Source organism: Trichomycterus rosablanca, chromosome 8, assembly GCF_030014385.1.
Source record: "Trichomycterus rosablanca isolate fTriRos1 chromosome 8, fTriRos1.hap1, whole genome shotgun sequence".
Classification (NCBI taxonomy): Eukaryota; Metazoa; Chordata; class Actinopteri; order Siluriformes; family Trichomycteridae; genus Trichomycterus; species Trichomycterus rosablanca.
In genome coordinates, this window is record NC_085995.1 from 20,828,116 (window position 1) to 21,059,245 (window position 231,130).

Here is a 231,130-nt window from a genome sequence, read left to right on the forward strand (position 1 = left end):
TGGTGTGTGAAATGGAATCCATAATCATACAGATGTAAAAATAATGTAGTAATTTAGATTAAACTAAAACTTGGAGCCACTAAGATTATATTATTTTCACTCTTCTTTAGAAGTACATGGGTAGTCATAAAATAGAGGACAGTGCTAGCCTGGAGGGTAGAGCTTTGGGCTATCAACTGAAAGGTTGAGAGTTCAAATCCCAGCTCTGCTATTCAGCCACTGTTGGGCCTTTGAGCAAAGCCCTTAGCCCTCTCTGCTCCATGGGTGCTTTACAATGGCTGACCATGCGCTCTGACTCCAGCTTCCAAACCTGTATACACTGACTAGGCATAACATTATGACTACTGACAGGTGAAGTGAATAACACTGAATATCTCTTCATAACGGCACCTGTAAGTGAGTGGGATATATTAGGCATATTTGAGCGAGTTTGACAAGGGCCAAATTGTGATGGCTACTGGGGCAGCAAAAAGAGGACCAACACAATATAAGGAAGGTGGTCATAATGTTATGCCTGATCAGTGTATGTATATACAGTGTATCACAAAAGTGAGCACACTCCTCACATTTCTGCAGATATTTAAGTATATCTTTTCATGGGACAACACTGACAAAATGACACTTTGACACAATGAAAAGTAGTCTGTGTGCAGCTTATATAACAGTGTAAATTTATTCTTCCCTCAAAATAACTCAAAATACAGCCATTAATGTCTAAACCACCGGCAACAAAAGTGAGTACACCCCTAAGAGACTACACCCCTAAATGTCCAAATTGAGCACTGCTTGTCATTTTCCCTCCAAAATGTCATGTGATTTGTTAGTGTTACTAGGTCTCAGGTGTGCATAGGTAGCAGGTGTGTTCAATTTAGTAGTACAGCTCTCACACTCTCTCATACTGGTCACTGAAAGTTCCAACATGGCACCTCATGGCAAAGAACTCTCTGAGGATCTTAAAAGACGAATTGTTGCACTACATGAAGATGGCCAAGGCTACAAGAAGATTGCCAACACCCTGAAACTGAGCTGCAGCACAGTGGCCAAGATCATCCAGCGTTTTAAAAGAGCAGGGTCCACTCAGAACAGACCTCGCGTTGGTCGTCCAAAGAAGCTGAGTGCACGTGCTCAGCGTCACATCCAACTGCTGTCTTTGAAAGATAGGCGCAGGAGTGCTGTCAGCATTGCTGCAGAGATTGAAAAGGTGGGGGGTCAGCCTGTCAGTGCTCAGACCATACGCCGCACACTACATCAAATTGGTCTGCATGGCTGTCACCCCAGAAGGAAGCCTCTTCTGAAGTCTACACAAGAAAGCCCGCAAACAGTTTGCTGAAGACATGTCAACAAAGGACATGGATTACTGGAACCATGTCCTATGGTCTGATGAGACCAAGATTAATTTGTTTTGTTCAGATGGTCTCAAGCATGTGTGGCGGCAATCAGGTGAGGAGTACAAAGATAAGTGTGTCATGCCTACAGTCAAGCATGGTGGTGGGAATGCCATGGTCTGGGGCTGCATGAGTGCAGCAGGTGTTGGGGAGTTACATTTCATTGAGGGACACATGAACTCCAATATGCACTGTGAAATACTGAAGCAGAGCATGATCCCCTCCCTCCGGAAACTGGGTCGCAGGGCAGTGTTCCAGCATGATAATGACCCCAAACACACCTCTAAGACGACCACTGCTTTATTGAAGAGGCTGAGGGTAAAGGTGATGGACTGGCCAAGCATGTCTCCAGACCTAAACCCAATAGAACATCTTTGGGGCATCCTCAAGCGGAAGGTGGAGGAGCGCAAAGTCTCGAATATCCGCCAGCTCCGTGATGTCGTCATGGAGGAGTGGAAAAGCATTCCAGTGGCAACCTGTGAAGCTCTGGTAAACTCCATGCCCAGGAGAGTTAAGGCAGTTCTGGGAAATAATGGTGGCCACACAAAATATTGACACTTCAGGAACTTTCACTAAGGGGTGTACTCACTTTTGTTGCTGGTGGTTTAGACATTAATGGCTGTATATTGAGTTATTTTGAGGGAAGAATAAATTTACACTGTTATATAAGCTGCACACAGACTACTTTTCATTGTGTCAAAGTGTCATTTTGTCAGGGTTGTCCCATGAAAAGATATACTTAAATATCTGCAGAAATGTGAGGGGTGTACTCACTTTTGTGATACACTGTATGACAAATAAAGGCATTCTATATAAAGTATATTCTAAACTGATGTTTTTCACTGATGGAAAAGAGACATAAGCAGTCCTACCTTTCCAGTATAGTTTGTTTGTTTATTAGGATTTTAACGTCATGTCTTACACCTTGGTCACATGCATGACAGGACAGGCAGCTACTCATTACACAAGACTCATCAGTTCGCAAGGTTATATCAAACACAGTCATGGACAATTTTGAATCTCCAGTTCACCTCACTTCATGTCTTTGGACTGTGGGAGGAAACCGGAGCACTCGGAGGAAACCCACGCGGACACTGGGAGAACATGCAAACTCCACACAGAAGGGACCCGGACCGCCCCACCTGGGGATCGAACCCAGGACCTTCTTGCTGTGAGGTGACAGTGCTACCCTCCTTTCCAGTATAGCATTCCAAACTGTAACAAATAACACTTGAAGTAACATCACTCATTTCCCTGTTAATACAAATGACATTAGTGGACTTTAACAGGAAAGAGCCTTAGCAAATACTTTAAAATCCCTGTCAGCACAAATTGTTCAATAATCAGCTCAAGGAGGTTAAAAAAAAACCCAGACAGATAAGCTAAACATTATTTCAAAATGTGATCCTAAACTTATGATAATGGAGGGCAAAATGGAAACCAGCAGTCATTCTAAAAAGTTTCAACTGAAATCACAACAGAAATGCATTAAGAACATTTACTCAGAAAACCATAAGCAATAAACTGCGTGGAAATCATCATCGTTTCTACAACCCATTTAAAAAAAAAAACTGAAGTGACTAAATTTTGCACAGGAGAATTTAGACAAATCAAAACAATGTAATATTATAATCAAATCTAAAGTAGAACTATTTTGCAGCAATTTAATTTAAGTTTTGAGAAAGAAGGTTTTGATGCTGCTGGTAGATTACATCTCATCAAAGGAAGCATAGATGGAGTGATATCCCGGGATAATTTAGAAATAAATTTACTCTTATTAGCCAAAAAAATAATTCTGAAATTAGTTAAATGATCTTGCATGGCTTGGCCAATCCCCTGATATGAATCCCATTTAAAATTTATACAGGATTTAAAATTGAGTTCACCATCAGTCCCTCAGAGGGATCCTTGTCACCTTGGGAAATTAGGGATGATTTGAGAAAAACCAGCTCAGCTCTACTTACCATATAGGAGCACTTTATAGTTCTACATTTACTGACTGTAGTCCATCTGTTTCTCTGCATGCTTTGTTAACCCCCTTTATGCTGTTCTTTAATGGTCAGGACCCTCCCGGGACCACCACAGAGCAGGTATTATTTAGGTGGTGGATCATTCTCAGCACTGCAGTGACACTGACATGGTGGTGGTGTGTTAGGGTGTGTTGTGCTGGTATGAGTGGATCAGACACAGCAGCGCTCCTGGAGTTTTTAAATACCGTTTCCACTCACTGTCCACTCTATTAGACACTCCTACCTAGTTGGTCCACCTTGTAGATGTAAAGTCAGAGACGATCGCTCATCTATTGCTGCTGTTTGAGTTGGTCATCTTCTAGACCTTCATCAGTGGTCACAGGACGCTGCCCAGAGGGCGCTGTTGGCTGGATATTTTTGGTTGGTGGACTATTCTCAGTCCAGCAGTGACAGTGAGGTGTTTAAAAACTCCATCAACATTGCTGTGTCTGTTTCACTCATACCAGCACAACACACACTAACATACCACCACCATGTCAGTGTCACTGCAGTGCTGAGAATGATCCACCACCCAAATAATACCTGCTCTGTGGTGGCCCTGTGGTGGTCCAGACCATTGAAGAACAGCATGAAAGGGGGCTAACAAAGCATGCAGAGAAACCGATTCCCAGGTGGGGCGGTCCGGGTCCTTTCTGTGTGGAGTCTGCATGTTCTCCCTGTGTCCGCGTGGGTTTCCTCCAGGTGCTCCGGTTTCCTCCCACAGTCCAAAGACATGCAAGTGAGGTGAATTGAAGACACAAAATTGTCCAAGACTGTGTTTGATATAACCTTGTGAAATGATGAACCTTGTGTAATGAGTAACTACCGTTCCTGTCATAATTGTAACCAAAGTGTGTAAAACATTATCTTAAAATCCTAATAAACAAACAAACAATTTGGATATAGTATTGTATTCTCTTTTCTTTTTCTTTTTTGAGGGGTGCAATCAATTATTCCCAGCGTTTACCACAAAACTACCTCCATCACACCATGTGACAGCCTTGTAGAGTACAGCATCCAAAGTACATAGTCCAAAGAGAGTTTATATCCAGATTTCACCACTAGATGTCACTATTTCCTGAATACTGAGCTACTACATAATAATTTTCACCTGTTTTCAATCAGTTCTCATTAACCACTTGTAAGGTTGAGTAGATTGTGAAATGAGTGTCCAACAGCAATTATACCATAGTTTTAATGACTTGGATTCAATCCTAACTTCTGGTCCTTGTCTGTGAGTTGTTTTGCATGTGTATGTGTGGATTTTGATTCTATGTCTACCTTTTACCTCCTCAAAACATGCCAGACAGGGTTGCCAGATTGCAACAGTGGTTTCCAGCCAAAAACCTTTTCAAAATCTGCCAAAATGCATGAAAAACCGCCCAGAACAACACAGGATAAGCAGATGATGTTTAGCATTTCAAAAATAATAAACCAGTTAAAGCACCATGACCTACAAATTAATATCTTAAAATGTACAGATCAGTAATTATAAATTATGAAGGACAAATTATTTTTGCTTGCATGTCTTTGAAGTAGCAAGTAGCAACAGTGTCTTTTGGACTGTAAATAATAACCTGTCAATCAAACTTTTGACAGCAGGTTGGTTGTGGTGGGAGAAGGTAGTCCTATTTATATTCCAGCTGCTTTAGAAAGCAATAGTTTTTTGTTTTTGTTTTTTTCTAAGCCGCCAAAATGATTACAAACCAGCCCAAATTTTGTCCACCCGCCAAAGCCTGTTTCCCCCTGCTTATTTCCAACAAAATCCGCCCAATCTGGCAACACCGCCCGCAAAAAGTTCAAATACTACTTTACATTTTTTGTATATTGGCCTGGAAAAAGTGAATGGCTGTGAGCCACATTAACAACCTTAATAATATCTAGTGCAAATTTGTTTCATTTTATTGTAGCAATTTGTATATGCACATCTAATCCTTTGGGTTTAAGACTGTACTAACCAAGACATAGACTCCACAAGACAATTGAAGGAGTCCTGTGATATGTAGTACCAGGAGGTCTTTTATTATTACCAGCAGGTCTTTTAACTAATGTAACTAATGTACCAATGTGCTGGATCGAATCTCTCATAATGCATCCTGGTGCCATCTCTTCTATGGGTAAATGATGCACATGTGACTGACCGTCCACATGATCTAGGACGAAAAAGTGTTAATCAGACCAGCTGACCTTCTTCCATTGCTCCATTGTCTGGTGCTTTCAGCAGTGGACAGGAGTAAGCATGTGCATTTTGACTGACCTGCAACTATGCAGCCCTATACTTAAAGGGGTTTCCTGCACTATGTGTTCACACTTCATCAACAATATTAAAACATTTAGCATTTTGAACCACAGTAACCCCTTTTGTTGGTCTGTACCACACAACATTGCTTTATGTCCTCTGGCATTAAAGAGTCTTGGCCATCCAGCAACCTGTCAGCAGTTCATGGTTATTCCTTGCTTTTGTTCACTCAAAATGTGCTTTTTATGTCTTACTATCTTACTAAGAGCAAATGTAACCACATAGTTGATAGCATATCATTTACCTTTTATTTATTTCGTGCACCTGTTAGCATTGGCCATCACATTGCATTTTTAGATGAATTTAATTCTTATCAGTGATATTTGCATAATTTTATTAAAATATAAGATATATAAGAATATAAGAGTAGGAATTGTTTTGGTGGTTCTTTCAATGGTGACTTTATTAAATTTGGTTTGTTCATAAAAGGTAGAAAAAAGAAAACATTAAGAAATGAGTGTCAAAATTATAATACACATACAATTTAGCATATTTACATAAAATATATTACAAATGTCATTGCTCTGAAAAATCAGAGAAGTAAAATAATACACATTTCCTCTGTAATTGGAGGAAAAAAACAAAATGCACTGATTAAACAATACTTATTAAACTTAAATACTTATTTTTTTATAATTAAGTGCTTTAGGGGAGTAGAAATAAACAATAGTTCATATATTACACCGCATTACAGCAGTTAAAACTCTGTACATAGAAAACTAGTATTTGTAAGGCTTGTCTGGATTCTTTGATTAATTTGTTCTATTACTGCAGGGTCTCCAGACTCATGATTATTGTCCTCTGGGTTCCAAGTGTCTGTACCCTCTTTGTGGTTGTAGTCAGCAGGAACAGGCTCTGTCTCGGCCTCTTTCTCAGCAGTTGCTGTTTGAATAATGTCCATGCTGGAGCTTTGAGGTTTACTGCTTTCCTTGCTGAGGTTAGGGTTCTCTGTTTCAGCATTGAAGTGACTAATATACTTAACATCAGGATGTTCAGTATTGGTGTAGTCCTTACATCTGGGATTTATGTCACTGGAGTCTATATGTCCTGCCAGTTTCCTCTTTAGGTTTTGTGCACTGTCCATGTACCTTTGGCTCAGCTTTGCATCGGGTATGTGGTTGGCGTGGATCTCCGCCAGCTTCATGTAAATTATATACTGGTCTTGAAGGCTTTCTTCATCCTCTAGGGCTGCTGCTAGGGCCAAGTGGAAGTAGCCCATTGCATCAAAACCATCCTGTAAAGCAATCGCAGTAAGTGATACATGAATGTCTTGACAAACTGCAGCTACACATAGTCACACCAATGAGCCAAAATATTAGAATCGTTTGAATCTGAAGGTTTCGAGATTCTTTATTTGCGCCAATGTCCAGTTCCAATGCATTAATGCTCATTGTAGGTGGTTTTGACAGTGGACTGGAGGTAGCATGGGCACATATACTGTATATATATATATATACACACTTTTGCACACACACACATACACCGACTAGGCATAACATTATGACCATCTTCCTAATATTGCATTGCACCCCCTTTTGCCTGACACCTTTCTATCAGAACCAGCATTAACTTCTTCAGCAATTTGAGCTACAGTAGCTCGTCTGTTGTATCGGACCACACGGGCCAGCCTTCGCTCCCCACATGCATCAATGAGCCTTGGCCGCCCATCACCCTGTCGCCGGTTTACCACTGTTCCTTCCTTGGACCACTTTTGATAGATACTGACCACTGCAGACCTGGAACACCCCACAAGAGCTGCAGTTTTGGAGATGCTCTGACCCAGTCGATTAGCCATCACAATTTGGCCCTTGTCAGACTCGCTCAAATCCTTACACTTGCCCATTTTCCTGCTTCTGACACATCAACTTTGAGGATAAAATGTTCACTTGCTGCCTAATATATCCCACCTACTAACAGGTGCCGTGATGAAGAGATAATCAGTGTTATTCACTTCACCTGTCAGTGGTCATAATGTTATGCCTAGTCGGTGTATATATAAGGGTCTTGCCTTACATTTTTAATAACAGCACAGTAATATAACAAGATATAATTAGCTGAGTAGCTGAGTCCTGACCTTTAGCTTGTGCAGTGTTAGATCTCCTAGTCTGCGATAAACTTTAACATAGTAGCGAGCCTCAGCTGAATGTTCCAGCGCAACAGGACAGAGAGAGAGAGTCTTCAAGTAGTAGTTCTCAGCCAACTCGTGCTGTTCCAGAGTGAAATGGATCGAGGCCTGACGATGATAGGCTACCCTTTCATTTAGACCTACACCTAGGACACAAAGTACTCTGGTAGTTATTAGATATCAGATAAACATTGTTACATTGTGAACTCTGTGTCTGCTTTTTTTAATGTGGTTTTATGTTAATTGACTTTGTGTCTTGTTTAATTTGTGTTAGGGTAGTGTTCAGTTTTCTTACCAGTCAAGGCGCTGACCTCTACTGCAAGCGTAGCGTACTGCAGAGCCTCGTTGTGCTTACCCTCGTCTGACAGCAATTCAGCAATTTTACTCAGCAGCCTGAACTCTGAATGTACATCCTTAATGTATCTTGAAAATGGCAGACTTCCATCCTGCGAACAAAGCAGATTTACATGTTGCTACACAATTAGGGTCCAAAAGTCTGCATATTACAGATGCTTTTTACAAAGATTTTAGTGGTGCATACTCTCAAAAATGGCAGGGCAGCCAGTCGGTTTCTGTGTCCTTTAAAGAAGACGTCTCCAGCCTCTTCATAAATGCTCAAAGCAAAGCATGGATCATTTATCCTCAATGCAGTCTTCACAGCAGCCTGCAACAGATTGTAGACAAAGCTTGTGATTATGTAATGATCTATTATACTATTATATATAAATTGCAAGGAATATTATTACTGAAATAGGCTTATTTACATACACCTGTCTCACCTGGAGATACATGTCAGCCAACTCATCTTCATGAATCAAGTAGTAGATGCGTCCCACCTGTAGCCATGTCTCTGACTCTTCCTGTCGTTTTCCCAAGTCTATGGAGATCCTCAGGCTTTGTTTGGTGTAGTCCAGTGACATCCGTGAAGATCTAAGATTATTTACAAAGTTATTTACAGTTAATGGTGGATGTTAAAGGGATTAAAAATACTAAAAACACAGTGTGGAAGGTTTAGTAAAATGTGGAAGATTATTATTAGTATTATTATTAGTATTATTAGTGAAATATTAGTAGTAGTAGTAGTAGTAGTCAGTTCTCAAAATGTTTTTTTCTAGGTCCAGGTTATTTATTTATTTATGTATTTATTTTTATTGTTTTTTTTATTGTATATATATACAGTATATATATACTGATCAGCCATAACATTAAAACCACCTTCTTGTTTCAACACTCACTGTGCATTTTATTAGCTCCACTTACCATATAGAAGCACTCTGTAGTTCTACAATTATCTATTTCTCTACATACCTTTTTGGCCTGCTTTCACCCTGTTTTTCAATGGTCAAGATCCCCATAGGACCATCACAGAGTAGGTATTATTTAGGTGGTGGATGATTCTCAGCACTGCAGTGGCACTGACATGGTGGTGTGTGTTGTGCTGGTATGAGTGGATCAGACGCAGCAGCACTGCTGGAGTTTTTAAATACCATGTCCACTCACTGTCCACTCTATTAGACACTCCTACCCAGTTGGTTCACCTTGTAGATGTAAAATCAGAGATGATGGCTCATCTATTGCTGCTGTTTGAGTTGGTCATCTTCTAGACCTTCATCAGTGGTCACAGGACGCTGCCTACGGGGCGCTGTTGGCTGGATATATTTTTGGTTGGTGGACTATTCTCAGTCCAGCAGGGACAGTGAGGTGTTTAAAAACTCCATCAGCCCTGCTGTGTCTGATCCACTCATACCAGCACAACACACACTAACACACCACCATGTCAAAAATAAAAAAAATCCAATAGCAAAATATTAATCCAAGCTATATTGTGCCTTACTTCTCAGTATTGAGTGACAAGTAGAGATTGCTAAGAATCTCCAGGTATTCTCCTTCTAGATGTTTATCTTTCAGCTCTCTGGATAGCCCCACACAGTGCTCGTAGTAGATGATGCATTGCCCATACAGCAACAAATCAGCATAGAGACGACTGAGCACCTTTGCGACAACCATCTGACCTGTAATAAAAAAAAATATAAACCTTTCATGTGAAATCTGTTCTAATCTGGAGTAACATATGAACCGATGTTGAAATGCTTAAAATTAAAGCATGTGCTTCACTTACTGCGCAGATTTTTGGCGTTGATGGCAATCAGAAGACCCATCTCATAGCACAGCCTGACCTCTTGACTTTCTCCTCTATCTTTGTAACTTCTGCCCAACCAGAGCAGAGTCTGAACATGCTCTTCATCTGAGGGGGTCTCAGAAAGAAACTGGAAGAGATGCAGAGATCTGACCAGGAAACACTCTGCCAGGGCTGGTGCCCCTATCGATAAGGCAAGGCAGCCCAAATTAGCTAAAGCAATAGCTTCGTTGTGCCTGTTTCCATCGTCTTCTGAGATCTTCAGAGCATAATAAAAGTTGGTTGCTGCTTCTTTAACCATTCCTTGTTTGTGCAGACAAAGAGCAAGCAGGTTATGGATGACACCACATTGAGTTGGACTGTCTGTTTTATTCAGAGAGTTAAGCAGAAGTTGCAGAGTAGACTGAGCTTTCTCTAGAGACCCTGTGAGCACTAGAAGCCAGGCCAAGAGTACTGATGCCTTAAAGCCTTCCTCTTGGTTGATGCTATTCCCTATTTGAACAGCCTGTTCAGCATAAGGTACGGCCCTATTTAAGGCACCGTATTGCTGATACACACTGGCCAGACACAGGGACAGGTCTCTCTGGGTCCTTAGGTTTTCTCTGCAGCTGGCAACAGACAAGGCCTGCTGCAAGTAAACCACCACCTGAACTGGAAGCAGAGTAGTGCCATCCTTCCACCGTGGATTCAGCCTGACTGAGTTATTAAGGAATAGTTCGATCTTTTGGAAAGCGTCATCCAAAGAATGTTCCCGGTCTGAATCTAGACTTAGAGAGGCTAGTGAAAGGTAGGGAAGGTATTTTCTGTGGTAGAGTCTGCATAGCATCCAATTAAGGTCAACTGGACCTAAAGGCCTTGCTTCCTCGGCTGAAAGAGTTATTGTGAGGAACTGGAGTCTTTCTACAAAATGTAGGGCTTCCTCAGTCTTTCTGTGCTGCAGGAATACATTCACGATCAGATAGCAAGTCCGTGCCTCAAGGTGCTTGTCATTATCGACCACGGCTTTGCGGAGCAAGGGCTTCAGCAGTTCCACCTCATCCAAAGAGCAGAAGTTATGTAAGGGTAGGCACAATATGAGAGAACTTGCCTTGTCCAAGGTAAAGGGAAGCTTGTCTGTCATCTTTTGTTTCAGGTACACGGCTGTCAGATTGGTGTACAAGGCGATGAGCAAAGGTCTGTCATCAAAGCCTTTCACGGGGACCTTCATGGCCTCCTCAAAGTAAACTCTGGCTTGTGAGTACTTCAGCTTCTTGGCACTTAACCTACCCAAAAGAAAGCAGGTTCGGCGATAGGCCCACAACATCCCTCCCTTCTTTGCTCCCTCTCGCAAGTTCTCCAGATTCGAGAGCACCTCATTATCAGAAAGGCCACCAAACACTGTGTCCAGGAAGGAGTAGGAGATGTCATAAAGCGGTTGATAAGAGTCTTGGAAGTGGTCCAGATTAAGAAAGGTCAGAGTGGAATCCACTAACCCGGGCTCTTCAGATTCCCAGATGTCTTCGTCCATGTAAGGCGGATCTTCCTCATACTCGTCCAGCTCGCGAAAAGTGTCCTCCAGGCTAAAGGAGAGACCCTCCTGGTCCCTGTCGAGGTAAGTCTGAGAGGCATAAAATGAAGGTTGTGGGGAGGAGTGATAGGGTGGGGTTTCACTTTTTTCCAATGCAGTGCTCTTCCTGACGTCCACTGAAGGTTTCTGCTCTGAAGGATTATGCAAAGTTTAGTAAACCATATCAGACAGTAAAATAAAGTAAGTGCAATCCCAAATCCAAAAAAGTTGGGGCATTAAGATAAGATTAAGAGACTGTCACACACCCCCTCCGACACGTGTGCAGTAGCCGAGTGCATTTTTTTATCTGCACAAAGTGAGTTCATATGCGGATCAGCTTTGTGTACAGAGAGCCACACCCTGATCAATGCAATATTCCTCGACTCTGTACAGATGCCATCAACCAGTCAGCAGAGGTCGTAATTCACTCAGTTATGAGGAGTCCATATCCGGCTAATCCTACCCTATGAACAAAAAGCCAATCGTCGTTCATGTAGCCACCCAGCCCAGCAGGATGGCAGACCTAATTTACTAGTTTCAGCTCTGGTGTACTAGCATGTTTTACAGCTGTGCCACCTGAGCAGCGTCTTAACATTTTTACAATGTGCTACACCTATAAAATTTTAAATAAACATAAATAAGACGCTTATTTGCCACCCCAATTCTTTTGGATTTGCGTTTATATAAAAGTCTTATGTTGTTTTTTACTAATCAGGAAACAAAAGTTTACCTTGTTTGGGCTGGTTTCTGATGTAGGTGAAATCTGAGTCGTCAAGTTTGTCTGTAAAGAAATCAAATCATTTAAACTACATGCCAGTTAAAACTGTCTTTACATAAACATTGTAGGGGACTTCCCAGACAGACGAGATCTGTGTTTCCTACCTAATCTGTATAGAGTGCTGATGTCATCGGACAATAGTTTGTCCAATAGGCCAGTGTGGCACTGTTCATGACACGGGTTAAACTGTGAGAGAGCCACTTTCTCCTCCTCGCTCAGAAAGACCAATTGTCCATTGCTGTGAGGATGAAACAAAGGCAGCATTATCGACCACATGACATTCATTCTAACTGCTTTATCACATAACTGCATCTCCCCCCACCAGCGATCAGTGACACACAGATAGATTCAGTTAAGTGGACTGAAAAACATATTTACAATTGAGGTTTATATAGCAATTGAGGTTTAAGTGCCTTGCTCAGGGGCCCAACAATGGCAACTTGGCAGTGGTGGGGTTTGAACTGGCAACCTTCTGATTGCTAGTCCAGTACTCTAACCACTGAGCTATCACTGCCCTATAAAAGCAACTTACAGTACTGTGACAGTATACAATTTAAGCAATTGAGGTTTAAGGGCCTTGCTCAGGGGGCCAACAGTGACAACTTGGTGGTGGTGGGGCTTGAACCTGACAACCTTCTGATTGTTAATCCAGTACCTTAACCACTGAGCTATTACTGCCCTATAAAAGCAACTTATAGTACTGTGACAGTACAGCAACTTACAGTACTGTGACAGTGGCAACTTGGCGGTGGTGGGGTTTGAACCAACAACCTTCTGATTGCTAGTCCAGTACCTTAACAACTGAGCTATCACTGCCCTATAAAAGCAACATACAGTACTGTGACAGTATACAATCTAATCAATTGAGGTTTAAGGGCCTTGCTCAGGGGCTCAACAGTGGCAACCTGGCAGTGGTGGGGCTTGAACCTGGCAACTTTCTGATTGCTAGTCCAGGACCTTAAACCTTAATTGCTTAGATTGTATACTGTCACAGTACAGTAAGTTGCTTTTATAGGGCAGTGATAGCTCAGTGGTTAAGGTACTGGACTAGCAATCAGAAGGTTGGTGGTTCAAGCCCCACCGCCGCCAAGTTGACACTGAACAAGGCACTTAACCCTCAATTGCTTGGATTGTATACTGTCACAGTACTGTATGTTGTTTTTATAGGGCAGTGATAGCTCAGTGGTTAAGTGCCTTGCTCAGGGGCTCAACAGTGGCAACTTGGCGGTGGTGGGGCTTGAACCAGCAACCTTCTGATTGCTAGTCCAGTACCTTAACCACTGAGCTATCACTGCCCTATAAAAGCAACATACAGTACTGTGACAGTATACAACCTAATCAATTTAGGTTTAAGGGCCTTGCTCAGGGGCTCAACAGTGGCAACTTGGCGGTGGGGCTTGAACGGACAACCTTCTGATTACCGAACCAGTACCTTAACCTCAAAGCTACAACAATATTTAAAGGTATATATTAGTACTTTTGACTTACAGTGGTTTGAAATCCTCAGGTTTCACGTGGCCTGTGTGTACAAATCCTATTTGTCCACTCTTCAGATGTCTTCCAATGAAAACGTTGAGCGAGCTGATGAGTAATCCTTCTACCTCTATCAAATCCCCCTGACTGAACTGCAGTTCATCTCTGTCCTCAGGAAAATGATCCACCACTGCTATACACGTACCTGTTCCTGTTCAGAACAATCAAAACAGACTTTAAAGCTTTCACAGGACACAGATATATTGTCAAATGCCAAAAGTATGTGGACACTTCTTTTAATTATTGAATGTAAGTGTTTTGGCCTAACCTATTGCTCATTGGTGGAAAAAAAGATCAATGATAAATGATGCTGTAAGTGTTCAACTTTGAGTCAGCAGTTTGGGCAGGATGCTTTCCTGATCCAGTATAAGTGAGCTTGTGTAAAGACGTGGTTTGATGAGTTTGATGAGCTGGTTTCAACCCCATTAAACACTTATGGGAATAAATGAAACAGCAACAATGCAAGGGTGTCCACACTTTTCTTGCTGGCTTCAGATTGAGTAAAAAAATATGCAAACACAGGCCACAGACTCTTGTAATAAAACAAATACAGTGGTACCTTGTAACTCAACGTCCCCTAAACTCAAAATTTGTACCCTTAAACTTTACATTTCCCTTAAACTCAACGTGTTCAGTTTGTTTTTTAAAAGTATTTATTTAATTTCAAATTAACAATGAACAGTCGCCTTGTTCAGCGCTTGGCTCGAGAGGTGCGTCATCAAAGTGCGAATATGAAACGAATCTGCATTTGTGTAGAATAACAGTCAGATTCACTCTGAAAGCGTTCACGTGTATCTGTGTTTAGCTGGATTTTCCTCACTGTTTCACTTTTAAACTTCTGTTACAGCTTGGGGTTCTGAGAAATTGTAAGAATCAGCTTTTTATTTCAGTGTTTTTTTATTATATTTGTGTTATTTTCAGTATATAAGTGTCAAAAACCACCTCATTATTTTACATATGCCTAAAATATATGCAGTTCCACAGGACCATGGAACGCATTAACAAGTTTCCCATACATCCTTATGGGAAAAAAATACCTTTAAACTCAACACCTTTTAAACTCAATGCCAGTCCCAGAACCAACTGACATTGAGTTTCAAGGTACCACTGTAATATATAATAGACCTACTTGATTAATAACAATTACACTTCCTTTTATTTGAGTGACTATCTTTTAATTATTGTTGACAGTGTTGTGTAAACCAAGATTTTGCCAATTTCACTCACCAGTTTATAATCCTAATAAAAAGATATTATTAAACGTACCCACTTCCCTCTGAACTCAGTTAAAAAATATATAAATTTTCCCAGCACACCTGAAATCTTCTGGATTCACTGTCTAGATACTTTCTGTGATGAGTTTGCATGTTCTTCCTGTGTCGGTGTGGGTTACCTCCGGGTGCTCCGGATTCCTCTCACAAGTCCAAAGACATGCAGTCTGACCAACTGGAGCTACTAAAAGTGTGTGTAACTGCCCTGTAATGGACTGGCAACCTATTTGGTGAAGTTCAAGTAAAAGTTAAAGGTGCTTGCATGGTCTCTTGATATTCTAAACAATATGAGGTATTTCAAAATTTTAAGGCTCTCAGGTGACACAGTGGTAAAACACGCTAGCACACCAGAGCTGACATCTCAGCTCGAATTCAGTTCGAATCTCAGCTCTGCTACCGGCAGGCTGGGTGCCTACACAAACAATGATTGGCTCAATTGTAGGAAGGTGCTGAATGGGGATTCTTTATAACTAATGCAGTTAGGACCTCTGCTGGCTGATTGATGCCGCCTGCACAGAGACGAGGGATAATGGAGATCAGTGCGTGACTCTCCGTGCGTGAGACTGAGCCCCAAGCATCTTAAATTGTGAGAATTGAAAGTGAATATATGCACTGAAAATGGATGAATACCTCTTCCTCCCACTGTGTATTCAGTGTCCCACATATGCCCCACATATATAATCGTTGAAATGCCTCACCTACAGGGTGCTCGATAAGTCTTTTTGAGGATGAAAATCCTTCTGCATTGCCAGGATACTTTCGAAGAAACCACCTTTTAAAACACTCCAGATTAATATCACATATAGTAAAATAACATATACACTGATATACACCGATCAGCCATAACATTAAAACCACCTCCTTGTTTCTACACTCACTGTCCATTTTATCAGCTCCACTGACCATATAGGAGCACTTTGTAGTTCCACAATTACTGACTGTAGTCCATTTGTTTTTCTGCATGCTTTGTTAACCCCCTTTCATGTTGTTCTTCAATTGTCAAGACTCTCCCAAGACCACTACAGAGTAGGTATTATTTGGGTGGTGGATCATTCTCAGCACTGCAGTGACACTGACATGGTGGTGGTGTGTTAGTGTGTGTTGTGCTTGTATGAGTGGATCAGACACAGCAGCGCTGATGGGGTTTTTAATTACCTCACTGTCACTGCTGAACTGAGAATAGTCCACCAACCAAAAGTATCCAACCAACAGCGCCATGTGGGGAGCATCCTGTTACCACTGATGAAGGTCTAGAAGATGACCAACTCAAACAGCAGCAATAGATGAGCGATCATCTCTGACTTTACATCTACAAAGTGGACCAACTAGGTAGGAATGTGTAATAGCAGTGAGTGGACACGGTATTTAAAAACTCCAGCTGTGTCTGCTGTGTCTGATCCACTCATCCCAGCACAACACACACTAACACACCACCACCATGTCATTGTCACTGCAGTGCTGAGAATGATCCACCACCTAAATAATACCTGCTCTGTGGTGGTCCTGTGGGGGTCCTGACCATTGAAGAACGGTGAAAGTAGGCTAAAAAAGTATGTAGAGAAACAGATGGACTACAGTCAGTAATTGTAGAACTTTAAAGTGCTTCTATATGGTCAGTGGAGCTAATAAAATGGACAGTGTGTAAAAACAAGGAGGTGGTTTTAATGTTATGGCTGATCAGTGTATTTAGTATTTAAACTGCAATAGTAAGAAAATAACATCTCGATTTAATTCCATATTAATTTAATAATACAATATGTTTAAGGAAGAAGCACTTACTGGTAGAAAGGGTATGGCAGAGGCTGCATGTTATGAACAGGCACCAGGCCATGCTGACCAGTAGACAGCAGGGTTCCCTCCCACATGGACTCCTGCCCAATATCCTTCACCATAACAAGGTCACCCTTTCTGTAAGCCAGTTGGTCTTCCTCTTCTGTACATAGCTCACTGTTAAGCAGAGCCTTGGAAAAGAATGTACCTGCACGCAAGTACACGACAATAATTTACCCATAACATTCATTCATTATTTAAAAAATAGTTTACAGAGGAGTGGAATAAAATAATAAATGTTTTTTACAGAGCTACACACCATGTTTTAGCTATTAATAGGACAATATAGGTAGGGCAACTGGCACTGTATTATGTGTGATTTTTAAGCAGTATAATCCAACTAAGAGCTTTGAAAAGACCAAATAGGGAGTTCCTGAATTGCTGATACATAAAAAAGAATGATTTGAAGGTTATAAAAGAACATCGAACAAAATCAAGGGCACTTGAGTAGCACAGAGGTCTAATGTGATAAACAAATGGGCATGTCCGGCACAATGTTTAAAAGACCATATATGGATTCATGTTCTAGCAGCTGCAACAACAGTGCCTATCGGTGAAAGCACGCTAGCTCAAACGTCAAAAGGAATGCTGGGATAATATGTTTCTCTGCATTAGTAAGTGCAGTCCTTCCACTGTCATCAACTTACATACACAGGCAAAATCTGTTATGTCAAATTAAGTAAAAAGCTTAATGACGTTGTGTAATGCAACGGTGTACGTATTAAGCTAGCCCACTACCACTGAGACCTGGGTTAGAATCTCAGCAGTGCATTGTAGCAGCCAGCATATACATAGACAACATCTGCAATGACTGCAGTATAACAAGCAATAAACCAAGACACAATAAATGAAATTTCATCTTAACAGTATTATAGAGCCTTAGCGATGGCTTTGGAAGCCTTTCCAGATTTCAATAACCTAAAGCCAACTGAATTTGGTTAACTGGTTGATTTAGTAGCTAAAGGAGGCATTTACATCTTTACATAGAGCCAGGTAAGGCTGATAAGCATTTGTACTTCAATAAATGAAATGATTTAAAAGAGAAAATTGTGTTTGCTTGGGATATCTTTGTCTAATATTAAAAAGTAGATTGATGGCGCCCAGGTGACACAGTGGGATGTTCAGCTAGCGTACCAGACCTGGGATTCTGAACTCCACGAGTGTAAATCTCAGCTCTGCTAGGGGGAGGACCATTGGCGGTGCCTGCAGCAGACAAAAGTGGCCACTAAATTCTGCTGGGTGAAAAAAGACCGGACCTAAAGGACCTAAAGCCTGTACAGAAGTGGAGGAATACAGAGATCAGTGCGTGACCAAAACCTTTGTAGTATTAAACTGGTATACCGATGTGTCCATTTTGTTGCTGATGCTGTTAACAAATTGACCACAATGTTTGCAGAACTTCAAATTAATTAATAATAATGATTCAAAATATTTTAGATTCTGAATTGCGATAAGCTTCTTACCCTCCTGAAGCAGCAGCCCTAGATAAAGCGTGGCCAGATGTTCCTCATCCACTGTCACACAAATTTCCACATCACTGAGCTTCACAGGGTCCAGCCAGAACGAATGGTCACACAGAAAGTTTTCCAAGCACCTTGCTACATATCCTGAGACACACAACCAATATTATACAGGTCCTTCTCAAAAAATTAGCATATTGTGATAAAGTTCATTATTTTCCATAATGTAATGATAAAAATTAAACTTTCATATATTTTAGATTCATTGCACACCAACTGAAATATTTCAGGTCTTTTATTGTTTTAATACTGATGATTTTGGCATACAGCTCATGAAAACCCAAAATTCCTATCTCAAAAAATTAGCATATCATGAAAAGGTTCTCTAAACGAGCTATTAACCTAATCATCTGAATCAACGAATTAACTCTAAACACCTGCAAAAGATTCCTGAGGCTTTTAAAAACTCCCAGCCTGGTTCATTACTCAAAACTGCAATCATGGGTAAGACTGCCGACCTGACTGCTGTCCAGAAGGCCATCATTGACACCCTCAAGCAAGAGGGTAAGACACAGAAAGAAATTTCTGAACGAATAGGCTGTTCCCAAAGTGCTGTATCAAGGCACCTCAGTGGGAAGTCTGTGGGAAGGAAAAAGTGTGGCAGACAACGAGAAGAGGTGACCGGACCCTGAGGAAGATTGTGGAGAAGGGCCGATTCCAGACCTTGGGGGACCTGCGGAAGCAGTGGACTGAGTCTGGAGTAGAAACATCCAGAGCCACCGTGCACAGGCGTGTGCAGGAAATGGGCTACAGGTGCCGCATTCCCCAGGTCAAGCCACTTTTGAACCAGAAACAGCGGCAGAAGCGCCTGACCTGGGCTACAGAGAAGCAGCACTGGACTGTTGCTCAGTGGTCCAAAGTACTGTTTTCGGATGAAAGCAAATTTTGCATGTCATTCGGAAATCAAGGTGCCAGAGTCTGGAGGAAGACTGGGGAGAAGGAAATACCAAAATGCCTGAAGTCCAGTGTCAAGTACCCACAGTCAGTGATGGTCTGGGGTGCCATGTCAGCTGCTGGTGTTGGTCCACTGTGTTTTATCAAGGGCAGGGTCAATGCAGCTAGCTATCAGGAGATTTTGGAGCACTTCATGCTTCCATCTGCTGAAAAGCTTTATGGAGATGAAGATTTCATTTTTCAGCACGACCTGGCACCTGCTCACAGTGCCAAAACCACTGGTGAATGGTTTACTGACCATGGTATTACTGTGCTCAATTGGCCTGCCAACTCTCCTGACCTGAACCCCATAGAGAATCTGTGGGATATTGTGAAGAGAAAGTTGAGAGACACAAGACCCAACACTCTGGATGAGCTTAAGGCCGCTATCGAAGCATCCTGGGCCTCCATAACACCTCAGCAGTGCCACAGGCTGATTGCCTCCATGCCACGCCGCATTGAAGCAGTCATTTCTGCAAAAGGATTCCCGACCAAGTATTGAGTGCATAACGGAACATAATTATTTGAAGGTTGACTTTTTTTGTATTAAAAACACTTTTCTTTTATTGGTCGGATGAAATATGCTAATTTTTTGAGAATTTTGGGTTTTCATGAGCTGTATGCCAAAATCATCAGTATTAAAACAATAAAAGACCTGAAATATTTCAGTTGGTGAGCAATGAATCTAAAATATATGAAAGTTTAATTTTTATCATTACATTATGGAAAATAATGAACTTTATCACAATATGCTAATTTTTTTAGAAGAACCTGTATATTACAGTGGTACCTTGGAACTCAACATGAATTGGTTCTGAGAGTGACGTTGAGTTTAAAAGGTGTTGAGTTTAAAGGTATTTTTTCCCATAAGGATGTATGGAAAACCTGTTAATGTGTTCAGTTGTATCGTGGAACTGCATATATTTTAGGCTAATGTAAAATAATGGGGTTGTTTTTGACAATTAAACACTGAAAATAACACAAATATATATAAAAAAACACATCAATTAAATCAATAAAGTCTGTTAAAATTACTTCTTTACTGTTTCCTTATGTTTCTTATTTGTGGAGATGCTTGATCTTAATGTAAAGGCGCATTCACATAAGAAGTGGCACATTAGCTTTTGCTCTACTTTTTAACGATAAGCGTTTTAGACTCTCTCTCAAAAAAAAGCTGATTCTTACAATTTTTCAAAACCCGAGCTATAACACAAGTTTAAAAGTGAAACAGGATAAAAATCCAGCTAGACACAGATACATGTGGAGCTTTCAGAGTGGATTTGACTGTTATTCCACACAAATGCAGATTCGTCTCATATGCACACTTTGATGACGTTTTACTGCACCTCTTAAGCCGAGCGCTGAACCTTTAAAGCGGCTGTTCATTGTTAATTTGAAATTAAATAATTTTTTTTTCTTTTAAACTGAACACATTGAGTTTAAGGGAAACGTCGAGTTTAAGGGTACAAATTTCTCGACAAAGGGTGTTAAATTTCAAAGATTTTGAGTTACAAGGTACCACTGTACTATTAATAAATCTTGCAGCATTCAAGATGGGTTAATGACTTACTGTAGTGCTATTTTTAGTATAGAATTATGTATCACAGTGCACTGAAATGGGCCGTGTGCTAAGCTCAGTGGTTAAGCTACTGGACTAGTAATCATAAGGTTGCCAGTTCAATCCTCACTACCATGGTTGGGCCCCTGAGCAAGGTCCTTAATCCTCATTTGTTTAAAATGTATTCAGTCATGATTGTAAGTCTTAAAAGCTTTAAATCATTACTTACAATTATGACATGATGAAAATTGACATGACATGTCAACGTTATTTTTTAAAGCAGTGTATACAAACTGCATTTCCAAAGAGTCTGTAATTATCATTCATTCATTCAATCATTGTATGTTTTACCACCACTTTGTCCTATTCAGGGTCATGGTGGGTACAATTCACTAGGCAGAATTTGGAAACACCCTGGACAGGTCACCAGTCTATCACAGGGCAAACACACTCACACACACATTCACATCTAGGGCAATTTTGTAATGATAACGTTATAGACTCTCTCGTTATAGCCAAGCGCTGAACAAAGCGGGTAGTCATTGTTGATTTCAAATTAAATAAATATACATTTTTTAAATAAAACTGAACACATTGAGTTTAAGGGAAACGTTGAGTTTAAGGGTACAAATTTCTCGACAAAGGGTGTTCAGTTACAAGGTACCACTGTACTAATAATAAATCTTGCAGCATTCAGTGGTATATGGGTTAATTACATACTGTAGTGCTATTTTTAGTATAGAATTATGTATTACAGTGCACTGAAATGGGCAGTGGTAGCTCAGTGGTTAAGCTACTGGACTAGTAATCATAAGGCTGCCGTTTTAAGCCTCACGGTTGGGCCCCTGAGCAAGGTCCTTAATCCTCAATTGCTTAAAATGTGTTCAGTCATGATTGACATGACGTCAAGGTTTTTTTTTTAAACAGTGTATACAAACTGCATTTCCAAAGAGTCTGTAATTTCTCATTCATTCATTGTCTGTTTTGCCACCCTATTTAGGGTCATGGTGGGTCCAATTCACTAGGCAGAATTTGGAAACACCCTGGACAGGTCACCAGTCCATCACAGGGCAAACACACTCACACACACAATCACATCTAGGGCAATTTTGTAGCTCCAGTTAACCTGACTGTGGCAAAGCCTTAATTCAATTATATGCAGAAACACAAGTTCTCTGGGCTCTAGCTCATTTTTGATGGACCAAAAGATGTAAAAATGTGTTTACAAGAAAAGTAGATATTGAGTTTTCTATGCTGAAGTAAAAAAGCCAAAGGTGTAAAAGGCAACATCTTTCATGGTATAGGGATGCATCATAAATGCATATGGGTGACGGTACCATTTACACAGAGGCTAACAAAATAATGTCATTCACTTCACCTGTCAGTGTTTTATCGTTGTCGCTGATTGGTCTAGTTTACTCACCTAAAGCAAGGTACGTGGAAAATTTCCAGATTTCCTCCACAGTCTTAAATGTAATAACAAAGCTGTCTTTTTCAGCATGAACAGAAACCAAGCGTGCAGACAGATCCTTTAAAGACAAAAGGCGATGGATCAGTACGTGATCGACTGTAAACAAGCTCTAATTGATTTTAGCATTTAGCACAGGCACTTAAAAATAGCTTACCTTAAAAAGCTGAATAACATCTTGGCTGTTGCTCTCGACAACCCGGAGTCTGGTGCGCAGAGCTTCCTGCAGCACGCTGTCTGGCTCCAAAGTGGACCGCCTTCGGCCACTAAACCGCAGTATCACATCTGGAACCCACCAAAAAGAAATAAATAAAATAAATATAGAAGACTGTTTAAAGTCCATGAAAGGCACATTTCTAATGATCAGTAATAACATTAAAACCACCTACTTGTTTCTACACTCACTGTCCATTTTATCAGCTCCACTTACCATATAGAAGCACTTTGTAGTTCTACAATTACTGACTGTAGTCCATCTGTTTCTCTGCATGCTTTGTTAGCTTCCTTTCATGCTGTTCTTCAATGGTCAGGACTCTCCCAGGACCACTACAAAGTAGGTATTATTTGGGTGGTGGATCATTCTCAGCACTGCAGTGACACTGACATGGTGGTGGTGTCTAGTGTGTTAGACAGTAACACCTCACTGTCACTGCTGGACTGAGAATAGTCCACCAACCAAAAGTATCCAGCCAACAGCGCCCCATGGGCAGCGTCTTGTGACCACTGATGAAGGTCTAAAAGATGACCAACTCAAACAGCAGCAATAGATGAGCGATCATCTCTGACTTTACATCTACAAGGTGGACCAACTAGGTAGGAGTGTCTAATAGAGTGGACAGTGAGTGGACACGGTATTTAAAAACTCCAGCTGCGCTGCTGTGTCTGATCTACTCATACCAGCACAACACACACTATCACACCACCACCATGTCAGTGTCACTGCAGTGCTGAAAATGATCCACCAACTCTGTAGTGGTCTTGGGAGAGTCCTGACCAATGAAGAACAGCATGAAAGGGGGCTAACAAAGCATGCAGAGAAACAGATGGACTACAAGGTACTTCTATATGGTAAGTGGAGTTGATAAAATGGACAGTGTAGAAAAAAGGAGGTGGTTTTAATGGTATGGCTGCAGGGCCGGCGCTAGGGGGGGGCTGAGGGGGGCATTGCCCCCCCAAATTGTGTCTTTGCCCCCCCAAGCACAATGCAAGCAACGGCTATTTTTAAAATTATCTCTGAACCAATCACAAAAATGCATTTTGTTTTACAGTGTGAAGATATTTCCTTGCTTATTCCTGATTGGCTCTTTGAGTCATATAAAAATCGGCAGACTGCCCCAAACAGTTCAGTTCGGCAGTATATGTTCTGTTAGTGTGAGCGAGAGGCAGGTATACTGGTAAACACTTTTTTTTAACAGAATTAGTATTCTTTTGTTTTCTTTATATTTTAATTTCCCAATAATATAAATATTCTCACTCATTCCTATTTCCACGTTTGAATATTCTCAGTCTGTGTGTAGGTACATTTGTCAGCTTTGACTTAAATTTGTATTAAAGCCTTTCAAGAAATAGAGTTGTTCTATTAGTAATGGCAATTTAATTAAGGGGGCGTATTAAAATGAAATACAATTAGATAATCTTTTTTCTCCATTTACATAATCAACATGTATTTTTTAATCATTGGGTTTTAAGTTTAAGTTCGAAAACATGCATTTTTATTTCTTTACCTCATACATCACTTTAAGCCAGTATCAATAGCTTGGCTGTCATCATTCATGCACAAATCAAGCCTTGAATATATTTCTGGCTTCAAAAACATGACTATCAACATGCCCCCTCATTAGGTTTTACTGCCCCCCCAAGCAAAGCAGTCCAGAACCGGGGCTGTATGGCTGATCAGTGTATGTCTTATATGGGTTCTGCATTCTACACACACCAAAGACAGAAAAGTAAGACCTTTTTTGGGGTGTGCACATGGCTTACAACCTAGCCATAATGTGTCTTTCGCAGGCACAAACTCAGCTACAATGGGTACATCTGATAGCTTGTGATTAAGCTGAGTGCAGATATTAGAGTTGTCAGAAAGGGCATTAGCTTTAAGAGTTTGCTGAATCAGACCTGCCATTACGGTCCATTATGATGACCGTTCCCACTCTAATCTATATATCGTGGAAGGTCTTGATTTAAATACCTGTAGAGAAATGATCTCCCACGGCTAAAGAGATGGTGCTGTTCCTCAAAGCTTCCTTCCTTTTCCAGTAACTTTTACCAGAGACCACCTCATCCTCCACCTCAGCCTCCGTGTCCACGTCTTTCTCTCCTGTACCAAACAGAGATACCTCAGTACATGTATTGATCATCAGCATACATAGCTGAAATGTAGCAAATAATAATTAAATGCTATCATTTATGAGTGGTCATGACAGTTGTTGTAACCTATACCAGCATTGTCATGGCAGTTGTCATAATATGTGATGAAATGACAGCTTAGATCACATGCTAATAACTTACATCACAAAATATTATGAAAACTGTCAATACAAATAGAGATACACTGCCAAGGCATAACATTATGACCACTGACAGGTGAAGTGAATAACACTGATTATCTCTTCATCATGGCACCTGTTAGTGGGTGGGATATATTAGGCACCAAGTGAACATTTTATCCTCAAAGTTGATGGGTGAAGTGTAACTTTACCTATTAAAAATGGTCCAAGGAAGGAACAGTGGAAAACCAGCGACAGGGTCATGGGGGGCGAAGGCTGGCCTGTGTGGTCCGATCCAACAGATGAGCTACTGTAGCTCAAATTGCTGAGGAAGTTAATGCTGGTTCTGATAGAAAGGTGTCAGAATACTCAGTGCATCGCAGTTTGTTGCGTATGAGGCAGCAAAAGGGGGACCAATATTAGGAGGATGGTCATAATGTTATGCCTAGTCAGTGTATGTGTACCTTAACACCTGACATTATAAGATATGACCAGTGTTGTCATGGACGGTTCAAATGAACCTATTTACATAAGTAGAATTTTAACAAGTACGTTTTTTAGGGTAAGGGTGTCTCATTCACATGAGAACAGTTTGCTGCTGACCTTTTCAAAGCGCCTCCAATGAGACAAACTGTTTGATATGGCGTAGTAAAAGCGACTCAGGCAGTACAAACAACGCTTAACATAAACAACGCTTAACATAAACAAAGCTTAACGTGACTTATTGTATTAAAACAACAACCGTCTAATAGAGTTGACAGTGATTGGACACGGTATTTATAAACTCCAGTATTGCTGCTGTGTCTGATCCACTCATACCAGCACAACACACACTAACACACCACCATCACTGTCAGTGTCACTGCAGTGCTGAGATCATCCACCACGTAAATAATACCTACTCTGTGGTGGTCCTGACCATTGAAGAACAGGGTGAAAGCAGGCTTAAAAAGTATGTAGAGTAATTGTAGAACTTTAAAGTGCTTCTATATGGTAAGTGGAGCTGATAAAATGGACAGTGAGTGTAGAAACAAGGAGGTGGTTTTAATAGTATGGCTGCTCAGTGTATGTACACATGACAAATGAAATTCTATTCTATTCTATTAATAATAGTAACTTTTTTAATCAGGATGTGTTGGACCTTCCCAGTTTTGTGCATTGTATAAAACGGATGTTGGAACACTTCCACAGCACATAACAAAGTTCAGACTGTAAACTCACTCACAGTGTTATGTTAGATTGTGTAGTCTATTAGTTAGTTTAAACCAGTGGTTTCAGTCAAGTTCGCCTTTAATCGAAGGAAAATATTCTTACCAGGGGACATGGCATAATTCCTTGGGAAGAGATCATTGGTTCCTGTCAATGTATATGCATGCTCTTCCCATAAGCCATTGAGCTCGGCAGTTGATAAATCTATAAAAAGGGGAAGGTTGGAGGGTTAGTCAATAGTTAAAGCAGGTTAAGCTTCGTGAAAATTGACCAAGCTTTGCAGGACAGGGGATTTTTAACAAACCTGGACAGACAAAAGGTATCTTATCATGTAGAAACAAATCACAGACAGTAGTTGGATGCACCCTGCGCTCAGTGGTAAACCAATTTAGACACCATTAGCTTCCATCATATCAGTGCAATCTGAAGCTGCACTGCAAATCAGTGCCATTCTGGGTTTTCCAATCACTCAGTTTAGGAATAAAGGCTCTTCTGAGAGCTTTGCCGATGTGATCACTTCAAGTATCCAAGGTTTTAGTCTGGCAGTGCATAATGCATAAGTTAAAAGCATAACAAAACAAGGATCAACAAAGTTCCATTAATCAAGCAAAACATAACGCTACATAATGTCACAATACAATATTATGGGGTACATTACAAAGGGATGGTAAGACAAAAGGGAAAACATACACAACAGCCACAGCAAACATCACAAAGTGCATTACCTTCATAACTAGGTCTATTACCCATGTTTCATGGAAATACACTGACGTCTGCCTGTGTAATTTCCATTTCTTTGAGGGAATTTATATGAACCAGGACCAACCTGAAATCAAGAAGCACTTTCTCAGACACAGAGCCGGACAGCAGCAGCAGCAGCACCATGCCATGATGTGAACTTGCTTACGACACTGAATCAATAACCCCCGGTTGGAAGAGAGATCCACTTAAACAGTGCTGGATAAGAGCTAATGGAATAACTAATCAGGAGGAGGACTCCTGTTTCCCTCGCACACATCCTTCCTCTCTTTTCTTATGTATCTGCAGCTTCAGCGTATAGCTTACTCCCAGACTTGTTGTTCACAACAGTCCTTTTTGCCCCCACACACTCACTGGCTGAACTGTAGTTCTAACACAATAAGTATTTTGCTGCTGGCATGCTGGTGTGGGTTGGTCAATGGCTTTCTGTGCCAGAGAGGGTGGGGAGGGGGGAAGATTCAGGCCTTGGCTGACATTCACATAAAGTATGTGACAAAAGAATAATATTAACATAATATTTAGACTAAAATAGATAAGTGTAGCTCTGTATGGTTGATGGATTTACCATAGTCTAACATCTACCACAGAACATCTAATGCATCTATTATATTCTCAATATTTTTAATCAATTTCCTTTGTAAATGTCCAGCAGAGAACATACCCTGACCTCTAGCATCATCTAGTGGCTTTACAGAAAAGATAAAAAAATTTTACAGTGTCTTTTTCGTTGCCTTTTGTGACCCCAGTACTGATCATTGTATTTATTAAGTACATTTTAAACAATACAATTTCTAAACATCTTACTAAAATAATTAACACTTTCAAATATTAAACACAATGTTTTCACTGTTTTTATCTCTTAGATACCAGATATTTTCCCATGTCCCCAGTGCTGTACATTCTAATTTAGTGATGGATATATGAGATTTAATCATGAAAATATCTCAGTCTTTCAATACTGTTTAAAAGGTTTGCTTAAGTCCCTTTTTTCTTTATGAGTTTCATTTTATAGCTGATTATTATTATTATTTTTCACACGTCCCTCAAATTGCTGTCCACCCTGTTATTTCTTACTACTGTCTCTTAAAATGAAGAGCTGTTTTGCATACTGATAATTCATTTCCTGGAGCTTACATGATATATTTGGATGGAAAACAACTGTGGAAGATGAGTGGCTAATTCCTCATTTTTCCACATTTTTTCCTAAAAGTCTTATATGGTCAACCATAACATGTCCACCCTGTTATGAGATATATGAGAAAAAGCAATATGATTTGATCATTTTAAAAATAATCATACTAAAAAGCAGAGAATTCTTTGTCTGATTTCACTTTTATGCTAGCATGGTTTTGCTCACTCGCTAGCTAATGGCTAATTTTATGTCAGAATGTCCACCCTGTTATGGTCCACCCTGTTACGCCCTAATACGTAACAGGGTGGACGTCACAGTGCATATGAGGTGCATGTGTAATTTATATAGCTTTAGGGCCGCTCAGGTGGCGCAGCAGTAAAAACACACGCTGGAACCAGAGCTGGATCTCGAATACATCGGATCAAATCTCAGCTCTGCCTGCTGACTAAGGCTGACCGGCCACATGAACAACGATTGGCCTGTTGTTCAGATGGGCGGGTCTAAGCCGGATGGGGTCTCTCTCTCATGACTGGTGCAATTACGACCTCTGATTGATGGCGCCTGCACAGAGATGTGAAAAGAGTGCTCTCAGGGTGTGTCTCTTTGTACACAACACTGAGCTGCACTGCACTCGTCAAGGTGTAGGTGATAAGATGCATACGGCATGCTGCCCACGTGTCGGAGGGGGCGTGAGTTAGCTTCGTTCTCCTCAATCAGAGCAGGAATCGGCATTGGTGCATAAAGAAAAAAATTATATAGCTTTATTCTTTAGTTTGGTTACAATAATAACAGAAATGTTGATATTATTTGTGCATTCCTTAAAGAATGGCCTTAAGTACAGCTGGAAAACAGAAACACAACAGCTATGCATTTGTCCGTAACAGGGTGGACATCCTGTCTCAGAGACTGCATAAAAATGTTTTAATAAAACCTACGGTTTGTGTGCCTGAGCTTGACCAATATTAGTTTGGAAAAGTATAACATGTGCTTTTTATAATAAAACATGAATAACAAATAAAAACAGTGTTTCATTTTCAAAATGTTTTAACGTCCAAAAGGCACCCAATCTCAGGAATGACCCGAATAGGAATTAATGTAAATTAAATTAATCCGTTCCATAATTATGCATTATAAAGCAATAATACAATAAAACAGTAAATTAATAAAATAAATAAAAATGTAACCCTAACCCTACACTTTACTAAAGAGAGTTGATGGCATAATTGGTGAAAAGGTGGTCAAAAGCATTTGCACAAATAATGGCCTAAGAAATGCTATCAGCAGCTTAATGCCTGTTATCTTTGCTTCATAAGCACTTTCACATATTTCACCACATCAGCTCCTGTGACGGCTTCTTTATTTATTATGTTTTTAGTATGGTGCTGATCGTACATTTCGCCATTCTGAACTGAGTATTAAAATTAGTATCAAGACACACGGATGCTACTTTGTATTATTCACCTTCATCATGGTTCTTAAAATTTTTCATTTTGTTTCGTTGATATTGCTACCTTTCTTTGGTCACATTGTGGCTCATTAAATAAGGATATTAAAATTGTAAAATTGTACACTGATCAGCAGACGCAGGCAAACTGCCCACTGTACTGTGTGAGTAATGAAAGATGGTTAAATAGTTTGGTTTATTATGCTAATTTGGCCCCTTTTCACTTTTTTGACTGACACAGGGCAAAAAAGAACACTGGTTAACAACCCTGAAAGCTGCAATGCCACCTATGGGAATACTGAAGGATGCACCGGAAAGTTACTGTACCTGTTCACTAACTGAGTTTTCAGAAACAAGAGGAACTGAGGAACTAGCAAGGACATATGGAGTCCAAGGCAAGCTAGGTAGTCAGAGGACTCTGAGCACTAAGTCCCAGGTACCCGGTGGGTTCTGGAAAAGTGGAATGCCCCAGCAGCAATGCAACATCCCAGTTTCCAGAGGTAAGACACAAAAATAAATCCAGAGTAGAAAGTTTCTTAATTGTCCTCCTTTCCAGGAGCTTGGTTTGTCACGGACGGCTGGAATAGAGCCGATTATATCGCCAACATTAATTTCTCATTTCTGCACTATGCCTTTACAATCCACTGTCTCTGTAGTGGGTTGCAGATATTGTATTTTGGTGTCATTTTTTCTTGTTACTTTGTGTTTATTAATTGACTGCTGTCTTATTTGCAAACCTCCATATTTATTTCATCACTGTTTAGTCACATTATTGTATTTTGCACAGGGGTTCTATTTTTTTTCTTCAGGTGTGTGCCGAAGGATGCCCCAGATGCTCTTGTGCTAAGGCATGTCTGTCCGGTCCTTCTTACAACTTGGGTGGTACTTTTGATTAAAATCATCATGTGACTTAGGGATAGTATTAAAAAGTAAATAAACCAAACCATTTAATTTTATTATTATTATTATTATTATTATTATTGTATTATTGTTGCTTCTCCAACTTTATTTAGGAAGTCTTTATGTAAACATGTTCTGATAATGCATTTTTTATTACACATTAAAACTATACTTCAGTTAAGCATTTACTATTAAAGGACATGTATTTTTTTTTTTTTTTTTTTTTGTATTCAAAATATGTATTTAAATTAAGGATATGATCCTTAGGTCCAAAAACATTTATACAAATTGTCACAGTTTTTAAAAAGCCTTTATATAATTTTCCATTATTTTATTAATTATTTGTCTTAGCATTTAAGGAAATGCACCAAATATATGCAGCTAAATTTATTCACGTTTGACTTTTAAATGATTATGCTGACTTGTGAATACAGTTCAATTAGTTAAGCCGACTGAACTGAACATCCAAGTAACTTTACTTGTCTTATCTTTTTATTCTTTTTTAAATTCCTAGTCACCCTTGATTGGCCTGGGTATTTCAGTAATCATCATTAAAATTGAAATTGAAAGTGAAAAACTAAATGCAAGTGGTATTATGTCACATTACTACAAAAAAGTTTTATTATTCATACACTATTACATACTGTGGTCAGACTAGTCAAATAGTTTGTCTAAGCGTGTTTAAGAAGCTTGGAAACCCTTGTTTTAACCAAACAGAGAGGACATGTGTGTCTGTTAAGGGCTGCACTGAATGCTAGTAGTAGTACTTATTTGTGATTCTTCAGGAATTTGGTCACATTTACTTCTACAAGCTATTGATTAGATTGGCATGAATTGACTGTCAAAATCCGACAATAATATTCTGAAAAACAAGGGCTTATGGGACCCTGACATGGCATAGCATGGATATTCCAGAGTCTTGTGGACCTGCATTTGAACCTTGTCTTCCATTAAGTTGATATTTTTTTCTTTATGCATTTTCTCCCCGTTTTCCCACTTTTTTTTTAGCGCGTCCAATTGTACGATTGCATCATGCTTCCTCTCCACCAATGCCGATCCCTGCTCTGATTGAGGAGAACGAAGCTAACCCACGCAGTGCAGCTCAGCGTTGTGTACGGAGAGACATCTCTGTGCAGGCGGCATTAATCAGCCAGCAGAGGTCGTAATGAGAGAGAGAGAGAACAACAGGCCAATCGTTGTTCATGTGGCCGCTCAACCTTAGCCGGCAGGCAGAGCTGAGATTCAATACGATGTATTCGAGATCCCAGCTCTGGTTCCAGTGTGTGTTTTACCTGAGCGGCCGTTCTTCCATTAAGTTGACTGGTTTGTCTTAATTGTCACTTGGTGGAAGTGAGTAAATAAATGATCAGGGCAGTTGTAGCCTAGTGGTTAAGGTCACTGGTTTAAGCCTCACCACTGCCAGGTTGCCACTGTTGGGCCCTTGAGCAAGGCCCTTAACCCTTAATTGCTTAGACAATATACTGTCACAGTACTGTAAGTCGCTTTGGATAAAAGCGTGTGCTAAATGCCAAAAATGTAAATGTAAATCTTTACTAGGGTGTATATCTGCATTGCACTGATTTGAAGTGTAGAGTGGACATATGTTTTAATGTCCATGAATAGAGAGGGGAAGCCTGTAACCTGAGGAAGAGGCACTGACACTAAGTTTAGAATATCCACACAGGCCAAGCAGACCAGCCGACAGTCAAGCACTAAAAGAAATTAAGCTGGTCAAAATAAATCATGTCAGCTTTAAGAGGTAATCTGAAACTAAAAGTATGATAGAGCAGCCAAACAGAAAACAGTGCACTTTGGACTCAGGACAAAAGTTAACAAACACAAGTTTAGCACTGCTGCCGACCTAAAAGTGTAATAGGAATAAGAGACTCCTACAGACCCTAGGCTCATCCTGTCATTCCATAATCTCACAGTTGTTTCACTGTACCTCTGTCCTGCTGGCTTCCACGAGAGTATTTGTCCTTCATGAAATTCCCAGTAAGTTTTTCAGTACAGCCAGCAACCGCTCTCTACACGTACCTCTAACTCCAGAGGTAATGGTAAAAACATCCTAATCCTATGAGATTCCTCTGTCGGATAGTCTGTGTGTGTCCTTGTTGCATACATTCTGAGGACGGCAGACACTACACAGAGGAAGTATTTCAAACTCCACCTCCTGTCTCTCTATTTCTTTCTCTCTCTCTCTTTCACGTGGCTACTGTGAGCGTGATGTGTCCTTTATAAATCTTATCAGCTCACTTTTGCTATCTAGGCGGTGAAAAACATTATAGACTGTATGTGTCAGTAGGAGATTGTCTAAACTGTTATGAAGGTCTTTTTCTTCTGTAAAGTAAGAGACGTGTTTATTATATGTTTAAACTACATACTTCTTGAAGTGTCTTCATACTTAGAATTTCCTTTATTCTTAACTAATTATTGACTACAGTATGATGGACAAACTGGCGACCTTTCTTTGCCCATACAAATAGGACTAGTTTGCAGGGTCAAAGCTCATGGTGGCTTAAAGCTGGCTCAACTGTGGACTGTGCCACCTTTTTCTTGGGTTACATCTGAGAAACAAGACAAATGGTTTTTAACATATCTGGTTTTCAGCTCCACTTAACATATAGAAGCACTACAGTTCTACAATTACTGACTGTAGTCTGTCTGTTTCTCTACGTACTTTTTAAACCATCTTTTACTGTGTTCTTTAATAGTCAGGACTCTCCCAGGACCACTACAGAGTAGGCGGTGAATCATTCTCAGCACTGCAGTGACACACATGGTGGTGGTGTGTTAGTGTGTGTTTTGCTGGTATGAATGGGTAAGACACAGCAATGCTCTGTCACTGCTGGACTGAGAATAGTCCACCAACCAAAAATATCCAGCCAACCGTGACCTGTGGGCAGCGTCCTGTGACCACTGATCTGATAAAGGTCTAGAAGATGACCAACTCAAACAGCAGAAATAGATGAGCGATCGTCTCTGACTTTACATCTACAAGGTGGACCAACTAGGTCGATGTGTCTAATAGAGTATACAGTGAGTGGACACGGTATTTAAAAAGTCCAGCAGCACTGCTATGTCTGATCCACTCATACCAGCACAACACACACTAACACACCACCACCATGTCATTGTAATTGCAGGGCTGAGAGTGATCCACCACCTGCTCTGTCATGGTCCTGTGGGGGTCCTGACCATTGAAGAAGAGAGTAAAAGGAGGTTAAAAAAAGTATGTAGAGAAACTATGTAGAACTACAAAGTGCTTCTATATGGTAAGCGGCTGATAAAATGGACAGTGAGTGTAGAAACAAGGAGGTGGTTTTAATGTTATGGTTGTTCGGTGTATATGTGCACACAGAAATCACCAGCTGTATTCTTAACCACTATTAAAAAAACACATTCCCTTCTTTGCGTAACAGCCCAATGCCTGTAAATAGAGCACGGGGAAGCGTTACAGGTTTTCCACAGCTACTTATAAAGCAATCCATCTGGTTTTACTTGTTTTCTGTGCATAACAAGAGAAGTGTCGGCATTACAGACATTCTGTGCCTTCTTACTTACATTCTGAAGGTGAATTCTGTCCAGCTCCACACCTTTTTTATAACAGCATTCCAGTCTTTTTATTGGTCTTTTGGTGTTCCTTAACCTTCAAAATCACTCTGCTTTATGGCTCTATCGCTCGCTACATGGTAGATAATGTTTATAAGTATTCTTGCAATTCCTTGCTAGTTAAAAATAAACCCTGGAGCAAGTTATGTATTCTAAGGTTTTTTTTCTGACTTTAGATAGGGCGAAGGCATGTGACTAGCCAATTGGCACGACAGAGCATGCAGTCTCTGACCCTGTCGTGGATTAGATATCACACATGTGAGGCAAATTACACACAAGGGAGTCTTAGATAGGCTGAGAAACGGATTATACAACTTACTTGTCATAGAAAAGTGTACATACCAGGGCTGTCAGCAAAAATGGGCTAAAATATACACATATGTATTCAGTCATTGTCTGTTTTACCACTGCTTTATTCTATATAGGGCAAGGTGGGTCCAACCCATGAGACTAAAGGAAGGAAACAGGTATTCTGACAAAATAAAGAATGCCATGTCATTAATTATTAAAATCAGTTTCATCCACTAGGGGCAAAATATACAAAATAGGCTAGTTTATAAGTTACACACTGACACGCTACTAACACACACTGACACACCACTAACACACACTGACACCCCACCTATACACACCGACACACCACTAACACACACTTGCACACTAATAACACACACTGACACAACAAAGACTCAGGAACAGGAGAAATCTGCAAACACGATTAGAATGAACCAAATTACACAAAGACTCAGAATGAAATATCTGAATTATTGGGAAACTGAAACTAAAGTCCAGAGTAAAATGCAGTGTTATTAGGCCCTAAACAGACACTACAGTGCAGCAGATTATCTGAGCACGGTGTCTGATCCTAAATTAGGAAACAACTTGATGAGGTACAATCTGAGCGCACACAACCTGGCCGTGGAGAGGGGGCGACACACCCGGTCTTGGCTGCCCTGAGAGGAGAGGCACTCTCAGTACAGTAGAGACAGATACCACCAAATTCGCTCCCAATTCTTTCCCAAATTTAATAACATTATCCCCAACTTCAACTCCCTCCCAGACCCCGACGAACTGCCCCACCTACTGGGGGAGCACAGAGAGAGTTGCACACTGGCAGCACTCTACACACACACCTGCTACCAGGTGAGGGACAGTGGGTGACCATGTCTCACACACACACACGTATGCACGCACGCACACAACTAATTTTTATTTTTATTACTACCTCATTACCTTTAATGTTACCATTTTTATTGTTACTATTTGCACTGTTTTTATTATTACTTTATTATATTTTATTTTTTGCATCTGTAACTGTTTTGTATATATTTGTTCTTTCTTATTGTTATTTTTCTTTTCTCTGTAACTGAGCTTTGGCAATACGAATGTCCTTATTCGTCATACCAATAAAGCTTCTTTTGAGTTTGAGTTGAGTTACATCTACTATGTAGATGCATTTAATGGATTTTTTAAGAATTAATTGACATTTAAAAACTTTATTAACCATTTAATTGTGGACTTAATCTTTGGATTGTTGTCTTGTTGCATAGTCCAACTGGGTTTGAGCTCCAGACCAAACATTATTCATGACCAGAAACTTATATATACTGTATTTTCCCTTTTTATGTCTGAAAGAGAGCAGAATTATTGGTTTAGTCCAAGCCCGGAGTGGCTAATCGGGAGATTCGGGAGGATTCCCGATGGGCCGGCTCATGTCAGTCTCGAGTTTGGGCCGGTTGGGAAAAATAATTTTGACACATCTGTCACTTTTCTATTTTTCTTCTTGCATTCATTCATCTGACAGCGCAGCCCCTACATCACAGTAGATCAGATGGGTTCTACCATCTGAGGGAATCCCCCCTCCCAAAGTTTAAGTTGGTTTGGCCCATGAGGCGTCTTTTCTGGAGCGCCGGTAAAAGTAAATAGCGCAAACCATCAGTCGGACTCGGTGGTGATGGAGGGCAGGAAGAGGCCAGGTGAAGCCGAAAAAGAAAAGGGGGGTTGGAAGAACATGCTGCCAAATGTGCCAAATTAACAGACTTGTTTTTCAGAGGACAGACCCCATGCAGCCGGTAAAGAGAGAGATGGACATTTGCAATGTCAACTTAGCGTAGTTTATTTTGTAGAACCCAATACACACCATTAATCACAAATATCCAGTTTCAAGCTGAAAATAATAAACATAATTTGAAGTGTAATATATTAAATAGCCTAACTCATTAATGGAATGTTTTTGTTCCGACGCTACTGTACTGATGATCCATGACTACTGAAGGGACAGGTAGAGGATAGTCTCACAGAGTTATTTAAACTAAGATAGTTATTTGTAATGTAAAATATAATGTGGAGAATATACAGTGTATCACAAAAGTGAGTACACCCCTCACATTTCTGCAGATATTTAAGTATATCTTTTCATGGGACAACACTGACAAAATGACACTTTGACACAATGAAAAGTAGTCTGTGTGCAGCTTATATAACAGTGTAAATTTATTCTTCCCTCAAAATAACTCAATTTACAGCCATTAATGTCTAAACCACCGGCAACAAAAGTGAGTACACCCCTTAGTGAAAGTTCCTGAAGTGTCAATATTTTGTGTGGCCACCATTATTTCCCAGAACTGCCTTAACTCTCCTGGGCATGGAGTTTACCAGAGCTTCACAGGTTGCCACTGGAATGCTTTTCCACTCCTCCATGATGACATCACGGAGCTGGCGGATATTCTAGACTTTGCGCTCCTCCACCTTCCGCTTGAGGATGCCCCAAAGATGTTCTATTGGGTTTAGGTCTGGAGACATGCTTGGCCAGTCCATCACCTTTACCCTCAGCCTCTTCAATAAAGCAGTGGTCGTCTTAGAGGTGTGTTTGGGGTCATTATCATGCTGGAACACTGCCCTGCGACCCAGTTTCCGGAGGGAGGGGATCATGCTCTGCTTCAGTATTTCACAGTACATATTGGAGTTCATGTGTCCCTCAATGAAATGTAACTCCCCAACACCTGCTGCACTCATGCAGCCCCAGACCATGGCATTCCCACCACCATGCTTGACTGTAGGCATGACACACTTATCTTTGTACTCCTCACCTGATTGCCGCCTCACATGCTTGAGACCATCTGAACCAAACAAATTAATCTTGGTCTCATCAGACCATAGGACATGGTTCCAGTAATCCATGTCCTTTGTTGACATGTCTTCAGCAAACTGTTTGCGGGCTTTCTTGTGTAGAGACTTCAGAAGAGGCTTCCTTCTGGGGTGACAGCCATGCAGACCAATTTGATGTAGTGTGCGGCGTATGGTCTGAGCACTGACAGGCTGACCCCCCACCTTTTCAATTTCTGCAGCAATGCTTACAGCACTCCTGCGCCTATCTTTCAAAGACAGCAGTTGGATGTGACGCTGAGCACGTGCACTCAGCTTCTTTGGACGACCAACACGAGGTCTGTTCTGAGTGGACCCTGCTCTTTTAAAACGCTGGATGATCTTGGCCACTGTGCTGCAGCTCAGTTTCAGGGTGTTGGCAATCTTCTTGTAGCCTTGGCCATCTTCATGTAGTGCAACAATTTGTCTTTTAAGATCCTCAGAGAGTTCTTTGCCATGACGTGCCATGTTGGAACTTTCAGTGACCAGTATGAGAGAGTGTGAGAGCTGTACTACTAAATTGAACACACCTGCTCCCTATGCACACCTGAGACCTAGTAACACTAACGAGTCACATGACATTTTGGAGGGAAAATGACAAGCAGTGCTCAATTTGGACATTTAGGGGTGTAGTCTCTTAGGGGTGTACTCACTTTTGTTGCCGGTGGTTTAGACATTAATGGGTGTATATTGAGTTATTTTGAGGGAAGAATAAATTTACACTGTTATATAAGCTGCACACAGACTACTTTTCATTGTGTCAAAGTGTCATTTTGTCAGTGTTGTCCCATGAAAAGATATACTTAAATATCTGCAGAAATGTGAGGGGTGTACTCACTTTTGTGATACACTGTACATGATATATGTTAAATTGTTCAGACAGATGTCAGCACGATAGCCTAATTTATTTTAACAAATGGAGACAATTAGCCTAAATCACTATAAATTTTACACCATGTTATGTTATGTTCATGTTATGTTATTCAGCAAAAGAGGCTAACCTATAATGGAATGGGTTTTTTTTTAGCCTCAAAACAGCAGATAAGCCATGTCTCATGTCTATAGACAATGACACCGTTATTAATAAAGTTACAGAAACCAGTGCACTGCTTAGGAGGCTATTGATGCTGTAGGTAGCCACTAAACATGCGTGTAGTGAAGCTACTTAAGAGTTTAGTGTAAACCTAACAATAGAGCACCTCTCTGCTGGGAAGACATGCAATATTAATTTCAAATTATTTTTATTTCAAATTTTGCTCCGGTACAAATGTAAATACGTTTTCATCTTTATCACATTTTTTTTTACCTTTTAAATCTTTATTTGATTTAAATTTGAATTGAACATGTTTAAGTGAAGTGTTTTCTGTTATATACCCAATAAAAAGGCATTGTAAGAGCTAGCTGCTGTTTCATTTATTCAAATTTCTCCTCCATGGAAAAAGTGGGCCGGGTTTAGGCATAAAACTCCCTGGCTGAAAAAGTGGCCCACTCCGGCCCTGGTTTAGTCAATATAGCAAATTGTCTAGATCCTGAAACCAAAAGGCTAACCCAATGCATCATACCATCAGCATCACGTTTGACTGGTCTGATGTTCATACTGTGAAATATTATGTTAGCTTTAAGCCACATCTATCATGACCAATGTCTTCAAAAATTATTTACTGTTGATTCATCAGTCCTCAGAACATTGTATCAAAAGATTTGGGAGGTGTCAGGTGTACCATATTTACACCTGATCAGACTTGTTGGGCATCCCATTCCAAAACAATAGGCATGACTAAGAAGTTCCTCACCTTTTGGATACTATAGCTACTAATTTCTGAGAAGGTATCTACAAAGTTTAATTGTGTGTCTTTGGTCATTTTACTAGCAATTATAAGGTCAGGCACTGGTTTTGTACAATGCATGGTTTGCAATCAGCATTTCAGTTTATCCTTAGGTGTTTATTGAGGTTGAGGACTGTGCTCTGTGGAGGTAATTAAAGCTCCTCAGCATCAGATTTTTTTCCCCTTAAGTTTGCCTAATTAAAACTGATTGAACCCAAGGCTTGTGATGTTCATATTTGGATGAGATGTTGCAGAGCTCCCAACTGTTACAGTCTGATATAACTACATAAGCCGTTAACATACCAGCTGAGTAGTATACCTCAGAGCTAGGAATCAGAGGGAAGTCCAGGGAAGTAAGGAAATAATTATTTGCACTGGCACTCTAATTTCTGTTCAACTAGCTTCCTGTTGTTCATGCTTTTGTCAGATTTCAGCACATTCACATACCTATGGAAGGTTCAACTGCAGTGCTACTGAAAATATATAGAAATAATTGAAAAGAAGTGTACAATTACATTTACATAAAAAGCAGGTAATACTGCTAATCACCTTATTGTTATCAAATAATAAAACAAGTATATTTACAGGTCTTTGATATTATATTGAAAATTTTTATTTCCATTTATCATATAAAAATATAATAATAATAGATAGAACAAATCTTGTGTGGAAATGTATTGGTAGGAAAACTATTTGCTGCAAATTAGAAAAAAATTGAAATGAGAGCTAACAAATAAAAATAAAACAAGTTGCAAAAGCTTAAAAATGGTTTTCTTTTTAGAGAATGTGTATTGATATTTTTATACCTATTACAATACATTGTTGAAATACAATAGTACAACACACGAACAGAGAAAAAATATCAGAAACATTTAAAATCCTAAATAAACTGTTATGTTTAATCCAACCCTATTTCTGCAGTAATATTCTTTAATAAATTCTATTCGACGTTGCTCAGGTGACGCAGCGATAAAACACTCAGCTCTGCCATCTGCCAGGGTAGGATAAGCCGGATCGGGACTCCACATAACTGAGCGAATTACGACCTCTGCTGGCTGGTTGATGGCGTCTGTACAGAGTCGAGCAATAATGCTAGTCAGGGTGTGGCTCTCCGTGCACAAGAAAATCGGGATCGGGATCGGAGAAAAAGAGGGGGAAATAAAACTTCAAATTCTAAAATCAGAAGACTAGTGAAAACACAAACTGACGTGTTCATTAGATAAAATTGAAGCATTATGAGCCCAGACTATGATGAAGATAATTATAATAGTTTATAAACAATTAGTTAACCACCTGTTTAATCCCAAATATGTTTGCTGCAAACCTAACAGAAGTTCAATTCCTAGTCCCTGACAGAGTGTGAGGGCAACTGAGAAAAAACAACAATGTAAGGGATGCACCTAAGGTTAGACCATCACTGATCTTTGTTTCATTTGTCACATACTAGCCTCTTGACCCTGTGAGAATATCAGCCTGTAGATGGAAAATGCATGGTCAGGCAGAGAACTGAAGGGTCCGTTGAGGGCGAGAGGCAGTAACTCTCATATCCCCCCATTGTCCTGTTTCCTCTCTTCCTGAGGGCCTTTGTTTTTCTCTGGATTCTGGACACATTGCAAAGCAGAAGAGTAACTGAGACTTTGTTTAATATAAAAAAGAAAGACAAAAAGCAGCTGAATAAAGTCTTCCTGTTTAAAGCAGTCATGGCAGTCTGACTGTCTCCACAGAAGGAGACAAGTGGCACTAATAACACCACTGGTGTTCAATAGAATCGTATCATCTGTACATCTTCAATAAACAAAACCATTAAATATGGTCATTTAAATAATATACATACATACACCGATCAGCCGAAACATTAAAACAACCTCCTTGTTTCTACACACATTGTTCATTTTATCAGCTCCACTTACCATTAAGAAGCACTTTGTAGTTCTACAATTACTGACTGAGAATAGTCCACCAACCAAAAATACATCCAGCCAACAGCGCCCCGTGGGCAGCGTCCTGTGACCACTGATGAAGGTCTAAAAGATGACCAACTTAAACAGCAGCAATAGATGAGCGATCGTCTCTGACTTTACATCTACAAGGTGGACCAACTAGGTAGGAGTGTCTAATTAGAGTGGACACAGTATTTAAAAACTCCAACAGCACTGCTGTGTCTGATCCACTCATACCAGCACAACACACACTAACACACCACCGCCATGTCATTGTCACTGCAGTGCTGAGAATGATCCACAACCTAAATAATACCTGCTCTGTAGTGGTCCTGTAGCAGGTATGTAGAGAAACAGATGGACTACAGTCAGTAATTGTAGAACTACAAAGTGCTTTTATATGGTAAGCGGAGCTGATAAAATGGACAGTGAGTACGGTGGTTTTAATGTTATGGCTGATTAGTGTGTACTACCTTCTATGCCTGTATGCAGTATTTAGTGAGGCATTATGTGGAATTTACAGGGACGCCGTGCACTAATGCAGTATTTTAAAGGACAGTATGTAGTATTTAATGGGAGGAAGCAGTAATGTAGTACTGTAGTATATTTTATGATGAAACACCATCCTCTAGTGTCAGAAGTTATTGTTCACAGTATGTCTACTGTTATTTTCTGTGAAGAATGAACTGTAAGGCTGAAATGTAATATATAATGTTTGTTTATTAGGATTTTAACGTCATGTTTTTACACTTTGGTTACATTCATGACAGAAACAGTAGTTACTCGTTACACATCCATCAGTTCACAAGTTTAATGTGAAACACAGTCATGGACAATTTAGTGTCTCCAAATCACCTTACTTGCATGTCTTTGGACTGTGTGAGGAAACCGGAGCTCCCGGAGGAAACCCACGCAGACACGGGGAGAACATGCAAACTCCACACAAAAAGGACCCGGACCACCCCACCTGGGGATCGAACCCAGGACCTTCTTGCTGTGAGGCGACAGTGCTACCCACTGAGCCACCGTGCTGCCCAATATATAATGTAAATGTTTATGCTAATGAATGGTTGGAGGTGTCAGTTGTTATAAAAAAGAAAAACAAAACATAAGAAACAAGTATGTTTCAGACTTCTCAAGGTAAGTTATAAGCAATGGCAGACATTTCTGCAGATATGTTTCAAATATGTCCAAGGTGTTCTACTGTAAACAAGTGAAGAAAATTCATCACGGTGGCTTAGTGGGTAGCACTGTCGCCTCACAGCAAGAAGGTCCTGGGTTTGAACCCCAGGTGGGGCCGTCTGGGTCCTTTCTGTGCTGAGTTTGCATGTTCTCCCTGTGTCTGCGTGGGTTTCCTCCAGGCGCTCCGGTTTCCTCCCACAGTCCAAAAACATGCAGTAAGGTTAATTGGAGACACTGAATTGCCCTATAATTGAATGAGTGTATATGTGTGTGTGTACGTGTGTCTGCCCTGCAATGGATTGGCATCCCACCCAGGGTGTTACTGTGTGCGTGCCTTGCGCCCATTAAAGAGCTGGGATAGGCTCCGGCACCCCCCATGACCCTAATTGGATAAGCGGATAAGAAAATGAATGAATGTTTAAAAATGAGATAAATTTGATAAGATGATTGTTTCATTTCTTTAAAGTATTTACTAAGTGTTCATTTACTAGGCGTTTTCATTTTCAAATCCTAATTTTAGATAGAGTGGCCTACATTATCCACAAAAATGTTAACTATGTACATGTGAGTGACACTACAATTATGTCATTAAATGCAATTAGAAGCATAGATTATGCACATTATGTTTAACTGCTCTTATTATTTAAGTAGTAGAATGAGAAATGAGTTGTGGTGATAATTTGCTTTATCCAGGTCAGACAAAAATAGTCAATAAATAAACAAAGAAATAATAAGTTAATATTATGGAAGATAAACAACTTTATATATATTTATTTGAGGGGCTCAGGTAGTTCAGCAGTTTATTACGTGAGCCTTTGAGATTCAAACCCTATTGACCAGCCGGGTGTTTACCACGTCGTGTCCTGCTTTAGCCTTTTCTGTGCCCAAGTAAGATATCTAAAAAAACATATTTGCAAAGTTTGCTGTTAAAAAAACTTGACCTTCAAAGAGCGCTGACCTCAACCCTAATTAACAACTTAATTTAACAAATTAGCACTAAAATGTGCTAGCTAGGACTTTGATCTAACAACAGTGCCTGACTTGATGTGGCTAAAAAGAAGGTAATCAACGCAGTCATGTTTCAAAATCTAGTGGAACGTCTTCCTAAACTGTTGTATTTTATTGTTCAAGGGTGTAACATTCTTTCATTCCTTTATCTTTATTAACAGCTTTATACTTTTCATGGGTGTATTGAACCCGGTGCCACCCAAAAAAACATAAGGTTCATTGCAATATACAGAAATATACAGTTTAAACAGACATAATCTGTGAACATTTTTTTATGACATGCTCTGCCAGTGAAGGTGAAAAATAAGCATTAGGATCACAGTGAATCTAGTGCCTATCAGAAACACTTGGCATGCTTATTTCACAACCTACATCCAATGACAGAGGAATACAGAGGAATACCAGCAGCTCTACAGTTCTGCTTCTATACTGGAGTTGAATGACCCAGGGGATGACCCAGGTCTTAAGGGTCAATGTATTGGTCCAGCTCTCCTGGACTAGGGTTGTCCACCCCAGCCTTAGATAAAAGTCTCAGAGCTTGAGTTTCATGCCCACCTAGATTTGCAGTGATTAGGGATGTTGGGTTGCTATTGTTCTGCCTTTCACATACGATCACACAGGTTTGTTGTCATTAGGAGAGATGAGCTCTAACATCCTGAAAGAGCCCTCATGGCTGTGGTACCTTTTGGTTCTCTCTTTGTTTGTTTATTAGGATTTTAACATCATGTTTTACACACTTTGGTTACATTCATGACAAACGTTAGTTACTTGTTACACAAGATTTATCACTTCACAAGGTTATATCAAACACAGTCATGGACAATTTAGTATCTCCAATTCACCTCACTTGCATGTCTTTGGACTGTGGGAGGAAACCGGAGCACCAGGAGTAAACCCACGCAGACATGGGGAGAACATGCAAACTCCACACAGAAAGGACCCGGACCGCACCACCTGGGGATCGAACCCAGGTGCTTCTTGCTGTGAGGCGACAGTGCTACCCACTGAGCCACCGTGCAGGGTACCAGAGTCTCATGCTATACGCTACACAATTGATTCATATTTGTTCATATCATAATTAAACAGCTGTTTTAACTGCATCTTCTGTTTATCTGACATGTAAATTTTTACCCATTTCACCTAAATAAATAAATTCTGTAGGTTTGGGGCTGTTATGCCACCAATGCCGTTTCTGCTAGACTGCTAAAATCATGGAGATCTGTAGTGACTGCATTCACAATGTCCAGAAACTTACCATTAGACATTAACATTTACATTTTCTGCATTTAGCAGACGCTCTTATCCAGAGCAACTTACAGAAGTGCTTCCACAGTAAACATGTCCAAGTATAAGTAGACATTGTTGTAAGTTTTAAACTGAAGTATGATAACATTTAACATTGATTACTTTCACTGTGCTTTTTTTATTATTGAACATTTCTTATAGTTTTATTTGGCCTATTTTTCCACCTGGGTACCTGAGTTCTCTTCTAACTGTCAAAAATGTACAAAAGTTGGCTGTTTTAAATATCTAATACTTCAAATTATTGAGTGAGAGTAAATTGGTGGGTGTGTAGGTGTTTTTCTGCAATAGACTATTTAAAAACAGCATCAGTTGTTGGTGTAAGCTGCTTGGGAGTGGGGAGGGAGATGAGGACTAACTACATTCAATGACAATACTTGGGCATATTTAAGAGAAGTGCGAGAAGGCGGGACTTTAATAGAAAGGTTAAATCAATAATAATACATTTTATTTATATAGCGCTTTTCAAGATACTCAAAGACGCTTAATGCAAAAACACACAAAGAATAGCGCACACAGACTACAATTTATTAATTATGACATTTAACGTCAAGTTTTACACACTTTGGTCACCTTCATGACAGGACAGGTAGTTACTGATTACACAAGATTCATCAGTTCACAAGTTCAAGGCAACACAGTAGGGATGTAACGATGCACCACAAGGTAGATAAAAATCGGTGCACATGTGCCACGATTCGAACCGATATTTCATATAAAATGAATCGATATTCACTTTAAACCGAACAGGGCACTGGCGCTATTCACCTCACCTGCTTGACATCACTACACAGAGCTGTACGGGATTTTCCAGCCAAATGTATTTATGTAAGGATACTTTTTTTATTTGTATTATTCATTTATTTATATAATGTGGGATTTGTTTTCAAATTTAATTTTAGGTTTTTTTTACACAAAAAGGGAAATGTGCAGCATTGTTTTGCATAGTTTATACCTACCTCAGAAAAAGGGCATTCATTATTAGATAAATAAAAGATTTTATTTTATTTTTTTAAGAGAAATAATAAAAGGAAACTTTGTCATAATTTGTCTTCAATTTCATTTTGTTTAAAAAAAATCGGGGAAAAATCGTATCGTGAACCCAGTATCGTGAATCGTATCGCATCGTGGGTAGAATGTATCTTTACATCCCTACAACACAGTCATGGCATCACCAGTTAACCTGACTGCGTGTCTTTGGACTGTGTGAGGAAACCGGAGCTCCTGGAGGAAACCCACGCAGACACGAGTAGAACGTGCAAACTCCACACAGAAAGGACCCAGACCTTCCCACCTGGGGATCGAACCCAGGACCTTCTTGGTATGAGGCGACAGTGCTTCCCTTCGCAGACTACAAAAGCCAGATCCTGGACATTTTTGGTGAGGTGGGGCACATGGTCACAGAACGGGGTGCTGTTGGCTGGATGTTTTTGGTTGGTGGACTATTCTCAATCCAGCAGTGACAGTGAGGTGTTTAAAAACTCCATCAGCGCTGCTGTGTCTCATGCCAGCACAACACACACTAACACACCACCACCATGTCAGTGTCACTGCAGTGCTGAGAATGATCCACCACCTAAATAATACCTGCTCTGTGGTGGCATATCTTGTGTGGCAAATCTTTGGACTGCGAGGAAACCGGAGCTCCTGGAGGAAACCCACGCAGACACGAGGAGAACGTGCAAACTCCACACAGAAAGGACCCGGACCGCCCCACCTGGGGATAGAACCCAGGACCTTCTTGCTGCGAGGCGACAGTGCTTCCCTTCGCAGACTACAAAAGCCGGATCCTGGACATTTTTTCTGGTGAGGACATGTACAGGACAAAGAGGACGCATGGTCACCCCTTGACCAAAGCGAATGGTGAAATTAAACAAACGAATGCATGCCCGGGTGGAGCAGTCTGGGTCCTTTCTGTGTGGAGTTTGCATGTTCTCCCCGTGTCTGCGTGGGTTTACTCTGGGTGCTCCGGTTTCCTCCCACAGTCCAAAGACATGCAAGTGAGGTGAATTGGAGACACTAAATTGTCCAGGACTATGTTCGATATGAAACGAGCACGAGCGGGCAGTGCACGAGAGGGCGCTATAGGCGCGCTTTACACGTGAACGCCAACCCTGTGTCGCGCGGACCTGCTCAGTTTGTGCACGCGCTCCAAAGGAAACACGCTCGCTCTCACTCCAGCGCCCGTGCTCTCACTATGACGTCATTCTGATGAAGATGGGGGCGATGAAGGCTGGAGAGAGTAACAGTGACACTGAGCCCAACCCGCCGCTACACCCACCACGTGAGCTCTACACAATAACATGTGTCCTGTCGGAATAGCAAACATGGAATAACGTGGAATGCGACCGGGCGACATTGCGCTTTAATCGCGGTGCTTTTGTTACCTGCGGCTGAAAGTAAACGCAGTGACAGGAGGAGGAAGAGGAGGAGGAGGAGGAGTGGCGCTGGATCAGCTCGATCAGCACATCTCAGCTCACCAACTGCCTGATGTTTCCAGCTCTCAGACCAACATGATGTCAGCTTTTGGATACAATGCCAAAGGGATGTATCTGTTTTAACCTTTAATTGTGGTAAACCTCACTTCAGGTGCTTTTTTTTGTCCTGCTACAATTAGTGGATCAAATTTGCCCAAACACTGCCTCGGATATTCTAGGGTTATATCATCAGCATAATGAGCGCAAACGGTAAGTCAATTTCTGACTGTTCTGACTTGTGTAATTAACTTATATAAATAAAACATTGAAAAGTGCTCATTTAAACCCAGTGGCATTTAAAAGACACAGCACATGTCATTGGTCACCTATCAGTACTTGACCTTCCTATTCGGTTTCGCACACTCAGCTCCACTTACCATATAGAAACACTTCTACTTCTACAGTTCTACAATTACTGACTGTAGTCCATCTGTTTCTCTACATACTTTTTTAGCCTGCTTTTACCCTGTTCTTCAATGGTATTATTTAGGTGGTGGATCATTCTCAGCACTGCAGTGACAATGACATGGTGGTGGTGTGTTAGTGTGTGTTGTGCTGGTACGAGTGGATCAGACACATCAGCGCTGCTGGTGTTTTTAAATACCGTGTCCACTCACCTTGTAGATGTAAAGTCAGAGACGATGGCTCATCTATTGCTGCTGTTTCAGTTGGTCGTCTTCTAGACCTTCATCAGTGGTCACAGGCGATGCCCACGGGGTGCTGTTGGCTGGATGTTTTTGGTTGGTGGACTATTCTCAGTCCAGCAGTGACAGTGAGCATTGCTGATCCACTCATACCAGCACAACACACACTAACACACCACCACCATCAGTGTCACTGCAGTGCTGAGAATGATCCACCACCCAAATAATACCTACTCTGTGGTGGTCCTGGGAGAGTCCTGACCATTGAAGAACAGTATGAAAGAGGGCTAACAAAGCATGCATGGTAAATGGAGCTGATAAAATGGACAGTAAGTATAGAAACAAGGAGGTGGTTTTAATGTTATGGCTGATCGGTGTAGATGCAACTTAATTAATGAAAATTGCACCTACAGCTGAATGCTGACAGTTGCATATCATATAAATTTAATAATAAAGCATTTAATTTATGAAATCAATGCATCTCCCTTGAGGTCAGATTCAAGCATATCTTTATGTTACCAAAAATATTCATTTAAATTGGGAGTGGTTAAATCATCACCAAAGTTGACAATGTGAGTGTGTTGTTAAAAGCCATATGACAACTGAATGCCAACAAAAATCATAACTTGACTCAGATGTAAAATAATAATAAAACATATTTTAATGGAAGCATATTCAAATAAAGGTGCAAGTTTATCAAAACACAAAACTGCAGCTGAAGGAAAGAGTTTATCAGGTAAAGAGCGGGTAACATAGAAGATGTCGTTGCTGCTGCAGAGGGAGTTTTTGCATTTCACAGATAGATGGACTGCACATCTGCTTTCCCTGATTCTGAAACGGCGTAAACCTTTCCAGATGTGCTTTATTGTCAACGCCGTGATAGCGCCACATTCTGTCGAAATAGCTCAACTGATGAACTATTTTATTTGTTGTTATTATTGTTTAGGGCTAAAGCTTGTTGAAAGCCACATGACAACTGAATGTCAACAAAAACCAGTAACTTGACTCAGAAATATTATAATAATAAAGCATATTTTAATGAAACCTGATGCCATATAGGGAAGCCTTTACCTTTACACACCTTGTCAGTTATCATTAGGGATGATTAGACACTCTACCCACCATGCGATACGATTCACGATACTGGGTTCACGATACGATTTTTTTCCTTATTTTTTTTTAAACAAAATGAAATTGAAAACAAATTATGACAGTTTCCTTTTATTATTTCTCTTAAAAAATAAACAAAATAGGGCCGCTCAGGTGGTGCAGCGGTAAAAACACACGCCTGAACCAGAGCTGGGATCTCGAATACATCGTATCGAATCTCAGCTCTGCCAACCGGCTAATGCTGAGCGGCCACATGAACAACGATTGGCCTGTTGTTCAGATATGGGACTAAGCCGGATGGGGTCTCTCTCCCATGACTGGTGCAATTACGACCTCTGCTGGCTGATTGATGGCGCCTGCACGGAGATGCTTTCAGGGTGTGTCTCTCCGTACACAATGCTGAGCTGCACTGCACTCGTCAAAGTGCAGGTGATAAAATGCATACGGCATGCTGCCCATAAATAAACGAAGCGGATTCTATTCTTTAGCTAACCATCAAGCAGTCTTGATGGTTAGCTAAACAGTGTTTTATTTATTTTTTTGAATATATTTTTTTGTTATTTTGGTCACTGTGTGTTAAAACAACATGGTAAATGAAATGAGGTAAATGTAAGAAACACTGTTTTTACATTTGTGTTTTCCATACCATCCCAAACTCTACTAATTTTCATTGTGGATAATGCGTTGATCAGGGTGTGGCTCTCCGTACACAAAGCTGATCCGCATATGAACTCGCTTCATGCAGGTGAAAAGATGCAGTCGGCTACTGCACACGTGTCGGCGAGGGGGCGTGTGTTAGTCACGGCTCTCCTCAATCGGGGTGGAGATCAACATCATCAGTAGAGAGGAAGCAGATACATACGACTAGATGGGAGGAAAATTGGGCAAAAATGCACCCCGAGCTATAACACAAGTTTAAAAGTGAAACAGTGAGGAAAATCCAGCTAAACACAGACGTATGTGGACACTTTCAAAGTGGATTTGATGGTTTTTCCACACAAATGCAGATTCGTCTCATATTCACACTTTGATGACGTTCTACCGCACCGCTCAAGCCGAGCGCTGAACGAAAGGCTCAAGGTGGACGCGCCCTAAGAGTAATTTCAGTGTAAGGCCTGAGACGACATCAAAAAGTAACAGGAGATAGCATTGAACCCTGAAAATCTCAGAACATATACTTTCTAGCTCCAACGGTTAGAACAAGTATTGAATAGGGAGATGATGCTATTCATTCTATTGTTTATTTATTGCTCTTTGCCACCTTGACTAAAAGGATTGGTTCACATTGACATCACATGTCTGGCATTTCCGTGGTAAGATGCTAAATTCCATTCTCAGCTGAATAGGGCAGGTCCTGAATATCACACTCACATAAACACTCACTCACTGATTAAACAGCAGCAGATCTGTGTGAGCCCTGCCATATTTGCTCTGTCAAAGGCATTTTCCCTCTCGACTGGAGTTTAGGCTGTCACCAGCCTGCAGCCGTATGGAAAGCCAAGGTTCTCAGATTTGAACAGATGGCAGTTGGGTCACAAGCTGGCATTTTGTTTTACAGGTGGAAAGAAAGACTACAAGTCTAATAAATAAACAGCTCTGCTTGGTCCATTAGACGAGTGGATTTATATTTCCATTATTTCGTAGAATGTACACACAGTACGTAGAACCAAGGGCACTGACACAGCCCCATACCATGACAGACTCAGACTTTTGGACTTTTCAGACTTTTGTTGTTAAAAGTCTGGATGGTCCACTTGTTCTAAAAAAGATCTAGACTGATTCGACCGAACACAGCATGTTTTCATTGTGTAATGGTCTATCCCAGATGCTTTCAAGCCCAGAGAACTAGACGCCACTTCTGGACATGGTTAACATAAGGCTTCTTTTTGCACAGTAACGTTTTAAGTGGCATTTGTGAATGTAACTCTGTGAGTAATCTTTTGCCCACGTGGTTATATCAGCTATTGATGAATGACCGAGATCACAGGTCATTTAAGTCTAAGGATTTGAGCGAGGGCCAAATTGTGATGGCTAGACAACTAGGTCAGAGCATTCCCAAAACTGCAGCTCTTGTGGGGTGTTCCCGGTCTGCAGTGGTCAGTATCTATCAAAAGTGGTCCAATGAAGAAACAGTGATAAACCGGCGACAGGGTCATGGGCGGCCAAGGGGAGCGAAGGCTGGCCCGCGTGGTCCCATCCAACAGACGGGCTACTGTAGCTCAGATTGCTGAAGAAGTTAATGCTGGTTCTGATAGAAAGGTGTCAGAATACACAGTGCATCTCAGTTTGTTGCGTATGGGACAGCAAAAGGGGGACCAACACAATATTAGGAAGGTGGTCATAATGTTATGCCTATATTTCAGTTATATATAACGCATTTCTCCAAAATTCTAAAATAAGAAAATAAAAAACACTCTATGATCTTCTTCCATAGGAAACTAGTACACCTAAATCACACTAATTTAAGCACCTTTAGCATTGCAGCCCAGTAGTACCCAATAATTTGAATGACATTAACTCAGGCGTGCACACATACAGTGTATCACAAAAGTGAGTACACCCCTCACATTTCTGCAAATATTTCATTATATCTTTTCATGGGACAACACTATAGACATGAAACTTGGATATAACTTAGAGTAGTCAGTGTACAGCTTGTATAGCAGTGTAGATTTACCGTCTTCTGAAAATAACTCAACACACAGCCATTAATGTCTAAATAGCTGGCAACATAAGTGAGTACACCCCACAGTGAACATGTCCAAATTGTGCCCAAATGTGTCGTTGTCCCTCCCTGGTGTCATGTGTCAAGGTCCCAGGTGTAAATGGGGAGCAGGGCTGTTAAATTTGGTGTTTTGGGTACAATTCTCTCATACTGGCCACTGGATATTCAACATGGCACCTCATGGCAAAGAACTCTCTGAGGATGTGAGAAATAGAATTGTTGCTCTCCACAAAGATGGCCTGGGCTATAAGAAGATTGCTAACACCCTGAAACTGAGCTACAGCATGGTGGCCAAGGTCATACAGCGGTTTTCCAGGACAGGTTCCACTCGGAACAGGCTTCGCCAGGGTCGACCAAAGAAGTTGAGTCCACGTGTTCGGCGTCATATCCAGAGGTTGGCTTTAAAAAATAGACACATGAGTGCTACCAGCATTGCTGCAGAGGTTGAAGACGTGGGAGGTCAGCCTGTCAGTGCTCAGACCATACACCGCACACTGCATCAACTCGGTCTGCATGGTCGTCATCCCAGAAGGAAGCTGACGCACAAGAAAGCCCGCAAACAGTTTGCTGAAGACAAGCAGTCCAAGAACATGGATTACTGGAATGCCCTGTGGTCTGACGAGACCAAAATAAACTTGTTTGGCTCAGATGGTGTCCAGCATGTGTGGCGGCGCCCTGGTGAGAAGTACCAAGACAACTGTATCTTGCCTACAGTCAAGCATGGTGGTGGTAGCATCATGGTCTTGGGCTGCATGAGTGTTGCTGGCACTGGGGAGCTGCAGTTCATTGAGGGAAACATGAATTCCAACATGTACTGTGACATTCTGAAACAGAGCATGATCCCCTCCCTTCGAAAACTGGGCCTCACGGCAGTTTTCCAACAGGATAACGACCCCAAACACACCTCCAAGATGACAACTGCCTTGCTGAGGAAGCTGAAGGTAAAGGTGATGGACTAAACCCAATTGAGCACCTGTGGCGCATCCTCAAGTGGAAGGTGGAGGAGTTCAAGGTGTCTAACATCCACCAGCTCCGTGATGTCATCATGGAGGAGTGGAAGAGGATTCCAGTAGCAACCTGTGCAGCTCTGGTGAATTCCATGCCCAGGAGGGTTAAGGCAGTGCTGGATAATAATGGTGGTCACACAAAATATTGACACTTTGGGCACAATTTGGACATGTTCACTGTGGGGTGTACTCACTTATGTTGCCAGCCATTTAGACATTAATGGCTGTGTGTTGAGTTATTTTTAGAAGACAGTAAATCTACACTGCTATACAAGTTGTACACTGACTACTCTAAGTTATATCCAAGTTTCATGTCTATAGTGTTGTCCCATGAAAAGATATAATGAAATATTTGCAGAAATGTGAGGGGTGTACTCACTTTTGTGATACACTGTACATCGACTAGGCTGAGACGCTGTCTGCACTGCTATGCTTCCACTACATTGGGCATTACAGCCTGAAAGAAAAAAAGAAGAGTGCAATTACTTTTGCTACATTTCTTACGGTCACTGCCAAATCAATCGCTTTCCATTTTCCGCATCAGCGCAATTCCAGCTGTGCAGAACAATTTTTTTCTCTTTTTTTCTAGCCACCACCTCTTTTTAACTGATTCTCATGCAGTGCCATAGGGCAGCTGGATATACCTCAATGGGGATGCCTACAGTTCCATTTTGAGGACCAAAACTCTGAGACACAAAAACACACTAGATCCCTGAAGGTGTGCTGTGGTATCTGGCACCAAGACATCAGCAGCAGATCCTTTAACTCCTGTAAGTTGTGAGGTGGGGCCTTCATGGATCGGACTTGTTTGTCCAGCACATCCCACAGATGCTCGAGTGGATTGAGATCTGGGGAATTTGGAGGCCAAGTCAACACCTCAAACTCGTTGTTGTGCTCCTCAAACCATTCCTGAACCATTTGTGCTTTGTGGCAGGGTGCATTATCCTGCTGAAAGAGGCCACAGCCATCAGGGAATACCGTTTCCATGAAAGGGTGTACATGGGCTGCAACAATGCTTACATTGATGGTTTGTGTCAAAGTAACATCTACATGGATGGCAGGACCAGGCCACCTTTTTCCATTGCTCTGTGGTCCAGTTCCGATGCTCACGTGCCCATTGTTTGCGCTTTCGGCAGTGGACAGGGGTCAGCATGGGCACCCTGACTGGTCTGCAGCTATGCAGCCCCATACACAACAAACTATGATGCACTGTGTATTCTGACACCTTTCTATCAGAACCAGCATTAACTTCTTCAGCAATTTGAGCTACAGTAGCTCGTCTGTTGGATCGGACCACATGGGCCAGCCTTCACTCCCCATGTGCATCAATGAGCCTTTGCCGCCCATGACCCTGTCACCGGTTTACCACTGTTCCTTTCTTGGACCACTTTTGATAGATACTGACCACTGCAGACTAGGAACACCCCACAAGAGCTGCAGTTTTGGAGATGCTCTGACCCAGTCGTCTAGCAATTACAACTTGGCCCTTGTCAAACTCGCTCAAATCCTTACGCTTGCCCATTTTTCTTGCTTCTAACACATCGACTTTGAGGATAAAATGTTCACCAGCTGCCTAATATATCCCACCCAGTAACAGGTGCCGTGATGAAGAGATAATCAGTGTTATTCACTTCACCTGTCAGTGGTTATAATGTTATGCCTGGTCGGTGTATGTGGACACCGTTTCTAATTATAAAGTTCTGGTGTTTTAGTCACACCCATGATACACCCAAGAGGTGTATCAAATCAGTTAATATGAACTAAATGAGAGGCTTCTAGTTGTGAATGTTAATGGACATAACTTCCATTTTAACCAATCAGTTTACACTTCACCAGGCTAATAGCATCCCTATGGTAAAACATAGTGGCAGCATCATATCATGGGGTGCCTCTCACTAGCAGAGACTTTGGATTTGAGCAACAAATGAATGCAGCCAAATACAGGAACATCCTTAAAGAACACATCACTCACTCACTCACTAACTTTCTTAATCGCTTATCCAGTCAGGGTCGCGGGGGAGGGGGTGCTGGAGCCTATTCCAGCTTTTTAATGGGAGCAAGGCAGACAGTAACACCCTGGACGGGGCGCCAGTCCATCGCAGGCCAGACACACATACATTTGTATTTGAACCAAACTGATAACCCAAAGCTCTACCCACTAGGCTACCACTGTCCTGTCCTATTTAGTCTGGGTCCTTTCTGTGTGGAGTTTGCATGTTCTCCCCGTGTCTGCGTGGGTTTCCTCCGGGAGCTCCGGTTTCCTCCCACAATCCAAAGACATGCAGTCAGGTTAACTGGAGACACTAAATTGCCCTAGGTGAATAGGTATGTGTGTGTGTGTGTGCCCTGCGATGGACTAGCGCCCTGTCCATTGTGTTACTGTGTGTCTTGCGCCCATTGAAAAAAAGATGGGATAGGCTCCAGCACCCTCCTGCGACCCTGATTGGATAAGCGGTTAAGAAAGTGAGTGAGTGAGTGAGTGAGTTATTAAGTGTAGATTGGTGGATAAAATGGCAATTTTATCCTTTTAACTTGAAATTCACTCTTGACTATATTAAGGCGCACGTGTGTAAGATGCTTGTACTGTTAAGCTTCTATGATAAACCTCGCATGGTTAATTGATGTACAGTGTATCACAAAAGTGAGTACACCCCTCACATTTCTGCAGATATTTAAGTATATCTTTTCATGGGACAACACTGACAAAATGACACTTTGACACAATGAAAAGTAGTCTGTGTGCAGCTTATATAACAGTGTAAATTTATTCTTCCCTCAAAATAACTCAATATACAGCCATTAATGTCTAAACCACCAGCAACAAAAGTGAGTACACCCCTAAGAGACTACACCCCTAAATGTCCAAATTGAGCACTGCTTGTCATTTTCCCTCCAAAATGTCATGTGATTTGTTAGTGTTACTAGGTCTCAGGTGTGCATAGGGAGCAGGTGTGTAGTACAGCTCTCACACTCTCTCATACTGGTCACTGAAAGTTCCAACATGGCACCTCATGGCAAAGAACTCTCTGAGGATCTTAAAAGACGAATTGTTGCGCTACATGAAGATGGCCAAGGCTACAAGAAGATTGCCAACACCCTGAAACTGAGCTGCAGCACAGTGGCCAAGATCATCCAGCGTTTTAAAAGAGCAGGGTCCACTCAGAACAGACCTCGCGTTGGTCGTCCAAAGAAGCTGAGTGCACGTGCTCAGCGTCACATCCAACTGCTGTCTTTGAAAGATAGGCGCAGGAGTGCTGTCAGCATTGCTGCAGAGATTGAAAAGGTGGGGGGTCAGCCTGTCAGTGCTCAGACCATACGCCGCACACTACATCAAATTGGTCTGCATGGCTGTCACCCCAGAAGGAAGCCTCTTCTGAAGTCTCTACACAAGAAAGCCCGCAAACAGTTTGCTGAAGACAAGTCAACAAAGGACATGGATTACTGGAACCATGTCCTATGGTCTGATGAGACCAAGATTAATTTGTTTGGTTCAGATGGTCTCAAGCATGTGTGGCGGCAATCAGGTGAGGAGTACAAAGATAAGTGTGTCATGCCTACAGTCAAGCATGGTGGTGGGAATGCCATGGTCTGGGGCTGCATGAGTGCAGCAGGTGTTGGGGAGTTACATTTCATTGAGGGACACATGAACTCCAATATGTACTGTGAAATACTGAAGCAGAGCATGATCCCCTCTCTCCGGAAACTGGGTCGCAGGGCAGTGTTCCTGCATGATAATGACCCCAAACACACCTCTAAGACGACCACTGCTTTATTGAAGAGGCTGAGGGTAAAGGTGATGGACTGGCCAAGCATGTCTCCAGACCTAAACCCAATAGAACATCTTTGGGGCATCCTCAAGCGGAAGGTGGAGGAGCGCAAAGTCTCGAATATCCGCCAGCTCCGTGATGTCGTCATGGAGGAGTGGAAAAGCATTCCAGTGGCAACCTGTGAAGCTATGGTAAACTCCATGCCCAGGAGAGTTAAGGCAGTTCTGGGAAATAATGGTGGCCACACAAAATATTGACACTTTAGGAACTTTCACTAAGGGGTGTACTCACTTTTGTTGCCGGTGGTTTAGACATTAATGGCTGTATATTGAGTTATTTTGAGGGAAGAATAAATTTACACTGTTATATAAGCTGCACACAGACTACTTTTCATTGTGTCAAAGTGTCATTTTGTCAGTGTTGTCCCATGAAAAGATATACTTAAATATCTGCAGAAATGTGAGGGGTGTACTCACTTTTGTGATACACTGTATGCTTTTAATTTAGTAGTATACCCATATGTAATATTTTGCAGTTGTTTAGTGTGTGTTGTAAATCTGCACACATGGAAACACTTGGAGTTGTTCTGCTTCACCCTGGTGTTGTAGTGTACTGTAGACAGATTGTGAGCAGACGCAGCCTCGGTATGGCACTGTAACCACACTAGGATTCAGATAGCAGGCCAAGCGCCCATTTATCTTCAGAGGCGCTGTGAATTACCGGGACTATAAACATAAGAGAGGAAACAAAAAGGGAGTGGGAGAAATACACTGGCACGCTAATACCTGTCCCCATCCTGCTTTCTGAAAATCAATTCTTAAGATGTATTGCCCCTTCTAGAGAAGAACTGCTCCAGGGCACACATTATGAAATAACTTCTATTTCCACCTCAAATCCCATACTGTTTGGCAGAATTCACTCGTGACTTAGGAAGGAAAGAACTCTGCTTTTCAGCCAGACAGCTACTGAATTAACAGCCAGCTTGGGAGTGAAGTTGTTATAGATGGGTTAGTTTAAAGTAATGGCTTGTGTTTGGTGTAGTTATGTTTCCGTCCTTCAAGCTTGTCGCTACACCGATGTAAACCGCACGCCACTCAGGTGGGGGGTGCAACCACTTGTAAACTGAGTCAGCGAAAACTTAAATAACTTATCACAATAAATCTCTCATATGCCCACAGCCTGTTGATTTTCCCACCCCATTACATGTGATTCTTTTTTACTCTTCTCAATTAAATGCAATACGACCCCCTCTTTGCTCACTGTTCTTGCTTCCCTGGTTGAGAACCACTGATACAAGCAACACATTTGCATAGTATCTAGGGCTGGCTCGATACTGCAAATTGAGTATCTGCCGATACCGATACCAATCCGATACGTCATTTCTCCTCTCAAACAACTAAGCAGTAATAATACATGTCTCAATGCAACATGGTTAAACTAGCTATCTAAATAACAATGCTCAGACTGTGAAACAAATATTCTACAGGAATACATACAGAACCCACAACATCACACTTGTGCAAAACTGCTGTTTTTATTTTAACTTTTACACACAGAACATTTAGCAGCATTTTTGGTTTCACTTACGTTCGAGCTGTCGTTCACGTGACACATCTCACTTTATGGCGTGTCGTAGATGTGGATGTCGATCAAACGCGATGGAAAAATTACAATTGAGTTTGGTTGAGATTTTCCATCCAGTTCTGTCACGTTCGTAGATTATTAAACCCCGCTGGATTTTGAAGAGGACGTCTGTGGCTGAACGGGAAACGGTGTAGTTTGTTTGATTTCATAACACTAATGGATTAATTGTTGAGGATGTGAGAGATCTCCAAGCCGGGACAAGATTTATCATTTCTAAAGCATTTTTTATTGTGTTTAAATAGTGTTTTTAGATGTGGCAGTAGTAGATGATTTTTTTTAAATGCTAAAAGTTTAAGTAGATCAGTGGGTTTTCATTTCTGAATGGCTGTTGTGGATGAGTTGTAGATCAGTGGCACATGTTAATGATGTTATCAAGATGCACCTTGTTACGGCAGTTGCCGAGTGAGCTGGCAATAAACGGCGCTCTGTTGGAACGTATCTTTGTGTGTTATTTGCTTTACACACAAACAATGACCTTATTTACATTATGTTCGTTACATTAAGTGTTATTTACATTAAGTGTTATTTACATTAAGCAACAGTATCGGATCAGATTAACCGTTTTTTTCCTTACGATATCCGATCCAGTGATTTGGGCCAATATCAGACCGATACCGATACAGAGTATCTGGTCGGTGCCAAGCCTAATAGTATACTTGTTGTATAATGTTGTACACTTTATGTAGGTATTCGAACACTCCTGCAATTTATTAAGCGTGTATGTTTCAGCCACACCCATTGCTAGCAGTGTACAAAACCAGTTATTAATTTGGATGAATTTGTTTGTTAATTGTGAACCAGGCTATCCGGTCCAGTATCACTGCCCTACGTCACAAATGCTTCTTTGACAGAATGGACACAAAATCCCAAAGACACACTTTAAATTCAGCATACAGAAAGTTGGAATGTTTGATTTAATGGATTTCTGTAGAGACCGTGCAGTAATTGTCTATAAAATTTGGAATAAATTAAAAAATTGAGTGTTAATATAGTGTGTGAGTGTCTGGTGTGGTGTGGATTAATGATTAAAATAGACATGACTAAAATGCATTTTTAAAGTACTTTCGTTGTAAGAGGGATTAATGTACACAATGGCACTCGAAGTGAAAAGGGTGGGGCAAGATCTTGACAAGCAGAAATAACTAGCTGGCTGACATAATTTATGACAATGAATTGGGAGAGTACGGCATTAAATGGTTTTGGTAAAATCTATTTATAGTTATTTTGTAAGCTGCTATCTGCTCTATTATTCTTTCCTTGAGTGTATTTTAATCCTTTATATGAAAAAAAAAATTTATTGTATCATTGTGTTTGTATTACAACCACATATCAGAAAAAAATGGGACAGTATGTAGTATTTCTTACATTTACTTGCAGACAGTATGAACCTAAGATATTTCATGTGTTGTCTGGTCAGCTTGATTTCATTTGTTAATATACCTCCATTCCTGCATATCTGTTCTAGACCTGCAATACATTCCAAAAAAAGTTGGAACGATAAAGCATGTACCACTTTGTAATGTTGTCAATGTGTCTCAGCTTTTATAAGGTGTTCAACAGTTTGGGGTCGTCATTGTCGCATTTTGTATTTCAAAATTCTCCACACATTCTCTATTGGGGACAGGTCAGGGCTGCAGGCAGGTCAGTCCAGTACCCGTACCCTCTTCTTCCACAGCCATGTCTTTGTATTGTGTGCAGCATGTGGTTTTGCATTGTCTTGTTAAAAAATGCATGGACGTCCCTGGAAAAGACGACGTCTTGAAGGCAGCATATGTTGCTCTAAGATCTCAATGTACTTTTCTGCCGTCACAGAAGTGGAAATTAGCTTTGTTGCTAAATTAGCTTTAGAGTTGTTGCTGATAACAGTCTGTATGGTCCTTTTCGTCTTGATCCAGCGTCTTGGTCTTGGTTCAGTGTCCTTTATTTCCAAAAAAGACCTGGAATGCTGATTCATCTGACCACAATACACGTTTCCACTGTGTGATGGTCCATCCTAGATGCTTCCGAGCCCAGAGAAGTCGACGCCACTTCTGGACATGGTTAACATAAGGCTTCTTTTTTGCACAGTAAAGTTTTAAGTGACATTTGTGCATGTAACTGTATTGTAGTTCTTGACAAAGGTTTGCCAAAGTAATCCCTCACCCATGTGGTTATATCAGCTATTGTTGAGTGGTGGTTCTTGATGCAGTGCTGTTTGAGGGATCGAAGATCACGGGCATTCAGCTGAAGCCTGCGCCTTGAAATTCCTCCAGATTCCTTGAATTGTTTAATGATATTAACAATCTGCACTGTAGAGGGAGAAATATGCAAATCCCTTCCAATATTTTTTGAGGTACATTGTTTTTAAACATTTTCTCATGCATTTGTTGACAAACTGGAAATCATCTGATCATCTGTGCTCATCAAAGACTCAGCCTTTCATGGATGCTGCTTTTGTTCCAAATGATGATTATAATCACCTGTTGACATCACATCATTATTTTACCTCATTACTATCCCTAAATTGCCCCAGTCCCACTTTTTTTGAAATGTGTTGCAGGCCTATTATATTAACAAATGAAATGAAGTTGAGCAGACAAAACATGAAATATATTGGGTTTAAACAGTCAAATAAAAGTCAGACTAAATGTAAGGAACACTGCATTTTTATTCCATAATGTCCCAACTTTTTCTGATTTGGGGTTGTAATTACTCATTTAGTTATGAGGTCAGTAAAGCAATTTATAATGAGTCTGAGAAGGAACAACTAATATAAAGACTTTAATATATACAGTTTTTTTTAGTTTTATTTATTCTGTCATGTGTACCTTTCTTGAGAAACTGTTTGAAATAAATGACCTTAGAGGCGTGCTAATTAAAGTACAAGCAATTAGGTTTGCGTTGCCTGCTTTTGTTTACATGACATTTTCTCCTCCAGCTTTGGAGCCCCCATGTCACCTCCGTTCTGTACAATCCTCTGTAAACGTAATCCACTTGAAGGCTTCTCGGCTTAGGTCAGGAATAGCAACAGTGCTTTAAGCACCGAGGTTGTCACCTTACACCTTGCTATGGATGGCAGTGGTCTCGTGCTAAATATTGCTTAAAATAGATTATAGCTAATAGAGCTGGGTGGTATGACCAAAAATTTGTATCAAAACCACCTCCTTGTTTCTACACTCACTGTCCAATTGTAGTTCTACAATTACTGTCTGTAGTCCATCTGTTTTTTTCTACATGCTTTTTTAACCTGCTTTAACCCTGTTCTTTAATGGTCAGGACCCCCAAAATACCACTACAGAGCAGATATTATTTAGGTGGTGGATCATTCTCAGCACTGCAGTGACACTGACATGGTGGTGGTGTGTTAGTGTGTGTTGTGCTGGTAGGAGTGGATCAGATTAAATACCGTGTCCACTCACTGTCCACTCTACTAGACACTCCTACTATTTTTTATTGAATTTTTAAGTATAGTACAATTTCCCAGTGTTAATAATAGAGTGTTTTAATTATTGCTCTGAAAGCTTCTCAACTGTTACTGCATTGTTTGCAACAGTCGTGGCTCAACAAACCTCCCAGTATATAGTGTTTTAGTCTGTCCTAAACTGCAGACACGCCTCATTTCTTTGGCAGATTCTTCCGGTGCATATTTGGTCTTCCTCTATTCATCCTCCATCTGTTTTTTGTTTTTTTTTCCACCATATTGAAGAAACCTCTCTCATCTGGTAACACTGTCATGCTAACGCTAACTGGCTAACTACTTAATTGGCACAGCGCTTACAATATTATACAATCTGCTACCTTTTGAAGCCTAGAACTGTTAAAATTAACTGTGTTACAGTATGGTGGTCTATAAAAAATCCATACTGTATAAGGAATCAAAGACGGTGTACCGAATGTACCGTCATATCTCCCAGTTCTATAAGCTAATAATCTGATTTACATTTCATGCATAAATCTTTTATCATCGTGCGTCCAGATAACGTTTGATAGATACCTAATTTATGTAATCTTAGAATAAACAAGATTTTTCTGCCTGCTTAGGAGGCTCAACTCTGTGTTTATCTTTATGTTCTGCACATAGTCTGACTGGGACATTTTCCTATTCAAATCATATGCAAAATCAGGCCTCCTATTGAGGATCTTTTGCCTTGTATGGTGCAGTAGCTTTCTTCAGCTTGTAGATTTGTACCAATTGATAGTTTTTCTATTTGTGCCTAACTGCTTAATCACTGTATTATTTTATTAATACACTATTATACTGACGCACATGTTGGAAAGGGCTGTAAAATATAGATGATAGGTAGGTAGGTAGTAGGTGGGTAGATAGATAGAACTTTGTCATTGCTCAGTACAGGTACAAGGCAACGAAGTGCAGTTAGCATCTACCAGAAGTTTAAATAGTAGCGTTGTGCAAGAAAACAGAGAATATCAGTTGTAAAGTTACATATCTATGAGTAATATTAATATATAATCATAGCTATAGCTATTTACATGCAATGCCTGGTCACACACTCTAATATTTCGTTGAACCGCCTTTAGCTTTGATTACGGCACGCATTCGCTGTGGCATCGTTTCCACAAGCTTCTGCAATGTCACAACATTTATTTCTGTCCAGAGTTGCATTAATTTTTCCCCAAGATCTTGTATTGATGATGGGAGATTTGGACCACTGCGCAAATTCTTCTCCAGCACATCCCAAAGATTCTCAATGGGGTTCAGGTCTGGACTCTGTGGTGGCCAATCCATGTGTGAAAATGATGTCTCATTCTCCCTGAACCACTCTTTCACAATTTGAGCCCGATGAATCCTGGCATTGTCATCTTGGAATATGCCCGTGCCATCAGGGAAGAAAAAATCCATTGATGGAATAACCTGGTCATTCAGTATATTCAGGTAGTCAGCTGACCTCATTCTTTGGGCACATAACGTTGCTTAACCTAGACCTGACCCACTGCAGCAACCCCAGATCATAGCACTGCCCCCACAGGCTTGTACGGTAGGCACTAGGCATGATGGGTGCATCACTTCAGCCGCCTCTCTTCTTACCCTGATGCACCCATCACTCTGGAACAGGGTAAATCTGGACCACATGACCTTCTTCCATTGCTCCAAAGTTCAATCTTTATGCTCCCTAGCAAATTGAAGCCATTTTTGCCGGTTAGCCTCACTGACAAGTGGTTTTCTTAAGGCTACACAGCTGTTTAGTCCCAATCCCTTGAGTTCCCTTCGCATTGTGTGTGTGGAGATGCTCTTACTTTCACTATTAAACATATCCCTGAGTTCTACTGTAGTTTTTCTACCATTTGATTTCACCAAACGTTTAAGTGATCGCCGATCACGATCATTCAAGATTTTTTTTCGACCACATTCCTTCCTCAAAGTTGATGTTTCCCCACTGACCTTTCACTTATTAATAATGCGTTGGACAGTTCTTAAGTCGCTGACATAGCTTTGACATGTTGCATAACTTGTGGGCAATGACTTAAGTATTGGGTATCAGTCAATATTTAGTGTTGATATCAAACATATACTATGAAAATGAACACATTACTATATTTTTTACCAACTTATATTTATTTACTAATGTGTGGATGGCTTACAGAACTGCTGACAGCAAATAAGTCAAAGAAAATGTAAGTTCATAGTTTTTAATATAATTTTCAGCTTTTTTCTTTAAAAAAAATAAACCATACAATAAAATTTTAACATTTTTTACCAAAAGAAATGCATTTAACATATCGTTTGGGGTGTCACACTTGATTTCTGGTGAAACCTGTAAGGGGTTTTGGCTTAAAAGTCAGTATTCAAGTTTTAAAAGTGATTTTTCCTAGGGTACTGTAAATTAATAATTGTTAATATTTGGACTGTTATATTATAATATAATATCTGTGCTAATCTGTGTTTTGAATTATAAATACTCTTAATGGATAAAAAACTCTCAGAAACACTGGCACATTGTCACATTTTAAGTCTGCTTTATTTCTAAGTTATTTGTGTGAAACCCAGACCCATGGTCACACATGGGCGAGGGTCACGCACAGAATGTAGAAAACAATGTTGGCAAGGGTTCAGTTATAGAGTCTGCCAGTGAAACACTATTGTCAGTGTAGGCACGGGTTTCTGTGGGACTATAACTCTGTTATTGGATCATTGTTTCATGGCTTTTATGGGGAAGTCAATGGACGGCAGTGTTTTGTAGTCTGTTAATTTGTCAGACCTGCTTTGTTCCAGTAATGGCTCTAAAATGTTCTTGTGAAGTGAGTTGTAATTTATTTTACCACTATGTAGAAAGTCAATGTTTTGTTACAAGCTGCGACCCTTCAGCATGTATGTTACAGCTCACCACAGCATGGATTACCCACAACACATGTGTTGTGCTGAATTGGGCATCCCTGCTTTAGATGTGTGTCCTCCCAGTATAGCACACTTTAATATTATGCGATCTACAGTGGGGGAAATAAGTATTTGATCCCTTGCTGATTTTGTAAGTTTACCCCCTTACAAAGACTTGAACAGTCTATAATTTTTATGGAAGGTTTATTTTAACAGAGAGAGACAGAATATCAACAAAAAAATCCAGAAAAAAAACATTAAATAAAAGTTATAAATTAATTTGTATTTAATTAAGGGAAATAAGTATTTGATCCCCTACCAACCAGCAAGAATTCTGACCCCCACAGACCGGTTATGTGCACAAAAAGCACACAAATTAGTCCTGTCCCTGTATAAAAGACACCTGTAACAGAATCAGTTTCTTTCGTTCAAATCTCTCGACCACCATGGGCAAGACCAAAGAGCTATCAAAGGACATCAGGGACAAGATTGTAGACCTGCACAAGGCTGGAATGGGCTACAAGACCATCAGCAAGAAGCTTGGTGAGAAAGAGACCACTGTTGGTGCGATAATTCGAAAATGGAAGAAATACAAGATCACAGTCAATCACCCTCACTCTGGAGCTCCATGCAAGATCTCACCTGGTGGGGTAAGAATGATTCTGAGAAAGGTGAGGTCAGTCCAGAATTACACGGGAGGAGCTTGTCAATGATCTCAAGGGAGCTGGGAGCAGAGAAATGCTGGATATGACCCCAAGAACACCATCCCCACCGGGCATTTCTTTGCCTCCAAACACGGCGAGTGGAGTTGATGCCAAAGAGCTCAATTTTGGTCTCATCTGACCATATCACATTCTCCCAAGCTTTCTCTGAATCATTCAGGTGTTCATTGGCAAACTTCAGACGGGCCTGTACATGAGCCTTCTTGAGCAAAGGGACTTTGCTGGCACTGCAGGATCTCAATCCATTACGGCGAAGTGTGTTACCAATGGTTTTCTTGGTGACTGTGCTCCCAGCTCCCTTGAGATCATTGACAAGCTCCTCCCGTGTAATTCTGGACTGACCTCACCTTTCTCAGAATCATTCTTACCCCACCAGGTGAGATCTTGCATGGAGCTCCAGAGTGAGGGTGATTGACTGTGATCTTGTGTTTCTTCCATTTTCGAATTATCGCACCAACAGTGGTCTCTTTCTCACCAAGCTTCTTGCTGATGGTCTTGTAGCCCATTCCAGCCTTGTGCAGGTCTACAATCTTGTCCCTGACGTCCTTTGATAGCTCTTTGGTCTTGCCCATGGTGGTCGAGAGATTTGAACGGAAGAAACTTATTCTGTGACAGGAGTCTTTTATACAGGGACAGGACAAATTTGTGTGCCTCATGGGTACATAACCGGTCTGTGGGGGTCAGAATTCTTGCTGGTTGGTAGGGGATCAAATACTTATTTCCCTTAATTAAATACAAATTAATTTATAACTTTTATTTAATGTTTTTTTTTCTGGATTTTTTGTTGATATTCTGTCTCTCTCTGTTAAAATAAACCTTCCATAAAAATTATAGACTGTTCAAGTCTTTGTAAGGGGGTAAACTTACAAAATCAGCAGGGGATCAAATACTTATTTCCCCCACTGTAGGTATACTTATCTATTTTAATTATTTAAATAATTGTATTATTATGTGTTTTTGTATAGTGTTAAAGGGTTTTTATCAACAATAATGACAAGGAATTTTGCAGTGATGAAGCACAAGGAGTTTCTATTTATATTATTTTAAGAAATTGCTATCAGCACCAGAGTTGGGCTTTCAAATACATCGTATCGAATCTCAGCTCTGCCTTTCTGACTGGGCTGGGCGGCTGCATGATCAACTGCGGCCCCTGCTGGCTGACTGACAGTGCCCGTCAGTGTATGAACTCGACTCGTGCAGGTGAAAAATGCAGTCAGTTGAGAGGCGTCCTCAGTCAGCGGTGAAGGGTCGAATCAGTATAGAGGACATAATCAGGATAATTGGACACGACTAGGTTGGGGGAGAAAAATGAGGGAAAAAGAAAAAAAAGAAAAAAAGAAATTTAAAAAAAGAAAAAAAGAAATTGCTATCAGCTCATTGGTTAATGTTTAATTGTCCAGTAATGATGGTCTGTCATTGGTTAAAATATAGTACCCCTGTAATAAAATGTAAATAATATAATATAATGAGGGCCGTACCTAATTCACGGCCATGAAAATCGCGCCAAGAACCGTGTAATAAAAAATTTTTTTGTAGCGTTTAAGTGCCTCAGGTTTACTGGTTAATTTGCACTATGAGGCCGTCCTAGCAATCCTACAGCAATTCAGTCAGCAATTGCTTAGTCAAAATGTCAAAGATGTCGAAGTCGAATAGGTAAAAACACTAGCCAACAGGGATTGTCAAACGCAGCCAACAGGGATTGTCTGTTCTGCAGAAAGAGTTGGAGGTAAATAAATATTTTTGCAATGAAACGTTTACAGCTCCTCCCCCAGGTTTCCCCTCACTCTGTATCTTGTGTTCTCAGTGGCTGTAGTTCCGCACTGCACTCACTGTCAGTCATAACCTGATTGCAACAATTTTCACACTACATGATTTTGAGTACGTAGCCATTAAGATCCAATTTTCTAGCCCAGAGCAATGGCGATTGGCCTCCGAGCTGGCACATCTGGCGGTGACCTGTTGGCGAGCGAAAATCATGGCAAAAACCATGTAGTGTGAACTAGCCATTACTTAAACAATCACCATACTGCTGCATGAGAGAGAAAAATTTATTTCCACTTTACCCATCTCTGTCTTTCCAGACAAGCGGATTTGGTTGTTGATTACCTATCATTTGACATGTTTCTAACAACACCTATTAAAAAATAAAGAGGGGGAAAAAACCATTGCCACAGGGGGTTGACAGTAATTGATTCACTTGCTGACGGAATGTCTTGAGTACATCTAATAAATCTTTAATAGGACAAAAATCAGACCAGACCTATCTGCCATATACACTCAAGAGTGGGGGTAGGGGATAGACTCTTGCATCAGATTCCATGTGCTGTACACCTTAAATCCAATAAGGTCTGATAAGAAAACAAGTTTTTTGATCCACTAAACATGCTTCTGTTGGATGGTTCTAATTGTTACATCTCTGTTGTTCTCAGCAGTACCTCATCAGCAGAGCTTTTGTGGAAGTGAGCGCAGTTCGGGACCAATCCGCTGTTTTCGCTGCAGAGAGATTTGTAAAGGAGAGGTTGTGCGAGTGCAGAACAGCCACTTCCATGTCAAATGCTTCACCTGTCAAGGTAAGACATTCCTGTGCATGTAATTACCTGCTTTCTTAACCCTAACATCACATGATTATAAAATTAATTTTACCATACACCTTGATGCAGCTGCTCGGCCATGGAAAACCATCCCATGAAGCTCTCTACGCACTGTTCTTGAGCTAATTTGAAGGCCACATGAAGTTTGGAGGTCTGTAGCGATTCTGCAGAAAGCTGGCGACCTCTTTGATCCACTAAACTTGAACCAATCAGAAGGTCTGATTGGTTCAGTCACTATGTGCCTCAGCGTCTGCTGACCCCACTGTGTCATTTTACGTGGCCGACAATTAGAGTCAGAGTCAAGTCAGGAGTCAATATAATATACACAAAACATATATTGGAAATGTAGCGTAGAAATAAACAAATAATATGTAAATCAGATAAAAAACAACAACAGATTAGTAACTGTATTTTGCTGTTTTACTTGGTGCCTTTACCTTCCTAGTCATTGTGCAAATTAATGTAATTTCCGTAAAAGTAAGGTGCCAGTTAAAAGCTTAAACTGATACATTTTGTTTTCATTGCAAAACAAAAGCACGGCAAAAAAATCATAACCACTGCTTACCTTAGCTTATGTTCTTCCTGATGCTATTAAATTTATAACCGTCTGTTGTCCCATTAGGAATATAATTTGTTATTTTGTAAATGTGCTTATAATTAAAAACCTCCAAACTTTTCGCGGTGGTGAAGTAAAACACTAACTAGTTAGAAAGCCCATCAAGCGTTTCATTGACACATCATCTGTGTGACGCAAACTGAATAAATGCAAATAACAGCATTTCTTACTAAAAATTACAATCAGAAGGTCTGATTGGTTCAGTGGTCTTACAACCACTAGCGCCAGCCAATTCTGTCGGGGAGCGTTCCATTCACCCCAGTTGTTCCTGTGAAGTGCACTATGTAGGGTATTCCACCATTTTAAGTGAGATTCCATTCCAAAGGTAACAAAAAAAAAAAAAAAAAAAAAAAAAAAAAAATATATATATATATATATACTGTATATATACTGTATATATATATGTATACAGTGGAGTCAAAAAGTATTTAGTCAGCCATTGATTGTGCAAGTTCTCCTACTTAGAAAGATGAGAGAGGTCTGTAATTTTCATCATAGGTACACTTCAACTATGAGAGACAAAATGAGAAAAAAAAATCCAGGAAATCACATTGTAGGATTTTTAAAGAATTTATTTGTAAATTATGGTGGAAAATAAGTATTTGGTCAATAACAAAAGTTCAACTCAATACGTTGTAACATAACCTTTGTTGGCAATGACAGAGGTCAAACGTTTCCTGTAAGTCTTCACCAGGTTTGCACACACTGTAGCTGGTATTTTGGCCCATTCCTCCATGCAGATCTCCTCTAGAGCAGTGATGTTTTGGGGCTGTTGCTGGGCAACACGGACTCCACAAATTTTCTATGGGGTTGAGGTCTGGAGACTGGCTAGGCCACTCCAGGACCTTGAAATGCTTTTTATGGAGCCACTCCTTCGTTGCCCGAGCGGTGTGTTTAGGATCATTGTCATGCTGGAAGACCCAGCCACGTTCCATCTTCAATGCTCTCACTGATGGAAGGAGGTTTTGGCTTAAAATCTCACGATACATGGCCCCGTTCATTCTTCCCTTAACACGGATCAGTCGTCCTGTCCCCTTTGCAGAAAAACAGCCCCAAAGCATGATGTTTCCACCCCCATGCTTCACAGTAGGTATGGTGTTCTTGGGTTTTTCTTCTTCCTCCAAACAAGACGAGTTGAGTTTTTACCAAAATGTTCCATTTTGGTTTCATCTGACCACATGATATTCTCCCAATCCTCTTCTTGATCATCCATATGCTCTCTGGCAAACTTCAGACATGTACTTCAACATGTACTGGCTTAAGCAGGGGGACACGCCTGGCACTGCAGGATTTGAGTCCCTCTCGGCGTAGTGTGTTACTGATGGTAGCCTTTGTACTTTGGTCCCAGCTCTCTGCAGGTCATTCATCAGGTCCCTCCCGAGTAGTTCTGGGATTTTTGCTCACCGTTCTCATGATCATTTTGACCCCACGGGATGAGATCTTCACCCCAAGGGAGATTATCAATGGTCTTGTATGTCTTCCATTTTCTTACAATTGCTCCCACAGTTGATTTATTCACACCAACCTGCTTGCCTATTGTAGATTCACTCTTCCCAGCCTGGTGCAGGTCTACAGTTTTCTTCCTGGTGTCCTTCGACAGCTCTTTGGTCTTGGCCATGGTTGAGTTTGGAGTCTGACTGTTTGAGGCTGTGGACAGGTGTCTTTTATACAGATAACGATGTCCAACAAGTGCCATTAATACAGGTAACGAGTGGAGGACAGAAGAGCTTCTTAAAGAAGAAGTTACAGGTCTGTGAGAGCCAGAAATCTTGCTTGTTTGTGGGTGACCAAATACTTATTTTCCACCATAACTTACAAATAAATTCTTTAAAAATCCTACAATGTGATTTCCTGGATTTTTTTTTCTCATTTTGTCTCTCATAGTTGAAGTGTACCTATGATGAAAATTACAGACCTCTCTCATCTGTCTAAGTAGGAGAACTTGCACAATCAGTGGCTGACTAAATACTTTTTGGCCCCACTGTATATATATATATACATATACATATATATACATATATATATATATAATTGTCACACGTAACTAATGTTAACACATGCTGACGCTAGGGACTCTTGTTGTTTATGAGTCGTTTCCGAGTCATTTGAAACAAGTCTGAGTCGAGTCTGAAGTCGCTGTGGACTCGAGTCCTCAACCATCCCTGTCCTCAACCCCCCAAAACAATGCCATTGGGTGAATTTGGCTGCTCTCATTTGCCTCTAGGTATGAGTGAGATGATGTTTGAGTGATCTGTGCAACGCTCCAAGATGTATTTACACCCCTGCTCTAGGTGTTTTTCTAGAACATACTCTGGACCCACTATGTAAAATAAAGCATTTCACAAAACTGAGTGAATAAAAATGTTAATAATTAATGTTATTTTTGATATTTGCTCATTAGCTGTTTTATCATAGTTATAGGTTTGAGCACTGCTGGTTGGGCTCTTGGGATTGTGCCTGTGTTTATTTGTGTCTGTCTCCCTGGGCGTCTGGAGCACAGACCTGCTGAATAATGAGAGCGTCTGTCTTGCATCATTCACACATCATCTTCATGATTCTTCATGGTCTGAGTCATGAGTTGTGTGTTACGTGTTGTCCAAGAATAAATCTTGCATTATGAACATGTTAAAGCTACAGGTACAATGGGGCAAGCTTAGTGGTAGCTCAGTGGTTAAGGTACTGGATTAGTGATCACAAGGTTGCAGGTTCAAGCCCCACATCTGCCAGATCTAAGCAAAGCTCTTAACCCTGTACTCCTTAGATTGTGTACTGCTAAAGTGTCTGCTAAATGACGCAAATGTAAATGAAATAGCTGATTGTTGGATGCCTTTTCACATGCCATTTTATACCTTTCTGTAACTCTCACCATGCTGTTTACACATGGCGCTTGTGTTTCATTCGAGGGGTGGCTGTGGTTGCTGTGGTAACTGTGTGAAGGGGCGACCTGGTTGGTGGGTATTCTCAGCAACACTAGGAAATGAATAGAGGGCAACAACTAATAAAAGGTTCTATTTAAAAATTGTAGGTATGGACTTTTTAAAGCATTGCAATAATCAGTCTACAGTCAGATGTTATAAAAATATAGAACAATTTGCTCGGACTGCATGTTGGCATAACAAGTGGTATGATTGTGGCAATGCTTCAGAGTATGGAACTTCTATGGAGTTTCTGTCTGTGTGGAGTTTATTATGTTCTTCTTTTCTGGGTTTCCTCAAGTCCCCCTCCCACCCCAATGTCCCTATTTGGAGGAAATTAACTAATGCAATTGCGACCTCTGCTGGCTGATTGATTGAGTGCTGTCAGGGTGTGTCTCTCCACAGTGCTGATCCACATTGCACTCGACAAAGAGTAGGTGACAAAATGCATACGGCTACTGCCCACTTGTCGGAGGGGGCGTGGGTTAGCCTCAATCAGAGCAGGGATCGGCATTGAAGAGGAAGCATGACGCAATCGGGCAATTGGACACACTAAAAGGTAGAAAAAGGGGAGAAAAAAAAATATAAAATAAATATATATATATATATATATATATATATATATAGTATATAAGAACTTCGTTCATTGCTTCGCATTCGTCCGCCACATTTGCAAAAAGGTATGCTGCACTGAATGCTGGGATTGCCTTCACTGCTAAGGAAGCATCGGATGCATTATTCAGGCAGTTGACAGCTTCGAAATAAGGCACCTCATAAGGCAGCATTTAAGTGTATCTAAGAATTCGAACAGGCTTCTTCTCGGGAGTGCGCAAAGCATGCCGTAAAATGCTGTCTATGTTGAGAGTTCACTAGGTTTTCAGACAAACCCAAAGAGTGGGCCAGAATATCTCTACATAGATGCGGTACAACCATTCATTAGTTTGTAGGGGGCACTTACTTTTTCACATGAGTGACACAGATTTCAAAGAAATGTGCAATGCATGGAATGATTAATTTAAAGCTGCATATTGTGTTTACTTGTGTTGCCTTTTATATTAAAATCAGCTGAAATACATGTAATAAAACAGATATAAAGCCGCTCAGGTGGTGCAGCGGTAAATGGCGCTAGCTCACCAGAGTTGGGGTTTCCAGATACATCGTATCGAAACTCAGCTCTACCTTTCCGACTGGGTTGGGCGGCAGCATGAACAACGTTTGGCTGTTGTTCAGGGTTAGGGGTAGAAGTCGGAGCATAGGTCCTCATGACTGGTACAACTGCGGCCCCTGCTGGTTGACTGACAGCGCCTGCACAGGGCTGAGGAATAACACTAAGGGGGGTGTGACCCTCCGTGCACAGTGTCTCTCGGTGTATGAACTTGGCTCGTTCAGGTGAAAAATGCAGGCTGTACTGATTGCATACCGGCAAGTCAGTTGAGTGGCGTCCTCAATCAGCGGTGAGGGGTAATTGGACACAACTAGATTGGGGGATACAAATTGGGGGGAAAAAGTGGGAAAAAAAAAAAATAAAAAAATAAAAAAAACAGATATAGCAAAATAGAAGAAATACTGTTCACAGCACTGTACTAGTGCTGATATTAGAACTTACTACTAGCCTGTATGGCCAAAATATGGGTTACAACATGATGAAATCATTTAGAACTCAATAACAACACCTAATTTGCTTCAGCTGTGATGTGTTAAATAACACCACCCAGAAATGTGTTCAAGGTGTCTTGCAACCATGGTGAAAACTAGGGAGCTGTTACAAAAGCTGAGAAAAGAGAATTTCGATGCACCAAAAGAGTAATGGGTATAGATTAAACATTCCTAGAGACACTATTGGGAGTATTGTTTCGAAGTTCTGTGGTGCAGCATTTGTACTATCATAACTAGGCCCTACTAAATTCACGGGAAAATGTGCTTAATAAATTGCCACATTTCACGTCAGTCATTAAATGACACTCATAAATTGAATGATGGAATAAATGGAAGCTACAGTACACAGCACAGCTACCTCAATGTTGAATGTAAACCTAGAACATAGTGACTGTCTCAAAAACGAAAATACTCATCCGTGTTTGTCACCCTTCCCGTGTCCACAGAATTGGTTGGGAGTCGTGTTTTTAGCTGCTTTACACTTTGATATCTTTAACATTTTGACCCATTGCTAACTAAATTGCTGTAGGATTGCTAGGACCACCTCAAATTAACCAGTTAACATTAGGTACTTAAATGCTACACGAATGAAAAATGTTAAATGTTAAAACTCCTCACAGTGACTCAAGTTAAAATTCTTAGTAAGGTAGGCGCCCAGGTGGCACAGTGGGATATTCCGCTAGCACACCAGTGCCGAGATTCTGAACTCCTCGGTTCGAAACTCGGCATTGCCACTGGTCGGCTGGGCGTCATCTGGTGGGCATAATTGGCCATCGTATCTGCAGGGTACTGATCTGATTGTGTACAGACCCCATTTCTAGAAAAGTTAGGACATTTAGTACAGTGCTGTGATCAATTTAGCTACATAGGCTTCTCCTTGTTTCTACACACATTGTCCATTTTATCAGCTTCACTTACCATATAGAAGCACTTTGTAGTTCTACAATTACTGACTGTAGTCCATCTGTTTCTCTGCATGCTTTGTCAGGACTCTCCCACTGTATTTGGGTGGTGGATCATTCTCAGCACTGCAGTGACACTGACATGGTGGTGGTGTGTTAGTGTGTGTTGTGCTGGTATGAGTGGATAAGACACAAAAGAGCTGATGGAGTTGGGCGCCACCTGGTGGGCATAATTGGCCATCGTATCTGCAGGGTGGGGGCCGGACTACGTGTGGGTGGGATCTTCATAAGCTGTGTAAGGACCCTGATTGGTGGAAGAGACACCTGTGCAGAATGCAGGGACGAGAAGAGGAGGGCTGTACACGTGTCTGAAGAGGCGTGTACAGCGCTGTGCTCTCCTCGGATGTGATCGGGTATCCCTGAGCAGCGGAAGACAAATTGAGTGCACTAAATCAGGAGGAAAATGGAGAGAAAATGCATGCCCCTAGGACTCAAGAGCAGTGAGACACCCATACTACATGTGCCACTGTGCAACCCATACTATTAAACTATTATACATATATTTTATTTTAATTTAATCAGTAACGTTTATACCTAATGTTTAAATTAAAAATTGTGTTTATTTACAAAATCTCATGCACTATTCCTCAGCTGATAAATACCTGAGGTCCATGTGGCTCTAAGCTTTTAAGATCAGGATTTTCAAGTTCTCTTGGTCTTTTGTTTCTGAATTGTGACAATATGTTGAAATAGAAGAAAGAAAAACAGTGCCTTGTAACCATAAGGGAGTGTAACCACGGATGGATGCCTTTGCTCCTACACTCTGCACTCTCAACAATCAGAGCTCTATAGGCCGACTGTTCCCACCCACATGTTTGATCTTTCACCCGTTTACTTGATGTTCATTCTGCTGTGATTGGTCTGTTTGTGTGTTGTTTTGTTGCATATAGACTGAGCTGTACTGATCTGATTGTGTACAGCCCCCATTTATAGAAAAGTTAGGAGATTTAGTAAAGTGCTGTGATAAATATAGCTACATAGGCTTGGGAGTACTTTAGAAAACTGTAACGCAGTCCACAGCTGCATCAAGAAATGCAACCTTAAACTATACACCAATCAGCCATAACATTAAAACCGCCTGCTTTTTTCTAAACACATTGTCCATTTTATCAGCTTCACTTACCATATAGAAGCACTTTGTAGTTCTACAATTACTGACTGTAGTCCATCTGTTTCTCTGCATGCTTTGTCAGGACTCTCACAGGACCACTACAGAGTAGTTATTATTGGGTGGTGGATGGTTCTCAGCACTGCAGTGACACTGACATGGGGGTGGTGTGTTAGTGTGTGTTGTGCTGGTATGAGTGGATCAGACACAGCAGCGCTGCTGGAGTTTTTAAACACCTCACTGTCACTGCAGGACTGAGAATTGTCCACCAACCAGAAATGTATACAGCCAACAGTGCCCCGTGGGCAGCGTCCTGTGATCACTGATGAAGCTCTAGCTCTTTACATCTACAAGGTGGACCAACTACGTAGGAGTGTCTAATAGAGTGGACAGTGAGTGGACACAGTATTTAAAAACTCCAGCAGCACTGCTGTGTCTGATCCACTCATGTCAGCACAACACACACTAACACACCGTCAGTGTCACTGCAGTGCTGAGAATGATCCACCCAAATAATACCTGCTCTGTGGTGGTCCTGTGGGGGTCCTGACCATTGAAGAACAGGGTGAAAGCAGGCTACAAGGTATGTACAGAAACAGATGGACTACAGTCTGTAATTGTAGAACTTCAAAGTGCTTCTATATGGTAAGTGGAGCTAATAAAATGGACATTGAGTGTAGAAACAAGGAGGTGGTTTTAATTACATAAATAGAAAGCCAAACATATATTCTATACAGAGACACCACCAAGGTCTCTGGGCCTGAGCTCATCTCAGATGGACCAAAAGACATCGATGCTGTGGTCAAATGAGTCCACAATTTAGTTTGCTTTCAGAAACAATATACGTAGAGCTTCTCAGGCCAAAGACAAAAAGGACCATTCAGACTATCAGATCTGTCATGGGGGTGTCATGGGGGTGGATCAGTGACCACCTACTTAAAACACAATATAGAAGCATAAAGTACATACAAATTCTAGATAACCAGTAATAAAATCTCCTCAGATAACCTTTACTGAGGATATATGTTAAATAAATAATGGACATTTTGGCACTATTAGTCCAAACCAACCTGACGAAGTCAAACCACTAAGCTTAATATTAATAGTTCTTTTTAAATAGCCAGTGCTGTAACAAGCTTAGTGCTGATGAAGGTGTTACACATGGATTTGAGGCGAGCTTTTTCCAAGGACAAGCTGACGGCTTATATGTATAGAGAAGGTTGCCAGGCAATTTTTATCTATTATCACCTTGTGAAGACACACACACATCAATCCATACACACAAAGACAGCCACATTGTTACTGACCACAAAAGAAAGTGTACATTTAACACCAGCACTTTTTATTTTACTACTTTTTCAGCTTTCCAGAAATATATTTAGTGAGAAATGTCAAAAATGACATATTTTTTCATAGTTTCTTCCAATCGTAGATGTTGCCAAGTTTCCACCTACTAGCTGAGTTTCCCCTCTTACATGTGAATCTAGGGGAGTAAGGGCTAGTTAATGCCTCCTAGAAAACAAGCTACATCCTCTTCATGTGACATGGAGACCGTGTTAGCCTAGTGGGTAAGGCTTTGGGCTATCAATTGAAAGGTTGAGAGTTTGAATCCCAGCTCTGCCATGCAACCACTGTTGGGCCCCTTGAGCAAGGCCCTTAACCCTGTCTGCTCCAGGCAATGGCTGACCCTGAGCTCTGACCACCAGCTTCCAAACAAGTTGGGATATGCGAAGAAAGAATTTTGTACTGCAGACGTGTATATGTATATATGTACACCGGCTAGGCATAACATTATGACCACTGACAAGTGAAGTGAATAACATTGATTATCTCTTCATCACGGCACCTGTTATTAGGTGGGATATATTAGGCATCCAATGAACATTTTACCCTCAAAGTTGATGTGTTAGAAGCAGAATGGGCAAGCGTAAGGATATGAGTTTGACAAGGGCCAAATTGTGATGGCTATATGGAGTTTTTAAACACCTCACTGTCACTGCTGGACTGAGAATAGTCCACCCACCAAATATATTCAGCCAACAGCACCCCGTGGGCAACGTCCTGTGACCACTGATGAAGGTCTAGAAGATGACCAACTCAAACAGCAGAAATAGATGAGCGATCGTCTCAGACTTTACATCTACAAGGTGGACCAACTAGGTAGGAGTGTCTAATAGAGTGGACAGTGAGTGGACACGGTATTTAAAAACTGTGTGTGATCCACTCATACCAGCACAACACACACTAACACACCACCATGTCAGTGTCACTGCAGTGCTGAGAATGATCCACCACCTAAATAATACCTGCTCTGTAGTGGTCCTGGGAGAGTCCTGCAGCAATGTTGTTGGGATTTTAAACACCTCTTTGTCAGAGCTTAAAATATCAAGCCAGCAGCATCTTGTGATCAGAAAGTGTCCAATGATAAAATACTTGTGCATGAAAAATCGCTCTAGTCTCTAATTGTGCACCTACAAGGAGCACTAACAAATAAGGAGGCTAGTAAGTTTTTATTATTATGCTAGTTTCATTGCAGTTCTGATTACGAACTGCAAGCCAAACAACAATTGGTCAGTGGGATGGTTTGGTACCTATGTGGGTTTCTTTTAATTGATAAATGGGGTACGGCTGAGGGCAGTAGTTGTGCTATATTCATTAATTGTATACCCAAAACATTCATCTGTATGGTAGGAGTACATTATAAAAAATATACGAAACCATTTTTTGCTGATGGCATTAAAAAGTTGGTACGACGCTGGGAAAAATGCATCGGAAGGTGACTGTAGAAAAGTGATGCAATTTGTTTTTAAATTCTTAAAAAATAGAGTTAAAAAAGTGAGGAAACTTAATGAAGAACCTTTGTATCTGAATGCATGTACCAGATGGTATAAAATGACTGTATGTGGCATGATGCAGATTGCTTCTTGTTTTGTGTACAGTTAGAATTGTAGTTTAATGGTATTTGACAATTTTGTTTGTATTTATCAAGCTAACATAGATATATTTTCAAGCATTTGATTCATCTGGCTGTCTCATTGAGTCTCATATGAGTAGGCATTGGCTTCAGGGCAGACAGTATGAATATACTGTATTAGGAAAACAAGGACAAGGATTTAGGAAAGCCCACACATGCTGTGTTTCCCTGTTTTCCTTTTTTTACTGCTCTTTTATCCTTTCCCCCTTTCTCTTATCCTCCGATTATCCCTCCATTACTCTCTATGTCTAATTGTATGTAGACTAAAGCCCTGAATTTAAATGAAATGAATATTTCATGCATTAGGGTTTGAAAGAGTTGGGAATTAATCGCTGTGGTTGGCTTCCTATTTAAAGGCAATTAAAAATAGCTAATTACAGTGCATTAAGTCAGCATTGTAATTGGAATCTAGAACGATAGGAAAATTGAGATGTGAAAGTGTACCGTAATAGGATGGACAAATTTACATTACATACATTTTTTAAAGTATATTTATTAATTTTCACATTGTAAAACTTGAACATATACACAAACAGTGACCATTACAGATTATTCATTATTATTCACTCTGTAGCCAATTGTTTATACAGCCATAAATGAGGAGAAAATTTAATAAATAAGTATATAAAATAAAGCAAATACATACACCAATTAGGCATAACATTATGACCATCTTCCTAATATTGTGTTGGTCCCCCTTTTGCTGCCAAAACAGCCCTGACCTGTTGAGGCATGGACTCCACTAGACCCCTGAAGATGTGCTGTGGTATCTGGCACCAAGATGTTAGCAGCAGATCCTTTAACTTCTGTAAGTTGTGAGGTGGGGCTTCCATGGATCGGACTTGTCTGTCCAGCACATCCCACAGATGCTCGATTGGATTGAGATCTGGGGAATTTGGAGGCCAAGTCAACTGGTTGTTGTGCTCCTCAAACAATTGTGGCAGGGCGCATTATCCTGCTGAAAGAGGCCACAGCCATCAGGGAATACCGTGTACATGGTCTGCAACAATGCTTAGGTAGGTGGTATGTGTAGTAAAATCACACATGGATGGCAGGACCCAAGGTTTCCCAGCGGAACATTGCCCAAATGTTTGTGTTTGCTTGCCTTCTTCCCATAGTACATCCTGGTGCCATGTGTTCCCCAGGTAAGCGACGCACCCGGCCATCCACGTGATGTAAAAGAAAACGTGATTCATCAGACCAGGTCACCTTCTTCCATTGCTCCGTGGTCCAGTTCCGATGCTCACGTGGCCATTGTTGGTGCTTTCGGCAGTGGACAGGGGTCAGCATGGGCACCCCGACTGGTCTTCGGCTATGCAGCCCCATACGCAACAAACTGTGATGCACTGTGTATTCTGACACCTTTCTATCAGAACCAGCATTAACTTCTTTAGCAATTTGAGCTAAAGTAGCTCGTCTGTTGGATCGGACCACACAGGCCAGCCTTCACTCCCCACGTGCATCAGTAAGTCTTGGCCGCCCATGACCCTGTTGCCGGTTTACCACTGTTCCCTTCTTGGACCACCAAGACCATTTTTCCTGCTTCTAACACATCAACTTTGAGGATAAAATGTTCACTGCCTAATATATCCCACCCACTAACAGGTGCCGTGATGAAGAGATAATCAGTGTTATTCACTTCATGCCTGGTCGTTGTATGTAAATGCCAAAAAAGAAATGAATGAGGTTAGTGCTTGTGGGATACAGGTACAAAGCAGGGTTGCACGGTGTAAGTGTTTAGGATACAAAAACCTAAAACTAAAAGTAGAAGGACCAATTTGCAGACCATTCATTAGACTGCACAGGGAACAGATGTCAGATGCTACCTTGGTCTGGAAAGCTGTATGTCAAATCACACTCATTACAAGCATTATTTAAAATATTGTGTGGTATTTGAGACACAGCCGATCATTTTGAACATGCTGGAAAATACTGAAGACTCAGCGACTGATGGGCGAGTGGGAAATCAGACCACCAGACAATTTTCACTACATGAGCGCTCGTCATGACCACACATAAGTCTGATCAAGATGATATTCATGCAGATCCTTAAAATGTGCTAGTGCCTGGAAAATCAGGCTTAGAAACCCACAATTTGCAGTAAACTTGTAACCCTAGACGTTAGACATCTGTTTGATAGCAAAGACTGGCAGCTGGAGTTTCTTAATTTGCTTTTTTCCTGTTATTAAAGATGCTTTTCCGCCACAATTCTTCGTATTGTGCAAACTGTTGGCTCTGTTTTTAGTAATTAACAGCTTTCAATCCAATTATAAACTATAAAATCTGTTTATATGTTCTTCTGGCTTTATAGGTTTGGTCATTTATTCTCAACATGTGCATACTTTTTATTCTACGCTATAAATAACAGCCTGCAGTTTGAATCTGGTCAGACTGAAGTCTGAAATGGATTTAAACGCGGCCATAATGGTAGAGGCGTTGGGTTTCTGTGGGTGGAAATGTTCTGACATCCTGTCTTGAAGACATAATAATTGCATATTTCCCTTCATACCAAGGGTTTATCCTCAGTTTTACCCAGATATTTTAGCAGCTTAATTATTCATCCAGGTCACATCCACGCACTGATAAAACCTCGGAAAATGTCAAGAAAAGCAGTATTTCCCCGGTTATCATGATAGTTGTTCTTACCAGTTGTGAAAGATCTATACAGTGGTGGTGTGATGCCCCTTGTTTGGAGCGGATCCCACCTGTTAATCCTTATTATCCACAGGGTGCGCCAGTTGGTGGCAATCGTACATGGTTGAACCTGCAGGCTCCAAAAGTTTCCGTTCCTGTTTAGCCTATCATATTGTGAAATCTAGTTCTCACTTCTGCGCTATCCCTGTTCTATCCACTTTCTCCATTGCTGGCTGCGGTTGGATTCTATTATTTTGGCCACCTTGTTTATTTGCTATTTTCTTCTTTTCCAATTTTTCCAATTCTGGTTACCGGGCAATTGATCAGTGAATCTCGATCACTAAACAAAAAGGACAGAATAGCAAATAAATAAGGTGGCCAAAATAATACAAACCAATCGCAGCCCGCAATAGAGAAAGTGGATAGAACAGGGATAGCACAGAACTGAGAATTGGATTTCACGACATGACAGGCTGCTCCGATCGTCTGTGACAAGAAAGAACGGGAACTTTCAGAACCTGCAAGTTCAACCATGTACGATTGCCACCAAGGTGGCCAAAATAATAACAGCCCACAACTGAGATCAGTCTCATATAATCGGTTATGGCTGATCACGCTGAAAACCAGCCAACCGGCCAACCGACTGGTGCATCTCGATCACTAAACAAAAAGGACAGCATAGCAAATAAATAAGGTGGCCAAAATAATAGAAACCAACCTCAGCCCGCAATAGAGAAAGTGGATAGAACAGGGATAGCACCAGTGGCGGCTGCTGGTCTTTCAAAGAGGGGAAGCTCATTGTCGGCTTACATGATAAAATTTGTCAATTTATTTATACATAAATTCTGCCCTCCATTCCTTTTCAAGAAAATGGCCTGAAATGGGTTGCAGTTTGTCTTTCGACTATACTCGCAAAATCCGCGATGGAAATAGACGCTCAGCTGAAGTGAATAGACGCTCAGCTTCTGCGGCGAAATGCATTGACGCGACGGGATTGTATGAGAAGTTCGAGTCAGTCGATTTGTGATAAGTAGCTGATTCTGAACGAACTCGTCTTCGAGATGAACGTGTTCTAACGCATTTGTAGTCAATGAAATGTTAACACAACTGTACATATTTGACTATTTAATTTTTGACATTTTAGGGGAAGCTGAGCTTCCCTTGCAGTCTTAGAGAAATCGCCAGTGGATAGCACAGAAATGAGAATTGGATTTCACAACATGACAGGCTGCTCTGATCGTCTGTGACAAGAAAGAACGGGAACTTTCAGAATCTGCAGGTTCAACCATGTACGATTGCCACCAAGGTGGCCAAAATAATAGAAACCAACCACAGCCCACAACTTAGATCAGTCTTATATAACCGATTCTGTGCCCGTCACATTTACACATGCACACACACACAGCGAAAGTAAGCAGTAAGGGAACAACTCTGATTTTTTTTCAACATTTGAAATGACAAATGTAATAAGACATTTATAACAGCATCACATGGGCGCTCAGGTGGCGCAGCGGTAAAACACACTAGAACACCAGAGCTGACATCTCGAACTCGTCTTTTTGAATCTCAGCTCTGCTATCCAGCAGGCTTGTTGTTCATTCAGGGTGGGTGCTGGAAAAGGATTCCTTATAGCTGATGCAAATACAACCTCTGTTGGCTGATTGATGGCGCCTGCACAGAGAGGGATAATGCATTAATCAGGGTGTGACTCTCCATACACAATGCTGATCCGCATATGAACTCGCCTCATGCAGGTGAAAAGATGCGGTCGGCTACTGCGCACTTGTCGGTGGGGGCGTGTGTTAGTCACGGCTCTCCTCAGTCAGGGTGGGGGTCAGCTCCAGTAGAGAGGAAGCATAACACAATTGGGTAAAAAAAAATTGGACTCACTAAAATTGAGAGAAAGGGGGACAAAATGCATAAAAAAAAAATAATAAAAAAATAAAACATTGGCACTCAGAATTGCAATTGGTGCATAGTTAGTGACTTTTTAGCAACAGTATTGTTCTATCTTGGTTGAGACATCTTGCATCTGGGATCTATTTCCATTATTGCAAGTGTGTGGATTCACCTCTCGTTTTCAGTAGCAAGGCACGTCTAGCCCAGCACTCTTTCAAATTGGTAGTAGGCTACTGTTTCTACTTTGGTGCCGACTGAGAGCTTGAAGGTTTGGATTCCAAAACCAATCCACAAGGGTTTGGAACTGCTTACATGCCACATTTAAAGAATTTCAGCTTCAATACTCTGCTCATTGATGTACAGATATATAATTAGTGGCTAAAACAACATGAACACATGGTGAAAACATTAAGCATCAAGCATCAAGTCCATTCTGATGTAAGTGATAATCAGACAGACAGCAATCTTGCTCATGCAAACGAAGTACAATGTCTGGCACAATGGTTCAAGGGAAAAGGGAGCAGGATGGGAGCTTCCAGTAGCTATGGCAACGTGTGCTTGTCCAATCATTAAGCTCATGCAGTGGTTGCTGGGGAGAAATTCTCCCATAGCTAAAGGACTTGGCAGCGAGGTAGCATCAGTGTGGTAGACACCCAATTCCCTCTGTGTGAGCTAAGTTGTTTGTCAGAGGTGTCGGGCTTCATCAGTCTTAAGGGACCTTACTCTAGTGTGTTCATTAAAATTAAAATTGAAAACATTTTAGCATTTTCTCCTTAAATTTCACTTAATGTTAGTAAAATAAAATGAAACAAATTAAAACTAAATTCATAACATAAGTAAGTCTGTAGTAGAATGGTCTAATAGTAAGTTTCTGGATATTTATTGTGAGTCAATGCAGATTTCCATCACATCCAGCAGTCCAGCAGGACAACAATGTTGGCATGGCAGCCACAAACCTTTTTGGCTGCTAACAATGTGCACGTGAGCATCGGAACTGGACCACCGAGCAATAGAAGAAGGTGGCCTGGTCTGACTACGTTTTCTTTTACATCACGTGGATGGCCAGGTGCGTGTGCGTTGCTTACCTGGGAAACACATGGCACCATGTTACACTATGGGAAGAAGGCAAGCCGGTGGAGGCAGTGTGATCCTTTGGGAAATGTTCTGCTGGGAAACCTTGGGTCCTGCCATCCATGTGGATGTTACTCTGACACGTACCACCTACCTAAGCATTGTTGCAGACCATGTACACCCTTTCATGGAAACGTCTATTTCAGCTATTCCCTGATAGCTGTGACCTTTTTCAGCAGGGTAATGCGCCCTGCCACAAAGCAAAAATGGTTCAGGAACGGTTTGAGGAGCACAACAACAAGTTTGAGGTGTTGACTTGGCCTCAAGATTCCTCAGATCTCAATCCAGTCGAGCATCTGTGGGATGTGTTGGACAAACAAGTCCGATCCATGGAGGCCCCACCTCACAACTTACAGGAGTTAAAGGATCTGCTGCTGACATCTTATATATACATTGTATATACACAAACATTTGTGTGTCTATTTGCAATGATTCGTGCTGATAAAGAATACCCAGTTCAACAAACTGACAGCTGTTAGCAATAGTATTTAAGAGCCAAACCCACTTATTCTTGTATGTTGTGCTTTAACAGGACGGTATAGACAGAACCACAGACAAAAGTTTCATTAAATATTTATTTATCATAATTTAACAAATATATAAAAAACAAACTATAGAAAAAGCCATTGCAACAAAATGTTGAATCCTGAAGCATGTTAGTATTAAAATCAAATGGACTCCACTGGTGTTAATTAGAAACAGCAAAGCAGGGGTTCTGTGCCCATGAGAAGCTGTTTAACCAACTCTTTTGAACTCTCTAATAAGCCCTTGACCACCTATTTATTGGTTTGACTGCATTTAAAAAAATAATTGCCATGTTTTTGAAGTTCCTGTAGTTTTGGAAGGCGTTTAAGAAGCTGGAGAGATTACGTATTGGTCCAGAATTTTTGTCCTTTTCTCTTATTTTTTAGGCTAAACAGGACATTAAATACAGATGACTAGTTGCTCATTAGCATCAGTCGACTGGGTGGGTGGTGCTGACAGATCTGGCCTCAGGAAACACCCCACAGACAGGTTGCCAGTCCACACACACACTGGCCAGACTGCACTTGTGGGGGAAACCTGAGCACTCAGATGAAACCCACATGCAAACTCCACACTGGCCAGGGAATCTGACCCAGGACCTTCTTGCTGTGAGGCGACAGCACTTCCTAGTGGCTGGATGGTTCTAAAAATAGCTATTTATGCATCCCAAACAAACATACAGTATAAAAAGAAGGGCTGGCACCGATCCGATACTCTGTATCTGTATCGGTCCGATATTGGCCCAAATCACTGGATCAGATATCGGAAGGACTAGAACGTGTAATCTGATCCGGTACTGTTGCTTAATGTAAATAACACTTAATGTAAATAACACTTAATGTAAATAAAGCCATTGTTTGTGTGTAAAGCAAATAACACACAAATATACGTTCCAGCAGAGCGCCTTTTATTGCCAGCTCACTCGGCAACTGCCGTAACAAGGTGCATCTTAATGACAACATTAACATGTGCCACTGATCTACAACTCATCCGCAACAGCCATTCAGAAATGAAAACACACAGATCTACTTGAACATTTAGCATTTTAAAAAATCATCTACTACTGCCACATCTAAAAACACTATTTAAACACAATAAAAATCACTTTATAAATAATAAATCTTGTCCCGGCTTGGAGATCTCTCACATCCTCAACGATTAATCCATTAGTGTTATGAAATAAAACAAACTACACATTTTTTTGTTTAGCCACAGACGTCCTCTTTAAATCCAGCAGGGTTTAATCATCTAAAAATGTGACAGAACTGTAACGGAAAATCTCAACCAAACTCTGCGTCAATTCTAATTGGTCCATCACGTTTGATTGACATCCACATCTTCCAATTGTAAACACTTTGGACTACACAGCGTAAAATGAGATGTGTCATGTGAACGACAGCTCGAACGTAAGTGAAACCAAAAATGCTGCTAAATGTTCTGTGTGTAAAAGTTAAAATAAGTGTGATGTTGTAGGTTCTGTATTTATTTATTTAGGATATTAGTTTCACAGTCTGAGCATTGTTATTTAGATAGTTTAACCATGGTACATTGAGACATGTATTATTACTGCTTAGAAGTTTGAGAGGAGAAATGACTATCGAATTGGTATCGGTATCGGCAGATACTCAATTTGCGGTATAGGTATCGGACATGAAAAAGTATTTAGCCAGCTCTAGTAAAGAATTAATATTTCTTATATCTGCCTGGCTGTCAGTGGAAAAAGCAACAAAGAACATATTGGAACAAGTGTAGATGTCTTTTATGGTGAAATATTTAACACCAGCTGTGGCCGTTCAGTGGCATTAAAGGGAAAAGTTGAAATTTGGATCAGAGGTCCTACAGCTTTATAGCGTCTTAATTAAGGCACAGAAAAAGAAGTAAGAAAAAAATGATAGCGATCCCTGTATATCTTGGTTAGCCAAGATATCAAGAGTTCCACAGATAAAAGGTAATTGTGACACTTGCCACAAGAACAGTGAAATCGTAATAAAAGATGGACATATAAAGAGACATATAGCAGAGGACATATAAAGAGACATAAAAGGATAAACGGAATCAGGAGGAGGGTTAGTCAAGGAACCAGAAAATCCAACGGAAGGAAAATTTTAATTGCGCCTGTTTTCTGCTGATAAATACGTATTAAGCCATACCCACTTAGATCCCTAATCACTTATATTTTAATGATCCCAGTGCTGAGCTCTAGATAACATCACAGAGAGAGAGAAAATAAGAGACAAGAGATCATTATTACTATGTTCAGACAGACAGCTCAAATTGGATTTGATTTTTTCTTTTCAATATGAAGCTGTAAACCATCGACGTTTTTGATTATTATTGCCGAGCAGCAAGAGGTACAGGAGTCATGCCCAGAACCAGCCGGTTTCGTCCTTTGTCCTTTTGGGGATTACATTACATTAATAAAATCAATGGAAAAGTGTGCTTCTCTACACACATGATCATCTCTCTGTAGTCTTTGTTGCGCCTCAGAAGAACAAGCCAGTAAAGTACAAGTATTATGCTCTCTATAGTTTGTCTAAGTACAGTTTATTTCTTTCTTTATAAACTCGTCCATGTTTTGACCCCCCCCCCCCAACCCCCCCCATCTACAGAATTGGTTACCTGAGTCATGTTTTTAGCTGCTTTTACCTACTTTGACATATTGGACATTTTGACTTACCAATTGCTAACTGAATTGCCGTAGGATTGCTAGGACCGCTGCATAGTGCAAATTAACTAGTAGGCTGTGCGAATGACAAACACCAATGTTAAACCCGCTATACCATTCACATTTCTAGGGGCTGACAGTAAGGGTTTGACGCATTGGTGTAGTCTTTATGTAGTCTTTGTCTGGCTTAGATTACTTTAAATTACACATTAACACCTTTCAAATCTTGGTTCTAGCGCTCTATGAGAATGATGAGCGGTGTGTTTACTTGTCTGGATTCTACAGATGTTGGTGGTAACTGCATTCTTTTTTTTATTCCCAATCAAATACAAATATTTATCTCCACATGGTGTTCACTGACTTTAATAAGCCAAGCACAAATGACCAATCGGGTACCTCAGGCTTTTGTACGGGACCCTGCTGTCTCCAGGGAAACTGTGAAAGGTTCAGGTTTCCTATGGCAACTGGGAACGAGGTCCTCCTTCCTTGCAGAACTTCACAAGTGTTGTTTCAGATACATGTATGTAAAGTTGGGACGTCATGAAAATGCAGTAAAACTAGAAGCTGTGGTTTATTTCTCTTGAAGTTTTATTTAAAACGCACAAACTAATCTAAACTGACTTACTAACTTGTAAACTAGCATGCTTACCACATTATTATATCACCTTATTATATCACCACTGTATGATTCTCCTGTTCAAGATGCACAATACAAGTTTTTTAATGTATTTCGTTTCTCTATCTACACCCACTCTCTGGGTAAGGTCATAGCCTCCCATGGCTTCTCTTACCACTCCTATGCAGATGATACTCAGCTCATTCTGTCATTTCTCACAATGGATGTCATCATCTAAAACTCAATCCCAGCAAGACAGAGCTGTTACTTATTCCTGGAGATCAATCTCCAACCCAGGACCTAGTCATCTCTATTGATGACTCCCAGATCAGACCATCTGATAATGTAAGAAGCCTTGGTATTGTCCTGGATAGCCAGCTGACCTTCTCTTCTCATGTAGCCAACATGACAAGATCGTGCTGGTTCCTCCTCTACAATGTCAGGAAGATTCGACCATTTCTCTCCATGGAAGCTACTTAGATTCTTGTGCAGTCACTTGTAATCTTACGGTTGGACTACTGCAACTCCCTCCTGGCAGGTGCTCCCATGTCCACTATTAAACCCCTGCAACTCATCCAAAATGCAGCTGCTCGTCTGGTTTTTAACCAACCTAAACACTGCCACATCACCCCACTGCTGCTATCTCTTCACTGGCTTCCTGTAGCTGCCCACATTCAGTTTAAAACACTTATGCTCGACTACAAAGCCAAAAATTGACCAGCCCCAAGTTACCTTCGTGGTCTAATCAAACCCCGCTCTGTACCGCGCAACCTCAGAGCTACGAGTCTCGCTCGACTTGATCCTCCATCCAGGACTCGAGGAAGACAAGCATCAAGGCTCTTCTCTGTACTGGCACCCAAGTGGTGGAACGAACTTCCTCTGTCTGTCTAAACATCTGAGTCTCTTGCTGTCTTTAAAAAACGATTAAAAATCTACCTCTTTACTAAGCACTTAAGCTGACTTGTACTTACTTACTAACACTCACTAATACTAATTCATTTCTTGCAAAAAAAATAATAAATTTGGTTCTAACAGGTTTTAGCAGATTTGTGTTCTTGGACTGTTGTTAACTTAAACTAGAGTAAGGTAATGTTCACTATGGAAGCACTTCTGTACGTCGCTCTGGATAAGAGCGTCTGCTAAATGCCGAAAATGTAAATGTAAATGTTCCCAATTTTCCTCCCAATCTAGTCAATTGCATTTTGCTACTGACCTCCACTTCTGTCCAACAAGGGCCATGACTATCACATGGTATACAAACGCGTGACTGTGACACTCGTGTAGTAGCCACCAGCACAAGGAGGGTTTGTTTGGAGATCTGTATCACACTGATAGTCACACACTGATATCCATTATCCTCCGTCTCTGTCTAGACACCATTGATCAGCCAGCAGAGGTCATAATTACAGCAGTAATGGGGAAACCCCTTTGGCAGTCCCACTCTTGAATGAGCCAATCCTTGTTTGTATAGGTGCCCAGCAGAGGTTTTTCTCCCCTAATCTAGTCGTGTCCAATTACCCTGATTGCATCCTACACTGATTCAACCCCCCACCGCTGACTGAGGATGCTTCTCAACTGACACACGCCCCTTCTGACACATGCTCAGTACAGACTGCATTTTTCATATACACGAGTCGAGTTCATATATACCGATCAGCACTGTGCACGGAGAGCCACACCCTGATCAGCATTATTTCTCAGCCCTATGCAGGCGCCATCAATCAGCCAGCAGGGGTTGTAATTGCAAAACTTATGAGGACCCATGATCCGGCTTGCCCCTAACCCTATGAACAACAGCCAATCATTGTTCATTCAGCCGCCCAGCCCAGCTGGGTATTCGAAAACCCAGCTCTGGTGTGCTAGTGTATTTTACCACTGCACCACCTGAGCGGCCTAACACAATGTTACTTGACAGTGTGCACAATACATTTTAAAAGAAGACACATCTGGAATGCAGGCAGGCTAGACCAGCACAGTCGCTCTGTGTCTATGAAGCCACACTAAAATCACCATGGACTTTCAGGGATAAGATGTAGCCTTGATGGCAGCATGTTTCTCGCTTCTGTGCCAATGATTCTTTCATACATATGCAAGTCACCCATGACATGGGCACTGGTGCACCCCCATACCATCACAGATGTAGGTTTTGCCGAGTTTAAATGGTCATTTTCGTCTTTGATATGACCTTTTTCTCCTAAAAGATTATTAAAATATGGACTCATCTGACCACACCATCCATCTTTACTTTTTTTTTGGTCCATCTGAGATCAGCTCGGGCCCAGAGTTGATGTTTGGCTTTCTCTTTTAATACAAGAGTTTCAGGTTGCATTTTTTGATGCAGCTGTGGACTGTGTTAAGTGACAATTTACTCTTGGACCCATGGGGCTATATTTATCACAGTGGAATGACTGTCTTAAAGGTCACGCACATTGAACAGTGGTTTTTGTCCCCAGGTTCCCTGACTCTTTATACAACCCCAAATCAGAAAAAGTTGGTACATCATAAAAAATTAAAACACATTTTCCTACATTTACCTGAGATGAACCTGAGATATTTTATGTTTTATCTGCTCAACTTAATTTCATTTATTGATAAACATCCATTCCTGCATTTCAGGCCTGCAATACATTCCAAAAAAAAGTTGGGACAGTAAAGCATTTACCACTTTGTAATGCTGCCATTCCTTTTCACCACACTTAAAAGATGTTTTGGCACAGAGGAGACCAAGTGATTTAGTGTTTCAGCTTTTATTTTGTCCCATTCTTCCTGCAAACACGTCTTTAGGTGTTCAACAGTACGGGGTCGTCGTTGTATCATTTTTAGTTACAACATTCTCCACACATTCTCTATTGGGGACAGGTCAGGTCTGGGGGCAGGCCAGTCCAGTACCCTCGTCTTCCGCAGCCATGCCTTTGTAATGTGTGCAGCATGTGGTTTTGCATTGTCTTGTTGAAAAATGCATGGACGTCCCTGGAAAAGATGACGTCTTGAAGGCAGCATATGTTGCTCTTAGATCTCAATGTACTTTTCTGCATTAATGCTGCCATTACAGAAGTGTAAATGACATTTGCCATACCATGACGGACCCTGGCTTTTGGACTTGTTGCTGATAACAGTCTGGATGGAATGCTGATTCATCTGACCACAATGCACAATTCCACTGTGTAATGGTCCATCCTGGACATGGTTAACATGAGGCTTCTTTTTTTGCACAGTAAAGTTTTAAGTGGCATTTGTGCATGTAACTCTTAGTTCTTGTAGTTGTAGTTCTTGACAAAGGTTTGCCAAAGTAATCCCTCACCCATGTGGTTATATCAGCTATTGTTGAGTGGTGGTTCTTGATGCAGTTCCATCTGAGGGATCAAAGATCATGGGCATTCAGCTGAAGTTTGTGTTCTTGAGTTAGGTTGTCAGCAGAGGAAGCAGAAAATGGCAAAGATGAAGTAGAGCCTTAAAGCTCAGCAGGCTAGATATACAAAGGCAAAAATCAAGAAGTGATAATGCAGCAATCGCCAGTTTCATCATTCATCAAGCAATAGCTAAGTCAGGCTGACCTTTTACCAAGGGTACTGTGCCCAAAAATGCAAGCGTTTTAAAATGTCAGCCTAAGCAGAAATGTAGTGACTGATGGGGTAGATCACTAAAAAAGGAATTGACTTTTTAGCTTATTCACTCACTTAGATGAGAACAGTGACACTACTGACACAGCTTAGTTATCAAGAAGTGGAGAATGTGTAAATGACAAGTTGCTGTAGAGCAAACTCACAGGACTGATGACAGATGGAGTATCAGCAATGTGCAGTGATAGTAGCGGACTGGTGGTGAGAGTGCAAGAAAAAATGCGAGAGAATTGCACATCTGTGCTGACAGCCTACCACTGTATTGTACACCAAGAGGCTCGTTGTAGTGAAGCTGAGAATGGATCGTGTTATGCAGGCTGTATTGGAAGCTACTAATTTGATCAGAGCCGGAGGTTTACATCACTGTCTTGTTCACCAATTAATGAGAGGAATTGTTAATATGCTGATGGGATGAAGTCAAGAAAAAGGAGTTCCAAAAGGAAATCTGTAATTTGATGGAAAAACAAGGGTAAAATCACAGATCCAGGGGATAAAACATAGCTTTTTGTGTGACATAATAGACCAGCTAAACACCCAGAACCTAGTGATCATCTGATCACTCCATGCATGACCATATAAAGCCTTTTAAACCAAGTTGCCCTTATAAAACATTTAAATGCATCAACACAACCTGGATCACTTCCCATCCTGCCAAGCTATCACAAGTGAACTCACTACCACAGCTTTACCATAAAGATTTAAAAACCCATAATCTGTTTTGCAGCTGATGTGGGCCAATAAACAAATGAAGCTGGAACAGCTACAGTACAATAGCGCACTTAATGCCAAATACGATTTGGTTGTAGCAGACCAGTTCTCTTCTTTTATCTCAGTAACGATGCCAGAGTTTGCTTTGTCTAGCTCAGAAATTTAATCCAAGTATTAATTAACTAGCAGTGAAGTATAGATGCCAGATCTCTAGTTCAAGCAAATAAGTAGATTGAAGATCTACCTCCTGGTGACATTTAAAATAGGGTAAAAGATTATCTGTAGCTAATGTAGTCTCTTGTAATATAAATAATAATGTTTTAAGAATTAATGTCTACTTCGTGTCTACATATTTACATGCATATATGTATTGTCAATAATACTGTTGCTGCTATTTTATATATATATATATATATATATATATACTGTATATATATACAGTATGTGTGTGTGTATGTGTGTGTGTGTGTGTGTGTGTGTGATTTTCTATTTTATATAACAATAATAATATATTATCTTTAATATAGAAACAATAGAAACAGTAATTAAAGATAATAAAGTCTAATACTCATACCTGTATCTGATTGTATATAAAATCAGATATGGGTATAAACAATCTATATTACTGTTTCTATTATATATATACTTATTATATACTTATCCATACTTAACTCGTCTGTAATTATACTGTTGTTGCTATATACGAACACTGATCAGCCATAACATTAAAACCACCTCCTTGTTTCTACACTCACTGTCCATTTTATCACCTCCACTTACCATATAGAAGCACTTTGTAGTTCTACAATTACTGACTGTAGTCCATCTGTTTCTCTACATACTTTGTTAGCCCCCTTTCACCCTGTTCTTCAATGGTCAGGACTCTCAAAGGAGCTACAGAGTAGGTGTTATTTGAGTGGTGGATCATTCTCAGCACTGCAGTGACACTGACATGGTGGTGGTGTGTTAGTGTGTGTTGTGCTGGTATGAGTGGATCAGACACAGCAGCGCTGCTGGAGTTTTTAAACACCTCACTGTCACTGCTGGATTGAGAATAGTCCACCAACCAAAAATATCCAGCCAACAGCACCCTGTGGGCAGCGTCCTGTGACCACTGATGAAGGTCTAGAAGATGACCAACTCAAACAGCAGCAATAGATGAGCGATCGTCTCTGACTTTACATCTACAAGGAGGACCAACTAGGTAGGAGTGTCTAATAGAGTGGACAGTGAGTGGACTAATTCACTATCTAGTGCACTATGTAGGGAACATATATCCATGATCTGATACACAATCTAGTGCACTATTTAGGGAACATTAATGTGTTTGTAACGCGAACAGTTAGTTAAGCCAGTTAGCAGCTCCTAGTAGTTCTGTTATCACCCATAGCCTTTGGTGTGTGCGAGAGGTTTTTTTATTTCTTTTTTTCCCTTCAGAGGTTCTTGCTTTCTTCTTCTTCTTGTTCTTACCTCCCTGAAATGAGTTTTTGCAACTTGGGATGTCTGCTTTGTACTGTTAAACTTTATATTCGTTGTGGAACTACTTTTTGGCGGAAGGTATTGTCAATATTAAAGCATATTTATTATGAAATTCAGGACTTCTTTGATTTATTTTCTTTCTTTATTTTGTAAAAATTGTTGTATAAAAGCAATAGAACACTCGAGGTCGTGTGTTATCGTGAATAACATCGCGATGATCTACGGCGTCCACAGCCGTGATGTTATTCACGATAACACACTCCCTCTCGTGTTCTATTGCTTATTTGTGCCCACTGTATATTGTATATATAAATGTACATTTTTGCTACTCCTTACTTACATATTGTGTATTTGTATTAGTTTTTATGTCTGTCTGTCTGTCTATCTATCTCTATTTATTTTGAATAAACAATTTCTATCTGTCAGGATGACCCTCTCTCAAGAGAGAAAAAGCTAAAATTTTTTGCAGCAAAAATTATTTGTTTATTTGGTTAATTTTGCATATTTGATTTACATATATATTGAACTTTTTAGACCTCTATTAACTAACTCTAACTTTTATACCTCTGTATTAACCAAGATAGAAAGGAAATGCATTAAATATGAAGGCACTGAGAATATTAGAATGAAACAAAGTGTTAATGCAAGACTGATTTTGCCAGATATTGATGTCCAGATACAGACAGGATGGTAATTGAATGTGTAAATAGGCCACATTGATTGGTCCCTTGACAATCACAGCACTTTCTGTCTCACACACCTCAGCACTGTGCTGAGTCACAAAGTGCTGACACTGTGACAGGACCCTGAGGATCTGATTCAGTGCAGACTAAGGCTGCATTCACAAGGACATGTCAGCATCTGTCCAAACCAGACTGATGCCATTAATGTCTATCAAATGATGCCCTGACGTATTATGCACACATAAAAGATGAGCAGAGATAAAATTGCACTTTTATAGTTTGGCTGTCCATTTACAATGCCTAATCTAGCACTAAACACTCATTATTCCCTCTCTACAACCTCAACCTGGGATTACCACAATTTCAGAGTATAAATTGGTATTTGTAGATTATTTATGCATGCTGTATGCAGATACTTAGTTATTTAATTAAACATGAAAGCAAAAGGGGTGTTCCCCTTAAATTTCCAGTATGCTGAGACAATTTAAATTGTTATATTCCCTCTGCATACTGGAGACCTCTGCCTTGCACACATTGCCCTTTCAGGCATAGGAGCTTCTGCTGGTTGCGTATTTACACAGACTCATTCAGTAATATTTAGCAGGCTCTAGAGTCGAGCCCCAGTGGTGATGGGCTAGAGTACGTCCCATTTCTGGTTCAAATATAATTATGTTTGTTATGTGGTTTGAAACACCAGTTTACCAGTGACTAAAATACACTTGGCTCACAGGAATGCACAGCAGTGCATTTTTGACAGGTTTAAAATTACCTAAAACGTATTTTTGACAGGCTAATAAACCTAATATTTGTCCTCCTGCTATAGTTGGATGTTTCATTTTACCGTAAATCCACTGCAATATCCTGTCAGGAAGCAGAACACAGCTCTAATAAATATTTATTCTAATAAAAAAAAACTGATTGAGTAAGCTGTATATTATTACATTTATTAGATCATTATTTTTGGTGTATACTTGCACTTGGGTGGCCCAGTGGTAATTTATGCTAGCCCACTACTGCTGGGATCAAGAGGTCAATTCAAACTGGGGCTACTGGCTGAACAGGTCTACATATAGACACTACATATATGGGCCCACGATGGATCGGCGTTTCGTGTGTGTGTGTGTGTGTGTGTGTTGTCTTTTAGATCCAACTGCATCTGTGGTTATAGGTGCTGTCAATAAAAAGGTTGCAGTACAATTACACATCATAGATACATAGTGTAGCTACAATTCCCTCCTATTGTGTCTTATAGATGTGTTTTGAACGCAACTATAAACACAAACACTTCTAATACAACTCAATCATTAATCCCGGTTTAACCCTTATTAAAGTATCGGCAGTGGGCGCACTGTAAAATGGGATACCACGCTCTTACAGCTGATGATGTAAGCAGGGGAAACACCCCTTGCCTTTCTATGGTGATCGCCGCTCGCCACAGTATTATTAAATCAACATAGCTTGTATATGAATGTGTTTTTTATTTTTTTTATGCATTTTCTCCCCTTTTTCTCCCTTTTTAGCACGTCAAATTGCCCGATTGCGTCATGCTTCCTCTCCACCAATGCTGATCCCTGCTCTGATTGAGGAGAACAAAGCTAACCCACGTCCCCTCCGACATGTGGGCAGCATGCCGTATGCATCTTATCACCTGCACTTTGACGAGTGCAGTGCAGCTCAGCATTGTGTACGGAGAGACATACCCTGAGAGCACTCTTTTCTCAGCCAGCAGAGGTCATAATTGGACCAGTCATGGGAGAGAGACCCCATCCGGCTTAGTCCCGCCCATATCTGAACAACAGGCCAATCGTTGTTCATGTGGCCGCTCAGCCTTAGCCGGCAGGCAGAGCTTAGATTCGATACAATGTATTCGAGATCCAAGCTCTGGTTCCAGCGTGTGTTTTTACCGCTGCGCCACCTGGGCGGCCCATATATGAATGTGTTTATAAGCTATTTGCTATATAATATTCGAACTTTAAACCATAGTATGTCTGGATCATACCCCATAATCTTTTCCTGGGTAGTAGGTCACTAGTACAGTTAAATGCTAATATGAAATTAAGCAACCTGTTATCCTGTATTGTTGTATTATATCACATAAATCACTGGAATTTTAATTGACACTAAACTACTATGGTATTTTGGTTATGTTTTATTTATAATTCAAATGTGATGATCTGTCCGTCACTACCGAATATCCAATCATCTTTGTTGGACAAAGTGTCATTGTTTTAGCAGTTGGTTACCATTTGTGAGCATGTGCAAACTCTCCATCAGGCAAGAAGTGCGATTATGTACACACTAATAATCAAACCATGTTTTTACAGTTACAGTGGTACCTAAAAACTCAACATTTTAAGGTATTTTTTTCCCATTAGGATGTATGGGAAACCTGTTAATGCGTTCCATGGTCCCGTGGAACTGAATATATTTTAGGCTTATGTAAAATAATGGGGTTGTGTTTGACACTTATACACTGAAAATAACACAAGTATATTAAAAACACAATACAATTAAAACAGTTAAAAATAAATAAACCTGCACTTTACCTTTACTTCTTTGTTGTTTTCTTACACTTCTTAATTAATGGAGAGAATTTATGAGCAGTAAAAATTAAGAGAAGTTTAGTGTTTCTATGTCATTCTTTTAATACAAGTCACATTAAGCATTTTTAACGATAAGTGTTTTACACTCTCGGAAAAGCTGATTTTACAATTTCTCAGAACCTCAAGCTATAACACAAGTTTAAAAGTGAAACAGGAGGAAAATCCAGCTAAACACAGATACATGTGGAGCTTTCAGAGTGAATTTGATGGTTATTCCACACAAATGCAGATTCGTCTCATATTCACACTTTGATGTTGTTTTACAGTACAGCGGCAGTCGCACACACGTCGAGTTTAAGGAAAACGTTGAGTTAAAGGGTACACATTTCTCTATGTAGGGCGTTGAGTTTTAAAGATTTTGAGTTTAGGGGATGTTGAGTTACAAGGTACCACTGTATTGTTGTTATTATTATTATTTTAGTAGGACTGTCATCTTCCAGCACCTATGTTTGAATGCTAGATAGAGCTGTCTGGGCCCTTTCTGTGTGGAGTTAGCATGTTCTCCCCATGTCTGCATGGAGACCAGAGCACCCAGAGGAAACCCACACAGACACATGGAGAAATTGCTCCACCTAGGAATCGAACCCAGGACCTTCTTGCTGTGAGGTGACAGTGCTACTCACAGAGCCGCCCTTCTTATTTATATATTGATAAATTATGTATTTTATTGATTACTACAAATAAAATATATCTAAAATTAAAATATAAATATCCTGCCCTATAAATTGATTAATACCCAAACCTATATATCCAACAGTGAATGTCTTACTCATACTGTCTTTCTCCCCGGCAGTGTGTGGCTGTGACTTGGCCCGTTCTGGATTCTTTCAAAAGAACGGTGAATACATCTGTACAGCAGACTACCAGAGTCTGTATGGCACCAAGTGTGACAGCTGTGGAGATTTCATCACGGGGGAGGTTGTGTCAGCGCTGGGATGCACATATCACCCAAAGTGCTTCATCTGCAGTGTATGCAGGTAAGGATCACAAAAGGGAAATCTCTCTGATGAAATATATGTATATATTTACATTTTACATTTTCGGCATTTAGCAGACGCTTTTATCCAAAGCGACTTACAGTTGTGACAGTATACAGTCTAAGCAATTGCTCAAGGGCCCAACAGTGGCAACCTGGTAGTGGTGAGGCTTGAACCGGCAACCTTCTGAATACTGGACCAGTACCTTAACCACTAGGCTACACTGCCGACGTATATAATGTATATACCGATCAGCGATAACATTAAAACCACCTCCTTGTTTCTACACTCAGTTCCACTTACCATATAGAAGCACTGTGTAGTTCTACAATTACTGACTGTAGTCCATCTGTTTCTCTAAATGCTTTGTTAGCCCCCTTTCATGCTGTTCTTCAATAGTCAGGACCACTACAGAGCAGGTATTATTTGGGTGGTGGATCATTCCCAGCACTGCAGTGACACTGACATGGTGGTGGTGTGTTAGTGTGTGTTACCATCTCACTGTCACTGCTGGACTAAGAAGAGTCCACCAACCAAAAACATCCAGCCAACAGCGCCCCGTGGGCAGCGTCCTGTGACCACTGATGAAGGTCTAGAAGATGACCAACTCAAACAGCAGCAATAGATGAGTGATCGTCTCTGACTTTACATCTACAAGGTGGACCAACTAGGTAGGAGTGTCTAATAGACTGGACAGTGAGTTTACACGGTATTTAAAAACTCCAGCAGCGCTTCTGTGTCTGATCCACTCATACCAGCACAACACACACTAACACACCACCACCATGTCATTGTCACTGCAGTGCTGAGAATGATCCACCACCTAAATAATACCTGCTCTGTAGTGGTCCTGGGAGAGTCCTGACCATTGACGAACAGCATGAAAGGGGGCTAACAAAGCATGCAGAGGAACAGATGGACTACAGTCAGTAATTGTAGAACTACAAAGTGCTTCTATATGGTAGATGGAGCTGATAAAATGGACAGTGAGTGTAGAAACAAGGTGGTTTTAATTTTATGGTTAATCGGTGTGTGCATATTTTTAATTTGGGCTGAATCATGGTTAAAACTGCATTTAATGGTTTGCTTAGAGGTAGACAAATATTGTATCACTCACTAAAAACTTAGCTTAAATGCAATTGATGTGATGCCACCTACTAACTGGTGACTGTACCAGGAATAAATAAGACGCAATTCAAATAACGACATTCTGTACATGGTTAAGATTTCTGTATATACAGTTTTCATAAATGCTGACAGGGCAGCACAATGGTTTGGAGGGTAGCATTGTCTCCTCACAGCAAGAAGGTCCTGGGTTTGATTCCCAGGTGGCGCAGTCTGGATTCTTTCTGTGTGAAGTTTGTATGTTCTCCCTGGTCTGTGTGGTTTTTCTTCAAGAGCTCCGGGTTCCTACCACAGTCCAAAGACATGCAGTCAGGTTAATTGGAGATACTGAAAATTCCCCTTAGGTAGGAGTGTCTGTGTGAGTGTGTGTATGTGTGTTGCCCTGTGATGGATTGGCAATCTGTCCAAGGTGTTTCCTGCCGTTTACCCAGTAAATCATACCAACCAAGAGTCAAGAGTCAAGAGAGGCTTTATTGTAATTTCAGCTATATACGAGTACATATTGAAACGAAAGAACGTTCCTCCAGGACCAAGGTGCAACATAGAACAAATGTGCAAGACAGTACAGTACACAGTGCAGATAGACAACAGTACAATAAATACAAAAAAAGGCCTAAAACAAATACAAAAAGACGTTCATAATCTAAAGAGTAATTAAAGAAGACAAGACTAGAGACAAGTGTTGGTCAGTACATGATACTGAGTAAATGATGTACATATTCTGATGTGCAAATGTGATGTTTCGAGTATTGTTCCGGCATATAATGTTTCAGTTTAGAATTAGAATAATTTTATAATGTTTTTTATAAAATTTTATAATAACCAGATGTGCAGGTATTGTACAGAATAAGTTACAGTGGGGCCAAAAAGTATTTAGTCAGCCACTGATTGTGCAGGTTCTCCTACTTAGAAAGATGAGAGAGGTCTGTAATTTTCATCATAGGTACACTTCAACTATGAGAGACAAAATGAGAAGAAAAAAAATCCAGGAAATCACATTGTAGGATTTTTAAAGAATTTATTTGTAAATTATGGTAGAAAATAAGTATTTGGTCACCCACAAACAAGCAAGATTTCTGGCTCTCACAGACCTGTAACTTCTTCTTTAAGAAGCTCTTCTGTCCTCCACTCGTTACCTGTATTAATGGCACCTGTTTGACTTCGTTATCTGTATAAAAGACACCTGTCCACAGCCTCAAACAGTCAGACTCCAAACTCAACCATGGCCAAGACCAAAGAGCTGTCGAAGGACACCAGGAAGAAAATTGTAGACCTGCACCAGGCTGGGAAGAGTGAATCTACAATAGGCAAGCAGGTTAGTGTGAATAAATCAACTGTGGGAGCAATTGTAAGAAAATGGAAGACATACAAGACCATTGATAATCTCCCTCGATCTGGGGCAAGATCTCATCCCGTGGGGTCAAAATGATCATGAGAACGGTGAGCAAAAATCCCAGAACTACACGGAGAGACCTGATGAATGACCTGCAGAGAGCTGGGACCAAAGTAACAAAGGCTACCATCAGTATACACACTACGCCGAGAGGGACTCAAATCCTGCAGTGCCAGGCGTGTCCCCCTGCTTAAGCCAATACATGTCCAGGCCCGTCTGAAGTTTGCCAGAGAGCATATGGATGATCCAGAAGAGGATTGGGAGAATATCATGTGGTCAGGTGAAACCAAAATGGAACTTTTTGGTAAAAACTCAACTCGTCGTGTTTGGAGGAAGAAGAATGCTGAGTTGAACACCATACCTACTGTGAAGCATGGGGGTGGAAACATCATGCTTTGGGGCTGTTTTTCTGCAAAGGGGACAGGACGACTGATCCGTGTTAAGGGAAGAATGAACGGGGCCATGTATCGTGAGATTTTAAGCCAAAACCTCCTTCCATCAGTGAGAGCATTGAAGATGGAACGTGGCTGGGTCTTCCAGCATGACAATGATCCCAAACACACCGCTGGGGCAACGAAGGAGTGGCTCCGTAAAAAGCATTTCAAGGTCCTAGAGTGGCCTAGCCAGTCTCCAGAACTCAACCCCATAGAACATTTGTGGAGGGAGTTGAAAGTCCATAATGCCCAGCGACAGCCCCAAAACATCACTGCTCTAGAGGAGATCTGCATGGAGGAATGGGCCAAAATACCAGCTACAATGTGTGCAAACCTGGTGAAGACTTACAGGAAACGTTTGACCTCTGTCATTGCCAACAAAGGTTATGTTACAAAGTATTGAGTTGAACTTTTGTTATTAACCAAATACTTATTTTCCACCATAATTTACAAATAAATTCTTTAAAAATCCTACAATGTGATTTCCTGGATTTTTTTTCTCATTTTGTCTCTCATAGTTGAAGTGTACCTATGATGAAAATTACAGACCTCTCTCATCTTTCTAAGTAGGAGAACTTGCACAATCAGTGGCTGACTAAATACTTTTTGGCCCCACTGTATGTGTATCGAGTCAATTCAAGTCAGGTCAGACTCACTTATATAGCGCTTTTTCAATGAACATTGTCTCAAATCAACTGTACGGAATCCAGGACCAACCCTGATCAGGATGATGCAGTGGTAAACCAGGCAATAGATGAATGAATGAATAAATGCTGACAAAGGAACCCAAATGTGTCGCCTGTTTCAGGCTGTTAATGCAGTGCTGTCAATCTGCTGAAAATTAGTTCCACAAAATCATTCCTTGTCTCCGTTTTCTCTTTAGTAACAAGACAGAAATTAGCATTTGATGAATATGACCAAGAAAAGGTTGGGATTGCTTTACAAACCCATGTTTTCACTGGGTTGGACACTAAATAGCTCAGTGGGGTGTTTCTTGTAGGAGTAGATTTAATCAACCAGACCATGTTGTTATAGAAAGAACCCAGATAGAGATGTAGTTTAACCATGCTGTGTGTGCTGTCTGTTGTTTGGGTTGCACCAGTCGTTAAATGTTCTATTTATCAAAGTTTTATTTGTCCTTTAGGTTTAATAAAACCACCCATGATTGTACACGCTGTAGTATGTGGCTGTAGGAAACTGAAAATAGCTCAGCATTTGTGGACAGAAAGTGGCACTTTGATTAAATATTTAAACAGACGGAATTAAGTGAATAAACAGAGAGAAGATCAACTAACAGGTAAAGAGAAGGTCTTGCATAGAGCCCATGAATTCTTGTGTATAATTAGCTTATAGTAAAATCAGACACCTTGCATGAGTGACCATTAAAGAAATGTTTCCAGGTTTCACAACCAGTTTCTTGCAAATTTACAGTATGTTATTATTCAGTCCCCAGGCAAGTATGCATGCAAAACACACAAATGAGGAAGCAGAACTACCTTATACTAGGAATACAAAGAATCTATGAATAGACGTGGCATATTTACTCTAAAACAATGAACCATCAAAATAGAAGTCAGGTGGTTATGTGGTGCTGAAAGCACATGGAAAAACTGAATTGTTTAGCATGGGTGCCAATGAAACACTAGATCAAAAAGCAGAGCAGCTAATTGGATTATTCCACATGTCTTTTAACATACAAGTCCATTAGCTTTCCATTCAATTTCCTGGTGAGCTCTTTTCCTGCTTAAATTAAATTAGCATCCTTAAGCAAGAGAACGCTGCTCTCTATAGAGTTGGTAGATCATGAGTAAGCTGTGTGCTTTTAAGCATGTGTTCAGCAGCAAAGTTTCTTGTAATATATCCACTTGAACTACAGAGCTTAAAATCTGTGCTGAACTGGCGGCTTCTTTTATTTCTGCTTCCCAAATGTGATCTTTTTTTGTTTTGTTTCTGAACCAAAAACTTATTGGTGACATACAGAGCATTACAAGGTTTATCTCTGTTAACCAGGATTTATAAATGAATGAATAATAAAAACTAGAAACTAGGGGGGTGCGTATCCAAAAAACGTATCCATATCGCGGTGTCAGCAACGGGCCGGGTGATTTAGAATTGGAATGGCATTGATATCTCGAAATTTCTAAAAATGAATGGAAGTGAATGGGGCAAAAAAACAACCATGACAGGTGTTTTTTCGGTGTTTTCTTTATATTTTGTAAAATTCTACATATTAAAATGGCTCCAAATAAGGTGCAGAGAAAGCGTAGTGGCGAGAGTGGTTGTTGTATAATTACTCCTGCCAGTAGCTGTCACTGTGTATCAGGCAGAGGGGACAGTGAGTGAGAGAGAAGGAAATCGGTAAAGTATTCTTTCTTTCGTGCAGTTACACCTACAAAATACAACACTATTGAAATAAAGAAGGAAATAATAGAGAAATATGAGAGTTATTGTTGTTTCTGGTAGATACATTTTATAAAAAAAAAAAAGAAAGACATTTATTATGGTGTATGGTACAGCACACGTACAGTACTGAAATGTGATGTGTGGTTTTTATATACATTACTACTGTGTATTGTTGTTTATTATTGTTTGTTACAGTAATGTCTATTCTGTAATTTAAGATTTAAGGGAAAATATACTTGTATTTATTTATAACAAAAAAGACCATTTAAGACATTAGAAAAGTTAGGTAAGGGGGTGGTTTGGGAGGTTTGGAACGGATTAATTCTATTTACATTATTTCTTATGTGAAAAATAGGTTTAACTAACGAACATTTTGACTTAAGAACAGCCCTTCGGAACCAATTAAATTCGTAAGTCAACGGTCTACTGTATTTTAATTCTGTGATGTTTGACATTTTGAATATAAGTCTAGGATTGATATCAGCAAGCTTCCAAAGAATTAAACTCATACAATATGTGTATGTAATACTAATAATAATACAAGGTCACTCTAAATACTAGACACTTCAGCCTATGGAAGCTTTTTTTGTTTCTGTTTTTGATATATAAACACAAGTAAAGAAAAGTACTATGATGTGTAATGATGCTTTAATAACATTTGCAAAAAAAATCAGCCTTATATTATATGCTCTCCTGTATATTTAATTTGGCAATGATTATACATGCGACCCTTTTTTCTTTGACTTAACGGAATACATTCTTTTAAAGGTTTTTCGCTATTATAGTTTTGTAAGACCAAGTTTTTGTAAACTAAAAACCCAATTTTTGGACAAAGAGTAATACATAGAGCATTGTTGCTGTATATAAGTAGATTTAATGGTTCGGGTCATGACTAGGTCATGAATTTGATTGAAATGTCACAGCAGGAGTGCAGTTTTCTAATAGGATTTGTCCCCAGTAAAGAAGCTTGCAGTCAGCCTGATTACGGTGTAGCTAGAAGTGATGGGGCTGGATTATTAAAGATTTATTAAACAAACAGATATACATGCACTGCACCGAGAGAGTACATCTAAGGTCACAAATATGTGTGACATATTTTGCTGCTAGTTAATTTAAACAGATTGAGTTTGATCTTCTTGCACTGTTGCTGCCACACATTCCCCTCTCGTAGTGTTCTTATGTGTAAGTGTAGAAGCCACCGGGCTTCAGTGTGCACGACTATATTTAGTCCCAGTTTACTCTATGTTCTTTAAATGGAACCAGTGAAGTGTTCAGGCAGAGCTGGTGACAGTTCGAGACAGATAAGGTTGTTTGTGTAGCTCTAGATGAGCAATGAATTATCTATTTGTAGTGAAACATCACCTGACCCCTTACACCTCTTTTAAAGAGGCGTCTTATGACATCCAAGAAGCTAATGAACTGCAGCACGTTACTAATGACCTACACACTGCTATGTGCCAGTGCTACTTTATTTAACTCAGGCTTTCTATAAACATTCTCTCTATTCACTTTACAGCATATGGATTTTAAGTAGTTTCAAGTTTCCTAGTAACTTATTAACTGCTAGTGGTATTAATTCTTACTATTGCATATGCTATTTCTAATAATATATATTTAACATTAAAACCACCTCCTTGCTTGAACACTTTGTAGTTCCATAATTACTGACTGTAGTCCAGCTGCTGTTCTTCAATGGTCAGGACCCCCACAGGACCACTACAGAGCAGGTATTATTTGGGTGGTGGATCATTCTCATATCCAGCCAACAGCGCCCCATGGGCAGCGTCCTGTGACCAATGATGAAGGTCTAGAAGATGACCAACTCAAACAGCAGCAATAGATGAGCGATCGTCTCTGACTTTACATCTACAAGGTGAACCAACTAGGTAGGAGTGTGTAATAGAGTGGACAGTGAGTGGACACAGTATTTAAAAACTCCAGCAGCGCTGCTGTGTCTGATCCACTTATACCAGCACAACACACACTAACACACCACCACCATGTCAGTGTCACTGCAGTGTTGAGAATGATCCACCACCCAAATAATACCTACTCTGTGGTGGTCCTGACCATTGAAGAACAGGGTAAAAGAAGGCTAAAAAGTATTTAGAGAAACAGATGGACTACAGTCAGTAATTGTAGAACTACAAAGTGCTTCTATATGATAAGTGGAGCTGATAAAATGGACAGTGTGTGTGAGGAGGTGGTTTTAATGTCATGGCTGATCAGTGTATATGTTTTTTTTATTCTGTCAGTTGTCAGTTATACAATAGAATAATTTTTTCTGCTTTTAAACATCCATTTGTAATAAACATATACACTCCTTCTTTCTGTTTTAGAAAACCTTTTCCTATTGGAGACCAAGTGACGTTCAGTGGGAAGGAGTGTGTGTGTCAGCATTGCTCCTGCAAGCTCGCCGCTTCAAATGAACCTATCAAGATTCATGGGCCAAGTCGTAAGTCCCTCTATAAACAATATACTCATGAATGAAATGTTCACCCTAGAGTGCAAGTGCTGTGTATGAATTATTTACTGTGGTTTACACACACACACTGCTGTAGTTAAATGCTGCAATCTGTCAGGCATTTCTAAAGCCAGCTCATTTTGTTTAATGGGTTCAGCATCTGGTGATGTTATTATTATTAATTATACTTAGTTTGCAAAAGCACACACCTGGCTCTAAAAGAACCCACAATCTATTATCCATTGTTGGGACAAAACAACAAGTAATGAACTTCAGGGAGCTTTCTGTGGATCTCCTTGATCCAGTTGTGGCAAGGCATTGACCAGAGCAAGGATACCTAGCAATACATTAGGCTTTGATTGTTCCCAAGACCAAAGTGATGCTGCCATCACAGAAGTGTAAATGACCTTTGCCAAAGTCACTGACACATCCCCATACCATGACAGACCCTGGCTTTTGGACTTGTTGCTGATTCATCTGATCACAATACACATTTCCACTGTAAGATGGTCCATCTTAGATGCCTCCGAGCCCAGAGAAGTCAACGCTGCTTCTGGACATGGTTAACATGAGGCTTCTTTTTTGCACAGTAAAGTAAAGTAAAGTGGCATTTGTGCATGTAACTCTGTATTGTAGAGCTTGACAAAGGTTTGCCAAAGTAATCCCTCACCCATGTTGTTATATCAGCTATTGTTGAGTGGTGGTTCTTGATGCAGTGCCGTCTGTTGGATCGAAGATCACGGGTGTTCAGCTTAAGCTTGCGCCTTTGGCCTTTATGCACTGAAATTCCTTGAATGGTTTAATGATATTATGCACTGTAGAGGGAGAAATATGCAAATCCCTTCCAATCTTTCTTTGTGGTACATTGCTTGTAAACATTTCATTAATGTTCTCACACATTTGTTGACAAACTGGAGATCCTCTGATCATCTTTGCTCATCAAAGACTTGCTCATTAAAATCGCATCATAATTTAGTTTTTTCACCTCATTACTAGCTCTAAATCGCCCCGTTCCAACTTTTTTTGGAATGTGTCGCAGGCCTGAAATGCAGGAATGAAGGTTTATTAATAAATTAAATGAAGTTGAGCAGATAAAACATGAAACATCTCAGGTTCAAACTGTCTGTAATCAAATAAAAGTCAAAGTAAATGTAAGGAACCCTGCAATTTTATTTTATTTGCATTTTCCATACTGTCCCAACTTTTTCTGATTTGGGGTTGTATTTTTATTTATTTATTTATTTGTTATTTTATTTTTTTGCAAATGGTTTAATAGAGCTTAATTAGAATAGATAGAACTCTAATGGGCACTTTTTTGGGAATGTGCTGCTGTTTTTCTTTTACACTTAATTAATTACTTAATTCTTTGTCTTTTTCTTCCTGTCTCTGTAGACTGTGCCGGCTGTAAGGAGGAGATCAAGCAAGGGCAGTCTCTCCTGGCATTGGAAAAACAGTGGCACGTCAGCTGCTTTAGGTGCCAGACTTGCGGAATGGTGCTTACTGGAGAGTACATCAGCAAGTAAGCATGCACCATTTCCTCTTAATTCAGTTTTACTTTAAACACCCCTGTTAACCCAACTCCAACATTTCCAGCTTTATATATTTGGGTTTGGATTTAATTGTGAGACCAGACTTGTTTTGGCCTTGTTGTAACCAAGTTATTGGGAGCTTAGAACTAGAGCCAAGGGTTTGATCAAAACAAGCTGTGTGGTTTTGGTTTTGTCTGTAAATGCCTTGGTCATTGGTGTAATATGTCTAGACAGACTTGCATGAGAGTTTATTGTTTATTGAATGGTTGTTTTAGTGCTGATTTACATGTAGCATTTGTTTAATGTATAAATGTTTCTTTCTTTCATTCAGAGATGGTATCCCATACTGTGAATCAGATTACCACGCCCAGTTTGGTATAAAGTGCGAGACCTGCTTCAGATACATCAGTGGACGAGTGTTAGAGGTGAGTTTGATGGTCATGTGATGATTTCTGTGTGCTAGGTCCGTATAATAGTCTCAGACTGTACGCTGTCTATTGTATACTTAACGACAGCTCTCATTGGATATGCAAACATAACTAACCTCTAAACACTAGCCATAAATGTTAAGTCCCCCCAATGCTTTCTACTGTATTGTGGAGTGTTACTGACCCATTAAAGCAAGGTCAGTTGTTTGGGCAGTGATGTTGAACCAGATGTCTTGGTTTGCAATCAACATTCCAGATGTGTTAGGGTTGTCACTAAAGTCCTCCACAACTTGCTCAGTCATGTGGTCAGAAGTAACCAAACGCTTTGTGCTAAACTGTTGTTAAATAAATGGACGCATATAATTTCTTTGTTGTGACTGAACACTTGATTCAGTGATTAGAAGGGTGTCACAATGCTTTTGTCCATATAGTGTATTTACCCCCCCCACACACACACACACACACACACAAAATAAAATAAAATAAATTAATTTTAATTTTACAACTCACAGTAAAAAAGGCCTAGGTTCAATTCCTTTCTGTGTGGAGTTTGCATGTTCTCCTTGTGTCCATGTGGGTTTCCTCCGGGTGTTCCAGTTTCCTGCCACAAATCAAAAGACATGCAGTCAGGTTAACAAGAACTACTGAAAAATTGCCGACCTGTCTGAGGTGTTTCCTACCTGTTACCCAATGAATCAAACCCTATATAATACTGCTGATCTTGCGCCCAGGTGGTGCAGCGGGCTATTCCGCTAGCACACCAGCCACCGGTCGGCTGGGTGCCATCGAGCGGGCATAATTGGCAGTGCCTGCAGCAGACAATAATTGGCCACTGTGTCTGCTAGGGGGCGGGACGACCGGACTATGTGGGTGGGGTCTTCAAATGCTGTACAAGGACCCTGACGACATGGGCGAAAAGAAGGGGTCCGCTAGGACTGCACACGTGTCGGAGGAGACGTGAGCAGCAACATACCCTCCTTGAATGCAATCGGGGATCCCCTAGCAGCGGAAGACAAATTGACTACGCTAAATCGGAGAAAATGCATAAATAAATAGAAAATAAAAAATAAAAATAATACTGCTGATTCAATACAACCTAAAGCATTATGAACTCAATAACAAGCTTATAGAAACACCACACACAGATATGTTCAAGATATGTTGCAACCCTGCTAGCAAATCTTGCCAGGGGCCAATTTTGTCCAGGGGCCTGAGCAATCTCATCAGGACAACAATTAAAAACCAAGTGTTACCGCAAATGACTTACATGACGACCTGGTGACGGCTGGGAAAAAGTGTCAGTGTCAACAGTAAGATCACTAAACAACAAAGGACTTCATGGCTAGACTCCATGAAGCACAGGGGGTCGACTGGAACACTCCAGATGGAATTTGGATAGGCCTATAGAGATCTGGGACAGCATTGTTTATGGTGCAAAAAAGACAAAGCTTATGACTAGAAGAATACCCTCTTCTGGTCAGACATGAAGGTGGGCCAGTAACTTGCAATCTTGACCAGGTGACTGGCATCATTCCCAGAAATTCCCAGGCATTTTAAGGAGGAATGTTTTGCCTTATGTGGTGAACCTTGGTGATGATTAGACGTTCCTGCAAGACAGTGATCACAATTACACTTTGAAGTCAACTAAAGCTTGGTTAAAAAATCAGTCCAGCTTTGGTGGGATTTAAAGAAAGCATTTACAGCACGGAATTGATCAAACCTCAAGAGAGGAGTCAGAAGCTTGTTAGCACAACTGAATTGGTGTCTAGTGGGGGCCGTTAGGGGCCGCCGGCGGATCGTGATCCGCATTATTGATTCAGCAAAATTTTTACCCCGGATGCCCTTCCTGATACAACCCTCCCTATTTATCCGGGCTTGGATATGGATATGGATATAATGGATATTTGGCAAGAGAACTAGATACAGTGGGGCCAAAAAGTATTTAGTCAGCCACTGATTGTGCAAGTTCTCCTACTTAGAAAGATGAGAGAGGTCTGTAATTTTCATCATAGGTACACTTCAACTATGAGAGACAAAATGAGAAAAAAAATCCAGGAAATCACATTGTAGGATTTTTAAAGAATTTATTTAAATTATATTTAAATTTATGTAAATTATGGTGTAAAATAAGTATTTGGTCAATAACAAAAGTTCAACTCAATACTTTGTAACATAACCTTTGTTGGCAATGACAGAGGTCAAACGTTTCCTGTAAGTCTTCACCAGGTTTGCACACACTGTAGCTGGTATTTTGGCCCATTCCTCCATGCAGATCTCCTCTAGAGCAGTGATGTTTTGGGGCTGTCGCTGGGCAACACGGACTTTCAACTCCCTCCACAAATTTTCTATAGGGTTGAGGTCTGGAGACTTGTTACTTTGGTCCCAGCTCTCTGCAGGTCATTCATCAGGTCCCTCCGTGTAGTTCTGGGATTTTTGCTCACCGTTCTCATGATCATTTTGACCCCACGGGATGAGATCTTGCGTGGGGCCCCAGATCGAGGGAGATCATCAATGGTCTTGTATGTCTTCCATTTTCTTACAATTGCTCCCACAGTTGATTTATTCACACCAACCTGCTTACCTATTGTAGATTCACTCTTCCCAGCCTGGTGCAGGTCTACAATTTTCTTCCTGGTGTCCTTCGACAGCTCTTTGGTCTTGGCCATGGTTGAGTTTGGAGTCTGACTGTTTGAGGCTGTGGACAGGTGTCTTTTATACAGATAACGAGGTCAAACAGGTGCCATTAATACAGGTAACGAGTGGAGGACAGAAGAGCTTCTTAAAGAAGAAGTTACAGGTCTGTGAGAGCCAGAAATCTTGCTTGTTTGTGGGTGACCAAATACTTATTTTCCACCATAATTTACAAATAAATTCTTCAAAAATCCTACAATGTGATTTCCTGGATTTTTTTTCTCATTTTGTCTCTCATAGTTGAAGTGTATCTATGATGAAAATTACAGACCTCTCTCATCTGTCTAAGTAGGAGAACTTGCACAATCAGTGGCTGACTAAATACTTTTTGGCCCCACTGTATATTATTTTATTATCTGTTAATTGTCTTAAATGTATTTATATTCAACCCGACAATGGTGGTCTTAAGTATCTATTGTAAAACACAGTGTTATTATTCACACAGGGATAGTTGAAACTAGCCTGGATTGATACCTAAGTAGCATGAGGCCAGATGTTTTGGCTATAAAAGGATAAAGTGATAAAAGAAATACATTATGGATGGTAGATCCCGGGGAGACCGTGAATAAAAACTTTATGATGTTCCTTTAAGACACAGCTATCAACCACACTCATATTCATTCAACCTGCATTAACATAAACAGAGAACATAAAAGATGGCTCAGGGGAGCTGACATGAGCTATGGAGGTGAAGAACGAGGAATGTCCATGTCGGTTTCCTTTTGAGTACAAGTCCAAAGACATGCAGGCAAGTTGAAGCCAGCTGATTTTTTTAGATTTTTATTTTAGATTTTTTATACTTTTATTTTAGTTTTTTAATTTTTTTTTTTTCAGATTTTTTATATATTTTTTTAAATATTTTTTTATACTTTTATTTCAGATTTTTTATATTTTTATTTCAGATTTTTGTATATTTTTATTTTAGATTTTTTTATACTTTTATTTCAGTTTTTTAATGTTTTTATTTCAGATTTTTTTTAATTTTTATTTTAGATTTTTTATTCTTTTATTTTAGATTTTTTTATTTTTTTATTTTAGACTTCATATTTTTTATTTTAGATTTTTTATATTTTTATTTTATATATTTTTTTATTTTAATTTCAGGTTTTTTTATATATTTATTTTAGATTTTTTTTTATTTTTTCAGATTTTTTATATTTTTATTTTAGATTTTTTAGATTTTATTTAAGATTTTTTTATATTTTTATTTTAAATTTTTTATGCTTTCATTTTAGATTTTTTATGCTTTTATTTTAGATTTTTTAGATTTTTATTTCACATTTTTTAGATTTTTATTTTAGATTTTTTAGATTTTTATTTCAGACTTTTAATATTTTTATTTTAGATTTTTTAGATATTTTATTCTGTGCTTTAGTGCGTGAATATAGAATCATGTACCATGTAACCCCAGACTGTTTCAGGTCCTCTGGAATTAGATGTCAGTGAACTGTCAATGTAACAACATGATATTGGTGGTTAAGTTTGAAATAAATTTTAGATTTAAATTTTATAGGGCTGGCTGAGATCATGTTTGGCAGTTTTCAAACTTGCTTCCTTCACACTGCTTCATTTGTAGATCGTGAATCCAATGGTGCAACACAACTGTCACCTACCCCAGTAATGTGTGCAATACCAACCACATCTTTTCACTTGCTCGAGGCAGGTTCATATGATGATCTGTTTCAGGAACGTAGAGTCTCACACTGATCTCAGTTTTCTCCCGTCTCATTGTACAGGCACCATAGATCAGCCAGCAGAGACCTTAGTTGCAGCAGTTATGAGGAAACCCTTTCAGCCATTGTCCCGCCCTCACAGACACACAGCCAATTGCATCCGGCAGATCTGAGATTCGAACTCTAGAGCTTGAGATCTTAGCACTGGTGGCATAACTTACTTTACTGCTGCTTATGAAACATGCAACAGGACTTACTGTTATTCAGACAACTGTTAAAAATCAGTCAAAGCTTAAAGAAACCTATTCTAAATCTGGATTAGCATTAGATTAGCCAGACACACAAGTTCAATAAACACATTTTCTTTTAGTTGGTGAAAGTCCATGATCACTAGTAGGTACATTTCCAAAATTGCAAATACTTGGCTTTAATTTTAAGCCAAGTCATGTGTTCTGATTACAAGGTCACATTTGGAAACATGCGATTAGATAAGAGCTGTTATGGAAGGATTGAGACAACGCTATTAAGCATATAAATGTATCGGCTTAAAGGTGGCTTAGCTTGTTCTTGCTATGTGGCCAGAATTCGAGATTAGTTGTGCATTTGGAGTTCATTGCCCATCAGCTTGGACTTGAGGAACCTCAAACTCATTTAGATCAGATGCCAATCTTAAAGCTATTTGCAGCTAATTCTTAAGTAGCTTGTGGAAGCATTTATGGCTAAGTTTAGATTCACTGGAGGACAAAGAGGGATTTCCATAGCTGTGGCTTAGTTTGAAAACTCTGCCTACCTGAAAGTACTATTATTATTGTTGTTACTACTACTACTACTACTAATAATAATAATAATAATAATAATAATAACTTTGGTCAGGGTTGTGGAGGGTCTGGCCTTTCAAAAATACTGGACAAAAAGCAAATACACTCTGAAAGGCATGACAATCCATCCTAGGACAACATGAAATGAAGATTATTGAAGCGAAATGAATTAACCAAGATGTAGTTAATGCTAATAAAGTTACACTTTTTTGAGTTCTTACAAATGCTGCCCTGTTTAGCTCAGATTTGCTGAAACCTGATTGATTGTAATCTTTTTTCTCACTATACAGGCTGGAGGGAAGCACTATCACCCCACATGTGCCCGCTGTGCCCGCTGTCAGATGATGTTTACAGAGGGAGAGGAGATGTACCTAACAGGTAAGGAAATGGTAAAGCTTGCTAAGTGCCGGCCGAATCAGTTTTGTGTACAGCAGAGGTTCTCTAAGTGGGGATCAGGTAACCCCTGGGGTCAGTGGTCATGTGGTGGTATGGAGTCCAAACCAGAATGAATGTTGAAATTAGCAAATAGCCATGGAGGTTAGTGGCCTATCATGTCCTTTTCACTTCCCAAATATGGCCAGCAGATGGGGCAGACGATTGACGTGTCAATTCCACTTAATTAACACCTGCACCTCATTGGCTGTTATTAATTTGCTCCAGGTGGAAGTGTTTTTAATTATCACAGTTTCCTTCTTCTATATTTGCCAGCTCCAGCTGTTGGCAACCTGCTTTCTTGAAGCCATGAGGCCGGACTCGGTCCAGTCCGGTTTTTGCTGGTATATGAAGCCAGCACAGTCTTTCTGGCAGTTTTTCAAGGAGTGAGTTGCTGGAAATACAGCATGATGGACCTACTCTGGGCAGCTGTAGATCCTTCAATCTGTGAGAAACATAACCACTTACAGTTAGAAGCCTTTACATTAAAATTAACGGCTCTTGAGCATCCTGTGCCTATGTGGTTATAAAATCACATCAGAATGCCATTAACACAGCTAATAAATATGTAAATAATGTAGCTAATGCTTGACCTCTCACACTTACACTCAGAGACCCTCGTTTGTCTGAAACTCAATGATCTGTTTAGTATTTTTTTTTTATAACCACTCATATGATCCCTCATATGATATTTTTGCTAGCAGCTGCTGGTCATTAGTATTCTTACCAGCGCATGTGTGTGCTGTCCTGAGATAATGAGACAACAGCGGTAGTCTGTTACACCCTAGTAAACATGCCCCAAGGTTAAAGAATCAACTTGGCCAATTGCTTTTAGCTTTATTGATTTGCAGATAGAGATTAGAGAGAGAATAACCTGTATTCAGAGCAAAATATGCACGAGGTGATTTTAATTCATATTAAATATTATTTATATTGATTCTACAGGCATTTGAGTGTGTCTTAATTGTTTGAAATGCTAGCTAAGGAGCTGTTTTAAATCCAGTGTCCTGGGACAGTAAAACATTTACCACTTTGTAATGTTGCCCTTCCTTCTCACCACACATAAATGACGTTTTGGCACCGAGGAGACCAAGTGATTTAGTGTTTCAGCTTTTATTTTGTCCCATTCCTCCTGCAAACACGTCTTAAGATGTGCAACAGTACGGGGTCGTCATTGTCTCATTTTGGTTTCAAAATTCTCCACACATTCTCTATTGGGGACAGGTCAGGGCTACAGACAGGCCAGTCCAGTACCCGTACCCTCTTCTTCCACAGCCATGCCTTTGTAATGTGTGCAGCATGTGGTTTTGCATTGTCTTGTTGAAAAATGCATGGACGTCCCTGGAAAAGATGACGTCTTGAAGGCAGCATATGTTGCTCTAAGATCTCATTGTGCTTTTCTGCATTAATGCTGCCATCACAGAAGTGTAAATGACCTTTGCCAAGGGCACTGATGCAGCCCCATACCAGATAGAGATACAGTATAAGATATAGATATACTTTATTTGTCATACAGTGTATCACAAAAGTCAGTACACCCCTCACATTTCTGCAGATATTTAAGTATATCTTTTCATGGGACAACACTGACAAAATGACACTTTGACACAATGAAAAGTAGTCTGTGTGCAGCTTATATAACAGTGTAAATTTATTCTTCCCTCAAAATAACTCAATATACAGCCATTAATGTCTAAACCACCGGCAACAAAAGTGAGTACACCCCTTAGTGAAAGTTCCTGAAGTGTCAATATTTTGTGTGGCCACCATTATTTCCCAGAACTGCCTTAACTCTCCTGGGCATGGAGTTTACCAGAGCTTCACAGGTTGCCACTGGAATGCTTTTCCACTATTCCATGACGACATCACGGAGCTGGCGGATATTCAAGACTTTGCGCTCCTCCACCTTCCGCTTGAGGATGCCCCAAAGATCTTCTATTGGGTTTAGGTCTGGAGACATGCTTGGCCAGTCCATCACCTTTACCCTCAGCCTCTTCAATAAAGCAGTGGTCATCTTAGAGGTGTGTTTGGGGTCATTATCATGCTGGAACACTGCCCTGCAACCCAGTTTCCGGAGGGAGGGGATCATGCTCTGCTTCAGTATTTCACAGTACATATTGGAGTTCATGTGTCCCTCAATGAAATGTAACTCCCCAACACCTGCTGCACTCATGCAGCCCCAGACCATGGCATTCCCACCACCATGCTTGACTGTAGGCATGACACACTTATCTTTGTACTCCTTACCTGATTGCCGCCTCACATGCTTGAGACCATCTGAACCAAACAAATTAATCTTGGTCTCATCAGACCATAGGACATGGTTCCAGTAATCCATGTCCTTTGTTGACATGTCTTCAGCAAACTGTTTGCGGGCTTTCTTGTGTAGAGACTTCAGAAGAGGCTTCCTTCTGGGGTGACAGCCATGCAGACCAATTTGATGTAGTGTGCGGCGTATGGTCTGAGCACTGACAGGCTGACCCCCCACCTTTTCAATCTCTGCAGCAATGCTGACAGCACTCCTGTGCCTATCTTTCAAAGACAGCAGTTGGATGTGACGCTGAGCACGTGCACTCAGCTTCTTTGGACGACCAACGCAAGGTCTGTTCTGAGTGGACCCTGCTCTTTTAAAACGCTGGATGATCTTGGCCACTGTGCTGCAGCTCAGTTTCAGGGTGTTGGCAATCTTCTTGTAGCCTTGGCTATCTTCATGTAGCGCAACAATTCGTCTTTTAAGATCCTCAGAGAGTTCTTTGCCATGAGGTGCCATGTTGGAACTTTCAGTGACCAGTATGAGAGAGTGTGAGAGCTGTACTACTAAATTGAACACACCTGCTCCCTATGCACACCTGAGACCTAGTAACACTAACAAATCACATGACATTTTGGAGGGAAAATGACAAGCAGTGCTCAATTTGGACATTTAGGGGTGTAGTCTCTTAGGGGTGTACTCACTTTTGTTGCCGGTGGTTTAGACATTAATGGCTGTATATTGAGTTATTTTGAGGGAAGAATAAATTTACACTGTTATATAAGCTGCACACAGACTACTTTTCATTGTGTCAAAGTGTCATTTTGTCAGTGTTGTCCCATGAAAAGATATACTTAAATATCTGCAGAAATGTGAGGGGTGTACTCACTTTTGTGATACACTGTATATACATATACAGATGAACAGTACAATGAAATTCTTTCTTCGCATATCCCAGCTTGTTTGGAAGCTAGGGTCAGAGCACAGGGTCAGCCATCATACGGGCGACCCTGGAGCAGACAGGGTTAAGGGCCTTGCTTAAGGATCCAACAGTGGCTGCATAGCAGAGCCTGGATTTGAACAGCCAATCTTCCGGTTGATAGTCCAAAGCTCTACCCACTACGCTACCACTGTCCCATGATAGACCCTGGCTTTTGGACTTGTTGCTGATAGCAGTCTGGATGGTCCTTTTTGTCATTTGTGCATGTAACTCTGTATTGTAGTTCCTGACAAAGGTTTGCCAAAGTAATCCCTCACCTCATGTGGTTGTATCAGCTATTGTTGAGTGGCGGTTCTTGATGCAGTGCCGTCTGAGGGATCGAAGGGCCTGTATTGTCATCTGAATAAAATGAGACACTATGGTAGGAGACCCAGGAGGACCCCAGCCAGACTGGAGTTTGTCAGAACTTACTTGAGGAAGCCACAATACTTCAGAGACAGCAATGTCCTGTGGGCAGATGAGCCCAAAAGACACTATACGGCCAAAGGTATCCAAAGTCTTGTAAGAATCCCCCTCAGAACACATAGAGGTCACTCTATTTAATACCATTTATTTTTGAACTGGGATGTCTGGTAAACTTAAGATCAGGTGTCAACATAGTTTCGTCCATGTAGACTCATCACTCATCAGTAGATTAACCCCATTACGATGAGTGCTGTCAAGTTTACAACAAATGCCCGGTCACCTTGAGCTGCTACTATTATACATCAATGAAACAGAAATGTGTAAGTCAGGACGTTGTCTGTGATCTCAGGTTCGGAGGTTTGGCATCCAGCGTGTAAGCATGCGGCCCGGGCAGAGAGGAAGCTCAGAGTACGTCATACCTCAGAGACGTCTATCTCTCCACCAGGCTCCAGCATCAGCTCACCCAGCCGAGTCATCTCGGTAAGTGACCGATCACAGTGAGAGAATTCGTTTACATTTTGTTGTTGACAGTTTGCACATTACTATCGTTAACGGCATTGTGTAAATTGTGCATCAGATTAATACGTGCCTGCAATTGACATGCAACCAGCACTATTGAAGCGAATTCTATGCTTAAATAATCATGCTGCATGTGAAAAAACACGGGCAAACAGGCAAAATCGAAATGTTAATTTGCTCATTTACTAGATACAGTTTTTTATAGAGCCTGTTGGTAAAATAGCTTGCATATTTGAGGCACTTTTTTGTATAATAAGGATAATATGTCTTGGATTATTAGAAGAATTTTTAATTAGATCTAAATTCAAATACATATTTTTAGATACTAAACAAAACAGGAGGGTTAAGGTGCCTCGGTGGTACAATGGTCTAAGACGTTAGCCCCCACCATTGATAGCTTGAGCTTGAATTTTATTGGTGCTACCAGCCTGGCCGGGTGCTCAACTTAGACAGTTGGTTAAATGGGGTTTCCCCTAATCGTCTTTCATTTTACATTTTACATTTTCTGCATTTAGCAGACGCTCTTATCCAGAGCGACTTACAGAAGTGCTTCCATAGTAAACATTTCATTTCTCAAGTTTTAGTAAACAACAGTCAAAGAACACGAATCTGCTGAAACCTGTTAGAACCAAAGTGGTTTTTTGTTTTTTTTCTTCAATAATGAAATGAAAAAAAAAATAATAATTTTGTAAATAGGTATAGGTCAGCTTAAGTGTTTAGTAAAAAGGTTGGTTTTTAATCGTTTTTTAAAGACAGCAAGAGACTCAGATGTTCGGACAGACAGAGGATGCATCTTTCTTGATGCATGTTCAACAATCCAGGTACACAAATCCACAAAGTTCCTACGGACCACTTCCACTGCCTCAGCAACCAGAACGCACGTGAAGAGGGATGTAACATCATACGAGACCATTGTTTCCTCCGTCTCCATGATGACGCCCTTCACCTTGTCCACAAAATCCTTTCAAACCCCAAAACACGCTACGGCAGAAATGAGTTCACCCTAAGGACCAGGTCCCTCGACACAAACAGAGTAACTTAGTGTATGCTGTTAGGTGCCGGGAGGATTGCCGGGAACTGTAAATCGTGGAAACTAAACAGCCACTGGCGAAACGGATGGCCCAACCTAGAAGATCGACCTCTTCTGGCCAGGACTCCGCGGTTTACATTCACCTGCAAGCCAGCGGCCACTCTTTTAATGATGAAGATGTGCAGATCCTTGACAAGCAGGAATACTGGTTTGAACGGGGAGTCAAAGTGGCCATCTGCGTGAAGAGGGAACACCATCTCTTAACAATCATCTTACAATGCCATGATAGGAGCTATACCCCAATCATATGTGAAAGGCACATATCTATCATTTGTGATTTACATATATGGGCACATATATGGTCATTTGTGATTTACATATGGACCTGATCACCGGTTTCATTGTTATGCTATGGGCGGTGATCGGTCGTTATGCAAATCGTCTGCATATAAGGTTGGCATATTCACCACCTGCTCAGACTGAAGAAGTCACTTGGATGAGTGATGAAACGTATCTCTACAACAAACTTGTGTCCAGATGAACTGATTCAACTTTGTGGATCCCTTAATCATCGTTTCAACAGTGTAGCAATTACTGTTGCCTGGTTGAGATACTGATACAGGTAGTGAAAGTACACATAGGGTGTAGCCTTACTCTCTCAATATGGTACAGATCTTTCTGAGAATTCACCACTAGCTGGGTTAAAAAGCGGCCAGAATATGCACAAGTGGCAGGTGCTAGCCTGCAGGTCTTCTTGGTTAGCATAGGGGTGGTAAAGCAATCACAGAGGGGAGTTGGAAATGATTAAATTTGGAGAAAATCTGTTGGCAAATGATTCTAAATTATCGAAGGTGGGCTCATCTTGTTAATACAAGTACGACAGCTATCTGGAATTCTGAACTCGAGTTTGAATCTCAGCACTGCTGACTGGGCGCCTTCGGCAGTGCCTGCAGTAGACAAAATTGGCCACTAGCCTGCTGTGTGGGAAAAGACTGTGCAGTCTTTGACACCTTCTAAGGACCGTGGTTAATAGCCTGAAGCACCTGTACAGAAGTGGAGGATCAGTGCGTGACTCTCCATGTGCAGGACTGGTGTCACGTGTGGATTCACAGAAGTTTAGGAAAATAAGAAAAGGTCGGTGGACTGCACATGCATCTGGGGGAGCGTGTGTCTGGCAAATATACCCTCCTCAGACGAGATTAGGGTCTCCAGCAGCGGAATACAAATTGGCTAGGCTGAATTGGGTAAAAAAAAAAAGAAAATGCATAAATAATATAGAAAAAAAACAGCTAGTAATAGCTATATTAACACAAGGAATTAATTTATGTTGTGTTTTTAATTCTAGTTTATTCCAGTTGTATTTATGGCACATTTTAACTTTCATGATGTCTGTAAATTTAATGTTTCGTTCTCACTGTGTGATGGAAAAAAACATTGGCTTCCTCAGAAGAAGTGAGAACTGGTGTAAATCGCTTCCACCCTGAAGGACAATGTTGTTTTTTTTAAGTCGGTGTGTGTTTGCACGTCTTGTTCTCATTGCATTTTGACATGTGTGTGAGTGTATGTGTGTGTGTGTTTGTCCTGTGTCCCTTTCTTCAGGCCAGACTGGAGAATGAAATCCTAGCATACAAAGATCTGGCCGCGCTGCCTAAAGTTAAGGCCATTTATGAACTGCAGAGGCCTGATTTCTTTTCCTATGAGGCCTGTCAAAGGTTCTACTCGGACGACGGGCTAGAACGCCTCAGCTATGGCGAGGTACTGCCTCAGTGGCGCTTTAGATCTGTGCTGCGTCGTTTCCCAGCATGCCGCTCGTAGCTTTAGAGCAGCTGACTCGGCTAGTGTAGCTTAGTGAAGCCTGGCCTTGTGTTCCTCACATGTGTTCTGTGTCTCGTCCATGTGTTTGTGTGATGCATGCTGAATAGTAAATAGACACAGTGGGTCAATGCTATTGTTCTTTCACACATCTGTCTGTTGAAATTGATCCCACACATCTGTCTATAGAAGATGAACCCACACACCTGTCTGTAGAAGTAGATCTCATACATCTGTCTGTAGAAGCTGATCTAACACATTTATTTCTATAAGCACTTTACACACATCTGTCTGTAGAAGCTGATCATACACACGTCTTTAAAAGTGAATCTTAAACATCTGTTTGTAGGTGCTGATAATGCACATCTGTCTGTAGAAGCTGATCATACACATCTATCTGTAGAAGCTGATTCTAAACATCTATCTGTATAAGCACATTATGCATCTGTCTGTAGAAGCAGATCCCACATATCCGTCTGTAGAAGCAGATCCCACATATCTGTCTGTAGAAGCAGATCCCACACATCTGTCTGTAGAAGCAGATGCCACGCATTTGTTTATAGAAGCTGATTTTACACATCTGCCATAAATGCAGATAACATACATTTGTATTCCTACACATCTGTCTATAGAAGCAATTCCCACATATCAGTCTGTAGATGCAGATCCCACACGTCTGTCTGTGGAAGCAGATCACACACATCTGTCTATAGAAGCTTATCCTACACATCTGTCTGTAGAAGTAATTCCCAATATCAGTCTGTAGAAGCAGATCCCACACATCTGTCTGTAGAAGCAGATTCCACACATCTGTCTGTAGAAGCAGATTCCACACATCTGTCTGTAAAAGCAGATCCCACACATCTGTCTATAGAAGCAGATCCCACACATCTGTCTGTAGAAGCTGGTTCCACACATCTGTCTGTAAAAGCAGGCTGATTCCACACAACTGTCTGTAGAAGCAGATCACATACATCTGTCTGTAGAAGCAGATCCCACACACCTGTCTGTAGAAGCTGATCTCACTCATCTGTCTGTAGAAGCTGGTTCCACACATCTGTCTGTAGAAGCTGATTCCACACATCTGTCTGTAGAAGCACATTACACACATCTGTCTGTAGAAGCATGTTCAGCAATTAGCAGCATTTAGCACAAGCAGATCCCACACATCTGTCTGTAAAAGCAGATCCCACACAACTGTCTGTAGAAGCAGATCACATACATCTGTCTGTAGAAGCAGATCCCACATATCTGTCTGTAGAAGCTGATCTCACTCATCTGTCTGTAGAAGCTGATTCCACACCTCTATCTGTAGAAGTAGATCACATACATCTGTCTGTAGAAGCACATTACACACATCTGTCTGTAGAAGTAGATCCCACACATCTGTCTGTAGAAGCTGATTCCACACATTTGTCTATAGAAGCACATTACACACATCTGTCTGTAGAAGCAGATCACATACATCTGTCTGTAGAAGCAGATCCCACACACCTGTCTGTAGAAGTAGATCTCATACATCTGTCTGTAGAAGGTAAACCCACACACCTGTCTGTAGAAGTAGATCTCATACATCTGTCTGTAGAAGGTAAACCCACACACCTGTCTGTAGAAGTAGATCTCATACATCTGTCTGTAGAAGCAGATCACATACATCTGTCTGTAGAAGCCAATCCCACACATCTGTTTGTAGAAGCAGATCTCACACATCTGTCTGTAGAAGCTGATCTCACACATCTGTCTGTTAAAGCGGATCTCACACATCTGTCTAAAGAAGCTGATCTCACAAATCTATCTATAAAAGCTGATCTCACACATCTGTCTCTAGAAGTAGATCCTACACCTCTGTCTATAAAAACGGATCCCACACATTTGTTTACAGAAGCTAATTCCATCTGTTTGTAGAAGCAGATCACATACATCTGTCTGTAGAAGCAGATCCCACACATCTGTCTGTAGAAGCAATTTCCACATATCTGTCTGTAGAAGCAGATCCTACACATCTGTCTGTAGAAGCACATTACACACATTTGTCTGTATAAGCAGACCCCACACATCTGTATGTAGTAGCTGATCCCACACATCTGTCTGTAGAAGCAGATAGGAGAGAAAAAGTTATATGCTTCAGACTTTGCAGCAACAGTTTAGGGAAGGCCCTTTCTTGTTACATCATTACTGTGCTCCTTTGCATATGAAGAACAGCTTGGTCTAAAAGACTGACCTGACATGAACTCAGCTCCACTGAACAGCTTTGGAATAAACTGGAACAGCAATTGAGGCTTTCTTGACCAACATAAGTGCCCTTCCATACAAATGCTTGTACAAGTGGGATGTCCAACAAGCTCATGGTCAGGTGTCCAAATACTTTTGGCCAGAAATATAAAAGGTCTAAAGAAAGGAATTAAATTGAGTACTACCTATGAAGTATATAAAGTATACTCGTTATACAAGGTTTCCAAAAAAAAGAAGACAAAACAGTCAGAAAACAAGCAAGACAACTACAGATAAGACTTGGCAGTCAGCCCCACTGTAGCATCTGTCAGCAGTAGCATTTTATGCCTTCCATTAGTATTAGTTCATCATTGGTCCACCAATCAGGATCTGACACATGACATCCAGAGCATTACCTAACTAGTAGACAGGTAGGAGGAAAAAAATGACAAACATAGCAAACACCATGTGCTGAAATAGATGTGTATCATAACGTATCTTCAGTCTATTATTATTCATCCAATCCTTGTCTGTTTTACCACTGCTTTATCCGATTCTTCACTGGGAGACAGGCAAGAAACACCCTGGGCAGGTTGCCAGTAAATCACAGCGCAAGCACACACATATTCATACCTAGGGGTAACTTAAGTATTTCTAATTAACCTCACTTGCAAGTCTTTGGACTGTTGGAGGAAGCCTAAGCACCTGGAGGAATCCCATGCAGACATGGGGAGAACATGCAAACTACACAGAAAGGACCCGGATCGCTCTACCTAGGAATCAAACCCAGGACCTTCTTGTTGTGAGGCGACAGTGCTACCCACCGAGCCACTGTGTTGCCCAATTATTATTATTATTATTATTGATAGTATTGTTATTATTATTATTAATTATCACTGATAGTATTGTTATTATTATTATTGATAGTATTATTATTATTAATAATAGTATTGTTATTATTTTTATTATTATTGATAGTATTATTATTATTAATAATATTATTGATAATTTTATTAATATTATTATTGATGGTGTTATTATTAATATTAATATTATTGATAATTTTATTATTAATTATTATTATTATTGATAGTATTGTTATTATTATTATTATTATTAATATTATTGATAATTTTATTATTATTATTGATAGTATAGTATTATTATTATTAATATTATTGATAATTGTATTATTATTATTAATATTATCTTTTGTTATTTATATTATTATTATTAATAATAATAATAATAATAATGTTATTATTATTGATCATATTATTATTAATATTAATATTATTATTACTGTTAATATTAATATTAGTATTAATATTAATATTATACAGTATAATTAAAGGCTAATGCTGCGCCAGTGTTTTGTTTTAACATGAGGGTCAGTGGTAAACTGTGGTAAAGTATTCTTGGCATGGCACTGACTTTAAACTCAAGCTTTAAATAGTTTCTCTTGAGGGTCCAGCCTTGATTGCTCTGGAATTTTCTTATTTATTTATTTATTTACTTATTTATTCATTTATTTGTTACAGTCTTGCAGGAATTAGCCTTAGCATACACTGCAATGCCATGTTAGGTATTTAGTAAAGTGTAGAAAGGCATGTTGGCACAGGAAAAAATAGCTGTAGCTGCCAAATCATGTCTTGCCATCACCAAAGACTGGGCCTTTAGGATAAACAATGACTAATGCATGTCTCTGAAATCTGACAAACTACAACTAAACAGCTCTGAGATGTAATGTACTGATCACTATTTAGAAACAAATATGTCTCAATATGATTGTTTTATTCTAGTAACCAAATAAGGTTATTAGCAGGCAGCCATTAATTTATTTAATGCCAATGGGATAAGCATACATTTTAGCATTTCAGTGTGTCCTAAACTTACTCTTTTTTTGCCCCCTTCCTGTTGTTCTCTACAGTCTCTGGGTACACTCTCTCCTTATTCACAGGTAATTACTCCTGCCTAATGATCTTCTGTTTCACCACTGTAGTAATATAATGTAGTAGTAATATAATACAAGATGGTGCTATAGCCATAACTTAACTCTTTGTGAACATTTGTTTGGGAAGGAAATGTATGACAGTGTTGATCTGAGGCAGCGGAGGTCCTCCAGTCCTGGCTACATCGACTCCCCCAGCTACAGCAGACAGGGCATGTCCCCTGTACTACCCCGCTCTCCACAGCACTACTACAGATACGGTGAGTGATCGCACAGTGCTTGGAAGATGCATGTGTGTATGAAAACCTTGTGTCTAAACTCACTGTCCATTTTATCAGCTCCACTTACCGTATAGTAGCACTTTGTAGTTCTACAATTACTGACTGTAGTCCATCTGTTTCACCCTTTTCTTCAATGGTCAGGACCACCACAGTGTAGGTATTATTTAGGTGGTGGATCATTCTCAGCACTGCAGTGACACTGACATGGTGGTGGTGTGTTAGTGTGTGTTGTGCTGGTATGACTGGATCAGACACAGCAGCGCTGCTGGAGTTTTTAAATACTGTGTCCACTCACTGTTCACTCTATTAGACACTCCTACCTAGTTGGTCCACCTTGTAGATGTAAAGTCAGAGACGATTGCTCATCTATTGCTGCTGTTTGAGTTGGTCACCTTCTAGACCTTCATCAGTGGTCACATGAGGATGCCCACGGGGAGCTGTTGGCTGGATGTTTTTGGTTGGTGGACTATTCTCAGTCCAGCAGTGACAGTGAGGTGATTAAAAACTCCATCAGCACTGCTGTGTCTGATCCACTCCTACCAGCACAACACACACTAACACACCACCACCATGTCAGTGTCACTGCAGTGCTGAGAATGATCCACCACCTAAACAATACCTGCTCTGTAGTGGTCCTGGGAGAGTCCTGACCATTGAAGAACAGCATGAAAGGGGGCTAACAAAGTATGTAGAGAAACAGATGGACTACAGTCAGTAATTGTAGAACTACAAAGTGCTTCTATATGGCAAGTGAGTGTAGAAACAAGGAGGTGGTTTTAATGTTATGGCTGATCAGTGTATATCTTTGGCATTAAACACAACAAGCATGTCCATGTTCAACAAGCACCCTGTCCATGGTGTTCCTGCCTGGCAGGCAGATTATCCACGATCTTAATGAATAAAAAATTGAATATATTTGGCACTGTATGGTTTCCAAATCTGAAATACACACTGTCTCTGGTTGCTTTTGTATGTGGGTAGGGAAATGTGTGATCTGACTAACTGAAGGAAACATCTTCTTTCATTCATGCTGTGCTTCCTTCACTCTCGTTGGCTGTTGGCTTGGCACAGGCACGGAAAGTGGCAGGAGCTCGCCCTATTACCCACAGCTGGAGGCCAGGTGTAGCACGCCCACCACCTATCAAGCGCCGAAGCATTTCCATGTGCCAGGTATGCCACAAGGCCACAGCTTTGCATCATTTACCGCTCTCTATTTTTTGATCCATCATGCTCAGCCAGAATTCTATTTACATACACTGTTTAGTGTCGTTATGGCTTTTTTTTTAGCTGTGTTTGCTTCTGTCTTTTTCTTTCCTTATGTTCTGCTTACACCACTTTGTTTCTGTAAACACATGGCACTGGGTTTAATGGTTTGGCATGTGGTCGTCTGGGTACTTTGGTTTTCTTCCACCTTAAAACATGTCAGTAGGTGGATTGGCTATTTTAATTAGCCCTATGTGTGAAAATTAAAAATCTGTGCGTTTCAACTGAAATGAATTGGCACAATGTCCCTAAGTGTATTCCGACCCAAAGTAACTCCAATCGGGGGAAAACAAATTTCATGAACAAATAAATGGCACACTCTATGGTCAAAAGTATGTAGACACCCATTCTAAATGTTAAGTTCAGGTGTTTTAGCCACACCTATTGCTAACAGGTGTATAAAATCAACTGTATTAATTATTTGTTACCAACTTTGTGGCAGTAGCTTGGCAAAGGCATGACTGCGCCCTTGCGCTCAAAGCTAGCTCCATAAAAATATTCACTCCAGTGACCTGACTTCAACCCCAATGAGCACCTTTGGAATGAATTGGAATGTCACTTGTGAGCCAGGACTAAATGATACAGACCTTCTCCAATATTTGAAGCTTTTCTAAAAGAGTTGAGGCTTATTCCATATAAATCCCTGTAAATTTGGAATGGGGAATCCAAAAAGCTCATGGTCAGGTTTTCACTTATTTCTGGCCATATTGTGTATGTATTACTATACAGAGACAGCTGTAGCACAGCTGGCAGAGTGCATGGTTACCACACAGCAATAGTGTTCTTGGAACCTGAATTCAAACTTATACTTACAAGGCAGTTACTACTACTACTATACTTACTACTGCCACAAAGTTGGTAACAAATAATTAATACAGTTGATTTATACACCTGTTAGCAATAGGTGTGGCTAAAACACCTGAACTTAACATTTAGAATGAGTGTCCACTAGGGATATAACGATACACTCTACCCACGATGCGATGTGATTCACGATACTGGGTTCACAATACGATTTTTTTCCTGATTTTCTGAACTGAAATTGAAGACAAATTATGATAAAATTTTCTTTTATTATTTCTCTTTTAAAAAATAAAGTAAAATACTGTATTTGTGATTATTTTTTATTTATCTAAATCAGGGGTTTTCAACCCTTTTAGGCATGCGCCCCCCTTCGTGTGCCAAGCGCGGCTAGCGCCCCCCTCGCACCACGACCCCCTCCCCTTGGTGAGTCAGCGTTCAATCGCGTACACCAAGCGCGGCTTCCGTCACGCCCCCCTCCCCTTCATGAAGCACGGCTCAATTGCGGATGCCAGGCTCGGCTCCTAACGCACCCCCCTGCCCTTGGTGACACACAGCTCACACCCCCCTCCCCTTCTTGCGGCGCAGCTCAATCTCGTGTGGTTATTAACTGTCATGTGGTGCATCGTTACATCACTAGTGTCCACATACTTTTGAATCCACCACAACCCTGATCAGGATGTAGCAGTTAATGATAGGAAATTTACAAAATATAATTAGGATTGGCAATAAAAACACTGAAAATGGTTTTTTTTCATACTATCAGTTAAAATTAAAGCTTGATCAGCTTTGATTGGATTTTTTAGAAAGTGTTCTTGTCCACATAATTCCTCTTTAACCTCTCCTTTTCACCTGTCAACTCTTACTCTTCTTTTTTCTCAGCGACAGGAGAGCCTAACATCTACCGGAAGCCTCCCATCTATAGGAGACATGGTAGAGTGTGCTTGGTCGCCCCAGTTGTCTCTGTTGTGGTCTTGAAGCTAATGGGAAATGTGTCACACTAACAGTTTAAGATTTAGCATCTTTTACTTTTAGAGGTATAGTTGTGAAGAAGAGTTGTAGTTGTTGTTTAGATATACACTGATCAGCCATAACATTAAAACCATCTCCTTGTTTCTTCACTCACTGTCCATTTTATCAGCTCCACTTACCATTAAAAAGCACTTTGTAATTCTACAATTACTGACTGTAGTCCATTTGATTCTCATAATATCTTTTTAGCCTGCTTTCACCCTGTTCTTCAGTGGTCAGGACCCCCATAGGACCACCACAGAGCAGGTATTATTTAAGTGGTGGATCATTCTCAGCACTGCAGTGACACTGACATGTTGGTGGTGTGTTAGTGTGTGTTGTGCTGGTATGAGTGGATCAGATTAAATACCGTGTCCACTCACTGTCCACTCTATTAGACTCTCCTACCTAGTTGGTCCACCTTGTAGACGTAAAGTCGGAGACGATCGCTCATCTATTGCTGCGGTTTGAGTTGGTCACCTTCTAGACCTTCTTCAGTGGTCACAGGACGCTGCCCATGAGGCGCTGTTGGCTGGATGTTTTTGGTTGGTGGACTATTCTCAGTCCAGCAGTGACAGTGACATGTTTGAAAACTCCATCAGCGCTGCTGTGTCTGATCCACTCATATCAGCACAACACACACTAACACACCACCACCATGTCAGTGTTACTGCAGTGCTGAGAATGATCCACCACCCAAATAATACCTACTCTGTCGTGGTCCTAAAAGAGTCCTGACCATTGAAGAACAGCATGAAAGGGGGCTAACAAAGCATGCACGGACTACAGTCAGTAATTGTAGAACTACAAAGTGCTTCTATATGATAAGTGGAGCTGATAAAATGGACAGTGAGTGTAGAAACATGAAGGTGGTTTTAATGTTAGATATTAGATATTGTTTTTGACAGCTGAGAAGAATCCTTTTCCACCAACTTGGTGCAAGTGCTGGTTCTGATGCTAGTACCCTATTTACAACTGTGTAGTACTTTCTATTGCTAAGAAACTGATTATTAATGGTCAGAATTTGTTCAGTAAGAGAACTAAAATGCTTCATATTGAGAACCATTCATGTCAAAGGCTTAAATTATCTATAAGTTCATGAGAGGATTTGTCATTACATTAATTTATTGACTATTATAATTAACTAAATGGAAGCTGTCATATTGTCAGTCATTTAGTTTATGTTTGTGCTCCTAAAATAAAAAAATGGTGGTGCATAAAAACACCATGGTTTTGTGGACAAGTTAGATTTTCAGTGTGGTGTCTATGTGTCTACAAATAATTAAGGACAAATGAGCTATGTGGAGATTTTATGTGGAAATGTTTAAGCCTTATTCAAGGTGCATAAATGTGAGCTCGTATTTTGAACAGCATTAAGAGATAAATGCATGACAGTATTGTAGACTGCGTGTGTGTGTGTGTGTGTGTGTGTTTCTTGTGTACAGGAAATTTAGTGCATGTGACCAGTTTGTGCATTACAGGCTTGTGACATTTTATTTATATTGGCTAGCCATTTTTAAGCTAAAATACAGTATATTTCCTCACAAATATTTGTACACAGTGATATGAAAGCAAAAAGATTTTGAATTTCAGAGCTAAACTGCAAAAGTCTGAAGGTCTTTAAGGGCATGAAGAATATGGCATCTGATACAGACATTTGAATTTCACATCATTTCAATACTAGTGATGAGTTGAATGTGTTGCAGCACACAGTTCATAGAACCCCAATTAATATGCCTATGCTAGGCCGCTCAGGTGGCGCAGCGGTAAAACACACTAGAGCTGGCATTTTAAACTCGTTGGCTGGGCTGGGCAGCTACATGAACAACGATTGGCTTGCTGTTTATACAGGGTGGGAAGCCAGATAGGAACCTCATAACAAATGCAGTTGCGACCTCTGCTGGCTAATTGATGGATCAATGCATTGATCAGGGCGTGGCTCTCCGTACACAAAAGCTGATCCGCATATGAACTCGCCTTGTGTGGGTGAAAAGGCTAGTGCACACGTGTCGATGGGGGCGTGTGACAGTCTCACTCTTCTCAATCAGCAGTGAAGATCAGCATCAGTAGAGAATGCAATAGGGTAATTGGATACGACTAGATTGGGAGGAAAATAAAAATAAAAAAATTAAATGCCCATGCTAACTGGATGCTTAAGGCACCTGCAGTTGGCACATATAAATCAACACTAGACATCCAAGCAATGGATGGTGAATCCTGTTTTCTTCAAGGCCCTGTAAAGTTCAAGACCCTTTGGAAGTTACGTCTTCAAGTCTTCTTGAAAACTTAAAGAACATCCTTAAAGAAACCTCCAAAATTTTGTAAAGTGACCTGAATATGGCAGCTCAGAAATGCTCATCATCCAGGCTTCCTAATGTATAGCTATATATAGCTGCGTTCCTCCATTCCTCATTTCTTTGCTTGTTTCTGCTACCAAGAACATCCGCATAGCATGATGCGCCCACCACCGTGTTTCACTATAGGGCTTTTCAACAGAAATAGTGCCTGCTGTTCTGCCCACAGAGATCAATGCTGATCTTATTTTGCCAGATTTTAACTAATCAGACTATCAGACAATATTTTTCTTTATGTTCTGTAAGTATCCTGCAAGTAAATTGGTTAGTTTTATTTACTCAACAGTGGTTTCCATCGTACTACTTGGCTCTAAAGGCCTGATTGATGAAGTGCTGCAGACATAATTGGTCTTCCAACAGGTTCTCTGCTCTCTGCATGGGTCTTTTGGAATGACTTGATAGTGGTAGCCTAGTGGGTAGAACTTTGGGCTATCAACTGAGAGGTTGAGAGTTGGAATCCCAGCTCTGCTTTGTCTCAAATGTGTTACACAGACTACTGGAGTTGCTCCACACCAAACTTGTCAAACCATGTAATGCAGCCACTGTTGGGTCCTTGCGCAAGGCCCTTAATGCTTTGACCCCAGCTTTCAAACAATCTGACATATGCAAAGAAAAGATTTCCTTGAACTGTACATCTGTATGTGTATATATGACAAATAAAGGCATTCATTCTACTATTATATTCTGATAATGGACCTTCTTGCCCAGATGTTGAATTTGGCTGAATGCTAACGAGGGAACATAACATAGACAAGGGTGAATTAACATATCACAAGCCTGTAATGAATTCTTCACGTAGAAGTTTTGTTACCCATATGGAGGGCAGAAAAGGGAACAGATGCTTAGTAAAATAATTGAGTGTTCGCTTTTAGAATTTAGCAAACCTTGCTAATCTGAGCCACCAGAGCTCATACAGTTTACAGCTTGTGTAATTTAATTTAATGTGGGTAACAAAATACTGTATAATCTTACAAACCTTTCCTCATAGGATACAAATAACCCTCCATGTTTCTTTTCTCCCTTTTTATTTCTTATTCCATTCATTAAATTCCTTTTGCACTTCTGCTGTACCTTCCCTGATCAACCATTTACTCTGTAAGTATTATTTCTCCCTCTACCACCATACATATTATACAGTATACTAGTATACTCCTAGCTGATCATGGAATACACATAGGGATACACATCTGGACAAAGTCTTTGCTTAAAGCTGCTTATGAAGCCTGTATTAATTTTAATTAATTAGATACTTACCTGACAGGGGCGAGACCATGATCAAGAAGGTGGTGCACTCCAGTTGTGTTGACCACTGCAAATTCTCCAAATGTGGGAATCTCAACTGCATAATTTCTGATAGTGGGGGACTGCTTTTACTTTTTTTTTGTTTTTAGGGACAATGGTAGCCTAGTGGGCTATCGATTGGAAGATTGTTGGTTCGAATCCAGGCTCTGCTATGCAGCCCTGCACTCTGACCCCAGCTTCCAAACAAGCTGGGATATACAGAAAAATATATATATATACACCGATCAGCTATAACATTAAAACCACCTCCTTGTTTCTACACTCACTGTTCATTTTATCAGCTCCACTTACCATAGAGAAGCACTTTGTAGTTCTACAATTACTGACTGTAGTCCATCTGTTTCTCTACATACTTTTTTAACCTGCTTTTACCCTGTTCTTTAATGGTCAGGAGCCCCACAGGACCACCACAGAGCAGGTATTATTTAGGTGGTGGATCATTCTCAGCACTGCAGTGACACTGACATGGTGGTGGTGTGTTAGTGTGTGTTGTGCTGGTATGAGTGGATCAGACCCAGCAATGCTGGAGTTTTTAAATGCCGTGTCCACTCACTGTCCACTCTATTAGACACTCCTACAATGTAAAGTCAGAGATGATCGCTCATCTATTGCTGCTGTTTGAGTTGGTCATCTTCTAGACCAGGGGTCAGCAACCTATGGCACGCGTGCCAAAGCTGGCACTTGAAGCATGTTTGCCCGACACGCTGATTGGTAATGGTAAAAAATTTTTTTATTTCATGCTCAGGGCTGCGCCTTATTAGTTGGATCCGTCCTTACACCCTATGCCATATGCTCACTCCCTTGATTAACCTTAACAACAATAAATTACTCCACCTTAACCGCCTCCACCTATGGCCAGTTAAGGTTGAGCAATTTATGCCAGTTAAGGTTAATCAAGGTGTCAGGAGTGAGTCAGCTTTCAGTTTCGTGCAAAACGTGGTATAGCATGGCTGCTAATCGCGCAAAAGTGGATGTTCGTTCAATTCAACAAGACTGGACAGATTTGTATGTATTTATTCAACAAAAAGACCGGCCTGTGTGTGCTATGTGCTGTGAAAGCATCGTTTGTCGCACCTCAAGTGTGCGCTGCCATTTTGAGACAAAGCACCAGAGCTGATGATGCTGATGATGCTGACAAAATGGAATCAATCAAACGAGCAATTTCAAGGTACAAGAAACAGACGAGTGTTCTTTAGAAATGTAAGCCATGGTAAAAGTTCACCTCATGTACACCACAGATGGATCATCTTTGCAGAGAGTCAGTGACAAGGATCACACTGACATGTAAGTTTAATTAACTAAATAGTTGGTTTATGTGACATACATAGAAACAGTTTGTGTTATATGATGTATTCCATGGCACACTTGGTACTTCATCTTCAGTTAATTTTTTTTAATCGGCACAGAGTACAAAAAAGGTTGCCGACCCCTGTTCTAGACCTTCATCAGTGGTCACAGGACGCTGCCCACAGGGTACTGTTGGCTGGATGTTTTTGGTTGGTGGACTATTCTCAGTCCAGCAGTGACAGTGAGGTATTTAAAAACTCCATCAGCGCTGCTGTGTCTTATTTACTCATACCAGCACAACACACACTAACACACCAATACCATGTCAGTGTCACTGCAGTGCTAAGAATTATCCACCACCTATATAATACCTGCTCTGTAGTGGTCCTGTGGGGGTCCTGATCATTATAGAACAGGGTGAAAGCAGGCTAAAACAGTATGTAGAAAATCAGATGGACTGCAGTCAGTAATTGTAGAACTACAAAGTGCTTCTATATGGTCAGTGGAGCTGATATAATGGACAGTGAGTGTAGAAACAAGGAGGTGGTTTTAATGTTATGGCTGATCAGTGTATAATGAGGTGTTGGGAGAGAATGTTTCTTTCCAATAAAGACTCACTAGTTCCAGATGTGTATTCTTGTTATTAGATCACACATGCCTCTCTGCAAGATTAGTCTGCCCAAGTCTGTGTCTACACAAACTGTATCTCAGTCTGTACATACTCCCTGTCTCTGTCTTGACATACTGTATGGCAAGATGTCCATGTCCATGTCTCTGTCTGTTGATCATACTGTATGTCTCTGAGTACAATTTCCTACACCATCAAAAGCAACTTGAAAACACACTGACAGAAAGAGGTCTGACAGACCCAAAGCTACAACAGCATCAAAAGAAAAGTGGAATCCAGTAGCACACCAGCGCAGAGATTCTGAGCTCCCGGGTTCGAATCTCGGCTCTGCTACCCTATAGCAGGCACAGTTGGCTAATGCATGCAGCAGACAAATTGGCTTCCAGTCTGCTGGGTGGGAAAGACGGACTATAAGCTCTCTCTATAAAGTCTCTCAGACTGGACCAATTACTTTTCCTCCCGCCCTCATTTCCATATTCATATTCATATTTACATTTATTTTTTTACATGGGGTGTCCCACAACTCTTGGTCAGGTGTTCAGTACTTTTACCCATATAGTGCAGTGCAGTGGTTCTCAAACTTTTTAGACCAAGTACCACCCATTATCAAACCAAAACTTCCAAGTACCACCTATGTTTCTCATCACAGAACCACATATGGCACACATTAATTAGGGGTGTGTGTGTGTGTATATATGCAGTTACCACTTACCATGTCAGTGAGAGGGGTGCGCCTGTTTAGTCTTATTGGAAGCACTCATTTTTAACCATCGATTCTGAAAAGCGAGAGACCTACTGATAACGTTTCGGAAATTTCGAGATGGAAACCGCGAACGTGAAGTATAGACATAATAAAGTACGGTGTCTGCGTAGCCCCGAATATTTTTAAAAACACATTAGTTTTAATACAATTTGTTTTAATTAAACTGATTTTATTAAAACAGAATTATAAGAACTTTGAAACAGATTTTATTAGTAATTTACACATTTAGTTTAATATTATTTTTTTTATTTATAATTATTAAATTATTTATTTTTTTCGGTGCATGTAATTACTTTTCCCAGATTACCTGGCGTACCACCTCGTGCTGCTTCAGTTTGAGAACCACTGGTGTAGTGTATGCCAGTCTATGATTCTTCATCTACATACTACTGTTCCTTTCTGTCTGTCCTACTTTTCACTCCTTCACTCGTTCATTCCTGTATTGTCTGTGAGTGTGAGTAATTTGATGCTTACAGTCTAATTATACTGTAGTATTTGGCTGTCATACTAAAATGAATACAATTAGTCCTGGCGTAATGTTTTAACAGCAATTTATTGTGTTTATGTACACGGACTGACCAATACTGGGATGTTTTGCTGCATACTGTGTGAATAGCTTAGCATGAACAGCAGTCAAAAGTGTGCTACTGTGCTTTTCATTTCAAGACTGCTGATTCATTTGGAGCCTTTTTAGCAGAAGTCAATAAAAATATCTTCAGTAGTGACCGTGGTTAGCCTCCGCTTCGTGTCCATGTGTGTGTGTGTGTGTGTGTGTGTGTGTACTTTAATCTATAAGAATGGAGGGACACATTTAAGGTCATTTGCTATGTTTTTCAATCTGTAATGAGTTCTTCTGTCCTCTTTGTGCAGATAATAATAACGAAGCCACGAAGAGCAGAACCAGCGAAGATATTCTTCAGTCATCCAAGTTCTCGGCCTATTCACCGGAGCACTACCAGCATTCCCCGACTGATTATTACCAAAATATCGGCTCTCCTAAATGTAGGTAACAGTTACGTGCTTATGTAGCAAAGTAAAAGAAAATCTGACCTCTGTATGTGCTTGTTATTCCAAAACAATTAGCATTAATTAGCATTAATATACACCGATCAGGCATAACATTATGACAACCTTCCTAATCCTGTGTTGGTCCCCCTTTTGCTGCCAAAACAGCCATGCAACTGTGATGCTCTGTGTATTCTGACACCTTTATATCGGAACCAGCATTAACCTCTACAGCAATTTGAGCTACAGTAGCTCATCTGTTGGATCAGACCGCCGGCCAGCCCACACTCCCCACGTGCATCAATGAGCCTTGGCCGCCCATGACCCTGTCGCCAGTTTACCACTGTTTTTTCTTTGGATCACTTCTGATAGATACTGACCACTGCAGACTGGGAACATCCCACAAGAGCTGCAGTTTTGGAGATGCTCTGACCCAGTCGTCTAGCCATCACAAATTGGCCCTTGTCAAACTCGCTCAAATCCTTATGCTTGCTCATTTTTCCTGCTTCTAACACATCAACTTTAAGGATAAAATGTTCACTTGCTGCTCAATATATCCCACCTAATAACAGGTGCCGTGATGAAGAGATAATCAGTGTTATTCACTTCATTTGTCAGTGGTCATTATGTTATGCCTAGTCAGTGTACATTTATGAGTTGAGGCCATGTCTTGAACTATAGTGGATGAGAAGTGATTATGAGACAGTATGGCAGGGCCAATGAGGGTCAACATTTATTAAACAGGAAATTAGATAACGTGCAAAAAGAAAATACATTCAACTACAAATATAAGGCAAACTGGTTTACTGGTTTTAATGCATGCAGGCGTCTCCCACCTTGAAAGCCCCTGTTTACATAGTCTACTTTTCATTGTGTTATCTATTTTGGAAGGCTTGGTTCCATCTAATTAAAAGCGATTGCGTAATTGACATCTGAGCTCGAATTATAGTTCAATAGAGTGGGTTAAAGGTGCATCTGGACTTGCAGGTCTTGGCATGCTCGTTGTCGCAGTGCATTCTGTGACTTGTTGTATCAACAGAGTTTGTTTTACATACTGGCAGGCCGGATGTAATTGTACCTCGGTCCGGATGTGGCCCGCGGGCCTTGAGGTTGACATGTCTGTAGTGTGGAAAACATGGTCGGGACTCTGAGAATGACATCTCATGATGGTACCATGTAACTGAACTTCTCAGGACACCCCATTCTACTGCCAGTGTTTATCTAGTCAGTGTTGTCTAAATTACTAAACTGAGTATTTCGAAGGCTTTAATTCTATTTCATTATGTTCATCAGTTCAGTATGCTTATTTAAGGGAAATCTGCACAGATATGAAGGAGTAAACATTCACTTTAATGTACTGCTAAGCTTTATGTCCTCTGATCTTCACCATCTTCTTACTCATTTTCTTTCTTCTTGTACAGCTTTACGTGTTCCTCGGAGAAGATTCTCATCCGGAGGAGAGGAAGATGGTTGGAATCATGGCCTTCAAAGAGTATGCCATTTATCTGTCTCGCTTTGTCTTTATGTAGACCAGTAGCAAACCCATAAACCTAGTCTTCTCTATCCCTTACAATTACTGACTGTAGTCCATCTGTTTCTCTGCATGCTTTGTTAGCCTGCTTTCATGCTGTTCTTCAATCGTCAGGACTCTCCCAGGACCACTACAGAGTAGGTATTATTCAGGTGGTGGATCATTCTCAGCACTGCAGTGACACTGACATGGTGGTGGTGTGTTAGTGTGTGTTGTGCTTGTATGATAAACACATCACTGTCACTGCTGGACTGAGAATAGTCCACCAACCAAAAACATCCAGCCAACAGCGCCCCGTGCGCAGCATCCTCTGACCACTGATGAAGGTCTAGAAGATGACCAACTCAAACAGCAGCAATAGATGAGCGATCGTCTCTGACTTTACATCTACTAGGTGGACCGACTAGGTAGGAGTGTCTAAAAGAGTGGACAGTGAGTGGACACGGTATTTAAAAACTCCAGCAGCGCTGCTGTGTCTGATCCACTCATACCAGCACAACACACACTAACACACCACCATCATGTCAGTGTTACTGCAGTGCTGAGAATGATCTACCATCTAAATAATACCTGACCATTGAAGAACATGGTGAAAGGGGGTTAACAAAGTATGCAGAGAAACAGATGGACTATAGTCAGTAATTGCAGAACTACAAAGTGCTTCTATATGGTAAGTGGAGCTGATAAAATGGACAATGAGTTGGTGGTCGGTGTACAGAGATGTTATACCTAAGAAACATCCGGTGTGAATTGGTCCTCAGATCCAGCAAAGCAGCAGCCAGTTTGTGATCACTGCTATCCGCCCTACTTTCTTAATGTTATTCCTTAAACCCCTTTTGTTTTCCGTTTTGTTCTCTTTTAGATCCAAGGTGGGATTGGCAGGATGATCCTGAAGGAGGAGATGAAAGCACGCTCCGGTTCTTATGACAATGACCCTTGGGGAAGCTCCCGAAACTCCCGCACAGGGAGCAAAGAGACGCTGCACAACACCAGCTACAACAACACCATTAATGGTTGTAAGTGCATCAGCTGCTAGTGATCAGTAGTAGTCAAGGTGGATATTTTCAAAAGGGCTAATTATGTCAGTCTAAAAGTACTGAAAAATATGATGAAGCTTTTTTGTTTATTGTGTAAATTCTTTAATTTTGTTTTTTAAATACAGTGGTACCTTGTAACTCAACGTCCACTAAACTTTGTCGAGAAATTTGTACCTTTAAACTCAACGTGTTCAATTTCTTTTAAAAAAAATATATTTATTTAATTTAAAATAAACAATAAACAGCTACTTTGTTCAGCGCTCGGCTTGAGCGGTGCAGTAAAACATCATTAGGTAACGCAGCGGTAAAAATACACGCTGCAACCAGAGCTGGGATCTTGAATACATCGTATCGAATCTCAGCTCTGCCTTGCCGGCTGAGGCTGAGCGGTCACATGAACAACGATTGGCCGGTTGTTCAGGTGGGCGAGACTAAGCCGGATATGGGTCTCTCTCTGTCAGACTGGTGCAATTGTGACCTTTGCTGGCTTATTAGAGGCACCCACACAGAGATGAGGAAAGAGTGCTCTTAGGGTGTGTCTCTCCGTACACAACGCTAGGTGGCACAACATTTGTCAATGTGTGGGTGATAAGATGCATACGGCACGCTGCCCACGTGTCGGAGGGGGCGTGGGTTAGCTTCGATCTCCTAGGTCAGAGCAGGGATCGGCATAGGTGGAGAGGAAGCATGACGCAATTGGACGCGCTAAAGGGGGAGAAAAAGGGGAGAAATTGCATTAAAAAAAAAAAAAAAAAAAAAAAAACCTGATCAAAGTGTGAATATGAGACGAATCTGCATTTGTGTGAAATAACTGTCAGCTTCACTCTAAAAGCATTCACACGTATCTGTGTTTAGCTGGATTTTCCTCACTGTTTCACTTTTAAACCTGTGTTATAGCTCGGGGTTCTGATAAATTGTAAGAATCAGCTTTTTTTCGAGAGTCTAAAACGCTCAGCGTTAAAATGCAGTGCAAAAGATAATGTGCCGTTTCTCATGTTAATGCGCCTTTACTGAATGGAATACGATCATGGAATTCCAAGATCAAGCATCTCCTCGATTAGAAAGGAAACAATTAAGAAATAAAGGTACATTGCAGGTTTTATTGTATTTTTAACTCTTTTCAATTGTATTTAAGTGTTTTTATGTTATATTTGTGTTATTTTAAGTGTATAAGTGTCAAAAACACTTATACACTTTATACAAATATTTGTCTGCTATGGTAATACAACAGTTATTACTGATATTTAATCAGCTGGGTAGGGTTGGCTGAATTCCACATAACAAAATAAAAGACATACAGTAGTACCTTGAAACTTTACGTCAATTGGTTCTGGGAGTGGTGTTGAGTTTAAAAGGCATTGGGTTTTAAGGTATTTGTTCCCATAATGATGTATGGGAAACCTGTTAATGCGCTCCATGTTCCCGTGGAGCTGCATATATTTTAGGCTAATATCAAATAATGGGGTTGTTTTTGACACATACACTGAAAATAACACAAATAAAATATAAAAACACTGAAGTACAATTGGAAACAGATAAAATCAATAAAAAATACAATAAAAGCTGCACTTCACCTTTATTTATTAATTGTTTCCTTATGCTTTTTAATCATGGAGATGCTTGATCTTGGAATACCGTATTCCATTCAGTAAAGGCGCGTTCACATGAGAAACGGCACATTAGCTTTTGCACTGCTTTTTATTGATAAGCGTTTTAGACTTGAGCTGTAACACAAGTTTAAAAGTGAAACAGGAGGAAAATCCAGCTAAACACAGATACATGTGGAGCTTTCAGAGTGAATTTGATGGTTATTCCACACAAATGCAGATTCGCACTTTGATGACGTTTTACTGAACAAAGCGGCTGTTCATTGTAATTTTGAAATTAAATAAATATTCAACTGAACATGTTGCTTTTAAAGGAAATGTTGAGTCTAAGTGTTCAAATTTCTCGACGAAGGGCGTTGAGTTTCAAAGATTTTGAGTTTAGGGGACATTGAGTTACAAGGTACCACTGTATTTAAACGTAAATGTATCAAATCTGTCTTCAATAAATGTACAGAGAGTAAAAGTAACTTCTGATTGCTTTTAAAAAAACAAATCTGAATATGGATGGCATGCTAGCACAGCAGATAGTGTTGGCGACACACAACTCTAGGGTACAGGGTTTGAACTCCAATTCCAGTTACTTTGCCCCAATTTTGGAACTCATTTTGCTGATATTTATTACAACTGAACAGAAAGCATTGTGTCTAATACTAGTACTCTAGCACCATCTAGAGATATCGCAGTTAAAAAATAAAATGCTGTCCAGAACAGTACTCCTAAATTGGACTAATCCAAAGGTTGCTGGTTCAAGCCTCACTACTGCCAGGTTGCCAATGTTGAGCCCTTAAGCAAGGCCCTTAACCCTTAATTGCTTAGACAGTATACTGTCACAGTACTTTGGATAAAAGCGTCTGTTAAATTCCGTAAATGTAAATGCTTCGTTGTTATTTAGGGGTCTCTACAGCAGTTCTACTCCGATCAGAGAGATAACAAAGAATATGTAAGTTCAGATCAAAAACAACAACAGATTAGCGACTGTATTTTGCCGTTTTACTTAGTGCCTTTACTTTCCTAGTCATTGTACACATGAATGTAATTTCTGTAACAAGAAGGTACCAGTTAAAAGCTTAAACTGATATGTTTACAAAGGCGCGCAATAAATCACGGCACAGCAGCCAAAATCCAAAACACAGCAAAAAAATCATAACCACTGCTTACCTTAGTTTATGTTCTTCCAGATGCTATTAAATTTATAACCGTGTGTTGTATCATTAGGAATATAATCCGTATTTTGTAAATGTGCTTATAATTAAAAACCTCCAAACTTTTCCCGGTTGTGAAGTAAAACACGAACTCGTTAGAAAGCCAATCAAGCGTTTCATTGACACATCATCTGTGTGACGAAGCTGAATAAATGCAAATAACAGCATTTCTTACTAATGATTGGTCTCTCAACCATTAGTGCCAATTCTGTAGGAGCGTTCCATTCACCACAGTTGTTCCACAATTTTAAGTGAGATTCCAATCCAAAGGTAACGAAAAAGTTCAAATGAAGTGAACTTCAAACTGTGTAGGGAGTAGGGAGCAACGCTTCATCACTACGCCGGAAGCTGGCTGTAACATTTACCCACTGCGTGCGTTGCAAGTTAAGACGGCTGGAGCATCATAGAGAGCAGAATATTTATAATAATAATAATTAGATATATATATAATTGTCACACATAACTAATGTTAACACATGCTGATGCTAGGTACTCGTTTGTGAGTCATGAGTCGAGTCCGAGTCATTTAAAACAAGTCTGAAGTCGCTGTGTGTGCGACTTACTTGCAACTCTGACTCGAGTCACAGACTTAAGTCCCCATCTCTGACTCCGATTACCAGACTTGCCCTTCCTGAAGCAACTCTCCTATTTTTAAAACAGTCAAACAGCCAGTGGGTCCAAATACTTTCTGAATCCAATGTAAAACTATATGTCTATTTCAATTGTAGTGTGGTTTGAGCAATAAAACAGATTTAAAAAAGATCTTTTCTATCTTCCCAGTGTTAGGATGGATTAGGCCTTAGTCTTTTCCTTTCCACACTTTCTGTCTTTCATCTCTTGCTTTGTATCTTCATCACTTTCCCTTGATATGCATGCGACCTGCTCGCCTCATTTCTATTTTGGTGTCTCTCATGGGAAAGTGCACAAAGCAGCTGGAATTCTGCCCCACACCCAATACCATTCTCTCTCTACCTCTCTGTCTACTTCTCTTTTCCTGTCTATTTCATACTTTTTGCTCTCCACTTAGCCCAACTACTGGCTCCTGGTTTTTTCCTTTTTTAAGTCAGCAGGCTTGTTGTTTTACTTGAGAATTATAATGTCATACAAGGAAAATGGCAATTTAGTCAATTAAGCTTAGTATTTAATCTGTCGCGATGCTTCGAAGATCCATTTAAAGCATTGCACATCCATGGTTATTAGAACAGTAAGAAGGTTTTTGTCATCTGTTTATTTACAGTTGTGGTATTTAGCAAACGCTTGAAAACAATTAGAGCAACTGAAGGTTAAGCGCCTTGCTCAGGGGCCCAACTTTTCAAAATCGAACCAGCAACCTTCTGATTACTAGACCAGTACCTTAACCACTGAACTACCACTGTCTATGAAACAATATTAATTGCTTGCTTATGACAGTATGATTCAACAGAATCAAGAACGTTATGGCATTAAATTGATCAGGCATAACAATATGACCACCTTCCTAATATTGTGTTGGTCCCCCTTTTGCTGCCCCATACGCAACCATCTGTGTAATGGTAATATGTTAATTTCTGTTAATTAATATAAGTAATAAATATCATATTTCTCTTTTTCAGCTCCTCAGGTGCTCTATCCAGCTGAAAATGGTGAGTAAATCCTTATACCTCACTTCCATGTCTTTTTAATTAGGAAGGCCTAAAGTAAAGTTGGGCAGCATGGCTGCTCAGTGGGGGGTCGCCTCACAGCAAGAAGGTTCTGGGTTGGAATCCCAGATGGAGCAGTCCAGGTATGTATGGAGTTTGCATGTTCTTCCAGAGTCTGTGTGGGTTTCCTCCGGAAGCTCCAGTTTCCTCCCACAGTCCAAAGACATGTAGTCAGGTGAACTGAAGATACTACATTGCAGTAGGTATGAGTGTGTGTGTGTGTGTGTGTGTGTGTGTGTGTGTGTGTATGTGTATGTGTTTGCCCTGTGATGAACTGGCAACCTCAATGGCTAGGCTTTTCAGCCATCCCCCTTTTAGACGTAGCCAATTATGTCTGTGTAGACACATGACCGGCCAATAGCACTGTTAAGATTCAAACCCCCCAAGTGCTTAGTGTTAAAGTGAAATACTTGTATAAATTTTTTAATTGGATTTAGGCAAATTTTACACTATATGACCAAAAGTATGTGGACACTCTCTTTATTATTGAGTACAGACACAGCTGTTTAAAACAGTGATGTAAAATAATATATCAAATAAAAAAATTAAATATTAAAAAAATGAATAACAGTTTGGGGAAGGCCCATTTCTGTTCCAGTATGTCTCCAGTGCAGGAAGACATCTGCACAGATGTAGTTTAGCTAATTTGGTGTGGGAAAAACTCCAACGGGCGGCACGGTGGCTTAGTGGGTAGCACTTTCGCCTCACAGCAAGAAGGTCCTGGGTTTGATCCCCAGGTGGGGCGGTATGGGTCCTTTCTGTGCGGAGTTTGCATGTTCTCCCCGTGTCCGAGTGGGTTTCCTCCCACAGTCCAAAAACATGCCACCGGGCTAATTGAAAACACTGAATTGTCCTATAGATACCTAGCCGCTAGATGCACAAACCGGTGCGTTGTAGCCCGGATAAAATAGGGAGGATTGTGTCAGGAAGGGCATCCGGCGTAAAAATTGTGCCAAATCAGTGCGGACCATGATCCGCAGAGAGCCGACCCCGCAACCGAACGGGACGAAAGGCCAAGGAAAAGAAAAAGAAGGTGTGGGAAAAACTCCAATACAGTTATCAAACCCATTGAGCATATTTTGGGATAAATCATAACATGATTCTTAACAGATTTCCAAAGAAACGCTACAAAATCTTGTAAAGTGTCTTCCTAGTACAGTAAAGGCACTTATGACTGCAAACGTGGGGCAACTTCATGTTAATGCCCATAATTTGAAATGAATGATCAGGTGTCCACATACTTTTAGTCATATAGTCTCCTAATGGAATTCATAGGGCTTATAAGGCTTCTGGCACTTTTTGAAGCGATCGTAGTTGTTAGGGGTGCTTGGTGGAGAAACCTGGAGGAATTTGATGTGTTAAACAGCACCCTCTACTGTCCAGTACTACAACTGCAGGGAAATGTGTGCTTTACCACCGCTTTATCCTATTTAGGGTCGCGGTGGATACAATTCAGGTCGCCAGTCCATCACAGGGCAAACACACACACTTATACCTAGGGTATACTTATACCTATCTCCAATTAACCTGACTGCATGTCTTTGGACTGTGGGAGGAAACCAGAGCTCCCGCAGGAAACCCACGCAGACCGCTCCACCTGAGAATCGAACCCAGGACCTTCTTGCTGTGAGACGACAGTGCTACCCACCGTGCCGCCCTGCAGGGAAATGTACAGAATAAATATGTAATATAATTTAATGTTTTGATTCAATGCTGTTTGTGTTGTTCTTTCCTAGAGTATATATCCAAATCATCGTCTTTACCAGGGTATGGCAGGAATGGACTTCACAGGGTAGTTACAAGCTATCAATACATCTGCCAATAAGCATGTATGATATTTAAAGCTGTATTAAGTCAACTTGATTTGATTTTCTTAAATAATGTTTGTTTTCCAGCAACAAAATACAGACTACTTTCAGTATGACAGTGGCAACGCAGTCAACTGGGGAATCCGAGGTAAACTATACCAGTTTTGCTGTTGCTTTAGTAATGATGCTACATTATACATCGATTAGGCATAACATTATGACCACTGACAGGTGAAGTGAATAACACTGATTATCTCTTCATCACAGCACCTGGTAGTGGGTGGGATATATTACACTTCAAGTGAACAGTTTATCCTCAAAGTTGATGTGTTAGAAGCAGGAAAAATGGAATTTGCCAAGGGCCAAATTGTGATGGCTAGACGACTGGGTCAGAGTATCTCCAAAACTGCAGCTCTTGTGGGGTGTTCCCAGTCTGCAGTGGTCAGTATCTATCAAAAGTGGTCCAAGAACCGGCGACAGGGTCATGGGCGGCCGAGGATCATTGATGCATGTGGGGAGCGAAGGCTGGCCCGAGTGGTCCGATCCAACACACAAGCTACTGAAGCTCAAATTGCTGAAGAAGTTAATGCTGGTTGTGATGGAAAGGTGTCAGAATACACAGTGCATCACAGTTTGTTGCGTATGGGGCTGCATAGACGCAGACCAGTCAGGGTGCCAATGCTGACCCCTGTCCACTGCCGAAAGCGCCAACAATGGGCACGTGAGCATCGGAACTGTACCATGTGTGCGTCGCATTACCTGGGGAATGCACTATGGGAAGAAGGCAAGCTGGCAGAGGCAGTGTGATGCTTTGGGCAATGTTCTCCTTGGGTCCTGCCATCCATGTGGATGTTACTTTGACATGTACCACCTGCCTAAGCATTGTTGCAGACCATGTACACCCTGTCATTAAAACGTTATTCCCTGATGGCTGTGCAGCAGGATAATGCTCCCTGCCACAAAGCAAAAAATGGTTCAGGAATGGTTTGAGGAGCACAACAACGATGTGCTGGACAAACAAGTCTGATCCATGGAGGCCCCACCTCGCATCTTACAGGAGTTAAAGGATCTGCTGCTGACATCTTGGTGCCAGATACCACAGCACACCTTCAGGGCTGTTTTTGCAGCAAAAGGGGGACCAATACAATATTTATGTTATGCCTGATCGGTGTATATTAATTTGTGTGTAATTTCTTGGTACAAAATAATCGTAAATGTCAACTTACACCATGTCTATGTCTTTTTCTTTCCTACAGAATACAAGGTGAGTTCTGAAACCATACTAAACCACACACTTTCTCTCAACACTAGGAAGCTGATTTACACAACACCAGCTCAATAAACTCTCCGGGGTTAACACGTCAAAACAGCAACGTCCTGCTGGTCAGAAAAAGAGGAAACCGGAGAGTAAAGAAATTAGTGCTTCCAGGTCTTAAGGTCCTGGGAGGTTTGGCTGGACAGCCGCCTGGGGCCAGACAGCGGTCAGGAAGGGGTAGAGGAATGACCTCTTGTCTAGAAGGTTGCAGTGTTGCCAGAACTGGTTTCCTGCCTTTGTCTTTGTAGCTACCGTGTTGCTGGGTCTAATTGAAACTTCAGGCACAAATGATGATTTTTGATGGTTGGTTCACTCTTAGGAAAGGATGAAGTTTCAGCTAGGGTTGCGACTTCCTGAGAACCATACCAAACTTTCCACAGTGCAACACAATACATTCCTTATAGATGCAGTAAAATCTCAGCATCAGTGTTCAATCCAGCTGATACACACTCATCAGCCATAACATTAAAACCACCTCCTGTCCATTTTATCAGCTCCACTTACCATATAGAAGCACTTTGTAGTTCTACAATTACTGACTGTAGTCCATTTGTTTCTCTGCATGCTTTGTTAACCCCCTTTCATGCTGTTCTTCAATGGTCAGGACTCTCCCAGGACCACCACAGAGCAGGTATTATTTAGGTGGTGGATCATTATCAGCACTGCAGTGACACTGACATGGTGGTGGTGTGTTAGTGTGTGTTGTGCTGGTATGAGTGGATCAGACACAGCAGCGCTGATGGAGTTTTTAACTACTGTGTCCACTCACTGTCCACTCTATTACACACTCCTACCTAGTTGGTGCACCTTGTAGATGTAAAGTCAGAGATGATCACTCATCTATTGCTGCTGTTTGAGTTGGTCATCTTCTAGACCTTCATCAGTGGTCACAGGACACTGCCCACGGGGTGCTGTTGGCTGGATATTTTTGGTTGGTGGACAGTAAGGTGTTTAAAAACTCCAGCAGCACTGCAGTGTCTGATCCACTCATACCAGCACAACACACACTAACATACCACCACCATGTCAGAACAGCTTTAAAGGGGGTTAACAAAGCATGCACATAAACAAATGGACTACAGTCAGTAATTGTAGAACTACAAAGTGCTTCTATATGGTAAGTGGAGCTGATAAAATGGACAGGAGGTGGTTTTAATGTTATGGCTGATGAGTGTGTATCAGCTGGATTGAACACTGATGCTGAGATTTTACTGCATCTATAAGGAACGTATTGTGTTGCACTGTGGAAAGTTTGGTATGGTTCTCAGGAAGTCGCAACCCTAGCTGAAACTTCATCCTTTCCTAAGAGTGAACCAACCATCAAAAATCATCATTTGTGCCTGAAGTTTCAATTAGACCCAGCAACACGGTAGCTACAAAGACAAAGGCAGGAGGTGTAGGAGGTGGTTTTAATGTTATGGCTGATCGGTGTATAAAGTATGAGGGTTCTTCAAAAAGTGTCCGCACTTTTAAAACTCCATTTATTAGGAATTTCTAAAACAAATGACATCCCTTTTCTACACAGTCACCTTCCGATGCATTTTTCCCAGCGTCGTACCAACTTTTTAATGGCATCTGCAAATAATCTTTTTGGTTGAGCATGTAGACACTCTATTTAAGAAAGAAGCTTTCTATTTTTCCTTTGCCTCTTATTATTATTATTATTATTATTATTATTATTACCATAAATACTATAGCAAGCCATACTTTTATTTTCTTGTAGTTCTAAAAAAAACTTCATAGTGCACTGGCATAGATGTGTGTGTGTTTGCTGTACTGTACCAGCGTCCTGAGGATCTGCGTTTGACCCTCTTTCTAGCCCAAGTGAGTTTTTTAGGTATTTCGAGGTATTTGTTTTAGGGTTTTTTTTAGGTATTTTATGGTATTTTCTTCTTTGCCAAATGTGTAATGGCTATATCTGATTTACACTAGGTTAAAACAAGGTGTGAATGGGTTAACAGGTTGGGTTAGTGTGCTTGTCTGCTTTGCGCCTAGTGTTTCTCTTGGTACTAAATAGGATGAAGTGCTAAGTGAAAAGAAATGGTTAAATAAAAAATGGCAAAACGTGTCCCAGTTTGCCTAAATTTACCATGTATGTTATGTGTATGGGCAGTTGTAGCCTAGTGGTTAAGGTGGACTGGTAATCAAAAGGTGGCTGGTTCAAGCCCCACCTCTGCCAGGTTGTCACTGTTGGTCCCTTGAGCAAGGTCCTTAATCCTTAATTGCTTAGACAGTATGCTGTCACAGCCATGGGTGGTTCGTTCCTTAGGGCGATCAGGCGACGCACCACGAAAGGGCGAAAGGGAAGAAATTGTTCTATCACGTTCAACCAGTGTTAAACTATCTGTGTCTGTTCTGAACAGTCTGTCTTGCCTCTGAATATCGTAGTCCAATCAGCGTCGAGTTGTGTTCCGTACAGTACCGCCCCTTTTGGGCGATTTCAGTCTGATTGAAAATCGCCCGGATTGCTCTGATAGACTCTCATATTAAGGCACTTTTTTTCGAACTGTAGGCACTGCAATTCCGTGAGGTTCCTGGAGGGCTAGCACTTACGTGCTTGCGTCACACGTAACCTGGTGTAGCGATAATTGGGGCAGCTAGCGATCTCGTCAACATGACTACCATTACCTCAGTTCGAAGCAACTCCATCGTGTCATTAAGGGAAATGCCATTCAGTCTTAGTAGTAATCAGGATAAATTAACAACTAAAGAATTAGGGCCACCCAAACCAAATTTAATCATCAAGCAAGTATCTACAAAGGAGGGGAAATCATATCAGTTACAAGTAAATTACAAGTAAGTAATGTCATTTTTAAATTGTGAATTGTGATTGCACTTATTGTATCTCCTCAATTGTTTAATTGTACTTCTTCATTCATTGCACATCAGCCCCGATACCAATCTTTATTCTGGATCTGCTGCACCTAAAATAAAATGCTGTCTGATGAAGACTGAATTAAATTGTTAGTGTGAAGGCTTTACTTAATTTTATGATTAATGGTAAAGCTGGTCTCTCTCCATGTTCAACGTTATTTGTGAGGGCAAACTGACAGATGACTTCAGATGTTAATTATTGAAGCTTTAATTTACCTATTGAATGGGTCACCTTGGCCATCATTGCAACAATTGCCCCCCCCTGAGAGATTTGGCAGGAGCCGCCACTGGTCACAGCACTGTAAGTGTCTGCTAAATGCTGAAAATGTACAGTATGTGACAGTGGAGTCCAATATATGTCTTTCAACAGGTTTATCCATATGAGAATCTAATTGTGACCACGAGGGGGCGAAACAGGTTACCGAAGGACGTTGACAGAGCCAGGCTGGAGGTCAGTCAAACCTTAGAAAAATAAATATGAAACTGCATTTACTGCAAATACTGCATTTAATACCCACACGTCTGATCCCTTGACTTTCCCAGAGGCATCTTTCTCCTGAGGAGTTCTACCAGGTGTTTGGCATGACCATGGCAGAGTTCGACCGACTGGCATTGTGGAAGAGGAATGAGATGAAGAAGCAGGCCAGGCTGTTCTAAGTTTTTCAAAACTGTCTTCACACAAAATAGAGACCTGCTTGCCAGTCTTGTTCCACCTGGCAGCCAAATGAACAGCAGTAGCACCACGTTGCTGAGTATGTGCCAGGCACATAACGAAGTATTAACTGTACCAAGAGCTGTGAGCGTAGGAACAAAAACGAAAAGAGAGAAAGCAAAGGTCTAGAAGAACGAGGAATCTGAGGGTCACTTTTGATTATTGTAGTTTAATATGAAGACTTAGGATTTTTTGCCTTAAAGTTTTGTTAACTTATGCACCAGCAAAGTGACTAGAATGTAGACACTACATTATTTACACTATGGAATATTTTTTGTTTTTTTCTTGTATATTACACTTCTATTCTAATATCTTCTTAGCTTTTATTTGATTTAAAAGGACCATTTTAAGCTTTGAATGGAAATTTACACTGATCAGCCATACCATTAAAACCACCTCCTTGTTTCTACACTCACTGTCCATTTTATCAGCGCCACTTACCATATAGAAGCACTTTGTAGTCCATGCTGTTCTTTAATGGTCAGGACTCTCCCAGGACCACCACAGAGCAGGTATCATTTGGGTGATGGGTCATTCTCAGCACTGCAGTGACACTGACATGGTGGTGGTGTGTTAGTGTGTGTTGTGCTGGTATGAGTGGATCAGACACAGCAGCTCTGCTGGAGTTTTTAAATACCGTGTCCACTCGCTGTCCACTCTATTAGACACTCCTACCTAGTTGGTCCACCTTGTAGATGTAAAGTCAGAGACAATCGCTCATCTATTGCTGCTGTTTGAGTTGGTCATCTTTTACACCTTCATCAGTGGTCACAGGACGCTGCCCACAGGCTGGATATTTTTGGTAGGTGGACTATTCTCAGTCCAGCAGTGACAGTGAGGTGTTTAAAAACTCCAGCAGTGCTGCTGTGTCTTATCCACTCATACCAGCACAACACACACTAACACACCACCACCATGTCAGTGTCACTGCAGTGCTGAGAATGACCCTCCACCTAAATAATACCTGCTCTGTAGTGGTCCTGGGAGAGTCCTGATTATTGAAGAACGAACAGCATGAAATTTGGCTAACAAATCATGCAGAGAAACAGATGGACTACAGTCAGTAATTGTAGAACTACGAAGTGCTTCTATATGGTAAGTGGAGCTGATTAAATGGACAGTGAGTGTAGAAACAAGGAGGTGGTTTTAATGTTATGGCTGATCAGTGTACAAGCTTTTGCATGGGAGTGGAAGCCAAAGTCTCATTCTACATAATGTAAACAAAAGCAGAAAGTCTTGGACTTGAATGGTAAATGTAATTTAAAAAATTTAAAGTAATTAGACACAGTCTTAGGAATGTGGTGAACCATCATTAGCAAGTTGTGATGGTAGGTATAGTTAAAAAATGGGTAGTTTATCGTTCAAATAAGTTTTCACATGCACTTATTTATCCAAAACTAAAACACATAAGTAAAAAAGAGGGTTGTGAAGCAATGTGATATATATATTATTTTTTCTTTTAGACATTGCTTTGTTGTATGTATTTACTGTATGTTTGTAAAGATGGGAGATAAAATTTGATTTTAAGCAGCAACATTTACGTTATTTAATAGTATTTCGGAGATTTTGGGCTGTCATGATAACAATTTTTGAGTTAAGAACATAACATCATATAGGTAATATTTGCATTATGCTTGTTTTACTCATTTTGAATGTTTGGGTTGTACAATTGAGTAAAAGATTAATTAAATTAATTAAATGATACTTAAAATATGACGACAGAATTAAAAAAATATATTAATACTGACTTAAAACTCAGAGCTGTTTAGACATAACATGAAGAGCACCACTTTTATAAGTAAAAGCTTATTCATTAATAGGAAGTACATTTGTAAAGTAGTAAAAGTTAATAAATACATATATTACTACTCTGTAGTTTTTATTATTACTATTATATTATAAAGGTATGTGAAGCACTTTTCCACACTTGTACATGCAGATTACTTGCTCTCATACATAAATAGAAACAATCACGGTACTTATTTTTACCCACACAAATACAAGGTGTGTTGTAAAGTAATATTTTTTAAAGGCTGCTCAAGTGGCGCTGCGGTAAAAACACACACTGGAACCAGAGCTGGGATCTTGAATACATCGTATTGAATCTCAGCTCTGCCTGCCAGCTAAGGCTGATTGGCCACGTGAACAACGATTGGCCTGTTGTTCAGATATAGGCAGGAATAAGCCGGATATGGTCTCTCTCTCGTGACTGGTGCAATTACGACCTCTGCTGGCTGATTGATGGCGCCTGCACAGAGATGAGAAAAGAGTGCTCTCAGGGTGTGTCTCTCCGTACACAACGCTGAGCTGCACTGCACTCGTCAAAGTGTAGGTGATAAGATGCATACGGCATGCTGCCCACGTGTCGGAGGGGGCATGGGTTAGCTTCGTTCTCCTCAATCAGAGCAGGGATCGGCATTGGTGGAGAGGAAGCATGACGCAATCAGGCAATTGGACGCGCTAAAAAGGGAGAAAATGCATAAAAGAAAATATATATTTAAAAAATTTAAAAAAATAATGATGTGATTTCAAACAGGTGATGTCAACAGGTGATTGTAATCATGATTTGGTACAAAAGCGGTATCCACAAAAGGATAAGTGGAGCAAAGATACATTTAGAAATGTTCCTAGATTGGAAGGGATTTGCATATTTCTTCCTCGACTGTGCATAAAATTATTAAACGATTCAAGAAATTTGGAGAAATTTCAATCCATTTTTGCATTTCATGCCTGCAACACATTCCAAAAAAAAGTTGGGACAGTAAAGCATTTACCACTTTGTAATGTTGCCATTCCATTTCACCACACTTAAAAGACGTTTTGGCATCGAGGAGACCAAGTGATTTAGTGTTTCAACTTTTATTTCGTCCCATTCTTCCTGCAAACACGTCTTAAGATGTGCAACAGTACGGGGTTGTCGTTGTCGCATTTTTTGTTTCAAAATTCTCCACACATTCTCTATTAGGGACAGGTCAAGACTGCAGGCAGGTCAGTCCAGTACCCGTACCCTCTTCTTCCACAGCCATGCCTTTGTAATGTGTGCAGCATGTGGTTTTACATTGTCTAAAAAATGCATGGACGTCCCTGGAAAAGATGACGTCTTGAAGGCAGCATATGCTGCTCTAAGATCTCAATGTACTTTTCTGCATTAATGCTGCCATCACAGAAGTGTACATGACCTTTGCCAAGGGCACTGACACAGCCCCATACCATGACAGACCCTGGCTTTTGGACTTGTTGCTGATAACAGTCCGGATGGTCCTTTTCGTCTTTGGTTCATGTCTATAGACCAAAATCTATGCAGAAGAATACATTTATTTTCGCTCACAATGGGCCCTTGGCTTTAGATAATGGTGCCACTGAAATGTGTTTTAAGCCAGATTTTACAATAACAAATAAGGACAGCCACAATTGAAATAAAGGCAAGTATAAATGACACTGAATTTAAGCAAATTTCCTTTTCCCTGTGCTGCAGTCATACTTTTTATATATACTATATATATATATATATATATACATATATATATATATATATATATACAGTATATATATATATATATATATATTTTTTTTTTTTTTTTTCTTTATGCATTTTCTCTCTTTTTAGCGCGTCCAATTGCCAGATTGCATCATGCTTCCTCTCCACCAATGCCAATCCCTGCTCTGATTGAGGAGAACGAAGCTAACCCACGCCCCCTCCGACACGTGGGCAGCAGCCGTATGCATCTTGTCACCTACACTTTGACGAATGCAATGCAGCTCAGCGTTGTGTACGGAGAGACACACCCTGAGAGCACTCTTTTCTCATCTCTGTGCAGGTGCCATCAATCAGCCAGCAGAGGTCGTAATTGCACCAGTCATAAGAGAGAGAGACCCCATCTGGCTTATTCCCGCCCATATCTGAACAACAGGCCAATCGATGTGGCCGCTCAGCCTTAGGCAGGCAGAGCTGAGATTCGATATTCAATAAGTATTCAAGATCCCAGATCTGGTTCCAGCGTGTGTTTTTACCTCTGCATTCATACTTGATAATAAAATAAAAAATTACTGTGATTTCAAAAACTCAAAACTGTGACAGCTCATCTTATTATTTGCTTTTCTGCACATCTGACCCTTGTTTTAAAGAACAACACTGAGCACTACTGCGCTAACTCGGACCTCAAAAGTCCAGACCTCAAAAACAGCCAGGTAAAAATGTCTCTTTATTTTACACCTCTGTGTGTAGTGTTTTCTACCTGTTTGTCATTAGAATGTGAAGTATTGTACCAGCTTCAGACTAGTCAGGTTGAACGGTGAATATAAAACATATTTTATTTATTTATTTATTTTTTTATTAAACAAACCATCTGCAATTGCAATCAAAATTCTTCAACCACCATTGCAAATTAGGTTTATTGGCAAAATTTACAGACTTCCAGCTGTTTGCAATAAACCAATCAAACAAGAACACTTTAAATAGCTCAACTCGACTAATATAACAAGCTAAAATACCACTTTTAATGATTACTTAGCAGAGCACTTTGGTGTTATGACTGTAAACGTGATGCATAGCCAGACACCAGCTATTGGCAGCATTCCTGAGATATCTTTAGCCTTTCCTCATGGTCAATGGCCTCCAGTTCACATGTTACAACTGCCTTCTTTAAATCCAACTAAAGATTTTCTATGGGGTTTAAATTATGCGAATTTGATGTTCAATAGGATCTTCCAGGACTTCTTCTGAAACTAAGCTTTGATTGACTTTAGGGTATGCTTAGGTTCATTGTTCTGTTAGAAGCTTCAGCTTCCTCACAAGGCATGGCCTCTTCTCCTAGGATTTCTTGATACTTAATTGAATCCAGCTTGCGCTTTACATGCTGAAGGATTCCAGTGCCAGAGAAAGCCCAGCAGCCCCAAAGCATCACCAAGCCATCAGTGTTCTAATCAGCGTATGTTTTATTCTTTCTCCTCCAGACATACTGCTGATCCATTGGACCAAAAGGTTCCAGTTTTGTTTCATCACTCCACAGAAATACATACAAAATATAGCTTTAAGCGTATAATGGAGCTGACTTTACTTGTGCTTTTTGGGTCAGTAGAGGTACACCGATCAGCCATAACATTAAAACCACCTCCTTGTTTCTACACTCACTGTCCATTTGATCAGCTCCACTTACCATATAGGAGCACTTTGTAGTTCTACAATTACTGACTGTAGTCCATCTGTTTCTCTGCATGCTTTGTTAGCTCCCTTTCATGCTGTTCTTCAATGGTCAGGACCCCTACTGGACCACCACAGAGTAGGTATTATTTGGGTTGTGGATCATTCTCAGCACTGCAGTGACACTGACATGGTGGTGGTGTGTTAGTGTGTGTTGTGCTGGTATAAGTGGATCAAACACAGCAGCGCTGCTGGAGTTTTTAAATACCGTGTCCACTCACTGTCCACTCTATTAGACACTCCTACCTAGTTGGTCCTCCTTGTAAATGTAAAGTCAGAGACGATCGCTCATTGCTGCTGTTTGAGTTGGTCATCTTCTAGACCTTCATCAGTGGTCACAGGATGCTGCCCATGAGGCGCTGTTGGCTGGATATTTTTGGTTGGTGGACTATTCTCAGTCCAGCAGTGACAGTGAGGTGTTTAAAAACTCCAGCAGCATTGCTGTGTCTTATCCACTCATACCAGCACAACACACACTAACACCACCACCACCATGTCAGTGTCACTGCAGTGCTGAGATTGATCCACCACCCAAATAATACCTGCTCTGTAGTGATCCTGTGGGGGTCCTGACCATTAAAGAACATCATGGAAGGGGTTATCAAAGCATGCAGAGACACAGATGGATTACAGTCAGTAAAAGTGGAGCTGATAAAATGGACAGTGAGTGTAGAAACAAATAGGTGGTTTTAATGTTATGGCTGATCGGTGTATATGATGTATTTGGTTGATACAACACCTGATTTGCACATTTGTTTTCCTATGACAGATTCTATTCTTGGACTTGAATAATTCTGAGACTGCAGTAGTCATTAAAAGTAATATTTTGTGTTACATTTGGAGAAACCACTTGTTATGTTAGTTGTGTTGAGCTATTTAATTTGTTCTTGTTTGTTTAGTTTACTGCAAGCAATTCAACATTTGTACTATACTGTCTCGCTAAAACATTTTTAACAAGCAATGTACTGTATATCTTCTATTTGAATAAAAGTTGGTTTCTTGTGTATTCTGTGTTTGTGTATTGGCTCCCCAATAGGGAAGATTTTCCTCAGACCTGGAACTATGCTGCCGGGCGCGTTTTTCGCCTTTCTTACCAGCAGAACTTGAATGACAATTACAATGCAGTGGAGAAACAGATACGTATATGCCTTTTCACTAAGCAGAAGATTAGCTGCACTGTTTCACAAACAAGACATGAAAAAGGCATCGGTTACTTAGTACAGAATGTCTTTATTTGTCATATTTACATATACGGACGTACAGTACTACCAGTAGGTACCTGTAAGCTGGGGTCAGAGGTCGTACAGCACCCCTGGAGCATAGAGGGTTAAGGGCCTTGCTCAAGGGCTCAACAGTGGCTGCATGGCAGAGCTGGGATTCAAACTCTCAGCCTTTCAGTTGATAGCCCAATGCTCTACTCACTAGGCTACGACTGTCACAATGGTTAATGGTCAGTGATTCTTCAAGTTCATTTTGGTATGCTGTTTAATAAATTACATAAATGATACCCCAGATTTAACTACAACTAAACATCACAAGTCACATAGAAACATTGCACAGCACTCAGGTGGCGCAGCACGATAAGTCTCTAGCACATCAGCGCCGAGATTCTGAACTCCCAGATTAGAGTTTCGGCTCTCGGTATACGTCGGTAGGGTGCTCTCTAGCGGGCATAATTGGCTAATGCCTTCGGCAGACAAATTGGCCTCCGGTCTGCTAGTGTGGGAAATGACCGGATTTAACAGAGGGGTGTGGCTGTGAAAGGAAGCCTGGTCCCAGGGTGCTTGCACAGCAGTGGAGTCAAGTCACCCCCTCCTTGGGCACCACTAGGGGGCACCAGCTGCAGATTGACTATGCTAAAGTGGGAGAAAAATGGGGTAAAATGCAAAATAGAAAGAAAATGCAGCTCCAAAAACAGGACAGACCCTTCATCATGTTTCACTGAGGGCAGCAAGCACTCATGCATTTTCAACAATTGGACCCAAATACTTTAAACATAGATTTGTTACTTTTATAATAATTTTTCACTGATCTTTATTCCAATCTTTGTAAGCTTTAGCATGTTTTAGCCTTTTCACCCTGTTCCTCTTCTGTAAAGTGGTTTCTTGGCTGCTACCCTGGACCTCTCCTGATTCTTTAAATTTCTTGACCTCTCGTGAGCTGAGTACCACATCTTGAGTATCCAGTTTGTTTGCTGATTTCCCTTTGAGAGTGGCCTTGCTGATGCAAACGTATCATTTATGTCTGTCAACATTCGCATGTATTGCACAAACCTGATGTAATAGACATTTGAGAGCCAGTGTCATGCTATTGCTCAAGTGTAAGGGTAGGTCACAATAAATACCTGCCACTTTAGCCTATAGAAGCTGTTTTTAATACTGTTACATGTAGTATTTCCTAATAAAGCAGACAGATAAGACGTCCCTAGCTGCAAAATATTTACTATATAGTGTGTGTATTGATACTGTAGTTATGTGAAATACTATTTGTATGTTGAAATATGCTTTGGAACATAGCCAAGTATATTGTGTTCCAACATAATCCTAGTTGCTGTTATATTTCTTTCTGCAACCTGTCCTGAAAGACTGATCTCATGCTTTTATTGGCTGTATTTCATCATTGTTCATCAATGTTCATTTTTTTAACAATCTTTGAAAATATAGGAGGTCCTGAAACTGAACTGCTGAACTGATGCTGAACTGCTTGCATTAGCCAATCTTTGTGCAGGAGGGGGTCTGTGCATTTTTTTTTTTTTAGAATTTGTTGGCTGTTTCAGTGCTGTAAGACAATCTGCACTGTGTATTAAACAGTTTTCTTTGATTTCTCTGTGCCACCGCCCAAACCCAACTACAGTAATTATGCTCTCAGATTTAAATAGTACACTGATCAGCCATAACATTAAAACCACCTCCTTGTTTCTACACTCACTGTCCATTTTACCATATAGAAGCACTTTGTAGTTCTACAATTACTGACTAGTCCCTCTGTTTCTCTGCATGCTTTGTTAGCCCCCTTTTATGCTGTTCTTCAATTGTCAGGACTCTCCCAGGACCACTACAGAGCAGGTATTATTTGGGTGTTGGATCATTCTCAGCACTGCAGTGACACTGACATGGTGGTGGTGTGTTAGTGTGTGTTGTGCTGGTATGAGTGGATCAGACACCTCACTGTCACTGCTGGACTGAGAATAGTCCACCAACCAAAAATATATCCAGCCAACAGCCCCTCGTGTGCAGCATCCTGTGACCACTGATGAAGGTCTAGAAGATGACCAACTCAAACTGCAGCAATAGACGAGCGATCGTCGCTGACTTTACAGTGGGGTCAAAAAGTATTTAGTCAGCCACTGATTGTGCAAGTTCTCCTACTTAGAAAGATGAGAGAGGTCTGTAATTTTCATCATAGGTACACTTCAACTATGAGAGACAAAATGAGAAAAAAAAATCCAGGAAATCACATTGTAGGATTTTTAAATAATTTATTTGTAAATTATGGTGGAAAATAAGTATTTGGTCACCCACAAACAAGCAAGATTTCTGGCTCTCACAGACCTGTAACTTCTTCTTTAAGAAGCTCTTCTGTCCTCCACTCGTTACCTGTATTAATGGCACCTGTTTGATCTCGTTATCTGTATAAAAGACACCTGTCCACAGCCTCAAACAGTCAGACTCCAAACTCAACCATGGCCAAGACCAAAGAGCTGTCGAAGGACACCAGGAAGAAAATTGTAGACCTGCACCAGGCTGGGAAGAGTGAATCTACAATAGGCAAGCAGGTTGGTGTGAATAAATCAACTGTGGGAACAATTGTAAGAAAATGGAAGACATACAAGACCATTGATAATCTCCCTTGGGGTCAAGATCTCATCCCGTGGGGTCAAAATGATCATGAGAACGGTGAGCAAAAATCCCAGAACTACACGGAGGGACCTGATGAATGACCTGCAGAGAGCTGGGACCAAAGTAACAAAGGCTACCATCAGTAACACACTACGCCAAGAGGGACTCAAATCCTGCAGTGCCAGGTGTGTCCCCCTGCTTAAGCCAGTACATGTCCAGGCCCGTCTGAAGTTTGCCAGAGAGCATATGGATGATCCAGAAGAGGATTGGGAGAATATCATGTGGTCAGATGAAACCAAAATGGAACTTTTTGGTAAAAACTCAACTCGTCGTGTTTGGAGGAAGAAGAAAAACCCAAGAACACCATACCTACTGTGAAGCATGGGGGTGGAAACATCATGCTTTGGGGCTGTTTTTCTGCAAAGGGGACAGGACGACTGATCCGTGTTAAGGGAAGAATGAATGAGGCCATGTATTGTGAGATTTTAAGCCAAAACCTCCTTCCATCAGTGAGAGCATTGAAGATGAAACGTGGCTGGGTCTTCCAGCATGACAATGATCCCAAACACACCGCTCGGGCAACGAAGGAGTGGCTCCGTAAAAAGCATTTCAAGGTCCTGGAGTGGCCTAGCCAGTCTCCAGATCTCAACCCCATAGAAAATTTGTGGAGTCCGTGTTGCCCAGCGACAGCCATATGTGACCATATGTCCTCTTTGGACCTGGTCAGGATTTCTAAACCACAAACAATGTCCAGCTTTTGTAGTCTGTGCGCGCTATTCTAAGTTTTTGCACTGATTTCACCTTTCTCTTTAGGTCCGACTTTCTCACACTTCTCTCAAAAATGCCCAAGTGCAAATGAACATTCACAGATGAATCACAGAAAAAAATCTGTGTTTTGTATCAGTCAAGATCCTTGGGAAACAGAATGTATGAACTGTAAAGAGTCAAAATAAAGGTGCCAGTTCACCAAAACACAAAACTGCAGCTAAAGGAGAGAGAGTTTGTCAGGTAAATGAACTATTTTGTGAGTTCTGGTAAAACAGAAGATGCTGTTACTGCTGCAGAGGGAGTTTTTGCATTTCACACCACAAAGCATCACAACAGCTACAGATAGACTGCACGTCTTTCTTGTTCAAAGGTTTTTCCCCGATTCTAAAAGTGTAAATATTTTCAAGTATGTATTAAGATAGTGGTTATTTTCAATGCCGTGATAATGACACATTCTGTCGAAATAGCTCTACTGATGAACTATTTTGTTTGTTGTTATTATTGTTTAGGGCTAAACACTGAACTGAAAGTTTGTTTGTTTTATTTGTTTTATTAGGATTTTAACATCATGTTTTACAGCCTTTGGTTACATCCACGACATCAGTTCACAGGGTTATATCAAACACAGTCATGGACAAGTTTGTATCTTCAATTCACTTCACTTGCATGTCTTTGGACTGTGTGAGGAAACCAGAGCACCCGGAGTAAACCCACACAGATACAGGGAGAACATGCAAACTGCACAGAAAGGACCCAGACCGCCCCACTGAGGGATCAAACCCAGAATCTTCTTGCTGTGAGGCGACAGTGCTACCCACTTAGCGACTGTGTAATAAGAAAATCTGGGACAGTTGTGGCCTAGCGGTTAAGGTACTGGACTAGTAATCCAAAGGTTGCTGGTTCAAGCCCCAACACTGCCAGGTTGCCACTGTTGGGCCCTTGAGCAAGGCCCTTAACTTTCAATTGCTTAGACAGTATACTGTCACTGTACTGTAAGTCGCTTTGGATTAAAGCGTCTGCTAATGCTGAAAATGTAAATGTAATGTAAATGTAAAATCTGACCATTAATGCATTGGTTAGTTGTCTAATATTTAACCCCCCTACTTTTTACACATTGTCAATGTGCCACCAATTACATTAAATTACTTTGCCAATGCAACCTTCCACCCAGTGCAGGTGTCTGTCATCCTGACAAGTGTCCTCTTTTTTGAAAAGCAAAATATGGTCATCGTATAACTGGGTGGCTCCGGGCTCACCATGACCATGAACATAATGACGCCGTTTGTGAAAGCGAGAAAACGACAGGTGAATAGAAACCGGTTGAGTTGCTGCATTAGGACCCAGCGGCTTCTTTAGAGCATCCGTTGGAAATGAACGTGTGAGCTTTGTGCGAGCGAGCGTGCGTGTGTGCTGAGTGAGAGCAATGCTCACGCAGAGTTTTACTTGACGCTGCAAACATGGAGGAAAACAACAGTAAATGTAAGTAGCTTGTATTCTTTTTGATGTAGTTGTTTGTAAACACTTTTTGGATAACGCTGAGGAGCTCATATATGCAGGTGAAATGAGTTTTTAAAACATTAAAGCAGTAAGACTGACGACCAGTGTTTTATTTTTTTATTTCAATATTGTATTGTTATTGTGTTGGACATTAAAATGTGTTTTAGTTTAAGATGAGAAATTTGTTAATATTTAAAACCAGATACACTATGTATGTTTAGTTTGTGTGGTCAGCTCTTCTGTCATCCATTTGTATAGTTTGTTTTATATATATATATATACAGTATATATATATATATATATATATATATATATATATATATATATATATATATATATATGTGTGTGTGTTTCACATATATATATATATGTATATATATGTGTGTGTATATATATATATATATATATATATATATATGTACATACACACATATATACAGTGGGGTCAAAAAGTATTTAGTCACCCACTGATTGTGCAGGTTCTCCTACTTAGAAAGATGAGAGAGGTCTGTAATTTTCATCATAGATACACTTCAACTATGAGAGACAAAATGAGAAAAAAAAATCCAGGAAATCACATTGTAGGATTTTTAAAGAATTTATTCGTAAATTATGGTGGAAAATAAGTATTTGGTCAATAACAAACAAGCAAGATTTCTGGCTCTCACAGACCGGTAACTTATTCTTTAAGAAGCTCTTCTGTCCTCCACTCGTTACCTGTATTAATGGCACCTGTTTGACCTCGTTATCTGTATAAAAGACACCTGTCCACAGCCTCAAACAGTCAGACTCCAAACTCAACCATGGCCAAGACCAAAGAGCTGTCGAAGGACACCAGGAAGAAAATTGTAGACCTGCACCAGGCTGGGAAGAGTGAATCTACAATAGGCAAGCAGGTTGGTGTGAATAAATCAACTGTGGGAACAATTGTAAGAAAATGGAAGACATACAAGACCATTGATAATCTCCCTTGGGGTCAAGATCTCATCCCGTGGGGTCAAAATGATCATGAGAACGGTGAGCAAAAATCCCAGAACTACACGGAGGGACCTGATGAATGACCTGCAGAGAGCTGGGACCAAAGTAACAAAGGCTACCATCAGTATACACACTACGCCGAGAGGGACTCAAATCCTGCAGTGCCAGGTGTGTCCCCCTGCTTAAGCCAGTACATGTCCAGGCCCGTCTGAAGTTTGCCAGAGAGCATATGGATGATCCAGAAGAGGATTGGGAGAATATCATGTGGTCAGATGAAACCAAAATGGAACTTTTTGGTAAAAACTCAACTCGTCGTGTTTGGAGGAAGAAGAAAAACCCAAGAACACCATACCTACTGTGAAGCATGGGGGTGGAAACATCATGCTTTGGGGCTGTTTTTCTGCAAAGGGGACAGGGCAACTGATCCGTGTTAAGGGAAGAATGAATGAGGCCATGTATCGTGAGAATTTAAGCCAAAACCTCCTTCCATCAGTGAGAGCATTGAAGATGGAACGTGGCTGGGTCTTCCAGCTTGACAATGATCCCAAACACACCGCTCGGGCAACGAAGGAGTGGCTCCGTAAAAAGCATTTCAAGGTCCTGGAGTGGCCTAGCCAGTCTCCAGACCTCAACCCCATAGAAAATTTGTGGAGTCTGTGTTGCCCAGCGACAGCCCCAAAACATCACTGCTCTAGAGGAGATCTGCATGGAGGAATGGGCCAAAATACCAGCTACAATGTGTGCAAACCTGGTGAAGACTTACAGGAAACATTTGACCTCTGTCATTGCCAACAAAGGTTATGTTACAAAGTATTGAGTTGAACTTTTGTTATTGACCAAATACTTATTTTCCACCATAATTTACAAATAAATTCTTTAAAAATCCTACAATGTGATTTCCTGGATCTTATTTTTTCATTTTGTCTCTCATAGTTGAAGTGTACCTATGATGAAAATTACAGACCTCTCTCATCTTTCTAAGTAGGAGAACCTGCACAATCAGTGGCTGACCAAATACTTTTTGGCCCCACTGTATATACTGTATATATATATACACACACACACATATATGTGTATATATACGTATACACACACACACACATATATCATATATATATATATTAGAGATGGGACGATCGATCGGCTATGAATCGGTATCGGCCGATTTTTAATCAAAATATGCTATCGGCGATCGGCCGATATTTCCTAAATGTAGCCGATCCGATCGTGTGATATATAAAGATCACGTTAAGTTAACAGCTCAGTGGATTGATCCAGACTTTGAGCTACGAAGCGCCAACCATCACATCACCATTCATCAACCATCGCACAGAAACTATCGTGAAAGCTCTTCATGACCTAAAATAACATCATTAACGTTGTGCATCATACATACGATGTAATTTTGCTGATTGTAATATTTACTTTAAAAAGATAATTCAACCCGGTCACATCTGAGTCGATTCTATCAGCACGTTATATAAACTCCTGGTTCACTTTGGTAAATCGTAAGCGGTTCTTACTTGTGATGTAGATGAGAACAGAAGACGTTACAGAGCCAATCAGAGGCAAAAGTTTATTCATTACCAAATTCGTTAGTTCAGGATCATCTGCTGAACTTTTAGAAAACTTTTAGCTCCTTAGACGGAACGAGTTTGACTCGGTTACAGATCTGTGGTAATAGCAGTTTAATTAAGCTTTTTAATGAAGCTTTTTAATGTAAGAGAGTCACACAGAATGTTCTGTAGTAGCTGGTGTTTATTTAAAACCACGACATTCAATTAATAACAGTAAACACGGAGAGATAACTGAGAAGAGAATCTTACGCTTCGCGAAAAATGAATCGACTCGTGAATCAATGAATCACTTATAGCGATACTGTGAACAAAGCGTCTCTTCTAAAGGCACACACACACACGCGCGCGCGCTGCTCCGGTTTATCTTCACTGTGAGGCTCTTTTTAAGTTTATTTATTTTATTTACTGCTACATGGACAATTTAGTATCTCCAATTCACCTCACTTGCATGTTTTTGGACATGGGGAGAACATGGCTACTTACAATTTCTCAGCACCCCGAGCTGTAACATAAGTTTGAAATTGAAACAGTGAGGAAAATCCAGCTAAACACAGATACATGTGGATGCTTTCAGACCGTTAAAACACGCAAATGCAGTTTCGTCTCATATTCGCACTTTGATGACATATTACCGCACCGCTCAAGCCAAGCGCTGAACAAAGAGACTCTTCATTGTTAATTTTTTTTTTTTATTTAAAAACATTTTTTCACAATTTAGTGTAGTCAATTTGTCTTCCACTGCTGTCCTGTTTTTTGCAGTTGAGGAGGGTATGTTGCTGCTTAACTGAACCCTTTTCAATATTTAAAATATTAGTATAGTATCATTAGGTGAGTGTAAAAGAGTGATTTAGAGAGAAAGTGTTACACTATTTTAGAGCTACCACACTAAAAACCCTATCCCCTATAGTGCATAGCCTAAAAGAAGGAACAGGCAGCAGATGATCGTCTGGTGATAGTTGTATAGTGCACACAAGTGAGTATGGATGGAGCAGACTGAGTAGATAGGAGGGGTTCAGATCATCAGACCATATAGACGAGAAGAACAGTGTAATTTTGTTTATAGAAACTAACAGGGAGCCAATGTACTGTAGATGTTTGTGGGTGGGAGTCATGATGAACACTGGTAACTGTGTCAACCTGTTCAGACTCTGATCCCAGAGTATGTAGAGAACAGTATTGCAATAGTCTAGAAGTGACAGACGTGTGGACAAGCATCTCCACTGCAGAGTTGGAAAGGTCCAAGCTATTTAGAAGACCAGCCTGTATGGTTGGCTGATTGATTCAGACCAATCAACTAGTCAGCTGGGCTTAGTATTCAATTTCCCCAGAGCTCTAATTTCAGGTTGAAGTCATCCTCATTCCTTCATTGTTTATAATAACTTACCCTGTTTTCATACGGAGCTGAGTTCTAAGCAGACCTCCCATGGTGAACAGTTTGTAGGTTTAAAATCCCCCACAATTTCTTCTGTTTCTTTTGTTTTAGTAGCTGATGTTGAGCCTGTAAGTATAAATAATGGATTGCTGGTTTGTTTGTGCATTTATAGAAACAGATTTTATAGTTTTATAGTTTCCAGTCATAATACATTTAAAAAATAGCATACAGAGGTTTTTGTGGTCTAAATGAAGTTAATCTGATTGATTATCCAATAAGCTTGATATTGCTATGGACTTTGAGGCTGTAAATATGATTATCAAAATCAGATTGATGTCGCTCAGGTGACGCAACGGCCTATTGCGCTGACCCACTTCTGAGATCCAGGTTCGAATCTTAGTGGTGCTTTTAGTCAGCTGCAGATCTACACAGACATGACTGGCTGTGTCTGAAGCATTGTGATGGATTGGCACCCTACACTCACTGTCCATTTTATCAAGTCCAGTTACCATATAGAAGGACTTTGTAGTTCTACAATTACTGACTGTAGTCCATCTGTTTCTCTACATATCTTTTTAGTCTGCTTTCACCCTGTTCTTCAATGGTCAGGACCCCCACAGGAGACCAGAGCAGGCATTATTTAGGTGGTGTATCATTCTCAGCACTGCAGTGACACTGAAATGGTGGTGGTATGTTAGTGTGTGTTGGGCTGGTGTGAGTGGATCAGACACAGCAGTGCTGCTGGAGTTTTTAAATACCGTGTCCACTCACTGTCCACTCTATTAGACACTCCTACCTAGTTGGTCCACCTTGTAGATGTAAAGTCAGAGACGATCGCTCATCTAATGCTGCTGTTTGAGTTGGTCATCTTCTAGACCTTCATCAGGGGTCACAGGATGCTGCCCATGGGGCGCTGTTGGCTGGATGTTTTTGGTTGGTGGACTATTCTAACACACCACCACCATGTCAGTGTCACTGCAGTGCTAAGAATGATTCACCACCCAAATAATACCTGCTCTGTAGTGGTCTTGTGGGGGTCCTGACCATTGAAGAACAGCATGAAAGGAGCTAACAAAGCATGCAGAGAAACAGATGGACTACAGTCAGTAATTGTAGAACTACAAAGTGCTGATAAAATGGACAATGTGTGTTGAAACAAGGTGGTTTTAATGTGTAAATTGTATGCAGTTTAGAACAAGGCTGGGAGTCGTGTGTCCTACATTGACTTGACTATTTTTACATGTCCATTCCTCAGGTGCACCCTGCATCCTCTCTTGGTTCTTGAAAATAACTCCAAGCCACTTAGTTACTATTTGGTAATACAATGAAAACATCCGGCTCTTTTCTTCTCAAGAATATCTGGAATGGAATTGGGTGGATTTTTTGTCTCTATTTTGGTACAAGTCTGATTACATGAATCCTAAAGAGAGAAAAAGTCAATCCCATGGGGAGCATGCATATTGTTCCTGTCTCTATTTTTAAACAATGCTGCTACCAAATTGTTGCAATAGAAATGACCTGTTTCCTCTAAGCCTTGTCTTATTGTCTTAAAGTGACTGTTGGATTCAGTTATTTTAGTTGCTTTGAGTAAATTTCAGGTGTTAAAAAAAGAATTATTATTTATATAATTACTATTATTTATGGCATTTGGCTTGTTTAAATTGAACATGTAAATGCTTCTATGGTTGAGTAACTAGACTTACTATGAAACACTGGACAGTATAGTTAGGGTGTCTAGAGATGCAAATTTGAACTTATGACCATTAGTTAGTCAGTGATTAACCATCAACCGAAAAGCTATCCCATGACTGCTAAATCTGGGTTTGAATCTTAATGGGGATATTGGCCAGTCAGGCGTCTACACAGACATAATTGGGTTTGTCTGAGAAAAAGGAATGGCCAAAGTCCTGCAAAGGATTGGCACCTTTTGTAATCCTGGTTTGCATCCAGTGTTTCCGGTAAAACCAGATCTGCCACAACACTGACCCTGAAATTAAATAAAACAAAAGTCTTTATTAAAAGAACACTGTTTAAAGCAGAGAACATGGCTGTGATGTAGAACAGTAAGACAAATAAATACATCTTGGCAGGTCATAACAAGGGCTAACTACATTTGGTAATTAAATAAAAAGGAAGAGCTTGGAAAGTTGAAGCTCTTGAATATTACAGCATTAGTGTAGTTATCTACCTTTCAATTGGGACATGATATACACCGACCAGCCATAACATTATGACCACCTCCTTGTTTCTGCACTCACTGTCCATTTTATCAGCTCCATTTACCATATAGAAGCACTTTGTAGGTAGGAGTAGGTATTATTTGGGTGGTGGATCATTCTCAGCACTGCAGTGACACTGACATGGTGGTGTGTTGTGCTGGTATGAGTTGATCAGACACAGCAGTGCTGATGGAGTTTTTAAACACCTCACTCTCACTGCTGGACTGAGAATAGTCCACCAACCAAAAATATCCAGCCAACAGCGCCTCATGGGCAGCGTCCTGTGACCACTGATGAAGGTCTAGAAGTTGACCAACTCAAACAGCAGCAATAGATGAGTGATCATCTCTGACTTTACATCTACAAGGTGGACCAACTAGGTAGGAGTGTCTAATAGAGTGGACGGAGTGGACACGGTATTTAAAATCTCCAGCAGCGCTGCTGTGTCTGATCCACTCATACCAGCACAACACACACTAACACACCACCACCATGTCAGTGTCACTGCAATGCTGAGAATTATCCACCACTTAAATAATACCTGCTCTGTGGTGGTCCTGTGGGACTCCTGACCATTGAAGAACAGGGTGAAATCAGGTTTTAAAGTATGTAGAGAAACAGATCGACTACAAACAGTAATTGTAGAACTACAAAGTGTTTCTATATTGTAAGTGGAGCTGATAAAATGGACAGTGAGTGTAGAAACAAGGAGGTGGTTTTAATATTATGGCTGATCAGTAAGTTTCCTGTTTAATGACTTTACAGTTTAAATGATCCAAACGTTAAAAGTTTCCATGTTTAAGTCAGTACATTAGCACAACTGCTGTACAGTGAAGGTACATTTCACATTTTCAGCACCACTTACTCTACAGTTGTAAAAAAGATCACACCATCTGTTGTAAATAAGTCTAAATGCCAATTTTTTCGCCAACATTATTCTTATAACATTGATTGATTTCTTTGTCGGTCAAACAGTTAATCATTCCCAGCCCTGGTTATCTCAGTAAGTGAGATCAGGTAGGCGTACAGGAGAAAATCACTCTCCCTATGAAGCTATTTTATGTGTGGGATTGTTGTTTCATTCGAGAAGCTCTACTGAATCATTTTTATTGTTTCCTATTCAAACTGTGAGCATATGGAAGAGCTTATGAATGCTCATAGAACAAAGATGTCCTGTCTTTAAAATCTCATAACAACACGTATCTAACATGCATATAGACTGCTACTCTCTCTCTAGTCTAGCACCTTAACTCGGGGAGTCCTTAAATCAGCAGCATCTTACAGACACGAGCGCTGAACAGATTGTTTTTGTTTAAGTTTTTGCATGTCCGAACCAGTTGGGATTGTGATTGTAAGCGCATCAAGGCTGCAAGTCAGCACAAAGCAGTTCATTCCCTGCGGCTATGGGGAATGCAACACTAGTAATACACAGATGAAGACTAATCAGCTGAAACCTGACAATACTGAAGTTGATCAAGCATCTGTTGGAATTTCATCACTGATAGGAAGTGATAGATTTAACAAGTGCACACATTTGCAACACATGAAACACTGCATTTAATCACCATGAGATTTTGTTACTTGTTAGGTACAAGATATGGTCTCTCTTATGTAGCACTTCATGATGGTCCATTGGTGCAAATACATATTAGGGATGTAAAGGTAATTGTCATCAGTGATTAGTAATACCAATACCAATACTACCCTTTACTGCTGACTGAGAAGTGCCACAACTGACACACACCCCCTTCGACACGTGTGCAGTACCGACTGCATCTTTTCACCTGCACGAGGCGAGCTCATCTGCGGATCAGCTTTGTGTACGGAGAGCCACCCCCTGGTCAACACATTATTCCTTGACTTTGAACATGCGCCATCAATCAGCCAGCAGAGGTTGTAGCTGCATCAGTTATGAGGAGCCCTGGTCTGGCTTTCCCACTCTGTGTGAACAACAGCCAATCATTGTCCATGTAGCCATGTACATGTAGCCAATCATGTAGATTGTGGATCAAGTGATAAAGTATAATATATTCCAAAAGATTCTAGTTTTCTTTAAAAAATGAAATAAAATTCTGTATTTGTGCTTATCTTTTATTTATCAAAATAATGAATGTCCTTTTATTTCTGAGGTAGGTACAAACTATGCAAAACAATGCTGCACATTTCCCTTTTTGTGTAAAAGAACTGAAATTAAACTTAAAAACTAATCCAACATTAAATAAATAAATGAATAATACAAAAGAAAGAAAATATCCTTGCATAAATAAATTTGGCTGGAAAATTCCAAACCTGGCAACCCTGTAGTGACGTCAGCCAGGCGAGGTGAATAGCGCCTCTGCTGTTTAAAGTGAATATCGATTCATTATACATGTAAACCTATTTGAATCATTACACATGTGAATCGATTCCTAACTGTCTTGTGGTGCATCGTTACATCCCTAGTCGCTGGTTCAAGCCCCACCATGTCAGGTCGCCACTGTTGGGCCCTTGAGCAAGGCCCTTAACCTTTATTTGCTTAGACTGTATACTGTCACAGTACTGTAAGTAGCTTTGGATTAAAGCATCTGCTCAATGCCAAAAGTGTAAATGTAAACTGGCTTGTAAAGGCTTGCTTCTAGTGGCTCTAAAAGACTAATGTTAGGGATTTGGCATTGACTTAAAGAAAATGTGGGCGAGTCTTTTTAAATTCAAGCCACATATTGCTTACCAAACTCTGATGTGGTGTTAGTCCTTTAGTCCTTTAGTGGACAAGTTCTTGACTAAATAACTGCCTTATATCAGTGTATAAATAATGAATTAACTCATCTTGCATTGGTGAAGAGCTGTCAACAGAGAGCTATTAATATATAGCAGAGCAGGCCCTGACCTATGTGGTGCCTTAGGCCAGAGTTTGGCTGGTGCGTCTTACATCATTTATTCATCAAGCATCGTGCTTATACTCTCACACAGACTTGATGCCCTCGAGATTTTCTTTATTTCAAAAACAAAAAGGTATTAAATAGTAAAAACAGTATAACAGAAACATGACTTTAAAACAGAATATAAATATAGCATTTATATTTATATTAAATATAGCATAAATAATGGGCAGATGTAGCTCAGCAGGTAAGGTACTGTACATGAATAGTAATTGGAAGGTAACTGGTTGAAGCCCCACATCTGCCAGGTTGCCACTGTTAGGCCCTTGAGCAAGGCCCTTAACCCACAATTGCTTGCAATGTATACAGTTTCAATTGTAAGTCACTTTGGATAACAGTGTCTGCTAAATGCCTTAAATGTAAAATGTAATATATAAATATAAATAATGCATTACACAAAATACTATATTAATACTCTTTCCTTTACCCTGCCTTTGTTTCTGTGTTAAAGTCATGGCCACTTAAATATCTCAGAAACTCGTTCGCACTTGCTTTGGGCTTCGGCCGTTGTTGACAAATTGATTAACGGCTGCTGTGTTGTTAGCTAATCACATAGTCACTCACTACAGGCAGGTAAGTCTAACTAGAGCATAAGGATGGGTGTTTGGTGTGCCAGGGGGATGTCAGATGGGCGGTGCACACTTTTGGGCTAGATTAGATTATACACTCATCAGCCATAACATTAAAACCACCTCCTTGTCTTTACACTCACTGTCCATTTTATCAGCTCCACTTACCATATAGGAGCACTTTGTAGTTCTACAATTACTGACTGTAGTCCATCTGCCATCACCCTGTTCTTCAATGGTCAGGACCCCCACATAGCAGGTATTATTTAGGTGGTGGATCATTCTCAGCACTGCAGTGCCCTTGACATGGTGGTGGTGTGTTAGTGTGTGTTGTGCTGGTATGAGTGGATCAGACACAGCAGCGCTCCTGGAGTTTTTAACTACTGTGTCCACACACTGTCCACTCTATTAGACACTCCTACCTAGTTGGTCCACCTTGTAGATGTAAAGTCAGAGACGATTGCTGCGATTGAGTTGGTCATCTTCTAGACCTTCATCAGTGGTCACTGGACGCTGCCCACCGGGTGCTGTTGGCTGGATATATTTTTGGTTGGTGGACTATTCTCAGTCCAGCAGTGACAGTGAGGTGTTTAAAAACTCTTAGCAGTGCTGCTGTGTCTAATCCACTCATACCAGCACAACACACACTAACACACCACCACCATGTCAGTGTCACTGCAGTGCTGAGAATGACCCACCACCTAAATAATACCTACCCTGTAGTGGTCCTGGGAGAGTCCTGACCATTGACAAACAGCATGACAGGGGGCTAACAAAGCATGCAGAGAAACAGATGGACTACAGTCAGTAATTGTAGAACTACAAAGTGCTTCTATATGGTAAGTGGAGCTGATAAAATTGACAGTGAGTGTATTCATTATAAAGTTATGATGATGTGGCTTTTCTCTGGTTTTATGAGCAAATGTTACTGCCCTCACCTTAGGCTGCGTTCACCAGGACACCGGGTCAAAAGCATGTGTTAAAAATACACAGCTTAGTTACCACCCAACACCCACATAAACACATGGTGTTGCATCCAAAATGCACTGTCACCCACTGAAATTATGGACCAGAGTTGAACTTTTGACATAAGTCATGGCATACAGTCGATATAAAATAACTTATAATGTGTATAATTCAGCTGAAAAACAAACTGATTTTGATTGGGGGGTGTTAAAAATACTTTGTTGAAGCGTTTTTTTAATTATATGATTTTCAATTGGATTCAGGTCTGGGCTCTGGCTGGGCCATTCCAAAAGTTTTGATGAATCCATTGTTTTGTTGATATGGAGATTGACTGATATTGGGAATTGTTCGTAATTCCCCCCACTTTGAATAAAACCACAGTTTCATATGAAGAAAAACAGACCCAAAGCATAATGCTGCCACCACCATGCTTCACTGTGGTTATGGTGTTCTTTCGGTGATGAGCAGTATAGTTCTTGCACCAAACTTACCTTTTGGAAGTTTAACCTTGTACTCATAAGACCATAAAGAGCTTTCCATCAGGCTTTTGACAGACTTGATGCAGGTTTTTGCAAAATGTAACCGGCTTGGATGGTTTTCTTGCCACCTACCCAACAACCCAAACATATGAAGAATATTGGAGCTTTTTGTCAAATGTAGTACACAACCAGTACATGGGGGGAATTCCTGCAACTCCATTAATGTTGCTGTAGACCTCTTGGCAGCCTCGTGGACCAGTTTTGTTCTTGTGTTTTGATCAATTTTTGATTGAAGTCCAGTGCTTGGTAATGTTCATGTTGTTTCCATATTTTATCCACTTATTGATAACTGTCTTTACTGTGTTCCATGGTATATGTAATACCTTGGAAAAAACTTTGTACCCTTTTCCTGACTAATACATTGTAAGAATGAGATCCCTTTGATGCTTTGTAAACTCTTTTTGGATCATGGCTTTTGCTATAAGATGTAAGTAAATGCCAGGAAAATCCTACTAGAGCAGCTAAACTTTTTATGAGGTGCATTTGTGAGAGTCACTTTAATTGTTGGCAGGTGCCACTGACTACTATTTAACATAAATTTGTATGTGATTGGTTTATTCTGAACAACCACACCTCCAATTATAACAAGTTGTACATACTTACCCAACCACATTATTTTATTATTTTATTATTATTATAAGTGTACACATTATAGGTCACATTAAAGATGGAAAATAATCTGAAATTGTGGTCAGAAAAAGTGGTGACAGGACGCTGCCCACGGGGTGCTGTTGGCTGGATATTTTTGGTTGGTGGACTATTCTCAGTCCAGCAGTGACAGTGAAGTGTTTAAAAACTCCATCAGCACTGCTGTGTCTGATCCACTCATACCAGCACAACACACACTAACACACCACCACCATGTCAGTGTCACTGCAGTGCTGAGAATGATCCACCACCCAAATAATACCTACTCTGTAGTGGTCTTGGGAGAGTCCTGACCATTGAAGAACAGCATTAAAGGGGGCTAACAAAGTATGCAGAGAAACAGATGGACTACAGTCAGTAATTGTAGAACTACAAAGTGCTTCTATATGGTAAGTGGAGCTGATAAAATGGACAGTGAGTGTAGAAACAAGGTGGTTTTAATGTTATGGCTGATCAGTGTATATTGAAAAAGGAACCAACTTTTGCAACAGCGTGTGCATATAAAGCATTCTTATATCAGGTACACCTCAAAGCAATTTGCTTATTATATTAAATATATGCAACAAAATAATAGACCAACAAAGATGTAATTAGCATTTAATATATCATTAAGTACATAGATTGAGTAAGCAGTTTGGGATGTGTTTGTTCTCATTGATGGAAAAGGAAGGCTATAGGGGTTTAAACATACCTACAACAATCAGCACTGTACCCCAATTTGTTACTTGACTCTTTCCTGGCAGAGCTTTGGGCTATCAATTGAAAGATTGATGGTTCAAATCCAGGCTCTGCTATGCAGCCACTGTTGGGCCCTTGAGTAAGTCCCTTAACCCTGTCTGCTCCAGGAGCGCTGTACAGTGGCTGACCCTGCATTCTAACCTTGGCTTACAAACAAGCTGGGATATTTGGAAAGGCATTCTTCTCTTTTTCTAAAACATCCTTGTTGTTTACAGTCCATGCATTACTTTCTATTCTATTTTATCACCTCAGTGTGCATTAAATTATCGGTGATGTTCACACACTTTGTGTTTCATGTCTAATAATGAAACTTGTTTAAGACCCAAACCCTAAATACTGTCAGTGTTTTATTGCTTGTGGCACACATTCTGTTTTGTTTGGTCTGGGGTTGCCACAGTGATGCCCAAGACCTGCAGTGAGCAGGAAAGATCTCAGCTATAAACCTCAGTGCTTTGTCGACATACAGCGATTGTAGGTTATCCCGAGTCTCTGAGTCTTCCCCACCCTAGCTGGATAATGTAAATGCTCCACATGTGCATGCAGCTGCAGGGAGGGTCAGCATGACAAATCTGATTTATCATCTCTGCTCTGGATAGACTGCGTATAAAATCCGCAATGATGACCCACTTAAACCTGATTCGAGGGTGTATCTGAAGGTGAGGCTAGGGGAAACTTGCTGACTGCGGGCTTTTCACTGCAGACGTAATTTATGAAACTTCCCATGCAGCGTTTGGCCTCGTGGATAGCTACTATGTTGTTAAAACATGATGTCTGTATATTTCCTAGACATCGCTTCTGAGCGCAAGTTTCCGCTCTACGCTGATGAGAGGGCAGGGGTCAGGACTGCACCCTAGCGAGGGGAATTCTGCTTTCTTCAACGCTGCAGCACACAAACTCCCATTGACATTCTCTCCATTAATATCCCCCAGACAAAACCTCTAGTCTTTGTACAGCCACAATGTCTTCTAACACTGAAGTTCTTCACAGCAGAAGTAGTAATGACAAATAGAAGGCATAGTTGCAGAATGAAATCATGGAGCTTTGGGTGATAAGAAATATGAATTAGGCTGGCAGACCTGAAGGCCCTCTTTGTCTATGGGCAGCTGACTCACCCTCTTTATTTATTAGGGAAGGCATTAAAACAGTGCTGAAGGGTACTGGTTGGGTTAGACGTAGTTCACTGAACCCTTTGGCTTATGCCTTGTTCACACTACACGATTTTTGCCCGGATTGTTGCTCTGCAACTCAGCGTTTGCTCGGGGCTTGGAAATCGGCTCTCGATTGCTACGTGTGAACTGTTCGCAGATCGCTTGCAGACTCGAAAAATACACCGATCATCCATAACAATAAAACCACCTCCTTGTTTCTACACTTACTGTCCATTTTATCAGCTCCACTTACCATATAGGAGCACTTACTGACTGTAGTCCATCTGTTTCTCTACATACCTTTTCAACCACCTTTTACTCTGTTCTTCAATGGTTAGGACCCCCACAGGACCACCACAGAGTAGGTATTATTTAGGTGGTGGATCATTCTCAGCACTGCAGTGACACACTGACATGGTGGTGATGTATTAGTGTGTGTTGTGCTGGTATGAGTGTAGCAGACACAGCAGCGCTGCTGGAGTTTTTAAACACCTCACTGTCACTGCTGGACTGAGAATAGTCCACCAACCAAAAATATTTCCAGTCAACAGCGCCCCATGGGCAGCGTCCTGTGACCACTGATGAAGGTCTAGAAGATGACCAACTCAAACAGCAGCAACAGATGAGCCATCATCTCTGACTTTACATCTACAAGATGGACCAACTAGGTAGGAGTGTGTAATAGAGTGGACACGGTATTTAAAAACTCCAGCAGCGCTGCTGTGTCTGATCCACTCATACCAGCACAACACACACTAACACACCACCACCAAGTCATTGTCACTGCAATGCTGAGAATGATCCACCACCTATATAATACCTGCCCTGTAGGGGTCCTGACCATTAAAGAACAGGGTGAAAGCAGGCTAAAAAAGTATGTAGTGAAACAGATGGACTACAGTCAGTTATTGTAAAACTACAAAGTGCTTCTGTATGGTAAGTGGAGCTGATTAAATGGACAGTGAGTGTAGAAACAAGGAGGTGGTTTTAATGTTATGGCTGATCGGTGTATATAGCATGTTAAATATCTGGACCTGTCAGCAACTCAAAATCATGTAGTGTGAAAGGTGTTGCGATCAGGTTGTAGTTACTGGCAACAATGCTAGAATCCCTCATTTTCATATTGATTTATCCTGTGCCGATAATTTATCCAACCAATAGCTACACACCTACATGCGAAAAGTAGAATATGGGTGTGTCAAGCTCTGTCAATTAATGAAGCAATAAATTATGCATTCTCCTCGTAATTGTAAAAGATTTTTTTCATTATCAGTCATCAAGCGCAGTTTGTTCAGCAAGAAGAACCTGGGTTCGATTCCCTGCTCCTGTTTTCTCCCACAAGTCCAAAGATATGCAGTCAGGCCAGTTGAATCTACTCAAAATTGCCCTAACATGTCTGCCCTGTGATGGACATGCAATGTGTCTGGACTGTTTCCTGCTTTTCGCCCAATGAATCAGACCCACCGTGACCCCAACCAGGACAAAGCAGTGGTAAAACAGTGAATGAATTTATTCAGAGAAAGAAATTATTATTACCCAAGTACATAAGTACATGTTCCACAATTATTGCAATTAGTGCTGAATTAAATACTTTGTAAATCCTCCCATTGCCAGTAGATCAGCACTTAAGTGAAGCATTTTGTATTGTATTCATTGTGAAGCTGGATACATACTGACACCTACTGCAGCGTCAAAGTCTTTCTTACACAAGCCGCTCAGGTGGCGCAACGGTAAACGCTAGCTCACCAAGTTGGGGTTTCGAATACATCGTATCGAATCTCAGCTCTGCCTTTCCGACTAGGCTGGGTGGCTGCATGAACAACGATTGGCTGTTGTTCAGGGTTAGAGGGTAGAAAAGTCGGATCATGGGTCCTCATAACTGGTGGCCCCTGCTGGCTGACTGATGGCGCCTGCACAGGGCTGAGGAATAATGCTGATGGGGGTGTGGCCCTTCGTACACAGTGCCCGTCAAGTGTATGAACTCGACTCGTGCAGGTGAAAAATGCACTATCTGTACTGACTGTGCGTACCGGAGGGGGCGCATGTCAGTTGAGAGGCGTCCACAGTCAGCGGTGAAGGGTCGAATCAGTATAGAGGACGCTCAGGGTAATTGGACACGACTAGACTGGGGGATAAAAATTGGGGGAAAAAAGAGGGGAAAAAAATAAACCTGTGTAAAAAAAACAAAAAAAAAAAAAACGCTTTCTTATACTATAAATAAGGCCCTATCTAATTCACGGTATAATATGCAATTTGCTGTGAAATTCAAAATGTAATGTTTGTGTTTAGCAATTTAAATTTTTTTAGTTGTGTAGCGTTCAAGTGCCTCATATTTACTACTTAATTTGCACTATGAGGCGTTCCTAGCAATCCTACGGCAATTCAGTTAGGTGAATCGGTTAGCCAAAATGTTCAAGATGTCGAAGTCTAGAGCAGCTAAAAATACTACTCAGGTAACTGAGTTTGGAAAACTCCCAACCAATTCTGTGGACGCAGAGGGGGGTTGTCAAAACATAGATGAGTATTTTTGTATTTGAATGTTCTAGGTTTACATTCAACCGTTAAGGTAGGCTGTGTTGTGTATTGTATGACAATGAAATGTGGCACTTCTCTTTAAAAATCTGTGAAATTAAGCACATTCTTACATGAATTACCATGAAGTAGGGCCCTAACTATAAACTATAACACTACTGACAATATTGACAGTTAATTCAGATGCAGTTTTGTTCGAAAACTGGTAATGGTTGTCATTTGGAGACAGGAGGAGATCTAAGGGTGAAGTAAATTATACTGAAGAGCTACATAGTCACGACAAACGATTCCCGGATGCAAACCCAGTCTTCACAGTGCACTGGTCGCCATAGGTTATTGTTTTTTCACTATGGGTGTGTTTGAAAACCTAGTGAGCTGCCTTGCTGTCTTACTGCCTACATAAGAAGCTGCCTAAGTAGAGAGGATTCTAATAAGTCACTGACTTATAAGGCAGATTATTCAAACGCGCTACTTAGAGAGCGATTCTAACAGTTTTTGCTAACTAAGCTAACACAGTTAGCCTCATGCCATTTAAATCAACGGGATGGGGTGGCACAATGCGCTAGCATGTCAACTAACATCACTCTCCGTGTACCGAAAATAGTTAAATTTGCTGACAAGCCCGAATTTGCAAATAAATGACACCTGTGCAAGTTCATACACATTTATTTACATTTGAAAAATTAGTTTCTCCATCCGCCATATTTTTTTATTTTTCTGTGAGAAAAGTTGTGCCACACTGAATGCTGGGATTGCCTTCACCGCTAAGGCGGCATCAGATGCGCACTCGTTCTTGAGTCAAAATAGCGTTCAATTTTTAAGATACTTTACTAGTGATACCAAGAAAAGAAACCATATTACACCAGTCCTTGCCTCACTACATTGGCTGCCTGTTCAGCACAGGATTCATTTTAAAGTGCTTTTATTTGTTTTTAAAGCGCTTAATGGTCAAGCCCCGGCTTATCTCAGTGGTATGCTTTCTCCCGCAACCGCACAGCGATCTTTAAGATCAGCCACTCAGAACTTGTTGACTGTTCCTAGGGCTCGTTTGAAGCTAAAAGGTGATCGTGCATTTGCAGTTTATGCTCCGAGGCTATGGAACACTCTACCTCCTAATATTCGACAAGCACCTTCGGCCGCTGTTTTTAAATCACTCCTAAAAACATACCTTTATAAGCTGGCATTTGAACAGTGAGGAGCTGTGTTAATTTTAATTGTTTAGTCTATTTGTATTTGTTTTATTTTGTCTCTTACTCTGTATTTTTATTTGGTTCTTACTTTTTTAATATATTGTTGTGTTATGTATGCTTATTCGATGTACAGCACTTTGGTCAACGTAAGTTGTTTTAAGAGTGCTTTATAAATAAAATTTACTTACTTACTTACTTACTAGTGAGCATATTAAGGCATCTAGGATTTCAAACAGCCTTCTTCTCGGGAGTGCGCACAGGATGACGTAAAATGTTGTTTATGTAGAGAGCTCACTAGGTTTTCGAACACACCCAATGTCATGCTAGATTTAAGATTGCATTAAACAATTCAGGTTTTCTCTCTACCATGTCTGCGTCATATACTGGATCTGTCTCATTGGTGGTGCTTTGAAAAGGTCAGTGGCTGGCAAACTGGGTCATAGTTCAATTAGCAAAAAAAATCTGAGCGGTGCATGATGTTCAAGGTAGTGCAGCGGCGACTGGTCGGTGCTAGATTTGCCGGCTCGGGAGCAACTCGGTGTTCGCTCGGCTCTCAATCGCTATGTGTGAACTGCTCAGCAACTCGATCCGACTGAACATAAATATCTAGCATGCTAGATATCTGGATATGAGTTGGCCGACTGGCAATGACAATGCAAGATACAGGGTGAGGGGAAACGCAGGGGAGAAGTTGTAAAAAGGTGAGACAGGGACACACTCAAGTTTTACAGTATTTCTGATCTTATCGTTCTCTACAAAACATAACACCAACGTTTCATTGCAAAAAATATTTATTAATCTCCAACTCACTATAGAACAAACAATCCCTGCTGGTCACGTTGCCAAATCCACCCAGATTAATACATTTTCTTCTCCTTGATTTTACGCTGCACATCAGCGCACAAACTTTGATCGCTCGCTACTTGTTGACAGGCATTTTTGGACACGGTATCATTAAACCGTTTGTTTTTGTGACAAAACGTAGTGCCAAACCGATTTGAAAGACTCCCGATTACAAGAGATCCAGTTGTGTAGTGTGAACTGTACAGTGACCTGACAACTTGGAAAGTCGTGTACTGTGAACTTGGCATTACCTGCATTGCCTCACTCCATAGGAAACAATGTAATAGCCAGTGCAAAAATGGTTTTGCAGCATATCGTGTGAATGCAGCCTTAGTCTTGTCCTAAAACATCTTATAAGATTGTAAAATACACAACAATGAATTTGAGACCAATCATCTCTACATAGCCTATTCAGATTTAGGGTCCAATATCTTTTCTTTTCTTTTGCTCTTTGGCTCACCCCACAGCTTTTCTATGGGGTTTAAATCAGGGGACTGAGAAGACAGAACCTTGCAGAACCTTGATTTTGTGTTCAGTAATCTGGACATATGTTTTGGATCACTTTCCTGCTGTATGATCCAGCAATTAACCATTTATGTGTTCTTTGCAGAAGCAGGCAGGTTTTGATTTTAAAATGTCTAGGTATCTAAGTGAGAACATGATGCCATGTCAGATAACGAGGGCACTTGTAGGTAAAATATCCCCACTTTACAGACCCTCCACCATACTTAATAGTGGTCACCAGGTTCCTTCTTTTTATATCAAACTTGCCTTGAGTGTTTGTTGCCAAACACTCAATTTTGTTTTTTTTAAGCCCTGTGTACTCATTTTTAAGAGGGTGCTGATAATTGTGGTGGGGACAGTAAGTTCAACTCTAAGCCTCCTGATTAATATTCTCTCCTGTAGTATTGAGATGTCTCATATAGCCCTTTTATGTAGACCGACATGGAACGGGGCTCTGTTCCGCTTCGTGAACTTGATTTTGAACCGGTTCAGCACTTTTTCCCAAAAGAAAAGCTTCTAAACTGTGAACGTTCGTACACAGCTGGAACCAAAGAATGCTAGGTTTTTTAGCTCGAACTGTGGTGTCATCCATGGGCGTGTCAAGTTGTAGAGGATAGTGAAAGCAACAATTGCTGTTTACAATAAAGTTCAATATAAACACATAAATAAAATATAAATATAAAATATGTAAATAAAGTTAAAAGATATGTCTTTTGTGTGCATATATAAATACAGTAGACCCTTGAGTTACGAACGGTTTACAATATGAACATTTCGGGTTACGAACGATCTTTTTCAACTTAACGTACGAACAAATTTCAGATTACGAACTGAAATTTGCGAAACACATGACGTCACGAACAAGTTGACTCCGAGTGTCTCTCTCTCTCTATACAGTAAGCGAACTATCGGACAGCGGACGGTGTTTTTTCGGTGTTTTCTTTATATTTTGTAAAATTCAATATTAAAATGTCCCCAAAGAATGTGCAGAGGAAGTGCAGTGGTGAGAAAATGAAAAAATCTATTACATTTGTTGTTGTACTGTATAATTACTCCTGCCAGGAGCTGTCACTGTATCAGACAGCGGGGGCAGTGAGTGAGAGAGAAGAAGGAATTCGGCTCAGTAAAGTATTCTTTCTTTCGTGCAATTACACCTACAATATACAACACTATTAAAATAAAGAAGGAAATAATAGAGAAATATGAGAGTTATTGTTTCTGGTAGATACATTTTATTAAAAAAAGAAGGAAATTTATTATGGTGTATGGTACAGCACACGTACTGTACTGAATGTGTGTTTTATGTACAGTACTACTGTGTATTATTGTTTATTACAGTAATGTCTATTCTATAATTTAAGATTTAAGGGAAAATATATGTTTATTTATAACAAGAAAGACCATTTAAGACATTAGAAAGGTTAGGTAAGGGGGGGTTTGGGGAGTCTGACACGGATTAATTCTATTTACATTATTTCTTTTGGGAAAAATAGGTTTAACTAACGAACATTTTGACTTAAGAACAGCCCTTCGGAACCAATTAATTTCGTAAGTCAAGTGTCGACTGTACTGACAAACTATACATTAATTTTATGTCTGCTAGTTTTTTTTCACTGGTGTATACTATACATCTGCAAATAATAACGTTGATGCTTTTTGTACAATAGTAAAAGTAAAATAGTTTGTGGTTGGGGTTGCTGATCAATAGTGCAGCAGCGGGATATTCCGCTAGCACACCAGCGCAGAGATTCTGAACTCCTCGGTTCGAAACTCGGCATTTCACCAGTCGGCTGGGCGCCATCTAGCGGGCGTAATTGGCAGTGCCTGCAGCAGGCACGTTTCTGCTAGGGCGGGATGACCGGACTATGCGGGTGGGGTCTTCAAACACTGTGTAAGGACCCTGATTAGCAGATAGAGAGGAGCCTGGGCAGAGTGCATGGGTGAAAAGGGTTCCGCTAAGGGCTGCGCGTGGGTCGGAGGAGGCGTGAGCAGCAATATACCCTCCTCGACTGCAATCAGGGATCCCCCAGCAGCGGAACACAAATTGACTACGCTAAATTGGGAGAACATGGGAGAAAATGCAAAAATAAACTAGAAAAAAACAATAATACAGTAGCTGCCTTATGTACTGCCTATCACATTTGAGTGGAAGTGGAAGTCATTGTCAAAAGTTAACATACCATTAGTTATTTTACTGGTATCCTGCAATTTACTGTATATGATCTAGTACACAACAAGAAATGAGTGGAAATTAGCTGTTAGGTTAGAGTTAGAGACTCGTCATAGTGTTAGAAGCCTGCCGTTTAATGATGAATAACATAATATGCCAGGCATTACACATGAAGAAAAAAAAAAATGCGTTTCTTTGTTTTCTATGTGACTGGGACCATTCTCCAGTTGCCACAGATTTTGTGTGTTAAAAATGAGCAAAATGGACTTTCTTGTAAAACCTTCTCTGCTGTTTTAAGTGTGCTTGTACTGCCCAGAGTAGAGATCCCTAGAGAAGGGTACTGTACAGTATTTACTGTACTGCATAGTTTTATAGTCTCTGTAGTAGAGGAGCCTGGGGTTACAAGGGGAAACAGACGAGAGATCAAAGCTTTCTGGACCCTGCTGAGCAGAGTTTTCAAAGCTGGGTAATGCTTAAACAGGTGAGTGGGAGAATCAGCTACTGTTTATTTGTAGAGAGGGGGAACATGACGACCCTGAGGAGGCCTCCCGCTGTGGCTAGATCCTCATACTCAAATCCGACGCCATGGGCGGCATGTGTCGAGGAATTTGGTCAATATGGATTATGACAAAAATGTTCAGTAAAGAGGTGCAGGCCTGTCAGGTTTATCCACTCCAAAATCAATATCTATTAAAATACTTAAAATTATTAGAAATCTTAGGGGAATTAATAAACCTGTGGGGAATTCAAAAACAAACCAGCAATACTAAGTTTAATTATTGTTTAAATCATTTTAATTTTGTGTCCAAGATTGTGACTTTGATGGAGAAATATGGTCCTTAAAGAGGAGCTTTATATTTGCAGAATATATAGATACATTTACATATAAATATTATTATTTTGGCAACTCATTACCATTCTTTACAAAATCCCCCATCCAACATATAGAAGCACTTTGTAGTTCTACAATTACTGACTGTAGTCCATCTGTTTCTCTGCATACTTTTTAGCCTGCTTTCACCCTATTCTTCAATGGTCAGGACCCCCACAGGACCACTACAGAGAGTAGGTATTATTTAGGTGGTGGATCATTCTCAGCACTGCAGTGACAATGCCATGGTGGTAATGTGTTAGTGTGTGTTGTGCTGGTATGAGTGGATCAGACACAGCAGCGCTGCTGGAGTTTTAAAATGGCGTGTCTACTCACTGTCCACTCTATTAGACACTCCTACCTAGTTGGTCCACCTTGTAGATGATCGCTCATCTATTGCTGCTGTTTAAGTTGGTCATCTTCTAGACCTTCATCAGTTGTCACAGGACGCTGCCCACGGGGCGCTGTTGTCTGGATAGTTTTGATTGGTGGACTATTCTCAGTCCAGCAGTGACAGTGAGGTGTTTAAAAACTCCATCACCACTGCTGTGTCTGATCCACTCATACCACCACAACACACACTAACACACCACCACCACGTCAGTGTCACTGCAGTGCTGAGAATGATCCACCACCCAAATAATACCTGCTCTGTGGTGGTCCTGTGGGGGTCCTGACCATTGAAGAACAGGGTGAAAGCAGGCTAAAAAATCATGCAGAGAAACAGATGGACTACAGTCGGTAATTGTAGAACTACAAAGTACAACAGGTGTGTGGTGTTGTCCATTATATTGGGCAGCTTGTGCAAGATTCTCTGCTCAACAACTAGCTCTAGGGGCTCCAGAGCAAATCCCAGCACAGATGTTTGATTGATATGGTTTAGGTATGGGCGTTGGCTGGTCACTTAAGGACATTCATTCATTTTGATGGACTGTTTAGCTGATGTGAGGTTCTGGATGAAAGAAAACTTCTAATAGAGTCTAAATAGTGACAAGTCAGAGGCCATATTGATTGCCTCTCCAGCTACTTTTAAGAAGCTTAATACTATCACTGTTTCTATTCCGGATTTCACAGTTTCATCATCTAGCCAGATTAGAAATCTGGGAGTGATCTTTGATTCCACTCTGTCTTTTGAGCCCCATATCAAAAATCCTTGTAAGGTAGCCTTTTTCCATCTTAAGAACATTGCCAGGATCCGTCCCTTTCTTTCCTATGCTGCTGCGGAGACTATTATCCATGCATTTGTAACTTCTAGAATTGACTACTGCAATGCTGTACTTCATGTACTCCCTGCTAGGGTTTTGAACAGGCTGCAGTATGTACAAAATTCAGCTGCAAGGATGTTAATCCATACTAGATCTTGGGAGCACATCACTCCAACTTTAAAACACCTACATTGGCTTCCAGTACAATACAGAATACAATATAAACTGTCGGTGCTGGTTTTTAGATCTCTACACGGCTTCACACCTTCATATCTTGGAAGTCTGCTAACATCATATTCTCCAGCTCGGTCTCTTCGCTCTTCCACCCTGCATCTGTTAAAAGTTCCCCCTCTAAATTACGTACATTTGGTGATAGGGCATTCAGTGTCGCTGGCCTCAAGTTGTGGAATAGTCTCCCTCTTGAGCTACGTGCCTGCTCATCTGCAGCTGTGTTCAAAACCTGTCTCAAAACTCATCTTTTCCAGCTGGCTTTTGGGTGACTCAGAACTGTACCACATGTTTGGTGTTTTCCATGTTTGTAAATGTGTATTTTATTTATAATTTTGCTTAGATGTTTTTCATTTTTATTGTACAGTGTCCTTGGGTGTCATGAAATGCGCTTTTCAAATAAAATCTTATTATTATTATTATTATTATTCAGGACAGTGGTAGCCTAGTGGGTAGAGCTTTGGGCTATCAATCGGAAGATATGCAGCCACTGTTGGGCCCTTGAGCTAGGCCCTTAACCCTGTCTGCTCCAGGGGCGTCGTACAGTTTTTTTGCCGCCATTATTTATCCATTCACCCCTCTGAGAAGCACCCTATTACATAATACTGCCACCGCCATGCTTCACTGGAAGAATGGCATCAGACAGTTCATGTGCAGTGTCTTTGTTGTTGCAAACAATAGTGCTTTACACTCAACAGTGGCTTCCATCTTGCTTTTTTGCCCTAAATTCCTAATGTATGGAGTCCTACTGGTATGTTTGTCTGCCCAACTGGTTCTCTTTTCTCTGCACAAGACTTTAAAGCTGTTATAAAGTGAGCATTGGGTTCTTACTTTCCTCCCTGACCAAGGCTCTTCTTGCTTGAATGCCTAATTCGGCTGGACGGCCAACTCTATGAAGGTTTAAGGTTATGTTGGGCATTTTGTTTAATTTCAGAATTAATAATAATAATAAGAAGAATGCCTTTATTTGCATTATATACATGTACACGTGTTCAGTACAATGAAATTCTTTGTCCTAATATCCCAGCTTGTTTGGAAGCTGGGGTCAAGAGCGCAGGGTCAGCCATTGTACGGCGCCCCTGGAGCAGACAGGGTTAAGGACCTTGCTCAAGGGACCAACAGTGGCTTCATAGCAAAGCCTGGATTTAAAACTGACAATCTTCCTACTGATAGCCCAAAGCTCTACCCACTAGGCTACCATTAATGATTAATATTTATGTAATCATTAATGGGGCCACCGTGGACCTTAAAACACTCAAACCTTGGATATTGGTTTGTATCCCTGCCTGATCTGTCTTCCCATAGGACAGTATCATGTACTTCATGGATTGGTTCATGTCCTGACAATGCAGTGTAGAGAAAAGTGTGTAAACCATGTACAATCAATGCATATTGCACATCAAGGATAATTGAAGCCAACAGGATGTACCTGAGTACAGTTTGGAGTTCTAGAGCAAAGATCTGAATACTTTGTGAATTAGAAAGTTCAGACTCTAGAAACATGTCTTTATTATGAGTGATTTAGTGTTAGATGGCAATTCTTTTCATTCATATCAGGTGATCTTCACCAGATGCCACACTGGACACACATTTAACATACACTGATCAGCCATAACATTAAAACCACCCCTTGTTTCTACACTCACTGTCTATTTTATCAGCTCCACTTACCATATAGAAGCACTTTGTAGTTCTACAATTACTGACTGTTGTCCATCTGTTTCTCTGCATGCTTTGTTACCCCCCTTTCATGCTGTTCTTCAATGGTCAGGACTCTTCCACGACCTCTCTCCCACAGAGTAGGTATTATTCGGGTGGTGGATCATTCTCATGTTAGTGTGTGTTGTGCTGGTATGAGTTGATAAGACACAGCAATGCTGATGAAGTTTTTAAACACCTCACTGTCACTGCTGGACTGAGAATAGTCCACCAACCAAAAACATCCAGCCAACAGCGCCCCGTGGGCAGCGTCCTGTGATGAGCGATCATCTCTGACTTTACATCTACAAGGTGGACCAACTAGGTAGGAGTGTCTAATAGAGTGGACAGTGAGTGGACATGGTATTTAAAAACTCCAGCAGCGCTGCTGTGTGTGATCCACTCATACCAGCACAACACACACTAACACACCACCACTATGTCAGTGTCACTGCAGTGCTGAGAATGATCCACCACCTAAATAATACCTGCTCTGTGGTGGTCCTGGGGGGGTCCTGACCATTGAAGAACAGGGTGAAAGCAGGCTACATTACCCCCACTATAAAGTATGTTGAGAGACAGATGGACTACAGACAGTAATTGTAGAACTACAATTACATAACATACTAAAACAACATTTGATTAGGGCTATAGACTGATAAAAAGACTGCAGTAAATATAACCATTGTGTAAACATCTAAGTAAATAAATAAATAACTATCCATTATAATTAAGTCCACAACACAATAAAGTGCACATAATATCAAGGGGTCTATATACTTTCCGAATCCACTGAATGTAAGACTTGTTCTAATTTGTGTAAGGGTAGAACCAACATTACAAGTTATGTATATGTTATGCAGTCATGACCTGATAACCTACTCATACATTGACTGATCATCTTGCATGTAATCAGTGACTAAGCATCCTGTGTGACATCACACTGCATACTGACCGATACCAACCGTGGATAGCTTTGTTATTTTTACGATAAAAGCGTGCATCGGGGGGCAAAGCAAACATCCCAGAACAGCCCAAACATCTGCCTCTTCACAGGATATCCATATCTGATGAGATTTAGGGTTTATGTTGGAGGGGTTTCCCTCGCTATTGACTTTCGGAACACTCGTGTCATTTTGCAAATGTGATGCACTGTGAAGGAAATCTGTGGGGGATCGTGTGGAGAAATCCGAAACTTTGTGGAAGTCATGGAAACCTCCTCCACTTCGATCTGTGCCATTTCACACGGACGGATCGCAGCTGTTGGTCCTTATTTTGAGACAAATTGTATGTGTGGCTGTGTTATTATGTGTGTTGTGCGCTGTGTGTGTCCTTGCAGACACATCTGATAAGGTCATGGGGTAAAATGCTTCATCAGTGTAATGTCCACTGCATGACAAGCAGTGTGTATTGTTCAGTCTCCAGACTCTTGACAAAAATGCATGACCTGTCGTTGAGTCACATTGTTGGTCAACATTTAGAGGAGGTGTGAGTTACATAATGGACTCACGTATGAATCACCAGAAGGCTTCACGTCCTGTTTGAGTTTGAAACACAGTGGTGCTACCTAGAGCTGGGCGATATGGCCAAAGAAGTTATCACGATAATTTTGTCTATATTGATCAATCTGGATAATTTTAATGATAAAAAATTGGTAACACCGTCAGTATTAAATAAAGTTAAAATAATAATATTTATCACAAGAACATAATAAACTGATCAGCCATAACATTAAAACCACCTCTTTGTTTCTACACTCACTGTCCACTAACCCTAACCCTGTTCTTCAATGGTCAGGACCCCCACAGGACCACAGAGCAGGTATTATTTAGGTGGTGGATCATTCTCAGCACTCCAGTGACACTGACATGGTGGTGGTGTGTTAGTGTGTGTTGTTCTGGTATAAGTGGATCATACACAGCAGCGCTGCTGGAGTTTTTAAATACCGTGTCCACTCACTGTCCACTCTATTAGACACTCCTACCTAGTTGGTCCAACTTATAGATGTAAAGTCAGAGACGATCGCTCATCTATTGCTGCTGTTCGAGTTGGTCATCTTCTAGACCTTCATCAATGGTCACAGGATGCTGCCCACAGGGCACTGTTGGCTGTTTTTTTTTTATTTTATTTTTTTTTATTGGTGGACTATTCTCAGTCAAGTGTAAAGTTTGGTGGAGGGGGGATTATGGTGTGGGGTTGTTTTTCAGGAGTTGGGCTCTGCCCCTTAGTTCCAGTGAAAGGAACTCTTAATGCTTCAGCATACCAAGAGATGGACAAATTGGACAATTTCCCAACTTTGTGGGAACAGTTTGGGGATGGCCCCTTTCTGTTCCAACATGACTGCGCACCGGTGCACAAAACAAGGTCTATAAAGACATGGATGAGCGAGTTTGGTGTGGAAGAACTTCACTGGCCGGCACAGAGTCCTGACCTCAACCCGATAGAACACCTTTGGGATGAATTAGAGCGGAGACTGCGAGCCAGGCATTAGTGTCTGACCTCACAAATGTGATTCTGGACAAATGGTCAAAAATTACCATAAACACACTCCTAAACCTTGTGGAAAGCCTTCCCAGAAGAGTTGAAGCTGTTATAGCTGCAAAGGGTGGGCCGACATCATAATAAACCCTATGAATAAAAAATGGGACGTCACTCAAGTTCATATGCTTGTGAAGGCAGACGAGTGAATACTTTTGGCAATATAGTGTATGTCAAGGACAAATGGCAAACTAAATAGAACCCACACCAGAATAATAAACTATATGGACTTGTTCTAGCTTGTGTAAGGGTAGAACCAACATTACATGTTATGTAAATGTTATGCAGTCATGACCTGATAACCTACTCATACATTCACTGATCATCTTGCAGGTAATCAGTGACTAAGCATCCTGTGTGACATCACACTGCATACCAGAATAATAAACTATATGGTGAAACAATGCCTCAGAAATGGTGTATAAAAGATGCCATATTGAACACACCAGTATATAACACACAATTGGATTAAAGGTGAAGCTGTCTCATATTGTGCAGCATGCCAAACACAGATTACAATCAAACACTTAATGCTAGAATGTGCCATTTATGACAGCAAGAGATGACAGAGCTTAACAGCGAAGGCCATTAGGGAGCTGTTCAACAACACAAAAGCAGAGACATTCCTAAAGTTCTTGTCATTAACAGAACTAAAGCAACACATATCCTAGACAAACACAGACAACAGACATGACTTCACTAAATACAACACAATAGTGACTCCCCTCCCTTTGTTGACCTGTTGACCTTTCTTGACATGGAGTTAAAAACTAAACTAAACTGCATGCATTACAGCAAGAAATTAGAAATTACAGCAGGGAATTGGTTATGACTAAATTTGGAGTAAGAGGGAAAACTGCCCCTTTTTTTAAACAATAAATAAAATTTAAATGGCATCCATAATGCCATTTAATGCATTTTCTCCCCTTTTTCTCCCCCTTTAGCTCGTCCAATTGCCCAATTTGCATCCTCTCTGCCTCTGCCGATCCTTGCCCTGACCGAGGAGATCGAAGCTAACCCACATCCCCTCCGACACATTGACGAGTGTTGCGCCACCTAGCGTTGCATACGGAGAGACACACCCTAAGAGCACTCCTTTCCCATCTCCGTGTAGGCGCTTCTAATCAGCCAGCAGAGGTCGTAACTGCACCGTTCTGACAGAGAGAGACCCACTTCCAACCTTAGTCCCGCTCATCTGAACAACAGGCCAATCGTTGTTCATATAGCCGCTCAGCCTCGGCCGGTAAGGCAGAGCTGGATTCGATACGACGTACTCGAGATCCAGCTCCGGTTGCAGCGTGTGTTTTTATCGCTGCGCCACCTGAACGGCACAATTAAAGATTTTTTACACATTTTTCAACAAATTATTATTATTATTATGGGGGATTTAGTAAGTAGGTTGATTTGTAAAAATTTAAATTCTATAAATTCATAGTTAAATCCACAACACAATAAAGTCAGGGTGTCTGAATACTTTCTGAATCCTCTGAATGTATCTTTTTAACCTAAACTTTTTCTTTTATTGCTGTTGTGATGTCAATTACTTGGTTTGTTGGTTATTTAGTAGGGATGTCCCGATCTGATCTCAAAGATCGGAATCGGGGCCGATCAAGGCATTTTTTAACTGATCGGTAAAGGCTTGTTTTACGGTAGTAGCAGAGCTGCGTTCATTACTGTAGAATTTTACTATTTATATGGTGTGTGAGTCAAGGATCACTCCGGTTTACAAAACAATAACTTTTAATCCGAGTATGAAAACTTCAGGACCATAACATACAGCTTTTACGAGTTTACGTGTTACAAGACTGAACGACATCTCAGTATCAAGCTCTCTGATTGGCTTAGTTATGTAACCCAGCATCATAGTGATGCAGAAATAAATACAAGGTATATTCACAAATTGTCGGGAGCATAACACTTTATTAACTTCTTCTGTTACGGTACCGAATAGCGGACAGCTAGAGTCATCGCGTTAGCCAAGCACGCTATTCCATGCACTATGGAAGCCCCAAAGGGTCAAAACACACTCACTTTGCGTAGAAATGTCCATCAAACCATTGTCACAATACAACCACAGAAAGGTTTGTTACAGTTACAACACGCATACAAGTACGGTGGCTCATAAGAAACAAACCAGATATAATTTAACCAAACGATCTACAATTACTACCAATTTGATACGGCAGCTAAAAAATAAACACTCAGTCGAATACAGTGAGTTTATTATTATATGATGAGAAGAGGAACCGGCTGTCTGCTGACACGGCAGAGATGCTGATTTTCCTCAGAAAGAACCTTCACTTCATTTTGAGTGTTCTAGTGCACTAAGTTTGTTTACTTTTATTTTGTAAAAATAAAAGAACATTAAGCAATAGCTTGGATGCAGGCAATTTTTTTCCTACAGCACTGCAGAGCTATTCAGTTTTTAAACATATACATTGGATTAATTTGAATAACTGTAATGTACTTGAAGTGTGCACTGTGTGAACAGTATTATCTAGTTCTTATCTAGACAATATCTAGAAAATACAAGTATCGGTTTGAGACTCTATCGGATCGGGATCATAATTAATGATTGGGATCGGGAACAAAAAACGTGATCGGGACATCCCTATTATTTAGTAAAAACTATCAGGCAGTTAGGCCACAGATGATGGGATTGATTTAAAACATTTTGAAGAATGACATCACATCTTGGCTCCTATTTAAGTCTTTAATAGTGCAGTATTTTTTTCTGTAATGACTTTATGACAGCCATTTATTCACCAGTAGAGTTTTCATACAAAGTACAATTCGATTACTCCTCTGGAGTGGTACAATCTTATCCACTTGGCTTGAATAACAGTTGTATTATTTTATGGTGTCTTAAAATTTAACAAGACAGATCTTAACACGACCTGAAGAACATAAAACTTAACTAAAGACAGAAAGTGTGTCTCCTTTCATACATTCCGGCTCAAACAGATGGAGACTCTGATATGAAGAGCTTATCTGATTGTAGGCACGACGATGTGTACCTGTGGTGTGCTCTGAGTATGCCCTAAAATATTCAGCATGTCCGTTCCTGCACAGTTTTGTCTGACACATGCCAGCAGACGGGTACTTTCTGCAGGACAAAGCATTGTGAGAGGATTTCGGAATGCCACCACGGCTTACTTAACCTGCTGAGAGAATTGCTTCTTTGTGCGTTAGCTTACAGTCTGTTGATGCATGGAGTGAGCCGCGTCTCAGAGACGTGCAGTCGAATTATAAAAGGAAACCTTATATTGTTGGCATTTTAAAGTGCAGAGCGGCAGGTTCACGTCAGTCCATGTAACTTTTCTCAATTCTTAAAGTGTGTTGGTAGGCACACTGGCAGTATTTAGAGTCCTTTAGGGATCTCCTTTATTATTGAACCTCCTTACATAACATTTATTTATTATTTCTGCATTTTATTAAGTTTTTCTTCCAAATATTGTGTAGCCAATTAGTCTTCCACTGCTGGAGACCCCGATTGTGTCCGAGGAGGGTATATTCGCCTGACACATGCTCCCGCCCATACTTTGGTGGATTCGCACATGAGGCCAGTGTCTTGCATGGAGAGTCACTCACCGACCCCCGCATTCCTCCACCTGCACTGTACAAGCGCCTCGGGATACTAACCAGGGTCCTTACACGGCTTCAAAGACTCCACCCCCTTTTGTAGTTCAGTCTTTTCCCACCCTGCAGGCTTTAGTGGCCAATTTTGTCCACGAAAGCCACATAAATTGTGCCTGTTAGGGGGCGCCCAGTTGACCGGTAGCAGAGCTGAGATTTGAAATGAGTTCTGAGTCCTAGCGCTGGTGTGCTAACGGAATATCACGCTGCACCACCTGTAGGATTCTGAATAAAACAACAATTGTGAGTGAATTATACACCGATCAGCCATAACATTAAACACCTCACTGTCACTGCTGGACTGAGAATAGTCCACCAACCAAAAACATCCAGCCAACAGCGCCCTGTGGGCAGCGTCCTGTGACCACTGATGAAGGTCTTGAACAGTGTTTCTCAACCTTTTTTCAGTCACGGCACCACATTAAAAGTATTCAAAATCTCGAGTCACCCCAGTCTAAAATGTATTAAAAAACTTACACTCTGCATCCCTCGGACTGCTAACACACAAAAACACTACAGGGAAGAGACGTACTGTGGTTGTTTTACAAAATCCTCTCTTGTGCAGAGATGTGCCTGTGTTTGTTTCTGCTTTAAAACATACGCATCATGAACCAATCAGATTTAACATCATTAAAGAAGTTTATAGTTTATTTCTCAATTATTTGTCATTTTACCACTAGCACTGCTCATTGTCTGCATGGTTTCTCTGTAGCTCGGTTATGGCTCTCAAACTTAAACTCAAAAGAAGCTTTACTGGCATGACAAATAAGGACATTCGTATTGCCAAAGCAAGTTACAGAGAAATAATAAAAATAACAATAAAAAAGAACAAATATATACAAAACAGTTACATGTGCAAAAAAATATAAAATATTAATAAAAACAGTGCAATATAATAACAATAAAAATTATAATATTTACGTTAATGAGGTAATTAGCTCTCTCTCTCTGTCTTATTTATTATGACTGATTAATTCCCTCTACTGATGGAAGCGGAATGGTTGAATTACAGCCAATAAGAACAGCACAGAAATATATATTTCTGTGCTGTTCTTATTGGCTGTAATTCAACCATTCCGCTTCCATCAGTAGAGGGAATTAATATATATAGATTAATTCCCTCTACAGAGGGCGCGACTCGGTTCCTTTTGTTCATTTTAAAGAGCCGTTCAATAGAATCGGATCATGCGCGAATGACCCATCACTATAGGCAACGCACGCAACCCGCGTTGACGTTGTAGCATGGGGAAAGGGGCGTGTGAGACCAATTTTGATGTTTGAGGCGGCTAATGGAATACATTTTCATGATAAGTTGACTTTTTTGAATTTTATTATTTTATTTTTAGTTTATTTCATAATATCAGTAACGTGAGAATATTTTTGACGGCTGCGGCACCCCGGTTGAGAAAGGCTGGTCTAGAAGATGACCAACTCAAACAGCAGCAATAGATGAGCGATCGTCTCTGACTTTACATCTAAGAGGTGGACCAACTAGGTAGGAGTGTCTAATAGAGTGGACAGTGAGTGGACACGGTATTTAAAAACCCCAGCAGCACTGCTGTGTCTGATCCACTCATACCAGCACAATTGTACAGCTGTATGATACAATAGCTCACTGCAAGGACAGAACCTTGGATACCGGGACACAGCGGGATAGCTGGGAACGAAAAAGGGGATCAGCTAGCTAGAATACAACAAACATAGAAATCCCTTTAACAGATATAAAGTCACTAATAAAAAAATGGCCAACTTAATGCAACACTCAGATCACCAACAGACAGAAGTACACCCAAACATCAACGATAAACCCAGAACACACCAAGGACGACGCATAGACCAAATCATACAGACAAGGTGCAGAATCGGCCAAACCAGAAAACCCCGAAAATCCATGAAAATCTTCTTCCCCATAAAGCTTCTTTGAGTGGTCCAAAAAGGTGGAAATCAGATGGTGCTAAATCCGGACTATAAGCTCTCTCTGACTCTCAGACATGGCCGATTACTACTCCTCCCACCCTCATTTCCAAACTTTTTGAAAATCCCTCATATATATTATATGCCTTTATTTGTACATATACAAATGTACAGTACAAAAAAAAATTCTGCATATATTTGAAGGCTGGGGTCAGAGCGCAGGGTCAGCAATTGTACGGCGCCCCTGGAGCAAACAGGGTTAGAGGCCTTGCTCAGGGGCTTAACAGTGGCTGCATAGCAGAGCCTGGATTTGAACCGTCAATGTTAATTAACAGTCAAAAGCTCTACCTACTAGGCTACCACTGTCCCTGTTGGGGGCCAATATAAAATGGCCCCAAAATATAAAGACAAGCTAAAATAAGCAGACAGAAATGTAATATGCTTTGCTATTAAATAACACACATGTATTAAATATGGCATTAAAGCCCAAATAAATAAATAATTTAAATTGCACACATATTAAGTGTTCTTATTCTTGGTTAAAATAAATTTTTTATATTTTAAATTCACGTGTCTAAAAACGTCTGGCCTCCTTCCCAGATTATTTGTAGATATTTCTCAACTCCACTTGTTGGAAAACCTCTTTAGTTAAACACTATCTATAGTGCAATCTAGTGTCATGATGCAGGATGCAGTCACTTCGCGGGTCATAAAACATGTATTGTGGGAGATGTAGTTCATGTACGATTTGACAGTGTACACTTTAAAGCAGCATAGACTTTTTGGCCCATGGACCTTGAGTTTGACATGTGGGTTAATAGTTAACCATCGACTAATGAAGGTCAGTTATCAATTAAAAGCATTGCATTCCCAGTTTAAAGTAAATATCCCGTGTAGATGCAAACCTCATGTTAAGATTCAATGGTAGAACTAAAAATTGGATCTATTTTAGATGGCAGTGTTCGTCACGCAGAATGACTCAAATGACTGACTCAAATTAATCAAACATTATTACTAATAGTTCCTTTTTTTTTTTTTTTTTTTTTTTTTTTTTTAATAATTTTTACCCCTTTTTCTCCCCTTTTTAGCGCATCCAATTGTTCAATTAGCATCGTGCTTCCTCTCTGTCTATGCCGAACCCTGCCCTGACGGAGGTGATTGAAGCTAACCCGTATCCCCTCCGAAACACGAGCAGCAGCCAGATGCATCTTTGCCACCCACACATTGACGAGTTTGGCGCCACCTAGCGTTGCATGCGGAGAGACACACCCTAAGTGCACCCCCTCCCATCTCTGTGTAAGCGCCTCCAATCAGCCGGCAGAGAACGCAACCGCATTCTGACAGAGAGAGACCCACATCCGGTTCTTTGTCCCACCCCCCACATGAGCAACCGGCCAATCGTTGCTCATATAGCCACTCAGCTTCGAACCGGTAAAGCAAGGCTGGATTCGATACGACGCTTCTCAGAATCCAGCCCTGGTTGCAGCGCGTTTCTTTTTACCGCTGCGCCACCTGAGCGGCTTCTAATAGTTACTTTAATAGTGCCCTAGTTTCAAACAAGACCCAGTTCTAATTAGACCCTCTAACTAACCAGAATGGGCATAGGAGTATGTAACATCCTAGTGTGCTGCCATATGTCCTAGATAAATGTCCCCATAAGCTAAGTTAAGATTGTTCAGTTTTTCATTGCTATATTTACTATCGGAAATAACTGTAGTTAGGGCGGCATGGTGGCTCAGTGGGTAGCACTGTCGCCTCACAGCAAGAAGGTCCCGAGTTGTGTGAAGTTTGCATGTTTTCCCCTTGTCTGAGTGGGTTTCCCCCGGGAGCTCCGGTTTCCGCCTACAGTCCAAAGACATGCAAGTGAGGTGAATTGGAGATACAAAATTGTCCATGACTGTGTTTGACATTAAAACTTGAACTGATAAATCTTGTGTAACTAGTAAGTACCTGTCCTGTCATGAATGTAGCCAAAGTGTAAAACATGACGTTAAAATCCTAATAAATAACTGTGGTTTGCTCTAATACCACAGTTAGGTATACAGTGAATTCAAAACGCTTGGGAGAAAAAACCTTTTATTTGTATCACTGTTGTATTACATCTGATTGTCTAGTGAATCTGTGCACCTGTGATTGATTGTTAACTAATACACTGATCAGCCATAACATTAAAACCACCTCCTTGTTTCTACATACACTCACTGTCCATTTTATCAGCTCCACTTACAATATAGAAGCATTTTGTATATCTACAATTATTGACTGTAGCCCATCTATTTCTGTACATACTCTTTAAACCTGTTTTCACCCTGTTCTCCAATGGTCAGGACCCCCACAGGGCCATCACAGAGCAGGTATTATTTAGGTGGTGGATCATTCTCAGCACTGCAGTGACACTGACATGGTGGTGTGTTAGTGTGTGTTGTGCTGGTATTTAAATACCGAGTCCACTCACTGTCCACTCTATTAGACACCTAGTTGGTGCACCTTGTAGATGTAAAGTCAGAGACGATCGCTCATCTACTGCTGCTGTTTGAGTTGGTCATCTTCTAGACCTTCAGTGGTCATAGGATGCTGTTGGCTGGATGTTTTTGGTTGGTGGACTATTCTCACTCCAGCAGTGACAGTGAGGTGTTTAAAAACTCCATCAGCGCTGCTGTGTCTTATTCACTCATACCAGCACAACACACACTAACACACCACCACCATGTAGTAATTGTAGAACTACAAAGTGCTTCTATATGGTAAGTGGAGCTGATAAAATGGACAGTGTGTGTAGAAACAAGGCCACCTGTACACGTATTTTAAAAGGCTGTTGTATTTGGTCCATGGACTGGAATTTGGAAATGACTGATGCTAATGTTGCGAAATAAAGAGGTGTTAATGAAAACCAATTCAAAGCTGGTCAAGCTGGTAACGCTGCAGACTCTGAGCTGAAGGGGGAGGTGTGTTTGTTTACACAGGACCTGGCAATACCTTAGGATTGCAGACGGGGATTGGGTGCCTCTACTGAATACACACACACACATACTTGTTATTCCGCCCTTCCCCGATGGTACATCAGAGCAAAAAAAAAGGGGAGGGTAAATTCCCCTGTTGCAGACTGATCCTCAGTCATCTTTAGATCAGAAAGAAGGAGGGAGTGGGAGAGACTGGAAGAAAGAAAGGTGATGGCAACACACCTACAATGAGTCATTTTCTATCCGACCCAACTGCAGTCCAGAGCTTCGGCTAGTAGTTACACATTTACTGTACCTGTGGGTGATTGTATGAATTACTTTGGATGGGTAGAACAGCTTATAATGGTAAGTGATGTATTTTTTGTCACTGTATTACTGGAAATCTAAATTAATACACTATACAATACAATATACACGTATTGATCTTTTAAAATGTGTTCTAAGCAAGCAGAAATGTCTGGTGACCTGACCACACATTATGATAAAGTTATTTACAGTGACTGAAAACATGTTCCAACTATTTATATAATGATGTCGTATTGCATCAAAAAATTACACATATTTTATGCACTTTTTTAAACTTTTGAAAGTCTCTGAGTCAGACATAATCAGACAGGATCAACTAAAACAACACAACAAAAGCAATACATCAACTAAAGCAGTAATTTATTTTTGTGTAAAGGCATACTTAATTAGCACTGCATCACTACGGTCACTTTAGTGTCTTCTTAATGATAAGAGTATGGGTTTGTAAATAGATGTCATTTCTGCAGTGCATTTATTGACAAAGTAGTTCTTTTGACATTAGGATTTGCATTCTAAGAGAATCAATGTTGTTGTTTTTTTTGTTGTTTTTTTTTTAAAGCGCTGGACGAATCTTAAATAGGGCTGGCTAATTTTATAGTATGTGCTCCTTTCTCAGAATCAGAATCTTTATTATTCGCCAAGTACCAGATGTACAAGGAATATCTTTTGGTGCGGCTGACAACATACATACACTATAGGAACACTATATATAAACGTAGAGTGGACGCTTGGGTTACGAACGGTTTACCATACGAACATTTTGGGTTAAGAACGATCTATTTCAACTTAACGTACAAAGAAATTTCAGATTACGAACCAAAATTTGCGAAACATGTGACATCATGAACAAGTTGACACCAACCATCTCTCTCTCTCTCTCTCTCTCTATATATATATATATATATATATATATATATATACAGTGAGTGGACAGTGGACTGTGTTTTTTTTTCTGTGTTTTCTTTATAGTTTGTAAAATTAAATATTAAAATGGCCTCAAAGAAGGTGCAAAGGAAGTGTAGTGGTGAGAAAAAAAAAAAATCACTATTTGTTGTTGTATAATTACTCCTGCCAGTAGCTGTCACTGTGTATCAGACGGAGGGGACAGTGAGTGAGAGAGAAGAAGGAATTCGGCACAGTAAAGGTGCAATTACACCTACACAATACAACACTATTAAAATAAAGAAGGAAATAATAGAGAAATATGAGAGTTATTGTTTCTGGTAGTACATTTTATAAAAAAAAGAAATTTATTATGATGTATAGTAAAGCACACGTATAGTACTAAAATGTGGTGTGTGTTTTATGTACAGTACTACTGTGTTGTTGTTTATTATTATTTATTACAGTATTATCTATTATATAATTTAAGATTTAAGGAAAAATATACTTGTATTTATAACAAAAACATTTATTTAAGACATTAGAAAGGTTAGGTAAGGGGGTGGTTTGGGAGGTCTGGCACAGATTAATTTTATTTACATTACTTCTTATGGGAAAAATAGGTTTAACTAACAAACATTTTGACTTAAGAACAGCCCTTCGGAACCAATTAAATTCATAAGTCAAGGGTCTACTGTATAATAAACAATATAGCAGCAGCATAAACAGTGACAATGTCCATTGTAAAAAGTGCTATACAAATAAATTTGACTTGACTAAAGCAATCAAGTCAGTGCCAGACAGATTTTCACTGAAAATCACTTGGTACTTTATGGAGTCTATTGTCTTTGAAGAATTAACAAGCTGGTTGGCAAATTTGGTTAACTTAGTGTCCTAAAAATGCAACCATCGTCTGAAAGTCTTTAACAGGATCTTCTGAGGAATGTTCTCTTCCTAAATGTCCTTCTCTCTGGCACAAAATACACTTGTACAATGCATCTTCTTTTAGGCAGGTTCATTACAGCTCCAGTTGTTTTGGAATTCCTAATTATTGCTCGAACAATGGCTTATTAACTGACAAAAAAGTCATTGTTATGTTGTTATTAATGCTGTCAGTTAAAATGTTAATTCTAATTTCTGACAGAGATACAAGCACAGAGATACAGATCTGTACACACACTAGAGCTCAGACCGCCAATTTGACATTAACACCGTCATTCTAATCGGTGCACTGTTGTTCTAATCTGAAGCTGTTTTGCATCAGTATGGAGTCTGACTGCATGTAACGCTCCGACACGTGTGCAGTAGCCGACTGCATCTTTTCACCTGCACAAGGCAGGTTAATATGCGGATCAGCTTTGTGTACGGAGAGCCACACCCTGATTGCTCGACTCTGCCAGCAGAGATCGTAGTTGCATCAGTGATGAAGTCCCGGCTCCGGCTTCCTCCCTGAATGAACAACAGCCACTCGTTGTTTGTTTAGCCCAGAGTCTGCAGGGCAGAACTGAGTTTTGAACCGAGGAAGAACTTTAAAATTGACATTAGATCCATAGACAGATCGACAGATATACAGATATACAGATAGATAGATTGATAGATAGATAGACAGACAGACAGACAGACAGACAGACTTAATTGGTCCCAAAGGAAATTAAAGATCAAACCCAAACTCAAAGATCATTAGAAACATGCTGGTTAGATTTTGGTTTGTAAGAATTTGAATGGGTACCAGTATTTACTGTCAATATTCTTTCATGACCTTTTTTTTTTTTTTTACCAATCTTTAAATGGTTAGTTTTAGGATTCTTTGTACCATTGCCCCAAGTCAGACACTATTACCTTTTAAAATGCCACGCCTATAGAAAATGCACGTCTAAGGACAATAAAAATGTTTCACCTAGGTGTTTACTGCATTCTTGGGTTGTACTACGGTTCTCCCCTGCTAAGTAAACTGCTGTCCCAGTTTTGCTGCCTTTGCTTTTGTCAGCTGGAAGGTGTTTGACAAGGCTTTCAGTCTTGTAAGGAATGCGCCCAGGCCTTTCAGCTATTGTGTGAAGAAATGAACGCTAAAGGATTAGCTCAGCTGTGAGGAAACCACCTCTTTCTCCTCCCAAAACACCTCTTCCAACCGTAATGTCAGATTTCTCCGTGCAGCTTGAGCATTTTTGCAGAGCAAACAAAGTTTCGTTTAATTCAAAAAGAGAATAATTGGCTGAGGTGTGCCGCTCAGATCTCGCTGACAGACGGAGAGCGTTCTTGGTCCAAAGAAAAACAACAAACACTCTTAACCATCAGCAAAACCCGCAGGTAGGCTGGATTCACCGGTTTGAAGCAGCGGTATCGAGTTCTGTGTTCGTGCTACAGTGTTTTGATGTGGTGTATTATCAGAGAGGACCACATGTGCAGCATTTAGGCGGGGACTGGGTATTTAGGCCCGTGTTGTGCTTGGCTCTGGATGTGACCCCTCACAGGTGCAGCTGAAGATAAAGAGGAGCACGGTGTGTTTGATCTCATTTTTGGAGAGTGTAGAGCTGTGGGAATCATATAAGCGCTGTGGCTTTGCTGTTGCTTTAATCTGCTTCTAAGTGGCCCCAGAGGAGTCTGTGCTGTGGAACCTGGCTGATGTGGTATCAGGCCTTCCATAGAAATTACTCTTTGGTTCAGCGTTCGGCTTGAGCGGTGCGGTAAAACGTCATCAAAGTGCGAATATGAGACGAATCTGCATTTGTGTGGAATAACCATGAAATCCACTTTGAAAGCATCCACATACATCCATGTTTAGCTGTATTGTCCTCACTGTTTCACTTTTAAACTTGTGTTATGGCTCGGGGTGCTGAGAAATTGTAAGAATCAGCTTTTCCGAGAGTCTTAAGACGTTTATTGCCCAATTTTCGTCCCCATCTAGTCGTATCCAATTACCTGACTGCATTATGCTTCCTCTCTACTGATGATGTTGATCTCCACCTTGATTAAGAAGAGCCGAGACACCCCCTCCGACACGAGTGCAGTACCCGACTGCATCTTTTCACTTGCACGAGGCGAGTTCATATGCGCATCAGCTTTGTGTACGAAGAGCCACACCCTGATCAACGCATTATCCCTTGTCACTGTGCAGGCGCCAGCAATCATCCAGCAGAGGTCATAATTGCATCAGTTATGAGGTCTCGGCTCCGGCTCACACCCTGTATGAACAACAGCCAATCGTTGTTCATGTAGGCGTCCAGCCTGCCGGATGAGAGCTTTGGGCTATCAATAGGAAGATTGTCATTTCAAATTTAGTCTCTGCTATGCAGCCATTGTTGGGCCCTTGAGCAGGGCCCTTAACCCTGTTTGCTCCAGGCACCAAACAAGCTGGGATGTGCAGAAAGAATTTCATTCTACTATACATGTGTATATGTATATACGACAAATAAAGGTATCGGTTATGAGGTCACCCCCCTTAAACAACAGCCAATCATTGTTCATGTTTGTTGTTTTAGTACAATACACCGACCAGCCATAACATTAAACATCCTTGTTTCTACACTCACTGTCCATTATATCAGCTCCACTTACCATGTAGGAGCACTTTGTAGTTCTACAATTACTGACTGTAGTCCATCTGTTTCTCTGCATGCTTTTTAGCCTGCTTTTACCCTGTTCTTTAATGGTCAGGACCTCCACAGGACCACTACAGAGTAGGTATTATTTAGGTGGTGGATCATTCTCAGCACTGCAGTGACACTGACATGGTGGTGGTGTGTTAGTGTGTGTTGTGCTGGTATGAGTGGATCAGACAGTGTCCACTCACTGTCCACTCTATTAGACACTCCTATCTACTTGGTCCACCTTGTAGATGTAATGTCAGAGACGATCGCTCATCTATTGCTGCTGTTTGAGTTGGTCATCTTCTAGACCTTCATCAGTGGTCACAGGACGCTGCCCATGGGGCACTGTTGGCTAAATATTTTTGGTTGGTGGACTATTCTCAGTCCAGCAGTGACAGTGAGGTGTTTCAGCACTCCATCAGCATTGCTGTGTCTGATCCACTCATACCAGCACAACACACTCTAACACACCACCATGTCAGTGTCACTGCAGTGCTGAGAATGACCCACCACCCAAATAATACCTACTCTATTGTGGTCCTGGGAGAGTCCTGACCATTAAAGAACAGCATGAAAGGGGGCTAACAAAGCATGCAGGGAAATCAGTGTATTTGCTAGTTACATACCTGATGTAACGATGTTATTTTTTCTAAAAATTTTGGTACCAAACACACAGTATTGTAGGAATGACCCAGCCTTTGACTTTAATACGTTAGGATAATTGTGGGGGATTCCCAATAAATCTGCCAACATTTTTTTACTCCCAATTGTTGTGGCACATTAAGTTGCCACTCAGCCATGTCTCCTGGAAGGGGTCGTCATAGGGGCATAGGTAAGCTGTTTTGCGATCCTCGGGCCTCGTGTTGACAGATCTGAATGGGAAGGTTTAAACATTCAAAAGTCCTCATTTACACAACATATACACACCAGTGGGAGTCTGCCCTAAAGGCAGCTTTTGCCGATGATGGGAGGAAGTGAGGTGTTTTTGCAATAGGTGAGTCAATAACAAAGGATTCTAGCAGCTTTTGTGCTCTCTGGACTGAGATGTTGAGTGTGTGTGTGTGTCTTTTGGCTGCAGCTCAGGTGATGTAATTTCAGATTAATATGTTTAGAGTATGTGGGTGTATGCATGCAACTGTGCTTGTGTGTGTGTGTGTGTGTGTGTGTGTGTGTGTGTGTGTGTGTGTGTGTGTGTGTGTGTGTTTCTGTGGTTTGTAAGCTTCTTCCTCTTGGTGAAATCTGATGACTTGTTTTCTGGACTTCTTTATAATCTCATTAGAGCAACCGCTCAGCACTAATATTCTTTAGGGAGTGTTGTAAATGAAGGGTGGTGGCTCCAGTGTCAGAAACAGAGCAACGCTAGTATAGACTGGGATTAACCAGTAATAACTGTAGTATTACCTTCTTGTCTGCATGTATGACCTTTATTTTTAATTAAAGAGACTGCTGGCATTGTCCTTATTGTACACTCACAACTACTTATTTATAATTAGATGGGAAACGGCTCATTTCACGGTCTGTGACGTGATTGTCAGGTATGGCCTTACTTATAATTAATGTAGCAAAAATATTAGGCCCCCCCTCCAAAAGAAAATACAGATCAGCCACAATTTATCAGCTCCACTTACCATAAAGAAGCACTTCGTAGTTCTACAATTACTGACTGTAGTCCATCTATTTCTCTGCATGCTTTGTTAGCTTCCTTTCATGCTGTTCTTCAATGGTCAGGACCCCCACAGGACCACCACATCATTCTCAGCACTGCAGTGACACTGACATGGTGGTGGTGTGTTAGTGTGTGTTGTGCTGGTATGAGTAGATCAGACACAGCACCTCACTGTCACTGCCAGACTGAGAACTGTCCACCAACCAAAAATATCCAGCCAAAAGCACCCTGTGGACAGCGTCCTGTGACCACTGATGAAGGTCTAGAAGATGACAAACTCAAACAGCAGCAATAGATGAGCGATCGCTTCTGACTTTACATCTACAAGGTGGACCAAGTAGGTAGGAGTGTCTAATAGGGTGGACAGTGAGTGGATACAGTATTTAAAAACTCCAGCAGCGCTGCTGTGTCTGATCCACTCATACCAGCACAACACACACTAACACACCACCATGTCAGTGTCACTGGAGTGCTGAGAATGATCCACCACCCAGATAATACCTACTCAGTAGTGGTCCTGGGAGAGTCCTGATCATTGAAGAACAGCATGAAATGGGGCTAACAAAGCATGCAGAGAAACAGATGGACTCCAGTCAGTAATTGTAGAACTACAAAGTGCTTAAATGGACAATTTGTGTAGAAACAAGGAGGTGGTTTTAATGTTATGGCTGATCAGTGTATAATCAGCAGTATGTGCTGTGCAGTGTTGTGGCCATTCTTTTGATAATTACCTCATATGCATCAAGTCCAGAGGTGTTCACAAAGTGCGTTTCATTTTCTCAAACAAAGCTCAGAGGATCCACCCATACTGATAAGCTTCTTGATGGAATGTTTGTACTTTTAGGGATTTGGGACTGAAACTGATTAACTAAGGACTGGGAGTGTAAAGGTTACACTGTTACCTCAATACAGATTTTGCAGTTTGCAGTCGTAAGCATCTGTTTTTTCATCTTGAAGGTTTCAAAATGTGCATGTCGCACTGAGAAACTAAGAATATAAAACAGTGAGGTATTTCTCAAACATGAAATTGCTGTATTTGTAAGTTATGTGGTGAAAACGATAAAAAAACAACTAAAGTTCAGTGAAAAGCTCCCCGATGCAGTCTAGGTGCGGCTTTGAAAGCACTGGCAGATTGCCACTGGTTTGAGGGCATGTCTTTTTCTCCATTTGTAGGGTTTCAGTTACTCGCTGGACGACTAGAGATCCTGCGGAGAGCTTGAAGAGAACTGATGAGCCCTAGCGGGGGGTTCCGAAGTCCAAACCTGTTACAAGTTATAAGCTCACTAATATGTCATCATTTTCCGCTCCTATAACTCGTATTCTCCACTAACGGAACAAAACCACTTGGTGGAATAGTGTTACAGTGAACGGTGCATCCTGAAGCACTTTGTAGTTCTACAATTACTGACTGTAGTCCATATGTTTCTCTGCATGCTTTGTTAGCCCCGTTTTATTCTGTTCTTCAATGGTCAGGACCCCCACAGGACCACTACAGAGCAGGTATTATTTGGGTGGTGGATCATTCTCAGCACTGCAGTAACACTGACATGGTGGTGGTGTGTTAGTGTGTGTTGTGCTGGTATGAGCGGATAAGACACAGCAGCGCTGCTGGAGTTTTAAAACACCTCACTGTCACTGCTGGACTGAACAGTTCATCAACCAAAAATATTCAGCCAACAGTGCCCCGTGGGCAGCGTCCTGTGACCACTGATGACTGTCTAGAAGATGACCAACTCAAACAGCAGCAATAGATGAGCGATCGTCTCTGACTTTACATCTACAAGTTGGACCAATTAGGTAGGAGTGTCTAATAGAGTGGACAGTGAGTGGACACGGTATTAAAAGAACCCCAGCAGCGCTGCTGTGTCTGATCCACTCATACCAGCACAACACACACTAACACACACTTAGTACATACATGCAGTGCTGAGAATGATCCACCACCTAAATAATACCTGCTTTGTGGTGGTCCTGTGGGGGTCCTGACCATTGACGAACAGCATAAAAGGGGGCTAACAAAGCATGCAGAGAAACAGATAGATTACAGTCAGTAATTGTAGAACTACAAAGTGCTTCTATATGATCAGTGGAGCTGATAAAATGGAGAGTGAGTGTAGAAACAAGGAGGTGGTTTTAATGTTATGGCTGATCGGTATATAGATAGATAGATAGATAGATAGATAGATAGATAGATAGATAGATAGATAGATAGATAGATAGATAGATAGATAGATAGATAGATAGATAGATAGATAGATAGATGACACTGTGACACTTACAAACAGCTTTTTCTCAGATGACCTCTAACCTTAACCTTTTTCTCTCTAGCGATGGAGCTTTTGGTAACTGAACTGAACCTGCTTCTCAAACTGCTAGACCACGAGACCTTGAGCTCAGCTACTGATGAGAAGAAGTGTGCTGTGAGGAACCTGCTCAAACAGCTGCAGCCTTCCAGTGGGTTCCAGTATTTTTCTTTATTTTATAATAAAAATGCTACTAAAATGCATGTAGTAGATGTGGATTCAGAGAGTATTTAGACTGTTTCACATTTTGCCATCAATCTACACCTAATCGCCCATTATAAAAGTGGTTTTAAAGCTTTGTCAGATGGCGAACATCTGGGAACTGACATCTTCAGGTCTCCCCTCAGATGTTCAATAAGGTTTAAGCCTGCGCTTTGGCTGGGCCGCTCAAATACTTTTGGAGATTTGCCTTAAATCAACTCCAGAGTTGTTTTGGCTTTTAAAAGGTAACCTGTCACCCCAAACTGATTTTGTATGCACTCTGGAGCCAAACGTTCCTGTATTTGCCTGCATTCACCAGACCTTTAGTTCTTATTAGTCTCCTTTTCTGTGAGAAGTACCCCTAGAGCATGATGCTTCCAGGTTCTCCCATCTCTGCACAGATCATTTGGGTTCTTTCTCACCTTTCTGACCAAATACCTTTTTGCCCAGATGCCCATTTGTCTAGTCTGCCAACTGAAGGAAGGTCCTACGTTCTCCTGGCATCGCTTAAAGACTTTGAATTTGTTTTGTATTCTTGCCCTCCATCTATATTTTGCCACAATATGATTGCCAATATCCACCATAGACCGTTCCTTGGACTTCATGGATTATTTTTTGAAGGCCCTTACAGACCCAGATAAGTCCAGTCAATTTAAATTGCAATAGGTCATCTTCAATTGAGCCACAACTGTTGGATAATTAAAATAAACAGGATGCACCTGATAATTCGGTCAGAATACTAAATACAAAGGATATAAATACTTTTGTAAAATAAAAATACAGTTTAAATTTTTCCCCTTTTTCTCCCCCTTTAGCGCATCCAATTGTTCAATTTGCATCGTGCTTCCTCTCTGTCTATGCCGAACCCTGCCCTGACCGAGGAGATCGAAGCTAACCCATATCCCCTCCAAAACATGGGCAGCAGCCGGATGCATTTCTGCCACCCACACATTGATGAGTGTGGCGCCACCTAGCGTTGCATGCGGAGAGACACATCCTAAGGGCACTCTTACTCATCTCTGTGCAGGCGCCTCTAATCAGCCGGCAGAGGTCGTAATCGCATTCTGACAGAGAGAGACCCACATCCGGTTCTTTGTCCCACCCCCCAACTGAGCAACCCGCCAATCGTTGCTCATACAGCCACTCGGCCTCGAACCGGTAAGGCAGAGCTGGATTCAATACGACGTACTCAGAATCCAGCTCTGGTTGCAGCATGTCTTTTTACCGCTGCGCCACCTGAGCGGCCAGTTTTTATTTTTAAATAAAAAATAAAAAAACTCAAGCCATTAAGTGAAGAATGATGCATAAAAACAGTAATGACATCCATTCAGAATCAAATCTTCAGCATAATAAAGTGTGCAAAAAGTCAAGGGGTCTGAATACTTTCTGAATCCACGGTATGATGTACACCGATAACATTATGACCACCTTCCTGATAATGTGTTGGTCCCCCTTTTGCTGACCCGTGGAGGCATGGACTCCACTAGACCCCTGAAGGTGTGCTGTGGTATCAGGCACCAAGATGTTAGCAGCAGATTCTTTAACTCCTAAAGTTTGCTCCCCACATGCATCAATGAGCCTTGGCCGCCCATGACCCTGTCGCCGGTTTACTACTGTTCCTTCCTTGGACCACTTTTGATAGATACTGACCACTGCAGCCCGGGAACACCCTACAAGAGCTGCAGTCTTGGAGATGCTCTGACCCAGTCATCTAGCCATCACAATTTGGCCCTTGTGAAACATTTCTGTGATCATCTCAACTGTTTGGTAGAGGCTGTTTGCACTAGGAAAAAAGTCCCAAGAAATCCTAAGAAATTAAGAAATGCAAAGAAATCATTTTTAAACATTATTTTCTTAGTGAGATCATTAGATGGTTAAGCAGTAAATTGATACACATGACGACACCAAACAAGCTGAATTTCAGGACCTCTTTGTATTTCCTCTCAGCATTTCTTCTTTCTGTTCATTTGTAGTTAGCAGAACAGAATACATGTACATGAACACCTCCGTCTGCAGAAACGGCACAAGCTTTGTGGAATCCCTCTTCGAAAAGTTTGGTAAGTACATGGTTGACTGTATTTATTTTTCAACCCTTACACCCTTATTAAACAAGCGTGTTCATATTTCTCCTCTACAGATTGTAATCTCAGTGACTTGAAAGATGAAGTAGAAGATCAGAAGAAGGAGCCAATCCAAACAAACCAAAACTCTCCATCTAAGCATGTAAGGAGCCACCTTCTCATACAGATCCCATTTCTTTATTATAAGCACTTACTTTGAGGCTGGGCTATGGAGTTCTTCTCAAAGCCTTATTATTAGGAATGGTGCTTCATCAGGGTGGGGCAGGATGTGTGAAATACATTCTCTGGAGTCAGGGTCAGCTAGCTTATTTTAGTAAGTCAGTGTTTATGTTTTTGTCCAATCAGTATTAGGGATAAACACATAAGGTCATATTCAGGTTAGAGTTAATTGCACACCTCAGTATTAAGAGTGAAGATTATCACTTCTTTTTTGGAAAACAGCTGATGGTGAATCAAAAAAACATTGCAGGAATTACTAAAATATTTCTTATATTTATGATTAATGCCCTATGTAATTGATGGCTGTGAACATTGCGTCAGGGACCGTGAAATTGGCCTTTTCCTGTGTAATACGCACATTGCTGTGAAATTCAAAATTTAATGTTTGTGATTAGTGATTTAAAGTTTTTCATTCACATGGCATTCAGGTGCCTCACGTTTACTGGTTAATTTGCTCTATGAGGCATTCCTAGTGTAACCAAGCAAGTTTGCTGAGTTTATAAAGAAAGAAATACACCGATCAGCCATAACATTCTACATGCAGAGAAACAGATGGACTACAGTCAGTGATTGTAGAACTACAAAGTAGACAGTGAGTGTAGAAACAAGGAGGTGGTTTTAATGTTATGGCTGATCGGTGTGTGAATGGCTGCAGACCAGTGTGCTTTTGTTTTATTTGCAGTAATGGTCAGTCATCATTGCAGTATGGCCAAATCACATAGTAATTAAGTTGTATGGGCTCAGTGGGTAGCACTGTCACCTCACAGCAAGAAGGTCCTGGGTTCGATCCCCAGATGGGGCGGTCCAGGTTCTTCCTGTGCAGAGTTTGCATGTTCTCCCCGTGTCTGAGTGAGTTGTATGGAGCTGTTGTTATTTGTGTAATACATTGCTTTTTTTATTGCTTTTTAACAAGGTAACTCCAGATTTACCACCTCCGCTGCCCACCACGCCTCCTCCAGAGGATTACTATGAGGAGGCTGTGCCACTTAGCCCTGGTACTGTGACAGAGTACATCACTAGTCGCAGTAAGTTCTTCCTCAGCTGAAGTATTGTTTTTAAGGAATAGTCCACTGGCTTTCTCTTTATACCACATCTTTAGCAAATAAGTGATTACAGCTGCTAACAATTGTAACACGTTTTTCCCCAAAAAGCATAGAAAGCCTGTTGATGTAAAACTTATGATGTAATAGTGGAACCATGTCAATAGATTTAATATGTGGGATTTTATTGCACACAATTAAAATTCTAACCATTATACTACATTGTCTTACAACATGAACGATTTTATGTATGTTTATGTCATTTTCATTATATTGCATTTTCCACAATAACTCTTCAGTCATAATTTAGTTTGAAGTTGCAAGGGGGGTTGTTATCCCCATTTATCCCCCATTAATCCCCCATTCTAGTCATTTCCGATTTCCTTTCGTGATCCCTATGCCGCTTGCGCAATCCTTGATCTGATCAAGGTGAGTCGGATTACCACATCCCCCCTCTGACACCAGTCTGCATCTGCCATAACCTTCTTATAACCTTCCAGTGTTGGGTTCCCACAGAGAGCCGTATGATGTACTAGTCTCTCTGTGATTTAGTTAAACTAACATATACTGCCCGACCCATCTGACACCCATCTGCTCTCCAGGTAGCTCCAGTCCTCCCAATTCTATTGAAGATGGGTACTATGAAGACACAGACAACTACTCCAGTAACTCTGTGAACCGCCGGCGCAAAAACTCTTGTAAGTGTGGTTCACCTTTAAACCTTAATATTGTACAAACCTCTACCTCTTAGAGGTAAAAAATTAAGTAGAAAATGAATGTGGTTGCATACACCGATCAGCCATAACATTAAAACCACCTCCTTGTTTCTACACTCACTCTCCATTTTATCAGCTCCACTTACCATATAGAAGCACTTTGTAGTGCTACAATTACTAACTGTAGTCCATCTGTTTCTTTGCATGCTTTGTTAGCCCCCTTTCATGCTGTTCTTCAATGGTCAGGACTCTCCCAGGACCACTACAGACCAGGTATTATTTAGGTGGTGGATCATTCTCAGCATTGTAGTGACACTGACATAGTGGTGGTGTGTTAGTGTGTGTTGTGCTGGTATGAGTGGATCAGACACAGCAGTGCTGCTGGAGTTTTTAAATACTGTGTCCACTCACTGTCCACTCTATTAGACACTCCTACCTAGTTGGTGCACCTTGTAGATGTTAAGTCAGAGACGATCTCTCATCTATTGCTGCTGTTTGAGTTGGTCATCTTGTAGACCTTCATCAGTGGTCACAGGACGCTGCCCATGGGGTGCTGTTGGCTGGTTATTTTTGGTTGGTGGACTGTTCTCAGTCCAGCAGTGACAGTGAGGTGTTTAAAAACTCCATCAGCGCTGCTGTGTCTGATACACTCATACCAGCACAACACACACTAACACACCACCAATATGTCAGTGTTACTGCAGTGCTGAGAATGATCCACCACCTGAATAATACCTGCTCTGTAGTGGTCCTGACCATTGAAGATTAGGGTGAAAGCAGGCTAAAAAAGCATTCAGAGAAACATATGGACTACAGTCAGTAATTGTAGAACTACAAAGTGCTTCTATATGGTAAGTGGAGCTGATAAAATGAACAGTTAGTGTAGAAACACTTAAGTAGCTAGAATACTGGTCTTATGACTGGAAACAACTGACCTGTTCATATCACAACTGACAGCCTTGTGAACAGATATACTGTAGTTCATAAGCTCTAGACTTCAGTGCTACTTCTCTTTCTGCGTCACAGATAATGATTCAGATGCTCAGAGCAGCTCATATGAGTCGTATGATGAGGAAGAGGAAGATAAGGGTCAGCGTTTAACCCACCATTGGCCCTCAGAGGAGAACTCCATGGCTCCAGTGAGGGACTGTCGCATCTGTGCCTTCCTGTTAAAAAAAAAGCGCTTCGGTCAGTGGGCCAAACAGCTCACGGTCATCCGTGAGAACAGACTGCAGGTGGGTCATGTTTAGCTTTATGTCATTTAATCAAAATAGAGCAAGTTATACAGGCTTGTATTTTTTTTAGAATTGTTTATAGACAATTATTTACTAACCCAGTTTTCAAAAAAAGTTGGGACATTTTCTAAAAATGCAATAAAACCTGAAATCTGTAATTTGTTAATTCACCTGAATTTTTATTTACCAGACAAAAAGAAAACAAAAACTTTGTAGTGTTTTTAATGATGATGAAATTGATGCTACACATTCAAAAAAATGTCGGACAGAGGCATGTTTACATTACACTGGGTCACATCACAATTTATTTTAATTAAACTCAACAGTCCATGGTCACTGTTGTGCTCTCCCACACTGATGTAACTAATGCAAAAGGAGGCCTGGCATTGTCTTTCTTAAACCATAGACCCACCCACCCATCTATCTATCTGAGGTCTTGATGGTCATACACATTCAGCAGCGGTTTCCGACCTTTTGAACTGACAGACTATTCTTTCATGATTTTTGGCACAAAATGGTGAACCATGACCCATCCTTGCTTGCGAAGACTAAGGCTGCATCCGAAATCGCATACTTAAACAGTCTGTACTAAATTTGAGGTAGTGCTCACTGCTCGGCCGGTAAAGCAGTACGCTTTCACTACTCAAGTGTGCAGTATGCATGCAACCTCGTATGTACTACATCTGCCGTCTTACCAACGTCACGTGATGCATGGCATCACATCACCACAGTTAATTATTAATTCTGTCGCGCTCCACAAAGCTACTAGTAATGTTTGTCAGGGTTATACTTAATCATAACATTTTGTCTTACTCTGCCCTCCGTCATCTTTCTTCTTTGCTACGAACGGCTTTGCAACTTAATAGTTGAATTATGGGTTAGATAAGTGTGCATTGTTTGCATACTCAAAAATAGCTGCCCAGGCAGTAGGTCATCCCGGGACTTTTCACGTACTGTTTAATGAATACTAGATATTCAGACAGACTACCCGCTCTCAGGTACTGCTTTTGCGTACTGTTCACTATGGAAGTATGCGATTTTGCAATTTTGGACGCAGCCTTAGACTTATTTTGCCTCTGTCCCAACTTATTGAGTTGTCACATTCAAATTTTATATATATATATATACAGTGGGGGAAATAAGTATTTGATCCCCTGCTGATTTTGTAAGTTTACCCCCTTACAAAGACTTGAACAGTCTATATTTTTATGGAAGGTTTATTTTAACAGAGAGAGACAGAATATCAACAAAAAATCCAGAAAAAAAACATTAAATAAAAGTTATAAATTAATTTAATTAAGGGAAATAAGTATTTGATCCCCTACCAACCAGCAAGAATTCTGACCCCCACAAACCGGTTATGTTTGTGGTCGAAAGATTTGAACGGAAGAAACTGATTCTGTGACGGGAGTCTTTTATACAGGGACAGGACTAATTTGTGTGCATTTTGTGCACATAATCGGTCTGTGGGGGTCAGAATTCTTGCTGGTTGGTAGGGGATCAAATACTTATTTCCCTTAATTAAATACAAATTAATTTATAACTTTTATTTAATGTTTTTTTTCTGGATTTTTTGTTGATATTCTGTCTCTCTCTGTTAAAATGAACCTTCCATAAAAATTATACTGTTCAAGTCACAATCAGACTGTTCAAGTCTTTGTAAGGGGGTAAACCTACAAAATCAGTTCCCCCACTGTATATATATATATATTTACAAAATACAATTAGATTTGTTAGTGAAAATACTAATAGTGTGTAAAATAATAATGTGTACTTTTATCAGTTTAAAAATTCAAGCAGTTTAACAAATTACAATTTTAGAAAGTGTCCCAGCTTTTCTGAAAATTGGGTTTGTACTTACTAACCTTTCTTACTGTTTTCCATTTTAGTGTTACAAAAGCTCCAAAGACCAGTCTCCTTACATGGATCTACCACTCAACCTGTGTAACGTCATCTATGTGCCGAAGGATGGACGCAAGAAGAAGCATGAGCTTCGCTTCTCATTGCCCGGTGGTGAAGCCCTGGTGTTAGCGGTACAAAGCAAAGAACAGGCTGAGAAATGGCTTCGGGTAAACACCTTCTCCTCTGTGTTATTATTTAGAACGTTCCATGTCATGCTTGAGTATTTGGGAAGAATTACATATACAGTTGAATAGATGTGTGCTGAGTGCAGGCCAGGGATAATATTGTACGAGAGGACAATTCCTTTGGTGGAGGCGCCTCCTACGTGGCTGAAAATTTACAGTTTCTCTGTGTGTGGTTGTAGGTGGTCCGTGAAGTAAACAGTTCAGGGAATGGTTTGGACATAGCATCTTCTGTAATCTCCAGTAAAAAAGAGAAAGATCCAGAAAAGGAGTGTTATAAGGTAAGAGGCCAAGGGCATTTCTTGAAACATTTTAATGCTAATAATATGGTGAAAATACTACTAGTAACCGATGAACTGCTTATTTTTAACTATTACAATATATTTCTTTGGAAGAAAACACTTACTAACTAAATCTGCTATAAACGTGGCTTGTTGCCGTCAAAAACTCAAGTTCTTTCACATCCCATTCACATTTAGAAGGTTGACCAGAAGCTGTAAATTGTCCTTAGGTATGCTAATGCTGCAACAAAGGTGTGAATGCTTATCCAGTTCCCGGTCTGCAGTGGTCAGTATCTATGAAAAGTTGTCCAAGGAAGGAACAGTGGTAAACTGGCGACAGGGTCATGGGCGGCCAAGACTCATTGATGCACGTAGGGAGCGAAGGCTGGCCCGTGTGTTCCGATCCAACAGTCGAGCTACTGTAGCGTTGAGTAATTAAGTTAATGCTGGTTCTGATAGAAAGATGTCATAATACACAGTGCATCACAGTTGCAGGGCTGTTTTCACAGCAAAAGGGGGACCAACACAATATTAGGAATGTGGTCATAATGTTATGCCTGATCGGTGTATATGGGTTTTGTTGTTGTTTGCACTAGGCAGCATTTTCTAACCTGTGGTCTAAAATTGGTAGCTCAGTGGTTGAAGTACTGGACTAGTAATTGGAAGGTCACTGGTTCAAGCACCACATTAGCCAAGGTGCCACTGTAGGACTTTTGAGCAAGGCCCTTAATCCTCAAATGCTTGGATTGTATATGATCACAATTGTAAGTTGTCTTTGATAAAAGTGTTAAATTCTCTTTTTTACCATGTGACAGAAGCACCACACACATGCTTGTAATGTATAGGTGTAGTCACTAATGCCCTCATAAATACACTTTTTATTTGCTTTTTGGTTGTATAGAGATTATCTCTTGAGAAACACACCTCAGATTCAGACAGCATGCCCAGTGCAGAGAGTTGCAGAGACATCCGGGAAATCAGTGAGTACTTTTGCTATTTTTAATTATTGTATACTCAATACTACACTATACTACAAGTAACACCAGAAGATCTCAGCATCGATATGGAGATACAACACTTTGCCTTAAAAACAGCTTCTACTATACTTATTAATTATTGTACCATTGCAAGAGTGTTGGGTGGGGTTGGGGTCAGGTCTCAACTATGCATAAAGCATTATCATCGTCATACAACAATGAATCAAAAACAACTCCAGACTGTTATTCATAAAGCTCAACAATAATCTGTTCTGCCACCAATGCTGGTCCAGAATTTTTACAGGCCAGCATGCTTTACTTTATGCACCAGCTTCTATGGAATGAAGCCAAAATAGTTGTATCTCCTAATTAAGTACACTACAAAATGTTGCCTGTTTTGTGTATCCTTTTTTTCTGCATCCATAATTTGATTAGAATTTGATTAGGAAGTAAACAGATTTAGGTAGGAAGTAAACACTAGTAAACAGATTTTTTTACTACAGTGCATTTGTGTATTTAGGTAAGCCCAAGCGAGGTGCTTTATCCGAACTGACAGGCTCTGTAAGCCGAGCAGCAGGACGCAAGATTACCAGCATTATTAGCTTTTCTAAAAAGAAGCCTCCGCTACCAGGAGATGGTCGAAGACCCTCACTTGATGACGACCCTCGTTGTGGTAAGATGTGTTTTTTTTATGCTGTACTGTAATGGTAACTGGGCCAAATGCAGTGGAGATTAGCAGGGGGTTTGGATCGCAGAATCATGTTAATCTGCCCTGCCAGTAATAGTAACTCGGGAATGGAGGTGCTCTCATTGTGTCTTATCAGCTGTAATGCGCTGCAGCTGGTAGAGCCCTTTAAATGCAGTTCTCATTGGGCCTTTGCTTGTTTGCTTATTGGCCAGCATATTTTGTATCCACCGGTTCCTATCCCAAAATATATATATATATACAGTGTATCACAAAAGTGAGTACACCCCTCACATTTCTGCAAATATTTCATTATATCTTTTCATGGGACAACACTATAGACATGAAACTTGGATATAACTTAGAGTAGTCAGTGTACAGCTTGTATAGCAGTGTAGATTTACTGTCTTCTGAAAATAACTCAACACACAGCCATTAATGTCTAAATAGCTGGCAACATAAGTGAGTACACCCCACAGTGAACATGTCCAAATTGTGCCCAAATGTGTCGTTGTCCCTCCCTGGTGTCATGTGTCAAGGTCCCAGGTGTAAATGGGGAGCAGGGCTGTTAAATTTGGTGTTTTGGGTACAATTCTCTCATACTGGCCACTGGATATTCAACATGGCACCTCATGGCAAAGAACTCTCTGAGGATGTGAGAAATAGAATTGTTGCTCTCCACAAAGATGGCCTGGGCTATAAGAAGATTGCTAACACCCTGAAACTGAGCTACAGCATGGTGGCCAAGGTCATACAGCGGTTTTCCAGGACAGGTTCCACTCGGAACAGGCTTCGCCAGGGTCGACCAAAGAAGTTGAGTCCACGTGTTCGGCGTCATATCCAGAGGTTGGCTTTAAAAAATAGACACATGAGTGCTGCCAGCATTGCTGCAGAGGTTGAAGACGTGGGAGGTCAGCCTGTCAGTGCTCAGACCATACGCCGCACACTGCATCAACTCGGTCTGCATGGTCGTCATCCCAGAAGGAAGCTGACGCACAAGAAAGCCCGCAAACAGTTTGTTGAAGACAAGCAGTCCAAGAACATGGATTACTGGAATGCCCTGTGGTCTGACGAGACCAAGATAAACTTGTTTGGCTCAGATGGTGTCCAGCATGTGTGGCGGCGCCCTGGTGAGAAGTACCAAGACAACTGTATCTTGCCTACAGTCAAGCATGGTGGTGGTAGCATCATGGTCTTGGGCTGCATGAGTGTTGCTGGCACTGGGGAGCTGCGGTTCATTGAGGGAAACATGAATTCCAACATGTACTGTGACATTCTGAAACAGAGCATGATCCCCTCCCTTCGAAAACTGGGCCTCATGGCAGTTTTCCAACAGGATAACGACCCCAAACACAACCTCCAAGATGACAACTGCCTTGCTGAGGAAGCTGAAGGTAAAGGTGATGGACTAAACCCAATCGAGCACCTGTGGCGCATCCTCAAGTGGAAGGTGGAGGAGTTCAAGGTGTCTAACATCCACCAGCTCCGTGATGTCATCATGGAGGAGTGGAAGAGGATTCCAGTAGCAACCTGTGCAGCTCTGGTGAATTCCATGCCCAGGAGGGTTAAGGCAGTGCTGGATAATAATGGTGGTCACACAAAATATTGACACTTTGGGCACAATTTGGACATGTTCACTGTGGGGTGTACTCACTTATGTTGCCAGCCATTTAGACATTAATGGCTGTGTGTTGAGTTATTTTCAGAAGACAGTAAATCTACACTGCTATACAAGTTGTACACTGACTACTCTAAGTTATATCCAAGTTTCATGTCTATAGTGTTGTCCCATGAAAAGATATAATAAAATATTTGCAGAAATGTGAGGGGTGTACTCACTTTTGTGATACACTGTATATATATATATAGTATATATATACTGTATATATATATATATATATATATATATATATATATATATGTGTGTGTGTGTGTATGTGTGTGTGTGTGTGTATAGTTCTATATGCATATAGTAATAATAAGCATAATCATAGGAATGGAAATGTTTACATATGTCTACATATGGTCTTAATAGCTAAATAATTATGCAGATATGTGTGAGGTAGAAGGTTTTAGGAGGACTGGCAGTAGAGTAGTTAGGGAATGCAGTTTGGATAATTAAATCATTGCTACAATAAACACTAAAAAATAAAAGCAGTATTTATAGAGTACTAATGGGGCACTAACAATATAACAGGCCATTTACAGTCGCGTATGTATACAAATTGTGTGTGTGTGTATTTCTGGCAGGTTTTCTGAGTGTTTTAGTAAATCGGTGCTGGAAGGAGCAGTGGTGTCGAGTAAAATGTGGCTCTCTCCACCTCCACCAGGAAAAAAATGATGGATGCCGAAGCCCCCACACTTCCATTGTCCTGCATGGCTGTGAAGTGGTGCCAGGCCTCGGGCCAAAGCACCCTTTCGCCCTCAGGATAATGAGGGGAAGTACTGAGGTGGCAGCGTTGGAGGTAAATTAGTCCACATTTGAACAGTTTTATATTAATGATATTTAGAAATTACAATGGCTCCTGGATTAAACAAATTTATAATCATTACACAATTATCTGTGCATAATTACATATATTGACCTATCAGTCTGATCAGTAGAATATTATCTGAAGACATCAGATCTGTCATGTATTATGCCATACATCAGGAAATTGTAACTTTTGGATGTCAAGGAGCATTTATCTATACTAGATAGATGGATGGGTGGATGGATGGATGCAGAAAGATGCAGTTACAAGTATACAGTTGAAATTACAGTTTTAAGTACAGTGGTACCTTGTAACACAAAGTCAAAATCTTTGAAACTCAACACCCTTCGTCGAGAAATTTGTACCCTTAAACCCTTAAACGTTACTCTTAAACTCATTGTGTTCAGTTTCTTTTTAAAAAAATATTTATATAATTTTAAATTAACAATGACTAGTCACTTTGTTCAGCGCTTGGCTTGAGCGGTGCAGTAAAACATCATCAAAGTGAAAATATGAGACGAATCTGCATTTGTGCGGGAATAACAGTGAAATCCGCTCTTAAAGCTTCCACATGTATCTGTGTTTAGCTGAATTTTTCTCCTGTTTCACTTTTAAACCTGTGTTATAGCTCGGGGTGCTGAAAAATGGTGAGAATCAGCTTTTTTTCGAGAGAGTTTAAAACGCTTATCATAAAACGCAGCGCAAAAGCTATTGTGAACGCGCCTTTACTGAATGGAATATGGTATTCCAAGATCAAGCATCTCCACAACTAAAAAGCATAAGGAAACAATTAAGAAATAAAGGTGAAGAGCAGGTTTTTATTGATTTTTAACTGTTTTCAATTGAAGAGCAGGTTTTTATTGATTTTTAACTGTTTTCAATTGTGTTTGTGTGTTTATATTATATTTGTGTTTTTTTCAGTGTATACGTGTCAAAAACAACCCCATAATTTTACATTAGCCTAAAATATATGCAGTTCCACAGGACCATGGAACGCATTAACAGGTCTTCCATACATCTTAATGGGAAAAAATACCTTAAAACTCAACACCAGTCCTAGAACCAATTGACGTTAAGTTTTATATTATATATATACATAAGTTTATGTTATATATATACATAAGTAAACATATATACAGTACATGTGTATACATGTATATAACACATACATACATATACAGTATATGCATACACATGTGAGCATTGGCTTTATTAAGTGTACATTTTTCTATTTAAAAAAGAATGATTACTACTATAAATTACTATATTTTCTATGACATGAGGTGTGGTCACTAACCACTAAATCCCACTGATTTTCCTTTAGTTATAGGTCTGGGAACCACTAAAATGTACGTTGTGGCCCACCTCTGGTCCCCAGGCAGCATCAGACAAGCCCTGCCCTAGAACATTATTTATTTGACATAAACATTTACTAAAACAATTCCCTACGAGGTTGTTTTTGGGATGTGGTCAGAACTCACAGACAGTAACAGAAGACATTGAATTAAATCTTGAACCCTGGAGCTATGCTGCACTATGAGTGCTTACTGCAGTGTAAACCCTTGAAGTAGGTTTTTCCAAAGAAAATTCCCCTCATCCCACATCCCTGCAACCTTTGCTTGGCAGTATTGCAGAGTCTGGTGGATTGTTTGATAAGAGTGGAGAATACAGAACAGAGAATCTGAGAACATCTCACACTGCAGACTCTCTCTGGACCATCCAGGCCCTCTTTTGTGAGTTCTCCTCTTTAGCTTACACCATAGAGGCTTGCACGGGTTGACATAACCTTGGCAATAGCTTGTTGCAGTTTTAGCTTACTGAGCTATTAGAGTTAGCCTCATGCCATTCAAACCAAAGGCGTGAGGCAAAACGATCTGCTAGCAAGTAGGGCTGTGCGGTATATCGTGAATATCGATATATTCGATATTTCTTTTTACACGATGTTTGATATATAGAGTATGTCTAGGATACACAGGTTAGCATTTGAGAACATGCGCACTAAATCACTGTCCAAAACGACTCTTTTCAAACGAATTATTCATTGGAATCGATTCTGGTAGCTGTGTTCTTATCTACCGGACCGCCCCACCTGGGGATCGAACCCGAGACCTTCTTGCTGTGAGGCGACGGTGCTACCCACTTAGCCACCGTGCCGCATTTTTGAAAAGAGTGTGTATGCTACAATGACCTGCCTGCAGTCCAAATGTTTCCTATTGAAAATTGAGCACATATTGAAGTGGAGGCACTGTGCATATCGTTTCTCTAGCGCATGAGCGGGTGGGCGCGTGCACGCACACACATGCGAACTGAATCACTGTCCAAAACGACTCTTTTCAGACGAATTATTCGTTGAAATCGAATCAGAGCCTTGCTCTTATCTATGGTAAAGATTCATTCGTTTTGCTCACACAAATGAAACAGTTCATCTGTGAAAGAGATTCATTCGTTGTTCAAGCCTTGAAAAACAGCTGTATAAACCAATCAGAGCTTCTGAATTCAGACTTTCTTCAATATGGGGAGAACATGCAAACTCCGCACAGAAAGGACCCGGACTGCCCCACCTGGGGATTGCTGTGAGGCGACGGTGCTACCCACTTAGCCACCGTGCCGCATTTTTGAAAAGAGTGTGTATGCTACACTGACCTGCCTGCAGTCCAGATGTTTCCTATTGAAAATTTAGCACATATTGAAGAGAACAATCAGACAATGACAACCATGGATTGTACAGTAGTGCTATGTTTAAATACATTGCTCTGTCTGTCAGGCAAGCTGTTCTGAAGAGATGGGTCGCTGGCTTGGAGTGTTGCTGGCAGAAACCGGTTCCTCTGCTGATCCGGAGTCCCTGCACTACGACTACGTGGACGTGGAAACCATCGCCAATATCCGAACAGCTGCACGATACTCATTTCTGTAAGTAATCCACAAATTAGACGACTACATTGATCCATTGTACACTACATTCATTGTGTTTTTGATGGTTATAGTATCAGTCCCAGGAATTCTCTATAATGGTGTTTGGATTCATTTTCTTCTTCTTCTCAGATGGGCCACTTCATCAGAGGCAAGAACATACGATGATGTTCCTTATGAAGAATCTGAGGTAACAAGAATGTGTCTGTTTATACTCACACTCTTAACACACACGGTGCTGAAACCTGCCCAACATATTCATATCTGCTCTTCTGACAGATATATGGCTCCTACTTAAGTTTAATATTAAGGATAATCCTCTAAGACAGGGTTCCCTTTGAAGCTGTACTAACAGGATTACACAGTCAGTCTTTTTGCAGCTGTTTGAAATCGCCACACCCCAAATCACCCAACCCTACTGAAATATCCTCCAGATACTTATTACAACAGAGTTTATAAGACAGTGGAGGCCACTATTTATATGCTTTTATTGTAAGCTTTAACATGTATATATAGTTTGATTTACTATCTTTTCTGAACCCTTCAGCAGTAACAGTGTCCTCCCTGAATTTCTACAGGGTAACGTTATAAACACTACATTTTACAGTGTTTTAGACATGCAGAACTCTTTTTATTTGTTTATATATACTTTATACACCGATCAGCCATAACATTAAAACCACCTCCTTGTTCCTACACACACTTTTCATATAGGAGCACTTTGTAGTTCTACAATTACTGACTGTAGTCCAGCTGTTTCTCTGTATGCTTTGTTACCCCCCTTTTATGCTGTTCTTCAGGACTCTCCCAGGACCACCACAGAGCAGGTATTATTTAGGTGGTGGATCATTCTCAGCACTGCAGTGACACTGACATGGTGGTGGTGTGTTAGTGTGCGTTGTGCTGGTATGAGTTGATCAGACACCGCAGCGCTGCTGGAGTTTTTAAATACCGTGTCCATTCACTGTCCACTCTATTAGACACTCCTACCTAGTTGGTCCACCTTGTAGATGTAAAGTCAGAGGTGATCGCTCATCTATTGCAGCTGTTTGAGTGGTCACAGGATGCTGCCCACGGGGTACTGTTGGCTGGATATTTTTGGTCGGTGGACTATTCTCAGTCCAGCAGTGACAGTGAGGTGTTTAAAAACTCCATCAGTGCTGCTGTGTCTGATTCATTCATACCAGCACAACACACACTAACACACCACCACCATGTCAATGTCACTGCAGTGCTGAAAATGATCCACCACCTAAATAATACCTGCTCTGTAGTGGTCCTGGGAGAGTCCTGACCATTGAAGAACAGCATGAAAGGGGGCTAACAAAGCATGCAGAGAAACATATGGACTACAGTCAGTAATTGTAGAACTACAAAGTGCTTCTATATGGTAAGTGGAGCTGATAAAATGGACAGTGAGTGTAGAAACAAGGAGGTGGTTTTAATGTTATGGCTGATCGGTGTATATACTACATCTCTTTTAATAAAGAATTGTGATTATGTAAGCATTTATTATTTATTTTAATTCACTTCCATATTTTATCACTACTTCATCCTGATCAGCATTGCAGAAGATCCAGCATCCACTGAATCACTGGGTGCAACACAGTAACACACCCTGGATTGGATGCCGATCCATCGCACGGCCAGACATAGCCAGTTATGTCTGTATGTAGATGCTTGACAGGTTGAGAACACCCTGTATCCCAGCAGTTGTGGGCTGGCGTAATTTACTGCTGTGTGGTAACTTAAACTGGACCCATCCCAACCCTGACCAGGATAAAGTTCTCGATGAAAATGTTTTTACTATTATATATCAATATATTTAAAAGATTTTGTAATAATCAGTAAACAATCAACATTTCATTTTATTTTCATCAATCAAAATAAATTTCTTTTGGTCAGGGTTGTGGCATGTCCAGTTCCACTGGGAAACACTGGGCAAAAGAGTATCATAATGTGGTGCTCCGTGGTGCACCAGTCTATTACAGAACCATGGAAATCTGGGTTTGAATCCCAACACCGCTAGTGTCCAGATGGACTTCTACACAGACATGATTGGCTATGTCTGAGGGGGGTGGGTTGGCCAAAGCCCTGCAATGGATTGGTGCTCTGTACAGGCTATTCCTGCCTTAAACTTAGTGTTTCCCAGATAAAGTGGTTGATGAAAATGAAATGAAATAACATACCTGTTGTTTAAATACATCATGTAATACAGCTTCCTTTTCTTTGTTTATTTTAACAGGAGAACAAAGGGCTCAAAAATGGATCTTTAATTAAACGCCGCTCTGCTAGCAGTGACAGAAGCGTGACTAAACCTCAGATCACCGTCAAACGCCACAACTCTAGTGAGTCACACCACACAACCTGTGCACTATTCTGTGAAAATAGAAATGTTTTGAATGTCATTTTTATGTAATAAATAGAGCGTTTCCCTCATCATCAAATGTGGAAAAGGAATACAGCAGTGTAGTGTATGTGCGGTTACAAAACATGCAATTAGACACACAGAATAGAAAGCCTGTTAGCATAACTTTACTCATAATAGAAGTCTAATGCCATTTTAAGCAGCTTTGCCATTGGGAGGTGCAATTTGTTAGTGTGCTCTTGGTACCCAAGCCCAGATAAAGATAATAAAGAGGGTTGTGTATAAATGAGGGCATCAGGCATTATGTTTGTTCATTATCATCAGTTCACAAGGTTACATCGAACACAGTCCAGCATCTCCAATTCACCTCACTTGCATGTCTTTGGACCGTGGGAGGAAACCGGAGCACCCGGAGGAAACCCACACAGACACGGGGAGAACATACAAACGCCACACAGAAAGGACTGTTGGGCGACAGAGCTACCCACTTGGCCACCGTGCCGCCCGGCATCAGGCATTAAAAAACTATGCCTATACCTAATTCACAGCCGTAAAAATCGCATCACAGACCGTAAAATGAGCCTTTTTTTCGTGAAATATGCAATTTGCTGTGAAATTCAAAATGTAAGGTTTGTGTTCAGCAATTTAAACGTTTTCATTTGCATAAAGTATGAAATGTGAGGCACAATATGCAATACTAGCGGGTCTAGCAATCATGCAGCAATTAAGTTAGTGTAACAGACTTTTCTGTGGTGTAGTGTGCTGACAATGTTTGATGTGTGTGTTTACATATTGAGTGCATTTTGTCCCTTTGGGGATTACATAATCAATGTAAAATTGTGCTTCTCTACATACGTGATCATCTCTCTGTACTCTGTGCTGCGCCTCAAAAGAACAAGCCAGTAAAGTATTATGCTCCTGATAATTGTACAGTTTTTTTTCTTTCTTCATGAACTCAGCAAACTTTAAAGACACTCGTTACATTAGCAATCGGTCTAAAGCAGTTAAAAACACCAAACTTATCACACCTTACTTTGTGCTCAAGGACACAGTCATGCTGGAAGAGGAAATGGCCTTCCCCAAACCCAATGGTTTCACAATTTGGAAGCATATGATTGTTTTAATACCCCTGTTACCAAGGGGTGTGACTAAACTATTTAAACTCAGTAATTAGGAGGGGTGTCCACATAATTATAATCTCAATTTTCTTGTTGTAATGTGGTTTAGTTTCATAATCATAGTCAAACTAGCCTTATTTATATGAACATATGAGTCAATTGTATTTAATCCCCACACTAAACTCAAATGTGTGCAAGTTTTTCGTCAGTGTTCCAATCATCGTCACAGAAAAATAGAACAGCTTGCACCCAAGACTACTATGAAATACATCTCATACAAGTGTGTGTAAACTTTTGACCTCAACTGTACATGCTGCAGATACACCGATTAGGCATAACATTATGACCACCTCCTGAGAATGATCCACCACCTAAATAATACCTGCTCTGTAGTGGTCTTGTGGGGGTCCTGACCATTGAAGAATGGAGTGAAAGCAGGCTAGAAATATATGCAGAGAAACAGATGTACTACAGTCAGTAATTGTAGAACTACAAAGTGCTCCTACATGGTAAGTGGAGCTGATACAGTGAGTGTAGAAACAAGGAGGTGGTTTTAATGTTATGCCTGATCGGTGTATATTGGATAAGGTTTGGGTTAAAAAATCCTAGATTATTCCACTAATAGAGGTTAAAGGGCTCGAGAACCTTGTGAATTTTAACAAGCGTGCTCAGTTTCTCCTCGTTCTCACCCATTTTCAAAGCGGTCAGGAAGAGTTCCCGCACTGTCACTTCAAAGGCTCGTCTAGCCAGGCTGATGATGCAACCCGAGCTTTATAAGGCATCTGAGTTTGATCTACAGCCTTCTTACTCGGTGCCGGGCTCAGCGGAGGTGTTGAAAGCCTCGTCACTCTTCCGTCTTCCCACACTCATCTCCGAACTGACCCCTGGCCTTTTTACCTTTCAGACACAAATCAGTATGGGAAAACACGGGCGCAGGAGGACGCACGCCGCTACCTGAGAGAAAAAGAGGAGCTGGAGAGAGAGAGAGACCGAATCAGGAATGCACTGGTTTCACTGCGCAAGGAAAAACGAGAGGCCAAGGAGAAGTTAAAGGGGGCAACAGGTCAGACAATGATTGTTTTACGCTCAAATGAGTTTGCTTTTTCACCTCAGCCTTGTAGTACTGTCCTTATACTTGTGTGCAACTCATATTTTTAACCCAGACATTAACATGAAGAAATTTGGCAGAAGCTTTTATACAGAGTGACCTTTTTTAAAACTAATGTATTTATTTTCTGTAGGCTACACCAGTGGTTCCAAAAGTGGATACCATGGCGTTTGTCTAGAAGTGCTGCAGAATCAGATATAAATGTGAATTGTTTTCATGTAAAAAGCTTAGAGATCTGTATGGTTGTCTGCATGGTTTTAAGTGAAGACAGCGTGCACACAAATACACCGATCAGCCATAACATTAAAACCCACCTCCTTGTTTCTACACTCACTGTCCATTTTATCAGCTCACTTACCATATAGAAGCACTTTGTAGTTCTACAATTACTGACTGTAGTCTGCATTCTTTGTTAGCCCCCTTTTATGCTGTTCTTCCATGGTCAGGACTCTCCCAGGACCACTTACAGAGTAGGTATTATTTGGGTGGTGGATCATTCTCAGCACTGCAGTGACACTGACATGGTGGTGGTGTGTTAGTGTGTGTTGTGCTGGTATGAGTGGATCAGACACAGCAGCGCTGATGGAGTTTTTAAACACCTCACTCACTGCTGGACTAAGAATAGTCCACCAACCAAAAATATATCCAGCCAACAGCGCCCCGTGGGCAGCTTCCTGTGATCACTGATGAAGGTCTAGAAGATGACCAACTCAAACAGCAGCAATAGATGAGCGATCATCTCTGACTTTACATCTACAAGGTGGACCAACTAGGTAGGAGTGTGTAATAGAGTGGACATTGAGTGGACACGGTATTTAAAAACTCCAGCAGCGCTGCTGTGTCTGATCTACTCACGACACATACCAGCACAACACACATTAACACACCACCACCATGTCAGTGTCACTGCAGTGCTGAGAATGATCCACCACCTAAATAATATCTGCTCTGTAGTGGCCCTGTGGGGGTCCTGACCATTAAAGAACAGGGTGAAAGCAGGCTAAAACAGTATGTAGAGAAACAGATGGACTACAGTCAGTAATTGTAGAACTACAAATGGCTTCTATATGGTAAGTGGAGCTGATAAAATGGACAGTGAGTGTAGAAACTGAGTCAGTGTACATGCTTCAACATGAAAAATATCTGCATATAAGCTTTTACAATACAGATTTTGAAAAAAAAAGGGGGGGGGGGGGGGGGTAGATAACCACTTTTGAAGTGTGTATGCATTTTTTGGGCCCCTCTATATACAGAATTGTTCATTCTTGTTGGTTTACTGTAGTTGGTATACTGTGGTTGCACTGTATGTACATTTAATTGTGTCTGCTTTATTACATACTTTCTATATCTGATGACTTCATTGGCCTTGCTGGGTTTGTAACAGTAAGAACATTGGTTTTGCAGATAAGCAGCGGCAGGCACTGGAGGAGCGTGTGCTCCAACTGGATAAGAGTTGCCAGATAAAGGAAGGAGAACGTGTGGACCTGGAGCTAAAACTCACAGAAGTTAAAGAGAATCTGAAAAAATCTCTGGCTGGAGGAGCTCTGGGGGCACCCGTCGAGAGCAAGCCCTCAGGCAAGGTACAGGGCAACCATAACACAATACAGATGTTCTTCAAATCACATTTGAAATGAGTGCGGTTATTTAAAATGCCACTGCCATGTCTCTTGTTTGTGCAGAAGACTCGGAGAACTGAGGGTCAGTATATCGAGTCTTATTTACCAGTCAATTGTGCCTCCGAATTGCGCAAGCGTCCTTCGTCCATCTACGCATCCGCAAAGGGAAACGTCATGCAGAAAGCCAAGGTAAACACTCATCTGCAGCATTTGCAGTGAGAGGGACAATAGTGTTCAACTGTTTTTAATACACAGATCAGCCATAACATTAAAACCACCTCCTTGTTTCTACACTCACTGTCCATTTTATCAGCTCCACTTACCATATAGAAGCACTTTGTAGTTCTACAATTACTGACTGTAGTCCATCTGTTTCTCTACATGCTTTTTCTTCAATGGTCAGGACCCCCACAGGACCACCACAGAGCAGGTATTATTTAGGTGGTGGCTCATTCTCAGCTTTGCAGTGACAATGACATGGTGGTGGTGTGTTAGTGTGTGTTGTGCTGGTATGAGTGGATCAGACACAGCAGCGCTGCTGGAGTTTTTAAATACTGTATCCACTCACTGTCCACTCTATTACACACTCCTACCTAGTTGGTCCACCTTGTAGACGTAAAGATGCTGTTTGAGTTGGTCATCTTCTAGACCTTCATCAGTGGTCACAGGCGATGCCCACGGGGCGCTGTCGGCTGGATATATTTGGTTGGTGGACTATTCTAAGTCCAGCATTGACAGTGAGGTGTTTAAAAATTTCAGCAGCATTGCTGTGTTTGATCCACTCACACCAGCACAACACACACTAACACACCACCACCATGTCAGTGTTACTGAAGTGCTCAGAATGATCCACCACCCAAATAATACCTGCTCTGTGGTGGTCCTGGGAGAGTCCTGACCATTGAAGAACAGCATGAAAGGGAGCTAACAAAGCATGCAGAGAAACAGATGGACTACAGTCAGTAATTGTAGAACTACAAAGTGCTTCTATATGGTAAGTAGAGCTGATAAAATGGACAGTGAGTGTAGAAACAAGGAGGCATTGTACAGCCCCCGGGCCACATTTGGCTGCGTGGGTTTCCTCCCACAGTCCAAAGACATGCAAGTGAGGTGAATTGGAGACACTAAATTGTCCATGACTGTGTTCAATACAACCTTATGAACTGATGAACCTTGTGTAATGAATAACTACCATTCCTGTCCTGAATGTAAAGTGTAAAACATGACGTTAAAATCCTAAAAAATAAACAAACAAATATCACACACGTTAAATTTGACTCATAAATTAGTCTGTATAACCAGCCTCAGTTATTGTTGCGAATTTGAGTCAGGGAGTCGTGAACAAATGTGCCTTTTTACTTCGTTCTGATTCATTAATATTTAACCTTTTGTTTTAGGAATGGGAATCTAAGAAGGGAACTTAAAGGACGTGCCGATGGGAAAGACATCTTGGACTGTTTGTTTTGTTTAAGTGGACACAGGAGCGACACTACGACATGTCTGTGGAAATGACATCCAGCACCAATCGTTTCTATCACTTACTTTTATCAGCCAATCCTATCAGACTGACTGTTAGACTTTGGATCTATAGACGTGGACGGCACATAGAAATGACTAGACTTGAATTCCACAGGGAGTTGTAACAGTCTGTCTGTTGTGGTGGGTATTATAAAGATGCAGAGCATAAAACCATAGTGGTGTGGGAACAGGGGATGTGAGGTCAGATTGTTTTTTTGAATGTGTTAGTAAGAATAAGGGAAGTTGTTCGCTGAGCATTGTACAGACTGGTGAGCAAAAATCAAAACATTATATTTACTGTAAAGTTGGTCATGACTGCTGTTTTGTAATATATTTACTTTTTTTTCTACACGTAAATATGTGGTGTTATTAACAGTCTTACCTTTTGCTGCAACACTAACAACTAAAGTTACATACAAATACAGGGGTACAAGCCCGAATTTTAACTATTTTTATTCCCAATAGATATTTTTCTTGCCACTGTATCAAGACTACAATGTTAATGTGAGTAACACTTGCACTTTATCGTCTTTTGACAAGGAGGTGGATTGAGGATAATTCATATTAAATGCCTCTAAACTTTTACATTTGATGTATTTATTCTCATACACATTTTATTGAACAGTTTACCATAAACAAATTTGGGTTATGAGTAATTATACAGTAATCCCTCCTCGATCGCGGGGGTTGCGTTCCAGAACCTCCCGCGAAAGGTGAAAATCCGCGAAGTAAAAACCATGTGTTTATATGGTTATTTTCATAACCCGATTCCATCGGGTTTAGCATTTAGCATCTTGTCATTAAAACCAATGAATTGAGGTAGCACAGCACGCTAACATGTCAATATAGCATCTCCCTTCAGGTACCGAATACGGTTACATTTCCTGACAAGCCCGAACTTGCAAATAAAAACACTCGGTACAAGTTATCAAAATCAGTAATATTTTATTTACGTTTGAAAAGAACTCCATTCGTTTGTCCGCACCGTCAGCCATGTTTATTCTTCTGTAAGAGAAGAGCGACCGACCCGCAATGAATTCTGGGATTGCCTTGATCACTAAGGCAGCGTCGGATGCTCACTCGTTTTTGAGTGAAAATAACATTGAAATGTTGAAGGATTTGGAACAGCCTGCTTATCGGAAGCGCACAGGATGACGTGAAATGCGTCTATGTAGAGAGCTCCCTAGCTTTTCGAACACACTCCTTGTCTGCAGAAATCCGTGCTTGCATATACAGTGGGGGAAATAACTATTTGATCCCCTGCTGATTTTGTAAGTTTACCCCCTTACAAAGACTTGAACAGTCTATAATTTTTATGGAAGGTTTATTTTAACAGAGAGAGACAGAATATCAACAAAAAATCCAGAAAAAAAACATTAAATAAAAGTTATAAATTAATTTGTACCAACCAGCAAGAATTCTGACCCCCACAGACCGGTTATGTGCCCATGAGGCACACAAATTAGTCCTGTCCCTGTATAAAAGACTCTTCCGTTCAAATCTCTCGACCACCATGGGCAAGACCAAAGAGCTATCAAAGGACGTCAGGGACAAGATTGTAGACCTGCACAACGCTGGAATGGGCTACAAGACCATCAGCAAGAAGCTTGGTGAGAAAGAGACCACTGTTGATTCGAAAATTAGAAAATGGAAGAAATACAAGATCACAGTCAATCACCCTCGCTCTGGAGCTCCATGCAAGATCTCACCTGGTGGGGTAAGAATGATTCTGAGAAAGGTGAGGTCAGTCCAGAATTACACGGGAGGAGCTTGTCAATGATCTCAAGGGAGCTGGGAGCACAGTCACCAAGAAAACCATTAGTAACACACTTCGCCGTAATGGATTGAGATCCTGCAGTGCCCGCAAAGTCCCTTTGCTCAAGAAGGCTCATGTTCAGGCCCGTCTGAAGTTTACCAATGAACACCTGAATGATTCAGAGAAAGCTTGGGAGAATGTGATATGGTCAGATGAGACCAAAATTGAGCTCTTTGGCATCAACTCCACTCGCCGTGTTTGGAGGCAAAGAAATGCCTGGTGGGGATGGTGTTCTTGGGGTCATATCCAGCATTTCTCTGCTCCCAGCTCCCTTGAGATCATTGACAAGCTCCTCCCGTGTAATTCTGGACTGACCTCACCTTTCTCAGAATCGTTCTTACCCCACCAGGTGAGATCTTGCATGGAGGTCCAGAGTGAGGGTGATTGACTGTGATCTTATATTTCTTCCATTTTCGAATGATCGCACCAACAGTGGTCTCTTTCTCACCAAGCTTCTTGCTGATGGTCTTGTAGCCCATTCCAGCCTTGTGCAGGTCTACAATCTTGTCCCTGACGTCCTTTGATAGCTCTTTGGTCTTGCCCATGGTGGTCGAGAGATTTGAACGGAAGAAACTGATTCTGTGACAGGAGTCTTTTATACAGGGACAGGACTAATTTGTGTGCCTTTTGTGCACATAACCGGTCTGTGGGGGTCAGAATTCTTGCTGGTTGGTAGGGGATCAAATACTTATTTCCCTTAATTAAATACAAATTAATTCATAACTTTATAATGTTTTTTTTCTGGATTTTTTGTTGATATTCTGTCTCTCTCTGTTAAAATAAACCTTCCATAAAAATTATAGACTGTTCAAGTCTTTGTAAGGGGGTAAACTTACAAAATCAGCAGGGGATCAAATACTTATTTCCCCCACTGTAAAATCCGCGATAGAGTGAAGCCGCAAAAGTCGAAGCGCGATATAGCGAGGGATTACTGTACGTGGAGTAATACATTAAAGAACATTGGTAGGGTTACCATGAACAATCAATAATTCTGGCACCAGAATAGGAAACAGTTAAGCATTTTGCACTGGGCATCAAATATGAGTTGAATTTAATGTTTGCTGAATTCAACTAGGTGGCACGATGGCTAGCACTGTCACCTCACAGCAAGAAGGTCCTGGGTTCGATCCACAAGTAATCTGTGCGGAGTTTGCACATTCTCCCTGTGTCTGTTTCCTTCCACAGTCCAAAAACATGCACTCAGGTTAATTAGAGACACTGAATTGCCCTACAGGTGAATGGGCGTCTGCCCTGCGATGGACTGGCGCCTCGTCCAGGGTGTTACTGTGTGCCTTGCGCCCATTGAAAAGCTGGGATAGGCTCCAGCACCCCCACACGACCCTACTTGGATAAGTCATTCTCAGTTCACAGCAAGAAGGTCCTGGGTTTGACTCCCAGGTGGAATGGTCCAGGTCCTTTCTCTGTGGAATTTGCATGTTCTCCCTGTGTCCGAGTAGGTTTTCTTCCCACAGCCCAAATACATGCGGTCAGGTTAATTGGAGCTACTACAAATTGTCCTAGGTGTGAATGTGTGTTTACCCTGTGATGGGCTGGCAACCTGTCTACACTTTTTCTGACCTCTCACCCAGTGAATAGGACAAAGCAGTGGTATGAATGAATGCATAAATAAATTCCAGTATAGACACACCACATTCTACTTAATAAGGTACTGATTAAATGGTCACCTGAACCAAATCCTGTCAAGAATTTAATTTTAAAAATATGCTGTTGTGGTCATTATAATTTTGCATTAAAACCAGCTGTGTGACATAATAGTGCCAGTAGTACCTTATAAGTATAAGAAAAGCAAGCTATTGACCATGCCAAAAGACTGGAAATGTATTTATTTATTAGGATTTTATCATCCTGTTTTACACACTTTGGTTAAATTCATGAATGAACAGGTAGTTACTGGATTCATCAGTTCATGTCTTTAATGTCAAACACAGTCATGGACAGTTTTTTATCTACAGTTTACCTCACTTAAATGTATTTGGACTGTGGGAGGAAATCCACACAGATATAGGGAGAGCATACAAACTCCACACAAGAAAGACTCAGACCTCTCCACCTGGGAATCGAACCCAAGACCTTCTTCCTGAGAGGCAGCAGTGCCAAAAGACTGGAAAAGAAGTCGAGAGAGGAAAAGTGCCAGTAAAGTCAATAAAAGGTCAACCAGCAGTCAAAGGAGACAAAGCTATAGAGTATCAAAGTGACTAATATAAGGCCATCTTAGACCAGACTGACAGTGTAATGGTTATATGAAGAGTCCCACAAGACACCCATGTAAAATTTGATGGAGGATCCATGATTTAGGACGACTAGAAACAGGCAGATGTGTTTGTGATGCATATGTCAAACCATGTACAAGGTCATCATGGGAACTAATCTAAGTTTTTAAGTTATTTAAGGTGATGGAGGACCACCAGATCAAGACCCAATCAGAGGCAGCTTAGTCTCCAGACTTGAAATCTTTGAAGACCTTTGGAATGTGAGAGGATTAATGGTTACAAGACAAATCAAGCAGTGCTGCTTTAA

General features: G+C 40.7%; 3 protein-coding genes and 1 pseudogene across 6 annotated transcripts; 3 read left to right on the forward strand and 1 right to left on the reverse strand.

Annotated features, from left to right (window-relative positions):
* Positions 1 to 6,108: 6,108 nt before the first annotated feature.
* On the reverse strand, positions 6,109 to 32,422 carry sh3tc2 (SH3 domain and tetratricopeptide repeats 2). Of its 3 annotated transcripts, XM_063000555.1 has the most exons (18): positions 32,268 to 32,422; positions 26,193 to 26,291; positions 24,581 to 24,709; positions 22,550 to 22,677; positions 22,348 to 22,453; positions 18,377 to 18,520; positions 16,863 to 17,061; positions 15,782 to 15,855; positions 13,768 to 13,963; positions 12,384 to 12,517; positions 12,232 to 12,282; positions 9,938 to 11,653; positions 9,653 to 9,830; positions 8,598 to 8,748; positions 8,360 to 8,482; positions 8,114 to 8,264; positions 7,768 to 7,964; positions 6,109 to 6,927 (listed from the first exon to the last, which is right to left on the reverse strand). In XM_063000555.1, exons 1-18 carry the CDS (start codon positions 32,305 to 32,307, stop codon positions 6,391 to 6,393), a joined length of 4,353 nt encoding a protein of 1,450 aa, XP_062856625.1. In that variant the 5' UTR covers positions 32,308 to 32,422; the 3' UTR covers positions 6,109 to 6,390. The 3 variants fall into 3 exon arrangements, with proteins under 3 accessions (XP_062856625.1, XP_062856627.1, XP_062856626.1); XM_063000557.1 differs by lacking the exon at positions 26,193 to 26,291; XM_063000556.1 differs by lacking the exons at positions 26,193 to 26,291; positions 32,268 to 32,422 and adding an exon at positions 26,914 to 27,029.
* A 34,718-nt stretch (positions 32,423 to 67,140) lies between these two features.
* ablim3 (actin binding LIM protein family, member 3) lies at positions 67,141 to 148,364 on the forward strand. The gene is made up of 21 exons (XM_062999621.1): positions 67,141 to 67,315; positions 96,924 to 97,107; positions 104,802 to 104,917; positions 106,319 to 106,445; positions 106,787 to 106,880; positions 112,356 to 112,443; positions 116,503 to 116,633; positions 119,302 to 119,457; positions 123,656 to 123,685; positions 123,807 to 123,936; positions 125,029 to 125,127; positions 126,904 to 126,954; positions 134,237 to 134,368; positions 135,793 to 135,863; positions 136,765 to 136,918; positions 141,341 to 141,370; positions 143,164 to 143,219; positions 143,323 to 143,383; positions 144,492 to 144,499; positions 147,795 to 147,875; positions 147,968 to 148,364. The coding sequence occupies exons 1-21, from the start codon at positions 67,141 to 67,143 to the stop codon at positions 148,079 to 148,081; spliced, it is 2,088 nt and encodes a 695-aa protein (XP_062855691.1). The 3' UTR covers positions 148,082 to 148,364.
* On the forward strand, positions 130,633 to 130,769 carry LOC134319696 (U1 spliceosomal RNA; annotated as a pseudogene).
* Positions 148,365 to 159,363: 10,999 nt separating the features above from the next.
* Positions 159,364 to 227,361, forward strand: afap1l1a (actin filament associated protein 1-like 1a). Of its 2 annotated transcripts, none has more exons than XM_062999915.1 (19): positions 159,364 to 159,422; positions 204,171 to 204,296; positions 206,320 to 206,403; positions 206,484 to 206,569; positions 207,560 to 207,671; positions 208,289 to 208,384; positions 209,429 to 209,637; positions 211,527 to 211,706; positions 211,904 to 212,002; positions 212,904 to 212,982; positions 213,500 to 213,652; positions 215,915 to 216,129; positions 218,903 to 219,048; positions 219,181 to 219,238; positions 221,294 to 221,396; positions 223,439 to 223,597; positions 225,047 to 225,222; positions 225,322 to 225,447; positions 226,656 to 227,361. In XM_062999915.1, exons 1-19 carry the CDS (start codon positions 159,401 to 159,403, stop codon positions 226,680 to 226,682), a joined length of 2,256 nt encoding a protein of 751 aa, XP_062855985.1. In that variant the 5' UTR covers positions 159,364 to 159,400; the 3' UTR covers positions 226,683 to 227,361. The 2 variants fall into 2 exon arrangements, with proteins under 2 accessions (XP_062855985.1, XP_062855986.1); XM_062999916.1 differs by lacking the exon at positions 159,364 to 159,422 and adding an exon at positions 195,684 to 195,746.
* The last annotated feature ends 3,769 nt before the right edge of the window (positions 227,362 to 231,130 follow it).

Coding starts and splice junctions, on each gene's coding strand:
- sh3tc2 (XM_063000555.1), bottom strand. CDS start 32,307: ATGAAGGACAAATACTCTCGTGGAAGCCAGCAGGACAGAG. Junction 18,521..22,347: donor TTCCACGTACCTTGCTTTAG/GTGAGTAAACTA, acceptor TGTGTGTCTCAG/GATATGTAGCAAGGTGCTTG. Junction 12,518..13,767: donor CCTGAGGATTTCAAACCACT/GTAAGTCAAAAG, acceptor TCATCCTCACAG/CAATGGACAATTGGTCTTTC.
- ablim3 (XM_062999621.1), top strand. CDS start 67,141: ATGGTTCTAATTGTTACATCTCTGTTGTTCTCAGCAGTACCTCATCAG. Junction 116,634..119,301: donor CACCCAGCCGAGTCATCTCG/GTAAGTGACCGA, acceptor CCCTTTCTTCAG/GCCAGACTGGAGAATGAAAT. Junction 135,864..136,764: donor GGAATCATGGCCTTCAAAGA/GTATGCCATTTA, acceptor GTTCTCTTTTAG/ATCCAAGGTGGGATTGGCAG.
- afap1l1a (XM_062999915.1), top strand. CDS start 159,401: ATGGAGGAAAACAACAGTAAAT. Junction 159,423..204,170: donor GGAGGAAAACAACAGTAAAT/GTAAGTAGCTTG, acceptor TTTTCTCTCTAG/CGATGGAGCTTTTGGTAACT. Junction 208,385..209,428: donor CCGCCGGCGCAAAAACTCTT/GTAAGTGTGGTT, acceptor TCTGCGTCACAG/ATAATGATTCAGATGCTCAG.